The sequence below is a fragment of the Panicum virgatum genome, chromosome 5N (genome assembly GCF_016808335.1).
Source record: "Panicum virgatum strain AP13 chromosome 5N, P.virgatum_v5, whole genome shotgun sequence".
In the NCBI taxonomy this organism is placed as follows: domain Eukaryota; kingdom Viridiplantae; phylum Streptophyta; class Magnoliopsida; order Poales; family Poaceae; genus Panicum; species Panicum virgatum.
This window is the reverse complement of record NC_053149.1, coordinates 38548585-38812509: the sequence shown is the minus strand read 5'-3', so window position 1 is coordinate 38812509 and position 263925 is coordinate 38548585. Positions and strand designations below refer to the sequence as shown.

At 45.6% G+C, this 263925-nt stretch overlaps 5 protein-coding genes, 2 long non-coding RNA genes and 1 pseudogene across 26 annotated transcripts; 6 read left to right on the top strand and 2 right to left on the bottom strand.

The window, feature by feature from the left end:
• Window positions 1-6970: 6970 nt before the first annotated feature.
• On the top strand, window positions 6971-23418 carry LOC120675611 (DEAD-box ATP-dependent RNA helicase 15). Of its 4 annotated transcripts, XM_039956813.1 has the most exons (16): window positions 6971-8947; window positions 9352-9468; window positions 9538-9797; window positions 9876-9948; window positions 18546-18600; window positions 18701-18821; window positions 18910-19010; window positions 20395-20567; window positions 20654-20885; window positions 21008-21126; window positions 21802-21858; window positions 21941-22125; window positions 22620-22764; window positions 22844-22927; window positions 23008-23071; window positions 23172-23418. In XM_039956813.1, exons 6-16 carry the CDS (start codon window positions 18706-18708, stop codon window positions 23180-23182), a joined length of 1287 nt encoding a protein of 428 aa, XP_039812747.1. In that variant the 5' UTR covers window positions 6971-8947; window positions 9352-9468; window positions 9538-9797; window positions 9876-9948; window positions 18546-18600; window positions 18701-18705; the 3' UTR covers window positions 23183-23418. The 4 variants fall into 4 exon arrangements, with proteins under 4 accessions (XP_039812747.1, XP_039812749.1, XP_039812750.1 ...); XM_039956815.1 differs by lacking the exons at window positions 6971-8947; window positions 9352-9468; window positions 9538-9797; window positions 9876-9948 and adding an exon at window positions 18360-18446; XM_039956816.1 differs by lacking the exons at window positions 6971-8947; window positions 9352-9468; window positions 9538-9797; window positions 9876-9948 and having other exon boundaries at window positions 18398-18600; window positions 18705-18821.
• Window positions 23419-24315: 897 nt separating this feature from the next.
• Window positions 24316-26482, top strand: LOC120676643 (the record flags this gene model as incomplete). Its single annotated transcript, XM_039957962.1, has 3 exons — window positions 24316-24580; window positions 24674-24828; window positions 25713-26482. Coding segments are annotated over 3 exons (429 nt in total), but the record flags the coding sequence as incomplete, so codon positions are not given.
• LOC120676642 lies at window positions 25719-27142 on the top strand. Of its 2 annotated transcripts, XM_039957961.1 has the most exons (3): window positions 25719-26303; window positions 26637-26691; window positions 26871-27142. In XM_039957961.1, exons 1-3 carry the CDS (start codon window positions 25737-25739, stop codon window positions 26915-26917), a joined length of 669 nt encoding a protein of 222 aa, XP_039813895.1. In that variant the 5' UTR covers window positions 25719-25736; the 3' UTR covers window positions 26918-27142. The 2 variants fall into 2 exon arrangements, with proteins under 2 accessions (XP_039813895.1, XP_039813894.1); XM_039957960.1 differs by having other exon boundaries at window positions 26637-27142.
• A 1473-nt stretch (window positions 27143-28615) lies between these two features.
• On the top strand, window positions 28616-34667 carry LOC120672722 (probable anion transporter 4, chloroplastic). The gene is made up of 11 exons (XM_039953276.1): window positions 28616-29627; window positions 30826-31376; window positions 31487-31594; window positions 31700-31855; window positions 32241-32456; window positions 32678-32887; window positions 32993-33130; window positions 33232-33333; window positions 33456-33521; window positions 33679-33763; window positions 34008-34667. The coding sequence occupies exons 1-11, from the start codon at window positions 29507-29509 to the stop codon at window positions 34103-34105; spliced, it is 1851 nt and encodes a 616-aa protein (XP_039809210.1). The 5' UTR covers window positions 28616-29506; the 3' UTR covers window positions 34106-34667.
• A 43277-nt stretch (window positions 34668-77944) lies between these two features.
• Window positions 77945-254209, top strand: LOC120674781 (annotated as a pseudogene).
• On the bottom strand, window positions 110027-116607 carry LOC120674125. Its single transcript, XM_039955247.1, has 4 exons — window positions 116185-116607; window positions 112664-114354; window positions 112528-112592; window positions 110027-110441 (listed from the first exon to the last, which is right to left on the bottom strand). The coding sequence occupies exons 1-4, from the start codon at window positions 116496-116498 to the stop codon at window positions 110370-110372; spliced, it is 2142 nt and encodes a 713-aa protein (XP_039811181.1). The 5' UTR covers window positions 116499-116607; the 3' UTR covers window positions 110027-110369.
• LOC120674126 lies at window positions 235411-240742 on the bottom strand. 16 transcript variants are annotated; one of them, XR_005674990.1, is made up of 5 exons: window positions 240361-240736; window positions 239647-239782; window positions 239492-239549; window positions 239245-239399; window positions 235413-238731 (listed from the first exon to the last, which is right to left on the bottom strand). It is a non-coding gene; the product is annotated as an uncharacterized LOC120674126 (long non-coding RNA). The 16 variants fall into 16 exon arrangements; XR_005674985.1 differs by lacking the exon at window positions 240361-240736 and having other exon boundaries at window positions 235411-235872; window positions 235981-239399; window positions 239647-240354; XR_005674986.1 differs by lacking the exon at window positions 240361-240736 and having other exon boundaries at window positions 235411-235872; window positions 236287-239399; window positions 239647-240354.
• LOC120674129 lies at window positions 247321-249654 on the top strand. Its single transcript, XR_005674995.1, has 4 exons — window positions 247321-248112; window positions 248218-248343; window positions 248722-248853; window positions 249304-249654. It is a non-coding gene; the product is annotated as an uncharacterized LOC120674129 (long non-coding RNA).
• Window positions 254210-263925: the final 9716 nt, after the last annotated feature.

Here is a 263925-nt window from a genome sequence, read left to right as displayed (position 1 = left end):
TGAATAAGCTGGGTATTTGACAATCTTGATTATTTTGAGTCGATTCTCTGAGCTGAATGGTAAAATATCTGAAATACCTTTAAGGCTTATGATATCTCATTTTATGTTGAATACGAGCAAAATTCAATAATTCCTATATTTTTTTGACAATCTTGACTACATAATTATATTACTATTTGATCAAATAGATTAATATCATAAATATAACAAGAGATGTACCGACACTAATTTCTAAACATTGAGTACATAAATGATGGATACAATTAATTTCTAAACTAAATCACGAAATCATAGCTCCTTGCATCGCTGCAGCTACGGTCGGCAGGAGGACAGGGCCGCGGCGTTGCTCCTGTTGGGGGAGAAGGCAGGGGCACCGGCGCTGCTTGCTCTCCAGGGACGGAAGGGCCGGTGCTGCTTGGTCTTGGCGAGGACAGGGCACGAATCAGGTGGCGGCGGCGCTACTTCGGAGAAAAGAAAAAAAAAAGGTGGTGTGCGTACCTGGCTTACGGGCGGCGGCGGAGCGATTCCAGGGCGAGGCCGACGCACAGCGGTGCGAGGTGCGCGGGATCTCGCGGCGCTCTGAGCTCGCTCCGGGCCATGTGTGCGAGGGGCCGCGTCTCCCCGATGGTCTGGCGGGCGGCGCAGAAGGGGCCTGGGTTGGCGGCGGCGGATCTCGGGGAGGCGCACTAGACGGGGGGCCGGGGGCTCGGGGAGGAGCGCTGGAGGGGGGGGGGGGCAGGGGCAGGGGGAGGAAAATCGGCTCGCTTCTCGCGTGCGCGACTCCAGCGACGCGGTAGGGAGAATCCTGTTTCACGTTGTATTCACGATTTCAGGAGAAGCGGCGACGCACATAAGCGAAAAATAAGCAGATCGTTTGGGTGGGATTGTGGATTATTTGCATCCACAAATCGGATTATAAGCGAATACAAACACCCCGTAAGACATCTTCACAAAATTCATGCGAATTTTTCGTGAATGTGACATTACTACTATGTATCCACGGCCACAAAACACGAAAAAAAAATCCACACCGTGTTCACATGCCAGACAAATTGAATTTTGTTTGGATCTCTCTTGCTCAAGGTGTGTTTAGTTGGTGAAAAAGTTTAGATTTTGGTACTATAGCACATTTCGTTGTTAGTTGACAAATAATGTCTAATTATAAACTAATTAGGTTTAAAAAATTCAGCTTAGTTATTTTTTAACTATATTTAATGCTCTATGCATATGTTCGATAATTCGATCTAATGAATACTGTGCAATTTTTTTTGGATAAACAGGACCTTAGGACCCAGAGCAACTGCGTGCAGCCGGGCGGAAGCAACGACGAGCTCTGGGCGAGCAGCGAGTTCGGTGCAGGCTGCTGCGGCAGCCAGGCAGCGACGAGCTCCGTGCAGGCGTTCGGACCCAGTCAAGCCATGCCTGGCAGCTGCGGTGCGGGGAACGGGATGCGCGGGGTGCGCGCCGACGACGAGGAGCTCAACCCGCGGCCAGCTAGAGTAGAGAAATAAAGAGGGGATCAGTGGCGGAGCTTGATCTCTGATTTTAAAAAAATAAAGAGGTGCTACTCTTTTACTACAGTAATGAATAATGTCAAAATCACTATTTATTACGTGTAAAATTTGCAAAGATATGGGGGCTATGGCCTTCTTTGGCCCTCACTAAGCTCCGCTAGTGGAGGGGATAAAAGAGCACCGGTGGAGGATGGAAAAAATTTAAAGTATAGCGAGGTTGTATTGTTGAAAGAATAAGATTTAAATTAAAAGTAGTATATAATGTACTTCTCAAAATATAATAATCCATCAAGCATAGAGTTTTTTTAGCCTAAGCAAGTAGCTTAGAGGTATAGAATATATATATGGACGGGGCCAGCCAATCTCTATCTCTACTACTAAAAAAAATCTAAAAGGGACTTTTTTCGTCTTTTACGCTTTCAATGCTTCCAATACGCTTTCAACCCCGCGCCGTCCCCCGTCGCTCTGCCCGTCGCTCCGTGGGTCTGCCCACCGCTCGTCCGCTCCCTTCCCGCTCGTCGCCCACGTCTTGCCCACTCGCGAGAGCAGTTCCCGCACCTCGCGCTCCTCTCCGACCTCGCGCTCCGCACCTCCCTCCCCCTCGCTCACCGCTCCGGCCTCCCCCGCCCCCTCCCCACTCCGCCCTCCCACCTCGCGCTCCGCTCCGCCCTCCTCCTCGTCCCGCTCGCCGCCGAGGCGCCGACACCCGCGCTCGCCGCCTCCGCCGCAAGCTAGCACCTCCCCCTCGCTCATCGCTCCAGCCTCACCCTCCCCCTTTCCGCTTCCCCACCCTCGCCGCTCCGCCCTCCTCCCTGTCGCGCACGGCACCGACGCCCGCGCTCGCCGCCGCCGCCAAGGCCCAACCCACGGCACCCTCACTCTCCCCCGCTCGCCATCATCACCCTCTCTCCCTTCTCACTGCTGCCATCGCCCTCCCTCTCCTGCGCCACGACCTGCGCCCCTCTCTTCTGCTGCGCCGCCAGGTTGCGACCCGCGGGAGGGGCTCCTGCGCTGTCGTTCTTCCGCCGCGAAGAAGCCCGGCACCTGCGGCCTCCGCAAGAAGGTTTCCCTCCCGCCCTCGCCCCTCTCTCGCTCTCCACCTCCACCTCCACCTGCGTTCAATGGCTCCCAATTGGGATCTCTCTGTTTCTGTGATGCGGTGGGTTCGCGCTCAGCTCTGGTGGCTCAGATCCGCAGCGCGCCAGCCTTCGCGGATCTCACCGGGAGGCCTCTCGCTCGAGGTCTCGGGGCTCTGTTCAATCCGTCGTTTCGGTTGGATCTTCTGGGCTGCCGTGATCGTGGTCCGCGGTCGTATGTTTGCTTGCGGTTGGGTGGGTGTAGCCATTGTTGGACGGGTGGCTTCATCCGTTGCTTCATATAGATCTTTGGACCTGTACGGGGTTCTGCTCTGGCATGGTTTGTGGCAACTGGTTGGGTCTTTTTAATGTTCGTTACGATCTAACTTATCATGTGACCAAATTCTTCTGAATTGGATATATTTGTTGTATAATTTCGTGGAACCCATGTTGATCTAACTTATCATGTGATGACCAGTTCTATTCTCCTTCCTGTATCAAGATGGTAGAAGTTATCCACCCCTTATCAAATAAGTATATCCACCCCTTTTGAATCATCAAAGTGCGATTCTTTTCATATTCAATTTTCGCTGTCCAGGATGGATTCTCGAAGTAGATTAGTGCATACGGCTACATTGTAAGATTGGTGGTTCGACCAAGGCATATCAATCATAAGGGCAGCGTCTTAGGCAGTAGACAAATTAGTGGTTTTAGATGATGAGTTCTCAAATTTCAGAGATAGAAGTTCAGAGCACCAGATTATGCAAGAGAGTCTGCCATTCTGCTGAATTGGATATATTTGTTGTATAATTTCGTGGAACCCATGTTGGTGTTTTCAATAGAACAAAATCATGTGAGTCCAGCCGGCTATCTAAATTTCTCTAACTGCTTTTATTTTGTTTTCTTCCAGGTCGAGCTAGCTCAGGAAATCATTCCAAGTGTTCTGGCTCCTAGGGTGTCTACTTATTAAGAGGTATGATTTCACTCAACCTGGCGTCAAAGGGTTTGTTTAATTTCTTTACACTATCCTAGATTTCACTCAGAACAGACTGTTTGCTGCCTGCTTTGATTGTCTAACCAATAGATGTTTATACAAATTATAGGTGCTCAAGCAACCAAAGGCCCTTTGTTAACCAGCTTAAAATAATATTTTTGTCAAGATCATGAAGATTGTAGTCTGATGATAATCATATTTTTTTCTCCTATTGTATTGAAATTTTTTGACACCCATGGGGACGCATGGGCCGTGGGTAGAATGGTTTTTGCTAGGATCTGAATTCCATCAGGTGTACGGTGAACTCATCCTGCCTTTGTGCTATATTCAGTTATTTTTGGTTTACGTTTGTGTAATTCAGATGTGTCCTTTTGATCTTCTTGGATGTGTGAATCAGTGTAAGCATGAAGAATTCTGAACAGGATATTCTTACTGCACTCTTATAGATTTGCGATGGTGCAGTGCTGCTTTGTCCGTGAGCCATTGCTTTTCCTAAGATATCTACTACTTTCTGCATCTGATGTGTGTAGTTTAGTTTAGTATACCTCAAGATACATGTATATGCTCACAAATAATATTTGCGCTCGGCAGATCGGAGCTCGGGCAGTGGCCTGTCGCTCAACCGTTCACCTCTGCAGCAGGTAATTAATAGGACAGGCTCAGCTGGTCTCTTATTGTACGTCCATGAATTTGGGTTTCACAATTGAACAATCAATTGGAGTTATTTTTTTATGACACTAATAAGCAATGAGCACATGACTTTTCTCCTTCATATCTGTCAATGATGAGGTTGACTTACAAACTGCATTTGTACTACCAATTAGTTTGCTTGCTTTTGCTGTTTTGGGGGGATGGGGATCAGTTCATGTGGTAGTTTTGGCAGGAAATTTTCTGAGAGGTGAAGAGGATGCAGGTTCTGCATCGCTGACCTTTGAGCTCTTGTAGGCACTGGGTGCATTTATTAGGTAGTGACAACTATAGTTGTCTTCCTAAGTACCGAATACTATTTTGTTTAGCAATTACATGATGATTTTTGGTATGTTTAGTTTATCACAGATGATTTTTGTCCAGCATATCTGAATTTGTATCTTTCAGTCTGGAGAGTTGATTCACCAAACTTAATATATCCTATCCCCCTGTCCCTCTCAAATTATCGAATTGTCTTTTGTTTTATGTATCTTGCTAATCTCAAGTTCTCAACTGCTTCACTTTTTCTCCCCTTTTCTAATGTTCAGATACTTTGAGTTTGTCATAATTTGTGCTTATTTTTTCCTCCTGCAGTTATATATGTTGTAGCTCAACAACCACCTTATGATAGCCCAGGTATTTTTTATACGTTCTTATTCTGTATTAATGCTGCATATGACTAGAAGGTTTGGATAAGTAACTCTCTGGTGGCTGAAAACTGTATTTGAGATGGAACCAAATCTGTTCGAGTGCTGAGTAAATTGAAACGGGCTTTGTTCAGACTGATTTGTTCGATAGACATGATGCAGTGTGGATATTTAGTCTATAGCTATTTGGGTTATTTGGGTTAAGGGAAAGATAATCACTTGTACTACCGCGTCTATGTTCTGGTTCTGGCTCTTAACATATCGATGCTTTTTCCACAGGCTTAAGTTCAGAACCACCTGAGGGATTGGCTGGCTGAAGCAAAGTCAGACATTAATTGTTGTGAAATGTGAAGGTTAGTTCTTCTCTTGATTTATAGACTACTCCTACCACAACTTTGTCTGGCACTATCACTTCAGTTGCACATACTGCCATATCACTTGTTTGACTGCATGCCATAGTTGTTACTTATGGATTTGTTCACTCGCAACATTGAGTCCAGTGTTTTGCATGATCTAGGAAAACCTCATGTATGTTAGCTAGCTCTTGGCCTTAACATCTCATGCGGCAGCAACATCCTCAGCAGAACATATTACAAGTTTTTGCGACACCTTGTAACACTATTGATTCTTTAAGCCTGTAGTATGCATGGAGAAACAGACTCACTTTTGCTAGCTCTTTTTCATTTTTCTCTGCAGAAATTTGAAAGCAGAAAGGGATGTGTATTATACAAAATAGTAGGAGCTCACATCAAGCACAATAAACTCAGTAGGTGGGACCAATTGAAACCTACAAAAAATTTAAAACTCTTTAGGCTGACCACAGCGGAGGGAGCAAGAGCAAATTTGCTCCCTCCTCGTTTCCCACGCCCTCTCTGTCTACAGTGCCAAACAGTACATCTACAGTGTCAAACAGTGTATTTGCTCCTTCATTTGCTCCCTCCACTGTGGACGGTCTTAGATGCTGTTTCTGGATTATGATTTATGAATTTGGGCTTCAGAGTTTAGACCAAAAAGCTAGGTAATTATTCAACATGAAGGCATTTAGCTAAAAAGTAACCTCAATCTAGGTGAGTTTAGACCTGATCACGGGCCACCCGACCCGATAAACCCAATCCAATCCGCCTGAAAAAACCCAGAAATATTTGACCCGAAACACACAAAAAAAAAACAATCCAACCCGAAAAGTATACAAAAAAAAAGGGCCAACCCGACCCGACCATGTCATGGGTCGGGCACGGGCCAACATTTTTTGACCTGAAACCCGAAGTGACCTTACCCAAAAATTAATGGTTAGTCACTGAAGCAATTAGCAAGAAAAGAACTCACCTGAGCAGACTACTCACCCAAAAGAAGTAAAGAACTCAAAATCTTGATCCATTCAAATTCAAAGTACATAAATGTACCATGCACCTTCTTTTTAAACAAAATCTATGAATTAACCAGGAAAGCCCTTTTCCTTTTTTCTCTTTCTTCTCTACCTTCAGCAGCAGGTGTCTATCAATTGACAAGGTTTAAATCGACAAGGTTTCATCATATATGCAATGTAGCCTGTGTTACATGGACACGGGTGCGGGTGTCGGAATCCGACTCGGGTGCGGGTGTCCGATTCGGCAAATTCTAAAAAACAGGATTCGGGGATTCGTCTAATATATTTTTTTGTTTTTAAATTTTACAAATAAATATGCAAATATTCAAATTTACATCCACAAAACATGAAACAAGCAAGTAATCCAGCCCATGTAACAGCCCAACCCAATTCCTCCCCTCCTCTCTCTCTCTCCCTCTTATCCCTTCCGCTGGCGTGCTCTTCTTCCAATCTCCTCTCTCTCTCTCTCTCTCCCGACGCCCCTTCTCTCTTCTCTCTTCCCCCCTCGGATGGAGAAGCTTGTGCGCGCACAGGGCAGAGGACGGCAACCGGCGGCCAGTGCGTGCGGCGGAGGACGGCGACCGGCGGTCGAAGGCCAGCGCGCGGTGGAGGCCGGCGGCCGGTGCGTGCGGCGGACGACGGCGGCCGGCGCGGGAGGAGGCAGTGACGGCCGTCGTGGGCGCGGCGGAGGACGGCGGCCGGCGCGGGCGGGCGCGGCGGAGGACACGGCTGCGGCGTGTCTGATACGAATCGCATTGTATCCGACGCGAATCGACACGCCGATACGCGTCGACGCGGCAAAAAAAATTTCGGACACGCGTGTCCTGGTAACACAGAATGTAGCAGGTGTCTATCAATATGTTTGTATGAACTCCTAATTTACCAGTGTAAATGGCATACACATCCGAAAAGCAAGGTCAAGATTTGCACCTTCGTGTAAGCATATTAACTTTCAGGCGCTTAGCTCAACTGCATAACATAAGATAGAAATCCAAGTTATCTTTTTCAGACAGAAGTCACAAATAGAAATCCCTTGCAGCATGGAGCCCTTCAGCTGCAGCAGCCGCTCCTCCAGCAGAGTTTTCTTGATGCTTTCAGAAACTAATGAATGAAACCCAATGAACACTCAGCAACCTGCAAAATTTACTCCCATTTTCAGCTTCTGCCTTTCTCCCTCCACTTCGGCAAACTGCATGCTCCTCCTACCTGCATTTCCTTTAGCTCATTTTCTACTGCTACTTGCCTTCTCTTCAACTTAATCATGCCGCTTCATCATTGTGCTGCTTCAACAGTGACCTAACAAGAAAAATGAAGAAATTTAATTGACTTGATTTGCTAAAACCTACAATTGTTGTATTTGCTGAAAACTGCAGTTTGAATCTGCTAGATGTGGTAGTTTCACTGTTTTAGCAGGTGAAATTGGTACCTGCTGGCCTGCCCAGCTTCCATTCTATTAATTTAGTGGAACTAACTTATTTTAATCTTCCCATAAAGCACAGCTGAAACCTGTACTCCAAAAAATGCTAAAACCTGAGGGCATCACATTTCAATAGTTTAGCAAAGGTTCAGAAAGATATATATCAGCAAGCTTTCAAATTTTTAGGGAAAAATAATATTTCTCAGTATCATAGTTAAATATTTAGGATGGCCATACTGATATGCTTTGAAAGAAAGATCTCTGGGTCAAAATAAGCACGTATCAAAGCTATGTAATTATTCAACATGAAGGCATTTAGCTTTTGTTTAGTTCTGTAGCTTCCATGGCATCAACATAATTTCAGCAAAGCACTTTTCTTTACTTAATCTGCACACATGTAGATATGTAGTTTCTTTTTCTTGATAATGCTTCATGTTTCTTGACTATCTATTTTGGTTTGTGTGTGCCTTAATTGGTTTATTTTAAAAGCTAACTTTGACTATCTACTTTCATTCTTATTTTGTACATTCCTGCACTAGGTGGACAATACAACACATATCAAACACTGTTTTGCTAACTCGTGGAACATCTGGGTGTCATTACTCACTAATTGATTTTTTTTTCCAGAGGATGCATCCTTTTACTGAGCAGAGACAAAAACTGAAGCATGTTCCGAGAACCTTGAATGTGCTGCTTTATTTAATTTTCTGAATTGAGCACTTCAAGTACAGGCATACTGCACTTGTGGGTAGCGGTTGAACTAATTAATTGGTAGCCTATGACTTCTAAATATATTTAATTTTGGCAACTAGCACTATTTCTTCTATTGGAATTGTTCAACTAACCTTCTTGAATAAGTTACCTACCGTGTGATGTTTGATCATAGTATCATTCATATTAATTTATAATCTAGATACGCTACCATCACCAGAAAATTAGGCGAGAATTTCTTTAACATTCGGAGGGGACGTCCATTGTTTCCGAGCAATGACGATGATAAACCTGGAAGTCCAAATGATGTTGTGGAAATAGAGAATCATGAAAAGCAGAGCACAACTTCAATCAGGAGAAAGCGTGATAGAGATGGTGATATCATATCAACTCAACAAACCTCTACACAGAATCATTGTGATGGAGATAACTTTTTAGGCTATATTTCAGAGCTGTATGGGAACCTGCCCAAAAAAGAGTTGACAGGAATATTGTGTGATTACATCAGGTCGATTGATGATGCTGTTGCCTTGGAGTAAGCTTCTCACTTTCTATCATTTTTAGTACTGTTGCAGAGTACACTACTAAATCTCAATTTTGCCTGTCGGTGTAAATTATTACAATTAATTTTGCTTCTCATATACTCTTAACAGGAAGTGTGTGATGCGAAGCTTTAAACCTTACGATATTGCGTTAACTATAAAAGATCTACAGGAGATATTAAGGATAGATACACGTATATCTGTGAAATGTTTCAACCTGGGTGTTCGTTGTCGCGCCTATCGCGAGTACGAACGGTTGACATATTATAATAATGCCATCTCAAGGCATTTTATGGATTTACGATTCTGTGTAAGTGGGTAGTTACATATATTATCATAACATAATAATTTATACTCATGCCCTACTGATCACACCATTAATTTCCCTATATTGCAGACGATGTGTGATTTGACGCGAGATCCAAAATTTCGCAAGACCCATAAAGGTGAAGAGCTCAGTGTAGCAATAGGAGCATGGGATATCATGAAATATGATCACTTGCGTTGCAAATACGTAAGTCTGCCAGTTTCTTAATTCTAAATTACTGTTATTTCTTATCTTACTATACTGTATTTCTTATAGTTCCTTCTGCCATGGTTCACCGGGAAAAACTTCATGTTATATATGTTGGATCATATGGATAAGAAACTATATGTGATTGATCCATCACCCATTCCGAGTTGGTGTGAAGGAAATGCGTTCAGAAAGTACGGAAAGAATCTTACACATTTCAGTAAAAGTTACATGTCCGCAGTGAACGTTCAAAGCTCCGGGTGGTACGAGGATATATACAAGTGGTCTTTCAGACATGAAAAAGAAATTGTTCAAGACAGTGAAGAAGGGTAATTTATTATAGATTGCTAATAATAATTAGGTTTTATTTACTGTATACAATATGATTGATAGAAAGTCTACCGCAGGTATTCTACGGGCTACCTGGTTTTGCAGTACATGTCTACATGGAAAAATACGCAAAACACAAAGATTTGTAAGGTAATTATACTACTCCGTGCAAAAAAAAAAATTCATGATCTTTATTAATTATTTTCATTGATCACGTATGGGATGTATACTTATATATCCGAATTGTTTGTAGGATGCCCGCACTATGCGAAAGAACATCATCGATGTGTTGGCATCAGATTTAAATGATTATCAGAAACTGCTACCTACGAATGTTAAAGATTATCTTAGCCGCATCACAAATAAAATATATAAAATAGAATATAGTGTCCAATTGGTTGAATATTTAGTGGAAAAACTTACCTGGAAATGAAAGATTGATCCTTTTAATGGTGAAAAATTTATCAAAGTTGTTGATGTTCAGTGAACTAAAGTGAAAGTATGCTTGTCCTATATTTTCCATGTTGCAATCATGCCAAAATAAACTATTACAGTTGTACTATCTGTGGGCTTGCTTTCTTGGTCTACTCAGCCAAGGCAGCCGCAGCTCAGGAACGGCACTGCTGACTGCTGCTGGGGCCTGCCAAAGCTGCTGATTGCTGCTGGGGCCCGCCAAAGCATACTCCTACTTGGAAATGGAATACTATGAATCATTTGTCGCATACTCCAATCGATATAGAAGTATTTATGCATCTATTTGATATGGTAATGTTGATATATAGTTCTGAGCTGGCCCTACTATAGTAAAGCTTGATATGATAAGCCATGACGCATAGTTGCAAAACAATTATGGATTTCGTATATTTTTTTAGCTCATGTTTGGTCCTTATTTTATGATTTTTCTAATTAAGTATGTGTCTTGCGCTATGAATCTTTTTGCTGCCCGCACGGGCACTCCACTAGTTAAACAAAAAAGAGTCCATCTATCAGCCCAGTACTATTTTTCTTTCTCCCTGTACCTGGTTTCTCTGCTCAGAACGTTGAAGTCGGAGCTCCAGGGCTGCCGGCAACAAAACAGTCGAAGATCAGGAGTACTTGTCAAATAATCAAGGTATGGCGCCCACCATATCTTGGGCAGAAGTCTAGATCACCCCCCAACTATGAGGGGTGGGCTACATAATTCCCTCAACTATAAAACCGGGTATTCTACCCCCTGAACTCTTTAAAATAGGCCAAATTACCCCTGAGGCGGTTTTGAAAGGTGGTTTTGCTACAGTAACACGGTTTTGCCATTTTCTTTTTTATTTATTTTGGTTGAATCTTTGAAAAGTCATAATAAATCATAGAAAAATCATAAAATAAAAAATCCAATTTTGTTGGACTCAACATGAGTAGATCTATACAGTGAACATATAATATGCTATATTTTAGTGCAAAGTTTTTTACTTTAGGTTTAGATCTATTTTTTTCTATAATTAAATGGAATAATTCATAGCAGCAGTTTCTATGGCTCAATTGAGGTGAAAATTTTATGGTGGCCTTACTATTGTATGCTTGAACTATAGTAAAAATTTTATGCTCATTAGATCATGTATAACTTAGTTATAGATTTATTTACGTTTATGCTTAGATTTATGCTTTTCAATATAAATAAATCTATAACTAAGTTATACATGATCTAATGAGTATAAAATTTTTACTACACTTCAAGCATACAATAGTAAGGCCACCATAAAAATTTCACCTCAATTGAGCCATAGAAACTGCGGCTATGAATTATTCCATTTAATTATAGAAAAAATAGATCTAAACTTAAAGTTAAAACTTTGTACTAAAGCATAGAATATTATGTGTTCACTGTATAGATCTACTTATGTGGAGTCCCACAAAATTGGATTTTTTATTTTATGATTTTTCTGTGATTTACTATGATTTTTCAAAGATTCAACCAAAATAAATAAAAAAAGAAAATGGCAAAACCGTGTTACTGTAGCAAAACCACCATTCAAAACTGTCCCGGGGGTAATTTGACCGGTTTTGAAAAGTTCAGAGGGTAGAATACCGGGTTTTATTGTTGAGGGGATTATGTAGTCTGTCCCTCATAGCTTGGGGGGGGGGGGGGTGTTATAGACTTCAGCCCCATATCTTGCCATAGCGCTGTTCTAGACTTCAGCCCCATATCTTGCCATAGCGGATCCTCCGTTTCTACAAAAGAGAGTGACATAGGGGCCTATTTACAAGGATTAAAATAGACTATTCACAATAAATTATCGTCTTTTTTGAGTTGGAGCACTGCAATGTGTTGACGCCTTTTACGGATCAGCACACGAACGCACTGGATCGTGCGGCGCGAGGAAGAACTCGATGCAGCTCCTCCTGCGTGGAGCGGTCAGACCGGTCTAAGGGACCGATCAGACCAGTCGCCGGGGTGAATCGGCGACGACCTAAGAACACTAGCCCGGGAGGGACCCCGTCAGGGCAGGCGCATGTAGGGTTGTTCTAGGATCGGTAGGCCACCTAGAACGCCTTCAGACGTCGCGGAGACGAAGGAAGAACAGCAGATGGGGTTGGAAAAGCTAGGATTTGGAAAAGAGGATAAAAGGTAGAGTTTATATTGATTTTTGTTGGATTGGATGTCCTCAATCGGCCGTGACCATAGGATGGGGTGGACTTATCCCACAAGAAATCCCTATTACAGATCTAGATCTATAAAAATTCTTATTTGACTCGGACTCCTCCTAGACCGGTCGGACCTACCGGTCAAACCGGTCGGTCCCTGCCGGACAGGTCACAGTGCCTCGACTGGTCAGACCGGTTGGTGCCAATTTTGGCTGTCAATATATGCCCCCTGTTTTTTGGTAAAGCTTGCTTGCCAAAAAATATCCTTCTGAGCCAAAATTGTCTAAGGGCGATTATTAACATTACATCGGTCATTTTTTTTTTGCTAAGGGCGATAAACAATTATCGGCCATGTCTTGCTCAAGTCGATATTAAAGCCACTTGTTTTGGCCGCCATACCTTCTTCATAATTGTTGATGTCTTTGGCACAACCTCCACTTGTTGCTCCATTGCTTCCTTGTTGCGCATACGTTGCAGCCTTCGCTTCTGAGTATGAGATAAGCCTGAGGGACACCACCTCGGCTGTAAATACTTTGAATCTTGCTCCTTACTCTTCTCATTCCTCTTGCTGCAATCAATATCTTGTTGGACCAGATTATCGCTAGCAACAATCGGTCTTCTTGCATGATTTGGATACATAGGAGGATACTGAATATAATATGATTGCATATGCATCCTATTATAATCCATAGGTGTATAAAAGTAAGGATACCAGCAATACCATGGAGCAATCGGTCCACTAGATGTAGTATAGTTACCTTGACTCGATTGCTCTTGATGTCTTGATGACGATCCCGTATCCTTGACTTTGCTTGGTTGCCCCTTCTGTCTCTGAGCACTCCCTTCCTTCTCATACTTGGCCAAGAGTTCCTTAAAACTCGGCCTTGTCTTGATCTTAGAGGAGTTCCCAGATTTACTGGGCGCACCGGTCAGACCGGTCCCATGACCGGTCAGACCGGTTGAACCGGTCAGACCGCTGCTGTGGCCGGTCAGTCCGGTCGACTTGTTGTCAGCTTTCTTCTTCTTGTCTTGCCCCCCGAGTGTTTTTGCGCCTTCAAGGATCTTCAATGTCAGCTTCTTTTCAGGTCTTTCATCACCAATGACTACATTTTTCCTTTTAGTTGATTCAGTTTGACTCGGCCGAACTAGCACTTTAGGATTATTCAATTCCAACATATGCACTGGGAAATGATTCTGATCAACTTGCATATTAGTAATAACCAATTGTCCTTCATTAATGGCCGATTGAATCTGTTTACGCAACATATTGCAATCATTAGTAGCATGAGAAAAAGTATTATGGAGCTTGCAATATGCTCGCTGCTTCAACTCTTCAAGCGACGGTAAAGTATGTGACATCTTCATGTATACAAGTCTATATAACTCATCAAATATTCTTTCACACTTAGATACATCAAAAGTAAATTTTTCGTCTTGCCGGTTTTTGTGAATCGGCTTAAGAGCCGAACAAGTAAACGGTTTGGCTTGAGATGGCCAAGCAAACTCGGCAGCATATACATCGTTAGACTTATCGTCCGAACAATCTGAATTGCACTCTAAAGCATGTACACTAGAACGATGATGCCTATGGGATTCTTGAGACTCTTTGCTTCAGCTTTCTACAGCCAAAGCTCTTTGATGCACCTGAGTAACAGTAAATAAATCATAGCCCTCTAATCTTTCTTTGATATGAGAGCGCAAGCCATTAAAAGCCAAATCAGCTAAATTTTTTCTGCAATATTCACACTAAAGCATCGGTTTTTTTATCAGGGAATCGTCTAATGTAATCATTGACAGATTCATCACGTGATTGTTTAACCGATGTCAAGTGAGACAATTTGAGCTCATCATGCCCACAAAAAAAGTACTCATGGAACTTCTGCTCTAATTGTTCCCATGAGCCAATAGAATTAGGTGCCAAAGAAGAGAACTAGGAGAAAGCGGTTCCAGTTAGAGATAAAGAAAATAAACGCACTTTCAACTTGTTTATTGAACAAGCTTCTCCTAATTGGGCAAGATACTGACTAATATGCTCAAAAGTGCTCCTAGTATCTTTCCCATTGAATTTAACAAACTCAGGCAACCTAAAACCAGCAGGGTATGCAACCGAATCAAACGAAGTAGGATACGACTTTTGGTATGTGCGAGTTTTGCTTCTAATATCCACTCCAAAACTTTCTTTAAGCAAATTAGCCAAATCATTCTTATAATCAGTAAGCATTTTATCAAAATTACTCGAAAAATTTGGCTGTGTGGATGTAGATACCTCACGCTGGTTTGAAACAAATTGTCGGTACGACCGGTCGGACCGGTGGGGGGGGGACCGATCTGACCGGACTGATATACCGGTCTGACTGGTCTCTACCGGTTTTGCCAACGCTGCACATATCGGTCGAACATCTCGTCGGAGATAGGACCGATGTGTGGCACTGAGTTTCTGGAGATTTCTGGTGGTGTGTACTGAGCAATCTCGTTTGTTCGGCTAATGTTGGCTGAACCAGGAATACTCATAATAGGGTCAGTGTACGTAGGTGTAATAGTTTGATCACTGAAATAATTCATCAGCATCCCATATTGAGGTTGACTCGTAGGAGATGCTGCCGATGGTTGAGAAACATAAAATTCAGAAGTAGAAACAGATGGATGTTCATCGGCTGTTTCTGGTTTCTTAGCAGCCGATTCTCTTTCCTTAGAGTTAAGCCAATTAACCCAATAAACACCACGCTCAGCTAGCAATTTCTGAATTTGTTCCATAGTAACACCAGAAGACGGAGCAGTTGCAGCAGGTGTTACCTCAGTAAATGCATCTGTGGAGGCAGAAGCGAAGTCGATCTCCTTGATCTTGGTGACTTTGCCTCGTCGATTGACCTTGATGCTTGCAAGCGCCGCTAGTAGATCTTCTTCATCGCGCTTCTTCTTGCGCTCCTCCAGCAGCAGACGAACTTTCTCTGGAAGATGCTCGTACGTCGACGGGATGATGTTGTCTGGGTTGATTTCAGCAGTAGAGCCCATCTTCTTCGGGATAGATTAGATCGGTTTTGCTAACCAAGATCTTTCTTTCCCAGCGGAGTCGCCAAAAAGTATGTTGACGCCTTTTACGGATCAACACACGAACGCACTGGATCGTGCGGCGCGAGGAAGAGCTCGATGCAGCTCCTCCTGCGTGGAGTGGTCAGACCGGTCTAAGGGACCGGTCAGACCGGTTGCCGGGGTGAATCGGCGACGACCTAAGAACACTAGTGTAAGGATCACCGGGGTGTCCGACCCTAGAGGGGGAGGGGGTGAATAGGGTCGCTAATCGCTTTTTAACCTAGGGCTCAATCTAATTGCATAAGATAAACCTAACACGTCCTACACATGCTAGTTATGACTAAGGTTTATCTATGCTACCTTCTACTTAACCCAAAAGACTTGCAACCTATGGCCAATCCTAATCAAACTAACTAGGAAAGTAAAGGTAAGCAAGAGAGAGTAAATGCGGAAACGTAATGCGGTAAGTAAAGCGGTAAGGGAGAGGATATGCAAACTCCCGTGAAGACACCAAGACACACGATTTAACGTGGTTCGGTTAGGACACCAAAGTCCCTCCCTACGTCCACGGCCACTTGTTCAACACGAACAAGTGTGATGCCGAGTCTCTTCGCTTGATCACCATCTTGCCACGCCTCCAAGGCTCCCGACAAGCAAAGGCTAAGTGACGCCAAGTCACAAAGACGAGGTCACCGCCACCGTCTATCTCGAAGCGTCACCACGGCACCGTCTTCACTATCTTGGAGCTTTAACACCAAGTAGGGGCCTCCTTCCCCGCACAAAGTGTCGTTGCCACTCCACACCAAGTCGGAGGGTCACACGACGAGTACACAAGGTGCTTGCCGCAGCAAGGCTTTCTCTCAAGCTAGTTCTCTCAAGAACTAAGCCTAAACAAGCACTAAGCACTCTCACAAGTGTGCTTAAGCCTATATGATTTACAATGAAGCTCTATGGTGGTTGGAGATGATCTTTAGCTCTTGTATACTTTCTTGAACTCCAGCACTCTCAAATGACCCGGCCTTGGGGTATATATAGGCAGCACAAGCAAATATAGCCGTTGGAGTAAAGCTGCCAAAAAACTGCGTAACGCCGGTTAATCCGACGTACCCCAAAAGCCATCATCGGTTTAACCGGTGTATGTAAACTGCTACGTGAAAAACTAGCCGTTAGCAATTAACCGGTGTATCGCCGGTTTAACCGATGCAATCAACCGGTGTATGTAAAATTAGCGTCGGTTTAACCGGTGATTGTAACTTCTTCACGTTCCTCCAAAAACCACCTCTCTGGACAACTAAACCGATGCAATTGACCGATGCATCGTCGGTTCAACCGGTGTATGTATTTTCATCGGTCTTCGTTTGGCAATGCACCGACGTATGCATTTTCTTCAACGTCGGTTAATCCGGTGAGTGTATCTTCAGTTTCCAGCTTCTGGACAATTACACCGGCGCGTGTCTTTTCCTTAATGTCGGTTCAACCGGTGTATTGAATTTCTTCACAGTCTCTTCTCTTTGTCATCACTTGAACCTAAAAGCCTGAGAATAGTCATCTTAACAATCGCATTAGTCCAAGTATTGTGTGTGTCATCAATCGCCAAAACATTATATTGAAATATGGCATGAGAGGCCATTTTCGCTACAACTAGTCCGGGAGGGACCCCGTCAGGGCAGGCGCATGTAGGGTTGTTCTAGGATCGGTAGGCCACATAAATCTATAAAAATGTTCTCAATCGACCGTGACCCTTTATATTTATAGTGTGGGGTGGACTTATACCGCAAGAAATCTCTATTACAGATCTAGATCTATAAAAATCCTTATTTGACTCGGACTCCTCCTAGACCGGTCAGACCAGTCGGACCTACCGGTTAGACCGGTCGGTCCCTGCCGGACAGGCCATAGTGCCTCGACCGGTCAGACCGGTTGGTGCCAATTTTGACTGTCAACACAATGAGCCAAACATATACAATAACTCCATATTTTAGTGGAGTTGCAAAAAATGGAGTTGGTGGAGTAAAGCTATTATTTTAGAGTTGGAGTACTCCCAACAGACCTTTGTCTGATTTTTTTTTATGGATACGGCTAAGTTACAGCCTACTGCATGTGAGAGCAAGGATTGAAGGAAAAAAGACAGATGACATAAACGTATGCATGCTTGTAATTTCAAAATGAAATGATCACAATTTATATAATGTTGCTTCGGATGCCTGAGTTCAGTTAAGTGGATATTGGTGCTTATATTGGCAGATAGGTTGTTTGATGTTATTAGTGGATAAGAGTAAATAACTTTGTTAGATAGGTGAATGTTTATCACATCATTAATAATAGACAACTTTAGAGGACCGATTGAGCATTTTAATTAATTTATTTTAGTATTTTTCTATTATACTAAAGCAATTTATGTATTATCAAAACATTACAAGTGGAGTCTTATTTCGAAGATCTCTTTGAAATATATAATTGTGCAATCGGAATTTGAATTTGATTGATGATCTAAAAATTATAGCTTTTTAAATTTTAAGATTGCTTGCAACAGCGAGGGAGTGGGAGTTTGCACGGCCCGCCGTAATAAAGTTATTATCCTTTTTATCTAGTTGCGAGTCTTTTGACAAGTCTCCTCTAATTGAGTACATAATGTAAACGAATCTAATATATATGGAAATTAACTCAGATACGAATATGGCTCAAAATATTAAATATCCAAATTCAGATACGGACTTAACTCAGATCCGGATTACCTCCCTTGTCATCTCTTTCTAGACAAATCCGTTTCCTCGTCCTTGTCATCAACGTGACAGAAATTCCAACTTATCTAATTTCTCACCTCCCATGGAAATCGACGGTGGATGCGGCACACCTCTCCTCGCATCCACGGGCCTTCGGTTCCTCTCGCCCGCAGCCCACCCACCCCACCCCTCCCGGCCTCCCCTAATAAACGCACAAAATTTCCCCCTCCTTTTCTGTCTTTCCTTCGACTCGCGCTCGAAATCCGCCGCCCCGAGGTTCCAAACCCTAGCTTCTTCCCATCTTCCACGAACCCTAGATCCCAAATCCACCACCCGTCATCCCCTGATCGACGTACCTGACCCTTCTCTTTGCAGTCGATTCTACGCTGACCCGCTCGTTTCTCTTTTCCGCCGTCCCCGAGATCTCGAGGTGAGCGTTTCGATGCTGCTGGAACTGCTTCGTCAGGTTCGCGTGGTGGTCTGTGCTTCGTGATCCTCATACGCGTGCGTTCGTGGTTTTGCCGCCGCAGGCAGGATGGTGGAGGCGAAGGACAACGAGGTGTACGAGGAGGATCTCGTCGACTACGAGGAGGAGGTGGAGAATGTCGCCGACGGCGCCCCAACCAACGGCTCCGCCGATGTCGTCAAGAAGTACGTGCTACGGGGCGGTTTCCGCTTGCTAGGGTTCGTGGTTGGGAAGTCTGATCTGACGGATTGGGATTTCGCTGTGTGTGGACAGGGGGTACGTGGGGATCCACAGCTCGGGGTTCAGAGACTTCCTGCTCAAACCGGAGCTTCTCCGTGCCATCCAGGACTGCGGATTTGAGCATCCTTCCGAAGGCAAGCTTACTTCACTGTGTTGCTGCTTATGTTGGCCTTCTCTGTCGTATTTGCATTAGATTGCCTCAGAATCAATATATGTGGACCATGTGCAATTGCTTCTTAAATTGCAAGTTTGTGGCTCTTTGGGGTATGTTCCTTGGGCTCGAAATCTAGCTATTTGACCCCTCTAAGCCTGATAGCCTGTGTTGAAGTCCATTGCGAGTTTTGTTCAGGCAGCCAGGCTATGGTTTGGCAGCTTATTGCATTAGGCTTTGCAGGTCTGGGCACTTTTGTTTTAATATCATATAATTGATAGCTGGAGTAGTAACTGGATATGGTACAGCAATCTAATCTTGGGTTCTGCTGTTCAGCGCTGACTTTCATTGCTGCCAAAGATAAATCACAACAATTTTGATTAAGCGTCAAAGAAAAATAAATCTGTTTCAGTGTAGCCTGTTTGTCTACTCTTGCTAGTAGTGTCAAAGAAATATTCTTATTCATTTTCTGTAACACCTAAAATAGTACATCTCTATCATCACATTTTAGCTACTTAGCTTCTGGAGCTGTTTCCATATGAAGTTGAAACTGAAGCTGAATGGAGTTTCTCTAAGTAATATGTTGGCCTGAGTTTCTGTCCCCAAATAAGCTGATTCGTAGTTTTGTCGCAAGTCAAACTATTTTAAGTTTAACCAACCTTATAGAAGTATTACTGACATTTAATTCTTTATTACACCAAATAGTATATGTAGATCCATCATGAAATACATTTTCGAGGTGTACTTATTTGGTGTCGTAGATGGTGGTCATCCTCTATAAAATTTGGTCCGAGATAGCTTGACTTAGGACAAAACTAAAAATCAATGTATTTTTGGACTGAGTGAGTACAACCGTACCAGAATACCTTGACATGTCTCACATCAATGAACAATTAAGTCAAGTACTGGTTGTTTAATAGGTTTATAAACCCCTTTGGAATGTTGTTGCTGTGTTGGTCTATTAGGTGATATGGGCATATGTTTTTGAGTGCAACCTTGGCATTGATATCTTGGACAAAGTCTGTATATATATGTAACAATACAAATTACCGTATCATGCTAGTGCAAAGAAGGTAAAAAGAAATTCAACCAACATTAGTTGCGCACGTACAAAACTTGTTGCACTTTTCCTTTTCTTTGAAGTTGAATCAGATGGAGTAACAGTCAATATCTATCCTTCCATATATTGTCTGTTGATCTATTCCTGCAATAGTATGGTTGTTAAATTTCCACTTGGTGTGCAGGTACAAATTCTTCTGACATTTCCTTCTGGAGGAGAATATGGTATAACTTTTCATTAACGGACACAGAAGGTTGATTTTTTTCTTACTGGGGTGCTGCTCCAACTTTGTTTGGTTCCACATCAGTGCAACATGAATGCATCCCTCAAGCCATTCTTGGAATGGATGTTATCTGTCAAGCAAAATCTGGGATGGGTAAGACTGCGGTTTTCGTCCTCTCAACTCTTCAGCAGATTGATCCTGTTGCTGGCCAAGTAGCTGCGCTTGTGTTGTGCCACACAAGAGAGTTAGCTTACCAGGTTTGTATATTGTTTTCTCAGTTCTTCACTTATACTCTTGAATATATCCGCATATGCTGATTGTCTTTTTATTTCACATCCTGTAGATTTGCCATGAATTTGAGAGATTTAGCAAATACCTGCCTGAATTAAGAGTCGCTGTCTTCTATGGTGGTGTTCACATAAAAAATCATAAGGATCTGTTGAAGAATGAATGCCCCCATATTGTGGTTGGCACGCCTGGAAGGATACTTGCTCTAGCTAGAGATAAGGACCTTCCCTTGAAGAACGTGCGGCATTTCATTCTCGACGAATGTGATAAGATGCTTGAATCACTTGGTAAGCTGCCCTTTCCTGGCATATTTCTATGTTTAGTAGTTCATCTTGACCTTTTTGTATCCGGTTCTTTCATTTCAATGTATTTGTTAGTTCTCTAATTAACTTGTATATGTATTCTCCAGACATGCGTAGAGATGTCCAGGAGATCTTCAAAATGACTCCCCATGATAAGCAAGTGATGATGTTTTCAGCAACCCTCAGCAAGGAAATTCGCCCAGTTTGCAAGAAATTCATGCAAGATGTAATGTCCTGTGGCCTAACTCATTTCAATTGCACTTCCTCCTGTCTGTTCCTCCTTGCTTCTGGCAGTTGTGCATGTATGTCGATATGAGAGATGGTGGTTCTATTATCAGTAGGTTGAAGAGATTGCTGGTTGCTTTCCTGAGCACCTGTCATTATCTTTAAGCAACAACCTTGGTGGATAGCGAAGTTATTTGGTGACTTCAGTTGTCAATGTGAACTGTTCAGGGGAGAATGTGCATTGGTTTATCAATTAGTACCTGTGCACATTCTGAGTGTCTGTGATATCTTCAGTTGTCAATGTGAACTGTTCAGGGGAGAATGTGGGGTTTGGGTTTGGGAGGGTGATTATATGGTAGATCGTGCATGGCCAGTTTTGATTTTATCAGTTGTCTACCTGCATTTTTATTATACTGGGATTCCACTGCATCAGTGCAAACTGCCTCTGGTGCTACCATGTCATGATCAGTGCAGACAAATCTGCTTTTATTTTGGCTGGAATTCTTATACCAAGCACAGCTGGCATGGTCAAATCCCAGTACTCAGTGCATAACTGAAGCTAGAGGAGGCAGAAAAATTCTGTCATGAGCAGAATCTATTGATATACCTTCTGGAAAGGCTCGAGTTGCATTGGTCCCAGCACTAATATTTTTATCTATCATTTGTTGCCTTACAGCCTATGGAAATTTATGTTGATGATGAGGCTAAACTGACCCTTCATGGTCTAGTTCAGGTAATATAATTATCCATTAGAAAGTTGAACTGCCTTTTACCATTGAGTTCATCTTGTGTTAACTTTTCAGTTCTGATTTCAGCACTACATCAAATTGAGTGAGGCAGAGAAGAATCGGAAGTTGAATGATCTCTTAGATGCGCTCGACTTCAACCAAGTCGTGATATTTGTCAAAAGTGTTAGTAGAGCTGCAGAGCTGAACAAGTTGCTCGGTGAATGCAATTTCCCCTCAATCTGCATACATTCTGGAATGACGCAGGAAGAGAGGTTTGTGCCATTTGCTGTCTGGACCTCTATTTATGCCACTGTTATGTTGGCTTGATTATGCTGGTCTTGGCTTTTCATGCTTTTATGTGATTAATGATCAGCTCCGTGATTTATGATGTATAAATTGGTATAATGATAGCACGAAGTAGTGGCATAATCATGCTAGTGATTTGGATGTAAATTGGTATGGATGGCACTGGAGTTAATTATCCATGTACAATGTTTAGAACTAGGTGTAGACTGATGCCAGTGCTGACCAGTACCACCAAATCTTTTCAAAGCACAAAATGGAAGAACACCTCTATTTTGCCTCCAGTTCATTGCTAGCCCTAAGCATTACAATGTGTTGGCATGTGCAGTGTAACCATTGGCTGTAGTTGATTTTTTTTTAAACCGGATTGATGACAATTCATCTGTGTGTGAAGTTCCAAGACATTTGCACTTTGTGCTCTCTTTTCAACTACTCTTCTGATCTAACAGCGAGGATTTGATAGGTTGACCCGATACAAGAACTTCAAGGAAGGACACAAGAGGATTCTTGTGGCTACTGATTTGGTCGGTAGGGGAATTGATATTGAGCGTGTCAACATTGTTGTGAACTATGATATGCCAGAATCTGCTGATACCTACTTGCATAGGGTAATTGTTGCACACCTCTTGCACGGCTGGGTTGGTTTTACCATTTTATCATCTCTTTTTGATGCATTTGCCATTGCAGGTTGGTCGGGCTGGACGTTTTGGCACCAAGGGACTTGCAATAACATTTGTTTCTTCTGCATCCGATTCTGATGTTCTCAATCAGGTTTGTGCTGTTGCCCTTTCTCCGTTCCGTTAACTTATCTGGTGTAATAGCAAAGCCTGACAATATATCTGATGCTTAAGGTGCAAGAAAGGTTTGAGGTTGACATAAAGGCGCTGCCTGATCAGATTGACACTTCAATATACAGTAAGTACCGCATCTTATGGTTGTTAACTGGCATCCATGGTACTGAGGTATGTTGCCACTTGAAGTGCTGATGTGTTGTTTTATGTTGGTTAATGTACAGTGCCATCTTGAGGATTCAAGTGAAGGATAGTTTGCTTCAACGCATCATCTTGGGATGACTACTAGATAACCTTGTATCTCCTGAAGATGTTCCATCTGTACTTATTTTCAGCAGTATAGGTCCAAAGACCATGAAACTATTGGTGCTCATGTTTTTAGGATTTTATTTGCATGTCACATTTTCCATGTTATTGGCAAACATTTTGATTGTTCGCTGCATCCTGCCTATGTGCATGTTACCTGCCTGATTTCCTTTGGTCTGTCATCCTGCCTACTTTGGCATTCGTCGTATCAATCCTGTATCATTCCACCGTGAGCATTGACGTGCTGTGGGGGGTGCTAGCTAAGGCAAGTGTACGTCATACATGGCTCAGCAACGCCTTGTTTGGTATCAACGTTTAGTCTGGACTAAACCATAGGTGATTAAAATTAGCCCATATCCTGTTTGGATTCCTAGGTATAAAAGGCAGATAAGAGATATAAAAAGTTCATTTTGTTGTACTCTGCTCATTTCTTGCATGGCTGGTTCCTTTTGGCTGCTTTTAGTCTGAATCAGGTGGGTTTGAAGTACTAATGGTTAGTTGAGGTGTCATTGAAGATTACTCCACTTTTCAGTCCCCTTTTTAGTCCCCTGTTTATATCAAAGTTTAGGTCTGGGGCAGAAGTATGGCATTGAAGTACTGTATGGCTCGAGTCTGCAAGCGTACTGTATGGAGCATCTCTTATTCCGGAGTATTATGTCCATGCTCGGCCCCGTTTTTCTAGGTTATCCCTTGCTCCGATGGATCGCTTATAATTAGGAGTTTGGACCAATTCCTTATTCTGTATACAGGAGCATGGACCAACTCCTGCTTGAGCGAGAGATACTTCTGTATCCTGGAGGCTGGAGCATAGGTTACGGGAGGCCAAACTGGGCTCCGGTCCCTGATTTGTGAGGAGTTACCTCCCAGTGCATGCTCGCGTGTAAACCTGACAATGGTTTGGGTGGAACCAGTTTGCATGGTTTGGTTTTTTTGTTGGGCCAATTCAATTTGGGTGAAAATAAGCTGAGCAAGCTGGTGGGCTAGTTCGGTTCGAGCTATTGTTTGGAGTAGTTCAGTTTAGTTTGGTTTTGGGCTGCTTGTTTCGGTTTGCTAATGGGCTGAACCCACGATTCCAACCGGAGTCCCAAAGCCACGGTCCGGCTGCTGCTTCCTCGCAAATTCCTCTCCCCCGTCCCTCTCCCCCGGGCCACCGCCACAGGGGGGCCGCGCTGCTTGTGGCCGCCGCCGTCCCTCTCCCCCGTCTGCTGCGTCCCCTTCCCGGCCTTAGCCCCCTGCCACGCCTCCCCCTTCTCCACCAGAAGGCTCCCCAGATTCGCGGCCCGGAGTAGCGGCGGTGGCGGCGGCTCACGCCCCGAGCCCAAGCCAGGTACCCTCTGAGTCCACGTGGGGAGAAGAGCAGTAGGGCAGCCCGACTCGAGCTGGGGTTTCACTATGTCGTCTTGCTGGTGGTGTCGCGCAGGTAACAACGGGAGCAAGGCCGTCCTCGACGCTTTCTTCCTCGGGAAGGCCTTCGCGGAGGCGCTCATGGAGCGGGTCGAGTCGGTGGTGGGCGAGGTGTTCAGCGTCGTCGGTCAGTGGCAGGCCGAGCAGCAGAAGCAGGTGCAGGAGTTCCAGGTACTGCGCGATGCACCCCCTTGCTCCTGATGGGTAATGCTCTACTGATTGTTCCTGCACATTTTGCCCATAGTGATGTGTAATTGACATCTCTGTGATGCATTATCCGTGTACGACACATGCATTTTGGAATACTGGAATGTATGCATGTGAATGTACAGAATGTATTAGCTATCTTTCAGATTAAAATTGTGTACACAATGCTGCCTTTTTCAAGCCAAGGTCTTACCTTTGGAACTGGGGCATCATGAACTCTGTTGTGTATGCTTGGAGAAAAGAATCTGGGGTGTGCAATAATGTCTGATGGTTTTGAACTAGATGCTTGAGTAATTTTAATTTACATTGGGGGAAAGGATCTTGCAAGCCAAGGTCTTACCTTTGGAACTGGGGCATCATGAACTCTGTTGTGTATGCTCAATTTCACCTTTTTCTCTGTGGCTCACTACATGTTTGGGCAATTGATTTGGGGATCACTTACGTCCCAATTTTAGTCTAAAGTGGTCATCCTAGTTGTTGAACAGTTGATACAGGGATCACTTATGCCCCATGTTTAGTCTAAAGTGGTCACCCATCACTGGTTTAAGACCCAGGCAGCACACAGCTTTTTCTTGGATTCCGATGGGATGCCCAAACAGGTGGTTCCTAGCTGTGGTTCTTTTGGATTCTTTCTCAACTTGATCGGAATAGAGAGTCAAATTGCACAAGAATATATAATGGATGAAAGCTTGATCAGAATAGAGAGTCAAATTGCACAAGAATATATATATGCACATTGTTGGAATAGTAGATGTGTACCGCGTCGTTGTTTGGGGAATTCCTTACTTAGCTTGCTTTTCTGAAAATGCATGGGTTAAACTAACAGCTACCCTATACATCTTTAATAGGCTGCATAGTTGCTGTTACAAAAGATGTCAATCAGTATATCAAAGGGGTCTGGAACTCGTGCTAGTGAAGAGGCTGATACAACTTCGACTCCACGTCGTATGCGTTCCGCTGTTTGGGAACACTATGAGAAAGACTTGGCTGATGTGGATGGTGAGCTAAAAGCAGTTTGCAAGTATTGCCTCATGAAATTGGTTACCAAATCAGGAACTAGCAGTCTCAGAAGCCATATTGCCAATGCATGTCCAGCGATTGACAGTGCTATCAGAAAGGGCTTTCAAGCATCCATGATCAAGAAATCAATTGATAAAATTTTTGTCTTTGATGCCCAACTCTGTCGTGAATGGATGATTGATTTTATCATCCATGCTGAAATTGCTTTCCTAAAGTTTGAAGATCCTTACCTGCAGCCTTGGATAGATTCAATGCAGCCAGCTTTCAAGGTTAAGGGGCGTCAAACGATCCGTAATGATTGCTGGAAGAAATATGAAGAGATGAAGAAAGTATTTCTGAAAGTTCAATTGACGAACCTCTACTATTTTCTGAGAGTTCAAATGACAAACCTCTACTTTCTGCCTTTCTTCCTGCAAACTGTATGTGAGGATAACAGAGGACATCACAACTTGACAGCATGAAATTATGTTGATTGGCTTTATGATTCACTTCCAGATGTTCTTTGGTATGCTACATATTATGTATGCCTTTCCTCCTACCAAACAACCAGTGACTTCTATAGCCTCCGATATTGGATTCCATTTTTACTGTTCTGACATATTTTGGTCTCTAGTTTACTCATGCTTTTATTCATTTAACAGTTGATTTACTTAGCATCTGTGAAATGGAATGTCATAAATTGTTTTATCTAATCTTTGCACTTTGCAGTGATATTGTGTTGTCCAGCTAATCTGTTAAATGGCGCTATGCAGGACCTTGTTGATATTGATGTCTTCCTAGATGCAATGGTAGCTAATCTGTTAAAGGGTAATATTTTCTTATATTTCATCAGACATTTTGATTTGCTTGTTGAATTTCATTTCAATAATTGTTTCCCACCTTGTGTGGGAGCTTTTGCACTGGGTACGCCCTTTTTTTATATATATAATTTTTCATTGCATGGTGTGGTTAAATTGATTTCAACATTTGGTGTGGTTACATTGCAGGAGAGGTTTGCGACTTCTCTGAGTGCGTCAGGGCCTTCATCTCGTAATTGTTGAACCTGCAATCTTCATGCTTCAACGTCTGTCAAAATAGCTAATAGCTTGCTGGTTGTCGAATGTCTGTAACATATTTTGGCAATTGCAATGCTGGCTCATCACAGGTCGCTGTTTCAAGGTCTTGCTTGCTGCTTGTCAGAATGTCTGTAACCAAAATAGCTAGGTACATGGATATATATTGATCACGCACCGATCGATTCATATGCCTGCTGCCTGCATGTTATCGTTGTGTATCTGAGCGTGTACAGGTACGAGTATGGTGCAACAACTGATTGGTTAGGTCTACCTAATATGCTGCGCTTATTAGCTTGCTTCGTTCCATCACATCGTTCATTCTCCGGCCATTTGCAATCCATGGGTTGAGAAATGGGTTTTAATGGGTTGAATCCATGGATTGTCAAACAATTTGATTTGGTGTGGCTTGAAATCATACAATGGTTTGGTGTAGTTTGGATTATCAGCATAGAGGATTGGATAGGATTGGGTGGACATAATTTGTATCGCGGAAATGGATTGGTGGGGGTTCAGGTGGGGTTCTGGCCCATTTGCAGGGCTACTCGCGTGCACAGCTGCATGACTCCATGCATAGATGCGTAACAACTGCTCCCATCTTTCTCCACATTAGCTCCTACACTTCAGGCTTGAGTTGAGTACGTTTGTGGGCCCTTCTGTACTCATATTCAGATATTCTCAACAAAATCTAGGACTATGCAAGTTGCAATTAGAGAACTTGCACCCATGATTGCCTCGCTGTGCTCACTAGTTGCTACACGTATTGGACGAGCTGCAAATCTGTAATTTAGCTTTTCTATACTTGCCAACTGCCCAATGGTTCTAATGTAGTTAGTTTAGCTCACATAGCACTGAATTTTTTTATATGATCACTTTACACTTGACTAAATGTAGCGTTGACCGCACTTTTATTTCACCTCACCCTTCGCCATTGCTAGCTGCATACAGGGGTGGCAAAGGGTTTTTATTTTTAGTCTAGATAATTTAAAGGCAGAGTTCTAAAAAGGTTAGGGTTTAATCTTATACAATTTTGAGCTAAAAATTTAGAGCTAAATAGAATTGTGAAGAGAGCATCATGGTCATGATCTATTACCACCACTGGCTCCCACCTCTTCCTCTATTATGCCGCGTGGCGCCACCAAGACCTGTAACATTTGACACTAGCGCGCATGCTTTCCTGCTTCGGTTCTGATTTGGGAGCTTTTGGCCGCCGCTGGCCACGAAGGAGCACGCCTTTGTGTTCTATCACCGTTTCTTGAATAAGGTGGCGTAAGTAGTGACCTGGAGGTGATAGGGAATTCACGATCCATCATGGGTACCATGCTAAGGCTGTAAGGCAGCATGCTCACCATCATGGGTACCATGCCCCTTTGGCCCTTTCTTCTGCTCGTTAGTAACATCTAATATTAGTATTAGGGTTAGTAACATCTAATAAGTTATGCAATTATAAAAATCACTTGACTAGAAATCTACAAATATGATTTTATGAGTACCAAAGATCAAAATTTTACTAATTTAATTATATTTTATCATTTTAATCAAGCACACATCAAATATTGATGATGAAAGAATTAGAAAAGAAAAGTTAACAGAATATCCCTGAAGTGGTATAAACTATTTGCCATCCACTGAAGTCGTTATCTGTTGTCTGAGCCTCCGAGGCATCTGAGCTAAAGATGGCAACGGGTAAAATCCGCGCGGATATCAACTTCATAAATCCGTACCCGCGTGCTAAAATCCGTGCCCGCGCCCGCGCCCGCAACCCGCAACGGGTAGAAAATGATACCCTTACCCGCTATCCGCGGATACTCGCATACCCGCGGGTACGCCCGCATACCCGCATGTTTTAGAAAATTAAGCACACAAGCACATTTTAATAGCATGTAAATATTAATATGCACCTCTATTTCTCAATATTATTAAATTATAACCTAATAATCAACACGTCAATACCATTTATTTGAGGAAACAAATAAATTTTAGCAAATAATGAACTAGTCTCGTACATAATACATCACAAAAGTCATTATTTGCGGGTTTGCGGGTTTGCGGATTCGGGTATTAATTTTTCAAACCCATTTGAAGATATCCGTTAGGTTTAGAGTTGTACCCACGCCCGTACCCGCGGGCACAAACTCAAATCCGTATCCGCACCCGTCGGGTTTGGTCGCGCGGATATTTTGTAGCCGTTGCCATCCCTAATCTGAGCCTGTCCGGCTCTCTGCTTTGCTCGTCGGCTCATCCTATCTCCTCACCGCTAGCTCTCTACCGCTTCTTCGTCTCCCGTGGGTAACAGCGAGGTGAGCGAGAGCGCGCCCAGCTACTGCGGTGGAGGTCCAGGCGGAGCCCTGGTGTCTCCCCGGCCCGCTCCCGGTTGCCACCTATCGTCCATGGTGCGCTCGGTGCAGCGGCGAGCACCAGTCCGTGGTCGGCGACGGCGCACCGCCTGCTGCTAGGAAAACGTTTCGCTCCGCCGGTCCGCACCCTCCCCATCGCCCCTGTTCTAGCTTCTTCTCCAACTTCAGAAGGCAGCCGCCGCCGCCACTTGTTCTCTCCATCGGGGACTGGGGATGCAGGGGTGTGGAGCGATGGTGAGAGGTGGGGTGGGGGTTCCTTCGCCCGTCCGCCCCACTCTGCCACAAGGGAAGCGCCGCCCCTCCTGGCTGTGGATGCCTACCACTGCCTGCCATGGTACGCTACGATGGCCCAAAGGTTTTACAATGAATAAATTTCATCGGCGGTCATTAGAGTTCTCATTCGGTCTCGGTATTTTAAAATGCATATATAATATAAAATACACATAATAGTCCTTAAACTTGTTCCACGCTCTCTAGTTCCGGTCCTTAAACTTGTTCCGAGTTCTCATCCTGGTCATAATACTCTCAAAATGCACAGAATGATCTATAAACTTATCACACGTTCTTATCCCAATCCTTAAACTTATCCTATACTCTCATCCAGATCCATGCGTTTCTAAAATGCATTATTTATTTAGAAAAAAACTTTTGCAAATTGTTTCAAGTTTGTTTGGATTTCAAATCAAGTTGGATTCCTACTCAAAGTGGAACCAAACTTTATCCATTTTGAGAGTTTGAGGACCAGGATGAGAACTTGGGACAAGTTCAAGGACCGGGATGAGAGTTCGGGGCAATTTTAAGGACTTCTGGTGAAATTTACTCTTTTACATATACCATTGTGCACACCATTAGCTTCATATTTTGGATTCAAATTATAATAAAGGTGTTGAATCCTACTAGCGACAAATCCGAACTTGATATAAAATTGCAATATGCAGATTAAATATGTTTATATGGATTACTGTATAGTAGCTGATGGCCATAAGATATTCATGAAATAAAACCATATTGTGAGATTTAGTAGCAAGAAATTTAATTCAAGTAGGACATAAATGTACTTCTTAAAATTTGAAACAGGACAGTCTAAATATAACTATTTGGATGAAGTTGGTTGCATGGGACCATGCCGCATGCAATTGGAACGTTTTTTCTAGATTGAAACACTCTTCCTTTGAACATTTACTAACAGAACTAAAATATACCAATTAGAGAGGTTGAGATTAGAAGTTCGTCACTTCCTCCTGCCTCTAGAGAGGTAACACCGTAAAATGAGCACTAAATGAACTCAACCAGAACAATAACAAGTATATTTGCTGAACTTTCCATAAGATTCTGTGAGAATATTTGGTAATCATTTGATGATTTCTGTGCAGTTTAAGAATTGTACCATATCACATGTGTTCGGTGTGATTGAGCAGCTATAATTATTGCTCCATAAAGATTAGTTTCTGTTTCCCTGAACAGTTTACAAGTTGAAATGAACAGCTTATTACTAGATTTCCACTCAAGGTCTCTTCACCCTAATTATGCAGGAAAACAACATGGGATGAAATATTGCACGTCACTGCAGAACAAGTGTATGTTACTAGGAGAAAGATTTGGTCGACATGCTACTAGGAGCACACTTTTGCTGCTTCAAAATTATTCCAGGAGCACCGCAATGTCAAGACTAGAAATGTCTGGGCAGTTTCAGCAGCCTGTGCTGGAGTCTTCAAGAGACTACTTGACTCGGGCATGCCACAATGCAAGCATAAAGAAGAGGGTTCTATCGCGGGTTGAGTGCTTTCTATCTTCAGATCCAATAAACAGTGGCTGGTTGAAACCCAGGAGGTGGGAGAATTTCACTAGTTTGGAGAGTGCTTGTGTTCAGCCAGAGTACAAACTACCAATAAGAACACGTGCTGACTTAAAAGCTGAGCAATATGAAATCACGGGGTCACCCTTGAATCCTTCTGATGTTCCTGCCGAGGCTGTGGGGATTGGAGATACAAATGAGATTTCTCCTTGGTGGCAGGAGTTTCCTAAGCGCTGGACGATTGTTCTCCTCTGCTTCTTTGCATTCCTTCTTTGCAATATGGACCGTGTGAGTTAGACAATAATGCTTGTATTTTGTCTAATTTGTCTGATAATAATAGTTTTTTTACGCAGTTCTCCTTTTCGTTTGCTTCCTGAAAATTTTCTGATTTGTGCCAGGTCAATATGAGCATCGCGATCCTACCAATGTCTTCAGAGTTCAGCTGGAATCCAGCAACAGTTGGTCTAATCCAATCATCTTTCTTTTGGGGTTACCTTCTTACACAGGTGCTTTTCTATTGCTTACTGTACACAGAGTTTTTTATAAGCTAATTTCTTACATGAGCATTTTGGTGAATTTCTGACATTTCACTATGGAACTTGTTGCTGCAGATTCTCGGAGGTATTTGGGCCGATAGGTTTGGTGGTAAGGTAGTGCTAGGATTTGGGGTTGTATGGTGGTCACTTGCAACAATTCTTACACCCCTTGCTGCCAAGATTGGACTTCCGTACTTACTCACCATGCGTGCCTTCATGGGGATAGGCGAGGTTGTGTGCTGTACTTGTCTCTACATTTTGTACTGTATAACTTTGCTGTTTATCTGGGGTAGGGTGTGTATTCAACATATTTCTCCAAGTTACATAGGTAGAATAGCGTCCATGAAAGGCCATAATGATGACAAACTTCATATTATGTCAGAGCCTTTACTGTTTAAATAATCAGATCTGTTACATCAAATAAAACAAGTGATATATCCAGCTCGATAGCAGTTTGGTACAACTTGACTGTGTTACACTAGGCATCTAACTTAGTTTGTTGATATAATTAGTGGCGTGGCTTTGTTAACGACCCAAGTTTCTAGTTGCAACAGTACAATGCAATAGCTTTTTTGCTTTTATATAATTGTTTTTCTTATATCTAATGGTTTTACAGGGTGTTGCCATGCCTGCTATGAACAACATCCTTTCCAAATGGATCCCAGTTTCAGAGAGAAGCAGATCTCTTGCCTTAGTGTACAGCGGAATGTACCTTGGGTCAGTCACTGGCCTTGCTTTGTCACCTCTGTTGATCAGCAAATTTGGTTGGCCTTCTGTCTTCTACGCATTTGGATCCCTTGGAAGTGTCTGGTTTGCACTGTGGCAAAGCAAAGTAAGAAAGACCAAGCCTTGCCCTATTGTCTCATGTCATTTATAGTTCTGTTTCGTACGGGTTACTAAATATACAGGTTTTCAGCATAGAAGGTTGCTTTAGCTACCATTTTGTTCTATCCGTTAACCACATCAACCACTCTGGAAGTTGTTAGCAAAGTGCAATTATTTTTGTTGGCGCACATTTTCCTTAGCTGACAGCTAGTATATAATCCTAATTAGGCACACAGCTCTCCTGATGATGATCCTGAACTAAGTAAAGCTGAAAAGAGGCACATACTGGGTGGTGGTACCTTCAAGGAGCCTGTCACTTCCATACCATGGAGGCTGATTCTTTCGAAGGCTCCAGTTTGGGCTCTCATAATATCACACTTTTGCCATAACTGGGGAACATTCATTCTTCTAACATGGATGCCCACTTACTACAATCAGGTTGTTACAAAGTTATCCTGTGAAATGTTTGGCAGTCCTCATTGTTAATACCATGGAATGACATCATCATGCTCTTTGTTGTGTTCCCCAAATTTTTTGACCCAGGTTCTGAAGTTCAATCTAACCGAGTCCGGGCTTCTCTGTGTCTTGCCATGGCTGACAATGGCTGTTTTTGCGAATATTGGTGGATGGATCGCTGATACTCTTGTTCAGAAAGGGGTCTCTATAACAAACGTCCGGAAGGTAAGTTATCCTTCCATAATTTTTGTTTCATGTGTGAATTTGAGAGCAGTTATGCTTAAGGGCTACTGATCTTGAAATACTTCGGAAATGTACTGATGCAGATTATGCAATCGATTGGTTTTCTTGGGCCAGCATTGTTCTTAACACTGCTGAGCAAAGTCCAGACTCCAGGCATGGCTGTATTATGTATGGCTTGCAGTCAGGTTTGTTGTGCTTCAGAAAGACCACTAATATGTATCTATATGTAGCTTCATATACGTTAACAATTGGCAACTGTTCCACTATAAATGCTTGCTGGTGTGTAACTGGCCATTTTCTTTGGCAGGGGAGTGATGCCTTTTCACAATCTGGGCTGTATTCGAACCATCAAGACATAGGGCCACGTTACGCGGTATTGTACTCATGTAGTTTGTTACTGGTATAATATTCCTAGTTCACGTAAGAGGTTTAGTGTTTAATTCTGGTAGTACTGGTGGTTCTTGCTTTTTTTGGGCTTATCTTTGTAGACAGCTGTATGTAACTAGATAATGTTTCCACCAAAACTGCAGGGAGTACTTCTTGGACTGTCGAACACTGCTGGCGTGCTTGCAGGAGTTTTTGGTACTGCTGCCACTGGCTACATTCTTCAGAAAGGTAAGAAACTGAAAAAAAATGTAAAATCAACGGTGGTCTCTAGTAGTGACACATTAAAAGCTGTATCTTTCTGATATTTCAAGCAAGGCAAATATTATTTAGTAGTTATTATTAGGTCGAAAATTCACCTCACTATAGCAAAATATAGGCACCTTGTGTTTATTAATTTATTTAAGTTCTTCCTATGTTTTATTCATTTCCACTCAAAAAAGGATGGTTTATTCATTTCCCTTTTAACTTTCAGGTTCTTGGGACAGTGTGTTTAAGGTGGCCGTTGCACTGTACATAGTAGGAACAGTGGTGTGGAATGTCTTTTCAACTGGAGAGAGAGTTCTCGAGTAATCTGCGGACAGTCCTATATGCTACCATACGGAAATTGACTGATTTTGCCAATGCCATTTGGTGTACAACAGGGAAGCTCATCTTTAGGAAGAGATACAGCTGGAGAAAAGCACTCTATTTTATGCAAGAGATATACCTGCATCTAATGTTTGGGCTATTGAATCATAAAATCAAATTGGAGTACTGCAATGGTACTGGGAAATTGGGCTTGCAAGTACAAGGTACACTTGGAACCAAAGAAATTTCCTGTGCAGAAAGTAGCTGCATCAAGGCCTCTTCAGATTATGCAGCTGTTTCTTGAGAAGCCGGAACTTCTGCATGAGTTCTCAGCCCCCATATTTTGTTCAATTAACCATGTTTCAGCTTGCCTTTATTTGACGAGAATCGAAAGAGCAACAACTACTGCCAAACTTATGAAGTATTGTGGTAGCTTTTTTTGATCGAAAATCCTGGATGTGTCTGCTCAGGTACTGGGCAATTAATCTGCGGAAAAGAAAAAAAATATTTGTTGGTTAAAACTGAAGTCTTATATATGGACAATTGGAAACTATTTTCACCCAAAGTGGACCACCCTTACCTCACGGATGCCCCCCACCGCAGGTCTCAAGATGATGGATAGATGAAATAGCTGTTTTTAAAATGTTTTCAACAAAAAATCTCTTTTCTCACCATGGCTGTTCTACGTACCTAGCGTAACCACCCATCACATTTGATGTACTATTTGGAAAACATCAACGTTAATTTAGGAAATGTCAACATTAATTAATCATGGCAAGAGAGGACGTGGCCAATAATCATGGGTCTTAGATGGAAAGCTGATTAGCTGATTGGCTGTTTTCAACAAATTTTCGAATTAACTGGGTGTAATATTAGAGAATGAACAATAATTGATTCCAATCAACAGCAAATGAATGACGCCAACCAATAACAATCACAATTAGGATAGATAATGCATTTCCTTTCTTATTGTGCTGTTTATGGAAATATTAAATTAAGTGATTGACTGATGAAATCCTTTGGTACATAATTTGAACATTCTTACAACTATGATTGGCATGCAAAAAGGGAAAAAAAATTTAAGTACAACTGATTGAGGGGATGGGCATGCACTTCCTTATTGTGTTGCTTATGGAAATATTTAATTAAGTGATTGATTGAAGCATAGATACTTTCCTTTAGATATGCTATAGCTCGTGTATACAAGGTGATTCGGATAGCCCAAATGAAATAACATGGAACATAACCCATCTCTAGAACATAAGGACACCGCCTAGGTTCATTTTCCCAAGTTTAGACTTTTGGTTTCACTTATTATACCAAAAGTGATAGGCTAGAATTATTTGTAATATTGAATTAGCAGCACAAGGAGACTTTTTTTGTGGCACCCAAAGCATTTCTCCATCTGTTGAATGACTACGACGACCACGACAGTCATAGACTATTCCTTGAGGCTGACATCCACAACAACATTATCATGGCCACAAAGATTTTGGTAGACCAGAATATGCGGTACTATATTTTCGAGTTAATATATGGCGATTTCCTTCGTTCTATGTACTATTTTTGAACAAATCTCATAAATAATGCTTGGTGGGTTTCGATCATACTTCAGTCACTTTTTTGGAACCAGAGGATAACCACGGGAGTCAATATTTGAAGGTGATTTAATAATAATTATTTAAACTTCAAAATGTAAACGGTGTATCAACCTTTTCTCTACCGGTGTTAGAAAACGGTATATGCTCGAACTATGATGTGCACGAAATTAAAGCACGTTATGATGAGATTAAAATTTATATGCTACACCATAGTCAGATAGTGAGAGCCATTATCCTACGCTAGAAGATATGTATGAGTACAAGTTTAGCTCACGCCTTTCACAACAACCTTACTGAAGATGAACACAACCAATGCTCAAACGAGACTAATGGTGTATTGTTGATGTATCAACAAATTATTTTAGATCGCTGTATGTTTAAGCTATTTTAGATAAAATAAGAGTTGGTTTGTACGGTATCTTTGTATAATGTAAATATCTTATTTATTGGTTTTCTAAAATACGTGTCAGTATGTGCATTTCTGCTAGTTTTAGAAAAAAAAGTTACACATAAATATCCTCGCAAGGTTTTTTAATTGTACAAAGATATTGGTATTGCTTTCTTGTGCCCATTTTTTTTTCTTGTGCCCGTTTTTACCGTGACCATCGTATCACATCAGCCGCACGTGCTCCATCGCGTAGTACACAACGTGTGATCGGCACTAGTATATATAATTTTTGTTTTGAAAAATAGTACTAGTATCTAGATAGGCCGGCCTTTGGAAATTTCACGATCTCCGATTCCGGGAATATTGGATATGTTAGTTAGGAGACGACCGTGCTTCACCAGTATATACAAGAGCATCTCCAGCACAGGTCCTCAAATGAAACCCCTATTTCTCCATTTGGGAGGTGGGCTGCAAATTTTGAGGGCTCAAATATGAGCCCAACTCCAGCGGGCCGGCCTGCAAATGCCTCACCCAGCCTAGCTCCTCTCAAGATTAGCTCGAGTTCGTGCAGTTGTCCGCCGCCAGCTCCGCCTGCCGCGTCGCCATCCAACTCCGCCGCCTGCTCCGTCCACGCCGTCGACCGCTTCTTCGTGCCGCCGCCACCGCTGCAGACGTAGGCGAGATCGACGGCAAGCGCGCGAGGCCCCCTACTTCCTCCTCCGAAGCCGTCGGCGAGGACTGCCTCAGCGCGCTCCCCGAGCCCGGCGAGGGCGACGGGAAGGGAGCCGGAGCGGACACAGCGGCCGTCGCGCGGACCAGCGTCCTCTACCGCCACTGGTGCCGCGTCTGGGCGCTCCTCCCGGAGCTCAGCTTCACCTTCGACTCCATGCCCGATCTCCTTGACGACGCCCTCCCCGCACGCGAGGTGGATCTCCTGGCGTCCATGGCGTCCGTCCTGGCACTGGCTCTCGGCGGCGTCGCTCTTTCGGCGTTCGGAAGAGATGGCGCGGGACGCCGGCGTGGATCTGTCCATGGAGAAGAAGGATGGGCGACGGCGCGGTGGTAGGCGGCGACGGCGGCGGGCGGAGACGGCGTGGCGGGCGGCGCCTCGTGCTGGGGGCGTCGGCCGGCGGGGCGGCGCGCGCAAGGAGGGCGGCCGCACAGGGAGGGGCGGCGCGCAAGGAGGGGCGGCGTCGCGAGCAGGAACAAGAGAAGCCGATCCGTTTATTGGAAATGGGAGACCTCTATTTCCAGGGGCTTGGGCCTTCAATTTGGAGGCCCATGCAAAATGGGAGCTCAAATAGGGCATCCACTGGAATTGAGTTTTAGCCCAAAACTCCTAAAAAATGGAATGAGAGTCTGTTTGGGGACTTGGGCTGGAGATGCTCTAACACAGGAGTCCCCCTGTGGCTGGACGGAGACTCCGTGAGTTCGTTGTGGAGATCTTCTTCATTATCCCTCTCCCCTCTCAGGGCATTTGCGTCGCATCTTCTCATCTCCATGTGATTCAGGTGGCGTTTGGTTGGGCTGTTTTTTTTTCCAGTGTAATCGGATCACGTCGCGACTTGTGGCCCCGAAGGTCGGGACGTCCGCGGCGGCCCTCATCACGATCTCGATGCAGACGACCTCGGTGGCCACAGGCCCACAGCGGCGGCGGCCATCGAAGAGCACGCCCTTGGCGCGGAGGACTGGCTGGACGAACTCGACGGCGGCGGAGCGGCGTGATTAGTTACCATTGCAGTTTACGTTTTCAGTTGCTATATACCAAACGCCACCTTAATTAACATGGCAGCTGCTCCAGATGTTCCATGTGCGCAGGGCGCAGCGTCGGGGAATTTCCATGACGCGCGCGCTCTCGGGCTGCAACGATCCGGCGTGTGCACGTTTGCTTCTTTTGTTTTATGGATTGACGTACGTGTAGATCTGTTCGCATGATTAGGAGTGAGTGGTGTTCCCTTGTGATTGATCTGACTTAGGGCTTGCGTGTCACGCCTTTCTTAGTACGGAAGTCCTCCATTCATTCTGTTTATGGTTGGATGAATGTTTTTAGTATTACTAGCGGCCGGGTGCTAAAGTTCCGGTGGGAATTATTAATGTAGGTAAAATGGAATTGTTGATTTTAGGCAATCACAAGGCGACTAGACAAATGCTATACTCCGGAGGTTTAAAAAGATGCTAATAAAGTCTGCTGATCTTCCGTATCGGTCCAACAATAGAAATTGTAGAGGATACTACGAAACAGTACCAAGCAAATCCCGAACAAATAATACCTGACCTGTGTCATTGGATAAGCCATATGCGCCCCAGCCGTTGCTATATACATCACCCTAAAAATTAAGATTTTGTAGCCTATTCATGCTCAGTTATATGTCATACAGTCACCCTAGCTAGCTCATATGCATATGATTGCTGTGCACTGTGCAGTACAGTAGAAATAATTGCAATAGCCTTGTTTAGTTCTTTACGTTTAAACCATTTGAACACACATTTGAAGTAATAAAGGTATACTAATAACAAAACAAATTACAGATTCCGCCTATAAACTCCAAGACGAATTTATTAAGCCTAATTAATTCATCATTAGCAAATATTTACTGTAGCACCACATTGTCAAATCATAGCGCAATTAGGCTCAAAAGATTCGTCTCACAATTTACACGCAAACTGTGCAATTGGTTTTTTTTTGTTTTGTCCATATTTAATGTTCCATGCATATGTCCAGACATTTGATGTGATGTGTTTGGCCAAATTTTTTTGGATCTAAACAAGTCGAATTGGAACATCGGTCTAGTTGTTTGATTCGACACCCTCTATTAAAACTGGGTAGGCTATGGCATAGACTCGGCCAACCCAGCATCTAATCTAATGTATACTCCCTCCGTCCCAAAAAGCAAGTCACCCTAGGATTCAAAATTTGTCCCAAAAAATAAGTCATCGTACTTTATTTAGAAAGTGCATTTGCATGCAAAAATCAATTAGTGTCAAATATGGGTAATAAATAGGAGCAAATATAGTCATTTTACCTTCTTATTAATTTACACTAGAATTTCTAAATGACTTGTTTTTTTTGAGACGGAGAGAATATGTAAAAAAAAAGAAGTTTCAGTTTCCGATCTGCCAGCCTACCTAGCTACTTTTTCGAACCTGAATCTTCGTTGGTGTGCGCGTATAGTCTCGCAAGGGCGTCATTCCAGTGGCCGGCGACTACCCACCTGGGCGCCTCCTGCCTGTTGCCCGTGTTCCTTTCCTCTTTCCTCTTAAACGTCATCGTGCGAGTAACTCCTCTAGTAATCTATAATAATCTATACCCTAATTACACAAAGGTGCACACTAGTTTGGCAATGGTGTGCATGCGTACATATTTTTGGTGGGACTCAAGGCCTAATACTGATGGATTTTGCCTTGCCATTAGGTACTCGGAGATTTAATTAATAGCATAACCCTTGGTCGCGCTGCGTACATGATCTAGAGTACTGGACTGAGAAGGCTAGGTATAGTTCTTATAAATGCAGCTATATTAATTTGAAACTTTTCTTCACACAAATGTAACATCAATTTAAAAACTGCAAACCTATCTTATTTTATTCTTTGAGAATTAATTGTTAATAGTACTAATGCTACATCTTGCGTATTTTGTGCGTAGTATTACTAAATTATGAAGAGAAAAGGAGATACTTCACCACTTTTTCAAAAAAAAAAAAACAGCAGAGAAGGCCAGAGCTTCATCTCGTCCTCATCTCCGGCTGCAACCATGGTAAAATTATGTATCTTATGTTATTTTCTCCACCTTCAGGTATGCAACCTTATGTCACTTTGGCACTTAGTCACGAATTTAAGACTTGATATGCTATTTTTACTCTTGTACTAGTTGAATGCATTTGTGTTGCTAAGGGTGATAAAATATTATCAGAAGAATTATATTTTATAGTTGATTGTTCGTGTGCTGCTACACGTGATAAAAACTTTTCATGAGAATTCAGAGTAATTCTAGTCAATTAAAACACATAATAAATAACATTATTCTAAAGGATCGTTTAATGGGTAGATGAGATCTGAATGAGCCAGGTCACCATGCTTATTCATCATGCAGTCGATAGGATCGGGTAAGTTGTATAAATCATTATTCATTATTGAATAATTAAAATGCATGCTAGAGAATCATTTAACCAGTGGGAGTGCATGTTTTACTGTGTTCACTCTGTTCGCTGTTTGGTTCCTCCAGCCAGCCAACAGTATTTTCTCTCACACAGCTCCAGCACCAGCCTCCAGCCACCAGCCAGCCAACAGTATTTTTCTCTCACACCACTCCAGCACCAGCCACCAGCACCAGCACAGCGAACAGAGTGAACATAGCCGTGCATTGCTATGAAGGTTATATAAATATATTAATTAGTATAGTACGTGAGGATTTTATTTCCCTATTTAACTCGATAAATGCTAATTCTCAACAATCTCGAATTCTTAATTCAACGAGCGGTCACTTGGACTCCGACTAGAACTTTGATTAATATATTAAGGAAGCAATCATTACTTTAGAAATGGTAAAGACCAGTGGAGATGCATATGCGGCGCGTGTTTTAAGAAATCTAACAAATAAAAATTTATATTAATAGAATGTAACATAAACTATAATTTATATTTATACTAACAATATACTCGAGGTAATGATATATTTTAAAAAACAGTAATTAAGTAACCAACAATTTAACGAATAAAATTATTAACTTAAAAAATTTAACCCATACGCCAACTATTATGCTCAATAATTTAAACTATAATTATAATAATTAAGTTTTCATAGTTGTTCCATTCTGATAGATATGGATCCTCTGTCTAATTAGGGTGCTCATGTGATTATGGCAAATATCTCACATACTCCCTCTGTTTCAATAAGAGTGTGATTCACCCTTGCGAATAAAATTAGACAATGGCATAGCCTAATTAATTTGGAGCTGAATTAATAGAGGGTATAAACAAATAAATGTAAATTTAGTTGCAATAAAAAACGAATATGTATATCATTCCAACTTGCAAGCATCCAATTTTAATCATGTCCAAAGCCTCCAGCTACCACAATCATGGCTACAACAAATTTAGTTTCTAAACTGTTCTACAGAAACAAGTTCAAGTTAACTAAGCCACGAGCAAAAGCGGTTGGACGAGCATTGGAAAGGGCTAGCACAATGATTACATTTAAATTGGACACCAAGTTGAATAACAAGTCAAGCTGAAACAACAAATGGAAATCATAAGTGGAACTGCATGGCCTTCAGGTATGCCAGGAACTGTTTCAACAAACCAGATGCAAAATTCTTATTTTGTCCATTCAGTACAGGAGCCAAACTAAACCTGAAAATAATACCAGGATAAATTCGGTGAGATATCTTGGATAAAACAGTAAGTAAATTCCATGACTGAATCATAAAGAAAACTAAGAATTGCTAATAGAACTGTGGCCCGTGTTTAAAGAATATTTATATTTAAAAATATCACATGTTTAAAAATAACTATATTTATAAATAATATGAGATTCAAAATTGATATAACAAAGTAAAGTTGGATTACATTGAATCGAACGACCACTAAAACAATTAAACTCCGCTAAAACAACTAAATTATTTTTTATTAAAATGTAGCAATCCACTCCATTCTAAATTTAATCTAATCCAGAGTTCTCGTAAGAAGTTTCTTCAGTTTTGATTCCTTGTAGATTCTCGCAGCATCTCAAGTACTCGTACACATATTTTAATGCTGATATATGGTCTTCAGCACCTAAGTATAGTACTTCATGGATCTTCTTTAGCTCTTTAGCTCGAACCACAACCGCACATTTGATGCCATCATGCAAAATAGGGTCTGTACATATGCCAACTCTGACATTACAATAGAAAACCAAAATTGTTGATGGTGTAGCATATGTTTGTTACCTTGGATATTAGACCTTAAATGATTCCATCGCTTTCGACTGTTGTAGGTGTTTGTGATGTCACCGAGAGGGGAATGACCATCAATTGTACAGGACACTGCAATGCAGTTTAAAATCGTATCAAGATAGTCTGAGCAATTATTTCACTATCAAGTAAAATAAACCCTTTTGAACCTTTAAAAGAACATGAGATGGCAAATTTAGACGATAGGATAAATGCTCGTGTGTTGCTATGGAAAAAAATCAATTCATACTTAATATGATGAGTTATTTTTCTATTTATTAAACCAGCTTCTGGTGCTCAGTTATGACAAGTGTCTACCATGGTCCAATGGCAACAGCATGGCATCGGCTGCAGGCTCCACAACAATCAACTTAATTCGAGCTGGGACTTTACATGGTCCACTTGTATTAACTCCCCCATAGAAAAGGCAAACAATATTGCAACATTTCTGTACACATCGAACTTCCGCATGAGTGGAACAGAATATGCGGAAACAGATGGAGTTTATTGCCATTATATACTGGGATAAAACATGTTGCCATCCAGAATCCGCCAGCTCCAATCAAATTGAAGCGACACTGATGGCAGGAGGAAAAAATGTAAATCTTGGTGTCAAGCATGTAAAGGTTTTCTGATAGAGTTTCATGCTGGGGAAAAAATAAATTCCCATGAGAACTAATTTCCTTTGACCTGGTGTGCTTCAAAGTAAAGAGGTGAACTAAATTTGTTACCTGATAACAATTGAAACTATTTGCTTTAGCTTCCACAGATCTCTAACAGAATAAGCAGCTGATTCATCAAGGCCTACTAGCTACCACTGGCAATTTCATTGCAAATATTAGCAGTGTCCGAGCAACGGTTCCACAAAGTAACAGCAAGCGAATTTCCAAGCAGGGAGCCAGCCTCGACCTGCAAACCACGAGTTATATTGCGAGTCTGACATACTGATGCACTAGAATTCAAAATGGTGCTAACATAAGGCAGACCCTATAGCTAAAACATAGCCTCATATAAACTAAAAATTGACAGTCAAATCACCTCGCGGCATCTGCATTTTCCTTCTCATAAAATTTTTCTTCCTTGAACTCCAAGAGGATCTACAGAAAATAATACATGAAAACTCAACTGTCTACACAATTAAATGAACATTAATGTAATCAATTACTTTCTGAAAAGGATCACAATAATACCTTGGTTTACTTGAATTACTCACAATAATACCTTGGTTTACTTGAATTACTTCTTTCTTCCTCAATATTTTCATCATTTCTGAAGTCATATTTCTAACATCACAGCCAACTAATAGAGGGCCCTGAAGGATAACAATACAAGTCATACTTCCAAATCAGAAGAAAATATCAGGAAATGGAGAATTTACTCAACAAATTTATATAGCATTTAGAGTGAAGTCTATTTTTGGCCATCGAACTATCGACTGCATCTGGATTTGGCAATGCAACTCTAAAACCAGACATCTGCAGCCACCCAACTCTCAAAACTATTCACGTTTGGCCATCGAGCTGTTTTGCTGAGTTGGACGCCACATGGTAATGGGGCCCACTATCAGCCCTCCTCTCTCCTTTCCCTATATTTCTTTCTATCCTCTCCCTCTCCTCTCTCTGCTAACAGCCGCCGACCGCCTTGCTCTCCGCTGCCACAAGTTGCCCGCCCTAGCCTTCCCAGAGCCAGTTGGCTCCTTTCCCAGCCTCGATGCCAGCCCTCCACCCATGCATGAGCTTGGCGGCGTAGGGGCAGCATGTTAGCTGTCGATTTCGATGGTTTTCGCCGCTAACATTCCTCCTGATTTCACGAAAGATAGGACATAATCATGCAAAATTTAGCAAATCTAATGAGTTCCACAAGTTTTGGTACATATTTGATTGCAGGAACAACATATCAAAAATTGAGCCAAGAAAGGAGTGAGCTTGGCAGCGCAGAGGCGGCGTGTTGGCGGTCGATTTCGATGGTTTTCGCCGCTAACATTCCTCCTCATTTCATGAAAGACAGGACATAATCATGGCAAAATTATTAAATCTAATGATTTCCACAAACATTGGTGTATATTTGATTGCAGGAACAACATATCCAAAATTGAGCCAAAAAGGATAAATTCCAGGCCGGCCGGCCTGAGCTTGGCCAACCAGCACATCAATTGTGAAATTTTGGCATGAAACTTTACCAGAGTGATCTTGAGGACAAATCCAACCCAACCCAATAGGGATTAGCTCAGAATTCACAAGTTAATACTGGAAGGCTTGAGTCCCAAAGCACAAGGGAAACATGAGCCCACAATCAGAGAAACAAGTCGTGTCAAGCCAGAAACTGCCTTCAGGGACAACATGCAACCGTTGAGGAGTGTGACGCATGTTGACATTTCTTAGTGTCGCCACCAGGTGTTGTTAGTTTTCTGGCAACGGCGCCAGAAATGCTTGTTGACATTTCTTTGCATCGCCACTAGGAGTTGTTAGTTTCCGTGCAATGGCACCAGAAATGTTAGTCAGGTATAACTTAACGATTACAGAAAGGATCCGCAAGCACACGGATATACCGTTGTAGCATTTCATCCGTGAGTATTCGGGTATCGTTATTTATATTTTTCCCAAAGAATGGCACTGGCAAAGGTACTATACTTAGTAATAACCATGACAACGTTCCTTATGCAATAGACATAACTCTGACAGGGGTCAGTCATGATAGATTATAAACATGGTAATGTGACACAGCACACAACCACACTGACGGAGGTAGATCTATGTACCTCTCTGCCGAGTGGGGTCCCCGAACCCGGGAGACTACCATACTCGGTGACTCGGTTATGACTACTCGGTGTACAGGACTCGGCTGTGCGCGGAAAGGATCTTCAGTAGATCAAGATGAGAGGCTCCTGCTAGAAGCCCGGATATCTAGGGATCTTAACCGACCTCCTTCCTTGTAAAACAACCCGAGCATATCTTCCTTGTACCCCTACGGCTCCTAGTCTATATAAAGGAGACGTGGGAAGACCCATAGAGACTTCTTCTTTTCGCAGCATTCCACAAACCCTAATACAACCCCAAACACAGGACGTAGGGTATTATGCTCATCGCGGCCCGAACTTGTCTAAGTCCCTGCGTCTTCGTGTTACCATCGAGCTCTTGGTCATGAGATCCCCCTCTTGAAACTCTACCGCCGGGTACACCCCTGGTGGACTGGCCGGAATAGCAATCCGACAATTGGCGTGCCAGGTAGGGGACTCAGGGCTCATATGTCGAGTTCAATGGCAGCTAACACCGGCATCGTCTTCTCCGCCAGCGTCACTGCCCAGATGGAGACGACAGTCGGCTTCTCCTTCACCTTTGGGAGCTTCCTGGAGGTCACAGTTCCCAGGAACCCCACCTCCGGCCCCTCAGCCGTCGGGGGTGACGTCTTCGCCGGGGTTAGATCCGATCTGACCCCCAGGCTTCCGTCACTTCTCGGATTCCCGAATTCAAGAACTTCAACGTGACGACCACGCCAGTCAGGGTGAACCGTCGCCCTGCTGAATCTGCTGACGATCTGATCTTCCAGATAGACTGCGTCGGTAGATCCATCGCCGAGTGTATCCAACTTGGCGAACTCAGATGATCCTGACCGAATCCTCCGCGGACTCGGCAGTGTCTCCACCAGGACCAAATCCGATCTGGCCACCCCGAGATCTGGCACACCTCGAGTTCCCAAACCCGAGGTGATGGTCACCCCTTCCAGGGTGACCCGTCGCCCTGCCAGATCTACTGACGACTTCATCTCCCAGATAGATCGAGTCAGCAGATCCATCGCCGAGTGCATCAGACTCGGCGAGGGCGCGCTTTGACATCGCAACGACTCGGATCGAGTCCCCTTTGGACTCCGCAACGCCGCTACAACATACTCGAATCAGATTCGAGTGCGACTCTCCGACCTGGCTACCCTAGGTCAGATCCGATCTGACTCGGCTTCGGGAACGGAACTCGGCTTTCAAGACGATTCGTTCACCGTCCCACCCAACCGCTCTTCGGCGATAGAGCATCGCCGGATCTTCGTCGTCTCCGACGACTCCGACACTCGTGAAAACGAGACCGACGAGGAGAAGGCACAATGACTCCGACGCAACGAGGTCCGCGCCGACATGAGGCGCAACGACGCGGCCATTCACCGGGCCGAGCACGACCTGGAGAACGCCGACCGTCGCAACCCCAGGAACCGGCACTCCCCGATCCGACCGCGTAACCTCGATGCCGACTTCATCCTCGACTACAACGGCCAAGACGTCTTCGCCACACCGTCGGCCAACCTTGCCGCGGTGTTCCAGGTAGTCGAGGGTCTCCAGGAGACCCCCGAGATCGTCAAGGCTTGCGCTCATCTGCATGTGGCTGCCACGCAAGCTCAGCAGCTATGCAAGGACAACTCGGCCTATCGCGCCCAGTCGAGTCATCACTCGACGCGACCCCATGGCGACGACGAAGAGGAGGTCAACCAGAACGATCTTCGTCGTCAACTCAACCAACAAGATCTGCGCCCGCGCATCAACAACCATCACTGCGACCGCGACGCCGCCGAACGCGAGCGACGTCACCAGTACGACAAGGAACACGGTGCCCCTGATGCCGACCGCCAGAACCGCGGCTGCCGAGGCAACAACCCCCCGCGTCGACCTCGTCGCGACTACGAACCCGGCAACGACCTCGACGGCTTCTCCGCCTTCTCTAACCGGCTTCGGGCCATCCAGTGGCCCGCCACCTTCAAGCCAACTGGGATCGAGAAGTACGACGGTGAGTCGGACCCCAAGACGTGGCTGCGCACCTACTCCATCGTAGTCCGAGCCGCTTGCGGCGACAATGACATCATGGCTGCCTACTTCCCAGTCATGATGGGTCGCCACGCCCTCAACTAGCTTGAAACGCTCCCTGCCGGCTCCATCAACAGCTGGCAAGATCTCTGCAGCGCCTTCGTCCAGTACTACCAGGCATCCTGCCCGGGTCCCAAAACCAGATGGGATCTGGCCAGCGTCATCCAACAACCTAACGAGTCCCTCCGTGACTACATCAAGAGGTACTTCACTAACCGTAATACCATTACGGAGGTTGATGACAGGGACGTTATCCACCACTTCCACCAAGGCCTCCATAGCATCGAACCATGGAGGAAGATGTTCGAGAGCAACCCCAAGACCGTGGGCGACAAGATGACGGTCGTCAACAAGCACGCTGACATGGAAGACGCTGAGCGAGCCCATCGCTGGCACAAGACCAAGAACGACTCCTCTGAGCATCCCTCTCAGCGGGACAACCGCCCGGAACGCCAGCGTGACGATCGTCCACCTCGTCACGGGAAGAAGCACGACCGCGCCGAGTCATCCAAGAACCGGGACCGCAAGCGTGGAACCGAGAACACCGTTGCCGTCGCCGAAAGGTTCCAGTTTCGCTCCACCCTCAACCAAGCGGACCTGGACCGGCTCCTGGATGGCAAGTGTCCTTGGCACAAGGACGCAAACCATACCACCCGGGAGTGCCGAGCACTCTCCAACGACGTCATCAAGGACGATGACTCCAAGCGACCCAGCCGCAACGACTGCGACAGGCCGAGTGGTTCCAGAACCACCCGGGGGCGCCCACAGAGGCGAAACTCACCCAGGCGAGACGACGACGAGCAGAGGGAAGATTCCCCAGGGAACTTGTAGGAAGAAGACAGGGCCGTCATGATGAGGACATGACACCTGCGGATATGACCATTGCTTATCAGGTGAGCTTGATCCTACCTTTGCATTGTGATTTATGGTATAATTCACTTGGTTCCACATGTGCATGTCACTATTTGATTGTAGGCAAAAATTTAAAGTTGAACTTTCGGTTCATCGGTAGATCGATAGTGAATCATTGCGAAGGTCATAATTCGGTCATCCGGAGTGCGATTGCGGTCCATGAGCTCTTGATGGAAAGCTTATTTGATAATCTTTCAAATAGATCTGGTCCCACCTCAATATCTCATCGGCAAAGTCTTCAAATCATCAAGACATTCTGCCGTTGTTTCTGCCAGAAGCTACATCGTCGTCATGGGCTTGTTGTTCATCTTTGGGATCCTGGCCCAAGTTGGAGCACCCCCAAAGGAGGTGGGAGACACACCAAGGAGTCGCTTGGATGTCCTCCACCTTGGCCACCTCCTTATGAGGCCAGCAAGGGCGTTCCAACCCAAGTTGGAGGCCCAATCGAATTCGAGCTCGAGTTAGTTTCGGACTCCAGGAACAGCCTGCACTAAAACGGACTCCACGGTCGTATACAGGCTCGGATTTGGGCGCACTTTATATGGTTGGAAAGATAATTCCAAGAAGCTTCCAATGGATCTGGTCTCAGGCCGAAATACATTCAGAGTCGATGGGAATCATCCAAGGAAGTTGATGTCCAGAATCTGTCCCAGTGCTGCGTCACTGTTTTTGGGCCGATGGTCCGTGTATCATGTTGGAGCCCAATTGGGGCGCGTCCAGGGGTCCCTCCACGACCCTAGGGTCTTCTTTAACAGCCGCCACCACATTATTAGGGTTTGGGTTTTGCTTAGATTTATTCTATCAAGAACAATTGTCGCCGTTCATCGGTTTGTGAGACCCCAACTCGTGAGATTAATCATTCATCTGAAGAGTCACTTCATTTGAGCTGCGTTCTTTCGAGTTCTTACTTGTGTTCTTCGTTGCGCTTGTAGGTAGCCTTCTTGGCGAGGTCAACTGGGTTGTGACACGATTGATAACCAGAGGAGTTGTGGTGCTAAGATTGCTGGATTCGGGTCTTAGGATCTGAAGCCGGATCGGTGTGTCTCGCTCCGCCTACAACGAGAGTTATCTAGAACCTGACGGAAGATCGGAAACCCACGTCCCCATTATTTGGTAATCAGAGCTTCAGGTACACCGTTAGGTTTACATCTATCCTTTAGTTTGAGTGTTTTTGCCTTCGTCCCATAGTCCACCGCCATATTTGTTTCCTACCTAAAACCATCCGCGCCATAGCCTTTGCATATTTCGGTTTCAGAGTTCGTAGTGTTGAGTTTTTGTCCTAGGTCAAGGTCTTGTTGCTGGTTTAGATCGTGTTTTAGTCTAATTTGTGTGATCCCTCTTTGTTTTCCATCAACCCTTGCCATCACCATCCTTTAGATCCGCATCTTTCATCCATATAACATCCTGATTCGTATGCCTTCCATAAAACAATCATAACTTTTGCGTCCGAACTCGAAAAGGTGCAAACTTTATATCTACGGAGATCTACAGAAAATTTTAGACCCGTTTCATCCTAGCCTTTCTAGGTTCGCAAAAATTAGAATTGCGAAATTTGATCAGAAAAACTGAGTTTCGGGGCCGACAAGTTTGGCATGCATTTGAGAGCACAATCCTGATTTTGCATAGACCACATCTTTTATCCAATTGAGCTCATATTTTTTGTGGTTTGTTCTTGTGTGCTCCTTTCTAGAAAAAAAATATATCAAAAGTATAAGAGCAAAAAAAAGGTTGAGAAAAAAAGAAAAATAGTGAATGAAGAAAAAACAAGAAAAGAGGAGCACATGAGCAATAGCCAATAGCTCTATTTGTTTGTGGTGCCTTTTGTCTTGTCCTTGTTCGTTGCTACCTTTCATACTTGTTTCCCTCTCTTGCTTATCACAAATTGGTGCTAGGAACACGTATAGGCCAGCAACTAGGACAAGTGCTTTGGGACATTTATTCAATATTTCCATCTGTTACTGACTTGTGTGCCACATACATATATTTAATCATTTGTGTGCGTCCCAAGATCCACATATTACTTCAGATTAGTACACCCAAAGGATCTTGCAATCTTGGTTTCACACCCTCTTGATAAGTATCACGAACCAGCCACCGGTTGTACCATCCACTGCTTTGCGTTGGTAAGAACACTTGTAAGAGCTTGGTAAGACGTGCGAGATTGTGTTTCCACCATCCACATCCACATATAGTAGTTGATAGGGATAACCTTTTGTATTTTCTCTTGTCTACTTACTAACAATGTCAGGAAACACTGAGATTGGTCGACGAGTGCTAAGTTCTCAACTGGAGAAAGTGGAGCAAAATCAATTCAACAATTTGTTCCAGACTTTCTTTGCTGTGATGGAGCGACGTTGCCGAGTCATCATTGATGGTGAGACTTGCAACAACCTTGCAAGTTTAGAGCTGGTTGAGAAGCTTGGTCTGACCACAAAGCCACATCCACATCCATACTATATGCAATGGGTAAATTCTTACGATAAGGTTAAGGTAACTGAATTTACACATATTGAATTTAGCATTGGTTTTTACAAGAGTAGTGCTGATTTTGATATAGTACCCATGCAAGCATGTCATTTGTTGCTAGGAACGCCATGGATTAATATAAATAATGTGGTACATAAAAAGGTTGCAAATATTCTTTCAACTACAATGGTAGAAAAATTACACTTAAATCTATGACCGCAACTGAAATTTTAGAAGCTGATCTTGAAAGAGCAGAGAGAAGAAAGAATGAGCCTTTTAGAAAAGAATGGATTATTTCAGATGTTACAGTGCCTTCCTCTAAATCTGATTTTGTAAAATAAAGATACCGCTTTGTCTTCTGTTGGAACTAATATTTTGCAGCATGTATCTAAAAAAGAAGACAAGGTGATAGAGAATGAATAGGTAATTGTCTCAGGTAAGAGCTCTCTTGATGTGCTGAAATTGTCCACCACTCATGCTACAATAGAGCAACATTTAGTGGACACCAAATCAGAATTGGCTTTGTCACATGATGAATATTCTACTGATTTGTGTGATAAAGAAGAGTTGTGTGATAGTTCTATGTTTATCCCTGTGCCACAACTTGTGAAGAAAACTGATCCTTTTGTTTTGGAACCAAAGACTTATGCTAAATATAAACATTTGATTCCAATTGCTATAGAAAAGGATGAATGTAAATTGTTGTTTTCTTTAAATACTTTGGGTTATATAGAGTTTGATACTTTGTGCGCTCTTAGTAGTTTGGAGGAGAAATTTAAAAGTGTTGGATTGCCATGGTTATTTCGATGTACATATCACTTTATGGGCAAATATAATTGTAAAGAAGACTACATGGTACACCGAGTTTATATTTGTTCAAATCTGAATTCTCCTTTTGGTGTGCATCAATATGACCAAATAGAGGGCTGCAATATCGATAATAATATCATGTGGAGATTCTCTAGTTTTATTTTAAAGAAACATGTTAACTTTCAAGAAGGGGAGCGATATTGGTTACTACCAACAACCTGTCCTCCAACTAAGCTCAAACCGAGGACGGTTTGTTGTCAAGAAGGGGAGGATGATGAGGACATGACACCTTCGGATACGACCATTGCTTATAAGGTGAGCTTGCTCCTACCTTTGCATTGTGATTTATGGTATAATTCACTTGGTTCCACATGTACATGTCACTATTTGATTGTAGGCACAAATGTAAAGTTGAACTTTCGGTTCGTCGGTAGACCGATAGTGAATCATTGCGAAGGTCATAACTCGGTCATCCGGAGAGCGATTGAGGTCCATGAGCTCTTGATGGAAAGCTTATTTGATAATCTTTCAAATAGATCTAGTCCCACCTCAATATCTTGTCGGCAAGGTCTTCAAATCATCAAGACATTCTGCCGTTGTTTCTGCTGGAAGCTACATCGTCGTCATGGGCTTGTTGTTCATCTTTGAGATCCTGGCCCAAGTTGGAGCATCCCCAAAGGAGGTGGGAGACACACCAAGGAGTCCCTTGGACGTCCTCCACCTTGGCCACCTCCTTAGGAGGCCAGCAAGGGCGTTCCAACCCAAGTTGGAGGCCCAATCGAATTCGAGTTCGAGTCAGTTTCGGACTCCAGGAACAGCCCGCACTAAAACGGACGCCACGGTCGCATACGGGATCGGATTTGGGCGCACATTATATGGTTGGAAAGGTAATTCCAAGATGCTTCCAATGGCACTGGTATCAGGCCCAAAAACATTATGAGTCGACAGGAATCGTCCGAGGAACTTGACTTCCAGAATCTGTCCCGGTGCTGCGTCACTGTTTTTGGGCCGATGGTCCGTGTATCGTGTTGGAGCCCAGTTGGGGCGCGTCCAGGGGTCCCTCTACGACCCTAGGGTCTTCATTAACAGCTGCCGCCACATCGTTAGGGTTTGGGTTTTGCTTAGATTCATTCTATCAAGAACAGTTGTTGCCGTTCATCGGTTTGTGAGACCCCAACTCGTGAGATTAATCATTCATTTGCAGAGTCACTTCATTTGAGCTGCATTCTTTCGAGTTTTTGCTTGTGTTCTTCGTTGCACTTGCAGGTATTAGCCTTCTTGTCGAGGTCAACCGGGTTGTGACACGGTTGATAACAAGAGAAGTTGTGGTGCTAAGATTCCTGGATTCGGGTCTTAGGATCTGAAGCCGGATCAGTGTGTCTCACTCCGCATACAACGAGAGTTATCCAGAACCTAATTGAAGATCAGGAACCCATGTCCCCATTACGTCAACTTTATATTCGGCGGCCCCAGCATGCCATCATGCCAGCGTAAGCTCAAGCTAGATGATCGCGAAGTCAACCTGGTGTTCAAACACCCGGTTGAACCCCTGCGGTGGTCAGAAACGCCGATCACCTTCGACTGCCACGACCACTGGGTTCACTTGCCCAGGCCAGGTGCCTACCCCCTCGTGGTCAGCCCGGTGGTTAGTCAGGTCCGCCTGGCCAAAGTACTCGTCGACGGTGGGAGCGCCCTCGACATCATCTTCACCAGCACGTTGGAGAGCATGGGCTACGACATGACCTCCCTGGTCCCATCCGACCAGGCCTTCTACGGCATCATCCCCGGAGCCGGGTCGACCCCGATCGGCCGGGCCACCTTGCCAGTCACCTTCGGCACCTGCGACAACTACCGCACCGAGTACATCAACTTTGAGGTCGCCGAGTTTGAGACCTCCTACCACACCATCCTGGGAAGACCCTCCCTCGCCAAGTTCATGGCGATCCCCAACCACACGTATCTTCTCCTGAAGATGCCAGCTCCAAAGGGGGTCCTCTCGGTCTACGGAGATCTGCAGACCTCCTACACGTGCGAGGCCAAGAACATCGAGCTCTCCGACACCCTGGAATGATCCAGCAACTCGGTTCTTGTTGCCCAGGCAGCAAAGAACCTCCCGGCGGATCAGCAGCAGATCCCCGCCAAGGAGTCGACTTCTGAGTTGCAGCTCACGCCAGCCGTGGCGACCAAGACCATCGTCCTCCGGGACGAAGAGCCGCACAAGACTGCCGTGATCGGGGCCAGCCTCGACCCAGCATAGGAAGGCGCGCTCACCTCCTTCCTCCAGGAGAATTGGGACATCTTTGCATGAAGCCACCTGACATGCCGGGAGTCCCAAGGGAGGAGGCTGAGCACTCCTTAGACCTTGACACGAAGGCGAGACCCGTCAAGCAACGGCTCTGCCGCTTTGCGCAGGATCGAAAGGAGGCTATTAGGGTAGAAGTAACACGGCTCCTTGCCGCCGGTTTTATCAGAGAAGTCGCACACCCAGATTGGCTGGCAAACCCAGTCCTTGTAAAAAAGAAAAATGGTGAATGGAGAATGTGTGTTGACTATACTGATCTCAACAAACACTGCCCTAAGGACCCCTTTCCTCTACCACGCATCGATCAGGTTGTCGACTCGACGGTCGGGTGCGTTCTCCTCTCTTTTCTTGACTGTTACTCAGGGTACCACCAGATAGCCCTCAAGGAGTCGGATCAAGAGAAGATGTCCTTCATCACCCTTTTTGGGGCTTACTGCTACAACACCATGACGTTCGGCCTCAAGAATGCCGGCGCCACCTACCAGAAGGCCATTCAGAGATGCCTCCAGGACCAGATTGGGCGCAACGCCGAGGCCTATGTCGATGACATCGTCGTCAAGACAAAACGTAATGATCAGTTCATTACGGATCTCTCCGAGACATTTGAAAATCTCAGGAAATTCAAATGGAAGGTCAACCCGACCTAGTGTGTGTTCAGTGTCCCGTCCGGAAAACTACTCGGCTTCATAGTTAGGAGCCAGGGCATCAAAGCTAACCCCACCAAGGTCAACGCCATCAGGTTCATGAAGCCCCCCAGGAGCAAAAAGGACCTGATGAAGCTCACAGGGTGCATTTCCGCCTTGAGTAGGTTCATAAGCCGACTCGGCGATAGAGGCCTACCCTTCTTCAAACTTCTCCGGAAGTCTGACAAGTTCGAGTGGAACGACGATGCTTCCAAAGCATTCCAGGAGCTCAAGGATTTTCTCACCTCGCCACCGGTCCTAACAGCACCAGAAGACGGGGAAGTCCTTCTCCTGTACATCGCCGCCACCACCAACGTGGTGAGTACCGTCCTGGTCGTTGAACGAGATGAGCCGGGTCACATCTACAAGGTGCAGCGACCGGTTTACTTCATCAGTGAAGTACTCGGCGAGTCCAAGGCACGCTACCCCCAAGTGCAGAAGCTGCTATACGCCATCCTCATCACATCAAGAAAGCTCCGTTACAACTTCTAAGCCCACAATATCAAGGTGGCCTCATCCTATCCACTCGGCGACATCCTGCACAACAAGGACACCAACGGTCGAGTTGTCAAATAGTCAGTAGACTCGACGCCTTCACGATTGAGTTTACGCCGCACTCCACAATCAAATCTCAGGCCTTGGGCGACTTCATCGCTGAATGGATCGAGATCCAAGATCCTCCACCCGACACCAGATCCGAGCACTGGATCATGTACTTCGACAGCGCCCTCAACCGTGATGGAGCTGGCGCTGGAGTCCTCTTCATCTCCCCCAAAGGTGAACAACTCAAGTACGTCCTTCAGTTACTCTTCAAGGCTACCAACAATGCAGCCGAGTATGAATCTCTCATCCATGGTCTCCGCATCGCTGTCACACTCGGCATCAAGCGTCTGTTAGCTTATGGTGACTCCAAAGTCGTCATACAGCAAGTCAACAAAGACTGGGAGTGCACCAAGGAGAAGATGGATGCCTACTGCCGGGAGATCAGGAAGCTCGAAGCTAAGTTTTATGGTCTGGAGTTCCACCATGTCCCCAGGGACGACAATGTGGCAGCGGACATTCTGTCCAAGCTCGGATCCAACGGTCCATCGTACCACCCGGCGTATTCGTTCAAGCACTCAACAGCCCTACGGTCCAGATGGAAGAGGAACCTCCTACAAAGCCCGGCTTGGTCCCGGCCCTAGGGCAGCAGGTTCTTACTCTTAACACCAACTGACGCTCCCCCATCATCGACTTCATCAAGAACAACAAAAGCTACCTAAAGGGAAAGGAGCACGAGAAGCTTGCACGCCGATCCAGCAACTACGTCGTTATAGGAACCGAATTGTTCAGGCACTCGGCATTCTCAGGAACCCTGTGCAAATGCATCACACAGGATGAAGGAGTCCGACTCCTTAGCGATATCCACTTGGGTATCTGCGGCAACCACGCGGGCGCCTCTACCCTCGTGGGGAAAGCCTTCCGATCAGGCTTCTACTGGCCCACGGCCCTAGCCGACACCTGAAACATCGTTAGGCGATGTCCCAGGTGCCAGTTCTTCTCCAAGCAGCAGCACATCCCGGCTCAGGCCCTACGGACTATACCGCCTTCCTGGCCATTCGCTTGTTGGGGACTCGACTCGGCGGGACCCTTGAAGACGGCAGTCGGCGGATACAACCACATATTTGTGGCAATAGACAAGTTCACAAAATGGATCGAAGTCAAGCCAGTGACAACTACTACAGTAGCCAAGGCAGCTGAATTCATCGAGGAGATATCACACCGTTTCGGAGTGCCTAATCGGATCATTACCGATCTGGGTACTTCATTCACAGGCTCCGAGTTCTGGGACTACTGCCAAGAGAGTTGCATCGACGTCTACTACGCCTCCATAGCACACCCCAGGTGCAATGGCCAAGTAGAAAGGGCCAATGGCTTGATCCTCCAGTGGCTCAATGCCAGAATTTTCGATCCGATCAAAAAATACGGTGCAAAGTGGCTCCAAGAACTATCCAGAGTGGTCTGGGGGCTCCGCACACAGAGAAGCCGGGCTACCGGCTGTTCGCCATTCTTCATGGTGTACGGTTCTGAAGCAGTCTTGCCATCGGATATAGCTTTTGGTGCTCCGCGTATCCAGAACTACGACAAAAACGAAGTCGAATAGACTCGATGCACTGACATTGACTCGGCCGAGGAGTATCGCCTGATGGCCTCCATACAACACGCGAGATATGAGCAGCAGCTCCGATGCTATCATGATCGAAATGTCCACGAGCGAGACTTCAACGTCGGTGACCTGGTTCTACGACGAATCTAGTCGACTACCGGCGCTCATAAGCTGTCCTCTCCATGGGAAGGGCCCTTTGTAGTCAGTGGGATAGTGGTTCCCGAAACCTACCACCTACAGAGGCCAGATGGTACAGACGTGGGCAACCCATGGAATATCGAGCACCTACGCCGCTTCTATCTGTAGAAGCATAGAAAATGCAAAGCTATGTACCCATCTACTCATTTAATAAAGTTTGTTGCATCTTATACATCACATTCTACTTGTTTTCGTTTTTTACCGAGTCATTTTCAACACGCTCGGGGGCTGCGTCTCGGCCACCCAGCCAGCCCCCACTCGGAGTCCGACCAGTTGGACAAGAACAACCCGTTCGCTCTTACTGAACATAGCCGAGTACGTCTAGGAAACACTCTGTGTCACCCTAATTCACCGCGCATATTGATTATCTGCTCTCAAGCGCTACCAAAAGGGCTCAGAGTCTGCTTTCCACCTACTCGGCAAATTCAGAAAAGAACTCGGACCGTGGGCATAACTTAACAGCAAATAAAATAAAATATTATTTACATAAATATTGTTTTTAAGTCGGTCTATCCTGACCAACTTTTCTTGCAGCAACATAAAAAACAGAAACTCCTGGAGACCGGCGGATTACAGCTCGGCCACGATGTGCTCGGCGATCTCCAGGACAGCTACATGGTTGGCCTCCCAATCTGCATTGGAGCAGTCTTCAGGGACGTTGTCCCCCACCGAATCCAGATCCGTCTCCGGGAGATGGGACTTTACCAGTCCCAGTGTGTGCTGCATGACATCCCTTGCAACTCCCTTAACGAAGGCCTCCAGTCGGCCACGGGACACCTCTAGCCTCTCAGATAGGCTCTCGGCCACCGCCACACCCTCGGGCTTGAACGCCCCAAGCAGAGCCTCCAGCGGCCTGCTCAGGCGATCCAGTGCCACCCAGCCCTGCGCCGCTTGATCATCCGCTTCTGCAAAAGAAGCACTCGGCTGGGTCTGCCCAAGCAGCCAAAACAACACACACCCAATGGCTGTATGATTTCCGAATCATACCTCGACGAGCCTGTTGCTCCAGGCGAAGCTTCTCTTCGGTGGCGGCCTCCAAGGCCTCAGCCACCCCCCGGAGCTTCTGCAGCTCCTCGTTGGCCTTGGCGCAGGCCTCCAGCTCTAAAACAAAAAGCAAGTCATAGACAAAACAGTGCAAAAAGGACTCGGCTGACATTGACCCGACTCCTTACCGCGCCTCTCCTTGCGCAGAGCCTCCTCGGCCTTCACCCTCTCGGCCTCCAACTGGCGGCCCCACGCCTCCAGCTCAGCCACCCTGGCCTCGAGCTCCGCCGCCCGGTTGATGGCGGTGCTCGTGTCGGCCAGCTCCTGGTCGGCCTACTCTGACAGCTCCACCAGAGCCTGGAGAACAACTCGGCTTTACAAGACGACACCTACAAGAACAAGTCGGCTTCACAAATAAAACGAGGTAGGAGACTTACCTCAACCCACTCATGGGTCACCTTGGCGCATTCGACTAAGTGGCTGCCGAGTGACTCATCTTCCTCGACCTCCTCCTTCGCTGGTAGGGTCCTGGCTCCCACGGAGGGCTCGTCCTAGGTCCTCTCCGCCTCGATGGTCGGGACCTCCTTGGTCCTTGCCACCTCAATGGCCGGGACCTCGCGGGCCTCGACCACCACGTGTGCCGCCCCTTCGTTACGGGGCGGATCCTGCATCTCCACATCCTGGAGAATAGGGGAGACCCTATTTCTTGCCTCCTCCTCCTCCTTCTTCTTCTCCTCCTCGCGGCGGGCGTGGCTTTTCGCCAGACTCGCCCGCAACGAGGTCAGTAGCGCGGCATCACTAGAACCGCCCTCGGTGGACGACCCCTCCACCTTCCTCTTGGCGCCGTTGAGCGACGCCCTCCTACATCAAAGAAAAAGGCACTCAGCACAGTGCAACCTTAGCCTTGCCTTTCTTCTTCTTCCAAGAAGAACCTTTCTTCTTGAAAGTAGACTTATTCTAGACAGCCATCACATCGCCACCATCTGTGCTTTTCTTGATGTCACTCTCTACCGTCTTGAGCATGCCGCATAGCTCATTCAAGCCCTTCTCAACCCCGTGCATGTGGTAGTTCGAGACTAAGCTTCAATAGCTCAGAGGTAAAGAGGCAAGAATGAAATCAATGGCCAACTCTTAGCCAAGTGGGAAGCCCAGCTTCTCCAACCTCTGGGTGTAACCAACCATCTTGATTACATGCGGACCTACTGATGCTGCTTCTGCTAGCTTAGTTTCAGCAATGGTCTTGGACACATTGAATCTTTCAGTCATGGCCTGAGTCTGGAACATGTCCTGTAGTGCCACGATCATATCGTGTGCCGCATTGTTATTTTCAAACTGCATTTGCAGCTCGGGTTCCATGCAAGCTAGCATGAGACAGCTCACTCCACGATCATTGTCAACTACTCTCCTGTAAGCATTCCTCTTAGCAGCTGGGGCATTTGTAGCAGGTTCTTCTGGCAGTGGGTTGTCTAGAACACCTTCCTTGTTGGCTGCCCTGAGAAGAATTCTCTGGTTGCGGATCCAATCCGTGTAGTTTCTCCCATTCAATTTGTTGCTCTCAAGTACGGAACATAAAGCAAATGGTTGGTTTTGAGCCATTGATCTACAACAAAATAAATACAAAATACTAAGACAAAAGTATTCATGATGGAGTAAACGACATTAAACAATTTAATAAAATTTACTCCTACTAAGACCAATATCCCTCTTTTGATTCTTAGTGATTCAAGACTCACAACTAACACGTCTACTAGTGAGCTTTTGCATCACCGCTAGAAGACAAGGTAGATCGGTAAGCAACTCTTGCTAATCATATCTCATATGACTCCTGTTGTTGGATGACATCTCCATGTCTCGCTCCCAACCTTTATGCCACAAGGTCCTTAACCGTTAAGATGACCTTGTCAAGCTAACCAACCTTTATGCGTGCATGTATCCGTTATAGCCTGTCTAGTCAAGGAAAACCAGTGGCACCCTAATTTCATAGACTCACCACCAATCGTACAAGAAATGGGACAGTGCAAGGTTTAGTGGTAGGGCATGATAGCTCAAAATTTGTGAGGGATTGTTCTACTTCTATTATGACACACGTAGTAGTAAAACATCAAGAACGGCAAGCACATAATTGTGAATCAGTATGGCCCTTGTTCTCATGGTGATCTCCATCTCCATAGAACTTGTTCTCCACGTAGATCTCCATCTTCATGGAACTTATCCACCATGTTCATCTCCATCTCCATGTACATGTGCACCATCCTTCATGTGATGAAAACTCCAAGAACTAGAACTCGCTATTACACCTAATAGCTAGTAAATAAAATTACAATCGCGACTTGGATCATCACAGATTGGCACGCAGGCCATTACATCCAATGCAACAATTCATATGGCTCCTGCCAAATTATCATAATCACGACACGTAGGTCATGAAACAAATACACACATGCATCACATACACATAGGGGCCATACCGATCACAAAACCTGAAAAATAGAGTTATGCGATTCCGACGTCCGAACTTAAAACGCCGAAAACCCTATCTTCCAGGCCGAATTTCACAAATCTAAATTTTGCAAAAACAGCAGAGATGTTCAAAACCAAGTCTAACTTTTATGTAGATACAAATCAATATAAAATTCGCCTCAATCCGAGTTCGCATGCAAAAGTTATGACTGTTTTACTGTAAAACACGTTTTTGCAACAAAACAGAATTCGTAGTAGATCCAATCTACTGCCCTATGCATCTCATGCATCTGGCTTATGCCCTAAGTTTTGATTCGACCAATCATATTGATCTCCAACCGCAGCGACCGGGTTTATGTGCATCACTTAACTCCGATGGCGGAAAACCGACTGGTAGGAGTATGTCATTGCACAACCTTCGCAGCAAGTTTATGAAACTAGATCATAGATCGATTTGAAACTACGCATATCTTCATATGCACATATCCGAATCTATAATGAGACAACACTGGCTCTGATATTGCTGTAGGAATATGGGGTAGCAAAAACAAAATTTTTCTATCGCATAAATCAGGATTACTGCAGTTATAGATCACGGGATTACCACTAGACGCGCGGTTGCGGAATTTCTGTAGTGCGTCGGTGTAGTACCGATGGAAGCCGACATTGCAGTTGCGTAAACCACCTCACGAATGGCTCGTACTTGTGCAGCAAGTGCAGCACCTCCACGAAGTCCACACGTACGGGAAGAAGTGTCGCACTCCGGATTGCTAGATCCATGAGAACAACTAGGGCTTGATGCACGGAAGGAGGAGCAAGCAGGGGTGCGACCAGCAAGGGAGGGTGGCGGCCAGTAAGGGGCTAGGGTTGGGTGGATGGCGCCCCCCTCCCCTTGCTTATATAGGCCTAGTGGGCGCCCCCTTAGGTGGGCCTTAGTGGGCCCCACCTTGGGCGCCTGGGTGGGCTGCCCTGGCTCCCACCTTGGGTGCCCCCTAGGTGGGCAGCCTTGGGCCCCACCAAGGGTCCAAACCTATGGGCCTCTCGAGGCCCATTAGTGCATCAAAGCCCAGTCTAAGTAGGAACTCATCCTCATTAGGCTTCTGACTCTTAAGTGTGTGACCCTATGGGCTCACGCGTGAATAGACATGGCTGAGTACTCCTACTCGCCAATAGTTGATAGCGGTCTCTAGCAAGACGTGTCAACTCCTATGCATGTGCGAATCATATCTGTCGAGCCATCACAATCTTATAGATGATGTTCCCTTTGCCTCACGATATTTGGTCTAGTTTGAAGCCGACCACTCTTTCTCGATCTTGTGATTCGGAATCCCTGGTTAACTCTTAACCCCAGCATGGCCATGCATTTTCTGATCCGAATCACTCAAGGGGCCCAAAGAAGCGAAGTGGCGAGCAGCTAGGGTTTTACATGGGGTGGCAGGAAAGATATCTATAGACCCCTGTTGTTTCTAGAGATTTTTTTAGTTCCTATCACATAAAAAAATTTATCAGATGCTAATTCGCAAGACGAATCTAATGAATCTAATGTTAATTCACAAAACAGAATTCGCAATAGATCCAATCTGTGACACCCTAGGTGTCTGCACAGTAGTTGTGTATCTATTGTGTGCATCATGTGCTTGAATTGCTTGAAAAAGATCTTTTTGTAAATATAAAGGTTATATGTGTAATTATGATTTTATGCAAGGTCCTTTTTATAGTTATATTTGAATAGGTTGTGAAATTATAGCTTTTGTGGAGGGTGTTTTTGCAAAATGTAGTGTAATCATTACATGGCAGGAAACTTTTCAAATCAGCCTAAGTTTAAAGTGAATTTGTATTGAAAAAGACAAAATTCCTGGAATTCAAAATCCTTCCTATGTTTTCAAAATTAGCTCTTGAATCTTTGATCAAATAAGTTTTTGCACAACATCAAAGTTGTAGATCATGAAAAGTTGAACAACTTTCATTTTGGGCACTTTTTCATTTGAGCCCTATTTTAAAAGTTATCTCTGCTTTACAGTTTGGTCCCTAGAAATTTCAGAAATTGCGTTTGGGTCCTTTTCCCCTTCCTTCAGCTCCTCTGCTCTGTTTTCAGCGCTGCCGCTGTGCAGCACCGCCGCCGGCGCTGTGGAGAGCCAGCCCGGCCCCCTCTTGCTTCGCGCTGGCGCCCACGCGTCGCTCCGGAGCTTCTCCACTGCCCTCCTTTCCTCGCGCTGGAGCTTCCCCTGCCATGCCACGCGCCCCGCCGAGCCCAGAGCCGCCCGCGCGGCCGCCACCTCGCCGCCGCAGTGGCGAGCTCGCTGCAGAGGCCGCCGCCTTCTCCTAGCACGCGCACAAGCACTACAAAAACCCCAGCGCCCCATTCCGTTCGCCTTTTCGCTTGCTCCCCCCTCCGACGCCCCAGAACACGCCGCCGCTCCACCCGCAATGCCGGCGAGCCCAGTCCCGCCGTCGACCCGCCACTGCAGCCATCCTCCGCCCGCTCTGACCCCCTAGCGAGCACCGCCGTGAGCCCGCGCAGCTCCCCGACCACCTCTCCTCGCTCAATCCCCACTAGAACACCCTCACCGTCGTTTGCCTCCGCCGCCGTCTCCCTGTCCGCCGTGGACCGCCCATCTCCGGCCATATCTCTGTGAACCAAGGGTACCCAGTGCTCCGCCTCGGTCTCCTCTAGCGTTTCCCCCACCTATTCCTCGCCGCCGGCGAGCCTAGATGCCGGATTCGCCGGTCAAACAACCGCCCCCCTCTCTGACCCGGCCAAGGACCTCGGGTTGAGAAGAATCAAAACCCCAGGGGGTTATTTGAGTAGACCGTGACTCAGTTGAATAGTAGCAGCAAGGGCTCTTTGTAATTTTTGTAGTGAACTTTGAAATTCAATAGAAATTCGTAGAAAATTCGTAAATTAGCAAATCCAGTTGTTCTGGAATCCTTGAGAGTAGCTCTTTGCAGTAGAATCAAAATATGGTGTATGTTTGTTGCAAGTTTTTGCTGTACAAGTTGTTTTGTGTCACTAGGTACATAAAGACTAGTTGTTTTATCTTTTCCTTAACTGATGATTGAAGCCATGTACTGCAGTAAAATTTTTATGGTGGTTTGTTCATGTGACACTAGTGTTTCTATAAATATTTTGTGGTCAGTTCTCATGTGTAGCTATTTCTTTGATTTAATCCTTGTTTAGTAGACTTTAATTATGATAAATAGTATATGTTGATGTTAAATCATGAAAATATTTCTGAGTGATCTTTTTGAATAGCTTAGCTTGTACATGAAGTTTGAGCCCAAGTTCATGACTAGAACAGGAGCTAAAAATGAATCTTGTTAAGATGATGTCTGTTTTGTTTATTTTCTCAGAATTAATTCTGTGTAGATAAAATCATTAAAAATTCACAGTACTAATTCATTCTAGTGTAGGTCTTCTGTTAAATTTTGAGCTTCTGTTTTTCTTTATCTTAACCTGTGTAATTCAATATTTTTATAGGTGTGTTATGAATGATTGAATTGTTATGAATAATTGGCTACGTGTTTTGGTATGAATTTTACAGGATAGCTTAATCTGTTCATATTCTGTTTAGGATAATTTTTTATAAATTTATTACTGTTTTTGCTCTGAGTTGTTAATTTATTAGCAAACCTTGATTTGATTGCTATAGGAATCAACCACCACTCACTTTATGAAGTTAGTATAGCTTTCTTGTGCTGTTGATCATGATGCCTTGTGTAGTTAGATTTGTTAATTAACTACTCTATAAACGATTGCACATGTGTGTTTTAATTTTATTTTCTTAGCTTCGCCACATCGTGAGTATGTTTATAATACTGTTCTTGCATCACATATAGATACTTCGGTGTTATCGGACGGGACGTACGAGCTGATCCCGGATTCCGAAGGAGGTGATCTCGAAGCTCAAGTAAACACCGCCGTACTAACTGAAGCCCCGGACCAAAGTTCGGAAGAGCCCAGGGCTGAAATAGTTAGTGACTACCGAGAAGGCAAGCCCCGGACATATTTCAAATTATTATCATTTACTGTTATTACTTGCTTATGCATTTACAGTTCTTAGGTTTTGAATTGAAACCCTAGATGCATGATCCTAGGAACCTATGTACTGAACACTAGACTTGAGTTCAACTACTTTCTAAGCTTATAGGACCGGTAAAAGTCGAGTGATTGCCTGTCACTCGCGAGCTCTATAGGAATTGCTTGTTTACCTTTCTGTTATCAATATAAGGATGACGGACGGGGTTGTGTTCAATATCATGACTTTGTGTGAGACCCGTCTGTGTTGATGAACTTGCTAAGGTCGCGGTGTGTGGTAGCGGTGGTTAAGTTTTTGAAAGTACTAGCCACATGCCGTAAATATGGTACGCGGTAAGCCTAGTAGCCGATTGGACCGGGGAGTGGATATACCTTTCACACTCTCTTAGAGATAGGTTTTATTTATGTTTATGTTGCGCAACACCGCGGCTGCAGGGAGGAAGTTGGTGCCCTGTAGTCGGGGAGAGTGACCCTATCCACAAGCCAGAAAGAAAGGTAAACGGTTGTTTGGGAACGACCCGACGGTGTTCCAGACTTGTGTGTTAGGTTTGCCTGGCCAGGTTAAGAAATTCGATTTGAATCGTTTGCTTCTCACAGTTTGGGACTGCTTGATCCCTTTGCCACACAGAGTAATAAGAGCAACAATATTATGATCAATCTTGATGTTTGCTTAGAGTTCTACCATGATTGGATAGTAGTTGCTTACATAGAATGGTTAATCAACTAGAATCTTGAAAGCTAAAACTTGAAAGTAAGGACCTACTCTTTATTGCTTTTCAGCAAAAGGAAAACCAGAGCCTCACAAAACCTTGCATAGTCTAGCTAAAGTGGGCTATGTATACCCGTTGACGGTTAAGTCTTGCTGAGTATTAGAATACTCAGTCCTTGCTGTTGAAACCCTTTTTCAGGTATGAGTTTTGAGGAACAGATCGCTAGTTTGACCTATCCTTGCTCTTTGCCTCCTGGCTGGTCCGTAGAGTGGGATACGTCTTCGGCCGGCAATGACCATGACGAGTGATACCATACTTGGGCTAGCCTGGTATACTTTTGCGACGTGTTGTAGCCGTCGTGTTTTATCTTCCGCTGTTTAAACTCTGAAGTTTTACTCTTAAGGCTTGTATAACTGTTTTACTAAAGTTGGTTTTGTAATAATGGTTTGAACTGGTTTGTAATCATTATTATGCCTATGTTGTAAAATTGTGGTTGTAATATCTCTGGACTCGCCTTCGTGCGGGATATGCTTGTTCGATCCGAGAACCGGTGGTTGTATCGGGATGTTACCCGACAGACCAAGAATTGTTCCGTTTGAAGTGCGTTTGAGCCTGCGCACTTGAGCCGGGATAATTCAGGTGGTTCTGCCACAACTGGTATCAGAGCTACAAGCGTACACCAGAGGTGTTGGAACCTTAAAAATCGATTTTCGTATAAAATTGGAACAACAAAGAATTTCGAAAAACTACGTTGGATTCGTTAAGGGTTGTGCATAGAACGTAAAGTCCTAGGGAATTTACGGGAATTACTAGGTGGTTATTTATGTATGGTTTATGTTATCTGACTTCCAGCACTTTATATTTTGTCAAACCATACTCACAAGCAACTCTTAATTCCTGTAACGATGCACCTACGTTAAGGTAAGATGGTAAGGATCCTCAGTCAGCTGAGGGAGTCTGACCTTCCCGTCGGTGATGCGAGCCGAACGCTGCCCTCAAGCTGTGGCTTACTTGAGGTGCTCCCAATATACCAACTATTAGTTGACTATATTGGAAATAAAGTATACTCAGTCAGCTGAGGGAGTCTGACCTTCCCGTCGGCGATGCGAACCGAACGCTGCGCTCAAGCAGTGGCCTACTTGAGCTGCTGCCAATATATCAATCTCGGTCGACTATATTGGGAGTAAAGGAACTTGTGAATACGCCTCCGAGTAGCGTATGTTAACATTGGCCATACGTCGGAAATTGTATGGCTGCCACTTCTATAGTGAGCGGTAAAGTTTGGGGACGCTTTCATGAGTGCTGGCATGAAAGGTTCAATGGATATATATATATGTTCTGTCAATCTTCTGCAGGTACACTAACCGCGATTCGATAAGATAAGAACGGTTAGAATGTATCGACTAGCTTTATAGGGAGAGCCGTATTTATGTATGCCACCGTGCTAACCACGTAAGTCCAACCATAGTTGGCAATTGTTTATCTTGTGAGAAACGAACAGGACGTGCATGCATATTGGTTGATGTTTGCTTTGATTCCAAGAATTGGAAAATGTACTTGAGTCTTCTTAAGGAATTTCTAGAGTTTGTTTTCATGACTATGTTTAGTGTGGTTAAACAAAAGGGTGGAATGAAAACTTGGTTTGGGGAGCATGTTATTAGAGCACTTAGATTAAACCCAGGAAAGTCTATGGTTTGAGAGAGGGAGATTGAGTCATGTCTTTATCCTTAGTTCCATCTTGATGTCTTGATGATCTTTTCGTTCCATAGAATCTCAAATGATGAACCAGTACCATTGATTATGGGAGCAAGAAAAATGTATCTAATGGATATCTTTCATAATTACAGATGGTTGGTCATACTCGTGGAACGCCTGATGGCTTCGGTCGTGAAGCTGGTAGTGGATCTCAGCAGCCACCGCCACCCCCGTCGAATCTGGCCGAATTAATGGCCATGCAAACTGAATTGCTTCGCCAGCTGGTCCAAGGGCAACAGAATCAGCCTCGCCAGCAGCATGGAGGACGGGAGGCACAACCAGCGGGTTACCAAGAATTCTTTGGTACCCAACCTTCGCTTTTCAGCAAGGCTGATGACCCACTGGACGCCGATACTTGGCTCCGTACTATCAATTCCAAGTTTGCTCTGCTAGCGGTACCTTGTGCTGACGCAAACAAGGCCCACTTTGCCGCCCAACAGCTTCGTAGTCCTGCACGTATATGGTGGGATCATTATTGTGCAATGCAGCCTGTTGAACATGTCATCTCTTGGGAGGAATTCCGAACTGCCTTCAGATCACATCATATTCCTGAGGGACTGATAGAAAGAAAGTTGAATGAGTTCTTGGCTCTAAATCAAGGAACCTGCACTGTTCTACAATATGCACAGACTTTCAATCACCTGTGCTAGTATGCGGGCCATCATGCTGATACTGATGCCAAGAAACGTGACCGTTTTCGTCGTGGCCTCACTACCAAGCTCAAGGAACGCCTGAACCTTGTTCAGCCCAACACCTACAATGAGCTGGTCAACTTGGCCATTACTCAAGAAGACTGTATTGCTGCCCATCGTGCTGAGAAGAAGCGGAAGGCACCAACAGGACCCTCGAGTGCTCAGCCATCGAGGTATCGTCTGGTGCAGAACACTCCACCCAGACCTCCACAGAGAAATGCCCCAGTGGGCAGGCTTGTCTTTAGGCTGCCTTAGCAGCAAGGAGGATTTAGACCTCCAGTGCCTTAGCAGCAGCAGCAGTTTAGCCCAAGGCCAAATGCCCCACAGTTCAATAGTGGGAATGGTAATAATCAATGCTTCAACTGCGGCAGTACTTCTCACTTTGCCAAGAATTGTCCGCAGCCCAGAAAGAATTATCCAGGGCAGAACTCCAACCAGAACAACAACAAGGGCAAGGGCAAGAGGCAAATGGTGCAAGTCCGACAGGGGCGAGTTAACTTCACTACTCTTGCAGAGCTTCCCGAAGGAGCACCAGTCATGACGGGTACTTTCTCTATCCACAATAAACCCGCAGTCATATTATTTGATTCTGGTGCAACTCATAGTTTTATAAGTGCCAAATTTGGAGCAAGAATAGGATTGGACTTTTGTCATACTAAGGGATCTTTTATGATAGCAACCCATGGTGGGAAGATAGCTTCCAATCAAATCACTAGACATGTGCCAATTAAGCTGGGTAGTAATTTGATCAAGACAGATTTGATCTTACTGAACTTAGAAGGCTTGGATGTTATTTTGGGCATGTATTGGATGACTAAACATAAAGTACTGTTAGATATTTCTTCCCGAGCTATCGAGATAGATTCACCATATCAAGGAGCCACCATACTCTATCTACCACAACGAGAGTGCTTCAACTCTTGTGCCTATGCCACAAAAGAAATTAAACTTGAAGATATCCTTGTTGTGTGTGAGTATGCGGATGTATTTCCAGATGATTTGCCTGGAATGCCTCCTGATAGAGATATCGAGTTTGTTATTGAGCTTCAACCCAGTACCGCCCCTATTTCTAAGAGGTCATACCGAATGCCTCCAAATGAATTAGCAGAATTGAAAGTCCAACTCCAAGACCTTCTTGACAAGGGCTTTATACGTCCAAGTTCTTCACCCTAGGGATGTCCAGCCCTATTTGTGAAAAAGAAGGACAACAGTTTGAGGCTATGTGTTGATTATCGACCACTCAATGCGGTCACTATTAAAAACAAATATCCTCTTCCCCGCATTGATATCCTGTTTGATTAGTTAGCTGGAGCTAAGGTTTTCTCTAAGATTGATCTTCGTTCTGGCTACCATCAAATAAAGATCAAGCCTTGTGATATTCCAAAAACTGCTTTCTCGACCAGATATGGACTCTATGAGTATCTGATTATGTCTTTTGGTCTTACCAACGCCCCAGCATATTTTATGTACTTGATGAATTTAGTCTTCATGCCAGAGCTGGATAAATTCGTCGTGGTATTCATTGACGATATTTTGATCTACTCAAAGAATAAAGAAGATCATGCTGAGCATTTGCGTATCGTTCTTCAACAATTACGAGATCATCATCTTTATGCCAAATTCTCCAAGTGTGAATTTTGGTTGGAAAGTGTGAAATTCTTAGGCCACACTATCTCCAGTGATGGTATATCCGTTGATCCAACTAAAGTACAAGAAGTGATGGATTGGGAATCTCCTACTTCAGTTCATCAAATTCGCAGTTTTCTTGGTTTAGCTGGATATTATCGTCGATTCATTCCTGATTTCTCTAGAATAGCCAAGCCTATGATGGAGTTATTGAAGAAGAGAGTGAAGTTTGTTTGGAATGATAAATGTGAAGAAGCTTTTCAAACTCTCAAAGCACGATTAACTACTGCTCCAGTATTGGCTACACCGGACAGTACCAAACCTTTTGATGTCTATTGTGATGCTTCGGGTACGGGACTTGGTTGTGTGCTTATGCAAGACATCCGAGTTATTGCTTATGCATCAAGAGCTCTCCGGAATCATGAGAAGAATTATCCAACACATGATCTGGAGTTAGCAGCTGTTATTCACGCTCTTAAGCTGTGGAGACATCATCTTATGGGAACTCATTGTAATATTTACACTAACCATAAGAGCCTCAAATATATCTTCACCCAAGCTGAACTCAACATGAGACAGAGGCGCTGGCTAGAGTTGACAAAGGATTATGATCTAGAAGTGCACTATCATCCAGGAAAGGCTAATGTGGTTGCGGATGCACTTAGCCGCAAGTCACAATGCCATTGTCTATCGGTGGAGCCATTCAATGAAACTCTATGCCAGGAAATGATGAAATTAAACCTAGAAATGGTACCTCAAGGAAGTTTGAACCATATATCTATTGAGCCTACACTTCATGATAGCATCATCATGGCACAATTACATGATGAGGGTATCAAAATCATCAAGGAAAAGTTATCCCAAGGTGAAGAAAAATACAAATGTTTCCGTGTGGATCATAGAGGAGTTTTATGGTTTGAATCTCGACTTGTTGTACCCAAGAATCATCAGCTTAGAAAGCAAATCCTTGATGAAGCACATCTATCGAAGTTTTCGATTCATCCCGGTAGTACCAAGATGTACCAAGATCTTAAACAAGATTTTTGGCAGACTCGAATGAAAAGAGAGATTGCCAGATATGTTTCTGAGTGTGATGTCTGTCCAAGAGTTAAGGCTAGTCACTTGAAAGTAGCCGGTACTCTCCAACCTTTACCCATTCCATCCTGGAAATGGGAGGACATCAGTATGGATTTTATTGTCAGTTTACCCAACACTTCTCAGAAGCATGATTCTGTTTGGGTAATCGTTGATAGACTCACCAAGACCGCTCATTTTATTCCAGTGCATACAACTTATTCTGCCAAGAGGTATGCAGAGATTTATCTCGATCAAATTGTTCGTTTGCATGGAGTTCCAAAGACGATCATTTCTGATCGTGGGGCTCAGTTTATTGCACGTTTCTGGGAGCAATTGCAAGAATCCCTTGGAACCAAATTGATTCGTAGTTCAGCTTATCATCCACAAACAGATGGGCAAACTGAACGAATCAATCAAATCCTTGAAGACATGTTGAGGGCATGTGCTATTCAATATGGCAAGAACTGGGATAAGTGCCTAGCACTGGCAGAATTCTCATATAATAACAGTTATCAATCCAGCTTGCAAATGGCACCATTTGAAGTATTATATGGTCGAAGGTGTCGAACTCCTTTGAGTTGGTCACAAGCTGGAGAACGCAAAATCTTTGGGCTAGATTTAGTCTCTGAGGCAAAGGAGAAAGTCAAAGTTGTCCAGACTAATCTTAAAGCAGCCCAATCAAGACAGAAAAGTTATGCAGACAAAAGAAGAGATCCTTTACAATTCAAGGTAGGGGATTTCGTATATTTGCGAGTATCTCATCCTAGAGGTGTTCAACGCTTCGGTATCAAAGGGAAATTAGCACCCCGATACATCGGACCATTTGAAATCATCGAAACTTGTGGACCCGTTGCCTACCGACTTCGTCTTCCTTCTCAGTTGGCCGCCATTCATGATGTATTCCATGTATCACAACTCCGGAAGTGCATCAAGGTACCTACTGAGATCCTTGAACCACAAGATATCGAGATTGAATCCGATCTATCTTATACGGAGTATCCAATCAAGATTCTTGACACCAAAGAAAGAAGTACTAGAAGGGAGAAAGTTAAATGTACAAGATTCAGTGGAATCACCATACCGAGGAAGAAGCTACTTGGGAGACTGAAAATTTTCTCCAAAGAAACTTTCCTGATTTTCTTAGAACAAATTTAGGTATCAAATCTTACCATTCCTTTTCTTCCTGTAATCTCGGGGCGAGATTCCTTTTAGGGGGGAAGGCTGTGACACCCTAGGTGTCTGCATAGTAGTTGTGTATCTATTGTGTGCATCATGTGCTTGAATTGCTTGAAAAAGATCTTTTTGTAAATATAAAGGTTATATGTGTAATTATGATTTTATGCAAGGTCCTTTTTATAGTTATATTTGAATAGGTTGTGAAATTATAGCTTTTGTGGAGGGTGTTTTTGCAAAATGTAGTGTAATCATTACATGGCAGGAAACTTTTCAAATCAGCCTAAGTTTAAAGTGAATTTGTATTGAAAAAGACAAAATTCCTGGAATTCAAAATCCTTCCTATGTTTTCAAAATTAGCTCTTGAATCTTTGATCAAATAAGTTTTTGCACAACATCAAAGTTGTAGATCATGAAAAGTTGAACAACTTTCATGTTGGGCACTTTTTCATTTGAGCCCTATTTTAAAAGTTATATCTGCTTTACAGTTTGGTCCCTGGAAATTTCAGAAATTGCGTTTGGGTCCTTTTCTCCTTCCTCCAGCTCCTCTGCTCTGTTTTCAGCGCCGCCGCTGTGCAGCACCGCCGCCGGCGCCGTGGAGAGCCAGCCCGGCCCCCTCTTGCTTCGCGCTTGGCGCCCACGCGTCGCTCCGGAGCTTCTCCACTGCCCTCCTTTCCTCGCGCTGGAGCTTCCCCTGCCGTGCCACGCGCCCCGCCGAGCCAGAGCCGCCCGCGCGGCCGCCACCTCGCCGCCGCGGTGGCGAGCTCGCTGCAGAGGCCGCCGCCTTCTCCTAGCGTGCGCACGAGCACTACAAAAACCCCAGCGCCCCATTCCGTTCGCCTTTTCGCTTGCTCCCCCCTCCGACGCCCCAGAACACGCCGCCGCTCCACCCGCAACGCCGGCGAGCCCAGTCCCGCCGTCGACCCGCCACTGCAGCCATCCTCCGCCCGCTCTGACTCCCTAGCGAGCACCGCCGTGAGCCCGCGCAGCTCCCCGACCACCTCTCCTCACTCAATCCCCACTAGAACACCCTCACCGTCATTTGCCTCCGCCGCCGTCTCCCTGTCCGCCGTGGACCGCCCATCTCCGGCCATCTCTCCGTGAACCAAGGGTACCCAGTGCTCTGCCTCGGTCTCCTCTAGCGTTTCCCCCACCTATTCCTCGCCGCCGGCGAGCCTAGATGCCGGATTCGCCGGTCAAACCACCGCCCCCCCTCTCTGACCCGGCCAAGGACCTCGGGTTGAGAAGAATCAAAACCCCAGGGGGTTATTTGAGTAGACCGTGACTCAGTTGAATAGTAGCAGCAAGGGCTCCTTTGTAATTTTTGCAGTGAACTTTGAAATTCAATAGAAATTCGTAGAAAATTCGTAAATTAGCAAATCTAGTTGTTCTGGAATCCTTGAGAGTAGCTGTTTGCAGTAGAATCAAAATATGGTGTATGTTTGTTGCAAGTTTTTGCTGTACAAGTTGTTTTGTGTCACTAGGTACATAAAGACTAGTTGTTTTATCTTTTCCTTAACTGATGATTGAAGCCATGTACTGTAGTAAAATTTTTATGGTGGTTTGTTCATGTGACACTAGTGTTTCTATAAATATTTTGTGGTCAGTTCTCATGTGTAGCTATTTCTTTGATTTAATCCTTGTTTAGTAGACTTTAATTATGATAAATAGTTTATGTTGATGTTAAATCATAAAAATATTTCTGAGTGATCTTTTTGAATAGTTTAGCTTGTACATGAAGTTTGAGCCCTAGTTCATGAACAGAATAGGAGCTAAAAATTAATCTTGTTAATCTGATGTCTGTTTTGTTTATTTTCTCAGAATTAATTCTGTGTAGATAAAATCATTAAAAATTCATAGTACTAATTCATTCCTGTGTAGGTCTTCTGTTAAATTTTGAGCTTCTGTTTCGCTTTAACTTAATCTGTGTAATACAATCTTGTTCTAGGTGTGGTATGAATGATTGAATTGTTATGAATAATTGGCTACATGTTTTGGCATGAATTTTACAGGATAGCTTAATATGTTCATAGTCTATTTAGGATAATTTTTGCTAAATTTATTACCATTTGTGCTCTGAGTTGTTAATTTATTAGCAAACCTTGATTTGATTGCTATAGGAATCAACCACCACTCACTTTATGAAGTTAGTATAGCTTTCTTGTGCTATTGATCATGGTGCCTTGTGTAGTTAGATTTGTTAATTAACTACTCTATAAATGATTACCCATGTGTGTTTTAATTTTATTTGCTTAACTTCGCCACATCGTGAGTATGTTTATAATACTGTTCTTGCATCACATATAGATACTTCGGTGTTATCGGACGGGACGTACGAGCTGATCCCGGATTCCGAAGGAGGTGATCTCAAAGCTCAAGTAAACACCACCATACTAACTGAAGCCCCGGACCAAAGTTCGGAAGAGCCCAGGGCCGAAATAGTTAGTGACTACCGAGAAGGCAAGCCCCGGACATAACCTATATTTCAAATTATTATCATTTACTGTTATTATTTGCTTATGCATTTACAGTTCTTAGGTTTTGAATTGAAACCCTAGATGCATGATCCTAGGAACCTATGTACTGAACACTAGACTTGAGTTCGACTACTTGCTAAGCTTATAGGACCGGTAAAAGTCGAGTGATTGCCTATCACTCGCGAGCTCTATAGGAATTGCTTGTTTACCTTTCTGTTATCAATATAAGGACGACAGATGGGGTTGTGTTCGATATCATGACTTTGTGTGAGACCCCGTCTGTGTTGATGAACTTGCTAAGGTCGCGGTGTGTGGTAGCGGTGGTTAAGTTTTTTGAAAGTACTAGCCACATGCCGTAAATATGGTACGCGGTAAGCCTAGTAGCCGATTGGACCGGGGAGTGGATATACCTTTCACTCTCTCTTAGAGATAGGTTTTATTTATGTTTATGTTGCGTAACACCGCGGCTGCAGGGAGGAAGTTGGTGCCCTGTAGTCGGGGAGAGTGACCCTATCCACAAGCCGGAAAGATAGGTAAACGGTTGTTTGGGAACGACCCGACGGTGTTCTAGACGTGTGTGTTAGGTTTGCCTGGCCAGGTTAAGAAATTCAATTCGAATCGTTTGCTTCTCACAGTTTGGGACTGCTTGATCCCTTTGCCACACAGAGTAATAAGAGCAACAATATTATGATCAATCTTGATGTTTGCTTAGAGTTCTACCATGATTGAATAGTAGTTGCTTACATAGAATGGTTAATCAACTAGAATCTTGAAAGCTAAAACTTGAAAGTAAGGACCTACTCTTTATTTCTTTTCAGCAAAAGGAAAACTAGAGCCTCACAAAACCTTGCATAGTCTAACTAATGTGGGCTACGTATACCCGTTGACGGTTAAGTCTTGCTGAGTATTAGAATACTCAGCCTTGCTGTTGAAACCCTTTTTCAGGTATGAGTTTTGAGGAACAGATCGCTAGTTTGACCTATCCTTCCTCTTTGCCTCCTGGCTGGTCCGTAGAGTGGGATACGTCTTCGGCCGGCAATGACCATGACGAGTGATACCATGCTTGGGCTAGCCTGGTATACTTTTGCGACGTGTTGTAGCCGTCGTGTTTTATCTTCCGCTGTTTAAACTCTGAAGTTTTACTCTTAAGGCTTGTATAACTGTTTTACTAATGTTGGTTTTGTAATAATGGTTTGAACTGGTTTGTAATCATTATTATGCCTGTGTTGTAAAATTGTGGTTGTAATATCTCTGGACTCGCCTTCGTGCGGGGTATGCTTGTTCGATCCGAGAACCGGTGGTTGTATCGGGACGTTACCCGACAGACCAAGAATTGTTCCGTTTGAAGTGCGTTTGAGCTGGTGTTGCCTTTATGGTGATGGCCTGCGCACTTGAGCCGGGATAATTCAGGTGGTTCTGCCACACAATCTACTGCCCTATGCATCTTATGCATCCGGCTTATGCCCTAAGTTTCGATTCGACCAATCACATTGATCTCCAACCGCAGCGACCGGGTTTATGTGCATCACTTAACTCTGATGGCGGAAAACCGACCGGTAGGTGTATGTCGTTGCACAACCTTCGCAGCAAGTTTACAAAACTAGGTCATAGATCGATCTGAAACTATGCATATCTATAGTGGAAACCCACGTGAGTCATTCTATAGTGGAAACCTGTCCTATGTGATCGGAGATCCCGTGAAGTAGGATGGTGAAACAAACTAAAGTCTGACTAAGAGAAGAGAACCTTTGTAAAAAGGCTCATTCCATGTATAAGGTGCATTTCTCTTCTAATCTTAACCATCCTCCACGGACTGGGAGGATAAATTTACTTTGTCCACCGATGAGTCTAGAGATGGAAGTATTTCTAACCATACTCCGCTCATTCTTAATACGGGATCTTCCACACATCAAAATAGCCGAAGACCTTTCAAATTTGAGAGAGGCTGGTTAATTCGTGATGGTTTTTATGATATGGTTGCACAAATTTGGCAATCAGAAAATAGAGGATCCACTCCTTTAGAGGGATGGCAGAATAAAATACAGAGGCTCAGACAACACCTTCGTGGATGGGCCCAACATATTTCTGGGAACTATCGAAAAGAAAAGAAGAAGTTGCTGGATCTCTTAGAAGGCCTTGATAAAAAGGCAGAGAGTTTTCCTCTGACTGGACAAGAGATTAATTATAAACACTTTCTAAAAGGACGTTTAGTTCTGCTTTTGAGAGAAGAAGAACTCAAATGGTATGAAAGAGCCAAAGTGAAAACACTATTAGAAGGAGATGATAATACCAGATTTTTCCATCTAGTGGCAAATGGTAAGCACAGGAAGCAGCATATCTACCAACTAGAGAATGACCACAGACTCATAGTTGGAGATGAGCAGCTGAAAATTCATATTACTCAATATTATAAGAGTCTTTTTGGGTCACCTGAGGATTCACATATCTCTCTCATGGAAGATCAAACCCATGATATTTGTCAAGTGACACAAGATGAAAATGATGTGCTTGTGGCAGAATTCATTGAAACCGAGGTTAGGGAGGCCGTGTTCCAATTGGAGCATAATAAGGCGCCAGGCCCTGATGGTTTCCCCGCTGAATTCTATCAAGTCTTTTAGTCATTAATTAAAAATGACCTTATGGCTCTGTTTTCAGACTTCCATAAAGAGGAATTAAACCTCTTTAGTCTTAATTTTGGGATGATTACTCCAATCTCGAAAAGTCTGGAGGCTACTAAAATACAATAGTACAGGCCTATTTGTGTTCTTAATGTCAGCTTTAAAATATTTACAAAAGTTGGTACAAATAGGCTTATTAAGGTTGCTCAGACTGTGATGAGTCCGACGCAAACTGCCTTTATGCAAGGTAGGAATATCATGGAAGGTGTGGTTATACTTCATGAGACCATCCATGAGTTGCATACCAAGAAAAAAAGAGATGGGGTCATTTTCAAAATTGACTTTGAAAAGGCCTATGCTAAGGTGAAGTGGTCGTTCCTTCAACAGACCTTACGCATGAAAGGCCTTACGCATGAAAGGTTTCTCTCCTACATGGTGTAGATGGATTGAAGGAATGGTTACTGGAGGTAGTGTGGGGATTAAAGTCAATGATGACATTGGTCCTTACTTTCGAACTAAAAGAGGTCTAAGACAGGGCGATCCTATGTCCCCAATCTTATTTAACATCATTGCTGATATGCTTCCGCTCCTGATTAAGAGAGCAAAAGTCGATGGACAAATAAGAGGTGTCATTCCTCAATTAGTAGATGATGGATTATCCATTCCTCAATATGCGGATGATACTATCATTTTTCTTGATCATGACTTAGAATAAGCAAAAAATATGAAACTTTTGCTTTGTGCTTTTGAGCAATTATCTGTGTTAAAGATCAATTTTCACAAGAGCGAAATCTTCTGCTATGGTCATGCTAAAGAGATGGAAGATGAATATACCACTCTCTTTGGGTGTAATGCAGGGGAATACCCTTTCAGATATTTGGGAATTTCTATGCATCATAGACAGTTACTCAATTCCGAGTGGCACAAAGTAGAAGAAAGATTTGAGAAAAAGCTCTCGTGTTGGAAAGCTAAGTATCTTTCTTATGGAGGAAGATTGGTCCTTCTAAATTGAGTACTTAGTAGTCTACCCATATTTATGATGTCCTTCTTTGAAATTCCGAAAGGAGTGGTTAAAAATCTTGATCATTTCAGATCAAGAATCTTTTGGCAAGGGTCTTCAGATAAGCATAAATATAGACTAGCCAAATGGGACGTCCTTTGTAGACCCAAGGATCAAGGTGGCTTGGGTATTCTGGATCTTCAGCTTCGAAATAAATGCCTTTTGTCCAAGTGGATAATAAATTTGCTTAATACTGAGGGCATGTGGCAAAGTTTACTTAGGAATAAGTATCTGGGATCCAAATCCCAAACGCAAGTTAAGGCTAAACCATATGACTCCCATTTTTGGAATAAGTATCTGGGAAATACTTATGCAACACTTCTTCTATGGCCTTAAACCGGAAAGTGCACATTTCATGAATGTGGCTTCCGAGAGATCCGTCTTGTACAGGACAGTAGCTGAAGTCAGAACTCTCTTGGAGAAGGTTCTGAACAGCACTGACTACACCGATATCTATGACGATCCACCAGAGCCGATAGAGTAGCCCAGTGAGACACAGCAACTTCGAATCCTCTCAGCCACATCCTCTCCACCTCCACCACACATAGAGGAAATAACCGAGCCACCAAAGTCCCCAGATCATGAGACCTTCATCGAAGATTTGCCTATGTTCGTACCCGACCTCTTCACAGAGGAAGAGTATCTGGAACTCGGCAATGCTGCAAGCATGCCGAAGGAACACAAGTGCATTTGCTCAAGATCTGAGGCGTTCTTTCCCGAAGTATCATCGCAGATAGAGGGTCTTTCTACGATTATAAGTAAGGAATGGACAGATAAAGCCGAGGCTACCAGTAGCATCATTCAGATCTACTGTGATCCTAGAGTGCTCCTCTACACTATTGGGGACACTAGACCACAATAAACTTTTTACGACCCGAAGGTCGGGGTGAACGTGATGTCCAAAACCTTGGCAGATCACATTTCATCTGAGCCCCTAACCTTCTCGCGTAAGCACCTGAAGTGGATCGACGGCCAGATGATGGAAAGTCAGGGAATTCTCCATGCTATGTCCCTAAAGATGGGACGTAACAAAGTTTTCCTGGACTTCCACATCTTCGATGTCCTGGAAGGTGAAGAGTTTGTCTTGATTGGTCAGCCAATAGAGCCCCTTGTCAACCCAAATGGAGACCGAGCAATGCTCGAGGTAAAGGTTGGCAAAGAGAAAGTCCCGGTCAGTCTAGTTCGCTCATGCAACACCATTGCAGAGGATAGACCAGAGCAAGACCCATTGGAGGATGCAGCGAACATCAGCCAAGAAGAGCTAACTCAGCCCATTATTGAGGAAGATATCTCACACTTCGCACAGGAAACAGATTCGGCCGGCAAAAGTAAGCTTAACGGAGAGGAGATTCCGCAACCTCCTCTACCTGAGCTGAAGCCGCTGCCCCTTGGCTTGAAGTATGCATTCCTCCACGACAACAGAGCCATGCCAGTTGTCATCAGTGACAAGCTGACAGAGAGTGAAACTCGGTGGCTCGTTGCAGTCTTAGAGAAATATCGGTTCGTCATCGGATATTCTCTCCAAGACATCAAGGGGATCAGCCCCAATCTATTCACCCATCGCATCCCAATGGAGCCAGAACATAAGCCGTCACGAGAACATCAACGGCGGCTTAACGATGCGATGAGGGAGGTAGTAAAGAAAGAGGTGCTCAAGTTGCTGCACGCGGGCATCATATACCCCGTACAAGACAGCGAGTGGGTCAGCCCAGTCCATGTGGTCCCAAAGAAGGGAGGCATGATGGTAGTCCGTAATGAGAGGAACGAGCTCATACCTCAATGGACAGTGACCGGATGGAGAATGTGTATCGATTATCGGATGCTTAACAAAGCAACCCGGAAAGATCACTTCCCTCTTCCCTTCATCGACGAGATGCTTGAACGGTTGGCAAAGCACTCGTACTTTTGCTACCTCGACGGATACTCTGGTTATCATCAGATTCCTATCCATCCTGATGATCAGAGCAAAACTACCTTCACCTGCTCCTATGGTACGTTCGCTTATTGGCAAATGTCTTTCGGTCTATGTAACGCACCAGCATCATTCCAAAGGTGCATGATGGCAATCTTCTCGGACCTAATTGAGCACATTATGGAAGTGTTCATGGCTGACTTTTCCGTCTATGGCAATGACTTCACTCAATGACTTGAGAACTTGGAAAAGGTTCTCAAGAGGTGCCAAGAGACACACCTAGTTCTCAACTGGGAAAAGTGTCACTTTATGGTCAGAGAGGGAATTGTTCTCGGACATAGAGTGTCTGAGCGAGGGATAGAAGTGGATCGGGCAAAGATCGATGTTATCGAACAGTTGCCACCCCCGACTAATGTAAAGGGAGTCAGGAGTTTCTTGGGTCATGCTGGTTTCTACAGGAGATTCATTAAGGATTTCTCCCGTATAGCCAGACCCTTGACCAACCTGCTGGCAAAGGACGCCCCGTTCAACTTTGACGAGGTATGCCTCGTGGCCTTCTATACCCTCGAGAAGGCACTCGTATCTGCACCCATCATTCAGCCTCCTGATTGGAAACTTTCTTTCGAGATCATGTGCGATGCAAGCGACTACGCTATAGGCGCAGTGCTAGGTCAATGTAGAGATAGGCAACACTATGCTATATCCTACGCGAGTAAGACATTGACCGGACCTCAACTCAACTACAACACAACGGAAAAGGAACTCCTAGCGGTAGTATTCGCCATGGACAAGTTCAGATCCTACTTGATCGGTGCTAAGGTGATTGTGTATACGGACCACGCAGCACTAAAGTACCTTCTGACCAAGAAGGATGCTAAGCCACGACTTATCCGTTGGATTCTGCTCCTACAAGAATTTGATCTGGAAATAAGAGACAAGAAAGGAGCAGATAATTGTATGGCAGACCATCTCTCAAGGATGCAAATACAAGGATCGGACCTCCCAATCAATGATTATTTGAGAGATGACACTCTCCTGAAGGTCACCTCATCCAGTCCATGGTACGCAAATCTAGTGAACTTTATGGTGACTGGATACATACCTCCGGGAGAAGATAAGAAGAAATTGATTCACCTCAGCAGATTCCATTTATGGGATGACCCATATCTGTTCAAAGTCTGTGCAGACAGTTTACTCCGCCGTTGTATCCCATTGTGTGAGTCCCGCAAGATTCTAGAGCATTGCCACTCCTCACCTTATGGAGGACATTACGGAGCCTTCCGGACCCATGCAAAAGTATGTCAAAGTGGATTCTTTTGGCCAAACATGTATGAAGACGCAAAAGAATTCGTGCGGCGATGCCCAAGTGTAACATCCCGAAAATTCACCAAAATTAAATCACGCGCTAAAATATTTTTCATTGTTGAGCTCAAAACCTTCCTGAGCCCTTTTTCCCCAAAACCTGTCCCATCAGATCTCCGCCCCGACACCCGAGATCAATCGCTGTCTTATCCCTTGCTTTTTCCTATTCCACGCGTCGCGCCGACCGTCGCATCACGCCCGACCGGCGCGCATGCGCGACCGGCCGCGGACGCCGCCGCGAAAACCGCCGAGCGAATCTCTCTCTCCCCCCTTTTTCTTTTTTCTCCATTTTTCTTTTCCTTTTTCCTATTTTCTTTTTCCTTTTCCCTTTTCTTTTCTTTTCCCTCCTTCCTTCTCTCCCCTCCCTCCCTCTCTTCTCGGCCTGCGCATGCCGGCCCCGGCTTCCTGCCCACATGCACACGCCTCCCCTGGCCCACGCACCCCGCCGCGACAAGCACCTCCCTGGGCCGTGCGCACGCGTGCGCGCGCGCACCGCCGCTGCCTCCCTCCGCTCGCGCCGCGCGAGCCGCTGCCGCGCGTACGCGCTCGCCGCGTTCGGCACGCCGAGCCGCGCACACCACCACGATTGCCTTCCCATGCACCGCCCACGTGCGTCACGCGTTCCACGCGCCCTCGAGCCTCGCCGCGCCGCCCGTCGACCGCCACCGCCTTCCTGTGCCGCCTCGCCGCTGACGCCGCCGCCGAGAGACAGAGCCAGGTACGGAGCCCCGCCTCGCCGCCGAGCCGCACTGCTCACGCACAGCGGCCGGCCCTCCCCCACGCGCGCCTGACCATGCCATCTTGTCATCCTGAGCTAGCCTCGCCGCCCGTGCGCCACTCCGCGACGCTCGCAAGCAGCCAAACGCCATTAATGGCATCCACGAAGCTCGCCGGCCGACCACACCGCGGCCACCGCTCTATCGCCCTCCCCACCGCCTTGCTCGGCTTATAAAGAGGCCCCCACGCCGCTTCCCCACCACCACGGCCACCCCAGCCTCCGCACGTCTCCTCCCTAGCTCCGCAGCACCGCCGCCACGAGCTCCTCGGCTCGCCGCCGCCGGCTCCCGTGGATAGCCCATCCCGCTACATCCTAGCCCGATCCAAGGTAGAGCACAGGGTCCTGGTGGCTCCCTCTCACTCTCCCTCTCCTTGGCCGCCGTCGAGCTATGCAGCGGTGCCACCACAGCTGCCGCCGCCTGCTGCCGCCCACCGCCGTGGATTCCCACCCTGCGGGCCTTCTTCCCCGAAATCGAGGGGGGGAATCGACCCCATGAGCCCCCCCTCTCTCTTTCCCCCATGGCCCCGGCCGTCGCCGTGCCCTGGGCCACTGGCAAGGACCGCCGTCGGCGCCCAGGCGCGCCTCCTCTGCTCTGCGGGAAGGGGGAAGGGAGAAGAAAGGGCTTTTTGCCCAAAAGCCCCTCCCCTTCTCATTATTTCCTTAAGAGCCCTTCCACCTTTCTAACCCTTTTACAAAAGAAACCCTCCCCTTTATTATATTTCAAAACAGACCCTTCCACTATATAACACATTTATAAATAGACCCTTACCATTTTCTGGGATGACCCAAACACTCTCCAAAATTCCAATCAGGTCCTTTCACTAATTACAAATAAGTCCCTGGACCTTTGTTTAGACCCTAAACACCCGGTTAACTTATCATTTAATGTGCCAAACAATCTCCGGTCGACCTGAAACTTTACCACACCATTCCTAACATAGTTCTGGCCATGCCATTAGGAAACTGCCCAAAAATAGTATCCCTATCCTCATATCTTAATTGTTTCCGATTCGAGCTCAGCGATAAAGCTTTTATTTCTTTTTCTTGATTGTGTGTTTGTTTGTATGCGGCGTAGATCACGGTGTGAACGAGGGAGAACCCGTCGACGAGCAGTACTGCGAGCAAGCGAACGAGGACCAGTTCCACGATCCCGAACCCAAAGGACAGTACCTCGACCAGGACTTCCTGGAAGGATTTGAGAACGGCAAGTTCAATCCCGCCCTTTGATGCATGTTTTGTCCTAGTTTTTATAAACACAACCTATTGGCCTGTTTTACAAAATTGCATATGTTTTGACTGTTGAAAACATGGTTGGATAGCCACCCCTTGATTTGTTATATCCATTCCTTGACCACCTAGATTAATGTCTGAATGTGTTTTGTTTGGACGTTAATCGCTGCTAGAACGCTTAGGACCTTAAACACGATACAACTTGTTTTATAAAGAAAATGTGTGAGTGTATGTGGGAAGGGAAAACATGGAATTTTTGAAAGATGAGTTTAGACGGGATGGATGACACTTCTGTGTGAATTGCCAGATGGTGTGCTCGTGCCTGTGTGGTTGAGCAAGGAAGAGAGATATCCATCTTGTCACAACTAAGGACTGAGTTGGTGTGTCATCTCAGCTAACTCCACTATCATGCAAACCACTCGACCGTTGTATAGGCAACGGCTTAGCATAAACCCCACTAGTTAGTCTGATAGCCATCAGGAGAGCTGAGAGCAACGGGTGATCAAGGAGAAGGGATAAGCTCTGTGTGACTCATGCCCCGGTTAAACCTCTGTGATAGGTCAATAACCCCTTGGTGGATCCTATGATGGCTAGTCAGGTCTAGCTAAGGTGGGTAATGGCTTTGTTGGGATCTGCACCGACACTAAGGTGATCGTGCTGTGGTACCCCACTTGTGGGTAAAGTTGCACACCTCTACAGAGTTAAGAATCTATTCGAATAGCCGTGCCCACGGTACTGGGCGAGTTACGGTGTGGTCACATAACTAGTGTTTCTTCTGGGAATGGACGTGTTGGCATGAGTTGTTTTGGGAAAAATTGTCCAACAGTTGTGCCGTGTGCTACGGCGGATGAGGAGTCCGGTAGCAACTTAAAACTTGGATCCTGTGTGGATCAACTCTACGTGTTACTCGATACAAGAAAACTTGCTTTGAGAATCCTTTCTTTCAAATGAACCCTTGCATAAAAATTAGCTTTCCGCAAAGTAAACCCTAACCTTATCCTTGATATACCCTGTGCATTATATTCTGTTTATACCCCCTCCGTGGGTGTGGTTGGACTTGCTGAGTACATTTGTACTCACCCCATTCTTAATTTTTATAGAGGAAGATCCCGACTTCATTCCCGAAGACGTTGAGTAGGAGTCCGTCCTGCACCCAACCTTGCCTGTGGTTTAGGGGTCACCCGCAGGAGTTCCGTATGGCGCAAGACTCTGATGACCCCCTGTTCGTAGTTAATGTCGTCGTGTGGGTGTTAGTTGTTATCCTCGCGATAGTGGCGCTTCACTGCCCACTTCCGCTTAGAGTTGTATGGTGATGTACCATCTGATGTAATAAAAGTGTTATCAGCCTCCTGGGACTAATATTGTATCACTTTTAAGTCTTCTCTTATGAGGGGACGCTTCACCAAGATGCCAAAAATACGGGAATATCAATTCCCGAGACATAATGCCCCTGAAGAGCAATCTTCAGGTAGATATCTTCGATGTTTGGGGAGTCGACTTCATGGGTCCCTTCCCAATGTTGGAACAATGCGAATACATCTTGGTGCCTGTGGATTATGTGTCCAAATGGGTCGAAGCACTTCCTTGTGTTACGGACGATTCAAGGAGCTCCCAAAAAATGTTCCAGGAAATCATATTTCCTCGCTTTGGAGTTCCAAGAGTCGTGATCAGCGATGGAGGCTAACACTTCATCGATAGAACCTTCAGGAAGTGCCTCAGCGAGCTAGGAGTAGACCACCGGGTTGCAACACCATACCATCCCCAAACAAGTGGTCAGGCAGAGACGTCCAATAAGCAAATTAAGCAAAAGACGGTCAATGCCAAGGGGAAGGGCTAGAAAAGCAAACTACCCGAGGCACTATGGGCTTATAGAACGGCTTAGAAAACGCCGATCGATATGACACCGTATCAACTAGTCTATGGCAAGACTTGCCATTTGCCAATTGAACTCGAGTATAAGTCCCATTGGGCTATTAAGAGGTGGAATATGGATCCCCAATCAGCCAGAATCAAGCGACAAATCCAATTGGCTGAATTGGATGAATGGAGGGAGAAGGCCTACCACAGCTCTAAACTCTATAAAGAGTGAACAAATAGATGGCATGATAAGCATATCAAGATCAAACAGTTCAAAGCGGGAGATAAGGTACTCCTTTTCAACTCCAGTGTTTGCCTGTTTGGTCATGTAAACATAGAAGCAAGTGGGAAGGCCCCTTCTTAGTGTTGAACGCCGCTGACCACGGCGTTATAACCCTCCAGGATGATGACGGGAATGTTTTCAAGGCCAATGGCCAGAGATTGAAAATATTCCTCAAGCCCGAAATTCCCGAGCTCGAAGAAGTAGATGTCTACGAGCTTACCGAGATAGAATAATCATCTACGGTCGTCGCCGTACCTAAAACGTGCCCTATCTTAGGTTAGATTTCTCTTTCTATTTCTTTCTTTCCATATCTGAACCAAACCACCTAAATACCCGAGAAAGGAAAGGATTCAGAGAAGCCTCCAGAAGACGGGGGCCCACACCTGGCTAGGTGGGGCCGACCGGCCTACCCTAGGCCGGCCGGCCTGGCTCCGTGGCCGTTCGGCCTCAGCGTTTCGTGCAACGTCCCCCGTGGTTCAAACTTCATGATCCTAGGTGTTTGGAGCTCGATGAGATGATTTAAACCGAAAGGCTTCCCTTTCTTCCTCAGTTCACAGCCATTCACCAGATCTCATCCCGAACTTAATTCCTTTCTCCGAGATCACCACCATGGCCTCGCAAACCTCTCCTAAAACTCCCAAATCCGAAACCATGGACACACCCACTCCCAAAGCACCTTCCAAATCCAACCAAACTAGGGCTTCATCGAGCAGCGTCAGGATTTTGGAGCCAGTGGAGATCGCTGCATTTTCGCCATCGCCGCCGGCTGGCCAGGTGCGCCAGGCCCAGGCTGCCAGTCTCCCGGTTCGGTGGAGAGCTCAGTCCAGGGCCCGGTGTCGAGGGCCCTTGTGCGCTCCCGCACGCACAGTCCAACGCGACCTACCACAGGGGTTCTTTCCCCTAGGAATGTCGTGACAAAGTGCGCGGGGACGTCATCGGGAGGGGCACATGTCGCTCAGGTCGCTGCACTATAGATGGTGCAGCAGGACTTGTCCACGTACTCCCCGGAGTACACTCCCGCTAGCCCTAGCCCTCCACGCCACCTCGTGACCGGGGCAAAGGTCGGCAGGAGGAAGGTACTCACCCCTCCGCTGGATCGTACCAGCATGGATCTTCCGCCGAGTTCGGTGCATCGCTACATCCGGCCACCACCGATCCGTGGACCGATCGAGGTCCACGCCTACACCAACTCCGACGACGAGGAGGAGGATGAAAAGGAGCCCAACGATGTCGCTTCGCTCCGTGAGCAGCTTGCTGCTCTCCGACTACGCCTCAATAACATGGACGAGCGCGTAGCCGAGACGGAGATAGATAGGATGGAGTTGGGGGATAGGGTGGATACCCTTCGCAAGGCAGTCTATTCAAAGATCAAACGCCTTGCGAAGGCGACCGGGAACGAGGATCTCTATAGATCCCTGGATCCCAAGTAGGTGTAGGTTTAGATTAGTTTTAGTTTGGGTGCTTTTAATTTCCTTTATTTCCTTCATTTATTTACTTTGTAATCAACAGCACCCCCTTTTCCCTTTTGAATAAAATAAAGTCTCAAGTTCTTTCCTCTTAAAGGTTTATGTGGTTGCTGCACATGTGTGTGCCAACCACACCCCCTGCTATCACATTTCACTATTACGCAGCAAAATCAAATGAGGAAGGTGAACACAAGATGCCAGAAAAATTCGGACGAATTCCAGAGAAAAAGCAAGCCAGATGGCTTATACCAGGCCGGCCGGCCTGAGATTCTCGGAAATTCACCAAAACACCCTCACTGGAGTAGAACAGACCGAGCCTGAACTTGTGCAAAAGGGTCACCGAGAATGGCCACAGGCCAAGGCCGGCCGGCCTCTCCTAGGTCGGCCGGCCCCATCTGTCGGCCATCCCCTGCCCCCCTTCGCGTGCTCACAGTTTGCCACTTCTACTCCCTTTTCCTTCCTGGTTTCATGCAGTTTTATTCAAAATTTTTCCAACTAAAATCAAATAAAATACTTGAATGAAATGACTAGGAAGAATTGAAATCTATTTCACAACCACGGTATGCTAAGGTTTATTTCTTACGCAAGTACCGAAATGCCTTCGGAACTCATGTTTAGGATCACTTGATTGCTTGCTTATTGCTTTTTGTGATATAATGACATGAAGTTATGTTAGCTCTTGACTCAAGGTCTTGGAAGTTTTCAATTTGAAAATATAAAACCTAGCAAAACTCATATGCTCAACTTTACCAGTACCCATTCCAGAGCCATGCTTTTGAAATCCAGACACATAGCTATCCTATGCATTGTGAGCTTGCTCAAGTTTTGTGCCTCCAAAGGAGTTTAGATTGATTTATCTTCTTGGATCATTCACGTACACGTCCATCATCGCGAATCCATGAAATGTGGTTGCAAAACAGTGCTACACCCCCCTGAAAAGAAAGAAAAGGGTGAACAACATTCATGCCTTGTCTCAAAAAAAAAGAGAAGAAGAAGGGGGAGGTGTATAGTGCTCAACATAAAACCACCATGAGATTATATCCTCATTCCTCACTTGCATTTGATCCATAAGATGAGCATCTAGATTGCTATGAGACACTAGGTTTGATCTTGCAATATAAATGTTATGGATATGCAACATCCTTCACTTAGCTCCACATACTCTTTTGCAAAGCAAATTTTGGGAGGATTAGTGAAGTGTGAACAAAATTGAGTGAATGAGTGACTTGAGCAAAGAGAGTATGCCTTGGATTTATTTAAAAACAAAAGTCTTCCAAGTATTGCGAAACAAGAGCTAGTCATAATCTTCATCGAATTATTCTGGAGATCAATAGGTGAACATGAAGGTGTTAGCCACCCGGAATCCGAGGTATGAAAGGAAAGCTCTAAAATAATTCTTATGCATACCTGCGTTCGTGAACCCCAGACTTTGCTTGATCCTCAGGAATCTATATCGACTCCTTTTGCTCGGGACGAGCAAAGTCTAGGTGTGGGGGTGTGTTGGCAGTCGATTTCGATGATTTTTACCGCCAACATTTCTTTGGATTTCATACTTTTGGAACCGTATTACTATAATTTTTACTAACATTAACAAGTTCCACAAGTTTTGGTGATTGTTTGAAGCCAGGATCAACATGAGCAAAATTGGGCCAAAAAGGGGTGAACCCCAGGCCGGCCGGCCTAGGCCAGGCCGGCCGGCCTCCCCCTGCAGCACATCACTATGCAACTTCATGGAGGGTGGCCTGAGCCTAAGAGTGAGTCACACCAAGATGGGTTTGGCAAAATTCACAAGATAAGACCGAAAGGCTTGAACCAAGTATAGTTGAGGCCAAATCCAGTGACAACCCGAAGAACTAGAGCCCAACTCAACTTGTGATGCAATTTGGGCCTAGAGAACAAGTCGGTGCAACAGGAGCCTGAGCTGAGCCAGAGCCAGGCCGGCCGGTCTAGGAGAGGCTGGCCGGCCTCTAACCGTCACCGTTGAAGCTACGCAACTGCTACTGACCCCAGGAGGAGATCCAGAGTGTCCCTGCAAAGGTGGTGGCCACGCGGCCACATCCCCAGGCCGGCCAGCCTAGGGGAGGCCGGCCGGCCCCACCTGGCAGCCCCAACTGCCCTCCCTTGGAGTGAAAGACAAGCTCAATGAACTTACCTGCGTGCAACTAACGCTCAGCCCAGTACCGACCTCAGAGTAGTATAAATAGAGCACCATACCCCTCTTGTAACACACACCATTCTATAGAGAAGAGAGTCTCTTGTACACTTGTGTTGAGTAGGAAGAGAGTGAGGTGAGTGCTCTGGTGAAAGCCAAGCTGAAAGGAGCGGACTCGAGTTCTCTCGGTCTTACTCCACTTTTGTATCTGCCTCAGAGGAATTTATTTGAGTAAGTTCCTTGTCTCAACTTCAGTTTCTCGCTAGCTTTACTTTCTGTCTTAGTTACTTGTTAAGTACTTACTTTGATCTGCGGGATCCTGAGTCTGCGTAAGTAGCAAGTTCTGCTTGTTTGAGGTTGCTTTCTATCTAAGTACACGGTAGTAACAAGTAGCTCGAGAACTGTGGGCGTGGTGCCCATGCTTGGTAGCTACCGTAGGTTGTGTTCCACCCCACGGAACCGTTGTGGTAGTCGGTAGGTGGTGACAGCTCTATCCATCCTTTGTAGTCCACCATGTTCGGGTGTTTTCATAGTAGTAGTGCAGGTTGCCGTTGGACTCCCCTCTCATCCCTTTCTGAAGTCCTTCATCTTCCAACCGCCGAAGCAATCGAGTCAGTAGTTAGCTCGTTAACTAGTTAGAGTAGTAGGTTATCTAGAGTTAGGCCCTCTTCTCGTTATCTTCTTCTTGTTGGTTGTGTCCGGTTGAAGATCTCTAAGTTTGGTCGAAGCTTTACCATTCCTTGGATTAGATATCCCAGATATACTCCCTGGTGAAAGTTACAATCGGTCTCTGTGTGCTTGCGGAGTAATTCGTTAGGCTAAGGAGTGCCAAAAGAATGACAAAAATGTGTTGGTTGTAATTTAATTGAGCCTATCGAGCATTTGTTCCTGGATTGCCACTATGCGAGAATGGTTTGGAGGATGGTGTATCTGGCTACGGGATTACCCCAACCTAGATCAATAAGACATATGTTTGGATCTTGGCTTTCTAATCAGAATAATAAGTCTAGAAACTTCATTTGGGTTGGAGTCGCTGCTTTATGCTGGGCTATCTGGAGAACCCGCAATGATATAATCTTTGATAGAATTAAATATAACTCGATTCTACAGGTTATTTTTAGGGGAACGTATTGACTATGTTTCTAGGCGCAGCTACAGCGTGAGGGGCACATCAAGAACTTCATCTCATCGTTGAGCACAAGAATAGAGATGATGTCTTTATAACAAACCAATGGTGGATGGAAGCTTCCTTAGTTCGTTGTTCTTATGCTGGACCGTTGTTTATACACTCGAACGTTGTAATAATTGGCCGGATCTTGTATCCGTTATCTAAAAAAAAATGTACAACGCTCTGAGCCGTTGACTTGCATCAAACAAAACAAAATACGATTTGCATCAGCCGATTCAATGAAGAGAGAGAGTTGCCGTCGCCTCCTTCGTTGAATGAGGGGGCGCGTGCTCCGATGGAAGTCTACAGCTCCGAGGAACCGCTGCAGGAGCGGAGGCGAGTCGTCGCCGGCCGCAAGGATCGGATGCGCGCGCAGAATCTATTTTAGCGGCAAACGATCGCGCTCTCCTCGCCGCCGCACCCCCGCTCGCCGACCGCTGCCGGAAGCCCGTGCCGCGCCCCCGCTCGCCGACCGCTGCCGACGCCGTCGCGGCCGCGCTAGTCCTCCTCGCCGCAGCACCAGAAGCTAGGGCCGTGCCGCCGCTTGCCGGCCGTGGCCGACGCTGTCCTGGCCGCGCTCGTCCTTCTCGCCACCGCCCTGGAAGCCCCCGCCGCGCCGCTGCTCGCCGGCCGCGGCCGACGCCGTCCCGGCCGCGCTCGTCCTTCTCGCCGCTGCCCCGGAAGCCCCCGCCGCTCGCTGGCCGCAGCCGATGCTGTCCCGACCGAGCCTGGACGACCATGGCGGAGCAGCTCCTCCGCATGCCTCCCGGCCAGCCACCGCAACGGCCGGTCCCGCCGGCACTTGCCGTCCGTGGCCACGCCCTCTCGACCTGACTCGCGCTGCCGGCCTGGCCGGATCTGTCCCGGGCTCGCCGCGCCATCGCCGACCCTGCGGCGGCCACGCCCTCGCCTGGTCACGACCCACGAGCCCACCGGCCGGCCCTCACCTCGCGTGGCCGGAAGCCTCTCCAGCTGGCTGCGCCCCATGCTCGCGCGCGCTCTGGCCGGTCCAGCACCGGGTGCGCGCGGCCATCCGGGTCGACGCCGGGTGGCGGCATCTTGCTGCTGCTGCGTCGCCGACTCCAGGCCAGCCCCGGCGGCGCGAACCGGCGAGCAGGGTGGGCGCGGACTAGCAAGCAGGGCGGACGCGGGCCGGCGAGCTGGGGCAACCTCCACCCGCGATGCAGACGTGACCTCCTCCGTGCGTAGCTTCCAGTTGGGAGGCTCCAGCCCAAAGAATGAAGGACCGACCTAGATTCGCTGTTCATGCTCTAATTTGGGGAATTTGAAAGGAGTTCCATGTATTCTCGATGTAAGCAACACAATGACTATAAAAGCCAAATTATATACTAGGTCATCATGATTCATATGTCAAATAGTAAATTAAATAATTAGTAGACAGCTAAATAGAAAACTCATTGTATGAGCCGTTTATTTAGCTGTCTAGACTTTTGTACATGAGACACATGCGAGAGACTGTACGCGTAGATAAATAGTTTGATAACACGTGTACAATTTTTAATGCCCGGCCCGTGTGTTTGTGAAACACAGAGCAAACTATATTTACATAGTTTGATAACACGTGTACAATTTTTAATGCCCGGCCCGTGTGTTTGTGAAACACAGAGCAAACTATATTTACATATGTTTTTATTACTATTGACACGTGGCCCAGTTTTCCGTGTTTTTTAATTTACTCATGCAGCCAAGAATCACCCACAATGATTCAATAGATCACTTCTATCTTTACATATTTTAGATTTTTGAACACACCAGCGTTAGGCATAAAATCTCAGCTGGTTAGTTGAAATGGCATTAAGCTTCTGGTGTCCTCTGTGACAGGAGGGTGCCACAGAAGCTAAAAGGTAAGTTCTATAGGACAGCGATTCGCCCGGCGATGTTATACGGTGCTGAATATTGGCCTACAAAAAAGCGACATATCCAGCAACTGAGTGTAGCAGAGATACGGATGTTACGGTGGTTTTACGGTCACACAAGGAGGGATAGAGTATGGAACGAAGTTATTCGGGAAAGGGTTGGGTGACACCAATTGAGGAGAAACTTACCCAACATCAGTTGAGATGGTTTGGACATGTCCAACTGAGGCCTCCAGAGGCGCCGGTGCGTAGTGGGGTGCTAAAGCGTGTTGATAAGGTAAAGAGGGGTAGAGGTAGACCTAAACTGACTTGGGACTAGTCGGTTAAAAGAGACCTTAAAGATTGGGATATCTCTGAGGAATTAACTTTAGATATGAGCGCTTGGAGACTAGCTATCAATGTTCCTGAACCAACCTTTATGTCTTTTGGGTTTCATCTCTAACCTACCCCAACTCGCTTGGGACAAAAGGCTATGTTGTTGTTGTTGTTGTTTGTTATTGTTGAACACACCAGTGTTACAAGCACATAATCGAGCCTCCACAGAAATAATAGATGATCAAATCCAACTTTACTTTAATGGTAGCTATCACTGAAACAGTACACTACCGGAAACGGCTAATATGCCGTGTGCTAAATAGTTTGCCGTGTGCTAAAACACGGGCACACGGCAAACAGTCACTTTGCCGTGTGCCCAAAATAAAATACACGGCAAACCACACGCACACCTCGTTCACGTGCCACAAATGGCTAATATGCCGTGTGTGCAAGACCCAGGAACACACGGCAAAAATAAAACACACGGCATATTACCATCTTTGCCGTGTGCCGTCCTCAAAACACACGGCAAACCTCGTGCACGTGACACTCACGTGTGGACTGGCGAACGGAGGTGGACGGAGGGGCGACGGAGGTTGACGGGCGCTCAACTTTGCCGTGTGCCACAGTCAAAACACACGGCAAACCTCGTTCACGTGCCACTCACGTGCAAAGGTGGCGAACAGAGGTGGACGGAGGGGCGACGGAGGTTGACGGCGCTCAACTTCGCCGTGTGCTATAGCTTGGCACACGGCAAACAATACACTTCGCCGTGTGCTTTTTCTTGGCACACGACAAACAGTTTGAAAATTTTGAATTTTCAAACTCGGAACTTTTTCTACACTGCAGAGACATTGCTTGGTACTCTGTATTAAAGTTTGTTATTTTTGTCGTAATGTTCACTATATATAAAAATTGTGTATCTATTAAACGAATTTTTCGGATGAGTCAAAATTTGAACTGCAAGTACATAAAATAATAGAAGAAATTTCTTAGAAAAATGATATTCGTGTTTCTGAGTGCACAGTAAGAGCTCATGTGGTACTTGACATTGTCATTTCGAAAATGGTGTTCACAAAAAGTTCTCGTGAACGTAGAACCGAATAGTTGTAAAATTTTAAAAAATTCAAACGAAGTCTGAAAATTATGGGATTTGTCAATTTCTTATGCTATCATACATAGAATCTATGGTAAAAAATTGAGGGAGTTCTGCACGTGTTTGTCACGTACGCTGCTTATAAACTCAAACTTTCCCGAAGAAGATCTGGGTAACGGAGAAGAACACGGTTAAGTTTGTAGGGGCAAACACGTTCAAATTTGAATTTGGTTTCTACACTTTTTATATAGGCAATAGAGAACATAAATGACTTCATGTTAATTTTTTGCATTTTTTTTGGATCCGTTTGATAATTTTAACGTATTAACTACATTTATACAACTTTAATTGATATAAATTGAATTTGAACTATTAGTACATGAAATAATGATTTAACATGAGTGAAAAAATTATATTCATGTTCTTCGGTGAACTTTAAGGTCTTGTTTTCAATTTCAAAACAAATTTCAAAAATGACATAGAAAAATTTAAAAGAATATAAGTTTCATTCACATGAAATATAGAAATGCGTGTTCACCGTGTGCCTGGGATCTGGCACACGGCGAACTCATTACTTTGCCATGTGCCCTGGATCTGGCACACGACGAAGTCTCCTACACTTCTCACACGGCGCGCCTCTCCCACTCACTCTCTCTCTCTCTCACTCTCACCGGTGTCGCCCCGCCGCCCCTGCCGCGACGCGCCACCGCGGCCCCGCCCCGACGTGACTCCCCGCCCCGACGCACCGCCGCAGCCCGACGTGACTCCCCCGGCCCGACGTGACGCCCCACCCTGACGCGCCGCAACGGCCCGCCCCGACTCGTCGTCCCCGCCCTGATGTCGCCGCTCCGACGCCCCCTCCCCGACGCTCCACCGCGGCCCCGCCCCGACGCCGCGGCCCGCAGGGCGGCCACCCGGCGCGGCCCCGCCCCGCCGCCACCCCGACCTGGCGTGGACTCTCGGCACGGACCCTGCCCGCCGCCACCCCGCCCCGGCGCCCCCCGGCGCGGCCCCGGCCCGGCGCGGCCCCGCCCCGGTGCGCCTCTCCCCGGCGCGGCCCCCCTGCCACAGCCCCGTCCCGGCACGGCCCCTACTGCCTTGCCCCATCCCGGCCGTGCCGCTGCCCTGCCCCGTCCCGGCCGGCCGTCGGCGCCCTCTGTGAGTGCATTCTCAACCCCTCTCTCTTTGTTCATTTAAATTAGAAATTAGTTACAAATTTGTGATATTTTCTATGATAGAAATTAATATTTTATTGAAGTAATTTGTAATTTTATTTTAGGTTGGTAGGTAGTTGTATCTCACTTTGCCGCTCTCGCCACTGCTCGAGAGTATTTTGGATAGAAAATTGTATTGCCTGTGATGATATATGCTATATATATATTGACCTTGAGCTTGAACATAAGTGTTAGTCGAAGTGTGTTATTTCTGTTCTATGGATATGCTTATCATGGTTGTCATGAAACCATGTGACACATCCATGCCCAAGCAACAACTCGAATGCGATGATTAGGTCAAATGAATGGGAACATATCTGAGGCATGTTTGTTGGTTGTCGACCACTGTGCTATTTTATTTTTGCAGAATTTGAAACTGAAATGTTCAATTATTGATACTATGTAGTTTTTTTAGGAGAGGTTGTGGCACCGTTCTTGACTCGTCACTTTGCATGACAGTTAGGTGAGTCATCACAGACTTTCATTTACTTATCTTGTTTGTGCTTCACGTAACCTAGGCGTCTCCCGTTCGAAAGAGATACGGTTCGAAATATGCAGCTCTTTGCATATATGGAACCGTATGTGTTTTGAATTGTCCACGTCATTTGGACAGCCCAAGGGTGCGTAGATATGGTTAGTTTTCATGGTCAACTCCAATCCGGGCTAGAGTTTCGGCATCACCTCCCTGTTATTCTCCGGATACACAATCTCTTTGACAGGATGTGTATTTGGAGAGCAGCGGGGATGTGCTGCTGAAATTCTGTCTCGGCTAGGAGTGGATCATGGGAACCAACCATATCTACGCATCATCGGGTGGGATTAGGACCTATCTTCACCTATTAGAGTTTGTTAGATATCGTGTATATGAAATCGATTTTTAAATTTCTTGCTCGTATGTTAAAGGATGGATGACCGTGAGTGGATGTACAAGGGCTGGCAGAGCGAACAAGAGTATATTGAGTTTGCTCTAAAGGTCAATGACTTTTTGGAAAAGGCATTTGATAGAGGACAGAGTAGAATGCCGTGTCCATGCACCAAGTGTCAAAATAGGATACATCAATCACAACTCACTATGGGTAAACATATTATCACAAATGGGTTTGTGGAAAACTATACCTGGTGGATCTGCCATGGTGAAGCCCATCGTGCTAGAGAAGAGGTAGTCCGACAACGCATCGATGATTATGATGCTGATGCCGGTTGCGTAGACATGTTAGCTGACTTTCATGAAGCACACTTCGAAGAAGGACCTAGAGAGGAACCGCTAGAGCCTATGGCAAAGCAGTATTACAACATATTGTTTGCGGCACAGAAACCACTTCACCAGCATACCAATGTTTCTCAGTTCGATGCTATTGCACACGTACTGGCCCTAAAGTCTGAGTGTGGCATTAGTCGAGATGGTTTCGACAAAATGTTGACGGTTTTTGGTAGTCTGCTTCCGGAAGGACACATTCTTCCAAAGAGCATGTACGAGGCACAAAAACTTCTTCGTAGTCTTAAGATGCCATATGAGAAGATACATGCTTGTCCGAAGGGATTCATATTGTTTAGGAAAGAATATGCAGACGCAAATTACTGTACAAAATGTAAATCATCTCGGTGGCTGGAGGTAGATTCTGGTGATGGTCAAAAGAAACAGCTCAAAATCCCCGTGAAAATCGTACGGTACCTTCCATTCATACCGAGAATCCAACGTCTATTCATGACCGAGGATTCAGCACAACAGATGAGATGGCACAAAAACGGCAAACGCTACCGTCCTGAGAAGATGATACATCCATCTGATGGTGAAGCATGGAAACATTTTGACAGGCGTCACACAATGAAAGCTCTGGAGGCTCGAAATGTACGTGTTGCATTGGCAACAGAAGGATTCAATCCTTATGGAATGACGGCTGCCCCGTACAATTGTTGGCCCGTGTTTGTTATCCCCCTCAACTTCCCCCCTGGAGTTATCTTTCAACGGCAGAACATATTCTTGTCGTTGATAATTCCTGGATATCCGGGGGATAATATGAGTGTGTATATGGAGCCTCTTATTGATGATTTGCTCCATACTTGGGAGGAAGGTGTATGGACATATGACCGAGCTACAAAGACAAACTTCAAAATGCGAGTGTGGTACATGTACTCCCTGCATGACTTGCCAGCGTATGCGATATTCTGCGGCTGGTGTGTGCACGGGAAGTTCCCTTGCCCAGTATGCAAGGCAGCTATGAGGTTCATCTGGTTGGCGATGGGTGGCAAGTATTCTTCGTTCGACAAGCACCGACAATTCCTCCCTATTGACCATCCATTCCGATGTGACATCAAGAACTTTACGAAAGGTGTCGTGGTTGATGAACCTCAACCACAGATGATGTCAGGTGTCGCGGTCCGTGAGTGGTTACAGTCGCTGAGGGTTAAAGAAGGTGGTGGTTTTGCGGGTTATGGCGAAGAACATGCCTGGACTCAGAAGTCGGGCCTATGGAGGCTCATCTACATGGATGATCTTCTTCTTCCTCATAACATTGATATGATGCACTCGGAAAAAAATATTGCTGAGGCACTCTGGGGTACAATCATGAACATTCTTGATAAAACAAAGGACAATGTTAAGGCCCGAGTGCATCAAGCTAGTTTATGCGATAGACCAAAACTGAATATTCCGCCACCCAAAGATGGTAAAAAATGGAAAAAGCCTGCAGCTGAATTCGTCCTGAAGAAGCACCAAAGGAAAGAAGTACTAGAATGGTTCCAGACTTTAATGTTCCCCGATGGGTATGCAGCAAATCTAAGGAGAGGGGTGAACTTATCTACTATGCGAATCAATGGGCTGAAGAGTCATGACTACCACATATGGATTGAGCGGCTTCTTCCAGTGATGGTTCGAGGCTATCTCCCTGACCATGTCTGGTAAGTGCTGGCAGACTTAAGCAATTTCTTCCGCCAGCTATGTGCTAAGGAGTTGTCTCGGGCTGTAGTTGAACAAATGGAAAAATTGGCCCCTGTGTTGCTTTGTAAGTTGGAGAAAATCTTTCCACCCGGCTTTTTCAATCCGATGCAGCATATGATTTTGCACCTCCCGTATGAGGCACGGATGGGGGGGCCTATTCAGGGACGTTGGTGCTACTCGATTGAGAGACAACAAAAAATCCTTCGAACCAAATGCAAAAATAAATGCAAAATAGAAGCTTCCATTGCAGAAGCATACATTCTGGATGAGGTCTCCAACTACACAACAAAATACTATAGTGAAACCCTTCCAAGTGTGCACAATCCACCCACTCGTTACAATGAAGCCGAAAATGAAACGAACCTCAGCCTATTCAAAGGGCAACTTGGAAGTGCAAGTGGTGTGACTCCTAAGGCCTTGCTCAATGAAGAGTTGCGCACTATCATGATGTATGTGTTGACCAACCTAGTGGAAGTCGAGCCGTACATACAGTAAGTTCTCAACAAATTATTTCCTCGAGTATTAACTATTCTGCATCCAACCCCCTTTACCTCTCATTTATATAGGGAATTTACTCAACAATTCTAGCGTTGCCGAAGAGTTCCAACCCCGCACGAAGTTGACACCCTTCTTAAGTCCGGTGCGGGACAAAGAGCCCCCGATTTCATTTCTTGGTTCAAGCACAAGGTATAACAAATCCTCATACTTGTTAGACATTTGAAGTTTCTTGTCTGTGCGAATAGTATAACAAACCATCATGCTTCTACCTGCAGGCCCAAAATGATGCGTTTATGTGTCCCGAGTTGAGACAAGTTGCCAATAGTTGTGCCTATAGGGTCTTGTCATACTCCGGTTATGATGTCAATGGATATCGCTTTCACACAAAAAACCACGAGCAGAGTCGGCCTAATCGAAGAACCACAAATTCCGGAGTTTGTACGACAGCCCTTGATGGGGTCGAGTATTATGGCATAATTGAAGAAATCTATGAACTCACATTTCATGGTTGCAAACCTCTTAAGCCTGTCATATTCAAATGCCATTGGTTTGATCCTAATGAAGTGCGACGGACCCCTCATCTCAGCCTAGTCGAAATTCGCCAGTCATCAGTGTATCCAGGAGACGATGTCTATATTGTGGCTCAACAAGCCACGCAAGTTTATTATCTCTCATATCCGTGCAAAATCGACGATCGGCTTACGGGTTGGGACGTGGTGTACAAGGTATCACCACACGGTAAAGTACCTATTCCAAATAATGAGGATTACAACATAGACCCAAACACATATGACGGGGAGTTCTTTCAAGAAGATGGGCTTGAAGTACATTTTGAGATAGACCTAACCGGAGTGATCGAAATGGAAGTACACGATGATGAAATGGTTGATGACGAGGATGCTAATGAGGAGGTTCGTAATGCGAAGGACCTAGAATTACTTGAGCGATTACAATTAGGCGATGACAATGAGGATGAAATTCCACCTTTAGAGCACTGGGCTTGAACTTCTCGACTTACGTGATAGTGATGATGAGACATATGATCCAGCTAATCCCGATGAAGATGATTATTTCTAATACATGTATGATCCATACTAATTGATTTATTAATGTTACTTTTTAATTATGTTGTATTTTTTTCTTTCTCTTTATAAGATCATTTTGTATATATGTGCTGATTGGTTTACTATTTTTAATTGCAGGCGATTGAAGAAAGTTGCCGGGCGGCGGACTTCAACGATCGGTCGCCTCACTGTACAGAAGAATGATGCCACACTCGGATGCTGGTGAAGGCTCCGATAGGAGTTCCGGGTTGGGGCGAGGCAAGGGTCGAGGGAAGGGTGGACCCAAGAGGGGTCGAGGGAAGGGTGGAGGCAGGAGGCGTCGAGAGCCTTCGCCTATACCGCCGTCTGAGGAGGAGGAGGAGGTGGTGGAGACTGCCCAGGAGCAGGAGCAGGAGCAGGAGCGGGAGGAGGAGGAGTGGCAGGCGGATGCGCAGGAGGAGGGGGGAGTCGTCTAGTGCTGAGGAGGAGGACACGGCCGAGGATACCTCTACGCCGGCTGTCTGGTTGCGAGATCCCTCGCGACTCCCAGATAGGCCGATACCTGTTTCCTTGCACCCGCTGATTCGACCATGTGGGGATATGTAAGTAATTTGACATATTATTACTACTTTTTTCACTTCCTAACTCGAAAATTACAGTACAAACTAATATTTTCTCTTAATCAATGGTTGCAGGAGTTGGACTGTCCTCAGTGGCGGTGCTCACAAACGCAAGGTCAACGGCATCCTGGGTCTTTTGTGCAGGGAGCACTTCCCAGGCCTGGTCCACTATCAAGGACGATACGAGCTGGCCTGGACATGGGACCACTACATCGCCGCCAACAACGATCAGTTGGATCGGAGCGGCAGAGCCTTTGAGAACAAGGCGGAGCGGGTAAAGGGCGAGCTCTGGGTAAGTTTTTTCCACCAAAAAATGGTGAATACATCACATTCATTCAATATTTTTTCAATGATGACATAATCCATCGTCTTTATATGCAGGATTTTTACAGGTGTGATGAGGGATACGAGGAGCGAGCGGTGATTGTGGCTGACAATCGATGCATTAAACTTGTCAAGGACATGCATTATGAGGCGCAAGTTCAGTGCGTCATCAACTTTTGTGCACTTTTCCTAAAGCAGAAGATCGGGAAGCCTGAGGCGAGAGAGTTGAAGCTGACCCGAGAGCAATACTTACAAGTAAGTTTAAATTTATTATAAGATTAAAAACATCGTTAAATGTCTCTCTTCTTACTTGTCATGCATTTGATCACGTGTAGGTTCCTGCGTGGTGGTGTCGTAATGATACCGTGTGCTGGGAGCGCATAGTGGACAAGTAGTTCAACCCGGAGTGGCAGGAGAAGCACGACGCTGGCAGTCAGCGGCGATTACTAATGCCAGGTCCAGCGCACCATCAAGGCAGCCTCAACAACGACGAGTACAGGGCTAGATGGGTACACACTACACAGACTCATTTCTCTAATCTAACTTTCAATTCAGCATAATTGGTAATCAACTTCTTTCTTTTTTGCAGTCGTCCTCACATGAAGGCCAGGAGTGCACCCCATTCGTGGGATGGGCTCTGGCCCGCAAGGGCAAGGTAACATCCAACGTCACCTACAACCCTGACGACCCGCCCTCGACGTATAGCAACCCGTCCGTCCACAGTCGTATCCAGGCGTACACAGATATGGGAAGACAGGTCCATGGGCCAGACTGGGATCCGAGGACCCAGCCCCTTGATGGAGGAGTCATTATGATGGCGGGAGGAGGCAAGAAACTTGGGCGCTATTATATTGGCGACGGCCTTGTAGACACGGCCAGCACTCCCACCCTCTCCCAGATTCGAGTGAAGAGCACGGCCAATAGCCCGGCCATACGCCCACGGCTGTCCGCGTCGTAGCTCCAAGTGCAGGAAATTCAGGTTATTTCTTATTTATTCATAGTTCGTTCGTTTTGTACATATATTTGATTTGCATTGTAACATTGTCATGAAATATTGTAGAACCAAATGCTAGCGCAAAAGGCGGCATACGAGGCGGCCTTGGCCGAAGAGAGGAGATTACGACAAGAGAACGAGCAGAAACAGGCGGCCGAGATGGCCCAGATGTACAACTACATTCGAAGTCTTTCTGTCCAAATGTGTAATCTCACCCCAGCCTTCCCTGTGGTTCCTGCTCCTACTACTCCTCCGGTGAGTATCTTGAAAACCTTTTAGTTTCTTTTGAAATATTAGATACTTAGAGAACTTTAGACTTAGATATTGTGACTTATATTACTCACTTTACGATTTAGGAGACCTACATATTTAGACTTGTTTAGATTATAACTTGAGAACTTGGTTTTTGTCTCACCTGCAATTTACTATCTTACATTTTTTGCAGAATCTATCGGCGGCATCGAATACGCCAGACTTGTCGCCGGGCATCTCACCGACGCTCCCACAACAGTTGTTCCCACCTCAGTTCGGCGGCCCACCACCGTTCGACGGCCCACCGCAGCCATAAACTAGTTTATTTCAATATTTATGGACTTGTGAACTTCTGAATATGTATTTGTGAACTTCTGGATATGTTGTGAACTTGCAGGACTTTGCATTGGACTTATGGATGTGTTTGAAGTTATTTGTAGCTAGTTGTGATATATATATATATATATATATATATATATATATATATATATATATATATATATATTGTGATATATAGTGCTTGTGATGTTTGTTGTGATATATATGTGATATGTAATGCCTGTGATATATATGTTATGATATGGGATCCTTTTTACGTGAAAAGCAAAAAAAATAGGATTTGTTTGGTCACTTTGCCGTGTGCCAGGGACTAGGCACACGGCAAAGTGACCATACGGCCAGCCCTGGACACCCAGTTCGCTGTGTGCCTAGGCCGTGCACACGGCGAACTGACCATATTTCACCATGTGCCAAGACCAAGGGCACACGGCGAATATTGCAGCGTTGTCGTGTGCTTGCCGTCCGGGCACACGGCGAATCTGGGAGCGTTGCCGTGTGTCTGCCGTCCGGGCACACGGCGAAATGGTTTGTCGTGTGCCCGACTTTTGGCACACGGCAAACAAGGTCTTTGCCATTCCCGTGGTTGCCGTCGGCGCTTTGCCGTCGGCCACCGTCGGCGAAGTCTTCGCCGTGTGCCTACGGGTCTTCGCCGTGTGGCTCGGGCACACGGCGAACTTGTGGTCTCCGGTTGTGGTACATGCATAGGTTTGAATAACTAGTACTTATAGTTTGTTCATTTTTCTATCTCTGTCTCTATCTCTATTTCTACTCTAAAAAACCGTTTGAGGGACAGGTCGACAGGAACTTCGTGCGACCGGCGGCCGCGGCACAATTCGACTCGCGCTCCGCCAGTTCCAGCCGCTCCTCACATTGCGTCGCTGGCAAGTTTCAGTTTAGCCCGTTGATCGTTTCGTTGCCTGGATTAACGCATCGTCTCGCTTTCGGGCGATTTGGTCCGTCTACACTTCATCCTGAGCCATCTGTCTGTCAAGCCCTAAACCCTCCCGCCTCGCGTTTTGGCCGTCCCGTTCAGCGCCGCACCGTCTGCGATTGTGGGCGAACATATGCTGTCGAGCGCCGCGGCATCTGCGAGACTGCCAGGGCGATGGGCAGCGGGATAGCATTGCCAGGCGACGCGGCCGCATCGGTAGAAGGAGGGACAGCACGCCCCCGCGAGGCAGCGCCGCGGCAGCTGCGGCAAGATCACAGGTTAGGTCGATCTCCTGGTGCATACTCATTTCATTCATGTCCTTCTCTACGCCCATGCTCAGGAATGGATCAAATGGATCGCATATATATGTAGTTTTGATACTGGTGATGTGAGGAATTGGAGGGAGGTTGAGCGACGGCGACGAATTTGGCTGGAGAAGAAAGCTCGGCCGAAAAGGGGAAGAAGAGCGGGAAAGGATGAGATCAACCCCCGGGCGCGGGAAATGATGAGATCGACCCTCCTTCACCTCATTCTTGCATGCGTGCTTGTGTCCCTGCTCCAAATCGAAGCTTGCATGCGGCTTGCAGGGCTTGCATGAGATCCTGAATGTTTCTGAATCGGCTGCCTGTGTGCTGCCCTTCTTCCCCGGCCCTGAACCTGCACATTTGATTCCCCACTGCTACTGTCATTTTTATGTAAATCTTTGAGTTTAAAATAGGAGAGGGTACATTCCTCTATAATTCACATGCGATGTATGTCTTGATCTTGAACATCTTAAACATTGCTGAGTCATATTGTCTCCATGCAGGGTTTCAGTCTCGATCAATGTCATGCAGAATTTCAGTCTTAACAATGTCATGCAGAGTTTCAGTAGTTGTGCAAATGAAACTCAGACTTTTTTCAGTTAACTTCGTTAACCCATATTGAATTTCAGTAGCGCAGCACATCTCAAGTGACTATGGCTTGATATGTGGTTCTCACATTTTGTTCATTTCCCCAGATCCTAGCCATGCAAAGCGAATGGAGTGGCAATAAGGCATCTGCAATTATGTACAGCTCGGGCTGCCTTGCACGGATATACTAGCTGCTGCTCCATTCTGCTGCATGCATCGCTTCTTTGTTCAAGAGTAATTGCTGTTTTCGTTTGTTTGATTAGCTCATGGATGTGTGCCCCAAGTCTTAGGCGACCATCTGTTATTTCAGAAACAATATTGCCAGCATTGTTGGATTATATCCTTTAAACTTCAATTCCGGTCATGTTTATGTATGTTGGAACGATGAGTTGCTATTTTTGATCGATCACTGGTTGGTGCTTCTATAGAAAGGTTATTGTACACTAATATCTCCGGTTTTGTTTATACCTGCATTTGATCAATCAAGTTGAGTCATGCTGTTGGTGCATTCAGGAGCTAGGTCTTCAAACTTAATGTTGATGCAGCAATGTCCAAGAATTTAGGCATGGTTTTGGTCAGCTGTAGAATGTGATTCATTGGGGACATTCTTGAGAGCCTCCGCGGTGGTCTATGCATGATGGACTCCAAGATGCTATAAGCGCTGGCTTGTAGGGAGGGACTGGCTCTGGTGAAGGACCAGCTTCTACACCGCTTGGTGACAGGTTAGTGTCATGACCGACGGTCACTTCAAGTCAAAGGGCGCCAGCCACGAAGGTGTAATCGATGGGAAGGAGATGTGTGTGTTGTGTGAGTGGGAGATCGAGTCTCTCTCTCTCTCTCTCTCTCTCTCTCTCATGTGTGTGTGGGTCCAGGCGACCAGTGAGCGTGATGGGGGAGTGTAACCTAGGAAGTTTTCTAATGGACGAAGTGAACAATTTTGTTACGAACAGATTCATCGAGGTCAGGTGTCCTCTACCCCTATTCTCATCCCTACCAAATCCTCTCTTGAGCATTATCTCACGTCGCCGGCGATCACCGGCGGCCACGGGGGCGTTACAAGTGGTATCAAATTCACTCTTTCCTCGACGCGCTGCTGTTCAATTTATCGCCTGCGTTTCCATCCCCGGCCTGCTCTGCCTCCACGACGAGCTAGGTCTTCTCCACCGATCATCCCCCCGATCTTGGCGTCCATGCCCCGCCCACCGACTCCAAGTCGGCGGTGGCTACCGCAAACCAATGGTTAGCCGCTCTGGTGCCATCATCCACATAGTTTCTCACGCTGCTTAGGTCTGTAATTTGGTATTGGGTTGACCCACAGGTGATTCGATCGGTTCTGCATCACAGGCACGGTGGCGGGCGATTCGACGTTGTTCGTGGGTATTAGGTGCGATTGTTGTATTCCTTTATCTTGGATTGATGCTACTTGAGCCTCCCTGTGCGAGGTTACATCAAATCGAGCAGAGTCTCCTTGTCTGAGGTGCAGTCACCATCGTGCCACCCTAAGCCTTCCGTGCAGACCCAGATTCTCCTATCCAAGATGGAGGACATGTACCAACATGACAAGGAGCAATGGGATCATGTCAATGAGAATTTCAATTTGCTGTTCGTTAGGGTGGATTCGATGGGGGCTAATCAGCGTCATTTGGAAGCTCAGATGGATTTGGGCAACAAGGTGCTCGAGCAAATGCTGTGGAATCAGCAGATGTTGGCCAAGCAAATCGAGATCACGTGAGAAGCAGTGGCCTAGATCTCTCTGAATCAACAAGCTGCACTTGACAGGGAAATTGAGCCACCCAGTCCGACATTCACCAACAAATTAGGGCCTTGGTTCCGTCACACCAGACATCAACCATACGGTAATCCTTCTTGTCCTCATCCTTCTGGCAGCAGGTACAATAGGGTCTCTGATACTTCTGATTGTTATCTTCATGTCTTGCCTAAGATGGCTTGTTCCACATTTGATGGCATTAATCCTCGTATATGGAAGTCTAAGTGCTTGAATTACTTTGAGTTGTGTAACATTGATGAGGCATTCAGGACAATTGTGGCATCTCTGAGTATGGACTATAACGCTGCTAAGTGGCTGCACGTGTAAAAAAGAAGAATGGTCCGGGTAGTTGGGAGACTTTCATTGCAGCTGTTGAGCAGAAATTTGGGGTGAATGACTATAGAGATGCTATGGAGGAGTTCCTAGAGCTCAAACATACTACTTCAGTGGAAGATTATGCTCTCGCCTTTGAGAATCTCCAATTCGAGATTTCTATGGATAATGATGGCTTTGATGATTGTTCTTTGTATCTCAGTTTGTGAAGGGGTTAAAATCGAACATCAGCACTGGGTTATAGGCTCACATTCCTAAGACTATGGATGAGGCTATATTGCTAGCAAAGAGACACCAGCAGGTGTTGGAGAGAAGCAAACAATAGTGGTCAAAACCATCTACTCATCTTAAATTCCAAACCACTTCTCAGAAGCCTGAGGGTAAGACTGTGGGGCAGCAATCTTCTCTCTGGAAGGAAAGACAGACCCTTAATTATAGAAAGGCAAACAACTTGTGCTATTATTGTGGTGACAAATATGATCCAACTCATGCTGCAGTCTGTACTTAGCGACCTAAAGCACAGGTTCATGCTCAATCTGAGGAAGTGTTGGCACAATTGGAATTAGAAGATTCTTTGACTTCTAAGTTTTGTCAGGGAGATGCAATGAAGCTTAAATCTCTAGTAAAAAATCAAGTCATGTTGACTCTGGTGGATACAGGTAGTAACACAGTTTTGTTAGTTCTGCATTTCTGAAGAAAGTGGGCATTCAGCCTGTCCCTATTACTCCCAAGCAGGTCAAGTTACCTAATGGGGAGGCGTTGATTTTTTTTATCAGTGGGTGCCTAACATGACTTGGTGGTGTAATGGTTATACACTTCAAGGAGACATGAGAGTGTTGGATTTTTCCACTTTTGATTGAATTTTAGGATATGATTGGTTGAAACCCCAGAGCCCCATGCAGTGCTACTGGGCTCAGAAAACCATGGAGTTTGAATATAATGGTCATTTTGTCAAGTTGCAACTTGCAAGGAGTACAACCGTAGAAGCCGACAATCCAGGAATTACCTGCAGACCAATTGGTCAAATGCTGGAAAGGGAATGATATTTGGGCACTGGTCATGGTTCACCACCAGCCAGTGGAATGTGATAGGACTATTCCTCATGAGGTGATAGACTTATTGCAACAATATTCTGATGTTTTTGCTGATCCCAAGGGATTATCGCCTAGTCGAGTGTATGACCACACTGATCCCTCTTCTTCCTGATGTTGTACCTGTTAACTCTAGACCATACAGGTATTCCCCACATCACAAAGATGAAATAGAGCAGCAGGTTCGAGAGATGATACAATCTGGCTTTATGGTGCCTAGTACTAGTCCTTTCACCGGTATTGCTTGTGCAAAAGAAAGATGGCAGCAGGAGGTTTTGTGTCGACTATAGAAAGCTCAATGAGCTAACCATCAAAAATAGGTTTCCTATGCCTATTATGGAAAGACATATTGGAAGAGTTGTCTAGTAGTCAGTACTTTACTAAATTAGATATGAAGTCAGGTTACCACCAGGTCAAGATGAAACCAGAAGATGAGTACAAAACATCATTTAAAACTCACTAGGGCCACTATCAGTTCAAAGTCATGCCATTTGGGCTGACCAATGCACCAACAACATTCCAATGTTTGATGAATAAAGTGTTAGCTCCATTTCTTAGAAAATTTGTGATGGTGTTTTTGGATGATATTTTGATCTACAACCTTCTTTGTCTGCTCATTTGGACCATCTTAGGTAGGTCTTGGACAAGTCAAGGGAACATCACCTGTATATGAAGCTTAATAAATGTTCATTTGCTCAGTTGCAACTAGATTATCTGGGTCACATCATTTCATGAGCAGGAGTGCCAACAGACCCCAGTAAGACAGTTGATATGGTAGCATGGCCAGTTCCTCAAACAATTACTAAGTTGAGGGGATTCCTAGGTCTCACATGTACTATAGGCATTTTGTGAAACATTATGGACTGATTGCCAAACCCCTCACCCAATTCCTCCGAAAGAAATAGTTCTATTGGTCCCTTGTAGCTCAACAAGCTTTTGACACATTGAAGGAAGCTATGGCTACCACTCTAGTCCTGGCTTTACCAAATTTCATTAAAACATTTGAGGTTGAAACTGATGCATCAGATGGTATTGGAGCGGTACTTATGCAGAAGGGGCAACCAATTGCTTTTCTGAGTGAAGCTTTGGGAGAGTCTCACAAGCACATGTCTATTTATGAGAAAGAATTTTTGGCACTTATTATGGCTGTTGAAAAAAAATGGAGACAATACTTGCAGCGATAAGAGTTTGTGATCAAGACAGACCATAAAAGTTTGGCCTACCTAACTGAGAAAAATCTACACTCTGATGCGCAAAGGAAGGGGTACTTCAGTCCAAAAGTTTTGCTCCTCGCATCAAACTGGAAACCCTAATAGATTAGTTCTAACGGATGCAATGGTAGGACCATGGAAGGGAAGAAAAATAAAAAGAGAGCTAGAGAAGGGAGTTTCAATTTTCTAGGGCCATAGAAGGGAGTGTCATTTGTTTTAGGGCCTTACATGGAATTTCACCTTGCAATTTTGAGTGGTGTACAGAAAGGGGAAGCATAATTTAGCTGCTGATGCTTAGTCCAGAGTGGGCAATTTATTGGCCCTTCATGCAGTGTCTCAAGTCCAACCTCACTGGATACAGACTGTAGTGAATTCATATGTGACCGATGATAGTAAAGGCTAAGGAAATATCGACTTAGTTGTCTATACATAGTCCAAATGAGCAGGGTTTGAGTTTACAACAAGTAGGGATCCGATGCAAGGGTAAGATTTGGGTGGGTAGTAATTCCTCCGTGGAAACTAAACTCATTGCAGCACTACATCCCAGTGCAGTGGGAGGACATTCTAGTCAGCATGCTACTTGCCATAGAATAAAAAAATTGTTTTGTTGGAAAGGCCTCAAGTAAGATGTGGAAAATTTTATCAGGCAATGTCAGATCAGTCAACATGCAAAGCATCTGCATGCTCAACCCCAAGGATTGCTCCAACCCTTGCCCATACTAGAGCGAGCTTGGCAGAGCATACCTCTTGACTTCATTGAGGGCCTGCCTACGTCAGAGGGCTACACCGTGATTTTGGTTGTGGTGGATCGCTTTACGAAGTATGCTCACTTTCTTCCCTTAAAGCATCCCTATACAAATCTCATGGTGGCTTGTGTTCTCTTAAATACTATAGAAGATGAACAATTTACCCAAGTCAATGGTCTCGGATCGGGATAAGTTACTTACTAGCCATGTGTGGAAGGAGTTCTTCAGATTGTTTAGGGTCAACTTGGAGTTCAGTACTACTTACCATCCGCAAACAGACGGCCAAACTGAATGTGTAAATCAATGCCTCGAAATGTACTTATAGTGTACCGTGGGTGATTCCCCGAAGATATGGAAATCGTGGCCGACACAAGCGGAGTTCTGGTACAATTCAACTTATCACTTTGCATTGGGGTGCTCTCCTTTTACAGCTCTGTATGGCCATGAACCGTTTCTAGGCATTCCAGCACTAGTTTCTTCGGACACTGCTCTTGTGGTGGCCGATTTCATTGCTGATCAACAACTACATACCGAGCTGTTGAAGGATCATTTGGCAGAAGCTCAAGCTCGAATGAAAGTCACTGCTCATTGTCAGAGGATAGATGTTCACTTTCAGGTGGGCGATAAGGTGTTTTTGAAACTGCAACCATATGCCCAGTCTTCATTGATCAACAGACCATATCCCAAGCTCGCCAAGAAGTATTATGGCCCTCACAATTCTACAGAAGATTGGGAATGTTGCTTATCGTCTGGATTTACCTCCGTCTAGTTTGATTCATCCTACTTTTCATGTCTCACTCCAGTGATCAGCCTGGATGGGACTGATGTCGTGCCTGAAGCTATCTTAAATCGCCGTCTCGTTAAGAAAGGTAACAATGTTGTTCCACATGTGATGATCAAGTGGACAAAACTCCCTGCTACATTGGCAACCTGGGAAGATTTCTATGTTGCCTAGCAGCATTTTCCTCAAACGCTTGCTTGGGGACAAGCAAATTCTCCACAGGGAAGATGTCATGACCGACGGTCACTCCAAGTCAAGGGCGCCAACGATGAAGGTGTAATCAATGGGAAGGAGACGTGTGTGTCACGTGGGTGGGAGAGCGAGTCTCTCTCTCGTGTATGTGTGTGTGGATCCAGGCAACCAGTGAGCATGACAGGGGAGTATAACCCTGGAAGTTTTGGAACAATTTTGTTACAGAATAAATTCGATGGTCTGGTGTCCTTTGCCCGAGCCTCACCCTACCAAATCGTCTGTTGAGTGTGATCTCACGTCGCCGGCTATCATCGACGCCAGCTATCACTGGCAGCCACGGGGGCGTCATAAGCAGTACGATCGGACGAGCTGCTGCGGCACACCAACGCCAGGGTGCGGGGCTTGGTGGAGAAGCGGATGGGCGAGCAGCATGGTGGAGCGGTGGAGACCGGTGGGCAGGCGTGGTGGTTACGACAAGGACAAATGGACAATGGCCGTCTAGCGGGGATTCTATTTGTCGCGCGTGAGACTGGGATGCGATGCGTCGCGGAGGCGCTGTTCATCTTCAACCTCGCGACAGGGGGAGGCGGAGCAGCGGCGGCGAGCTAAGGGAGGGAGAGGGGTGGCCGGGAGGGGTGGTGGGTGGGCGGAGCGGCCGGCGGCGAGGTCGCCGCCGGCCGGGGTGGCGGTGGAGGCGGCGGATCTTTAGGGTTCAGGGTTGCCGGGGTCGGGTGGAGCTCCATGATCACCAGACCTAGAGGAGGGGGCCGGGGGTGGCGGCGGCCCAGCGGTGGAGGTGGGTTGGCCGGCGGAGGGCGAGGCGGCACGGGAGTGCCGCTAGCTGGGCGGGGCCGGACCTCCGGTGGGCGGTGCCGGCGGCGGGGGCGAAGAGAAGGCAGCGCGGCGGTAGCTAGGCGGCACAGAGGCGACCTCGGTTAGCGTGGCGACAGCAGAGGGCGCCGGTGGAGATGCCGCCGGAGCCGGGAGCGGCGGGGGTGCTGTTCATCTTCCCCGCCGCACCCTTCTGCGATGGGATGCCGCGATGACGCTTAAAGCAACAAATAGACTCCCCCCGCACCTAGCCTATGTGTACAAAAAGCTCAACCCTTCGACTCCGAGTCGTTCAGTTGTGGTTGGCTGATGTCCATCCGGCATGTCATTTGCTCGTGCTCTATTTTACGGCCAGCATTGTTGTTCCTCGACGAGCCGACCAATCTCAAACGAATCCATTTCCACACCTTCTACCCCGACTCATGAGTCATGACAATACATATAAATAAATAAAATAGGCATCCAGAATCAAGTGAGGCAAATTGCCATTTCCAACTTTGCCGTAGATGCACAGCTTCAAATTTTTGAGCGGACGAGGGAAGAAAATATGCAACTGTCCTTGCTAAAAAAGAAATAAAAAACAAAACCTGCATTTTACAACCCAGAAAGCGGAATATTTAGAATGTACTGGTTTCCGACACAATGGCACACACCCTAAAAGAGTTTAGCCTGTTTAGCAAGAACATCCATGGGATATAATGCAAAAAGGCACCAGGATGTAAGAAAGTGTTATAGGAAAATTGCATTTCATTTTCAGCCACATTCTTTTACCAATTACATGATAAAAAATTATTGGCAACCCTCTTGAGTCTCAGCCTGCTGTCATTAACAATAGCGACTGCCAGCGCTACTGCTACCAGACGACCCATCCCGCAATCCAGTTCCAGAATTGTCTTCCTGCAGATGAATTAGCTCATCAGATAGTGTACCGAGGGGCAACACAAGCTGATGCAAATGCATTACGTGCTCCTTTTTCAAAGACGTGTTAGCACCCCATGCTTAATTAATGCCAAATGCATAAGTCACATAACAAACTCTATGAACATAACTTGGGGTTATTAAATGCAACACCAGATATCCAACGCTGCAAACTACAAGAGTCCTTAGCACTAACCCATTTCCATCAATCTATTACAACCTTAAAAAGCAACAGGATGGGAAATCCATACATGATCAGTACTTTTATTCTACACACAGATTCCATGCCCTCTTAAGAAACAGATTTCTAGTTTACTTTTCTTATTATGTTTCCCATTTAACAAAAAAAATCTTGCCACAGTTCTTTTTATCTATACCAGCTCATTTTGTAAAATGCTTTCATTCAACAAGGCAAGGCTACAATTATATTTCTTTATTCAGAAGTTTTTATCAGATTCAAATCACGAGACATGCAAACAAAGCTTGCATCCAAAGAAGATACCAATTGCTTCAATTCTAGTAAGGCGCCTGTCTATCTACACTTCAAACAGGTCCCATATACACCAGCCGAAAAATAATTCCTTGAATTTTGTTTCCAAACAAAACTAAACTATAAGCCTCTGCCTGAAAATGGAAAACTATACAGCAGAATTCTGAACAGCTGCAAATAAGATCAGTTCGAAATGGAGGATGTGAACATAATACCAAGTGCAAAAAGAATAAGGTTGCCTAGCTACAAGGGACTAACATAGCACACATAAAGGTCATCAAAAGCCACATAAGATTATGTTAATGCAACTCAGGATTAAATTGTCCCCAAATATCAAGTCCCCGAAACTACATGGGATTGTGTGCAGAACCCCATTTCCATCAACCTACTACTACAATAAAAATAAACAGGACAGGAAAACATAAATGACAAAATAATTTTTATTCTCCTCACATAAACTACATTTGCTATCATCACTCCACCCCATCTCATGTAATTAATGCCTAACAAGTTTTATTATCATAATGAACCTGAATAAAGATTTTAATTATAAGGGGTGCCACGTCCTTCCACATTTCAATAACATCCTTCAGACATGGATCTTCAACTAGCAGTATATTTCTTCCAAATCAAATGATCTTTGCATTCAATCAAGTAATGTCCACGTTACAACACATTCATCTTATCAAGTACCTCTACAAACATATTTCCCTTTTGGCCGCAGAATTTAGATAGTAGCCCAAGAACTCGAGTGTTTCCTAAGTTCACACATATGCTGCCACTTATCTGTATAAAATTTGGCTTTCAGACACACAGACCAAGCTTTTTTTAAGACAAACTCAGAGAAAGCCTTTGACATGCTCCCAATTTATCTCGTATCTAAAAGTGGAGTGTGGTCAGAGAAGATTCTATAACCTAGGTACAACTACAGGAACACTAGATGGAAACTTTAATTACCAGGATACCAAGACCAATACTGTAAAGTTGCCAGCAACAACTTGTGTTGCCCATTTAACCATGCAAACATTTTTCTTTCTTATCTAGTTTGCTAACTGGTTTCATTAAACAAAGCAAATACTAGATGTTATATTGCTTTTTTCAGAACTTCTCCTTATAATATTGAAATAACGACACATCCAGATAAAGTCTGCAAACAAAGAAGACGCCAAATGCTTCAGTTCTAGTAAGATGCCTGGCGTATCTATTTTTCAAACAGGTCCGTAGAAAGACACAAACCACATAATAATTCCTTCATTTGTGTCTCAAAACAATATCAACCATGTCGCCTTAAATAGTTGTAAGGATTCAAATACTAGACTCCACAATTAACCCCGCCCCCTCTCAAAGGTACTTGAGAGGGGAGAATTACATGACAGCATCCTGGGTAGACACTAACAAGACCAGCTCCAAATGAAGGACATGAACATAGTACAATGTACAAACATAATAAGCTTGCCTTACGTAAGGGACTGCATATATGAAAAGACAGACAGTGAAAGAGATACAGATCGAAAGAAATGTAGGGACATTAAGAAAAACTCAAAGGTCATTTTAACACTCAGATCTCAAGCTAACCTTCTCTTCACTCCACAAATCAGCAACATTCGTAGCACCAGCCTCATCTCTTGGTAGTGAGTATCCTGAAAAGAAGTCCTGTGAGTGTATCTGGTATTAGAGAAGGGAAGCTTAATATCAAAGCTTAGAAAAATACCTGAATTCAAAAAAAGTGGGGAGGGCCATTCAGCATTCAAAGGCATTGTGTCATCAGTGGTGTATTGGACCCATCCATAACTAAAAGACTTCCAAGGTAACGTATCCCGATCCCCCATGTATATTTTTCCAGCAGTAAGGCCCCATCTAGGTGGAGTGTCAGAGATAAATGATGCAACACCAGATACCATGTTGAGGAATACACAACAGTCACCAAGACCGTCTATTTCTTTCCAGGTATTGCAACCTTGCTTTCTAGAAAGGCCCAATCGATGGGCAACATTACTCTCATAGAAATCATCCATAGCGGGATCATCATCAAGACAAAAGGCAAAAAATCCAGCCATCCAGTCTTTCGTCTGAACATAACGAATGCATATTATCCTCCCATGTGATTCCAACAGCCAATTCCTTTCAATAACAGCTTTTTGCTTTCTGAGAAAGTTTCCAAATGGTACTCCAAATCGCGCCCTGTGGTTGGGTACTCTTGGTGGGCCTGAAACAGGTACAAGATCCACATCTAAGTTGGCACTCAGAGTGTATAACATCTTTCCAGCATCCATCATAAACGCACTACATTCAGTAACAACGATATCAACAATTCTTCCAATATTGCTACGTCTAAGGGATCTCATAACCCATCCTTCAGCACCATTCTTCCTCAAAAGCACAGAGTCACCAACAAGAATGATGTATTGTTCAGCAGACTCAGCTTGTGCAGACATCACACCATAATAAATATCAGTGCAGCACGTTGGAACTGATAATGTTATAGTTGAGCCAGTGTGTATGTTTTGAATGTAACACTCAGAGTTGTTGAAAAAGATCAATTGACCATCTGAGCCCCCAATCAACTTGTACTGTGTATGAAGCACAGGTGTGGTGACAATGCGGTACTCCTGCAGTTCACCTTTGCGGACAACTCTGGTGGGGGCAACAATGTGCCATATCTTCTTTGTTCTTGGTGCAAGATTAGGGTGGAGCAAAAAAGGGCGGGGAAGAGTGGAGACAACACTGCGCCAGGAGCGGCAGCAGTGAGATGCAGCGGTTAAGCTCCTAAAGCAAAATATGAGGGGAAATATGCACTGCAGGAGGCCCTCAGGAAGTCCTGCCCAGTCAGGCGGCTCTCCTATCCAAGTGTGAGCACACCACAGACCATTGCCATAAAATGTCAACATCCCAACTAAAGCAGTTAAACTGGCATGGACGATACTTGAGTTAATTGGAGGGAATGGAATAAACAACCAGTGTACAGAAAATATCACCATAGTCTCACCAGTTGGTATCATCCAAACGAAGCAATATCTGCCATCAACATATATCAGATGCTCCCTCGACACCCCAACGTAGCCTGTACCCAAAGCTGCATCACTGTAGATAAGCGGCTGCACAAGTTCCCATAAAGCATGACTCCAAGACATCCTGCTTTTGATCTCAGAAGTGACAGCCACCAAGGTTTTCAGCCCCTGAAACTGCTGTACACAAACATACCCTCTACTGGCAACTGTGACACTGAAGAAAGGTTCATGGCTGAAAGATCTTGACAGATGAAGTGAGCTTGACCCAGTTGCCTCAAACAAGATGGCAGATATGAAAGTCTTTAGAAGGTTCTGCATAACAGCACGCCATGATGTGCTGCTCTTGAACTCAGGAATTTCTCCATGGAAACAGATACAGTAGACCATCCCCTGACTGTAAGCCAAGAAAAAAAATGTAAAAATGATGTCAGCTGGAGAGACACGGTAGTAAATATGAACCAAAGCAGTAAAATGTAACCAGAAATACGCGCATTACAGCCACAAAGAAGTGTAGGATCAAACTGTGAATGTTTAGTTATGAACACCATAAAAGTCGTATAATAATTTGCACCATTCACCCATGATTTCTAGAACAGCGGTGCTAATAGCTAGTCCGCAAATCAATGCATATTATCATCACTTTCTTACAAGCACCAACAGACTGCTGAAACACAATCAATTATGTTCTAATTTAACCAAAAAGATGTGCAGTTCTTTGCGCAATTCACCCATACTTGTCTTGACACCAACAGCTTATCAGAACGACTTCCAAGCACTAAATACATGCCATTTCGGTTGCACTCTTGTTGTACTGTTGAGTAAAGACTGATCAGACACAATTGCTGTGATCAGATTTCCAGGAGGTGCACGGACTAGATTAGTTAGAGCAGTTCAGGTATTTAGGAAAAAGAAGACTTCTTACGTGCATTTGTTAAAAAAAAATGTTTGGTTGAACCAAGAACGAGTGGTACAAATAGAATTAGAGAATTTGGAAGGAAGGGGCTCGTCAATGTACACACCCCTATATGCCAAGGTACTTTGTAAGGATCAGATAAAACAGGAATAACTTTACCTTCCCACTTGCCCTCTTCATTCTACAAACCACTAATTCTCTCAACTAACCCCATTAACTAGAGATAATTCTTTGTGCGCCACTGGAAAAGTTTGAAATCCTCAATTGTCACTAGAGAATTACTTGTTGCTTATGTGCCATTCCTTCAAAATTTCCTTCTCATGTATGCCACTGCCATTATAACATTGATATTTCCAATGGCATGTAGGGGATAAAAAGCTGAATGCTTCATCCCCTGTATGCTATTGCTGTCAACCCTGTTATAATGGCATTGGCATAAAGAAGAAAATTCCGATTAGTACCACAGGAGAGAAGAACTTTACCAGTGGCACATGAAGGATGTTGAGCACTTTCCAGTGGCACATAAGGACTTATCCCTTTGTCATTCCTAATAGCAGCTATTACCAAACTCTGGACTCAGCAAGAAATTAAAAAGACAACTTCTTCGGATGCTTGTGTGAAGGCCTCGGAAAAGAGGGATTAGGTTGTGTTCCTGCCAAAATCTTTCCAGTCAATCTCCCAAGCCATACTTCTCCCATTTGCCCCTGCTACATTTCTAACTATTGTCGATAACAGAACACACTGCACTTATCAGCGTTATCATAGGACACGGGTAAACAATCCAGGCAACCACCACAAGCACACCGACAACATAAACGCTGTGATCAGTATAACTCAAATTCTCTGCCTATGCTTTACCACAATAAGTTCTAGCTGCAGAGTTGGAATTAAAATAAACATTTGCAATACTGAAATGACTACAGATCCGATTATACCACTCATAAAATTTTCAAATCAATAAAACAAGCCAGGTTCTAAAACCCATAGTATCATGAAACGAAGAAGGTAACAGTCCCTAATCCCTAAAATTAAGCAGATTTGCCCCTCCACATCCACTCCTCGTTCTTCAATACCAACATTTTCTCTTCTTATGTGATATTCCAACCAACATAACAACACATAATAGTGCTATATGCAGGTAACCAACAAGCTCTTAGCATGTGTAGAAAGAGGAAGACAAATGTCACACGTACAGAACGAGCTACTAAACGATTACTAGCAGGCTAGATCACTAAACTTAGATCGGATCCTTATCGAAGATTTCGTCGGTAGAAGAATTATTTCACCCATCGGAGGATTGTTCGAATATACCTTGCCGATCGCATGATAGCAGTCAAAGCTCTGGGGAGCGGCACAAACAACGAGGTGAGGTCGCCGTCGTCCAGGCAAATCGAGAAGGATTGAGACCGTCCAAGGCATGAAGCTGGGGAGATTGGAGAGGATCGGGCCCGGGAGCTAGGGTTTTGGTGGGCCGCGGGGGCGAAAGCACGTGGTTTGCGAGTCACTCGTGGCAAGGCGGCGCCGCGTGAAGGAAGCGGTCGGGATGGCGGCGTAAGTGGAGAACCTACAGGATCGTCGTCGGTGGGCGGGTCTGCTCCGCCGTCGGCGGGTGGAAAACTCGCCATCGGAGCGCGAGGCTTGGAGAGGAAGGGATGGGATGCGAATGAGAAGGCGATCGAAAGGCGGCGGGGCAACAGCGCAAGGCGGCTGTAACCTGTAGAAGGTAGTGGCGGTTGGTAGGAACCGGACCGTGGACCGTACATTTAAGGATTTTCGTGGTGCGTGCCTCTGTCCTCCTTTGCTCGAGAATCCTAAAATATCCGAGTTCCTATTAAGCACCTCCACAAAATATGGATTAGGGTTGTTATTTGTACTCACTTCTGGTGGCAAGACAATAGTTGCACTCAAATTCTCATTCAAATCCAATGAAATTCTAACCAACTCCTTTTCACTTCGACTATCATATTATGAAGGATGACGCAAGCTTGCATTATATTAATAACTTCATCCCTTTTCCATAATCGTGCTGGATGGTTGAAAATATCAAAATGGGATTGCAAAATGCCAAATGCGCACTCGACATCCTTCCTAGCCCCTTCTTGACGTTGCACATATAATTTATGTTTCTCCGTTTGAGTCTTGAATATTATCTTTACAAAGACTGCCCACTTAGGATATATTCCATCGGCGAGATAGTACCTCGTGTTATATTGTATTTCATTTGCAGTATAATTCACTTGGGGGGCTTCTCCTTTTTATCGCATGAATGAACAATGGTGACTTGTTTAACACATTGATATCATTATGAGCCCCTGCAAATCCGAAAAAAGCATGCCATATACGAAGGTCGCGAGATGCTGCTGCTTCAAGGATCATAGTAGGTTTTCCTTTATCACCACGAGTAAACATGCCAGCCCAACCTTTTGAATAATTCTTCCACGCCCAATGCATATAATCAATACTTCCTATCATGCCTGAAAAGCCATGGGACTCATTCTGTTGTAAAATTTTTCTAGTTCATCACTTTTCGAAGGACGGAGGTAGTCGCCACCAAAACATTCAATTACCCCTACGGTAAATTTTCCTAAACATTCCAAAGAGTGCACTGCAATCTTCAATACTTCATCAAGTGTGCCAGCTGGTGTGCCATATCCTAGCATTGGAATAGCTGCAGTGCACCTTTGAAGAGGTGAGTGGCCATCTCGACTAGTTGCATCCACTCTTTGGGTAAAAAAAAATATCCCAATCACGGAGGGTATCAACAATTCGAAGGAACAAAATCTTATTCATTCGAAACCTTCTACAGAACATCTCGTTGGTATATTTACTAAAAAATAGTTGGCAACAAACTAACAAGATCATCATGACCTGCTTCTCGATTTCTAGGTATGTACCTCCGTGGTCTACTTTGCCGCTGGCGACGATGAGGTGGTTTTGAAGAAGCTCTTTCAATATTGGCCTTCAATTTTTCGGCAATCTTTCTTCGAAATGCTTCCATTTTTCCATCCTTGGCAAGAAAATCATCAAGTGTGTATACTTCTGCAGGATCGATTTCTTCAAGATTAGCTTCAAAATTTTCATGCGCGGCCTATATAACCAGAATAATGGGCAAGAAAATCATCAAGTGTGTATATTTGTATCATTTATAAAAAAACAATTCAGCACAAACAATGTAAATTTTCACCCATGTACTAGTACTTCGTAGTTCAGTAATATAACCAGATTTTTTATACAACGGCAAGAACAATGGTCATACAAGTGCTGGTTATATAACCAGAATAATGGTCGTACCTCCATGTCTTCAGGTTCCAAAGGTGGTTCATCAGCGCCCAGGGGATGATCTTCACTGGTCAGTGGTGGTTCATCAGCGCCCAAGGGATGATCCTGACTGGTCAGTGATTGTTCATCTCAGCACCCAGGGGATGATCTTCACCAGAGAGAGCTTGATCACCATCAGGGGGAGCAGAATCACCATCGCCTAGGCTAGAATCATCACCAGGCGACATTGGCTAGAAAATGGAGGAGAGGTATTGCAATACTTCATCATTAGGCAATTATTTATAGGCAAATGGCCCTTTTGCTTCACGGTGGACACGTACGTGGCCACTACTTCAGATCCTACGGGAAGTCACCATTTCAGTTCACACTAGAATTCATGCAGGCACCATTTCAATTCTCAAATAAATATATGCAGGCACCATTTCACACTTGATTACATGCCGCCACAGTTTGAGTTCACTCTTGAATTAAAAAAAAAGACCATTTCAATTCACACTTAACAGCAATAAAAGAGATGACATATTCATTTTACACTAGACAAAATAAAAAAGACAATTGACAGTTCAGACTTGACAGGTGTTGACGACTTTTCCGGTCAACACACGAACGCACTAGATCACGCGGCGCGAGGAGGGGCTCTGAAAGTGATCTAGGCTCCTAAGTGGGTTTTGGTGATAAATGACAAAACACATGTATATTTAATTGTGTAATTGAGCATGTGTGCAGGTGATGAGGTTGAACAGGTAAATCAATTCTCGATACATGATCCCTCGAAAAAGGAATGAAAAGCCGGTGCTCAAGCATACTCAAGAAATTAGTTTTATATTTGAAATTTGAGTATAGGAATGCTGTACTATCAAGAGGGACTTGGTTCAAAGGTTTCGATATAGAACTAGTGCTCAAGAGAACCTAGAAAAACAAGTGTGAGCCACAGACACCACTCAAAAGTGCCAATCCTGAGTGTTCGTCCTGCTAAACGCGGATACTCCGGGTATAGGGCCGGATACTCCGGACCCTGTTGCCCAGAGTCTCCGGATGCCTTGTTCAGAGTATGAAATTCAGCTAGCCCGGAGTCTCCGGGTAACCCTGACCCCAACAGCTATTTTTCAGATGGAGCGGTATAAATACCCCTCCATACCCCTTCAGCCAACACTCTCTTGCCAAAACTTCGAACTGAACACACACCCTAGCAAGAAGAGAGCTCTCATACTCCCCTTTCTTCATTCTTGAGTGATTCCTTCGGGAGATTTGAGTGAGAGTCAAGCAAGAGCAAGGATTCGTGCTAATGAGCTTCATTCCCATCTCTTGAGCACTTGGTTTTGGTTAAGCCCGCGGATTTCAAGTTTGTTACTCTTGGAGCCTTGTGCTCCTAGACGGCTAGGCGTGCTTGTGATTGCTCAACCGCGATTGTGAGCAACTCAAGAAGTTTGTAAGCTTCATTCCTCGCCGAGGAATTCATAGTAAGTGACCTTGGGCTAAAGAGGTGATCTCGCCCTTGGGAGAGGAGTTAAGGGGTTCTTGAGTACCATCTCTTGAATCCTTCCTCAACAGAGATGTAGCACCTTGGGTGTGAACTTCGGGAAACAAATCTCTGTCTCTCTTGCATCATTTACTTGGTTTCATTTATATTTGCTCGTGAGAATACTTTTCTAGGGTTTGAGCTTAATCTACTCATTTACAAGTTTCTAGCGCGAACCAACTTGTGATTCTTCACTTATAGGAACCCCTGGTACTTGTATTTTTGCTCGATCTACTTTTCCCTTTCAGATTCTAGTTGTTTACATTCAACAATTTCATACCCGGAGTCTCTGGGCAAGAGCTCCGGATACTCCGAACACAAAACCCGGAGTTTCCGGGCTGACTCTGTGACTGACAGTTTTTAAGTGTTATTTTAGCTACAGATTGCCTATTCACCCCCCTTAGGCATCTTAAGTTCCTTTCAATTGGTATCAGAGCGAGGATCTCCGTGTTTGAGCTTAACCGCTTGGAGAACAAAGAAAGATGTCGGGGGAACACTCTCCCAAAAGTCCTGTTGATCTGACGGGTGAGAATGACAAGGATAAGAACAAGAATGGTGATGGTAAACCTGAAGATGAAAAGCAAGATGAGTCAAGCGGCTCAAGCGGCTCAAAAGGCAAGAACAAGAAAAACAAAAAGAATGATGGCAACTCGGAATCAAGTGATGACGAGATGTCATATAGAGAATGGAAGGCATGGAAGAAGGAGCAAAAATTAAAGAGCAAAAAGAAAAAGAAAGCTAGCTCCAAGATTGTGATTGACTCAAGTGATGACTCGGATTCCGACCACAAGCAAAGATCGTTTCGCAATTCTAGCAAGAGTGAGTCATCAAGAGACAAGAAGAAATTTGAGTATAACCGTGTGCCTCATGATTATACATTCCAACTTCCTAGTGACCATGGTGCATCTATTCATATGGGAAAACCTCCATTCTTTGATGGAACCGGATACAATCAATGGAAAACCAAGATGTTTGGATACTTGAATGCAATTCACAAAGAATTATGGAAAGTTGTAGAAGTTGGATGTGAAATTCCAGATGAAGATGAAACTCCAACACCAGTGCAACAATATGTGCTACAAAGAAACTTCCAAGCCTTGAAAATCCTCCACACATCTGTGAGTCCGGAAGAGTTTGACAAGATAGAGGATGCACCAACCGCCAAAGATGCTTGGGATACTCTCCAAGTCAACCATCAAGGCTCAAGGAAAGTTCGTGAATCAAGAATAAAGACTTTGGATGATGAACTAAGTCTTTTCTCTATGAAGAAGGATGAGAGTGTCAAAGAAATGTACAACCGGATGAAAAAGATCACCAATCAAATAAAGTCACTTGGTGGTGACAAATGGGGTGATCGTGAGATTGTGGATAAGTTCTTGACCGTATACATGGCTAGGGATGTCACTTTACCTAGCTTGATAAGAGCCGAATGTGGATTCAAGCACTTCACCGCCGAAAATGTTCTTGGAAGAATTGAAGCTCATCATGATCAACTTAGAAGAGTTAAGATAAATCAAGATTTGGCCGAGCTTCAAGAGCAAGCGGCAAAGAATAATGGCATAGCATTGCAAGCAAGCTCCAAGGGCAAAGAGAAAGCAAATCAATCATCCAAGAATGAAGAATCTAGCCATAAAGAGGATGATGAGCAAATGGCTTTGTTTATCAAGAACTTTAGAAGAGTCTTTAGAAAAGGCAACTTCCGGAACTATGACAAGAACAAGGGCAAGTATGAACAAAGAAGAAGATCCAACAAGCCTTGTTTTGGATGCAAGAAACTTGGACATTTCATTGTGGATTGTCCGGAAGAGAAGAAAAAGAACAAAGATGACAAAGAAGGCTCTTCCAAAAAAGAAAGACCAAGATACAAGAAACAAGCCGGTGAAGCTCACCTTGGTAAAGAATGGGATTCTCAAGAAGAAAGTGAATCCGAAAATGAAGATGTTGCCACCATGGCATTCAAGGCTTCTTCTCATCATTCCACTAAATTATTTGAAGATCTCACCGATGATGAGGATCAAGATCCAATCATATGTCTTATGGCCAAGAATGTGAAGGTAAACTCTCCAAACTCATCGGATGATGAATTAGATGAGAAAGATAAAGTTGCTAGTTTAATTAGCCAATATGGTAAAAAGAGTGCAACTAAAATAATGAAACTAATGATAAAAGTGGATGAGTTAGAAGAAACTCTTGAATCTCAAGAGGAGTTGCTTAGGCTTGAGAGAGAAACCACTAAAACTCTTGACAAGGACCTTGCCTATGAAAGGAAGGAGAACAAGAGGATTAAGGACTCTCTCAAGACCAATGATAATATTCTTCTTGAGGTAAGAGAGTTGCTCACTAGTGAAAAAGAAAAAGTGAATGACTTAACCAAGAAATACTCCTTGGTAGAGGACACAAATGCTAACTTGAGAAGTGAAAATGTGAAACTTCAAGAGAGATTTACAAGCTTACAAGCCATTCACAAGGCACTTGAGGTTGAGCATAACACTACTCTAGAGAGCAATTCAAAAGCTAGTGAGAAATCTAGTTCATCCATTCCATCAACAAGTAATGGTTGTGCACGTTGTTATAATATTGATATTCAAACTTGTGCTACTAACCATGTTGAGATGAATGCCATGAAGAAGAAAATTAGTAGGCTCACTCAATTGTTGCAAGAAGAAATATCTCCAAATGAGCAATCATCCAAAACAAATCCCGATTCAAGGGTAGGTGAGTTTGAGAAGCATACCAAGGGAATTGGCTCAAGGTACATGAGAAAGTTTGGATTTGAGAAAGACAAAGGCCTTGGGAAGAATGAGCAAGGCATTCCACAATCCATCCCATATGTCAAGAACAACAAGACCGCCGCATTGGGAGCAAATAGGGGTATTGTAAACATGACCACTCCCATTAGCAAGGGAGAAAATAAGAATCAAGCATCAAGTCATGTTAAGTTCATCAAGAGAGGAACAACATGTGATGAGGGTGCCAAGATTGTTGCATCCTCATCAAAGCAAGACAAGTTCAAGACATCAAGCAAGTCACAAACACAAGAACCGTCTTCACATATATCCTTTTATGCAGATTTTGTGTTAACTAGGAACCACCGTGGTAAAGTGGTTGCTAAATTTGTTGGTCCCCGCACATTTAACACTAAAGTAAAGAGTTGTGTGTGGGTGCCCAAGGTGCTTGTGACTAACATTCAAGGACCCAAGTATTGTTGGGTACCTAAAAGAGAAGAGTAACTTTGTTTTGTAGGGATACTCCTCCGGTGGATCAACTTGGGTGATCGATAGTGGATGTACAAATCATATGACCGGAGAAAGGAGTTTGTTTGAATCTTTGACAAAGTCAAGTGGTGATCACTATATCACATTTGCCGGTAATGAAAGAGGAAAAGTGCTTGGAACCGGTAACATTATCTTAAACTCACAATTTAATCTCTCAAAGGTTCTTTTAGTTGATACACTTGGGTATAATTTGTTGTCCATTTCACAACTTTGTGACTCGGGCTTCAATTGTCTTTTTACTAATGAGGGTATGTCCGTCATTAGAAGAAGCGATGACTCCGTTGTTTTCAAGGGTGTGCTCAAGGGAAAGCTATATCTTGTGGACTTTTCACAAGAGAAAGCTCAACTTGACACATGTTTGGTGGCAAAGTCTAGCTTGGGTTGGTTATGGCATCGCCGACTAGCTCACGTTGGGATGAGAAATCTCAACAAGCTTCTAAAGGGGGATCACATCCTAGGACTAACAAATATTTCCTTTAAGAAAGATCGTGTGTGTAGTGCTTGCCAAGCGGAAAAACAAGTTGGTGTTCCACATCCATCAAAGAGCATCGTTGTAACACCCTAATTTAAATTTCAGCTTTTATTAATAAATTTAATTGGCTTTATTTAAATTTCTAAGGTTTATTGTGTTTAGTATGGCATTTAATCCAATTTTTGTTCCTCAAGTAATTAAAATTTTATCATAGGTTTAACTTTGTTGTTGCATTCATGCTGGAGCATCTTTTCTTTTGTTGTTTGGGTTAGAGTTTGAATTCAAATTTATTTGAATTCTTTTAGCTTGAGTTTGAATTAGAATTAGAAAGAGAGAAAAAGAAAGAAAAACCAAAAGAAGAAACCAGACCCAACTCAGAAACCAGCCCTTCAGCCCAAACCGGCCCAGCCCAAGCCCCCGCATGGCCCAGGCCATCTCCCCCTTCTTTCCTTCCCGCACGGCCCAGCGCGGCCCAGCCTTTTCCCCCCTCCCCGCACGGGCCTACTCGCCCAGCGCACGCCCCCGCTTCACTGCGCTCGCGCGCCACCGGCCCAACCCGCTCTCCCCACTCAGCCCGCATCGCCCCGCGCCGCGCGCGCTTCACCAGCTGACCAGCGGGGCCCGCTTGTCGGCCCCGTCTTCTCCACCGCAATCGCGCCGGGCAACAGCTAACGCCCATCCCCCCGAGATCCCCGGCCGCAATCTCGCCGGCTTTCCAATCTCGGGCGCGCACGCCAAGGCAACCAGCCGCCCTACAAATAGGAGCCCCGTGCCCCCTCCTCCTCCCATTCCTCCGTCGCAAACCCTAGCTCCACCGCGCCCACCTAGCTCCGCCGCGCAGGGTCCTCTGCGCCGTCTCGGACTGGCCGCACCACCGCCTCCGAGCTACCGCCGAGCATCGTAGCAGCTCCATCTCGACGCCAGGAGTCTACCCGGGCCAACCCTTCTCGATCTCGGCCCCGCAAGCGCCCGAATTCCACCCGACACCGCCGCCGCAGGTGAGCTCTAATCCGGGCAATTCCATGCCGCCGGCGTGATTCAGCCCGCATTGACCCTTTGTTCCGCTTCACAGCAACACCCCGCGTCGACCAGTGGGACTTCGGAGACCGGAGGAGCGCCCCACCGGTCCTCCCTTCGTTTTTTGAGCTTGGTGAGCACAAGAGTCTCCTGCCCGTTCTGTTGCGCTAGAATCTAGGCTCCATAGACTACCTAAATCCCTAGAACACCCTACGCCGGCGAACTTCACCGCCCCGAGCCGCCATCACCGACGAAACCACCGTACAGACCTTCCCGAGGCCCGCAAAAGCCCCAGGTGGACTACGCATGGCGCGTAGTCCATCCTAGACCAAGGCGTGTGCCAAATCGAGCCTGGGAACGCCGGATTCGGCTTACGCCGGTGATCCCCCGCCGCGGGAGCACGCCGCCGGCACATTCCGCCGCCGCCCCGCCCTCAAACCCTCTTGAGCCGTCCGATCCAGAACCCGTGGTCAAGATTAGATCACCCCCCATTTAGATCCAAACCACTCGATCGCGATCCAATGGCCGATATCAAAACATACCGGTTCGCTGTGGTCTTTTTGCTAAAGAGCCCCCCAGTTTCCTAGAAATCAACCCGAGCTCCGGTCCAGTTCAAAAATATTCTCAGATAAGCCCAGTTTTTAACATTTTAACCCCTGAGCTTTTTAAATTTTGAACCCACCGTCCAGCCCCTGTCCTTTTGCGCATTAGACCCCAGATTTAATGTTTAATTACGTTTTAGTCCTCGGTTTTACCCAGAAACCCCCTGGAACTCCAGTTTTCTTACAAATAGGTCCCTGGAATTTGTTTTTGGCCTAGATTTTGCGTTTTAGCTCCGTTTTAGGCGTTCTTTATGTCCACGCGATCGTTGTAGCGCGTAGAATAGTTCTAGCTTAGTTTTGTTTGCTGTTTTCATGTATTGATGTACCGTTTCTTAGTTTTTGTTAGTGTTTGCTTGAATGCTTATTGTTGTGCATTGTTTTGGCCATGTGTTCGTGAGTAGACGCTGATCCAGTTGAGGAGCCCCAGTACCAGTACCCGGAGCAGCCGTCTTCCGACCAGTTTGAGCAGCAGCAGGAGCAGTACGAGGAAGGCAAGTATAACATGAACAACCTATCACTTTTAATTACATTTTCATATTGCATTTTAATACTATATGCCTATAAGGATTTCCTAGCCACATTTATCCTTTATATATTTACCTTGGGTTGCATTTTGGTTAGTTGTGCTAGGTGCCGCGCTATAACACACTTGGTCCTTTTTAATTAATTTTATTAATGGTATATGCAACTTAATTGTGAGAGTGACCCTCTGTGTGGCTTGAGTGGCTCACGTCTCGTTAAAAATTGGTTTTGTTAGAAACATGGTTTAGGGGGCCAGCATGGTGCTTACTGCCTGGTTGGCCACTCTCCATAAGGACCGGTTCATAGAGCGACTACCTGGGACAACAGCGCTACCACAAGACTGGAATGGGACGGTCTTGGCTTACTAATTAGGTCATTTTGGTTCGGGAGTAACTTACCGACGGGGCAAGAGGGGAGTCGAGCTTCAATGGTGCCCAGGCTACGAGGCTTGGTCTGCGTACCCCTCGAGGTGGGTACCATCGTTGCATTGCCTGAATCCTTAGCGGTTACACCTTACCAACGTGTCCTTTGTAACGGCCTCGTAGTGAGTTTGCTAGTCATCTCACGTAAGGAAGTGTGATGAACAACTAGCGTAGCTCACGACTTGTGGGTAAAGATGTGCAACCTCTGCAGAGTGTAAAACTGGTATACTAGCCGTGCTCACAGTCATGAGCGGCCCAGATCCTCCTTTTGATTAGTGGGGTTATCTCCTTCCGACGAGGGCGGTGCCTCTCGGGGTTACCTTGGTGGTTTCGGTTTGGTACTCAGCAATAACCTGATTTAATTTTGATTAATTACTATGTAACTGGGTTTATGGTAATTCATCAACTTGTAGTAAATAGCTTAAATAAAATTTTGCCAAGACTTAAAAGCTAATGCAGTGAGTCAGCCAACCTAGAGCCTCATAGTTTGTGTTATACTTGTTGAGTACAAGTTGTGTACTCACTCTTGCCTACTCTACTCTTTTTCCCCTTGGGGACACTCTACTGCTGCTCAGTTCCTGCTGACGCGAGGGAGTTCGCTCAGCGCTACCAGGACTACGAGGACTTCTAGGCATTTCGTCTCCCAGTCAACGTCCCTGTGGCACCCTGCTCAGCTTCGAAGAGTTTTTATCGTATTTGTACTTCGCTTCCGCTGTATCAGACATTTTGTCATTAATGTAATAAATAACATTTGTATTCGCTTTATTATAACTTTTTACGTGATATGTGCTGTGATATATTGTTCATTCTGTGGTATATACGTGTGACTTGATCCTGGCACGTATATGATTGCTCGGTTTATGTCCTTTTATAAACCGGGTGTTACAATCGTCACCACCCTCAAGCCATTTGAACTACTCCATATGGATCTCTTCGGGCCGGTGGCTTACATAAGCATTGGTGGTAACAAATATGGTTTTATCATTGTTGATGATTATTCTTGTTTCACTTGGGTATTCTTTTTGCATGACAAAAGTTTAGTACAAGAAACATTCAAGAAATTTGCAAAAAGAGCCCAAAACGAGTTTGAAACCAAGATCAAGAAAGTAAGAAGTGACAATGACACCGAATTCAAAAACACCAACATAGAAGAGTATCTTGATGAGGAAGGAATTGGTCATGAGTTCTCGGTACCATACACACCTCAACAAAATGGAATCGTTGAGAAGAAGAATAGAACTCTCATAGAAGCCGCAAGAACAATGCTTGATGAATTCAAGATCTCGGATCAATTTTGGGCAGAAGCAATCAGTACAGCATGTCATGCAATCAACTGCCTATATCTCCACAAGATCTTGAACAAGACGGCGTATGAACTTCTCCTTAGTAAAAAGCCCAATGTATCATACTATAGGGTCTTCGGGAGTAAGTGTTTCATTCTAAATAAGAAAAACAAAACTTCTAGGTTTGCTCCTAAAGTAGATGTAGGATTTCTTCTTGGTTATGCCTCAAATGCTCATGGCTATCGCGTCTTTAACTAAACCTCCAGTTGCATTGAGATTGCGTGTGACGTGACATTTGATGAATCTAACGGCTCTCAAGGAGAGCAAGTTGATGATGTTGTAGGAATGGAGGAACCATCAAGCAAGGCAATTAAGAAGCTAGCCATTGGAGAGATAAAGCCTCAAGAACAAGAAGATCAAGATGAGGATGAGATGGTATTTCCAAGTACATCAAGAACACATTCCGCAGCGCATTCCGGAAATTCCGGAAATCAAGCCGGAGACTTCGGGTCTCAAATTCGGTCTAACTAGAAAGAGGACCGGAGTATCCGGGACATGGATCAAGAACCACCATACTATCTTCAAGATCAACCTCAAGTTGAAGAAGAGGCTCAACAATTTCAACAACAAACACAAGTTCCACACCCAAGAGTACATCAAAGTATCCAAAAGGATCATCCGGTGGACAACATCCTTGGAAGCATAACGAAAGGGGTAACTACTCGTTCTCGTTTGGCTACCTTTTGTGAACATTACTCGTTTGTTTCTTCCTTGGAACCATTAAAGGTAGATGAGGCCTTGGATGATCCAGATTGGGTAATCTCCATGCAAGAGGAGTTGAATAACTTCACTCGGAATGAAGTCTGGTCCTTAGTAAAAAGACCCAAGCAAAATGTCATAGGAACCAAGTGGGTCTTTCGAAACTAGCAAGATGAAAATGGCGTGGTAACAAGAAACAAGGCAAGGTTGGTTGCTCAAGGATTCACGCAAATCGAAGGTTTGGATTTTGGTGAGACTTATGCTCCCGTAGCTAGGCTTGAGTCAATTCATATATTACTTGCCTATGCTACTCACCATAATTTCAAGCTATATCAAATGGATGTGAAAAGCGCATTTCTCAATGGACCAATCTCCGAATTGGTATATGTTGAGCAACCACCGGACTTTGAAGACCCAAAGTTTCCAAACCACGTCTACAAGCTCCATAAGACGCTCTACGGGCTTAAGCAAGCGCCTAGAGCATGGTATGAATGCCTTAAGGATTTTCTCTTAAGGAAAGGCTTTGAGATAGGCAAAGCCGATCCTACTCTTTTCACTTGCAAAGTTGATAAATATATCTTTGTATGCCAAATATATGTCGATGACATCATATTTGGCTCTACTAATCAAACTGGTGCGAGGATTTTAGTAGGATTATGACAAGAGATTCGAGATGTCTATGATGGGCGAGTTGACTTTCTTCCTTGGATTTCAAATTAAGCAACTTAAGGATGGCACTTTCATTAGTCAAACTAAGTACACTAAAGATATGCTAAAGAAGTTTAACATGGAAGATGCCAAGCCTATCAAAACTCCAATGCCTACACAAGGACATTTTGATCTCAATGAAGATGGAAAGGCCGTGGATCAAAAGGTATATCGCTCCATGATTGGTTCTCTTCTTTACCTTTGTGCATCTAGGCCCGATATTATACTTAGTGTGTGCATGTGTGCAAGGTTTCAAGCTAATCCGAAAGAATGCCATTTGATGGCGGTTAAAAGAATTTTGAGATATTTAGTTTTCACTCCTAACTTTGGCTTGTGGTATCCCAAAGGCTCATCTTTCGACCTATTTGGTTATTCCAATTTGGATTATGCCGGTTGCAAAGTAGATCGAAAGAGCACTACGGGGACTTGTCAATTTCTTGGCCGGTCCTTGGTAGCATGGAGCTCTAAGAAGCAAAATTCATTCGCTTTGTCCACGGCGGAGGCCGAATATGTCGCCGCCGGTGCTTGTTGTGCACAATTCTTGTGGATAAAGCAAACTTTGAGTGACTTTGGTTGTCATTTTAGTGCGATTCCTCTCTTATGTGATAATGAGATTTCAACCAAACTAGCTAACAACCCAGTGGAACACTCCCGAACAAAGCACATAGATATAAGACATCACTTCTTACGGGATCATGAGGCTAAGGGAGATATTGCTTTACAACATGTAAGCACCGACAGGCAACTTGCCGATATCTTTACTAAGCCTCTAGATGAGCAAAGGTTTTGTGCTTTGAGGAGTGAGCTAAATATTTTGGATTCTCGTAACCTAGTTTGAACTCTTGTACATACTTGTGTGAAACTAGTATAGGATTTTTTGGAATGAAATTTCAATTCAAAGCAAAGTGTGAAAGTTTGAATTTCAAAAAGTTTGAATTTTTACTTTACTTACTTGAGATCATTGTTCTTATTGATTGATTGTCGGCTGGTCTCAAGTTAAGTAATTTTGTCTCACACCATTAGATCTTCTATCAAAATCTATCGTATCAAGTCCAAAGTTCAAATAGATCAAGTCTCCTTTGTCATATATGCTCTGTGTCAGGGGGAGCCGGAGTCTCCGGCCCGGGGCCCCAGAAACTCCGGACTATCCGGATACTCCGGCCCAGAGGCCGGATACTCTGGGTGGTAAAAAATTTGGTATATAAACCGCGGGGTTGGGGTGAACCGTTACCTTCTCTCTTTCTACCGCCGGCGCCGCCCCCTTCTTCCTCCTCTCCTCCACTCTAGCCCCAAGAGCGATTTGCACCTTCCCTTCGTCAAGAGCTCTTGGATCTTTGAAGGAAGGTTACTCTCCCCTCCAGGGAGGCTTCGGATTTGAAGTTCCTGCGCTTTCAATGGTCCCAAAGGTACTTTGAACTTCGAATCGCCTGATGTCTCAATGCCATAGGTTTCTAGGAATGATCCTTAGGGCATCTCTTTCTAGCATGTGTAGGATCTTATGTCTCAAATTTCATATCAATCCCATGGCAAAATCCTTGATTTCTGTCACCTAGGGTTCGGGGGTGCCTTGTCTGGATACTCCGGATATAGGCCCGGATACTCCGGACCCTCTGGGCCAGAGTCTCCGGGGCTATGCACGGAGTCTCCGGACTGATGACATCCTAGCACATCTCTTTCACTCCAAAACCTATCCAGTCCTAATTTTGATCTTTTTGATATTCTTTAGACATGGTGAGACTGCGTGCTGGAGAAACCGATGAGGAGGCAGGGCAAAGGAGGCAAAAGCGTCGCCATGATCCTAGAGCTCAAGATGATGTGCCTCCCCCAAATCCACCTCAACGGGAACTGCGTCCCCGTCGCCGTCCAGGCAAAGAGCACGCCGGGAGCAGCTCACAAGCTAAGGAGCCAAGGCAAGCTCCTTATATCATGCAAGGCAGACCTGTTCCCCCTCCATCTTGTGCAAATCCAACACAGCAAGGAATCGCTCATGCTATTTGTCCTCGCACTCCACCTCGCCTGCAAGTGGAATTTACTCCTGAGCAGCTATCATATCCAGGGTGTCCAAGACTTGCAAGACCCCAATTTGTCCAAGGATTCGTAGTTGAAATGGCTAGGAACTATTACAAGAAAGATGTCACTCTCAGAGAAGCCCGCAAGGAAGAAGTATACAAATATGAGAAATGTGAGGGGCTTGAAAGGCGTTTTTGGTGCAAATTACATTCAGACTTCTATTCCTCTATTGTGATGAGAAAGTCAAGTGCACCCATTGTGCCATGCAAGTACGTGGATTGGAAGTACTTTGAGGACATGAATGACCCTTTCTTCAATGAAGCCATAGCAAAGTGCAAGGAAATGGGCTTGTATGACATCATGGGATTCATATATAATTGGAATGAGGAGATCTTGGCACAATTTCACTCTTCTCTATACTATGATGAAAGAGAGATAGCTTTCTACTGGACCACTGAGGGAGAGAAGTATTGCATGGACTACATGACCTTCTCTAGGATCCTTGGTCTCAGGTCAAAGGATGAGAAGCGTGATCCAATTCATGTTGAGCAGCAACTCAAGCCATATCAGCTGCCAACTCTGTTCTACAATCCTTATTGGGCTCAGAAAGGAAATGCAAGCACTCTTTTGCCAGTCTACTACACTATGAATTAGTTCTTTAGGGCAACTATTGATGCAAAGGATGGAGATCTAGTGGCACTCAGGTACTATGCAGTTAATCTTCTAGCTCGCACTATGCCTGGTGGCAGATCCTTTTGCATCATGGACTTCATTTGGAATGAGCTGAGAAGGACCATGGTTGAAGCAAAGAAGTCTCTCCCGGCTGCACCATACATTATGTACATGATTGAGAGAGTCACAAAGGTCACTTTTCAGAAGACTTGCAAGCATGAGCCACTTCACCTTCGTGCCCGTTTTGGTGATGCACCTCCACTTCCTCCACTTCATGTTGGTGCAACAAGGAACCCAAGACTTGATCCCACACCGTCTTCTTCAAGGGGTACCTCTTCCTCTTGCCATGGTCATCATGATTCTTTTGTGAAGAGGGCCCTCCACAGCTTGTTTGGGATGTGCAGGAACATCACACATGATGTTCATGAGAACACTAGATCCATCAATGAGATTAGAGGTCATCTCGGACTTCCGTTGAATGCACACCGTGACCTACCGGAGTTTGATGGTCCTTTTGCTGAGTGGGATGCGGCCGATGAGGCTGCTATTGCTGCTGCTCATGCTCCACTCCCTCGTGCTCATCGTCAGGCTCACTCTCCTTGTCGCCGTGCTACTACTTCCTCTTCTCGTGCACCTCCTAGTGGTCAAGAGATCTTTGATGAGGACGAGGAGACTGAAGAAGAAGAACCCCAAGGCTACCATGAGCACCGTGACTCGGATGAGGATGAGGACACTTCTGAGGATGCTGCCCAAGATGATGATGAGTAGAAGACCTTTGTGTTGCTTTTCATTCCCTTTTGGCATTTGATGACAAAGGGGGAGTGAAAATGCCATTTATGTACTCATTTGGGCATGTATCCCTGTATCGCACGCTCTTAATGGTCGTTTCGTCTCGAACTCTTTCCATTCCGTTATCGAACCCTTGTGATCGTTTGTAAGGACTATGTGGTGTGAGAACTTATGTAATGAGTGCTACTTTGTGCTTAGCTATCTTGTTTAACACTGCTCTAAGGAAATTTGTGCTAGTTTGAGTTAAAATAGACTTGTGATGATGGTTGTTTTCTGTGATTTGTGTAGGGGGCCGGATACTCCGGGCTACAGGCCGGATACTCCGGACTTCTTAGTCCGGAGTCTCCGAGCTCCTGGCCAGAGTCTCCTAGTCCTGCTGCCAAATCACATCTTTTTGTGTGGATATCATGTCATATGCATTACACTTGATCTCTTTTGCACTCACCTGCTCACCCCACTGTAAAACATATAAGAGTTGCTGGTTCTCTTAATACATATGCCATTTGTTGACTTGTTAAGTCAAATTTGAAATTCAAAGTTCATGGCATACATTAAGGGGGAGCTCTTATATGCTAGATGTTTACAGCTTTATGATTATCAAATGAGCTATATGTGGGTTTTCATCAATTACCAAAAAAGGGGAGATTGAAAATGATCTAGGCCCCTAAGTGGGTTTTGGTGATAAATGACAAAACACATGTATATTTAATTATGTAATTGAGCATGTGTGCAGGTTATGAGGTTGAACAAGTAAATCAATTCTCGATACATGATCCCTCGAAAAGGAATGAAAAGGCGGTGCTCAAGCATACTCAAGAAATTAGTTTTATATTTGAAATTTGAGTATATGAACGCCGTACTATGAAGAGGGACTTGGTTCAAAGGTTTCGATATAGAACTAGTGCTCAAGAGAACCTAGAAAAACAAGTGTGAGCCACAGACACCACTCAAAAGAGCCAATCCTGAGTGTTCGTCCTTCTAAACCCAGATACTCCGGGTATAGGGCCGGATACTCCGGACCCTATTGCCCGGAGTCTCCGGATGCCCTATTCAGAGTATGAAATTCAGCTAGCCCGGAGTTTCCGGGCTTATACCCGGAGTCTCCGGGTAACCCTGACCCCAACGGCTATTTTTCAGATGGAGAGGTATAAATACCCCTCCATACCCCTTCAGCCAACACTCTCTTGCCAAAACTTCGAACTGAACACACACCCTAGCAAGAAGAGAGCTCTCATACTCCCCTTTCTTCATTCTTGAGTGATTCCTTTGGGAGATTTGAGTGAGAGTCAAGCAAGAGCAAGGATTCGTGCTAGTGAGCTTCATTCCCATCTCTTGAGCCCTTGGTTTTGGTCAAGCCCGCGGATTTCAAGTTTGTTACTCTTGGAGCCTTGTGCTCCTAGATGGCTAGGCGTGCTTGTGATTGCTCAACCGCGATTGTGAGCAACTCAAGAAGTTTGTAAGCTTCATTCCTCGCCGAGGAATTCATAGTAAGTGACCTTGGGCTAGAGAGGTGATCTCGCCCTTGGGAGAGGAGTTAAGGGGTTCTTGAGTACCATCTCTTGAATCCTTCCTCAACGGAGATGTAGCACCTTGGCTGTAACTTCGGGAAACAAATCTCTGTCGCTCTTGCATCATTTACTTGGTTTCATTTATATTTGCTCGTGAGAATACTTTTCTAGGGTTTGAGCTCGATCTACTCATTTACAAGTTTCTAGCGCGAACCAACTTGTGATTCTTCACTTATAGGAACCCCTGGTACTTGTATTTTTGCTCAATCTACTTTTCCCTTTCAGATTCTAGTTGTTTACATTCAACAATTTCATACCCGGAGTCTCTGGGCAAGAGCTTCGGATACTCCGAACACAAAACCTGTAGTTTCCGGTCTTATACCCGGAGTTTCCGGGCTGACTCTGTGACTGATAGTTTTTAAGTGTTGTTTTAGCTATAGATTGCCTATTCACCCCCCTCTAGACAACTTAAGGTCCTTTCAGGCTCCTTGTAGTGCCTCCTGCATGGAGCGGTCAGGCCGGTCAGAGGGACCAGTCAGACCGGTCGCCGTGTAGAACGACGACGATCCGACGAACGCTTGCCCGGGAGGGACCCCGTTGGGGCAAGCGCGTGTAGGGTTGCCCTAGGCTCGGCAGGCTAGCTAGAGCATCCTCAAATGCCATGGAGACGAGAGAAGAACAACATGTCGAGGTTGGAAAAGTAGAGTAACGAGGAAGAAAGGTAAAAACGATAAAAATAGATTGATTTGATAGATTCGATTGGGTTGGATACTCAATCGACTGTGACCCTTTATATTTATAGGGTGGCGAAGACTTACTCCTCAAAAAATCCTGTTTACATATCTAAATCTATAAAATTCCCTAATTGTACTCAGACTCCTGATGGACCGGTCACACCAGTCGGACCCACCAGTCAGACCGGTCGGCTCCTGCTAGACCGGCTACAGCATCACAGACCGGTCAGACCGCCTCGGATGACCAGTCAGACCGGTTGGTCTGGTTTGCTGCCAATTTTCTTTGTCAACATATGCCCCCCTGTTTCTTGGTAAAGCTTGCGTACCAAGAAATAATCTTCAGTACCAAAATTGTCTAAGGGCGACGATTAGCAATGTATCGGCCATATATTATCTCTAAACGTGCTAAATAGCCGAAATAAGAGAACTAGCTGTTGACGCTCACTAACGACCATTTCCAGGCATCAACTTGATAAGAAAATTATGAGAGTTTGCATTTCTTACACATATCCTTATCTAATAAAGTCCCTAAACCACACTTGACCTTTTAGAATATGCAAGTTGTGCTTTCAAGCTAATATGCAGGTTACAAGCACACTTTGGCCCGACACAAAATCACAGAAATTATCAGAGCACCGATTCAGGCTCAGATGGACCAAAAGTGATGCAAGAACCCAATTCAAACAAGTCAAGACAGGCCAACTGTTGACGCTCACTAACGATCATTTTTAGGCATCAACTTGATCAGAAAATCATGAGAGATTGCATTTCTTACATGCATCCTTATCCAATAAAGTCCCTAAACAACACATTACCTTCTAGAATATGCAAGTTGTGTTTTTGAGCTAATATGCAAGTTGCAAGCACACTTTGGCTCAGCATAAAATCATAGAAAATATCAGAGTACCGAATCAGGCTCAAATGGACCAAGTGTAGCCAAAGAACCGAAGCAAGATCACTCAAGACAAGCTCTACCTCGGTGTTCAGACCAGGCCAGGCCCAGACAAGCCCAACCCCCAAAAGTTGGGGGCGGTTGGCGCCACTGGCAGGCCGGCCGACCAGGCCCGTGGGCCCCACCGCCTCAACTTCGCCACGTGTCGCCTCCAGGATGTTCCTCTAGGTCGGTTTGGGGTGCTGCGGCCGGTGGCTCCCACCTATAAGTAGAAGGGGAGGGGGTAGAAAATAGGACACACACACACATCACACCTTTCACTTCCTCTCTTGCATTCCTTGCATAGTCTTTAGGCTTAGTGGAGTTTAGGAGAAGTCTAGGAGTCTTCGAGTCGCCGGAGTTGCTCGAGAGTCTGGTATGGGTTCATCTCTAGTTCTCTCTTGTAATATTCGGTTGTTTGTAGCAGAATTAGACTATGGTTACCGATATCTGCGTGAAGTATATTCTGAGTTATCGGATATATGCTTCTTGTCATGGTTGCATTATTATTCAATGATCTCATTTCATAATTGCCCTGTGCTGGAGATAGTTAGTCTTTCGTTCTTAGAACTCTATCAACTACTCCAGTATTCGTATGATTGCTCTAGTGTGATGTCTGTCCATCCGGAGGGTGGGGGCTCCGCGCGGGACACTAGAGTATCCCTTACTAGTGTAGACATGGTGTCTAGATTAGCTAAGAGTTGCTGGATGTCAACTATACCCACGGTTTGTAGAGGTAGCCGGTAGGTGGTGACAGCCCTGTTCGAGCCTTTTCGTAATCCTCCACGTTCGGTATGGGGGGTAGGAGGTGCATAAAGTCGCCGGGGTGTACGGGCTCCTCCCGTTACTTCGATAGCGATCTCCCAGTTGTGTAGTTTAATCTCTGACAAGCTAACTAATGAGAAAGTGTAGATATAGCTAGCCTAGCACAGCTGACTCGAGTTCTGACTTTTACCTTGCTCCCGGCCTAGAGTAATCTTTATTCTTTTATTCAAGAGAGTAATCGTGTGTGTGTCACACTACCTCCTACCATGTTATCATCTTACCCCTGTTTATGCATGAGAATATCCAATCTAGATAGAGTTCACCAACTAGTTTATATATTCTCTCATTCACCGCCTTCCCTGCGGAAATATAAATGACACCCCGGTATACTTCCGGGTAAAATGCTACAACAGTATTCCGTGCGCTTGCGGATTTATTCGTGGTTCATGAAATACTGCCACCCCAAACTTGGCGTCTACAGGCGTCATCGCCAGGTGACGTTGGTAGGCGCCAACAAGCATTTTTGGCGCCGTTGCCGGGGAAGGCACAGAGTGAAATATATAGATAAAAGTTGTGAACAAAATCGAAATTGGTATTCACTTGCTAAACAGGCTAACTTGGCTTTGTTTTCTTGTCTTTGTTGATATGAAAACAGGGTAGTGTATGACCGATTTCGATCTGCCGCAAAACTTTCATTCCGATCTAGAGTCACTATTGAGGAGGGTGCGAGCTCATCTCGTATCACCTCGGAGATCACTCTCGGCAGTTGATTTAGTCATCGCATCATCGTCAGCTCGTAGAGCTATGGTCCAGAAGACACTCCGTGATTACTCTGCTCCGTCTGCTAACCAGGTCCCTACCGGGCCCGAGGTTAACACCGGAGGAGAAAATTTTGAGATCAAGACGGGTCTCATTACGATGGTGGAGGCCAGCCCATTCTGTGGCAAGGCCAATGAGGATGCCAGCGCTCATCTCCAGCAGTTCCTGGAGCTCTGCAGTACTTTTGTTATCAATGGTGTATCGAAAGATCCAATCCGGCTCCGTCTATTTTCGTTCTATCTCTTGGGGAGAGCGATGCAATGGTTTTATGCTAACAAGGCTACTGTGGATACTTGGGACAAATGTGCCAAGGCGTTCCTCTCGAAGTTCTTCCCGAAGGGCAAAACCAATGCTCTTCATGGTCGGATTTTGAACTTCCAGCAGGCATCAAATGAGTAAATTCCGGAAGCTTGGGAGAGGCTTCAGGAGTACATTCTAGCGTGTCCGCACCATGGAATGGACAATTGGCTCATTCTTCAGAATTTCTACAACGGGTTGACACAGTCATCCCGTGATCATGTGGATGCCGCTGCGGGTGGAGCTTTCTTCTCTCTAACCATTGAAAGAGCTACATCATTAATCGAGAAGATGGTTTCCAACCAAGGTTGGAGCGATGATCGCCTCCAACCGCGCTAGCGAGATATGCACTCTGTCAAGGAGACTGACAGGCTCGCTAAGAAGATTGATCTCCTCCTCAAGAAATTTGAGGATTATTCCCAAGATAAGGCTCAATTGCAAACACTTCAAGCCTTGGAGACTCGCATGACGTGCGAGGTCTGTGGGAATGTTGGACATTCGGGCGATAATTGCCCAGAAACCCAAGAAGAAGCTCTATTCCTCAATGGCAACAATGGGTTTCGTCCACAAGGAAGTATGGGGTGGAATCAACCATGCCCATACTACCAAGGAGGTAATGAGAATTCAAATTCTTTTGGTCCTAACCAGCCTACCTTGAGAGATCTTGTCTATGGCCAAGCGAAGATCAATGAGTCCCTTGAAAAGAGAGAGAGCAATGCTTGATGATCCGAGTCAAATTTGGGCCAAACCCTCAGAAAATCAAAGAAGTTGAAGTCACATCCTCTCACAAAGATAGTCTTATACCTTTTATGAAGACACTTATGAAAGAAGATCCAACGAGCTCAAAAAGGTCTAAGAAGGGTAAACTAAGGGCTACTACGCTCGAGGATCCTGTTCCTGCGCCGCCTACGCCACTAAAGAAGACCAAGAAGGTGTGGCGCAAGAAGAACAAGACGTCATCGACCACTACTACTTCTCCAGGTACGGACGAAACGACCTCAACTTGATCAGGTATGGAGAAAGGTCCTGCTTTTCGACCTTAACCAAGAGCTAGCTTGGGGGAGGTCCCCTCCCCTAAGTCGTATCCCTTTAATTGCTTTCAATAAAATCTGGTAAAAACTTCTAGAAACAAAACAATTTTTTTTTACTGCTTTATTTCCCTTTTTCATGATGCGCGGTAAGAATGTTTTAACTCCTTTTGATAAGTTGAAAGGATGAGTTTTGCTTTGCTCTATCATGTCTGTTGTGCCTAGTTTGAAAATAAGAGTTCTCTTGAGTTTAAATCTGCTGGTTATGCAAATATCTTGTCAATGAACCTGAAAGTTCCGTGGGTTGCATATGCTTGATCCAAGTCTAAGTTGTGCAAGCTTGTTCTAGTGATGCTTGAAATCTGGAGTTCTTTTCAAAAATTCTAAAAGAGGCAAGTTCCCCAGCGATATGCAATGTCCTACCAAAGCCATATGTCATACTCCATGAAAAATCTTTTACACATATGCTGCTTGATATTCTGTTGAGTTTTGTCAAATTGTGTGACCCTAGTGAGATACTTTTCATGCTCTCTCGATCATAAGCACATACACGTCCCATCCAATTGCTACATTCCTACACTGGGAATTGGCACCACCACTCATTCATTCCACATAATAAATGCTCCATGTCTTGGTGATCTCTCTCGTAGAACATCCCTGAAACAAAATAAAGTCAGATTATGGTTGCCCCAAAAAGAGAAAAGATGGCATGCCAAGGAAGCATGACCCAAAAAAAAGAGAGAAAGAAAGAGAAAAAGGGGTAACCATGTCTCAAAAAAAAGAGACAGGGATGATTCGAGAGAGAAATGCCATTACCTCAAGGAGTAAGTCATATGCATCCATCCATCCATCCATCCATTCATACACTTGCACCTTTTGATCGAGATTGCATGACTTGTTTCTCCATGGATCCTCTCTTTGACATTACAATAAATAGAATACAAGTGTGCCCTGTTCTTATCCTGCCTTGAGCTCCACAAAGGCTTGTAGTAGTAGGGAAGATCAAAGGCAGATACTGCCCTAGTAAGGAAATACAAGATGAGTGCCTCGAGAGAGTTATCCTGGGAGCTTTGCCATGTTTTCAAAATTCTTTCAAAAAAAAAGGTATCTCCAGATGGATTGCGGATCTATGAACAAGTAAGTATCACTCTATGTACCGTTCTGACTTTCAACAGCCCAAGACAAGGAGATAGCTAAAAAGCCCCATGAAGAAGTAAGGTAATTGAGCAAAGGTTTGCTAACCCACTTATTTAAGCTTACAGATGAATCTCTTTGCTTCAAACTATGACATGATAGGTAAGGTATGAGTCAAAGTGATTTTCTGATCAACAACCTGATTTGTCCCACTTTGCTCGGGACGAGCAAAGGCCAGCTTGGGGGATCTTGTTTACGCTCACTAACGATCATTTCTAGGCGTCAACTTGATCAGAAAATCATGAGAGTTTGCATTTCTTAGACGCATCCTTATCCAATAAAGTCCCTAAACAACACTTTACCTTCTAGAATATGCAAGTTGTGTTTTTGAGCTAATATGCAGGTTGCAAGCACACTTTGGCCCAGCATAAAATCATAGAAAATATCAGAGTACCGAATCAGGCTCAAATGGACCAAGTGTAGCCCAAGAACCGAAGCAAGATCACTCAAGACAAGCTCTACCTCGGTGTTCAGACCAGGCCAGGCCCAGACAAGCCCAACCCCCAGAAGTTGGGGGCGGTTGGCGCCACTGGCAGGCCGGACGACTCCTTGGTCGGCCGACCAGGCCCATGGGCCCTACTGCCTCAACTTCGCCACGTGTTGCCTCCAGGATGTTCCTCTAGGTTGGTTTGGGGTGCTGCGGCCGGTGGCTCCCTCCTATAAATAGAAGGGTAGGGGGTAGAGAATAGGACACACACACACACATCACACCTTTTGCTTCCTCTCTTGCATTCCTTGCATAGTCTTTAGGTCTAGTGGAGTTTAGGAGAAGTCTAGGAGTCTTCGAGTCGCCGGAGTTGCTCGAGAGTCTGGTATGGGTTCATCTCTAGTTCTCTCTTGAAATATTCAATTGTTTGTAATAGAATTAGACTATGGTTACCGATATCTGCTTGAAGTATATTCTGAGTTATCGGATATATGCTTCTTGTCATGGTTGCATTATTATTCAATGATCTCATTGCATAATTGCCCTGTGCTGGAGATAGTTAGTCTTTCGTTCTTAGAACTCTATCAACTGCTCCAGTATTCGTATGATTGCTCTAGTGTGATGTCTGTAACACCCTAACTTAATTTTCCTAGTTAATAATAAATTTAATTGGTTTATTTAATTTTCTAGGATTTAATTTGCTTAGTCTTGCATTTAATCTAATTTTTGTTCCATAAGTAATTAAAATTTATCTTAGGGTTAAAATGTTTGTTGCATTCATGCTGGTGCATAGTTTTAATTATTTGAGTGTAGTTTGAATTCAAATTTGTATTTGAATTCAAACTTTGTTTGAATTAGGAATAGAAAAGAGAAATAGAAATAGAAATAGAAAGAAACCCGAACCCTGTCAGCCCAGCAATACCCAAAGCCCGGCCCAAGAAAAACCCAAAACCCAAACTCAAACCTAATCCCGTGGCCCACTTCTCTCACTCAACCCCCAAAACCCAACCCGTTCCCCTTTCTCCCCGTTCGGCCCAGTAAGCAGCCCAGCCCGCGAACCACCTTCCCTTTTTCCTTTCAGCCCGGCATCCCGCTCGCCCCCACCCCGCGCCGCTCGCGCAGCCTCCAGGCCAGCTCGCAGAGGCCAGCGTCTCTTCTCCCTGACAACCTGCCCCCACACGTCTGCCGCGCCAGCACTCCACACCCATCACACCGCTCAGCCAGCGCTCCCGTAGCGCCCGCGCGTCGCACGCCCCGCCACTGAAAAAGTTGGCCCACATGACAGCCTTCGCCCGCACGCCGCACAGCCACGCACCCGCGCTTTCCCTCCTGTGTCGCTGACGCCGTGGCCCCGCAAGTCAGTCCCTTCCTTTCCCCCTCCGCGCAACGGCCGCGCCCGAGATGACCGGCGAGATCGCCAGGATCCCCTTCCCCCTTGCTCCGCGCCGCAATCCTCGCCCCGCTCCCCTTAAACCGGCCCGTGACGCACCCCTGGAACCCTAATCCCCACTCCCCAACCGCCGCACACCCTAGCCGCCGCAGCCTCCTCGCTCAGAGCGGAGCAGAGCTCCCTGCGCCGCCGCGGCCGTGTTGCTCCGTTGCCCCACAGCCCCACCGGAGCAGCGCAGCGGCCTCGCCTCGACGCCAGGAGCACCCCGCGCCGTCCAGAAGCCCGGAGGCGCTCTCCTTCATCCCCCCCTCGAGTACCGCCCGTACGCCACCGCCGGACCCCACCGCCGTTCTCCCAGCGCCACGGTTCCGTCGCTCTGAGCCTTGGTGAGCCTCCCAATGCCCCCCCCCCGCACTCGTGTCGTAGCCCTAGACCGAAGTCCGGCCGTAGCGGCCGCTGTCAGTTCGAGGCGCCTCGCCGGGCCGCCGCTGAACCGGCAAGTCGTGGCGCGCCCACACTTTTTCCCCTGCGCCGAAGCCCCGTGTAGAGCTCAGTAGCTTCTTAGCGTCCCCCACAAACTCCCTGCCCAGTTAATGTCCAGGATCTACCCCGGCGACGACTGGACGTGTGAGCGCCGGCGACCCAGTGCCGCTTTTGCCGATGCGCTGCACGCCCAGACCCTTCTCTTGCTCTCCCAAGCACCCAGTTGCTTTCGGCGCCGCGCGCACTCCCTCCTAGGCCAAGCCCCGCTCGATTCGACCCCCCGGACGGCCAATTTTGGCCAAGTCCGGCGAGGCCCAGTGCGGCGCCGCCGTAGAAGCTCGTCGGCGCGACTCAGCGCCGCCCACCGCGCGCCCAACCTCCCTGGACCGTCCGATCCGAGGCGCACGACCGCGATTAGATCGGGGCACCGCCTCGCCCTGGGCCGCGAGATCGCAATCCAACGGCTTGGATCCAGAGATACCGTTTCGCTGTGGTACTTTTGTTAAAGAGTCCCTGATCTCTTTGCTAATCAACCCGCAGTCCATCTCAGTTGAAAAAATAATTTCAGATCTGCCCTTCCTTTTACGTTTTAGACCCTGAGCTCTTTAGAATTAGAACCCGCAGGCCACCCTTGGCATTTTTGCGAGTTAGCCCCTGGATCTATGCTCTAATTACGTTTAGGCCCTCGGTTTTAGCAGAAAAGTCCCTGGAACCCTGTTTTTATTACAAATAAGCCCCTGAACCTTGTTTTTAGCCTAGATTATGCGTTTTAGCTCCGTTTTAGGCGTTCTTTATGTGCACGCGATCGTTGTAACACATAGAATAGTTCTAGACTAGTTTTGTGCGCTGTTTTCATGTATTGTTGTATTGTTTCTTAGTTTTTGCTATTGTTTGCATGTATGTATATGTTGTGGACTTGTTTTGGCGTTGCGATCGTGAGTAGACGTTGAGCCACCGGAGAAGCATCAGTACCAGTACCAGGAGCCATCTTCTGAGCAGTTTGAGCAGCAGGAGGACTTTTGAGGAAGGCAAGTATAACATGAACACCACCCGTCACTTTAGATACAATTTCATACTGCATTTTAATACTGTATACCTATAAGGATTTTCCTAGCCACTTTATATCCTTTATATATATCCCTTGGGTTGCATTTTGGTTAGTTGTGCTAGGTGCCGCGCTATAACACATAATGGTCCTTTTTAATTAATTTGATTAATGGTTTATGCAACTTAATTCTGGGAGTGGCCCTCTGTGCTTCGTGCTTGGGTGGCTCACGTCCCGTTGAAATATGTTTTGTTAGAAACATGGTTTAGGGGGCCAGCACGGTGCTTACTGCTGGGTTGGCCACTCTCCATAAGGACCGGTTCATAGAGCGACAACCTGGGACAACAGCGCTACCACAAGGCTAGAATGGGATAGACTTGGTGTAATAATTAGGTCTTTTTGGTTTGGAGTAACTTACCTGCGGGGCAGGGGCGGTAAGCTTCTATGGCCCTCGTGCTGAGTGGCCTCGTCTGTGCTTGGTCTGTGTACTTGTGTCTTGACGCCCACTAGACCTGCTCCGTGGTCGCCGATCCACCCTCGCGGTTACTCCCTACCAACGAGATTCTTTGTAAAGGCCTCGTAGTGAGTCGCTAGCCATCTCACCTAAGGAAGTGTGATGAACAACTAGCGTAGCTCACGACTTGTGGGTAAAGATGTGCAACCTCTGCAGAGTGTAAAACTGGTATACTAGCCGGGCTCACGGTTATGAGCGGCCCAGATCCTCCTTTTGATTAGTGGGGTTGTCTCCTTCCGACGAGGGAGGTGCCTCTCGGGGTTACCTTGGTGGCTTGGTTTTGGTTTGGTTCTCAGTAGTAACATGTTTAATACTGATTAATTACTATGTAACCGGGTTAGTGGTAATTCATCAACTTGTAGTAAATAGCTTTAATAAAATTTTGCCAAGATTAAAAGCTAATGCAGTTGAGTCAGCCAACCTTAGAGCCTCATAGTTTGTGTTATACTTGTTGAGTACAAGTTGTGTACTCACTCTTGCCTCTCCTCTACTTTTTTTCCTCTTGGCTACGCTACTGCTGCTCAGTTCCTGCCGACACGAGGGAGTTCGTCCAGCGCTACCAGGACTACGAGGACTTCTAGGTGTTCGTCTCCCAGTCGACGTCCCTGTGGCACCCTGCTTCAGCTTCGGAGAGCTTTTATCGTATTTGTACTTCGCTTCCGCTGTATCCGACATTTTGTCATTAATGTAATAAATAACATTCGTATTTCGATTTATTATGTCTTTTTACGTGATATGTGCTATGATATACTGTTCATTCTGTTGTATATACGTGTGACTTGATCCTGGCACGTATATGATTGCTCGGTTTATGTCCTTTTATAAAACGGGTGTTACAATGTCTGTCCATCCGGAGGGTGGGGGCTCCGCGCGGGACACTAGAGTATCCCTTACTAGTGTAGACATGGTCTCCAGATTAGCTAAGAGTTGCTGGATGTCAACTATACCCACAGTTTGTAGAGGTAGCCGGCAGGTGGTGACAGCCCTGTCCGAGCCTTTTCATAATCCTCCACGTTCGGTATGGGGGGTAGGAGGTGCATAAAGTCGCAACAGTGTACGGACGCTCCCGTTACTTCGATAGCGATCTCCCTGTTGTGTAGTTTAATCTCTGACAAGCTAACTAATGAGAAAGTGTAGATATAGCTAGCCTAGCATAGCTGACTCGAGTTCTGAATTTTACCTTGCTCCCGGCCTAGAGTAATCTTTATTCTTTTATTCAAGAGAGTAGTCGTGTGTGTGTCACACTACCTCCTACCATGTTATCATCTTACCCCTGTTTATGCATGAGAATATCCAATCTAGATAGAGTTCACCAACTAGTCTATATATTCTCTCACTCACCGCCTTCCCTGCGGAAATATAAATGACACCCCGGTATACTCCCGGATAAAATGCTACAGCGGTATTCCATGCGCTTGCGGATTTATTCGTGGTTCATGAAATAATGCCACCCCAAACTTGGCGTCTGCGGGCGTCATCGCCAGGTGACGTTGGTAGGCGCCAACACCAACCCCAACGTGGATCAGACAAGGAGGCCCAAGACAGCCTGCCAGAAGAAGTTGGGGGTGGTTGGTGGCCCGGGCAGGCCGACTGACCTACTTGGCCGGCCGACCTGGCCCGTGGGCCCCACCGCCTCAACTTCGCCATGTGTCGCTTCTCCACTGGTTGCTGAAGTCGGTTGCAGTAGTTTCACCCCGTGGCTTCCTGCTATAAATACAAGGGGGGTAGAGAATAGAACACAAACACAAACACACACACACACACACACACACACACACACACACACACACACACTCACCACACACCTCTCATCTCCTCTCTTGCATTCCTTGCATAGTCTTTAGGCTTAGTGGAGTTTAGGAGAAGTCTAGGAGTCATCGAGTCGCCGAAGTTGTTCGAGAGTCTGGTATGGGTTCATCTCTAGCTCTCTCTTGTAATATTTGGTCGTTTGTAATAGAATTAGACTATGGTTACCGATATTTGCTTGAAGTATATTCTAAGTTATCGAGTATATGCTTCTTGTCATGGTTGCGTTATTATTCAATGCTTGCATTGCATGATCGCCCTATGCTGGAGATGGTTAGTCTTTTGTTCTTAGAACTCTATCAACTGCTCCAGTATTCGTATGATTGCTCTAGTGTGATGTCTGTCCATCCGGAGGGTGGGTGCTCTGTGCGGGACACAAGAGTATCCCTTACTAGTGTAGACATGGTGTCTAGATTAGATAAGAGTTGCTGGATGTCAACTATACCCACGGTTTGTAAAGGTAGCCGGCAGGTGGTGACAGCCCTGTCCGAGCATTTTAGTAATCCTCCACGTTCGGTATGGGGGGTAGGAGGTACATAAAGTCACCGGGGTGTACGGGCTCCTCCCGTTACTTCGATAGCGATCTCCCTGTTGTGTAGATATAGCTAGCCTAGCACAGCTGACTCGAGTTCTGACTTTTACCTTGCTCCCGGCCTAAAGCACCTTTATCTTTCTTTTATCTTTTATTTATCCAAGAGAGTAGTTTGTGTGTGTGTCACACTACCTCCTACCATGTTATTATCTTACCCCTATTTATGCATGAGAATATCCAATCTAGATAGAGCTCACCAACTAATCTATATATCCTCTCACTTATCGCCTTCCCTGCGGAAATATAAATGACAGCCCAGTATACTCCCTGGTAAAATGCTACAACGGTATTCCGTGCGCTTGCGGATTTATTTTTGGTTCATGAAATACTGCCACCGCAAATTGGCGTCTGCGGGCGTCATCGCTAGGTGACGTTGGTAGGCACCAACACTAGCAAATGTAACAATTTCTAGCTTAGGATTAGCAAACTATTTCGGCTTTATATTCCTTAGCATGTTCAATAATATAAATCTTGACATGGCCAATGTGGCCGATTATTCAAATCATGGTCACTTGGTAAAGCATAAGTATGAGATTGATAGTCATAATATGGCAACTAAGGATTATACCAAAACCACGGATTATAATTGAGTATACCTGAATATGCATTCCATGGCACATGCATCGATGCATAAATGATGAAGACCAATACGATGGTTGTTGATGCTTTCTTGATCTTGGTGGTGAAGAATTCCTTCTTTGTTTGCCTTCCAATTGATTGTTTTGTTTTTGTTCAGACATCTTCTTGTATTTATCCAGAAGCTCCTCAAAGGTCGGCTCGGTCCTATTTTTTGCACCACCAGACTTCCTAGGTTCATGCCGGTCAGACCGGTCTGACAAACCGGTCAGACCGGTCCTGTCAGAACCGATATATTTGCTCTTATCTTGCCCCTCGGCCGAACATGAACATTGTTCGACTACATTGTTTGAATAATGATCATCTTGGGGACAATTTTACTAATTGAGCTATCCGATGGCTCTTCAACAACCGGCTTTTTTTTATCTAGTGTCAAATCAGAATTTTTGTTTAATCGTCCATCTTTTTTTGACACGATAAACTTGCTTGATCACCTTGTATTTTTTTCCGTATAGACCGATCTTTTTATCAAAACAGTCATTAATGGTAGGTGATGGTTTACCAATTGCCGGCTTCCTATAGGTAATATAATCTGGACACAAATATCTAGGAAGAGACGGCATATATGAATTATAATACCATGACGGATAAAAACAAAGCATGCTATAAAAAGATCCGCATGGCATAGGTATAGGTGACCTATGTGACAGAAACAGCATTGAATTAGGACAATTATTTTGTTGCCGATTCCGATCATGAAATTGATGTCTTGGAGTAGATCTTGAGTGTTTTGGATGTTTTGGCCGACTATCATCATTATTTTGTTTTTTTTGGATTTAGCCGGAAGGTCTCCAAGAAAGGGCTTCGGCTTTTCCTTTTGATGCTTGTGACGGCCTTTGGATTCAACGGTTTTCCAAACACCAATCTCGGGTTTTTTGGGCTTAACCATCTTAGGTTTTGATTTATTTTGCAAAACCCTAGATGAACCGGTTAGACAGGTCTTGGAACCGGTCACACCAGTTGCAGTGCAACCAGCATCTTTGCCTTTGTTTTGTTGCCCCCCGAGCGTTGAAGTACTAGATTTAGTCTCTGTGCTCTTGCTAGGGAATTTTGGGTCAACAAATTCATCTTGGGACGGCCGAATTGTATCTTAACAAGCAACATTAGGCAAATTTTTGCAAGGATTATTAGCCAGCTTTTCAATAGCCAACTTTTGAATAACAGGAATTGGATCTACACCCTTCTTTTTATTAATCAGCTCATCCACAAAAGTAAGCAAACCACTTATAAAAGTAGTTGTGGACTTACTATGCCTTAGTAGATCGTACATCCTAAACTCGTCGATGACAGATATCTTCATCATGATGACGCCTTGTTCCATTACCCGATAACAGTGAGAATGTAAATTTATGTTGATAACCTTGCGCAGGTCTTCAGGAAATCCTTCAAGTGCCATCATATCGTTGGAGTTTGATAGATCGGCCATGACAGCCAGATTTTCTTCCCCAGCAGAGTCGCCGATTTGTGTTGATGCCTTTTCCAGTCAACACTCGAACGCACTAGATCGCGCGGCGCGAGGAGGGACTCCTTGCAGCGCCTCCTGCGTGGAGCGGTTAGACCGGTCAGAGGGACCGGTCAGACCAGTCGCCGTGTAGAACGACGACGATCCGACGAACGCTCATCCGAGAGGGACCCCGTCGGGGCAAGCGCGTGTAGAGTTGCCCTAGGCTCGGCAAGCCAGCTAGGGCATCCTCAAATGCCATGGAGATGAGATAAGAATAGCATGTCGAGGTTGGAAAAGTAGGGTAACAAGGAAGAAAGGTAAAAATGATAAAAGTAGATTGATTTGATAGATTCGATTGGGTTGGATACTCAATCGGCTGTGACCCTTTATATTTATAGGGTGGAGAAAACTTACTCCTTAGGAAATCCTGTTTACATATCTAAATTTATAAAATTCCCTAATTGTACTCGGACTCCTGATGGACCGGTCAGACCGGTCGGCTCCTGCCAGACCGAATACGGCATCACGGACCGGTCAGACCGCCTGGGATGACCGGTCAGACCGGTTGGTCTGGTTTGCTGCCAATTTTGTTCGTCAACAATAGGAAACAAAGCCATGCAAACAATCTGCTAAACATGTTTTAGAAATGTCAAAAGACATGAACCACTTCAGTTCACACTCCACAGCAACTGATCAACCTCCAACACTTCGAACATAGTAACCTGGTCATGTGAAACAATCTGCAAAGATTTTAGAAATGTCAAAATGACAGATATCTAGTGAAGTGTAGGGAACTAACCTTAATTCTCAGCAAATAATTTTTTCCCCAAATATTTCATGGTATTTGCATGATCTAACTTTTCTTCATCGAACATCAATGATACATCCAATGAAAGAAGGCTATTGTATGTGTCAAACATCTTACACTCTAGTTCATTTTTTTTGCTTCCCTTTGCATCTGTGCTGCCTCTTTTTGCTCCAATGTTGTAAGATGGGTGTCGGTGTTTTCTAGCACCGGCTAGTGGCTCTTGTGGATGCGCATTTAGTGGTGGATGGTAATGCAGGAAGACACAAGAATTTAGACTGGTTCGGGCTCCTCAGAACCGTAATACCCTACGTCCAGTTCGTGTTGCTCGTGTATCCTGTACTGGTTTGTAGTAGGGGGTTACAAACGGGCGAGAGAGGGATGGTCATCCCAAGACTCTGAGATCGATGGGAAGAAGGTGTTCGTGGCTAACGGGTCTCCCTTGTCTGGTTAGGGCAGTTGCCGGCATGAACTTCTTAGAGTTCTTGCCTACCTCTTTCCCAGCGGCGAGAGAGAATCCATGTACTTCGTGGTCTAGTGATAGGGTCGAGAGTCTGGTCGCTCAATTCCTCGTGCAGGAGATGATCCCCCTCGTGTAGGAGCCCGTCTCCCTTCTTTATACGATAGAGAGGAGGACCAAGTACAACAGAGAGAGAGAGAGAGTCCACGCGCTGCGTCCTCTGTCGTTTCGGTCGTCGGGTCCCGCCTGGACCTGTTGTCGCCGCCCTCCCCCTCCGCGTCCGTCAGACTGCAAAGTCTCCAGAGCAGGGGACATGGTGGTGTCTTGGTTAAGGTGCAGCATGCCCCTACCCTACGACCTACTCCGTTGTAGGCCACGATGGGGAGGGCATGCACTCGACTGTGCACTGTGTCAGCAGACGCATGGTCACTTGTCACCCCACGCTGCTATCAATCCGTCGCGGCACGGGTCATGGTGGGTCCCTTCCCCCATGTCGGGCGCATCCCCCTCATCTGGCTGGCTGCCTGACGAGCTGGGGCCCTTCCCCATAGGTCGGGCGAGGCGAGGACTCCTTCCTTGGGTCGGGCGAGAGGGAGTCCCCTCCTTTGGTCGGGCGGGCGGAGCCCTCCTGCGTAGGTGGGGCTGGTTGGCCCTACCGCGACTATTAGTTTGCCTAATAGAGTGGTTAATTGTCTAATCATGCATCTTTGGGTATCCAGTATATTAATACCCGATAGTAGCCCCCAAGCCCTTGTTGGGATCCTTCGTTGGATCTCGAAAGGGGTCTAGCCGCCGGGTATACGCGCCCTTAGCCAAAGGCATTGTTTATGCTTGGTGCGCACAAGTGCACCTAGTAGGTGTAGCCCCTAAGCCTCTGAGGGAATCCAAGATTCACGTAGAAGGTTAACTCATCACGGGCTAGCTTCTCGCCATCGGTCAGGAACGGTTGGTGTGGAACGGTCGTGTCCTCCTCGAACTCCGATGAGTGCGCACGAGCGCACCCACTGGGTGTAGCCGCCGAGCCTCTAGGCGAGTCAAAGACTCACTCAGAGGGTGTAGTCTCTCGGGTGTAACAAATCTCGATGCTTTGAACCCGGACGTCTTGTCCTGTCGAACGTCTGTTCGGTGTGTCCATCCCGATGTTGTAATGTTTATGAGCCGGTCAAAGGAGCTCTTCCACAGACCTGCCTCGTGCGAGGTCCTCCATCAAGCACCCTATCACCCCGTATTGTCTCGTCAAAGATGGGGGGTACTCGAGTGGGGTTATGCTGACGGAAGTCATTGTGGCGTGGATTCCTGACCGACAGCTGTCGCGTCCGTCTCGGTGGCGGTGCACTGTACGCGACCTGGCCTTGGACCGCCTGTCACCCGTTTGTGGCATTGCGTCTCACAGTACCCCATGTAGTACCACCGTGGGAGGCGCAGTAGCAGGGCAGGTGAACCCATGCATGCGACGGGTTGGGCTCGCTTTGGCCTGGCCGCGTGGGGTGCTCGCATGGCTATAAATAGGGGTGATGAGCTCCTTGGTTCTGCACCAAGTCTCCTTGTCACCTCTTTAGCCATGACACCTGATTACTTCAGCCTTCCAAGAGCTCGAGCTTTGCTTAGCTTGGACCATTCGTCGGTCCTTGTTGACGGCCATTATTTAACATTCTGACCGTCAACTTCTCAGGAATAAATTAAGATTTTGCACCATGTTCCATATATATTTTATTTAATTTTAATAAGTTCCACTTGTGCCTGCAGGAGATCACAGTCCAAAGATGGTAAAAAACGGAGAAAATCCAGGCCGCCCGGTCTCAACCGTGCCATCCGGCTTGACACCTCAACATACAGGGGTACAATCTTTTTACAGGAGCAACGTGACATGCTCACAATGCTCCTAAACAAAGAAAATATCCCTGATTCAGTCGGTGGACCCGGAAGGCATGAGGATCAAGCAAAGGACCCACAAGCCAGTGCCCAGATCGTCAAAAGGGGAAGTTACCCAACTTAGATCGTCAAAATATCCCTGATTCAGTCGGTGGAGCGTTGATCTGCAATGTCGACGAAATGGAGGGTGTTGTCGGTCCTAAAGTCAGAAACAGAACCGTCAACTCTTGCATCTTTTCATAATATTTAAATCACCAAACTTAGTTGTAGGGCTTAATTCTAACAAGTTCCACGAACTTTGGTGAATTATGATCTACAGGCACCCAGTGGTGAAATATGAGGAAAACACTAGTGAACACAGAGAAAAAACACACAAAAGATCTCATCCCGCGTCTCACCTACAAAATGGGCCCACTTGACAAAGAAAACTGATGTACAAAGCCCCGGCACCGACATACACAAGATGGGGGCCCACCTGGCAGTGACTAGGATGAAAGGCAGCGCGAGAGGCGGCACCCGTGGGATGGCCGAACCATAGGGTCGGCCGGCCCCATTTCAGCGCCATCTGGCCTCATCTTTGGCGGGAAACTCGATCTGATCCACTCCAAGGTGGTGCTCTATGTTTCCATATTTATTGCTGGCGGAAACCGACCTATTAGGACTATAAAAGGGGCCTCCCTCACCCCTCTCGACACACACCATTGGAGATAAGGAGTAGTGTCGATGTTTACCGCCAAGCCTACTCAGGGATACCCTTAGCAGTAAGGTTTGTAGGTACGGATCGACGGTTCTGGAATTTGATGGTGCAAGGAACACAAAGATTTAGACAAGTTCGGGCCGCGAGTTGCGTAATACCCTATGTCATGTGTGGTGGATTGTATTGCCTTAGGTGTTGATGTGTTTCGAGGGGGTACCTGCCCACCCTTATACATCTGGGGGGATAGGTTTACATGGAAAGTTCTAGCCGAGTACAGTTGGAGTCCTACTGCAGCACGATCGGGTAGTTTCCTTTGTAGTGTAGCTAGTTCTACACCTATCTGGGTAGTTACAAGAGAGCTAAGGTACATCCATGAGCGATCCCTTACTCTAGAACATTCTACGCCTATAAGAAGTCCCGCTGCCCCGGGTCTGACAAGCCCCCGAGCTCTTCATAGACGAGTCCTGCAGGCGTCGAGTACTTGACTGGATGTCCTTGAATAGTTCAAGTAGTCAGATCATCATTCCGGTTGCTTCTGGTTCTTCCTTCAGGCATGTCGAGTAGTCCTCCATGTACTTCCGTTTGCTTCGAGGCTGTGAGGTGCTCAAGCCCCGAAATCCTGATCATATATGGTGCGCGAAGTACTCGCGCTCCATATGGAGTAGCCCCCGAGCCTTAGGTTGAATTGCAGAATCAGGCTGAGGGTCACTTCAGTCTTTTCCCTTCTTTATTCTCCAAAAAAATTGAAAAATAAATCTCTGATGCATATATCCCGCAACCCCGGAGTTTTGAATTTAAATCTTTCAATTTAGATTTAAGAATCAAAGAAAACTCGTGGTAGAATAAGTGATGAAAACCTCCCTGAAGAAGAAAAAATATGTTGACCTTCCTGGTATTCATGAAATTGTCATCAGAGACCATATAAACCCGTTTAGTCACTTCTAGGGTTTTAAACCTTTTAACTCCTGGCCGCCATCAAATTCAGATTCACTCTTGCTCCCTGCCTGTGCCATCCATAGCCCCTCTCATAGCCCCCGAGCCTAAACTTGTGACATTGAGATGGCTCCCAAGAAAGACAAATCCAAGGTTGAAGACGAAGCAGTTGCCAATCTTTCAACGGGATGGCATAAAAGTAAAATGTCTGAATCAGCGGTGCAAGATCTGGAGAATATGGGGCTCCTCCAAACTCAGGGCGTGATCCAATGGCGTGTAGGCGAAGGAGAAGATTACCCTATGGAAGGTACCCTTGAAACCATTGTATTCCGTGATTTCGTGGAACGTGGCCTTGCACTTCCCGTGTCGGAATTTTTATATTCTCTTCTGCAATTCTGGGGAATCCAATTGCATCATCTGACTCCCCAATTCATTTTGCATCCTTCTATTTTTACTCATTTCTGCGAAGCATTCCTTGGCATTCTTCCCCACTTTCACATTTTTCAACATTTCTTCATCCTTGTCCCCATTCCAAATGCTACCAAACCTGCCGTCGTCGGCGGATGTGAACTAATACTCCGCCCTAAAACTCGGGACAAGTACTTAGTGTATGATATAGCGGGTAAAGGACTCGAGTGGAAGAAATTCTGGCTTCATGTCGGGAACTTTGAATCTCCACTTCCAGAAAGAGTTCCTGGTGCCTCCCAAGTCCAAGAAAACTGGTCGAGTAAAGGACCTGGTGGCAAGCAAGTTGAGTGCATCCTCAGAGCTATTGTAAGTTGGAAAAATAAAGGAATCACTGGTGATCATGTGGTCTTCTCCTTTGTAAGCCGTCGGGTCCAACCTCTCCAGCTTCGGAAACATCCTACCTTCAGATATGAAGGTACACAAGATTCCACTAGAATGTCGCCAGAACCAATGGCTCAGTCTGAAGTAGTCAAGAGATGCTGCAAAGTACTCGATAACTTCGACAAGTCTTTGAAGCTTCCAACACTCTTCTGGGCAAAGAACCCTCCCGAGAATGCATGGGTAAGTGATTGGGGAAAATTGCCGAGTACTTGTAGTTAAAGTTTTTGATCTTCTGATGAAACCTTGCTTATTTTGCAGAAAAATTATAAGACATGGTATTGTATGCCTCCAACTTCAGTAGATGCTGCTGATAAAAGCAAAAAGCGAAAAGCAACTCCTGGAGCTTTGTTGCAGAGAAAGATTCCTCGTCTCGATGCTGGCTAGTAAGTGTTTGATACTCTTTAATTGCATCCTTTTTGCCTCAGCTTTCTGATTTGGAATTTTGCTTGGCTAGGATTCAATATCTTCCAGCTCAGGAGAAAGATCAAATTCAAGACTTCCGTAACTGAATGGAGAGTAGTCCAGAGGCAAGTACTCGTTCTACTCCCGATTCTCCAATAATTGGATTGATCGAGAATTCGGCTACTCTCTCCCCAAATACGGGCATGCCGGAGGTGTCAAAAGAGCCTACTCTTGAAGTACCCGCACCTGCTCCTTCTGCAGCTGTTGAAAGTATTTCAGACACTGCTGGATCTGGCAATGATAAAGCTGAAGGGTCGAAGAATCCCACTGTTCGGCTAGTACCCTTTCAGTCAGTGCCACAATCTACCCTAGAAGAATTGGGTAAGGAGCTCTTTGATGATCCATTGTTGTCTGTGGAGAATATGAAGAAGCTCGTAGATTCCATGCAATGGTGTTTCAAATATACCAAGGTAGACCTTCTTTTGCTTCTACTTGACTATGTCAAGTAGTTGATGATACCTGACCAATCTTATCTTTACAGGATGTTGCCAATCTGTCTTTCATGAAGCATCATGCTTTATATAAGACTGTTGACAATAGAAAAACTCTAGAACAGCAGAATGCACTGGTTGCCAAACGACTAGATGAATCCCTTGCTGCTCGGAACAAGTTGTACGAAGCAAACTGAAAGCATCATCTAGAAGCTTGTGACATGAAGCGGCAGATCAAGAATCTCGAGGAAGTGAAATCGAAACTTCAGGAAGAGAAGTTAAAGCTCCAAGAACAGTTGCAGATTGCTCAAGCTTGTGAGTATTCGATCTTTTGTCTTGATATTGCTTTTTTGATGAAAATCATTGAAATATCCTTCTGTTAGGCTCTTCAAGTGATCATACTCGACTAGTAGCAGCAACTCAGGTCATTGTGGATATGGTAGATTCTGAGGAGGAGTCATCAAGCAGCAAGTCTTTGGTAGAGCGTCTAGAAGAGGCTCCCAAGAAGTTCTTCGACGTTATGACAGCGACCTCCAATAATTATCTAACCCATATGATAGCAATTGTTAAGTCTTTCTGGCCTCAGCATAACTTAGCTCACATATCCAAAGAAATAGCACCTGATTGTTCTGATGAGAAATTCCAGGACTATTGTAAGGAGTTAGAAGTAATCACTGAGGAAATTCTGAAGAACTTGGCAGAGTAATCTGCTTGTAAGAACTCTTGTACTCTTTGTAAGATCTCGTCTTTGTAGATATTACTTTCATCCTGTTGATGTGTCTTCAGAAGTATGATCGGATACCGTAGGATGAGTACAAACTACTCGATCAGTCGAATAGAATGTTCACATGGAGTAATCTCCATAGTTGAGCAGTTAGGGTGAAGCCCGTCAGATTACTCAGATAGCAATACTGTAAAGATATCCATAAACTACTCGAGCAAGCAAGTAGTGTGTCCTGACCAAGGACTGGAGTAATTTCTAAGAAAGATCTGTTAGGATGAACCCTGTTGAGTTATCCAAGATGAAACCCTCTTGGAAATATCCAATACCTATTTGATCTTGCGAATAGGGTGTCTAATTTGTAGACTGGAGTAACTACTATGATTGACCGGTTAGGATGAACCCCGTCGGGTTACCCCAGAAGGACAAAATTGAGTAGTATCCATAACATACTAGAGCAAGCGAGTAGTTTTGCCTTTTGACACAAGGCTGGAGTTCCTTATAGTTGACCTGTTAGGATGAACTCCGTCGAGTTACCCAAGATGGACAAACTAGTAAAGGTATCCATATACCTTCTCGAGCTAGCGAGTAGGTTGTGCCCTTATATTAAGGATAAGGATGTGACTTGTATAGTTTTCCTGATGGAAAACTGTGTAAGCTATCCAGTGGGAGTTATCCAGGTCGGTATGAATCTGTAGAGATTATCCTGGTTGGATGAACTTTTTGGAGAGTAGTCATAGGTAATGCTGTCAAGTTGAAAACTGCCTTTAGCGTAGTCGAAAAGCTGAGGAAGGCCTTTGCTTTATTAAAGAGATCAACTGACATCACCACATTACTTGGATCAAGGATAAAATCTGCGCAAGTGCTCAATATTCTAGGAATTGGGTACCTCATTGCCATCTGCATCAGTGATTCTATATGATCTAGGTCTTGTAACCTTAGTTACGTTGAAAGGACCCTCCCATCTAGAATTTAACTTGTGCAATCTTGTCTCATCTTGAATCCTTCATAATACTAGATCTCCAACGTTGAAAGGTCTTTGCTGGACATTGCGATCATGATAGCGTCTGACTCCTTGAAGATATCTAGCCGATTGGGTTAAATCATTGATTCTGGCTTCTTCGGCTGAATCTAACTCAAGTTGTTGAGCTTCATCTGCTTATCCTTCTTGATAGGCTTCTATTCTTGGAGATTTCCACATGATATTTGTGGGTAGTATAGCCTCTGACCCATATGTGAGGAAGAAAGGAGACTGTCCAGTTGCTTTGCTAGGCTGCGTTCGCAGCCCCCAGACCACATGGGATAGTTCATGAATCCACTTGCCACTTTTCTTGGTGTTAGCATCATAGAGTCTTTTCTTCAAGCCGTTGAGTACTAAGCCATTGATGCTCTCTACTTGACCATTTGCTCGAGGGTGAGCTACTGAACATATTTGACCTCAATGCAGGAGTTGTCACAGAAATCCCAAAAAGATTGTGACGTGAAGTTAGAGCCAAGATCCGTAATGATGGTGTGGGGAAATCCGAACCGGTGAATGATGTCAGAGATGAAATCCACTGCTCTATCAGATGAGATCTTGACAATGGGCTTGTACTCAATCCACTTGGTGTAGTTGTCGACTGCTACCAGCACATGATTGAATCCTCCTGGAGCTACGGTTAATGGTCCGATCATGTCCAAACTCCAACAGGCAAACGGCCATGACGGAGGGATTGTTATCAGGTTGTGTGCTGGGACGTGAGTCTTTTTGCCGAAGAATTGGCAGCCAGGGAATCGTCTGACAAGGTCTTCTACGTCTGAAATAGCTGTTGGCCAGAAGAAACCTGACCTGTAAGCCTTGCCGACTAGTGTCCTTGATGCGGCATGGTTGCCGCAAACTCCTTCGTGTGTCTCTCTGAGGATGTATTTGCCTTCTTCAAGGGTAATGCACTTCATGAGGATGCCAGAAGCAGAGCGCTTGTATAGATTGTCGCCGACGAGGATGAAACCCTTGCTACACCTGATGATGCGGGCAGCTTCAGCGCTTTTAGGATCGACATGTGGTGGAAGCTCGAACTCCTTGATGAAGTCGATAAACTGGATCCACCAATCTTCTTCGATCATCAGTACTTCTCTGAATGTGGCTGGGGCCTCCATGTCAGTGGCTTGTTGGCTTTGTACCTTCACTGATGGATGATGATGTTCATGGACAAAAACTCCAGGTGGAACAGCTGCTCGAGTAGATCCAAGTTTGGAAAGGACATTGGCTCCCACGTTGTTGTCGCGGTCTACGTGATGGATTTCCAATTCTAATAACTTGTTTTCGAGCTTTCTGATTTCTTCAACGTATGCGTCCATTGTATCCTTGTTGATGTCTCTTTCTTTATTGACTTGCTAGACGATGAGTAGAGAATCACCGTAAACAAGTAGTCGCTTGATGCCGAGAGAAACTGCTAGTCGAAGGCCGTGTAGCAGTGCCTCGTATTTAGCTTCATTGTTGCAGACCTTGAACAAGATTTGGAACACATACTTCAATTGCTCTCGATTGGGGGAGGAGAACAGAACTCCCGCGCCACCTCCGTCGAGCTTGAGTGAGCTGTCAAAGTACATTACCCAATGCTCTGGAATGTTATGAGGTGCTGGAATTTGATTTTTCCGCCATTCAGCTAAGAAGTTGACTAGTACCTGTGACTTGATTGCTATTCTTAGCTTGAAGTTGATTTCCAAGGCTCCCAGTTCAACTGCCCACTTTGAAATTCGTCCAGTGGCATCCCGATTGTGGAGTATAAAAGTCAGTTATTACTGAGATCTTGTACTCGTCGAAGTAGTGTCGAAGCTTCCTGGAGGTGATTAGAATTCCATACAGAAGTTTCTAAATTGATGGATTTCTAACCTTTGATTCAGAGAGTACTTCACTAATGAAGTAAACTGGTCTCTAAACACCGTAGGCGTGGCCCTCCTCCGGGTGTTCGACTACTATCGCAGTACTGACTACATGAGTAGTCGCAGCGATGTAGAGGAGCAGTTCCTCACCAGATAGTGGAGCTGTTAGAGTCGGCGGTGACTGGAGATGATGCTTGAGGTTCTCGAGTGCTTCCGTGGCTTCTTAGTCCACTTGAATTTGTCTTGTCGCTTTAGGAGCTTGAAGAAGGGTAAGCCCCTTTCGCCAAGCGTGGACAAGAATCAGTTCAGAGCTGCCATGCAACCTATAAGCTTCTGGACATCCTTGATAGTAGCTGGAGCGTCCATGGCCATGATGGTGTTGATCTTCTCTGGATTGGCCTCGATTCCTCGGTTGCTGACGATGAATCCAAGTAGTTTTCCAGAGGGTACGCCAAAGACGCACTTGGTTGGGTTGAGTTTCCATCAAAATTTTCGGAGGTTGTTGAAGGTCTCATCCAGGTCAGTAATGAGTTGATCCTGGGTCTTGGTTTTGACGACAACATCGTCGACATAGGCTTCAACATTGCGATGTAGCTGGTCGGCAAAGCACTGCTGTATCGCACGCTGGTAGGTAGCACCAGCGTTCTTCAACCCGAAAGATATAGTCTTGTTGGCGTATGCCCCGTAAGGGGTGATGAAGGCTGTCTTGATTTGGTCTTCTTCTTTCATGGCGATCTGATGATACCCTGAGTAGCAGTCGAGGAAGGATAACAGGACACATCCTGCTGTAGAGTCGACTACTTGATCAATACGTGGTAGCCTGAAAGGATCCTTTGGGCAATGCTTGTTTAGATCGGTGTAGTTGACGCACATCCTCCACTCGTTGTTGTTCTTCTTCTGGACAAGTACAGGGTTAGCCAACCACTCGGGATGGTTGACTTCCTTGATAAACCCTGCTACGAGTAGTTTCGCCAGCTCTTTCTTGATGGCTTCTCGGTTGTCCGGTGAAAAACGCAGCAATCGTTGTTTTTTTTGTGTGGCTTTAGGGTCGACCTTCAAGGCATGCTCGATCAACTCCTTGGGCACCCCTGGCATATCTGCTGGTTTCCACGCGAATACATCTCGGTTGGCCCTAAGGAAGTTGACGAGCTCGATTTGCTATTTGTCGCCCAGACCTGCTCCTATGATAGCAGTTTTGGAGTCGTCTCCCTCTTGTAGCTGGATAGTCTTGGTGCCTACGTCACCAGTTGGCTTGACCGACGACTAGCTTGGCTTCTTGGAGGGCATTGACTCTTTGAGCGAGAGTTCCTTAGCGGCAGCAAGTATTTCGCTGACAGAGCTAGGAACCCGGATTGTGGCAGCATAATCTATTGCTTCCTTGTCGCACTCGAAGGACTTGAGGAGGTCTCCACATAAAGAAAGTACTCCTGTATTACCTGGCATCTTGAGGAGCAGGTACACGTAGTGTGGTATTGCCATAAATTTAGCTAACACTGGTCTTCCCAGGATAGCGTGGTAAGAAGATTCGAAGTTGGCTACTTGGAAGAATTTCCAAGGATGATGCCGTAGAACGGGGCCTTGCTCGGAGTGAGTAGACTCATGTAGTTAAGGCCCATCTTGGCTAATGTACTTGCGAAGATCAGGTTGAGCCCGCTTCCGTCGTCGATGAGTACTCGAGTGAGCTTGGAGCCTTGGACGACTAGCGGGAACTTTCCAGGTTCAGATAAGCTGGTCCATTGATCTTTCCTGGAGAAGGTAATGGGGACCTCGCTGTATTTTAGTGGCCTCTGAATTGCTGGCTCGACTGAAAGGATCTCTCTGAGTAGGAGCTTCTGGGCACGCTTGGAGAAGCTGGAATCTCCTCCAAATATGACGTTGACGACGTTTTGTTGCTATTGGTAACCATCAGGGTCTTTCTTGTCGTCTTTGTCATCTTTATTCTGTTTTTTCTTAGGAGCATCTGCAGGTGCCGACTGGAAGGATTTGCACAGGATTGTGCACTCCCACATTGAGTGGTTGCTCTTGGGGTGGATTGGACATCTCTTGTTGTGAAGAATCTTGTCGAACTGGTCCTGCGGTTTGTCGCCCTTCTTACCACGCGGGGTGCGATCCATAGTGCCAACAGTGTCGTCAGGCTTGCGCTTACGCGCAGGATCCCGCTAGTTATTGGGCCCTCCACGGTCGTTGTGGCGCTTCCCATTGTTGTCGTTGTTACGGCGTGGGAAGCGACTGCGTTCTTGCTCTTCTTTGTCCGCCCAGCGCTGCATCATGTCTCGTAGCTCCACTACCATTTTGGGGCGATTATGCCCAAAGTCACGGTATAGAGACTGGACGGTGATGCCACTTTGGAAGTAGTTGATGACGTCATTGTCGGCGATGTTGGGGATGGTGGCTCTTGTGTTGAAGAAGCGCTTCACGTAAGATCTGATCGACTCGCCTTGCTCCTGCTTGCACATGGACAGGGCGTGTCGAGTAGCTACACGATGTAGCGACCCTTGGAAGTTGTCGATGAAGGCCTTCTTGAGGTCATCCCACGAGTATATGGACTCGCGCGCCAAGCTTTCGAGCCATGTGAGGGGTGCGGGCTCCAGGGCCATTGGGAAGTAGAGGACCTTGGTGTTGGTGTCTCCCCCTGCAACAGTAACAGCGGTTGAGTATAAACGTAACCATTGAGCAGGGTCTTGCTTACCATCGTACTTTTTGATGTTCGTAGGCTTGAAATCCTTCGGGTACTCGATGTTGTCGAAGACTCTGCTAAGGGCTTGGAAGCAATCGGAGTTGTCTGCAAGCTGCGATCTGTGTCTTGCGTTGATGATGTCCTGTGCATCCATTATAGAGTCGGCTACCTCATCCCTGTTGTGCCCGCGGTTGTTGTTGTTGCGATTTGGCTGAGGCCCAGGGGCTTGGTTTGCCCGTGGTTGGCCACCCCTGGATCGATGAATGCTTGCGACTTCCTGATCCTCCTGGTTTCCTTGATTTTGCTGCTCCAATTGTTGTTGGCGATGATGGCCTCCAGGAGTACGACTTGCTTGAGGTATGACTGTTGCGGTGGCCCTCGACCGGGTGCCATGGAGTGAGGACAACGGGTTTTGTCTCTCGAGTTGTTCAACAGCATTCTTGGCAAGGTATATGACACGCTCCATCTCCGGGTTTTGAGGCATCTGTATGAGCCGCAGGGTTGTTTCTATCATCGCGGCGATTGGGGTTCTGTAAACTGGATCCACGACGTTGTTGAATTCGTTATTGAGGTTGCGCGGGGGAAGGCGAGCTTGCTCTGCAGCTTGAACCCTGCGTTCCCCTTTTCGTTGATTTCTTGCCCTATGATCTGTGCGAGTAGCTTCATCTTCATCTTGTGGAGCGTCTTGGGTCAGATTGTCTGCTGAAATCTGATCCAAGGCATCGTTTGGATCATGCTGACTAGGAGCACCTTCGGGTTGTTGGATGATCACCGGAACCAAATGTTCGGGGGAGAAGCTTTCCAGGTCTGAGTCGTAATCAGCTAGGACAGTTTCTCCGGACCCGGTTTCCCTCTTGGTTACGAGGGGAGTGTGGTGGAACCACCCAAACTAACTGGGCCCGGGTGCACTGATCTTTGTTGCTAGGCAACTCTGACCCAAACCGGCACGTACCGGTAGTTCCTCGAGTGAAGCCTCGATTAAAGCCACGCTATTCTAGGATCAGCAGACAACACTCACACGAAGGTGAGCCCAGAGATTACAACACAGAACATTTCATACATCTCAGAGTGATTGCAGCGGAAAGGAAATTTATTACAAACCATGTTCAAAGTAGCAAAGTAATACAGAAGTCCGAACTACACCAATTATTCAAGTGTCATAGTCTCAGCGGAAGCAATAAAACATCTAACGAAAGGAAGTGGCATATCGATAAAGCCCATACGAACAGCGTCACTCAGTGGGAGGGTGGTCAGCACCAGCTGAAGGGCCATCCCACTCAACGGACCAGCCCAGAGGCAAGGTACACAGCCAAGTAAGACTTGCAAACAGATCCTCGAAGTTAGTACCTGAAAAACAGTGCCACAAGCAAGGTTGAGTATACTAATACTCAGCAAGACTTACCCGTCACCGGATATAACATAGTCTGATAACTAGACATGCAAGGCTTTTTGGTTGATGGGGTTTGTTTTGCCAAAAATGCCACTAAGAGTTGGTCCTTATTTTCAGATTTTATCTAGCCATCTTCTAGTTGGATTAACCGTTCTAATTTTGCATCTAACTCTACACAAACATGGTAGAGCAACCATTTAATCAACCAGCAGTATTATCATCATTATGTTCCACTTGTTACTCTGTGTGACCGAAAACATTAAGCAATCTCATGCCGTGAGAGGCGGACGATTCTGAATCGAATTTCAACCTGGCCAGGGGAACCTAGACCACACGCATGGGGATCAACTTTGCTCCCGCCCACGCTATTGTTCCCCTTTCTTTCCAGTCCGTGGATCCGGAACACCCTCCCCGACTACAGAGTCCGACTACTCTGCACCCGTACGTCCGGACAAAAATAAACCTACTTCTACCAAGAGGGTGCGAGGTCGTTCCACTCGCTGGTCCAATCAGGTACTTAAGCTTACCGATTACCATATTTCTCGGTATGTGGCTAGTACTTTCAAACGCTTAACGAAATGAGCCACACACCGCGACCTTAGCCATTTTTGACTACACCAGCGGGGTATCACAACTACACAACCCCGCCCGTTGTCCTTATATTTCAGCAGGAATTAAAGTCAGTAAAATTCCTATTTGCTCGCGAGAGGCAGGAAACCCCTCGACTTCTACCGTACCTAATTAGCATGGCAACTAGTCGATATAAAGATCTGGGTATCAAACATAGGTACCTAGGGATCATGCACCTAAGGTTTTCGATCAACTCCTAGAAAACTTAAATGCAGAAATAAAATTATTACAACACATTATAAATAGATAGATGAATAATAACTCAGAAAATAATGGCATAATGCACCGGGGCTTTGCCTTCTTGGGCACTGTCAGGCAGAAAAAACTCTGGGGCTTGGCCCAGGTCTTGAGCTACGGTAGCACAGTTCAAATTAACCTCCTGATCAACATGAGAGTCCGCGGGCACCAATTCGTAGTCACCGTCCGCGAGATTAATCGTTTCTATATGAAATGCAAGATTATGAGTTATTCATGAATAACGATTTCTTTCCTTCACGATAAAGTTGTAGTTCAACAAAAGTTAATTCAGTGATGATCTCAACATTTCATTTCATGGGCAGTCATTTATGGAGTAGTAAACACAACTATGTTTCTTCATGAATGAGTGTGGGGTTTGGTTTTCATTTTATCATTAAAACATAGCATGCTTTCACTATTTCATAACAGCAAGTCTACTCAGGAGCTAGTGAAGAAAAATTAACGTAGCACAGATCCCAAACTTTAGCATATATGGTATAAATTTCAGCATCTAACCATAAAGCAATTTACCACAACTATTCATGTGAGTAGATTACTCTAGTTGCTTCACTTTTGCACAGAACATTTGACATGGTTTATGGTGCTACAAATTTTACGAGAGCATCTACATAGCATCTACTCAGCACTGTAATTTTTCCAGATTTTATTCACTTATACAGCAGTGGTGAAAAAAAGAACAAATTTAGCAAGCTATTAAATAAGATTAATTCTACAGAGAGTTATAGTAGGGATATGGTCCTCAAATGTTTACCAGAGCCTAGTCATAAGCTAAACATATTCAACAAAAATTATCAAGCTTTATATCATCAAGTTAAATTAGTTATGCAGATAATTTATCTTGAGTTAGCATAAATTTTTCAAAGTTCATTTGATCAGTACTGCATGTGAACTTTTTATTATAGTGAGCATAAACTCTAACTAAGAAAATGTCCAAAAATCTTGAGCAGATACGACCTAGTTTACTCAGAACAAAAATGGTAAATCTAACCATGAGATGCTAAGCATGATTTTTAAATAAAGCAAAACTCAGTAACTGTATCTCAAAATTTTTAGGCAGGATTACAGAACTAAAGTGAGACTTCAGAAATAAATATATATTTTTCTGAGCATAAAAACTATATATGATGAATTAAGTTGATTAAACAAGCATTACTCATGGTATATAGCAAATGAACTCTAATAATTCTGAAATTTATGGATTAACATGGTTTCAGTTACACATGCATGTATTAGAAATTCTAGATCAATTTCATGTATATGTTTTCTAGTATTTAATCGTGAAAATCATCAACATATTTGAGAATCTTGATTGTTCCAACAAGATAACAGTTTTAGTTGGATGCTATCTTTTTACTGTGAGCTTAAAATTCCATCAGCGATAACATATTCAAAATTCAGAGTCATTTGTTGAGTAGAACTTCCTGAACATGCATTAATGGCTTTTCTTATTCTTTTCCATAGATAAATATCGGTTGAGTTTCTGCATTTTTACGATTTTTATACGAATTGTTATGTATTTTACAAGTTCACTGTTTTGAAGTTCATGCACATTTTGCAGATTACACCCTGGAAGTTTCATTTCTTTTAACTCGAGGTCCCTGGACGGAAGTACAGAACAGGGGAGGTTTGGCGCGGCGTTTCCCAGCGAGGAGAGTCGCCGGAGGTAGAGGGAAAGTGGGGGAAAAGTATGAGGGGCTCGAGTGCTACCTTTCGGTGGTCTTGGCTCGTCGGGAGAGGGCAGGAGGAGGCGGGTCCGCGGAGAGGGGCGGCCGGCGGTGGCTCTGGTCCGGCGCGGTGGCGCTCTGGTGACGATGGGGTAGGGGATTTGGGTCGAGGAGGGTCAGTGGATGTCTGGGAAGGTGATGGCGAGGCTCGCTCGGGCAATGAGGGTCGGAAGCGGCCGGTCCGCGGCGAGCTCGAGCTCGCCAGCGGCAATGGCGGGCAGAGGGCGGGTTCCGGGCGCGAGGGGAGGGTTCTGCTCCTTTTATAGGCGCGCTATGCTTCGTGGAGAAGCAAACAACGTCTGGGGGAGGTCGATTTGGCCGGGCAGGGGGCGGAGGCAGGCGACGGCGAGCGGCGATGCCAGCGGTCGTGCTGGCGCATGGTGGGGGCGCGTGGCGCCGGGCCAAGTGGCCTGTGGCGCGTGGCAAGTAGAGGACGAGCCAGGGCGACACGGTTCCGAGCAAAACCAGGGGCGCGCAGGCCCATCGGCCGTTCCCGGGGCAGTTTGCCGTCGCCGGGTACGAACGGCGTGAGAGAGAGGGGAGAGAGATGGTCAGTGACAGTTTCGTAATTAGACCAAAGTTCCAAAACCCAGTTCTATAATTTCAAATTTTCTCCCTCTTCTGGGCCTCAAATGAAAAAGTGTTGAATACCACTTTTGCTCAGCTTTTTGAGATCTACAACTTTTGTGGTATGCACTTTTTTATTCGAGCAGTGGTTTGAGAGTTATTTAATTATTTCAAAAACTGTCATTTAAAGTACTTATCATTCTATGTGAATTTTGGCACTTTTACTCCTAGGCTTCAACTAGGCTTTTGTTTAACATGACATGGTGAATATGTATATGTATTTTTATATGCATGTTTGCATTGTTTTGAAAGTTATTTCAATTTCCTTACCACTAGAAATTGAACTCTTGTTTATTTGATTTGTTTAAATCTTGAATTTGCCAAAAAGTCTTTTTAAATTAAACTATGTGTCACAAAAATATGAGTGTGTCTTTATTCTACATTTTTGTGACCAGTTGAGCATGAAAGTTCAAGAATATTAAAGGAACAAGTTTTATATCCACACATACTCATATACAAGGGTGCATTATTGTTTTGTATAAATATTTGACATTATGTGCTAAAGGAATGTTTAATCCTTTGTTCGAATTTTTATTTTGTTCCATTACTCTGAGTTGTCATTTGAGAAATAAGTGAATACTAAATATTTACACACAAGTTTGCAAGAACTAGACATAGGGTTCTTATTTAAGTTTTCTTAGCTCATTTGCGTGTGAAGTTATTTTAATTGCCTGGCTTTGGTTAAACTGACACCAGAGGTGTCACAGGGAGTACCATGTTGAAACGGAAGATCAACAATGCTGGCAAACTCCCGAAGGTTATCGAGTAGTTCTGTAAGAGTATGGCTTTGGCAGGACTCGAATTGGATCTTTGCCAACGCATTAGTGATGAAATCCAGGCTATCTTGAGATGATTCAAATGGATCTGGGTACACGTCGAAAATGGGTGCCTCCCGGCTAGCGGTGATTGGGTAATTCTCGACGCAGAAAAGACGATCCGAGTTATTTTCATAGATGGATCTGATCATCTGTTTGTAATTAGATGATGAATTGCGCAACCCGAAGATGGGTCGAGCAAGAGGAGTCTCAATCCGGGTAAAATTCGGTTTGAGATTGATCTGAGTCCGAGTAGAACTCGAGTTGTCTTCAAGTTTTGTCTCGATCTCCTTAGCGAGGTCGGGAAGCAACATGATGCCATGATCGTCTGATCCGGGGAGTTTGTTGGAGTCTTCCGACACAGTGATCTTCAGTGTGGGCGAGTTGGTTAGGTGGCTGTCGAAGCCGCCCGAACCATTGGCGATGCAGACCCATGAACCGAAGATGAAGGTGATGCCTTGATGAGGTGCCGTGGTGCTGAAAGCGAAGGTAGCCATCGAACTCACCGATGAACTCACCGAGCCCCCTACCTGATGCGCCAGCTGTCGGTGTTTACCGCCAAGCCTGCTCAGGGATACCCTTAGCAGTAAGGTTTGTAGGTAGGGATCGACGGTTCTGGAACTCGATGGTGCAAGGAACACAAAGATTTAGACAAGTTCGGGCCGTGAGTTGCGTAATACCCTATGTCCTGTGTGGTGGGTTGTATTACCTTAGGTGTTGATGTGTTTCGAGGGGGTACCTACCCGCCCTTATATATACAGGGGGATAGGTTTACATGGAAAGTCCTAGACGAGTACAGTTGGAGTCCTACTGCAGCACGATCGGGTAGTTTCCTTTGTACTGCAGCTAGTTCTACACCTATCCGGGTAGTTACAAGAGAGGTAAGGTACATCCATGAGCTATCCCTTACTCTAGAACATTCTACGCCTATAAACAGTCCCGCTGCCCCGGGTCTGACAAGTAGTGCCACATTGCAAAGGCAACGCGCTAGTTCGCTAGTGATAGAATAAAGGAGGAGAGTGAGGAGTAGTTCGGGAAGCGCCGGGCCTGTCGGTGTTCTTCTCCAAGCTGTACCTCTACAGATACCGGCTTCTTTCGGAGTAAAGTAAGTTAGTATTTGTGATTTCCTATTCTTGCATAGTACTTATCTTTTGAGTGAGATCAGTTCTCTTACTCTCAGGTTCGTCGCTCTGTATTTATACAGAGTGCCATAGTTTGCTACAGGGTACCAAACGTAGTTAGACTACGGTAGTAATCAGTAGCATAGACGTGGTGTATAGGCTAAGGGTTACCTTCGTTTGCCTTATATCCCACAGTCTGTGCAGTAGGCCGTAGGTGGTGACAGCCCTGTTGGTCCTTTGTAGCCCTCCACGGTCGGGTATAGCTTAGAGCCATTGGCCAGAGTCTCCTGACCATTTCAGGGGTAAGCCGGTGCCCGAAGCGAGTATCTTGCCCGAGAGATCAACCTTAACTCATCTAGTACTACCTGAGGAATCCTCTCTATCCTCGCCACATATCTTGGCGTGTCCTTGGACCTACTCAGTTAGAAGTTTGTGCACACACGTTCCCTGTGGATACGATAACCCTTGAATACTCACGGGTGAAAGCTACAACGGTATCCGTGCGCTTGCGGATTTATTCGCATTCGTTAAAATACCCAACAAGCTTTCTGGCGCCGTTGCCAGGGAACGGTTGTTGTATTTCTCTTCGAACCTAGTTGGTCCACGTATCTATCTTTTCAAAAAAAAATCTTATCTTTTGTTTTACTTTACTTCTATCCTTACCACCACTTTCATGGAGCAGCATTCTATCCTAAGCTTCTCTTCTCCTAAGGGCGAGCTCTTAGAGCCTCCGCAATCCGAGCTCCCAATTCTTGCATCAAGCTATGAGCTCCGCCCCGATCTTATCGCTATGGTTCAGAAACTATCATTCTCAGGGTTAGATAGCGAAAACCCTTACCATCATCTCCGAGAGTTTGAGCAAGTGTGTTCATGTCGCACCATCGCAGGCATGTCACACGACACCCTCAAGTGGAAGTTGTTTCCCTTTTCTCTTGTTGAGAGGGCGAAACAATGGTACACGCATACCATAGGAAACATGAATGGAAGCTGGGATGAACTGAGAGACAAGTTTTGTCTTTCATTTTCCCCGAGTCCCGTATCGTCGCCCTACGAAGGGATATCATCTGCTTTTAGCAGAATGAGAAGGAATCCTTAGGTGCGGCCTGAGCCAGGTTTTCACTTCTTCTAATGTCTGGCCCTAACCTGTCGATACCCGATCATGTGGTGCTTCAACATTTTTACATCGGGCACGACACGGAATCTGCCCTTTATCTTGACATTGCCGCTGGAGGATCCTTTTCTCATAAGACTCCATTCGAAGGTAGGGAAATCTTAGATCATATCATAGAAAACACCTCCTTCATTGCTAATACCAAACCCTCCCAGGAAGAGCATACGTCAAGCCATGAGGATATTCTATCAGTCGAATCTGATCCTTCACCTCCCACAATTCTAGATTCAGCTCTAGAACCCTCTTCTGAACCACAGGCTCCGGAGGAAGAAGAAATTCAACCTCCGGAGCTCCCTATTGAGTTCGAGGATGATCTTTTCGAAGATTTTGGAAACACCTCGAACTATCTCTACACGAGGAAGAGACCGGTTCCCATCCCGTCCACAGATCCTATAGAAGACACATTCCTTAGGGAAAATGTCAAGAAGGTAACAGCCATCATGGCCGGCGAATGGTCAAGGGAAACGGAGCTGTCACCGGAAGTTCTCCGGATTGGCTCCCCTTCGTCAACCATTCCTTGCACCATACGAGGAACCCCGGTAGACATCCTCTACAGTCCCATTGTTGGAGCCAACATCATCTCCAGTGAATGCGCGTTCCAACTCTTGGGAGATGAGCCGTTGGTGCAAACCAACAAAACCTTCCAGACTTCCTCTAGAAAAATTCTAGAAGGAATTTGGATTATGCAGAACGTAACTATCAAGCACGAAAACGTCGATGTGATCCTTGATTTCCATGTTTTCGATGTCCAAGACTTCGATCTCATGATCGGGCACCCCATTGAGAAATTACTTATGGATGCATCGACTCAAGGTAAACTCGATGTCCGTCGAGGGAAGGAAACCTTTTGGTCCAAATCTCTAGAGTAGCAAACTCTTTGGCCGAACCTTCCCTTGACTCTGAACCGATCATGGAGGTGACGAGAATTCTCCCTTTTGACTCACTAGAATTCCTCCTTGAGAATGAAGCTGAAAAGTTCATCGAGGAGGTTGACGATCCCACTGAACCCATAAACTTATCTGAGTTCGAGTCTCCCCCTAGACCTCCGATCGAGTTGAAACCTTTACCTGCAGGCCTCTGTTACGCCTTCCTCCATGGTGATTCTCAGTCTTCGGTGATTATTAGCAACAAACTTTCAGAAGAAGAATCCGCGAGACTAATCACCGTCCTAGAGAAACATAGAACCATTCTGGGATATTCCCTCCAAAATCTAAAGGGAATTAGCCCAACTCTTTGTACCCATTGCATCCCCTTGGATCCAGCTTTCACACCATCTAGGGAACCTCAAAGGAGGTTGAACAAAGCGATCAGGGAAGTCGTTAAGAAGGAGGTCCTGAAACTCCTGCACGCCGGGGTTATCTACCCCGTGCTGTATAGTGAGTGGGTTAGTCCCGTTCAGGTTGTGCCTAGGAAGAGAGGGTTGCCGGTTGCCCCTAATGACAAGAATGAGTTGATCGCTCAATGTCTCCCCACTGGGTGGAGGATGTGCATAGATTATAGGAAACTCAATAAGGCTACACAGAAGGATCATTTCCCTCTACCCTGCATTGATGAAATGTTGGAGCGGCTTGCAAACCATTCCTTCTTTTGTTTCCTTGATGGGTATTCTGGTTATCACCAAATCCCCATCCACCCTGATGACCAAAGTAAGACCACGTTCACATGCCCTTATGGAACGTACGCCTTTCGTAGGATGTCGTTCGGGTTGTGTAATGCAACCGCTTCGTTCCAAAGGTGCATGATGTCTATTTTCTCAGACATGATTGAGCAGATCATGGAAGTTTTCATGGACGACTTCTCCGTCTATGGAAAAACCTTTGATCATTGTCTTGAGAATTTAGATAAGGTCTTACAACGATGTGTGGAGAAAGACTTGGTGCTTAATTGGGAAAAGTGCCATTTCATGGTCTGCGAGGGCATCGTCTTGGGGAACCTTGTTTCTGAATGTGGGATAGAGGTGGATCGAACCAAGATTGAAGTTATAGAAAAGCTCCCACCTCCTGTTAATGTCAAGGGAATCCGTAGCTTTCTAGGTCATGCTGGGTTCTATCGCCGTTTCATCAAGGACTTTTCTCACATCGCTAGACCCCTCATGAGCCTTTTAGCTAAGGATGCACCCTTTGACTTTACTGATGAGTGCCTTGATGCCTTTCACACTCTCAAGAAGGCACTCATCTCAGCGCTAATCATCCAGCCCCCAGATTGGATGCTCCCCTTTGAAATCATGTGTGATGCTAGTGACTACGCCGTAGGGGCCGTTCTCGGCCAACCTAACGATAGGAAGCATCACGCGATCGCCTATGCTAGCAAGAATTTGACAAGAGCTCAACTAAAATATGCTACCACTAAAAAAGAGCTCCTTGCCATTATCTTTGCTATCGACATGTTCAGATCTTACTTAGTAGGAGCAAAAATTGTTGTTTACACTGATTGTCGGATTGCTATTCCGATCAGTCCACCAGGGGTGTACCCGGCAGTAGAGTTTCAGGAAGGGGATCTCAGGACCAAGAGCTCGATGGTAACACGAAGACGCAGGGACTTAGACAGGTTCGGGCCGCGATGAGCGTAATACCCTACGACCTGTGTTCGGGGTTGTATTAGGGTTTGTGGAATGCTGCGAAAAGAAGAAGTCTCTATGGGTCTTTCCACGTCTCCTTTATATAGAGCAGGAGCCGTAGGGGTATAAGGAAGATATGCTCGGGTTGTTTTACAAGGAAGGAGGTCGGTTAAGATCCCTAGATATCCGGGCTTCTAGCTGGAGCCTCTCATCCTGATCTACTGAAGATCCTTTCCACGCACAGCCGAGTCCTGCACACCAAGTAGTCATAGCCGAGTCACCGAGCAGGGTAGTCTCCCGGGTTCGGGGACCCCACTCGGTAGGGAGGTACAAAGATCTACCTCCGTCAAGCCCCCGAGCGCTGGAGGGCCGAGTTGAACCTTGTCATACTGAACGAAGTCCTTCGGTGCTCACTAAGAATGTACGTCGTTGTTGTAGATCCAGAACGGGATGCGCCCCTGGGAACATCCGTTCGGTGTAGCCCCCGAGCCTTGGAAGGTTTCGGAGAAGCATTTCGAGAGTCAAAGAACTGATCTTTAACTCTTGTTGGTCCGAATGCCTGAGCACTCAACAAACGTTTTTGTTACACCGATCCTCTGAGTGTATCAGTCCCTAGCTATCTCGAGACATCCATAGAATGTGAATCCAATTCGGTTCCCTGACCCTGAAGCCATGATTTGAGCCACTAAGACTTTCCGAGTGGTTTCGGTGTCTAGGCCCTTAAGCCATGGCTGGATCATGGAGACACACCAGGTTGTGAATGGCGCCCAGCCCCCGAGCAGGGTTGCTGGCGAAGTCACAGAGACGCGCCGAGTAGTCACGGCGTCCGGGCCCTGAGGCCCTGGCTGGTCACGGAGACACACCGGGTCGTAAGTGGCGCCCAGCCCCCGAGTAGGGTCGCTGGCGGAGTTACCGAGTCACGCCGAGTAGTCACGGCGTCTGCGCCCTGAGGCCCTGGCTGGGTCACGGAGACTCACTGGGTCGTAAGTGGCGTCCAGCCCCCAAGCAGGGTCGCTGGCGGAGTCACGGAGACGTGCTGAGTAGTCACGGCGTCCGGGCCCTGTGGCCCTGGCTGGGTCACGGAGACATGCTGGGTCGTAAGTGGCGCCCAGCCTCCGAGCAGGGTTGCTGGCGGAGACACGGAGATGCGCCAAGTAGTCATGGCGTCCAGGCCCTGAGGCCCTGGCCGGGTCACGGAGACACACCGGGTTGCTTCTGGAATATTCGGAGTATATTCACATTACGGTAAAAATCCAACCGTTATCTTTCCACGCAGATCTGACGCGCCTGACAGAGGAGCGGGGCTGTCAGGGGCAACATTAAAAAGAATGTTACCGTTTATCCTGCTCCGTCTGCTGTAAGATTCCAGGCCCGATCCGATCCGGCCGTTGATTTCGGATCTGCCCGTTGTGCAGCCTCTGATATTTAAACAGGGGAGGCAGCGCAGAGCGGCCACCCTGTTCCCGAGCACTCCAGAGCTTTCCGCTGCCTTGCCGACTCGGTGAGTTTCCAGATCTCTTGGTTTCCTTGTTCCTTGCGATTTCCACCCCTCGCCTGAGCCTCGCCGCCATCACCATGGCCACCACACCTGCTGCGTCATCATCCTCGGCCTCGGGAAGCACCGGAGAAGCTACGCCGCCGTCATCATCCTGGCAGAAGTGCACGCTCTAAGAGAGCGACATCCAGGATATGGTGCAGCATGGCATCCTCCTAGAGAAGCAGATCTCCAGGTGGCGGTGCTGCTACGGGGAGGAGTTCCCGTCGGAGGACACAGACCAGATGGTCGTGTTCAAGTCCTTCTATGAGAAGGGCTTCGCGCTGCCCGCGGGGGTCTTCTTCCGCGGGCTTCTTCACTTCTACGGGCTCGAGGTAACGCATCTCGAGCCCAACTCAATCGTCCAAATCTCCATCTTCATCCACCTCTGCGAGGGGTACTTGGGGATTGCTCCCCACTTCAACTTGTGGCGGGCTCTGTACCACCTCAAGGGGCACCCATCCAACGTTCGCTGGAATGTTGTGGGCGGGGCTGCCTTCTCGCTGCGCCAAGGGAGTGTTTACCCCGACCTCAAGCTCCGCGACACCAACAAGGGGTGGGCGCGGTAATGGTTCATGGTGTCGAACCCGGCGCCCTGCCTCCCGGCGCGCACCGGCTGCGCGCCGGAGTACAAGGCATGCGGGAAGAGCCGCCGACCACCGAGGAGATGGTGCAGGTGGAGCGCCTCCTCAAGGAGATCGCCGACTTCTTGGCACGAGGTCTGACAGGGGCCGCGGTGGCCATCTCCTTCTGTAAGCGGCTCACGCAGCCGATCCAGGAGATGGTCCACCCGGCCTTCGAATACTGGGGTCGTCAGGACCCAACCCGGGGATAGGAGCGCAAGGTCCCCCGGGAAGAGATCATGAACCGGGTCGTCCGCATCATGGCGGGGCAGATCCGGGACAAGGGCTTCCCAAAAGCCCTCTGCCTGAAGCGGCCGACCGACGCCATGAGTCTTCTCAAATCTTCCGGGTTGTTTTGTTCATTTCAGAGTTGTTTCCTCTGTATTTGCTCTATTTTTCCGACTGCACCTGTTGGGTTGTGACACAACTCGGATCCTTTGTAGGCCAAGGTCTTGGAGTACTGGTCCCCCGCTCCTCAGCCTGAGAAGGACCCTGGCAAGGATGCCGCCACCCCCGCCAAGCTGCGCTAGCCAGCAGAGGAGGAGATAGAGTTCTCCTCGACTCCTCCGTAGGGAGTGAGTCGGAGGTGGAGATCACCGGAGCCTCGGGGCCGCCATCGTCGGACACCCCGAGGAGGAAGATGCACCGCGCCGTGAGGAAGATCCCGCTGTCGAAGGCGGGGTTGATGGCGGTGCATCGGTCACTGAAGAGCTCGACCCTAAGGGGACGAGCAAGGTTCGGGGAGTGTCGGCGCCCCTGGCCACTGCTGTAGTGAGGTCGGCATCGGTCGACCCCCCCCCAAGCCGAGAAGGAAGCGGCCTAGGGACTGGGCCAGCTATGTGGGGAAGTGACGCCCTCGCGTACCAGTTCTGGGGCTCTGCCGACCGCGCCGCTGAAGCTCAAATTCGTGCTGCGCCAGAGTGGCGGCTAAGTTTCTGGATCTGAGTCTTGATTCTTGCTTGATTTTTCTTTCCTGGAGCTGTGCTGAGCGCCTTTTTCTTTGATGTAGGAGGGCGTCGCTCAGCGGCGCCAAGAGGAAGGCAGAGGGATCATCCACCGAGGGCGGATCCAGTGATGCCGCGCTACTGACCTCGCCGCGAGCGAGTCCGGCGAAGAGCCGCGCCTGCCGCGGGGAGGAGAAGTAGAAGGAGGTGGAGGTGGCCAGCAATAGGGTCTCCCCTCCTCTCCAGGATGTGGAGATGCACGATCCGCCCTGTAACGAAGGGGCGGCGCACATGGTGGTCGAGGCCCGCGAGGTCCCGGCCATTGAGGTGGCAAGGACCGAGGAAGTCCCAGCCATTGAGGCGGAGAGGACCCAGGCCGAGCCCTCCGAGGGAGCCAGGACCCCACCAGAAAAGGAGGAGGCCGAGGAGGACTAAGACGAGGAGGGAGATGGCACAGTCTCCGGCAAGCTCGTGACGTCCACCAAGCTCGCCCAAGGGTTGATCGAGGTAAGAATCCTGCCTCGCTCTATTTGTGAAGTCTTGTAACGCCGAGTTGTTCTCCAGGCTCTGGTTGAGCTGTCGGAGCAGGCTACCCAGGAGCTAGCCGAGGGGAGCACCACCATCAACCGGGTGGCGGAGCTCGAGGCCAGGGTGGCCGAGCTGGAGGCGCGGGGCCACCAGTTGGAGGCTGAGAGGGTGAAGGCCGAGGAGGCTCTACGCAAGGAGAGGCGCAGTAAGGATTCGGGTCAATGTCAGCCGAGTCCTTTTTGCACTGTTTTGTCTCTGACTTGCCTTTTGTTTTAGAGATGGAGGCCTGCACCAAGGCCAAAGAGGAGCTGCAAAAGCTCTGAGAGGTGGCTGAGGCCCGGGAGGCTGCCACCGAAGAGAAGCTTCGCAAGGAGCAACAGGCTCGCCGAGGTATGATTCAGAAATCATACAGCCGTTGGTTGTGTGTTGTTTCGGCGGCTTGGGTTGACCCAGCCGAGTGCTTCTTTTGCAGAAGTGGATGATCAAGCGGCGCAGGGCTGGGCGACATTGGATCGCCTGAGGAGGCCGTTGGAGGCTCTGCTTGGGGCGTTTGAGCCTGAGGGCGTGGTGATGGCCGAGAGCCTATCTGAGAGGCTGGAGGCGTCCCGTGGCCGACTGGAGGCCTTCATTAAGGGAGCTGCCAGGGATGCCGTGCAGCACACACTGGGACTGGTGAAGTCCCATCTCCCGGAGGCGGATCTGGATCCGGTGGGGGACGGCGTCCCTGAAGACCACTCCAACGCAGATTGGGAGGCCAACCACGCCACTATCCTGGAGATCGCCGAGTGCATCGTGGCTGAGCTGTAATCCGCCGGTCTCTAGGAGTTTCTATTATTTATTTTGCTGCAAGAAAAGTTGGTCAGGATGGACCGACTTAAAAACAATATTTATGTAAATAATTTTTTATTTTATTTGCTGTTAAGTTATGCCCACGGTCCGAGTTCTTTTCTAAATTTGCCGAGTAGGTGGAAAGCGGACTCTGATCCCTTTTGGTAGTGCTTGAGAGCAGATCATCAATATGCGCGGTGAATTAGGGTGACAAAGAGTGGTTCCTGGATGTACTCGGCTATGTTCAGTAAGATCGGACCGGGTTGTTCTTGTCCGACTGGTCAGACTCCGAGTCGGGGCTGGCTGGGTGGCCGAGACGCAACCCCCGATCATGTTGAAAATGACTCGGTAAAGAACGAAAGCAAGTAGAATGTGATGTATAAGATGCAACAAACTTTATTAAATGAGTAGATGGGTACATAGCTTTGCATTTTCTATACTTCTACGGATAGAAGCGGCGTAAGTACTCGATATTCCATGGGTTGCCCATGTCTGTACCGTCTGGCCTCTATAGGTGGTAGGTTCTGGGAACCACTATCCCGCTGACTACAAAGGGCCCTTCCCATGGAGAGGACAGCTTATGAGCGCTGGTAGTCGACTGCATTCGTCGTAGAACCAGGTCACCGACGTTGAAGTCTCGCTCGTGGACATTGCGATCATGATAGCACCGGAGCTGCTGCTCATATCTCACGTGTTGTATGGAGGCCGTCAGGCGATGCTCCTCTGCCGAGTCAATGTCGGTGCATCAAGTCGATTCGACTTCGTTTTCGTCGTAGTTCTGGATGCGCAGAGCACCAAAAGCTATGTCCGATGGTAAGATTGCTTCAGAACCGTACACCACGAAGAATGGCGAATAGCCGATAGTCTGGCTTCTCTGTGTGCAGAGCCCCCAGACCACTCTGGGTAGTTCTTGGAGCCACATTGCACCGTATTTTTCGATCGGATCGAAAATTCTAGCCTTGAGTCCCTAGAGGATCAAGCCATTGTCCCTTTCTACTTGGCCATTGCACCTGGGGTGCGCTACGGAGGCGTAGTAGACATCGATGTAGCTCTCTTGGCAGTAGTCCCAGAACTTGGAGCCTGTGAATGAAGTACCCAGATCGGTAATGATCCGATTAGGCACTCCAAAATGGTGTGATATCTCCTTGATGAATTCTGCCGCCTTGGCTGCTGTAGTAGTTGTCACTGGCTTGACTTCGATCCATTTTGTGAACTTGTCTATCGCCACGAATATGTGGCTGTATCCGCCGACTGCCGTCTTCAGGGGTCCCACCGAGTCGAGTCCCCAACAAGCTAATGGCCAAGAAGGCGGTATAGTCCGTAGGGCCTAAGCCGAGACGTGCCACAGCTTGGAGAAGAACTGGCACCCGAGACATCGACTGACAATGTTTCGGGCGTCGGCCAGGGCCGTGGGCCAGTAGAAGCCTGATCGGAAGGCTTTCCCCATGAGGGTAGAGGCGCCCGCGTGGTTGCCGCAGATACCCGAGTGGATATCGATGAGTAGTTGGACTCCTTCATCCTGTGTGATGTATTTACACAGGGTTCCTGAGGATGCCGAGTGCCTGAACAACTCGGTTCCTATAACGACGTAGTTGCAGGATCGGCATGCAAGCTTCTCGTGCTCCTTTCTCTTTGGGTAGCTTTTGTTGTTCTTGATGAAGTCGATGATGGGGGAGCGCCAGTCGGTGTTAAAAGTCAGAACCTACTGCCCTATGGCCGGGACCAAGTCGGGCGTTGTAGGAGGTTCCTCTTCCATCTTGACCGTAGGGCTGTTGAGTGCTTGAACGAATACGCCGGGTGGTACGATGGACCTTTTGGATCCGAGCTTGGACAGAACATCCGCCGCCACGTTGTCGTCCCTGTGGACATGGTGGAACTCCAGACCATAGAGTTTAGCTTCGAGCTTCCTGATCTCCCGGTAGTAGGCATCCATCTTCTCCTTGGTGCATTCCCAGTCTTTGTTGACTTGATGTATGACGACTTTGGAGTCACCATAAGCCAACAGACACCTGATGCCGAGTGTGACAGCGATCCGGAGACCATGGATGACATCTTCATACTTGGCAGCATTGTTGGTAGCCTTGAAGAGTAACTAGAGGACGTACTTGAGTTGTTCACCTTTGGGGCAGATGAAGAGGACTCCAGCTCTAGCTCCATCACGGTTGAGGGCGCCATCGAAGTACATGATCCAGTGTTTGGATCTGGTGTCGGGTGGAGGATCTTGGATCTCGGTCCATTCAGCGACGAAGTCGGCCAAGGCCTGAGATTTGATTGTGGAGCATGGCATAAACTCAATCGTGAAGGCGCCAAGTTCTACTGACCGTTTGATGACTCGGCCGTTGGCGTCCTTGTTGTGCAGGATGTCGCCAAGTGGATAGGATGAGGCCACCTTGATCTTGTGGGCTTGGAAGTAGTGCCAGAGCTTTCTTGATGTGATGAGGATGGCGTATAGCAGCTTCTGCACTTGGGGGTAGCGTGTCTTGGACTCGCCGAGTACTTCACAAATGAAGTAAACCGGTCGCTGCACCTTGTAGAGGTGACCCGGCTCGTCTCGTTCGATGACCAGGACGGTACTCACCACGTTGGTGGTGGCGGCGATGTACAAGAGAAGGACTTCCCCGTCTTCTGGTGCTGTTAGGACATTTGGCGAGGTGAGAAAATCCTTGAGCTCCTGGAATGATTTGGAAGCATCGTCGTTCCACTCAAACTTTTGGACTTCCGGAGAAGTTTGAAGAAGGGTAGGCCTCTATCGCCGAGTCGGCTTATGAACCTACTCAAGGCGGCCATGCACCCTGTGAGCTTCATCAGGTCCTTTTTGCTCCTGGGAGGCTTCATGAACCTGATGGCGTTGACCTTGGTGGGGTTAGCTTCGATGCCTCGGCTACTGACTATGAAGCCGAGTAGTTTTCCGGACGGGACACCGAACACACACTTGGTCGGGTTGAGCTTCCATTTGAATTTCCTAAGATTTTCAAATGTCTCGGAGAGATCCGTAATGAACTGATCATTTCGTTTTGTCTTGACGACGACATCATCGACATAGGCCTCGGCGTTGAGCCTGATCTGCCCCTGGAGGCATCTCTGAATGGCTTTCTGGTAGGTGGCGTCGGCATTCTTGAGGCCGAACGTCATGGTGTTGTAGCAGTAAGCCCCGAAAGGGGTGACGAAGGCCGTATTCTCTTGATCCGAATCCTTGAGGGCTATCTGGTGGTACCCTAAGTAACAGTCAAGAAAAGAGAGGAGAACGCACCCGGCCGTCGAGTCGACGACCTGATCGAAGCGTGGTTGAGGAAAGGGGTCCTTAGGGCAGTGTTTGTTGAGATCGGTATAGTCAACACACATTCTCCATTCACCATTTTTCTTTTTTACAAGGACTGGGTTTGCCAGCCAATCTGGGTGTGCAACTTCTCTGATAAAACCAGCGGCAAGGAGCCGGGTTACTTCTACCCTAATAGCCTCCTTTCGATCCTGCGCGAAGCGGCAGAGCTGTTGCTTGACGGGTCTCGCCTTAGTGTCAAGGTCTAAGGAGTGCTCAGCCTCCTCCCTTGGGACTCCCGGCATGTTAGATGGCTTCCATGTGAAGATGTCCCAATTCTCCCGGAGGAAGGAGGTGAGCGCGCCTTCCTATGCCGGGTCGAGGCTGGCCCCAATCACGGCAGTCTTGTGTGGCTCTTTGTCCCGGAGGATGATGGTCTTGGTCGCCATGGCTGGCGCGAGCTGCGACTCGGAAGTCGACTCCTTGGCGGGGATCAACTGCTGGTCCGCCGGGAGGTTCTTTGCTGCCTGGGCAACAAGAACCGAGTGCCTGGATCGTTCCAGGGTGTCGGAGAGCTCGATGTTCTTGGCCTCGCACACGTAGGAGGTCTGTAGATCTCTGTAGACCGAGAGGACCCCTTTGGAGCTGGCATCTTCAGGAGAAGTTACGTGTGGTTGGGGATCGCCATGAACTTGGCGAGGGAGGGTCTTCCCAGTATGGCGTGGAAGGAGGTCTCGAACTCGGCGACCTCGAAGTTGATGTACTCGGTGCGGTAGTTCTCGCGGGTGCCGAAGGTGACCGGCAAGGTGGCCCGGCCGACCGGGGTCGACCCGGCTCTGGGGATGATGCCGTAGAAGGCCTGGTCGGATGGGACCAGGGAGGTCATGTCGTAGCCCATGCTCTCCAACGTGCTGGCGAAGATGATGTTGAGGGCGCTCCCGCCGTTGACGAGTACTTTGGCCTGGCTAACCACCGGGCTGACCACGAGGGGGTAGGCACCTGGCCTGGGCAAGTGAACCCAGTGGTCGCGGCGGTCGAAGGTAATCGGCGTTTCCGACCACCGCAGGGGTTCAACCGAGTGTTTGAACACCAGGTTGACTTCGCGATCATCCAGCTTGAGCTTGCGCCGGCATGATGGCTTGCTGGGGCCGCTGAATATGAAGTTGATGGCCCTGTCTTCTTCCTAGAAGTTCCCTAGGGAATCTTCTGTCTACACGTTGTCGTCTCGCCTGGGCGAGTTTCGCCTCCGTGGGCGCGCCCGGGTGGTTCTGGAACCACCCGGCCTGTCGCGGTAGTCGCGGCGGGGTCGCTTGGAGTCATAGTCCTTGATGACGTCGTTGGACAGTGCTCGGCACTCCCGGGCGGTTTGGTTTGTGTCCTTGTGCCATGGACACTTGCCTTCTAGGAGCCGGTCTAGGTCCGCTTGGTTGAGGGTGGAGCGAAACTGGGACCTTTCGGCGACGGCGACGGTGTTCTCGGGGCCACACTTGCGGTCCCGGTTCTTGGACGACCCGGCGCGGTCGTGCTTCTTCTCGTGACGAGGTGGATGATCGTCACTTCGGTGTTACGGGCAGTTGTCCCGCTAAGAGGGACGCTCGGAGGAGTCGTTCTTGGTCTAATGCCGGTGATGGGCTCGCTCAGCGTCTTCCATGTCGGCGTGCTTGTTGACGACCGTCATCATGTCGCCCTCAGTCTTGGGGTTGCTCTCGAACATCTTCCTCCATAGTTTGATGCTATGGAGGCCTTGGTGGAAGTGGTGGATAACATCCCTGTCATCAACCTCCATAATGGTAATACGGTTAGCGAAGTACCCATTGATGTAGTCGCGGAGGGACTCGTCAGGTTGTTGGATGACGCTGGCCAGATCCCATCTGGTTTTGGGACCCGGGCAGGATGCCTGGTAGTACTAGATGAAGGCGCTGCAGAGATCTTGCCAGCTGTTGATGCAGCCGACAGGGTGCGTGTTGACGCTCCTTAGCGCCCCCGATTTGTATACCGCAAGCGCACGGTTTCGTGTAGCTTTTCCCTCAGAGTATTCCCCCAAGGTTTATCAATCCACGGAACCAAAGAGACAAGAAACAATCTACTAGCATAGAGATTCCTTTGTGTTGAGATGGTGAAAATGAATCTAATCTACTAAAAACGACAAACACCGAAGGTAGCAAGAGAAAGTTAGAGATAACCAATCTAGATCACCTAGATCATGCATATGTTGTAGATCCAGCTAGATGTAGTGCAGAAAGATAGATGTGAATCTCAATGAAAAGCATCTTTAAACTAAAAATCTCCAATCCGATCCCTCGATACCCCACCTACTTAGTGGCAATGTCCTGTCACGACGCCACCCCTTTCGACAAAAGTACCCTGAAGCAAGTCGAACCCCCTTTGGTAGTTCCGCCATGAACCTCTAGCCACCATGACTACAAGATCATGCTAAGCGATCTATCTCGATAATAGATCTCGGATGAAGCAAACCCAAAGAAAAGAATGAAATCGAAAGAGAGAACATGGTCGCTAAACATTCGGAATCACAAAAAACTTCACCATGAATGATTGTACATCACAAGATCACAACCGGGGCCCTACCTTGATCTTGATGATCCTAGCTCCAGAACTCCGACGTGGTCTTCCTTGCAAGGTTCCCACGTCGGCTAGGGCAAACCCTAGACAACTAGCACGACCCTCGGCTCTCCGAGATCTCTGCTCCTTGGCGTCGTCTCCCGAATTGATCTCTCCATGAACCTTGGGGAGGGGTCTTTAAATAGCCTCAGGAAACCCTAGGAAAAAGGGGAGGTCGAACTGACCTAAAAAAGGGCTGGGCCGGCCGGCCCAATGGGCCTAGGCTGGCCGGCCTGGCTCATTCCTTCGCCGTCTCGTGTTCTTCTTTCTCCCCAAGTCTCCTGGAATCTTCTAGAATTTATGCCTTTCACGATTGCATCCCATTAGACGTTGTTATCTTCAAGATTTCTTCGAGGAAAAGGATAGGATGGAAAATCCTTCCTTAAATATCTCTTTGCTTTGCTTAGCCCCGAAGTATCTTGATCTTATCTTGTGGGCTTTGTCCTTTGGGCTTCATTGGAGGGTGGAAGTGCACAAACGGGCCTCTAATCATCATAGCCTTCGATCCTTTGTTCGGGCTTTGGCCTTCGTCTTTCTTCGTGTCATCGCGTGATCGTGGGCCTCGTCATTTCATGCTCCAAAATTGGTCAAAAACCTGCAAAAACGAATTTGCTCATGGAAACTCTCAGCTCATCTTGTCTCTCAAACTTGCTAGAACTTCCTCCTTTCTTTCTCTCATATGTATGTGTGAGGCTTTATCCGGAGCTCTGGAAAGGTTAGTCCTAACAAAAGATATTATAATCAAGATATTATCAAAACAAGAAATACTTCTTATGGATTTACCGAGACTCGTCAAAAAGACCATTGGAAAATAATTTCTTTATGGAGAGGGAGAGAATGGAACACACACTTTAGATGGTGGACATGTGCAAATGGCAACGGTTGATCCCAAGGCACAACTGAAGTCCTTGTTATCGGATTGCACATGGTTGGAATAATTGAGTATAGAGTAATCTTCAAAGTACCTGGAGTTTAATGAAGCTAAAGGATCCGAGGAGCTTTTCATCATCATTTTTTTCTTTCTTTCTTTTTTTTCTTTCCTATTTTTTTCTTTCTTTTTGCTCCTCAGAACCGTTGGCAACACAATGCACTTACTCCACCTCCCCCCCATGCTTGAACGTTTGCTTGTCCTCAACCAATGAAGTGATGATAACTTGATGGAGTGAGTGCACAAAACTCTTATCAATTCTCTGGACTCAACTTTGGAATTCAAGGGAGCATCTCCTCGTGAAAGATTGAAGCCAACAGAGGAGGAAAAGGGGCAGGCCGGCCGGCCTAGGGGTGTTGGGCCGACCGGCCTACTGCCTGTAGGCCTCCACTTTTTCGGATTTTTCTTCTGCGAACTCTTTGATGCTTCCCAAGCTTATGTTTTACTGAATTTTGCTCTTGATTCCACTGTTTTTCCGTCGAAATAAAAATATATACTCAATATATAGGTTGTGGTCAAGGAGGTGTTTCACAAAAAGATGTTTTGGTTAAGGGTGGATATCCAGCGAGGTTTGCGATGTTCCCGATATAGAAACTCACAATGCATGGATAGAATGGCTAGCAAAAGAGAGGTACACAAAAATACGGAATGGTCAGCTTCTTAGTCTCGTACCAAAGAAGATAAATCATGAATTAATTCACCTGAAAATAATTCTTGCTCTATAGTTTGTTATGATATATCATTTAGGCTTGTAGAAGGGTAGAGCAATTGCAAAAGGTATCATTGACAAGGTTAGCTCAAAATTAAATCCAAATTATTTTTTTCTTGACAAGCTTAAGTAAGTGAGCAAGAATAAAAGATATGGGTCTTAATTTATCATAACCTCCACAATTGAATTAGCCGGCATTTAATTAATTTTCAGATCATGTTAGAGAGCATTAGTTTAATCATGCATAAACCAAGCACAAGAAAGTAGACAAAGCGGCAATGATCATCATATTTTAACATGGCACAAACTTCCTGTCATCATCGCTAACCATAGCATTAAAGCGTGGGTGATGTATTTATTTATCATGGTGGTGAAAACAAAAGAAAGCAAATTGCACACATGCTGAAATAAATAAAACAGAAAATTGCTACACACACACAAGCTTGCACACATGCTGAAAATAAATGAAAAGAAATAGAAAAATCCAAACCACACGTGCGAGCTTTTCATTCATGGTCTTGCCGTCGATCACTCTCCTTGATTGGCTCTTGCATTGTATCCTTGGTCATAATACTGCTGAAATGCTCCTCCATTAAATTATTCCGGTGGCGCCAGGCCTAGAAGTCCCATTTGATATGCGATTCCCGTGGTTCCATCTTCTAGTTGGATTGTGTGCCTCCGGATGGCGACTATATCTTCCATGTTTCTTCTTGCATAGGCACCCATGATTCTCATTCCTTGTTCCGGTTTAGGGAGGTCAAAATATTGTGCTCCAAATGACGGGTCGGGCATCTCTCCTTGGTATGACGAGGGTGGGTAGCCGTAGTTGCTAAAAGGTGGGGGCGCCGCCACAGCATGCCCCCATGCTTGATCTTGGTTCCCTTCCCATTGACTCGTCCATCCTTGCGGGTATCCCTGTCCACTTGAAGCACCTTGAAATTCATTCCTCCAATAAGCAGAACTTGGTGGTGGAAGGTTTACTTCCAAGTCTTCTTGTTGTGTCGATGCCGATGTCCCTTCAATTAACCTTCCTCTTTTTGATTTCTTCACCTTTTTTCCAATATTTTCAACTCTCCAATCAGTCCTCCCTCTTGCAAATAATTTCAGCCTTTGACCGGGGAGGGAAATATCCATCTCAGAAATAGTAAATCCCTTCTTTTCATCCCCTCCGATATAATGGCCTTGCCTCAAATGTTCAATCCCAATATCTCTTCCCGGGACATAATATTTTTGGATCACTCATAACCTCGGATTCATGGCTCGGGCTATCATTGTGAGATAACACCCCGAACCAATTTCTCCCGTACCGGATGATGCTTCACAAATCCACCTTTCAACTATGATGTAGGTAGGATCAATCACTTGTTTCTTCACCAATGCAGCATACATCCAATTTAATTCTTGGTCGGTGACCTTCGATTCTCTCATCCTCCCGAGAATTCTTTTGCTCAACCAAGAGTGGAATATTTGGAGGGTCATATTACTTATATTTTTCCTTTGGCGGTTGACATCTTTTGCTATCTTTCTCCAAAATTCATCAAGCTCTCCATCTTCAACTTGCACCATTTCATATGCATTACTTTTGAATCCGAGCAAACTCCCTATTTCTCCATAGGTGATGACTTTCTCTTCATTCTTGAGCCTAAATTTCAGACATGGAACTTCTTCATCATCCACCACTTCTGTTGTTTTTTCTAGTGTCATGAACATCTCCAGAGCCACCTCTTCTTGCATGTCTACCATGACACCGTCGGAAAATAACTTCCAACCGATGTTCTCCAAGAGCTCATAGATGTCATGATGCAATCCCAGCTTCTCCAATGCTTCATCATCAAAATCATAATTTGCTCGCAGTCTTCCCTTCATGAACTTGAGCCTTTCTTCTTCTTCGTTCAACAAGATAATAAACCCATATTCTGAATTCTTGGGCATGTACGGTGGTGGTGCGGATCACCTTGTCGAACGCCGTGGAGGAGGTGGCATCCCTTCGGTGAATCTCATGGAGGAGCTTCTCGGGTCTCTCATCCCACCAAGGAGCAACATGTCCCTCCTCGGTGCGGGGTTGTCTTCCTCCATACTCCGAGGAGACTCGGAGACCGAGTGCCTCCGCGAAGAACTTGGCGATGCGTCGGATGTTGATGAACGCGTCCTTCTCCTCCCGGCGATGAACTTCATGAGGCCACTCATGGTGACTCCTTGCTGCACACACTCAAAAACAAACACACCGGGGGTTTCTTGCCGGCGGGAGAACAATATATCGAAGAGTGGAACAAACTAGGAATTGTGGTGAATTTTCTGAGATTTTTGGAGTAGATTTTGGTGGACGAATTTTTCAGGGCTCTAACTGATGTTTCTGGGCAAAGAACTTGAAGAACATAAGCAATGAACTGAGTGAGGAGCGTACCTGTCAAAGGGGAGCACCAGAGGGGTTAAAAACTAGGGTGTTTTTGGCTCTCCTCCACTTCAATTTTCTCTGGTGGCTTCCTGGTGCAATTATTTGCTTCTGTCCAGTACATCTTGCATGCTTTGCACCGTCCAAATCCCGTGAACCACTCCTTCTTTGCCTTTGATGTCCACTTGCAACATTATTTCTTCACTTTGTGTCATTCACCTTATCCCATACTTCATCATTCATCACATGGTGCCATCTTTGCTGAAAATCACATGTCCTTCCCATGCATGGCTGCTCCCTCCTTTGAATTATTTGCATGTGGTGGTAGGTAGAGAGCACAACTCTTTCCCGTGAACTCACTTTGATCAATGGATGTTAATCAAGCACATAAACCCTTTCCAAATCATGCTTAGATGTTTAATCCTCCTCTAACTTCGAAATTTCAGAATTGACTCAAAGCATGCAATGAGTTTAAATGAATAATCAAAGGGGAATTGAAACATCTTTACATTTGTAAGTCGAAATATATTTCCCGACTACATTAATTTTGGTTGCACCGGAACCGTTCACTTTCATGAATTGATAGCGAACAATCTCGAATTCAACCGTGGGTCTTGGGTTTAGATTCTAATTTTTGCCAAAATGAGAGAGAGATTTTTGAGAAAAGGAATAAATAAAGTTAGGAAAATTCTAATCCTATGGTGATGAAACTGAAATTTCTCTCTATGTTTGCGCGAACCTACGCATCAAGAATTTAAATAATATAAACATAGCGCGGCTCTACTCGTGTGTTTTATCTCAACTTGGTCCGGTCGTCATGGACAGGACGGTCGCCAAAAAATGGGTATGGAATTTTGGATGTGGCTTTCTCAAGAAGAGGCAAATAAATCATAGGATGGCTCATGTCATTGGTTTAAAATAAGAAACAACATCGAAATGACCGAGCGAATAAAATCCAAATCGAATTGTTCGACCGAACAACCAATTGTTCAAAAGTATATCATGTTCTTGCGTAGCAAAATTCTTGACTTACTTACCTAAACCTTTCTCAGGTTGTCCTCCTGGCAGCTTATTCTTGACTCGACGAACGAGGTTGAACTCCCGGCAGCTTTATTCTTGACTCGACGAACGGGTTGCCTCCCGCAAAGCGCTTCGTTTATAGTCTATAGCTAGACTTTCTTCTTCTTCACTTCGGACCAACGCTCGGTGATGGCGCTGCAGTCTTGGGTACCCACTTCCGCACAATCCTTGGTGTGGGTTTGTCTTCTAGGTTAGTCGTCTTTTTGGACTTCACAGGCGGGCTTTTAGCTTTCTTCTTAACGGGTGCAGCGATCTTCTTTGTTGCGATGGACGCGACGACTTCTATCTCCTTCTTCGCTTCCTTCTTGTTCGGCTCCTCTTCCTTCTTTGGCTTCTCCTTTGCGACACGGCGGTGAGGCGAAACATATTTGACATTGATCATGTTGCGTACCTCGAGGCGTGGACGAAACTTGAATTCGCTTGTGGTGCCATTGATGTCGAACTTTATCTCCCCCTTGCCAACATCGATGTTTGCCCTTGCGGTCTTGAGGAAAGGCCTCCCAAGTATGAGAGGCGCCTTGCTTCCTTCTCCCATATCGAGAATCACAAAGTCAACGGGGACTGAGTGTTCTCCAATCTTCACGGGCACGTCTTCGGCGATTCCCAAAGGATAGCGAACGGAATTGTCCGCTAACTCTAGGCACATGGCGGTGGCTCCGACTCCGGTAAGCGTAGCTTCTCGAACACATTCTTTGGCATGACGCTCACACTTGCACCGAGATCACAAAGTGCTCTTTCGAACATAAGAGATCCAATGGAACACGGGATGGTAGGACATCCGGGGTCCCTCTTCTTTTCAGGAGCTTCATTAGCGATTGCCGCGCTACATTCCTCAGTTAGCTTGACAGTGCTTGGCGGTATCTCGCGCTTGTTTCCCATGATGTCTTTGAAGTAGCGAGAATACGTCGGAACTTGTAGAGCGTCCAAGAGCGGCATATTGATGCTCAACCTGCGTACCATGTCAACAAAATTGTTGAATTGCTTATCTTCATGTTTACCTTTGCGGTACAGTGGCCTTGGCGGTAGAATCTTGGTGTCTATGTCATCTAGCTCAAACTCTGGCTCTTCGGTGACTATCTCTGGCATAGGAGTAGGTGCCTTCTCCTTGATGATGCTCTCCACTTCAACTCTTGGCTTAGGCTTCCTTGCTCCCGCTGCATGTTCGGGTTCTTCGGTCTCCTTTCCCGAGCGAGTTTGAATTGCCTTAGCCGTCTCCGGACTTTGAGGTTGCCCGGGCAATTTTCCTTCGTTGCTAGATAGGCGTCCGGCGAGCTGGGCTACTTGCATCTCTAGCATCTTCATCATGTTGAGTACTTGAAGGTTAGAGCTCCCGACCTCCGTCACCTTGCCATCAATGTTCTCCAAGATCTTGTCCATAGCCTTGAACTTGGTGACGGTGTCCTTGTTGATCTTGCCTTGCTCCTCCATGAACTCCTTCAATTGTATACGAAGAGGCACCGAGTTTTGAATGGAAGAGCTTGCATTAAATTGAGGTCTACCTTGCCCGTAGCTGAAGTTGGTTGGCGGAATCCATTCTCCCTTCTTCATGTAGTCGAGCATCTTGGCTTCCTCCGGGCAATTCTTTTGGACATGGTCGTACTCTCCACAATCTTCACATGTAGACCTTGCTTCGGCCGCCTTCAAATCAATAGCTTGGGTTTCTCTCTTTTCCACTTCCATCTTCTCCAACCTTCTCATGAGCGAGTCGATCTTTCCTTCTAGAACTTCTTCACATTCCACTTGTAATACACTCTTCGCGGCACCCACGGCTTGGAGTGGTTGTAGGCGCCCCGATGATGCCCATACGTCATTGTCTGCCACCTTCTTGAATAGCTTGAAAACTTGAGTAGGCGTGAGCTCAATGATAGAACCTCCGACCGATGCGTCAATGATCCCTCTTGATGCAGTAGTGAGGCCTTGATAGAACTTCTGGACCACATCCTCCCTTGAAAACTTGTGCTGAGGTACGGCGCGGATGTAGTCGTTGAAGCGCTCATAGGCTTCCGCAATAGTCTCCGTCGAGGCTTGCGCGAATGTTGCAATCTTGTTGTGCAGAATCTGGGTCTTGCCCGGCGAGTAGAACTCCGTCATGAACTCTTTCATCAATGACTCCCAATTTTGCACCGTGCGCGGTGGTAGAGAATGAAACCATTGCAACGCTCTCCCAAGTAGAGAGAACGGAAAGAGCCTCGCTCTTATTTGATCTTGAGTCATCCCTTGCATGTCGAAGGTGCGGCATAGTTGGAGGAACACTTGAAGATGTAGATTAGTGTCTTCTTTTCCAGTGAAGGGCGAGCTTTGCACCATCCTTATGATTGAAGTCTTGATCTCGAACAGAACTCCGATGTTGTCGAGATTTTGGATCGGCATGTCCCGAACGTCCGGAGTGCATAGCTCTCCGATTGTACGCTCCTGCTCCGGTAGCGCCATCCCTTGGTGAAGTGGCGCCTCCTTTGGACTTGTTGGTGGAGTCTCTTGAGGTGAAGATGATGAACCGTCGGCTTCAACTTTTGGATCTACTAGTTCTGGCTTCCTTAATCGTGCTTCTCGTCTCCTTTGCCTGTAAATTTTTTCTGGATCATCCACAAAATTTTCGGGTTTGTTGGAGAGGCTCCCGTCCATCTCCTGTTAGGGGTTAGTGAAAAAGAAAAAAATATATACGAGATCTAAAAGATGAATATACAAGATCTAAAACATAAAAGAAAAATAAAGCAAAATAAAGCAAACTCTAGATTAGATTGATTTTCGTAGAATAGATCCATTTTTTATTATTATTTTTTAGTTAGCTCAGAAAAATAAGAGATCTAAAAAGGTCAAAAAGAAAAATCAAGAAAAAGAAATATTTAGGAATGCAAGTAAGATTGGATCTTAAATCGATGGTTCCCCGGCAACGACGCCAGAAAAGCTTGTTGACGCTCCTTAGCGCCCCCGATTTGTATACCACAAGCGCATGGTTTCGTGTAGCTTTTCCCCCAGAGTATTCCCCCAAAGGTTTATCAATCCACGGAACCAAAGAGACAAGAAACAATCTACTAGCATAGAGATTCCTTTGTGTTGAGATGGTGAAAATGAATCTAATCTACTAAAAACGACAAACACTGAAGGTAGCAAGAGAAAGTTAGAGATAACCAATCTAGATCACCAAGATCATGCATATGTTGTAGTTCCAGCTAGATGTAGTGCAGAAAGATAGATGTGAATCTCAATGAAAAGCATCTTTAAACTAAAAATCTCCAATCCGATCCCTCGATACCCCACCTACTTAGTGGCAACGTCCTGTCATGATGCCACCCCTTTCGACAAAAGTACCCTGAAGCAAGTCGAACCCCCTTTGGTAGTTCCGCCATGAACCTCTAGCCACCATGACTACAAGATCATGCTAAGCGATCTATCTCAATAATAGATCTAGGATGAAGAAAACCCAAAGAAAAGAACGAAATCGAAATAGAGAACATGGTCGCTAAACATTCGGAATCACATATAACTTCACCATGAATGATTGTACATCACAAGATCACAACCGGGGTCCTACCTTGATCTTGATGATCCTAGCTCCAGAACTCTGACGTGGTCTTCCTTGCAAGGTTCCCACGTCGGCTAGGGCAAACCCTAGACAACTAGCACGACCCTTGGCTCTCCGAGATCTCTGCTCCTTGGCATCGTCTCCCGAATTGATCTCTCCGTGAACCTTGGGGAGGGGTCTTTAAATAGCCTCAGGAAACCCTAGGAAAAAGGGGAGGTCGAACCGACCTAAAAAAGGGCTGGGCCGGCCGGCCCAATGGGCCTAGGCTGGCCGGCCTAGCTCATTCCTTCGCCGTCTCGTGTTCTTCTTTCTCCCCATGTCTCCTGGAATCTTCTAGAATTTATGCCTTTCACGATTGCATCCCATTAGACGTCGTTATCTTCAAGATTTCTTCGAGGAAAAGGATAGCATGGAAAATCCTTCCTTAAATATCTCTTTGCTTTGCTTAGCCCCGAAGTATCTTGATCTTATCTTGTGGGCTTTCTCCTTTGGGCTTCATTGGAGGGTGGATGTGCACAAACGGGCCTCTAATCATCATGGCCTTCGATCCTTTGTTCGGGCTTTGGCCTTCGTCTTTCTTCGTGTCATCGCGTGATCGTGGGTCTCGTCATTTCATGCTCCAAAATTGATCAAAAACCTGCAAAAACGAAGTACCTCCAAAATATATGTGCAAACGCGAAAACGACCAATAATTGGGCCGAGGTTAGGATGGTTAGTGATTCTGATATTAAATTCATGCCATTATCAAAGTTAAACAGAGGATAAAATGGATACTTAAGGAGCGCCAACATTCCCCCCATGCTTAAACCTTGCTCGTCCTCGAGTAAGTCTTTGATAAAAATCAGCGCTGCCTTTTAGTGTCCAATCCCTGCACTCGATCATACATGAGAAAACACAATGCTCCCAAAATATTTTGCAGTTAATAGTTCAAGTTGTAACCAGCTTTTTCAATGTGGAAGGTAGATATAAGTTAAATGCTTCCCCACAATTATTAAGCACATGCTCTCAAAATTAAACAAGTCTCAGAATTAAGAAAGTAAGTTCCATAAGTAATGCTAAACCAAGATCAATAATTTAAACCTCATTGCAATTTGATTCTGATATTAAATTCATGTCATTATCAAAGTTAAACAGGGGATAAAATGGATACTTAAGGAGCGCCAACAGAGCGCTTCAAGCCAAATGAGGGCATGGCGACCCATCATGACCGGGAAGTAGGCAGCCATGATGTCGTTGTCGCCGTAGGCAGCTCAGACGGCAATGGAGTAGGTGCGCAGCCACGTCTTGGGGTCCAACTCGCCGTCGTACTTCTCGATCCCGGTTGGCTTCAAGGTGGCGGGCCACTAGATGGCCCGAAGCTGGTTGGAGAAGGCGGAGAAGCCATCGAGGTCGTTGCCGGGTTCGTACTTGCGACAAGGTCGTCGCGGGGGGTTGTTGCCTCGGCAGCCGCGGTTCTGGTGGTCGGAGTCAGGGGCACCGTGTTCCTCGGGTACTGGCAATATTGCTCGTGTTCGGCGGCGTCGCGGTTGCGGTGACGGTTGTTGATGCGCGGGCGCAGATCTTGTTGGTTGAGTTGAAGACGAAGATCGTTCTGGTTGACCTCCTCTTTGTCGTCGCCATGGGGTCATGTCGAGTGATGACTCACCTGGCCGTGGTAGACCGAGTTGTCCTTGCGCAGCTGCTGAGCTTGCATAGTAGCCACATGCGGACGAGCGCGAGCCATGACGATCTCGAGGGTCTCCTGGAGACTCTCGAGTACATGTAACACCGCGGCAAGGTTGGCCAACGGCGTGGCGAAGACGTCTTGGCCGTTGTAGTCGAGGATGAAGTCGGTGTCGAGGTTGCGCGATCGGATCGGGGAGCGCCGGTTCCTAGGGTTGCGACGGTCGGCGTTCTCCAGGTCGTGCTTGGCCCGGTGAATGGCCGCATCGTTGCGCCTCATGTCGGCGCAGACCTCGTTGCGTCGGAGTCGTTGTGCCTTCTCCTCGTTGATCTCGTATTCACGAGTGTCGGAGTCATCGGAGACGACGAAGATCTGGTGGTGCTCTGTCGCCGAAGAGTGGTTGGTTTGGAGGGTGAACGAAGCGTCTTGAAAGCCGAGTTCCGTTCCCGAAGCTGAGTCAGATCGGATCTGACCCAAGGTACCCGGGTCGGAGAGTCGCACTCGGATTGATCCGAGTACATTGTAGCGGCATTGCGGAGTCCAAAAGGGGCCCAATCTGGGTCGTTGCGGTGTCGAAGCGCGCCCTCGCCGAGCCTGATGCACTCGGCGATGGATCTGCTGACTCGATCTATCTGGGAAATGAAGTCGTCAGCAGATCTGGCAGGGCGACGGGTCACCCTGGAATGGGTGACTGTCAGACCCGGGGCAGCAGGACTGCTTATAGGCATAGAATGTTCTAGAGTAAGGGATAGCTCATGGATGTACATTACCTCTCTTGTAACTACCCGAATAGGCGTAGAACTAGCTGCAGTACAAAGGAAACTACCCGATTGTGTTATAGTAGGATTCCAACTGTACTCGGCTAGGACTTTCCATGTAACCCTGTCCCCCCGGATATATAAGGGCGGGCAGATACCCCCTCAAAACATGAACACCTAAGGCAATACAAACAACCACACAGGATGTAGGGTATTACGCAACTCACGGCCCGAACCTGTCTAAGTCTTTGTGTTCCTTGCACCATCGAGTTCCAGAGCAGTCGATCCCTACCTACAAACCTTACTGCTAAGGGTATCCCTGAGCAGGCTTGGCGGTAAACACCCACAGCTGGTGGATTTCTCGAGCAAAAGACCAGCAGAAACTAAAGTTTCTAGGTCAGATTTAGTGCACTTACTTGCGATCCATCCCTCTTCGCGGGTTGGTTCTGCAGCCGCTCCCTTGCCCTTGCTCGACTTCTTGGGGGCCATTTGGAAATCTACAGAGCGCTTCACGCGCATACACTGACTAAAACCCTAAGGAGGATTTCGGGGCAAGGGAAGAGCTGGAAGTTTAGATCTGGGGGCTTGAGGGCAAGAATAGATCTAAACAGTAACTACGAATGGCGGCCGGTGGGGTAAAAACCTAGTTACCGTTTCATTTTATAATGGCGGTGGCAATACGGTAAAACACTCAAAAGGCCAACAGCCTGTTGCTAATCACGGAAAAGACGGGATTTTCTGAGACATTTCTTTTTTCTAAGATTACATTCTACAAAAAGAAAACACTCATATCCCTGGACAACTACTCGACTCATCTTTCCTCAACTGGGATTACATTCCAGTATAAGGAAAAGTACTTGACATAGTACAACTACTCGATATTACAACTCGAGTACTTCTTCCTAACTAAGCTTTACAATGACTCAGACCTGCATGCACAACGCCTGGATCTCTTGGAGCTTCTAGTCGACGCTTGCTACAGCTAGATCAGCCTGAGGCCATAACAAAGTATAAACATGTTATTCCCATCAAGGGAATAATGATACTCGTATTCTGGGAGAAAAGTTTAAAGAGTTTGGAGGAAGATTACAATAATCACCTCGCAAGATCTCTTGTAGCATCTTGCGGAGAAATTTCTCCTTTTCCCTGTATACGTTGTGACAAGATTAAGTCTCCTCACCAGAGATGTCAGTTCTTGGGCACCCAGAGATAGGAAACCTCAAGGATGTGACACAACAAGACTCAACCCATCGACCCCAAACCTGCCTCATTGGAATATGCAAGGACATGATGTCTAAAAATGGATCCGATGAGAGCATTGGGGTTGCAGGATGAGGCAGCAGGGACTTTTCTTGTCAATCGCAAGTTCTCTTCTAGCATCTTTTGCTGGAAAGGACTACACAAATTTCAGGAGAGCGAGAGCAAGACCACCAAACGCAAGCCAAAGCTTTAGAATGCTGGTGCTTCTGCCAAAGGTCTCTCACCCACCTTTTATAGCCACAAGGGACCTTGCTGGAGGAGAACACGTGAAGCTACAGTGACAGCATTCACGGACGTAATAATGCAGATTCTCCATACAGTACAGTCCCATATGAGCATATAGTAAAGAGATATACATCCCGGGTTTTATTTCTGAAGATATTTCGGGTGCAATCAGTGTGGCGTATCCAATTGAATCATTTTTCTGGGATTTTTTAACCGAAAAAGAGGTCATTTCGGATACCGGATTTGATGAATCCTGCAGATATTCTAAAGAATAAAATCTGATGCCACGTCTTAAATCCTCAATTCCAAATCTTTGCTCGGTGGCTACCCGCAGTATAAGGGATTTTGATTTAAGGCTCAGGGGCTGCGGGATATATGCATCAGAGATTTATTTTTCAAATTTTTTGGAAAATAATGAAGGAAAAAGACTGCAGAGACCCTCAGCCTGATTCTGCGATTCAACCTAAGCCTCGGGGGCTACTCCATATGGAGCGCGAGTACTTCGCGGACCATATATGATCAAGATTTCGGGGCTTGAGCACCACACAGTCTCAAAGCAACCGGGAGTACTTGGAGAACTACTCGACATAACTAAAGGAAGGACCAGAAGAAAACAGGAGGATGTTCTGACTACCTGAAGTACTCGAAGACGCCCAGCCAAGTACTCAACGCCTGCAGGATTCGGCTACGAAGAGCTCGGGGGCTTGTTAGACCTGGGGCAGTGGGACTGCTTATAGGCATAGAATGTTCTAGAGTAAGAGATAGCTCATGGATGTACCTTACCTCTCTTGTAACTACCCGAATAGGCATAGAACTAGATACAGTACAAAGAAAACTACCCAATTGTGTGATAGTAGGATTCCAATTGTACTTGGCTAGGACTTTCCATGTAACCCTGTCCCCCCGGATATATAAGGGCGGGCAGGGACTGTTGGAATTTGTTAACACAAACAGATAAATCCGCAAGCGAATGGATATCGCTGTAGCTTTCACCCAAGAGTATTCCAGGGTATCGTATTTATCCTCAGGGAAGCAATGGTTAAAGATGTTGATAGATAGCCATCACATAACTGCTAGCTAGTATACTGACTAGACTATTATGGGGTATAGGAAGTAATAGGAGTTTTGTATAAGTGACATACACAGGAGAACTCCATGATAAGATAGCAGAGTAGACAAGCAGAGCTAGGAGGTCAATGAGAGCGGTCAAGGTTCCTATTTACTTCTCCATTACTGCTGTTCTACTCTAATTCACACCAAAGGGGTTAACTAAGCAAAGGTCAAACAAAGCGATCACACCTTGGCACATCGGGGCAACGGTACCTTTCTGATCCTCGACAAGACTGGGATGGGGTGATCGGGGTCTGGCCGCCAACAGCCCTACGAAACACCAACCCAAACATGGTGGAATACAAAGGACTGGTCGGAGCTGTCACCTCCGGGGCTACCACAACTATCCGTGGGGTTGGGCGTAACCTCAGGTAACCGATAGTATAGACACCACATCTACACTATCGATTACTACTCTAGCCACAATTGACAACCAGAGCATTCGGTCGAACAGAGATCTCGTCCCAAAATATAAACACTACACTTAATCATGCTTAACTAATACACTAAGGTAAGAAATAGATAACCATGAAGACATTTAAGTAAATAGAGAAGAATAAGATAAACCACTTGAGTTTTACAAAGGGGCCTAGATGCTAGACCTCCGAGGACTCTTCTGAAACCTTGCACTACTCTCCCTAACTCCCAACTCCAACTAGTACTACTCTACTACATCTTGGAATGGTGGTGTTGCTCCTTGGTGGTGTGTGTTGTGAGGGGTGATGGAGGCCTCCTTTTATAGCCCAAGAAGGTCGGTTCCCACCAGAATTAAATATGGAAACACTGGGCACCGCCTTCAGGAGGATAAGGATGATCTTCCCGCCAAAGATGAGGCCGAATGGCGCCGACATGGGGCCAGCCGACCCTATGGTCCGGCTGGCCCAAGACTGCCGCCTTGTGTTTGTCGGTGCCAGGGCTTTGTACGTCAGTTTTCTATGTCAAACGGGCCCATCTTGCAATTGTAACGCAGGATGCAATCTTTTGTGGTTTCATCTGCGTATTCTTCGTGTTTTCATCTTATTTCCGACTTGTGTGCCTGCAAACCAAGAATCACCAAAACTTGTGGAATTCGTTAGTAATAACTCCTACCACTATTGTTGATGTTCATTCTTCATGTCTTTAAGCAGGAGTTGACGATATAAATTTTGCACTTAAGGATCGTCAACAAGTTCCCCCGCACTTAATCTTTGCTCGTCCTTGAGCAAAGTCATATGTAACCATGAAGCATGACTTCAAAAGATGTGATGCTAGCATAAAGTTATTCCATGTCATTCCTCGTACCTGTAGATTTTTGAAGTGTCTACCATGTCGCCTTGAGCAGTTGAGGAGTGGAACGGCTTAGACACCCAGGCATCACTACCCAACTATCAAGCATACTTGGAGTTTTTATAATTTTTGCAAATGAAGACATAGCTCGAGCTTCTCCTCAAATGGTACTCTCAAATCGCACAATGGTGTTTTCAACCTCACCAAGGCTTTGATAATTTGCTTTTCTTTTCCATCCTACTCCTAAGGCTTCGTTTTGGTGGAGCTGTAGGTATGGAGGGTATAAAAGCAAACTTGCTTATCATATTTTGCTAAGTCAAAAACCGGATCCAAAGGATAAACAAGTCATAAACCTTGATCAAGATGTGCAGGTGTGTGGTAATATATTTTTGGTGGATGGTGGATGAACTCCTTTGTATGAATCATCTCCCTCTTGTTTCTTTTTTCTTTTTCATTGGATAGGGGCTATCTTTTTTATCTTCTTTTTTCTATCTCTCTTTTTTTTGACATGCCTTGTGGGCATGTGGCATACCTTTTTTGGGTATGCATATTTTATTTTGAACATGCCGAAACATGTGGCATACCTTCTTTGGGTATGCATCTTTTATTCTTTTTTTTGCATAGCCCCATATCCTTTGCCTAACTTTATGAGAGAGATGTCATACGGTGACATGGAGTTTTTATTCGGTGGATGTATGAGTGGATATATTGCTAACTTCTAGTGTAGAAGTGTAGCATGTGGTAGTGGACGTGTACGTGATCTTGATCATAGAAGTATCAAATGAATTTCACTAAGGGTCACAACAATTTGACAAAGCTCAAAGAGTAAAAAAGTTGCATATGTGGAAAGTTTATATCATTAAACATATTTGGCATTGGTAGGAATTTTCACCAATGAGGAGAAGTAAGGCTATTGATTTTATGTTTTATAAAAAAAAAGGTAGATCTCCAAGAGCTTACATAGAAAAGATAGGATTTCTTTAGTCTTACCATATCTCACTTCACAACAACTTAGTTGACTTGTTTTCCTAATAGAGATATATCCACAGGTAACAAGTGTATGAGCTAGGAATAAAGTTTATACTGACCAATCTTTATAAAGTCAAGTTCATAGTTTGGCAAGATTTTATTTCATGTTGTAAGTTTGATTAACACGGGTGACACTTTAGGCATAATCAAACTTGTAGGAGCAAAACATGGGTGAGAAAAATGGAGTGCAAACCAGCATGCCCGCGAGATGGCATAGTAGGGTCGGGTTCCCCCACACTTGATTTTTATGTCATTTGACACTAAAAACCAAGGGCGGATGTTAAAGCTTCTCCATAACATGAATTGCTGCACCCATGATCCTAGACATCATTCGTCCTTCATTCCTGTAATTGTTAGTGGCAAAGAATACCCGAAGGGAACTTGTCTAGCACCAAGATTAAGTTTATTATTATGGGAGATAAAGGAGGTTATTGTTTTATTCAAAAGTAGTTTATTATTTTTTATTTTATTATCAAATTTTTTAATTTTGAAAGGATGAAGATTTTTTTCAAATATATTGATGCATTTCCAAAAAGATTTGAAGTTAAGAATGCATCAGAAGTTTGATAACTACCGAGTTACCTTCGATAAGGGCTTACCATTTTAAGTCCATTGAGCAAGACTTCTCCGTTTGATTTAGCTTGAATGCTTGTTGACGGTCCTTAAGTTAGGAATAAAGCCATCAATTCTTGCAGCTTTTCATAACATTCAATCACCAAACATAGCTATAGGGCTTATTGCTAACCATTTCCATGAGTTTTGGTGATTCTTGGTTTGCAGGGACACAAGTCGGGAATAATATGAAAACACGCAGAAGCCACAATAGAAATACACAGAACATCGCTGTCTGCGTTACACATCCAAAAGAGGCCCATTTGACCGAGCAAACGGACCAACCAAGGCCAGGCACCGCAAATCCTGAACAAGGGGCCCACAAGGAGTGCACCGGCCAAAGATGGGGCCCAAACTGCCTCATTCGGGGTTTGGCCGAACCCATGGATGGGCCGACCCCCTTCTGATGCGGTTCAGGCTCATCTTTGGCGGGAAGATCCCTCTTATCCTCTAGAAGGCGGTTATCAGCGTTCCCGCCCTTATCTCACCCAGAAACCGACCTATTAGGACTATAAAAGGGGCCTCCCTCACCCTTCTCAAGGCATTCCCATTCCATTCTCATACACTTCAAGGAGGAGAAGTAGTAGTAGTGTTCCACTTGTATCTTTAGAGTAGGGAGTGTGCGAAGAGGAGGATCGGAGAAGAGCCGGACTTGTCGGCCTCTCTTCATCTTGTACCTCGACGAGTACGAATCACTTGAGTAAGTATCCGGAGTTCATCTTCTGTTAAGTTCTTGTTTAAGTATTCTTATGTTTTTTATTCATTTACGGGTTCATCGTACGTTCTTGTAACGTATGCTCTGGTAGAGGGCCCCAGATAAAGATGGGTAACCCTGTACGCCGCTAGAGTAGTAATCGAAGGATTAGACGTGGTGTCTAGGCCCTAGATTGCCTTTGTTTGCCTCGTACTCTACAGTATTGTGGGGTAGACCGCAGGTGGTGACAGTCCTGTCGGTCTGCTATGAAGCTGCTTCGTGGTTAGTGCACTCCCCCCTGTCCGGGTACGGCGTAGAGCAACAAGCCGGAGGTCCCTAACAGTACCTGGGTCAGACCGGTGCCTGAAGTAAATGAGTGAAAACCAAAGTCTACCTTACATTGAACCTTATCTTTAGATAAACCAATCTACCCAAAGCTCTCCTACTTCTTGTTCTCCTGAGTTAAGCTAGCCAGAAGGTCGTTACACATCCATTCCCTATGGAAATTACGATACCCTAAATACTTCCGGGTGAAGTGCTACAACGGTATCTTCCGTGTGCTTGCGGATTATTCTATGAATGTTAAGAAATACCAACAATGCTCGTTATCTAGTCCCGGAGATGAGGATCTGGATCATTTCACTTCTTGCCTCCGTCATGCCATCGTGATTTTTTCTATATGGTTTTTGGCTTGGTGGGTGCATGATATTTTTTTCTTTTTTTTTCTTTTTTTCTTCTTGATCAAGGTTTCATCCAAAGCTCACCAAATTAATTTTGATCTACCTCCATTTGAATTCATCTCAACAGACTTACCCTTATGGTTTTGAGAAATTTTTGCAGGGGTTAGTCCAGGCATGCATCCAAAGTCTATACTAGCAGCTTTGGTTCAATTAATCAAATTAAACTCCATGTCCAATTTGATTAAGGTAGGCTTTTAACCTAAGCACCATGCTTAATTTAAAAGCCTATGGAAGTATGTACAGTACTCCCAAACCGAAGCACACTATGAAAAGGTAGTATGAAAATGATAAATTTGAGATTGATTCAAATGGTTGTGTGAACATTGAATGATGGATTAGGGAACCATTTTTTTTATATGCAAAACAATGCAAACGGGTTGGATAAATGCATTTAAACAAACATGCCATGGTTTTAGAAAAAAGAAATTGAATGAGTGATGAGATGCATGAAAATCTAGGCTTCAGCTTTTGCTCGTAGCATCGACCATCAAGCTAAAACACCACACCGACTGGCATAGCCAACATATGATGCATGTTTAACATCCGTCTACTACGAAGCTAGACTAGGAGCATTGAATAGATAGATAACAATAAAATTGTCATCTACCTAGACTAGGCATGGCGCCCGAAAATAGCTCAAAGACTAGGAGCCACCCGAGGAAAGCACTAGATATATGATGAATTAAAAACATGCAATGGTGAAAATAAACTTGGGAATCAAATGTTTTTGGACTGGTTCTCTTACCTTGATCGATTCATCACTCACAATTTATGATTGAATTGTGAGTGATGCAATGTAGTCGTTCCGTCACATATGATGGTCTCATTTTCTCATGACGGCTATCTTCTCTCCACCTACATAGAGTTAGTGTGTATACATATGTGCCTATCTATGAGATGGCAGGGTGGTGGTTTGATTATTCAAGAAAGATTAGGCACCCTGGGCTCGTAAAGATACTCTTCTTTGTTTTTTTATATGTCCACAAAAGCTAGTGGTAAACTAGGCTAGCAGATATCAAAGTAAATATCAAAATCTTTACGCCAATTGCTTCCCCGGCAACGGTGCCAGAAAGCTTGTTGGCATTTGTTAACGCAAACAGATAAATCCGCAAGCAAACGGATGCCGCTGTAGCTTTCACCTAAGAGTATTCCAGGGTATCGTATTTATCCTCAGGGAAGCAATGGTTAAAGAAGTTCATAGATAGCCATCACGTAACTGCTAGCTAGTATACCGACTAGACTATTATGGGGTATAAGAAGGAATAGGAGTTTTGTATAAGTGACACACACAGGAGAACTCCATGATAAGATAGCAGAGTAGACAAGCAGAGCTAGGAGGTCAACGAGAGAGGTCAAGTTTCCTATTTACTTCTCCATTACTGTGGTTCTACTCTAATTCACACCAAAGGGGTTAACTAAGCAAAGGTCAAACAAAGCGATCACACCTTGGCACATCGGGGCGACGGTACCTTTCCGATCCTCGACAAGACTGGAAAAGGTGTGATCGGGGTCAGGCTGCCAACAGCCCAACGAAACACAAACCCGAACGTGGTGGAATACAAAGGCCTGGTCAGAGCTGTCACCTTCGGGGCTACCACAACTATCCGTGGTGTTGGGCGCAACCTCAGGAAACCGATAGTATAGACACCACGTCTACACTATCGGTTACTACTCTAGCCACAATTGACAACCAGAGCATTCGGTCGAACAGAGATCTCGTGCCAAAATATAAACACTACACTTAACAATGCTTAACTAACACACTAAGGTAAGAAATAGATAACCATGAAGACATTTCAGTAAATAGAGAAGAATAAGATAAAGCACTTGATTTTTACAAAGGGGCCGAGATGCTAGACCTCCGAGGACTCTTCTGAAACCTTACACTACTCTCCCTAACTCCCATCTCCAACTAGTACTACTCTACTACATCTTGGAATGGTGGTGTTGCTCCTTAGTGGTGTGTGTTGTGAGGAGTGATGGAGGCCTCCTTTTATAGCCCAAGAAGGTCGGTTCCCACCAGAATTAAATATGGAAACACTGGGCACCGCCTTCAGGAGGATAAGGATGATCTTCCCACCAAAGATGAGGCCGAATGGCGCCGACATGGGGCCGGCCGACCCTGTGGTTCGGCCGGCCCATGACTGCCACCTCTCGCGCCGCCTTTCATCTTGGACACTGCTAGGTGGGCCCCCAACTTGTGTATGTCGGTGCCGGGGCTTTGTACATCAGTTTTCTATGTCAAACGGGCCCATCTTGCAATTGTAACGCAGGATGCAATCTTCTGTGGTTTCATCTGTGTATTCTTTGTGTTTTCATCTTATTTCCGACTTGTGTGCCTGCAAACCAAGAATCACCAAAACTCGTGGAATTCGTTAGTAATAACCCCTACCACTATTGTTGATGTTCATTCTTCATGTCTTTAAGCAGGAGTTGACGGTATAAAAGACCGTCAACGGGGACCCCCTCAAAACATGAACACCTAAGGCAATACAAACAACCACACAAGACGTTGGGTATTACGCAACTCGTGGCCCGAACCTATCTAAATCTTTGTGTCCATTGCACCATCGAGTTCCCGAGCAGTCGATCCCTACCTACAAACCTTACTGCTAAGGGTATCCCTGAGCAGGCTTGGCGGTAAACACCGACAGTGACCATCACGTAGTCCGCCTCGGGTTCGGGAACTCGAGGTGTGACGGATCTCGGGGTGGCCAGATCAGATCTGGTCCTGGTGGAGACACTGTCGAGTCTACGCAGGATTCGGTCAGGGTCATCTTGGTGGTGAAGCGCGAGTTCGCCAAGTTGGATACACTCAGCGATGGATCTACCGATGCGATCTATCTGGAAAATCAGATCGTCAACAGATTCGGCAGGGCGACGGTTCACCCTAACTGGCATGGTCGTCACGTCGAAGTTCTCGGATTCGGGAATCCGAGACGTGACTGAAGCCTGGGGGGTCAGATCGGATCTAATCCCGGCAAAGACGTCTCCCCCGACGGCTGAGGGGCCAGAGGTGGGGTTCCTGGGAACCGTGACCTCCGGGAAGCTCCCAAAGGTGAAGGAGAAGCCGACTATTGCCTCTATCTGGACGGTGACGCTGACGGAGAAGACGATGCTGGTGTTAGCTGCCATTGAACTCAACGTATGAGCCCTGAGTCCCCTACCTGGCATGCCAACTGTCGGATTGCTATTCCGGCCAGTCCACCAGGGGTGTACCCGGTGGTAGAGTTTCACGAGGGGGATCTCAGGACCAAGAGCTCGATGGTAACATGAAGATGCAGGGACTTAGACAGGTTCGGGCCGCGATGAGCATAATACCCTACGTCCTGTATTCTGGGTTGTATTAGGGTTTGTGGAATGCTGCGAAAAAAATAAGTCTCTATGGGTCTTCCCACGTCTCCTTTATATAGACCAGGAACCGTAGGGGTACAAGGAAGATATGCTCAGGTTGTTTTACAAGGAAGGAGGTCGGTTAAGATCCCTAGATATCCGGTCTCCTAGCTGGAGCCTCTCATCCTGATCTACTGAAGATCCTTTCCGCGCACAGCCGAGTCCTGCATGCCGAGTAGTCGTAGCCGAGTCACCGAGAAGGGTAGTCTCCTGGGTTCGGGGAACCCACTCGGTAGGGAGGTACATAGATCTACCTCCGTCAAGCCCCCGATCGCTGGAGGGCCGAGTTGAACCTTGTCATACTGAACAAAGTCCTTCGGTGCTCACAAAGAATGTCCGTCGTTGTTGTAGATCCAGAACGGGATGCGCCCCTGGGCGCACCCATTGGGTGTAGCCCCCGAGCCTCGGAAGGTTTCGGAGAAGCGTTTCGAGGGTCAAAGAACTGATCTTTAACTCTTGTTGGTCCGAATGCCTGAGCACTCAGCAAACATTTTTGTTACACCGATCTGCTGAGGGTATCAGTCCCTAGCTATCTCGAGACAGCCGTAGCATATGAATCCTACTCGGTTCCCTGACCCTCAAGCCATGATTTGAGCCACTGAGACTTTCCAAGTGGTTCCGGCGTCCAGGCCCTGAAGCCCTGGCTGGATCACGGAGACGCACCGGGTTGTGAATGGCGCCTAGCCCTCGAGCAGGGTTGCTGGCGGAGTCACGAAGATGCGCCGAGTAGTCACGGCGTCCGGGCCCTGAGGCCCTGGCTGGGTCACAGAGACACGCCGGGTCGTAAGTGGCGCCAAGCCCCTGAGCAGGGTTGCTTGTGGAGTCACGGAGACGCACCGAGTAGCCACAGCATCCGGGCCTTGAGGCCCTGGCAGGGTCACGGAGACACGCCGGGTCGTAATTGGTGCCCAGCCCCCGAGCAGGGTCGCTGGCGGAGTCACGGAGATGCGCCGAGTAGTCACGGCGTCCAGGCCCTGAGGCCCTGGCTGGGTCACGGAGACACGCCGAGTCGTAAGTGCCTCCCAGCCCCCGAGCAGGGTCGCTGATAGAATCACGGAGACGCGCTGAGTAGTCATGGCGTCCGGGCCCTGAGGCCCTGGCTGGGTCACGGAGACACACCGGGTTGTTTCTGGAATATTCGGAGTATATTCGCATGACGGTAAAAATCCAACCGTTATCTCTCCGCGCGGATCTAACGCACCTGACAGAAGAGCGGGGCTGTCAGGGGCAACGGTAAAAACAAAGTTACCGTTTATCCCGCTCCGTTCGCCATAAGATTCCCGGCCTGATCTGACCCGGCCGTTGATTTCGGATCTGCCCGTTGTGCAGCCTCCGATATTTAAACAGGGGAGGCAGCGTGGAGCGGCCACCCTGTTCCTGAGCGCTCCAGAGCTTTCCGCCGCCTTGCTGACTCGACGAGTTTCCAAAGCTCTCGGCTTCCTTGTTCCTCGCGATTTCCACCCCTCGCCTGAGCCTTGCCGCAATCGCCATGGCCGCCACACCTGCTGCGTCATCATCCTCGACCTCGGGAAGCGCTGGAGAAGCTCCGCCGCTATTGTTGTCCTGGCAGAAGTGCACACTCCAAGAGAGCGACATCCAGGACATGGTGGAGCGTGGCATCCTCCCGAAGAAGCAGATCTCCGGGTGGCGGTGCTGCTACGGGGAGGAGTTCCCGTCGGAGGACACGGACCAGATGGTCGTGTTCAAGTCCTTCTATGAGAAGGGCTTTGCGCTGCTCGCAGGGGCGTTCTTTCGCGGGCTTCTTCACTTCTACGGGCTCAAGGTAACGCATCTCAAGCCCAACTCAATCGCCCAAATCACCATCTTCATCCACCTCTACGAGGGGTACTTGTGGATCGCTCCCCACTTCAACTTGTGGCGGGATCTGTACTGCCTCAAGGGGCACCCGTCCAATGTTCGCCGGAACATTGTGGGCAGGGCCACCTTCTCGATGTGCCGTTGGAGCGCTACCCCGACTTCGAGCTCCGCGACACCAACAAGGGGTGGGCGCGGGAATGGTTCGTGGTGTCGAACCCGGCGCCCTACCTCCGGCCGTGCACCGGCCGCGCGCCGGAGTACAAGGCGTGCTGCGAAGAGCCGCCGACCACCGAGGAGATGGCATAGGTGGAGAGCCTCCTCAAGGAGATCGCCGACTTGTCGGCGCAAGGTCTGACAGGGGCCGCGGTGGCCTTCTCCTTCTGCAAGCGGCTCACGCAGCCGATCTTGGAGAGGGTCCACCCGGCCTTCGAATACTGGGGTCGTCAAGACCCAACCCGAAGACAGGAGCGCAAGGTCCCCCGGGAAGAGATCGCGAACCGGGTCGCCTGCATCATGGCGGGGCAGATCCAGGACAAGGGCTGCCCAAAAGCCCTCTGCCTGAAGCGGCCGACCGATGCCGTGAGTCTTCTCAAATCTTCCGGGTTGTTTTGTTCATTTTCGAGTTGTTTCCTCTATTTTTGCTCTATTTTTCCGACTGCACCCGTTGGGTAGTGACACAACTTAGATCCTTTGCAGGCCAAGGTCTTGGAGTACTGGTCCCCAGCTCCTCTGTCTGAGGGGGACCCTGGCAAGGATGTCGCCGCCCCCGCCGAGCTGTGCTAGCCGGCGGAGGAGGAGATAGAGTTCTCCTCCGACTCCTCCATGGGGAGCGAGTCGGAGGTGGAGATCACCGGAGCCCCGGGGCCGCCATCGTCGGCCGCCCCAAGGAGGAAGATGTGACGCACCATGAGGAAGATCCCGCTATCGAAGGCGGGGTTGACGGTGGTGCAGCGATCGCTAAGGAGCCCGACCCCCAAGGGGACGAGCAAGGTCCGGGGAGCATCGCCGCCCCCGGCCACTGCTGTAGTGGGGTCGGCATCGGCCGGCCCCCAAGCCGAGAAGGAAGCGGCCTAGGGACGGGGAAGTGCCGCGCCGCTGAAGCTCAAATTCGTGCTGCGCCGGAGCAGCGGGTAAGTTTCTGGATCTGAGTCTTGATTCTTGCTTGATTTTTCTTTCCTGGAGCCGTGCTGAGCGCCTTTTTCTTTGATGTAGGAGGGCATCAATCAGCGGCGCCAAGAGGAAGGCGGAGGGGTCATCCACCGAGGGCGGCTCCAGTGATGCCGCGCTACTGACTTCGTCGCGGGCGAGTCCGGCGAAGAGCCGCGCCCGCCGCGAGGAGGAGGAGGCCAGCAACAGGGTCTCCCCTCCTCTCCAGGACGTGGAGATGCAGGATCTGCCACGTAACGAAGGGGCGACGCATGTGGTGGTCGAGGCTCGCGAGGTCCCGGTCATTGAGGTGGCAAGGACCGAGGAGGTCCCGGCCATCGAGGTGGAGAAGACCCAGGCCGAGCCCTCCGAGGGAGCCAGAACCCCACCAGCGAAGGAGGAGGCCGAGGAGGACGAAGACGAGGAGGGAGACGACACGGTCTCCGGCAAGCTCGTGACGTCCGCCAAGCTCGCCCAAGGGTTGGTCGAGGTAAGTCTCCTGCCTCATTCTGTTTGTGAAGCCAACTTGTTCTTGTAGGTGTCGTCTTGTAATGCCGAGTTCTTCTCCAGGCTCTGGTGGAGCTGTCGGAGCAGGCCGCCCAGGAGCTGGCCAAGGGGAGGACCGCCATCAACCGGGTGGCGGAGCTCGAGGCCAGGGTGGCCGAGCTGGAGGCGCGGGGCTGCCAGTTGGAGGCCGAGAGGGTGAAGGCCGAGGAGGCTCTATGCAAAGAGAGGCACGGTAAGGAGTCGGGTCAATGTCAGCCGAGTCCTTTTTGCACTGTTTTGTCTCTGACTTGTGTTTTGTTTTAGAGTTGGAGGCCTGCACCAAGGACAATGAGGAGCTGCAGAAGCTCCGGGAAATGGCTGAGGCCCAGGAGGCCGCCACCGAAGAGAAGCTTCGCCTGGAGCAACAGGCTCGTCGAAGTATTATTTGGAAATCATACAACTGTTGGGTGTGTGTTGTTTCGGCAGCTTGGGCTGACCCAGCCGAGTGCTTCTTTTGCAAAAGCGGATGATCAAGCGGCGCAGGTTCGGGCAACACTGGATCGCCTGAGCAGGCTGGGGCATTCAAGCCCGAGGGCGTGGCGATGGCCGAGAGCCTATCTGAGAGGCTAGAGGCGTCCCGTGGCCGACTGGGGGCCTTTGTTAAGGGAGCTGCCAGGGATGCCGTGCAGCACACACTGGGACTAGTGAAGTCCCATCTCCCGGAGGCGGATCTGGATCCGGTGGGGGACGGCGTACCTGAAGACTGCTCCAACACAGATTGGGAGGCCAACCATGCCGCTGTCCTGGAGATCACCGAGCGCATCGTGGCCGAGCTGTAATCCGCCGGTCTCCAGGAGTTTCTGTTATTTATTTTGCTGCAAGAAACATTGGTCAGGATGGACCGACTTAAAAACAATATTTTTGTAAACAATGTTTTATTTTATTTGCTGTTAAGTTATGCCCACGGTCCGAGTTCTTTTCTGAATTTGCCGAGTAGGTGGAAAGCGGACTCTGAGCCCTTTTGGTAGCGCTTGAGAGTAGATCATCAATATGCGTGGTGAATTAGGGTGACACAGAGTGGTTCCTGGACGTATTCGGCTATGTTCAGTAAGAGCGGACCGGGTTGTTTCTGTCTGACTGGTCGGACTCCGAGTGGGGGCTGGCTGGGTGGCCGAGACGCAGCCCTCGAGCGTGTTGAAAACGACTCGGTAAAGAACAAAAGCAAGTAGAATGTGATGTATAAGATGCAACAAACTTTATTAAATGTGTAGATGGGTACATAGCTTTGCATTTTCTATGCTTCTACGGATAGAAGCGGCGTAGGTGCTCGATATTCCATGGGTTGCCCACGTCTGTACTGTCTGGCCTCTGTAGGTGATAGGTTCCGGGAACCACTATCCCACTAACTACAAAGGGCCCTTCCATGGAGAGGACAGCTTATGAGCGCCGGTAGTCGACTGCATTCGTCGTAGAACCAGGTCGCCGACGTTGAAGTCTCACTCGTGGACATTGCGATCATGATAGCGCCGGAGCTGTTGTTCATATCTCGCATGTGGTATGGAGGCCGTCAGGCGGTGCTCCTCTGCCGAGTCGATGTCGGTGCATCGAGTCGATTCGACTTCGTTTTCGTCGTAATTCTGGATGCGCGGAGCACCAAAAGCTATGTCCGATGGCAAGACTGCTTCAGAACCGTACACCATGAAGAATGGCGAATAGCCGATAGCCCGGCTTCTCTGTGTGCAGAGCCCCCAGACCACTCTGGGTAGTTCTTGGAGCCACTTTGCACTATATTTTTCAATCGGATCAAAAATTCTGGCCTTGAGCCCCTGGAGGATCAAGCCATTGGTCCTTTCTACTTGGCCATTGCACCTGGGGTGCGCTACGGAGGTGTAGTAGACGTCGATGCAGCTCTCTTGGCAGTAGTCCCAGAACTCGGAGCCTGTGATGAAGTACCCAGATCGGTAATGATCCGATTAGGCACTCCAAAACGGTGTGATATCTCCTCGATGAATTCGGCTGCCTTGGCTGCTGTAGTAGTTGTCACTGGCTTGACTTCGATCCATTTTGTGAACTTGTCTATCGCCAAGAATATGTGGCTGTATCTGCCGACTGCCATCTTCAGGGGTCCCACCGAGTCGAGTCCCCAACAAGCGAATGGCCAGGAAGGCGGTATAGTCCGTAGGGCCTGAGCCGGGATGTGCTGCTGCTTGGAGAAGAACTGGCACCCAGGACATTGTCTGATGATGTTTCGGGTGTCGGCCAGGGTCGTGGGCCAGCAGAAGCATGATCGAAAGGCTTTCCCCACGAGGGTAGAGGCGCCCGCGTGGTTGCCGTAGATACCCGAGTGGATATTGCTAAGGAGTCGGACTCCTTCATCATGTGTGATGCATTTGCACAGGGTTCCTGAGGATGCCGAGTGCCTGAACAACTCGGTTCCTATAACGACGTAGTTGCTGGATTGGCGTGCAAGCTTCTCGTGCTCCTTCCCTTTGGGTAGCTTTTGTCGTTCTTTATGAAGTCGATGATGGGGGAGCGCCAGTCAGTGTTAAGAGTAAGAACCTGCTGCCCTATGGCCGGGACCAAGTCGGGCTTTGTAGGAGGTTCCTCTTCCATCTTGACCGTAGGGCTGTTGAGTGCTTGAACGAATACGCCGGGTGGTACGATGGACCGTTTGGATCCGAGCTTGGACAGAACGTCCGCCACCACATTGTCGTCCCTGGGGATGTGGTGGAACTCCAGACCATAGAATTTAGCTTCGAGCTTCCTGATCTCCCGGCAGTAGGCATCCATCTTCTCCTTGGTGTACTCCCAGTCTTTGTTGACGTGCTGTATGACGACTTTGGAGTCACCATAAGCCAACAGATGCTTGATGCCAAGTGTGACAGTGATCCGGAGACCATGGGTGAGAGCTTCGTACTCGGCAGCGTTGTTGGTAGCCTTGAAGAGTAACTTGAGGACGTACAAGAGTTGTTCACCTTTGGGGGAGATGAAGAGGACTCCAGCGCCAGCTCCATCACGGTTGAGGGCGCCGTCAAAGTACATGATCCAGTGCTCGGATCTGGTGTCGGGTGGAGAATCTTGGATCTCGATCCATTCAGCGACGAAGTCGGCCAAGGCTTGAGATTTGATTGTGGAGCGCGGCGTAAACTCAATCGTGAAGGCGCCGAGTTCTACTGACCATTTGACGACTTGGCCATTGGCGTCCTTGTTGTGCAGGATGTCGCCGAGTGGATAGAATGAGGCCACCTTGATCTCGTGGGCTTGGAAGTAGTGCCGGAGCATTCTTGATGTGATGAGGATGGCGTATAGCAGCTTCTGCACTTGGGGGTAGCGTGCCTTGGACTCGCTGTTGGCGGTCGATTTTGATGGTTTTTACCGCCAACATTCCTTCGGATTTCATACTTTTAGAACTATATTTTTATGATTTTTACTAACATTAACAAGTTCCACAAGTTTTGGTGATTATTTGAATACAGGAGCAACATATACAAAAATGAGCCAAAACGGGGTGAACCCCAAGCCGGCCGGCCTAGACCAGGCCGGCCGGCCTACCCCTGCAAAACTTTGTCATGCAACTTCGTGGAGAGTGGCTTGAGCCCAAGATCAAGTCACACCAACGTGTTCTCGGCAAATCTCACAAGTCAAGGCTGAAAGGCTTGAACCAAGTGGAGTTGAGCCCAAATCCAAAGGTAACTCGAAGATTCAGAACCCAATTCAACATGAGAAGCAATGTGGGCCTTGAGAACAACGTGCCAGAATAACATAAGCCCGAGCCGAGCCAGAGCCAGGCCGGCCGGCCTCTAACTGTCACCGTTGAGGCTACGCAACTTCCCCCGACTCCAAGAGAAGATCCAAAGCATCCACGCAAAGGCGGTGGTCAGGTGGCCACATCCCCAGGCCGGCCGGCCTAGAGGAGGCCGGCCGTCCTCACCTGGCGGCCTCTAAAGCTCTCTCTTGGCGTGATAGACAAGCACAACAAACTTACCTGCATGCAACCGATGCTCAGTCCAGTACCGACCATAGAGCAGTATAAATAGAGCACCACACCCCTCTTGTAACACACATCAATCCATAGAGAAGATAGTCTCTTGATACACTCTTGTGTTGAGTAGGAAGAGAGTGAGGTGAGTGCTCTGGTGAAAGCCGAGCTGAAAGGAGCGGACTCGAGTTCTCTCGGTCTTACTCCACTTTGTATCCACCTCGGAGGAATATATTTGAGTAAGTTCCTTGTCTCAACTTTAGTTTTTCGCTAGCTTTACTTTCTGTCTTAGTTACTTGTTAAGTATTTACTTTGATCTGCGGGATCCTGAGTATGCGTAAGTAGCAAGTTCTACTTATTTGAGGTTGCTTTCTATCTAAGTATACGGCAGGAGCAAGTAGCTCGAGAGTTATAGGCGTGGTGCCCAGGCTTGGTAGTTATCTCAGGTTGTGTTCCACCCCACGGAACCGTTGTGGTAGTCGGTAGGTGGTGACAGCCCTATCCGTCCTTTTTAGTCCACCACGTTTGGGTATTTTCATAGCAGTAGTGCAGGTTGCCATTGGACTCCCCTCTCATCCCTTTCTGAAGTCCTTCCTCTTCTAGCCGCAAAAGCAGATCAAGTCAGTAGTTAGCTCGTTAACTAGTCAGAGTAGTAGGTTGCTATGTTTTTACCTTGTTGTGGTGTTCGTCACTAACCTAAGGTGCCGTGACGGAACCTAGGGCCTCGTGTGTGCTACCGCAACACGATTGTGCTACTAGGTGCGTGCTGGTATCTTGGTCTGTGATAGCGACTCTGTGGCAATCTATTTTCTTGCAACCCGAATAATGTGTTGAATTGTTTGAGTTCTATCCTGGTTCAACAAAAATTAAGAGTACTTGCCTGACCTACTAGTAGCTAACCTACATTACAACCTGAGCACCGCATGGCCACCTGCATGATCATCCTACCAAATAGATATACCCCATCATGCATGAAAACCATGTGCATCAGAAGTTATACACCAGGAAAACGCCCATCATTCAATAGTATCATGACAAATGCATCATGCCATGTGCATCATGTCATCAATGCATAGATCATTTTATCTGTGCAGTGCACCCCCACACATATATTACCTAGGTGCGTTGCTTCATTACAACCAAACACCTGCACCTAACTTATCAATGTGTATCATCAATCTCATGACATATTGGCATCTCCACCATACATCATGACATTGAACTAGTGTGCATTTTTCTCAAAACATGTACCAACTCCATTAAATCATCTTGAGCAAGAATGTCTTGAGAAAAGTTTGTTTCTACCGAAGAATAAGATCTTCATACTAGAAAGCTGTCAGATGTAAGCCGACCAGCAGGTACAGAAGGAAAACACAAATCTTAGACCTGGCCAACTACCTCAAAATAAGTTGAGCCTGTGGAACAAAATGTATTAAAACAAATCTCCTTACTGCTGTAAAATTTTGAGAAATTTTGGAGAAGTGTAACCCACAAAATTCAGTCTTGTGGTAAACCCCTATGATCCTGTCAACTTGTAGCAGTCTGGCCACATGAATTTTCGACCCACTTAAACGCTTTTCCTGAGAAAACGTTAAACATGAAAGTTGCTGATAACTAAGTCTAGAAGCTACTGAAAAAAAATTTGAGAATTTTATTTCAAGTGGTTTGGTACTTACAGTCAAAATACTAGCCCTCTGTTCAGTCTGAAATTTGGGTCAACCTTCCTGCAAACATTTAAGGATTTGACTATCTTAAGCTCTGTTTCTGAGTTAGAGTTGACTAGAGAAAATGATCACAATTATCTTAGGCACCTACCATAAAAATTTGAGAATTTTAGGACTTTGGATTCATCAGTTATGATCAATTCTATCAACTACCCAGAATCTGTCCTGAAAAAAAAAATCGTCAAGCACAAGCTCTGCTAAAGAATGGAGAAGCCTAAATGTTTTACTACGATAAGGATATAATTTTATCGTTCGAATCTCCATAGTGGATAAAATGAATCATGATCTCTGAAAACCAATTCTTGATAGGTCACCTCTCTCCAAAGTTTTCCAACCACTTGGGCATTAACGAAATATATCAAGATCCTAGGCAAAAGTTCTCGCTAAATATATCTCATAATGCTATACCGAAGACCACTAAATATTCGGACCAGACTTAATCATTAGGCTGAATAACAACCAAAGATAATACAAGAAAATCTTAGAGCTGAACACTCTAGCCAAATGAGTTATTTTGATAAAAAGAGAAAACCCTTGGAACTCGAAGTCGATAATAATGTCTATCTTCTGGTTTCACCAACCAAAGAGACACACACTTCCCACATTAAGCTTATTCACCTGAATCTCGGGACGAGATTCTTTTTAAGGGGGGTAGGCTGTGACACCTATGGTGTCAGTTTAACCAAAGCCAGGCAATTAACATAACTTCACACACAAATAAGCTAAGAAAACTTAGATAAGAACCCTATGTCTAGTTCTTGCAAACTTGTGTGCATGTGTTTGAGTGCAATGTGTTTGAAAAACAATATTTGGTACACTTTTAAACTTGACTTGACATGAGTGGGAATAAGGCACTAGAATACATCTTTCCTAATGAGCTATAAACTTTCTATGCAAATCAAACCCAAACTGAAAAGCCCTCAAATGCAAAGATCATTGGAACCATTCTTGGATTTTTGAAGAGCTACTAATTCAAACAAATTAAATAAACAAGAGTTCAATTTCTAGTAATAAGGAAGTTAAAATAACTTCAAACCAATGCAAGGAAGCCTATGAAAATTAATAGGCATATTCAACATGTCATGATAAACAAAAACCTAGTTGAAGCCTAGGAGTAAAAGTGGCAAAATTCACATGAAATGATAAGTACCTTAAATGACAGTTTTTGAAATAATTAAATAACTCTCAAACCATTGCTCTAATGAAAAAGTGCATAACACGAAAGTTGTAGATCTCGAAAAACTGAGCAAAAGTGGTATTCAACACTTTTTCATTTGGAGCCAAGAAGAGGGAGAAAATTTGAAATTACAGAACTGATTTTGGAACTTCGGTTTATTTACGAGATTGCCACTGGCCGGTTCTTCAACCTCCGTCTCCCTGCACCTCGTCCACCGGCGATGCCGTACGCCGGCGCCGGCCACCTGGGCGGACAGGTGCCGAGCTCCCAGGCCGAAACCACCTCGTGCGCCCCTGGTTTTCCCAAACCCGCTACCTTCTGGCGCTACCGGAGCTCGACACGCGCCCCGCCGCGTCCTCTGCTCGCCACGCCGACGCCCTCGCCGGTCACCGCGTGCCCCTGCCCGAGCTGCACCGGGCGGCCCTCCCCCAGCTAGCGTGCGCCCAGCCTCCCCCTCCTTCCGGGCCTATAAAGGGCAGAGCCCAGCCCCTCGCGCGTGCCCAGCAAGGCCGCCGGCCATCGCCACCATTGCCGGACGCCGCCGGAGCTCCGTAGAGCCACCGTTCCGCCCCTCCTCGGCTCCAATAGAGCCCCTGAACGGGTTCCTCTCACCGCCCTGCACCTCACCGGCCAAGCCCCGCCACCTTTCCCTCGCCGGAGTGGCGCCACCGCCGCCACCAACCACCGTCGGCCGCCTGCTCCTGTGGAGCCGCCGCCTCGAGTCGCCCCAGCCCCAACCCAAGGTACCCTCAGGTAGCTCTCGAGCTCCTCTACCTTTTCCCCACCCTAGCCCACGCCGCCGGGGCCGGACATCGCCGGAATCCGGCCGCCCTTACCCCTCCCCTGTTCTGTACTTCCGCCAGGGACCCCAAGTTAAAAGACACGAAATTTCCAGGGGTCCAACTGCAAAATGTACATGAACCTCAAAACAGCAAACTTCAAAAATTCCTAGAAAATCGTAGAAAAATCGTAAAAATGCAAACTCAACTGTTATGGAATCCTTAGAACAAGAACTACAACTTTTGTTACAGTCACATGTTCATATTTTGCATTTATTTTAATCTGAGAAAAAGAATAAGAAAATCACCTTATGCATGTTCATGAAGTTATACTCAGCAAATGACCTTGATTTTTGGATATGTTATCACTAATGGAATATTAAGATCACAGTAAAAAGATGACACCCAACCAAAACATTTATCATGTTGGAACAATCAAGATTCTCTAATCTATTGCTAGCTTTCTCGATTTAATACTGGAACATATGCACATGAACTTGCTCTGGAATTTTTACTGCATGCATGTGAAACTGAAACACTGTTAATCCCTAAATTTCATATTTATTAGAGTTCATTTTCTATATACCATGATTTATGCTTGTTTAATCAACTTAATTCTTCATATATAGATCTTATGCTCAGAAAAATTTATATTTATTTATGAAGTCTCTTTTTAGCTCTGTATTCCTGTCTAAAAATTTTGAGCTGCATTTACTGAGTTTTGCTTTGGTGAATAATCATGCTTAGCATCTTAGGGCTAGATTTACTATTTTGGTTCTGAGTAATATACACCATAACTGATCTTGATTTTTGGACATGATCTTGTTCAGAGTATGTTCTATCTGTAATAAAATGTTCATATGCAGTACTGGCTAAATGCACCTTGAGAAATTTATGCTAAATCATGTTAAGTTAAATGCATAACTAAATTATCTGGTGGTTATAAAGCTCGATAATTTTTTTGGAGTATTTCTAGCTCATGAGTAGGCTCTGGTAAAAATTTGAGAACCATATCCCTAGTACAACTCTCGGGAGAATTAATCTTATTTAATGGCTTATTGTTTTTGTTCTTTTTATTACCTCAGATGTATAAATGAATAAAATCTGGAAAAATTACAGTACTGAGTATATGCTTGGTAGATGCTACCATAAAATTTGTAGCACCAGAACCCATGTCAAACTTGCTGTGCAAAAAGGTGAAGCAACTAGAGTAATCTACTTACATGCTTTGTTATGGTTAATTACTTTATGGTTAGATGCTGAAAACTATACCATAGATGCTAAAGTACCTGATCCGAGTTACTTTAGTTTTTCATCACTAGCTCATGAGTAAATTGGTTGCTATGAAATAGTGAAAGTCTGCTATGTTTTAATGATAAGAATGAAAATCAAAACACACAGCTCTTTTTTTGAAGTAAGGTGAAATTAAGAACTACTCTATAAACGATTGCCCAGAAAATAGAGTTAACTAAGACCACCACAACAAACACGTGTTATTCTGGACTACAACTTTATAGTGAAGGAAAGAAATATGTTATATCATGTTGTAACAATATCATTTCTGCATGCATATAGAAACGGTAAATCTACTCGACGGTGATTACGAGTTGGTGCCCGCGAATACTACCACTCCGGAGAGTGTCTCCCTTAGTTGTACTGGCTTGAATCAAGACCCGAACCAATGTTCGGAAGAGCCCAAGGCTACTTTTGAACAGTGCCCAAGAAGGCAAGCCCCGGTGCATAATCCCATTATTTTACGCATTATATTCATCTTACTATTTGTGTATGTTGTAATAATTTTATTGCGCATTTACGTTTTCTAGGAGTTGATCGAAAACCTTAGGTGCATGATCACTAGGTACCTATGTTTGTTATCCGGATCTTTTTCTCGACTAGTTGCCCCGCTAACTAGGTACGGTAAAAGTCGAGAGGTTTCCTGCCTTTCGCGGGATTATAGGAGTTGACTGACTTTAATTCCTGCTGAAATATAAGGACAACGGGCGGGATTGTGTAGTTGTGATACCCCGCTGGTGTAGTCAAAAATGGCTAAGGTCGCGGGGTGTGGCTCATTTCGTTAAGCGTTTGAAAGTACTAGCCACATACCGAGAAATATGGTAATCGGTAAGCTGAAGTACCTGATTGGACCAGCGAGTGGAACGATCTCGCACCCTCTTGGTAGAAGTAGGTTTTATTTTTGTCCGGACGTACAGGTGCAGAGACGTCGGGCTCTGTAGTCGGGGAGGGTGTTCCGGATCCACGGACTGGAAAGAAAAGGGAAATGTTGTGTGGGTGACTTGGTTCCCATACGTGTGGTCTAGGTTCCCCTGGCCAGGTTGAAATCCGATTCAGAATCGTCCGCCTCTCACGGCATGAGACTGCTTAATGTTTTCGGTCACACAGAGTAACAAGTGGAACATGATGATGGTAATACTGCTGGTTGATTAAATGATTGCTCTACCATGTTTGTGTAGAGTTAGTTGCAAATTTAGAATGGTTAATCCCACTATAATCCGGCTAAGTAAAATCTGAAAGTAAGGATCAACATTTAGCGGCATTTTTGGCAAACAAACCCCACCAACCAAAAAGCCTTGCATGTCTAGTTATCGGACTATGTTATATCCGGAGACGGGTCAGTCTTGCTGAGTATTAGTATACTCAGCCTTGCTTGTGGCACTGTTTTTCAGGTACTAACTTTGAAGATCTGTTTGCAAGTCTTACTTGGCCGTGTACCTTGCCTCCGGGTTGGTCTGTTGAGTGGGATGGCCCTTCAGCTGGTGCTGATCATCCTCCCGCTGAGTGACGCATTCGTACGGGCTTTACCGATGCGTCACATTATCTCGCTAGTTATCTTTTAATGCTTCCGCTGAGCAATGAGACTTGAATAATCGAGTAGATGGAACTCTGTAGAACTTTACTACTTTGAACATGGTTTGTAATAAATTTCCTTTCCGCTGCAATCACTCTGAGATGTATGAAATGTTCTGTGTTGTAATCTCTGGGCTCACCTTCGTGTGAGTGTTGTCTGCTGATCCTGGAATAGCGTGGCTTTTATCGAGGCTTCACTCGAGGAACTACCGGTGAGTGCCAATTTGGGTCAGAGTTGCTTAGCAACAAAGATCAGTGCACCCGGGCCCAGTTAGTTTGGGTGGTTCCGCCACAGCTGGCATCAGAGCTCGCAGACAGCCTACCAGAGATGGCAACCCTTGTTTTCTAACAACAAACCTTAAAACTTGACTTCAAGACTACTAAAGTTTTTGAGAGAATTTAGGATCTCCAAGGACAAGTCTAGAACGTAAAGCCCTAGGGGATCTTATGGGTATAATCAGGTGGCTTATTTTGTATGGCTAACTTCCAGCACATTACTTTTCAGTATTTAAATTCCGCAATTTAAATTCTGCAACTACATCGTCGCCGCGAAGGTATGCTTACTCAGTCAGCTGAGGGAGTCTGACCTTCCCGTCGGTGATGCGAGCCGAATGCTGGAGCTCAAGCAGTAGCCTACTTGAGCTGCTGCCCATATACCAACTCCGGTTGATTATATGGGGAGTAATGGTTCAAAATTGGAATTAAATTCCCCGTCAAAGACGGTACACAGTCAATACGTTATTTCGATAACGTATGCTTAACGTTGTCCATACGGCGGTAATTGTATGGATGCCGGCTCTATAGTGATCGGTAATGTATGGGAACGCTTTCGTGAGTGCTGGCACGGAAGGTTCAATTTATATTTATCAAATCTTCTGCAGGTACGCTAACTCGAATTCGAAATCTAGGCTATCTAGCTATATCGAGTAGCTATATAGTGAGAGACGTAATATGTATGCCACCAAATTCAATTGAGTAAGACCAAGGTTACTTGGCAATTCTTTTCTTGGTGAGGACGATTAGGATCTGCATTCATCCCTAAACCTTTAGCAAAGAAATGTTTAAAAGAAATCCCAATCAAAAAGGTTACAAATCCATCATTAAGGATCATTTAGGTAATCTGTAAAAAATCTGAAATTCTGGATTCCTCGAATTTTGAAAATATGAAGATTACCTCAAAATGAGTTTGGTCTGTAAGATGAAATGTATCTACGCAAAATTCCAAGCTTCTGTAAAAATATGAGAATTTTTGAAGTCCTCTACCTTAGTGTTTTCAAATTTAGAGTAACCTTCTGCAAATCTGTCAAATTAGAGCAATCTGTCTAAAGTGAATTTTTCAACAATCTTAAGTTGCTCATCTGAAAAATCGTTCAACACAAAAGTTGTAGGTAACTTAATAAAGAACTCACTGTAAAATTTTTAATTATCTTTGCCTACTGGTTTGGTAGATATGGTCAAATTACTCTTTCTCTGGACAATCTGTTTTCTGGTTTGACATCACTTCAAAACCTTGAGCATATCACCTTGTTAGGATCTGAACTAGCCTTAGCAATGACTAAATTAAATGTTCCTCACTATCTTGGGCATCTTCTGTAAAAGTTTGAGAATTTTTGACCAAGTATATTGTCCTTGGTGAAGAAAACACTAGCTCTCTGTTCGCTGAATTTTCTGGACATACAGTAAGGAAGACTTTTAGGGAAAAGACCATCATAAGGTTTTAATTAGACTTAGTCTTGACTAGAAAAGTTGTTCACAATTACTTAATACATGTCCTAGAAAAATTTCAAAAATTTTTGGACCCCTAAATTTCGAGTTATGAAACTCTAAGGTTGCTTCCGGAACAATTGAACTCTCATTGTCTAGTCTAAACTCCACAGGATATTGCTGAAATTTTCACCCTTGTAGATGACTCTTCTTATCTGTGAGTTGAACAACAAAGTGGTCACAAAATTTCATGACCTAAATTCTCACAAATTTTCATCTTCTTAATGTTAGTATACTCCAAGTTATAGGCAAAACACTATTGCCCAGCCTGCTGAAAACAGCTAGAACAGAGAAGCAAAGACCGAATATTTCAACCATCTTAACCATTGTTTTATCCTTGGGGTTGAATACCAAAGTTGCTCCAAACATCCTAATCTACATGCCTACAAAATTTCAAATTCATTAGATGTATATAGTAGGAGTTATGGCCTAAATACAGAGACTCTTTTCAGAAAACCAGAGGTGTAGTAATGGACAATTTCGACCATCTTACTCTTAGAATTAGCCTCTGAGTTGACTACCAAAGCTGTAGCACATGAAATTATCTAACTCCTGTCAAAATTTTAAGGCATTTGGATGAACAGAATCCGAGTTATGAGTTTTCTCGTAACCTGCAGCTTCCTGCACATTCGATTAACCATGCCTTTCGAGTTCTACTCATCTGCCCATCTATCCTTTGAATCATACCAATGTTAGGGACCATATTGCTAGTGTTAACCCTTCCATATTGTTGAAGCGCAATGTTCTCCAACCTCAGGATGCTGGTTATCAATAGCTGAACAAAAAGAAGAATGACACAAGGAATGACTGAAATTACTTGGATGAGATGAAGGAATTCTCATTGCCCTTCTTGCTCAAATGGGTCTTTTGAAAACAAAAAAAAATAGGTGCACAAAAATGCTAGAATATCATGCATAATCATGACTGCAACATTCATGCAATACTTGTAGCAAAAGTACTACCGATGCATTGTTATTACATTCCCACGATTTAAATCACATATGCATCTGGGAAGGAATTGTGAATATTATCTGGCTCTTCATCTTCCTTTCTTGCCCCGAGCATTAATTGGGTTGCTATGTTTTTACCTTGTTGTGGTGCTCGTCACTAACCTAAGGTGCCGTGACGGAACCTAGGGCCTCGTGTGTGCTACCGCAACACGATTGTGCTACTAGGTGCGTGCTGGTATCTTGGTCTGTGATAGCGACTCCGTGGCAATCTATTTTCTTGCAACCCGAATAATGTGTTGAATTGTTTGAGTTCTATCCTGGTTCAACAAAAATTAAGAGTACTTGCCTGACCTACTAGTAGCTAACCTACATTACAACCTGAGCACCGCATGGCCACCTGCATGATCATCCTACCAAATAGATATACCCCATCATGCATGAAAACCATGTGCATCAGAAGTTATACACCAGGAAAACGCCCATCATTCAATAGTATCATGACAAATGCATCATGCCATGTGCATCATGTCATCAATGCATAGATCATTTTATCTGTGCAGTGCACCCCCACACATATATTACCTAGGTGCGTTGCTTCATTACAACCAAACACCTGCACCTAACTTATCAATGTGTATCATCAATCTCATGACATATTGGCATCTCCACCATACATCATGACATTGAACTAGTGTGCATTTTTCTCAAAACATGTACCAACTCCATTAAATCATCTTGAGCAAGAATGTCTTGAGAAAAGTTTGTTTCTACCGAAGAATAAGATCTTCATACTAGAAAGCTGTCAGATGTAAGCCGACCAGCAGGTACAGAAGGAAAACACAAATCTTAGACCTGGCCAACTACCTCAAAATAAGTTGAGCCTGTGGAACAAAATGTATTAAAACAAATCTCCTTACTGCTGTAAAATTTTGAGAAATTTTGGAGAAGTGTAACCCACAAAATTCAGTCTTGTGGTAAACCCCTATGATCCTGTCAACTTGTAGCAGTCTGGCCACATGAATTTTCGACCCACTTAAACGCTTTTCCTGAGAAAACGTTAAACATGAAAGTTGCTGATAACTAAGTCTAGAAGCTACTGAAAAAAAATTTGAGAATTTTATTTCAAGTGGTTTGGTACTTACAGTCAAAATACTAGCCCTCTGTTCAGTCTGAAATTTGGGTCAACCTTCCTGCAAACATTTAAGGATTTGACTATCTTAAGCTCTGTTTCTGAGTTAGAGTTGACTAGAGAAAATGATCACAATTATCTTAGGCACCTACCATAAAAATTTGAGAATTTTAGGACTTTGGATTCATCAGTTATGATCAATTCTATCAACTACCCAGAATCTGTCCTGAAAAAAAAAATCGTCAAGCACAAGCTCTGCTAAAGAATGGAGAAGCCTAAATGTTTTACTACGATAAGGATATAATTTTATCGTTCGAATCTCCATAGTGGATAAAATGAATCATGATCTCTGAAAACCAATTCTTGATAGGTCACCTCTCTCCAAAGTTTTCCAACCACTTGGGCATTAACGAAATATATCAAGATCCTAGGCAAAAGTTCTCGCTAAATATATCTCATAATGCTATACCGAAGACCACTAAATATTCGGACCAGACTTAATCATTAGGCTGAATAACAACCAAAGATAATACAAGAAAATCTTAGAGCTGAACACTCTAGCCAAATGAGTTATTTTGATAAAAAGAGAAAACCCTTGGAACTCGAAGTCGATAATAATGTCTATCTTCTGGTTTCACCAACCAAAGAGACACACACTTCCCACATTAAGCTTATTCACCTGAATCTCGGGACGAGATTCTTTTTAAGGGGGGTAGGCTGTGACACCTATGGTGTCAGTTTAACCAAAGCCAGGCAATTAACATAACTTCACACACAAATAAGCTAAGAAAACTTAGATAAGAACCCTATGTCTAGTTCTTGCAAACTTGTGTGCATGTGTTTGAGTGCAATGTGTTTGAAAAACAATATTTGGTACACTTTTAAACTTGACTTGACATGAGTGGGAATAAGGCACTAGAATACATCTTTCCTAATGAGCTATAAACTTTCTATGCAAATCAAACCCAAACTGAAAAGCCCTCAAATGCAAAGATCATTGGAACCATTCTTGGATTTTTGAAGAGCTACTAATTCAAACAAATTAAATAAACAAGAGTTCAATTTCTAGTAATAAGGAAGTTAAAATAACTTCAAACCAATGCAAGGAAGCCTATGAAAATTAATAGGCATATTCAACATGTCATGATAAACAAAAACCTAGTTGAAGCCTAGGAGTAAAAGTGGCAAAATTCACATGAAATGATAAGTACCTTAAATGACAGTTTTTGAAATAATTAAATAACTCTCAAACCATTGCTCTAATGAAAAAGTGCATAACACGAAAGTTGTAGATCTCGAAAAACTGAGCAAAAGTGGTATTCAACACTTTTTCATTTGGAGCCAAGAAGAGGGAGAAAATTTGAAATTACAGAACTGATTTTGGAACTTCGGTTTATTTACGAGATTGCCACTGGCCGGTTCTTCAACCTCCGTCTCCCTGCACCTCGTCCACCGGCGATGCCGTACGCCGGCGCCGGCCACCTGGGCGGACAGGTGCCGAGCTCCCAGGCCGAAACCACCTCGTGCGCCCCTGGTTTTCCCAAACCCGCTACCTTCTGGCGCTACCGGAGCTCGACACGCGCCCCGCCGCGTCCTCTGCTCGCCACGCCGACGCCCTCGCCGGTCACCGCGTGCCCCTGCCCGAGCTGCACCGGGCGGCCCTCCCCCAGCTAGCGTGCGCCCAGCCTCCCCCTCCTTCCGGGCCTATAAAGGGCAGAGCCCAGCCCCTCGCGCGTGCCCAGCAAGGCCGCCGGCCATCGCCACCATTGCCGGACGCCGCCGGAGCTCCGTAGAGCCACCGTTCCGCCCCTCCTCGGCTCCAATAGAGCCCCTGAACGGGTTCCTCTCACCGCCCTGCACCTCACCGGCCAAGCCCCGCCACCTTTCCCTCGCCGGAGTGGCGCCACCGCCGCCACCAACCACCGTCGGCCGCCTGCTCCTGTGGAGCCGCCGCCTCGAGTCGCCCCAGCCCCAACCCAAGGTACCCTCAGGTAGCTCTCGAGCTCCTCTACCTTTTCCCCACCCTAGCCCACGCCGCCGGGGCCGGACATCGCCGGAATCCGGCCGCCCTTACCCCTCCCCTGTTCTGTACTTCCGCCAGGGACCCCAAGTTAAAAGACACGAAATTTCCAGGGGTCCAACTGCAAAATGTACATGAACCTCAAAACAGCAAACTTCAAAAATTCCTAGAAAATCGTAGAAAAATCGTAAAAATGCAAACTCAACTGTTATGGAATCCTTAGAACAAGAACTACAACTTTTGTTACAGTCACATGTTCATATTTTGCATTTATTTTAATCTGAGAAAAAGAATAAGAAAATCACCTTATGCATGTTCATGAAGTTATACTCAGCAAATGACCTTGATTTTTGGATATGTTATCACTAATGGAATATTAAGATCACAGTAAAAAGATGACACCCAACCAAAACATTTATCATGTTGGAACAATCAAGATTCTCTAATCTATTGCTAGCTTTCTCGATTTAATACTGGAACATATGCACATGAACTTGCTCTGGAATTTTTACTGCATGCATGTGAAACTGAAACACTGTTAATCCCTAAATTTCATATTTATTAGAGTTCATTTTCTATATACCATGATTTATGCTTGTTTAATCAACTTAATTCTTCATATATAGATCTTATGCTCAGAAAAATTTATATTTATTTATGAAGTCTCTTTTTAGCTCTGTATTCCTGTCTAAAAATTTTGAGCTGCATTTACTGAGTTTTGCTTTGGTGAATAATCATGCTTAGCATCTTAGGGCTAGATTTACTATTTTGGTTCTGAGTAATATACACCATAACTGATCTTGATTTTTGGACATGATCTTGTTCAGAGTATGTTCTATCTGTAATAAAATGTTCATATGCAGTACTGGCTAAATGCACCTTGAGAAATTTATGCTAAATCATGTTAAGTTAAATGCATAACTAAATTATCTGGTGGTTATAAAGCTCGATAATTTTTTTGGAGTATTTCTAGCTCATGAGTAGGCTCTGGTAAAAATTTGAGAACCATATCCCTAGTACAACTCTCGGGAGAATTAATCTTATTTAATGGCTTATTGTTTTTGTTCTTTTTATTACCTCAGATGTATAAATGAATAAAATCTGGAAAAATTACAGTACTGAGTATATGCTTGGTAGATGCTACCATAAAATTTGTAGCACCAGAACCCATGTCAAACTTGCTGTGCAAAAAGGTGAAGCAACTAGAGTAATCTACTTACATGCTTTGTTATGGTTAATTACTTTATGGTTAGATGCTGAAAACTATACCATAGATGCTAAAGTACCTGATCCGAGTTACTTTAGTTTTTCATCACTAGCTCATGAGTAAATTGGTTGCTATGAAATAGTGAAAGTCTGCTATGTTTTAATGATAAGAATGAAAATCAAAACACACAGCTCTTTTTTTGAAGTAAGGTGAAATTAAGAACTACTCTATAAACGATTGCCCAGAAAATAGAGTTAACTAAGACCACCACAACAAACACGTGTTATTCTGGACTACAACTTTATAGTGAAGGAAAGAAATATGTTATATCATGTTGTAACAATATCATTTCTGCATGCATATAGAAACGGTAAATCTACTCGACGGTGATTACGAGTTGGTGCCCGCGAATACTACCACTCCGGAGAGTGTCTCCCTTAGTTGTACTGGCTTGAATCAAGACCCGAACCAATGTTCGGAAGAGCCCAAGGCTACTTTTGAACAGTGCCCAAGAAGGCAAGCCCCGGTGCATAATCCCATTATTTTACGCATTATATTCATCTTACTATTTGTGTATGTTGTAATAATTTTATTGCGCATTTACGTTTTCTAGGAGTTGATCGAAAACCTTAGGTGCATGATCACTAGGTACCTATGTTTGTTATCCGGATCTTTTTCTCGACTAGTTGCCCCGCTAACTAGGTACGGTAAAAGTCGAGAGGTTTCCTGCCTTTCGCGGGATTATAGGAGTTGACTGACTTTAATTCCTGCTGAAATATAAGGACAACGGGCGGGATTGTGTAGTTGTGATACCCCGCTGGTGTAGTCAAAAATGGCTAAGGTCGCGGGGTGTGGCTCATTTCGTTAAGCGTTTGAAAGTACTAGCCACATACCGAGAAATATGGTAATCGGTAAGCTGAAGTACCTGATTGGACCAGCGAGTGGAACGATCTCGCACCCTCTTGGTAGAAGTAGGTTTTATTTTTGTCCGGACGTACAGGTGCAGAGACGTCGGGCTCTGTAGTCGGGGAGGGTGTTCCGGATCCACGGACTGGAAAGAAAGGGGAAATGTTGTGTGGGTGACTTGGTTCCCATACGTGTGGTCTAGGTTCCCCTGGCCAGGTTGAAATCCGATTCAGAATCGTCCGCCTCTCACGGCATGAGACTGCTTAATGTTTTCGGTCACACAGAGTAACAAGTGGAACATGATGATGGTAATACTGCTGGTTGATTAAATGATTGCTCTACCATGTTTGTGTAGAGTTAGTTGCAAATTTAGAATGGTTAATCCCACTATAATCCGGCTAAGTAAAATCTGAAAGTAAGGATCAACATTTAGCGGCATTTTTGGCAAACAAACCCCACCAACCAAAAAGCCTTGCATGTCTAGTTATCGGACTATGTTATATCCGGAGACGGGTCAGTCTTGCTGAGTATTAGTATACTCAGCCTTGCTTGTGGCACTGTTTTTCAGGTACTAACTTTGAAGATCTGTTTGCAAGTCTTACTTGGCCGTGTACCTTGCCTCCGGGTTGGTCTGTTGAGTGGGATGGCCCTTCAGCTGGTGCTGATCATCCTCCCGCTGAGTGACGCATTCGTACGGGCTTTACCGATGCGTCACATTATCTCGCTAGTTATCTTTTAATGCTTCCGCTGAGCAATGAGACTTGAATAATCGAGTAGATGGAACTCTGTAGAACTTTACTACTTTGAACATGGTTTGTAATAAATTTCCTTTCCGCTGCAATCACTCTGAGATGTATGAAATGTTCTGTGTTGTAATCTCTGGGCTCACCTTCGTGTGAGTGTTGTCTGCTGATCCTGGAATAGCGTGGCTTTTATCGAGGCTTCACTCGAGGAACTACCGGTGAGTGCCAATTTGGGTCAGAGTTGCTTAGCAACAAAGATCAGTGCACCCGGGCCCAGTTAGTTTGGGTGGTTCCGCCACAGCTGGCATCAGAGCTCGCAGACAGCCTACCAGAGATGGCAACCCTTGTTTTCTAACAACAAACCTTAAAACTTGACTTCAAGACTACTAAAGTTTTTGAGAGAATTTAGGATCTCCAAGGACAAGTCTAGAACGTAAAGCCCTAGGGGATCTTATGGGTATAATCAGGTGGCTTATTTTGTATGGCTAACTTCCAGCACATTACTTTTCAGTATTTAAATTCCGCAATTTAAATTCTGCAACTACATCGTCGCCGCGAAGGTATGCTTACTCAGTCAGCTGAGGGAGTCTGACCTTCCCGTCGGTGATGCGAGCCGAATGCTGGAGCTCAAGCAGTAGCCTACTTGAGCTGCTGCCCATATACCAACTCCGGTTGATTATATGGGGAGTAATGGTTCAAAATTGGAATTAAATTCCCCGTCAAAGACGGTACACAGTCAATACGTTATTTCGATAACGTATGCTTAACGTTGTCCATACGGCGGTAATTGTATGGATGCCGGCTCTATAGTGATCGGTAATGTATGGGAACGCTTTCGTGAGTGCTGGCACGGAAGGTTCAATTTATATTTATCAAATCTTCTGCAGGTACGCTAACTCGAATTCGAAATCTAGGCTATCTAGCTATATCGAGTAGCTATATAGTGAGAGACGTAATATGTATGCCACCAAATTCAATTGAGTAAGACCAAGGTTACTTGGCAATTCTTTTCTTGGTGAGGACGATTAGGATCTGCATTCATCCCTAAACCTTTAGCAAAGAAATGTTTAAAAGAAATCCCAATCAAAAAGGTTACAAATCCATCATTAAGGATCATTTAGGTAATCTGTAAAAAATCTGAAATTCTGGATTCCTCGAATTTTGAAAATATGAAGATTACCTCAAAATGAGTTTGGTCTGTAAGATGAAATGTATCTACGCAAAATTCCAAGCTTCTGTAAAAATATGAGAATTTTTGAAGTCCTCTACCTTAGTGTTTTCAAATTTAGAGTAACCTTCTGCAAATCTGTCAAATTAGAGCAATCTGTCTAAAGTGAATTTTTCAACAATCTTAAGTTGCTCATCTGAAAAATCGTTCAACACAAAAGTTGTAGGTAACTTAATAAAGAACTCACTGTAAAATTTTTAATTATCTTTGCCTACTGGTTTGGTAGATATGGTCAAATTACTCTTTCTCTGGACAATCTGTTTTCTGGTTTGACATCACTTCAAAACCTTGAGCATATCACCTTGTTAGGATCTGAACTAGCCTTAGCAATGACTAAATTAAATGTTCCTCACTATCTTGGGCATCTTCTGTAAAAGTTTGAGAATTTTTGACCAAGTATATTGTCCTTGGTGAAGAAAACACTAGCTCTCTGTTCGCTGAATTTTCTGGACATACAGTAAGGAAGACTTTTAGGGAAAAGACCATCATAAGGTTTTAATTAGACTTAGTCTTGACTAGAAAAGTTGTTCACAATTACTTAATACATGTCCTAGAAAAATTTCAAAAATTTTTGGACCCCTAAATTTCGAGTTATGAAACTCTAAGGTTGCTTCCGGAACAATTGAACTCTCATTGTCTAGTCTAAACTCCACAGGATATTGCTGAAATTTTCACCCTTGTAGATGACTCTTCTTATCTGTGAGTTGAACAACAAAGTGGTCACAAAATTTCATGACCTAAATTCTCACAAATTTTCATCTTCTTAATGTTAGTATACTCCAAGTTATAGGCAAAACACTATTGCCCAGCCTGCTGAAAACAGCTAGAACAGAGAAGCAAAGACCGAATATTTCAACCATCTTAACCATTGTTTTATCCTTGGGGTTGAATACCAAAGTTGCTCCAAACATCCTAATCTACATGCCTACAAAATTTCAAATTCATTAGATGTATATAGTAGGAGTTATGGCCTAAATACAGAGACTCTTTTCAGAAAACCAGAGGTGTAGTAATGGACAATTTCGACCATCTTACTCTTAGAATTAGCCTCTGAGTTGACTACCAAAGCTGTAGCACATGAAATTATCTAACTCCTGTCAAAATTTTAAGGCATTTGGATGAACAGAATCCGAGTTATGAGTTTTCTCGTAACCTGCAGCTTCCTGCACATTCGATTAACCATGCCTTTCGAGTTCTACTCATCTGCCCATCTATCCTTTGAATCATACCAATGTTAGGGACCATATTGCTAGTGTTAACCCTTCCATATTGTTGAAGCGCAATGTTCTCCAACCTCAGGATGCTGGTTATCAATAGCTGAACAAAAAGAAGAATGACACAAGGAATGACTGAAATTACTTGGATGAGATGAAGGAATTCTCATTGCCCTTCTTGCTCAAATGGGTCTTTTGAAAACAAAAAAAAATAGGTGCACAAAAATGCTAGAATATCATGCATAATCATGACTGCAACATTCATGCAATACTTGTAGCAAAAGTACTACCGATGCATTGTTATTACATTCCCACGATTTAAATCACATATGCATCTGGGAAGGAATTGTGAATATTATCTGGCTCTTCATCTTCCTTTCTTGCCCCGAGCATTAATTGGGTTGCTATGTTTTTACCTTGTTGTGGTGCTCGTCACTAACCTAAGGTGCCGTGACGGAACCTAGGGCCTCGTGTGTGCTACCGCAACACGATTGTGCTACTAGGTGCGTGCTGGTATCTTGGTCTGTGATAGCGACTCCGTGGCAATCTATTTTCTTGCAACCCGAATAATGTGTTGAATTGTTTGAGTTCTATCCTGGTTCAACAAAAATTAAGAGTACTTGCCTGACCTACTAGTAGCTAACCTACATTACAACCTGAGCACCGCATGGCCACCTGCATGATCATCCTACCAAATAGATATACCCCATCATGCATGAAAACCATGTGCATCAGAAGTTATACACCAGGAAAACGCCCATCATTCAATAGTATCATGACAAATGCATCATGCCATGTGCATCATGTCATCAATGCATAGATCATTTTATCTGTGCAGTGCACCCCCACACATATATTACCTAGGTGCGTTGCTTCATTACAACCAAACACCTGCACCTAACTTATCAATGTGTATCATCAATCTCATGACATATTGGCATCTCCACCATACATCATGACATTGAACTAGTGTGCATTTTTCTCAAAACATGTACCAACTCCATTAAATCATCTTGAGCAAGAATGTCTTGAGAAAAGTTTGTTTCTACCGAAGAATAAGATCTTCATACTAGAAAGCTGTCAGATGTAAGCCGACCAGCAGGTACAGAAGGAAAACACAAATCTTAGACCTGGCCAACTACCTCAAAATAAGTTGAGCCTGTGGAACAAAATGTATTAAAACAAATCTCCTTACTGCTGTAAAATTTTGAGAAATTTTGGAGAAGTGTAACCCACAAAATTCAGTCTTGTGGTAAACCCCTATGATCCTGTCAACTTGTAGCAGTCTGGCCACATGAATTTTCGACCCACTTAAACGCTTTTCCTGAGAAAACGTTAAACATGAAAGTTGCTGATAACTAAGTCTAGAAGCTACTGAAAAAAAATTTGAGAATTTTATTTCAAGTGGTTTGGTACTTACAGTCAAAATACTAGCCCTCTGTTCAGTCTGAAATTTGGGTCAACCTTCCTGCAAACATTTAAGGATTTGACTATCTTAAGCTCTGTTTCTGAGTTAGAGTTGACTAGAGAAAATGATCACAATTATCTTAGGCACCTACCATAAAAATTTGAGAATTTTAGGACTTTGGATTCATCAGTTATGATCAATTCTATCAACTACCCAGAATCTGTCCTGAAAAAAAAAATCGTCAAGCACAAGCTCTGCTAAAGAATGGAGAAGCCTAAATGTTTTACTACGATAAGGATATAATTTTATCGTTCGAATCTCCATAGTGGATAAAATGAATCATGATCTCTGAAAACCAATTCTTGATAGGTCACCTCTCTCCAAAGTTTTCCAACCACTTGGGCATTAACGAAATATATCAAGATCCTAGGCAAAAGTTCTCGCTAAATATATCTCATAATGCTATACCGAAGACCACTAAATATTCGGACCAGACTTAATCATTAGGCTGAATAACAACCAAAGATAATACAAGAAAATCTTAGAGCTGAACACTCTAGCCAAATGAGTTATTTTGATAAAAAGAGAAAACCCTTGGAACTCGAAGTCGATAATAATGTCTATCTTCTGGTTTCACCAACCAAAGAGACACACACTTCCCACATTAATCTTATTCACCTGAATCTCGGGACGAGATTCTTTTTAAGGGGGGTAGGCTGTGACACCTATGGTGTCAGTTTAACCAAAGCCAGGCAATTAACATAACTTCACACACAAATAAGCTAAGAAAACTTAGATAAGAACCCTATGTCTAGTTCTTGCAAACTTGTGTGCATGTGTTTGAGTGCAATGTGTTTGAAAAACAATATTTGGTACACTTTTAAACTTGACTTGACATGAGTGGGAATAAGGCACTAGAATACATCTTTCCTAATGAGCTATAAACTTTCTATGCAAATCAAACCCAAACTGAAAAGCCCTCAAATGCAAAGATCATTGGAACCATTCTTGGATTTTTGAAGAGCTACTAATTCAAACAAATTAAATAAACAAGAGTTCAATTTCTAGTAATAAGGAAGTTAAAATAACTTCAAACCAATGCAAGGAAGCCTATGAAAATTAATAGGCATATTCAACATGTCATGATAAACAAAAACCTAGTTGAAGCCTAGGAGTAAAAGTGGCAAAATTCACATGAAATGATAAGTACCTTAAATGACAGTTTTTGAAATAATTAAATAACTCTCAAACCATTGCTCTAATGAAAAAGTGCATAACACGAAAGTTGTAGATCTCGAAAAACTGAGCAAAAGTGGTATTCAACACTTTTTCATTTGGAGCCAAGAAGAGGGAGAAAATTTGAAATTACAGAACTGATTTTGGAACTTCGGTTTATTTACGAGATTGCCACTGGCCGGTTCTTCAACCTCCGTCTCCCTGCACCTCGTCCACCGGCGATGCCGTACGCCGGCGCCGGCCACCTGGGCGGACAGGTGCCGAGCTCCCAGGCCGAAACCACCTCGTGCGCCCCTGGTTTTCCCAAACCCGCTACCTTCTGGCGCTACCGGAGCTCGACACGCGCCCCGCCGCGTCCTCTGCTCGCCACGCCGACGCCCTCGCCGGTCACCGCGTGCCCCTGCCCGAGCTGCACCGGGCGGCCCTCCCCCAGCTAGCGTGCGCCCAGCCTCCCCCTCCTTCCGGGCCTATAAAGGGCAGAGCCCAGCCCCTCGCGCGTGCCCAGCAAGGCCGCCGGCCATCGCCACCATTGCCGGACGCCGCCGGAGCTCCGTAGAGCCACCGTTCCGCCCCTCCTCGGCTCCAATAGAGCCCCTGAACGGGTTCCTCTCACCGCCCTGCACCTCACCGGCCAAGCCCCGCCACCTTTCCCTCGCCGGAGTGGCGCCACCGCCGCCACCAACCACCGTCGGCCGCCTGCTCCTGTGGAGCCGCCGCCTCGAGTCGCCCCAGCCCCAACCCAAGGTACCCTCAGGTAGCTCTCGAGCTCCTCTACCTTTTCCCCACCCTAGCCCACGCCGCCGGGGCCGGACATCGCCGGAATCCGGCCGCCCTTACCCCTCCCCTGTTCTGTACTTCCGCCAGGGACCCCAAGTTAAAAGACACGAAATTTCCAGGGGTCCAACTGCAAAATGTACATGAACCTCAAAACAGCAAACTTCAAAAATTCCTAGAAAATCGTAGAAAAATCGTAAAAATGCAAACTCAACTGTTATGGAATCCTTAGAACAAGAACTACAACTTTTGTTACAGTCACATGTTCATATTTTGCATTTATTTTAATCTGAGAAAAAGAATAAGAAAATCACCTTATGCATGTTCATGAAGTTATACTCAGCAAATGACCTTGATTTTTGGATATGTTATCACTAATGGAATATTAAGATCACAGTAAAAAGATGACACCCAACCAAAACATTTATCATGTTGGAACAATCAAGATTCTCTAATCTATTGCTAGCTTTCTCGATTTAATACTGGAACATATGCACATGAACTTGCTCTGGAATTTTTACTGCATGCATGTGAAACTGAAACACTGTTAATCCCTAAATTTCATATTTATTAGAGTTCATTTTCTATATACCATGATTTATGCTTGTTTAATCAACTTAATTCTTCATATATAGATCTTATGCTCAGAAAAATTTATATTTATTTATGAAGTCTCTTTTTAGCTCTGTATTCCTGTCTAAAAATTTTGAGCTGCATTTACTGAGTTTTGCTTTGGTGAATAATCATGCTTAGCATCTTAGGGCTAGATTTACTATTTTGGTTCTGAGTAATATACACCATAACTGATCTTGATTTTTGGACATGATCTTGTTCAGAGTATGTTCTATCTGTAATAAAATGTTCATATGCAGTACTGGCTAAATGCACCTTGAGAAATTTATGCTAAATCATGTTAAGTTAAATGCATAACTAAATTATCTGGTGGTTATAAAGCTCGATAATTTTTTGGAGTATTTCTAGCTCATGAGTAGGCTCTGGTAAAAATTTGAGAACCATATCCCTAGTACAACTCTCGGGAGAATTAATCTTATTTAATGGCTTATTGTTTTTGTTCTTTTTATTACCTCAGATGTATAAATGAATAAAATCTGGAAAAATTACAGTACTGAGTATATGCTTGGTAGATGCTACCATAAAATTTGTAGCACCAGAACCCATGTCAAACTTGCTGTGCAAAAAGGTGAAGCAACTAGAGTAATCTACTTACATGCTTTGTTATGGTTAATTACTTTATGGTTAGATGCTGAAAACTATACCATAGATGCTAAAGTACCTGATCCGAGTTACTTTAGTTTTTCATCACTAGCTCATGAGTAAATTGGTTGCTATGAAATAGTGAAAGTCTGCTATGTTTTAATGATAAGAATGAAAATCAAAACACACAGCTCTTTTTTTGAAGTAAGGTGAAATTAAGAACTACTCTATAAACGATTGCCCAGAAAATAGAGTTAACTAAGACCACCACAACAAACACGTGTTATTCTGGACTACAACTTTATAGTGAAGGAAAGAAATATGTTATATCATGTTGTAACAATATCATTTCTGCATGCATATAGAAACGGTAAATCTACTCGACGGTGATTACGAGTTGGTGCCCGCGAATACTACCACTCCGGAGAGTGTCTCCCTTAGTTGTACTGGCTTGAATCAAGACCCGAACCAATGTTCGGAAGAGCCCAAGGCTACTTTTGAACAGTGCCCAAGAAGGCAAGCCCCGGTGCATAATCCCATTATTTTACGCATTATATTCATCTTACTATTTGTGTATGTTGTAATAATTTTATTGCGCATTTACGTTTTCTAGGAGTTGATCGAAAACCTTAGGTGCATGATCACTAGGTACCTATGTTTGTTATCCGGATCTTTTCTCGACTAGTTGCCCCGCTAACTAGGTACGGTAAAAGTCGAGAGGTTTCCTGCCTTTCGCGAGATTATTGGAGTTGACTGACTTTAATTCCTGCTGAAATATAAGGACAACGGGCGGGATTGTGTAGTTGTGATACCCCGCTGGTGTAGTCAAAAATGGCTAAGGTCGCGGGGTGTGGCTCATTTCGTTAAGCGTTTGAAAGTACTAGCCGCATACCGAGAAATATGGTAATCGGTAAGCTGAAGTACTTGATTGGACCAGCGAGTGGAACGATCTCGCACCCTCTTGGTAGAACTAGGTTTTATTTTTGTCCGGACGTACGGGTGCAGAGACGTCGGGCTCTGTAGTCGGGGAGGGTGTTCCGGATCCACGGACTGGAAAGAAAGGGGAAATGTTGTGTGGGTGACTTGGTTCCCATACGTATGGTCTAGGTTCCCCTGGCCAGGTTGAAATCCGATTCAGAATCGTCCGCCTCTCACGGCATGAGACTGCTTAATGTTTTCGGTCACACAGAGTAACAAGTGGAACATGATGATGGTAATACTGCTGGTTGATTAAATGATTGCTCTACCATGTTTGTGTAGAGTTAGTTGCAAATTTAGAATGGTTAATCCCACTATAATCCGGCTAAGTAAAACCTGAAAGTAAGGATCAACATTTAGCGGCATTTTTGGCAAACAAACCCCACCAACCAAAAAGCCTTGCATGTCTAGTTATCGGACTATGTTATATCCGGAGACGGGTCAGTCTTGCTGAGTATTAGTATACTCAGCCTTGCTTGTGGCACTGTTTTTCAGGTACTAACTTTGAAGATCTGTTTGCAAGTCTTACTTGGCCGTGTACCTTGCCTCCGGGTTTGTCTGTTGAGTGGGATGGCCCTTCAGCTGGTGCTGATCATCCTCCCGCTGAGTGACGCATTCGTACGGGTTTTACCGATGCGTCACGTTATCTCGCTAGTTAACTTTTAATGCTTCCGCTGAGCAATGAGACTTGAATAATCGAGTAGATGGAACTCTGTAGAACTTTACTACTTTGAACATGGTTTGTAATAAATTTCCTTTCCGCTGCAATCACTCTGAGATGTATGAAATGTTCTGTGTTGTAATCTCTGGGCTCACCTTCGTGTGAGTGTTGTCTGCTGATCCTGGAATAGCGTGGCTTTTATCGAGGCTTCACTCGAGGAACTACCGGTGAGTGCCAATTTGGGTCAGAGTTGCTTAGCAACAAAGATCAGTGCACCCGCGCCCAGTTAGTTTGGGTGGTTCCGCCACAGCTTGAAGTATGCATTCCTCCACGACAACAGAGCCACGCCGGTTGTCATCAGCGACAAGCTGACAGAGAGTGAAACTTGGCGGCTCGTTGCAGTCTTAGAAAAGTACCGGTCCATCATCGGATATTCTCTCCAAGACTTGAAGGGGATTAGCCCCAATTTATGCACCCATCGCATTCCAATGGAGCCGGAACATAAGCCGTCACGAGAACATCAACGACGGCTTAATGATGCGATGAGGGAGGTAGTCAAGAAAGAGGTACTTAAGCTACTGCACGCGGGCATCATATATCCCGTGCAAGACAGTGAGTGGGTCAGCCCAGTTCAAGTGGTCCCGAAGAAGGGAGCACTACCAGGAAATGCATGTTGCGCGACGCCCCAAAATCGTCGCAATAAGCCCATTTTTGTTGCAATGTCAAGGAAATACAACAAATTTAGGGTCGTTGGGAAAAGAATCTAGGCGTCGCATATACCTGGGTGGCAATAAGCTATCTCATCGCATTGTTTTCAGTTGGGATAATGCAGGTTTGTTGCAACGACGGTCGGCGTGGCAATATGTTGTTGAAGCAACGACCTTGGTCGTCGCGCTAACCAGTGCGAGGGTTGCTATAGTTGATTTTGCAGCCACGTAGGTTAAATGCAATCACGCACTAGTGCAATGGAAGATGTCGGTTGCAATAGCATATATTGCAATGATATCCAGGTGCAGCAATAACTCATATGGTGTTGCAATATCCTTGCAAGATATAGCAACGATTTGCCCCTATGGCTATATCCTAAGAGGATGTCACAACTTTAGGATGTCACAACGCCAATTAAAGTCATCGCTATACACTTGGAGGATATACCAACGCCAGGATTTGTCGTCGCTATATCCTTAGAAGATATCATAACGCCAAAAAGAGTCGTTGTTATATCCATAAAGGTTATCACAATGCTAGTTATTGGTGTTGCTATACCCTTAGAGGATATCACAACGCCAGGACGTGTCATCACTATATCTGCAGAGGTTATAACAACGCCAGGACGTGTCGTCACTATATCCGTAGAGAATATCACAACACCAGTTGCAGCTGGCGCTATACCATTAGAGGATATCACAGCGCCAGTTCAAATCGTTGCTACTATTCCAATGATGTTGATTCTTTAATGCAACAACATTTGCAAATAAAAAGAAACTGATGCAATAAATATACACACACACACACACACACTGTTGATTGACATTTGTTCACAATTATAGCATTTTATACATCCTATTCACAATTGACATGCTATGATATATCCATTTAAAGAACAAGCAGAGTTGCACTTGCATCTGTAACCTCAGGATATCTTGTGTCGTCGCATCAACCCATGAATGCGCCTTTCATGATCTACAGCTGTACAGGCATTCAGATGATGGTATCAAAGAATGAACTCATTAATGATTTATTACATAATCATACTCCCCAACACTGATGCCTCGCCTCTGATTGGGCCATCCTGCTGCTCTCCATGGTCACATGCCTTCAGGCCCACTCCTCTCCACCGCTAGCTGCCATCTTCCCCATTGAATAGTTACAACCTTGCATATTATACAAAACAGAATTAGAAGACATGAAAGCAAATCTTCAGCATACTGTTCTGATGATCTGTCCAACACTCAAGCTGCATAACTGAAAAACGTTTTTACCAAAATAAGACTGATTGCATACTGTTCTGATGATCTGTGCAATGCCTATTAGCCTGACTGAACCGAAAAGAAAGCAAAAGACATCTGAAAGCAGAGACAACACCTGAAGTTCAGCAAGACTCTGACGAACTGAAACTCTGAATCAGAGACAACACTTGAAGACATCTATTCAACTACTATTTGCCTAATGAAAACTGAAACTGCGAACAAAGTAAACCACAAACAATCTTAACAATTTATCAATTCCACAGTTCAACAATTTTACAATGCAGCAAGTATTGTAGAGGGTGAAATCCAGCAACTCACCAGTGCAGATCTCATCCAAATGGAATTGCTCCTGACATACAGCTTGGATGAGATCTGCACTGGTGAGTTCCTCCAGCAACTCACTGTCGCGTAGTTCCTCCCTTAGGTCTCACCATGGCGATAGCTCACATTTCCCAGGCCATGTTTTCAAGTCGTCCGATTAATCGCGATTAATCGCGATTAATCGCCCAGGTCGGTTCTCCAAGTCCGACCAGCACCACCGACCCGACCAGAGCGACCAGAAACCTGGTCGTCCGATTAGTCGTCCACTAATCGCGATTAGTCGGTCGACCAGGGCATTTCTCGACCAGGGCAGCATGAAGGTTTCTCACTTTCTCCTAACAACTTCATTTTTTTTGTTTCAGCAGCAGGGATTCAGCAAGAAGAATATGGAGTTTTGGACAAGAAGCTGGAGTTCTGGAGAGCAAATATCAAAAGTAAGTCACCAAAACCTGCAGAATTGCTTGCTGTATACTATATTGTATATATATAATTATATATACACTATATAGTATATACTGAACATGTAGACATATGGACGATTAGGGAACAACCAGGCTCGACCAGGTCGACCTGGTCGTCGACTAATCGCGATTAATCGCCTGGTCGGTCCTTAGGCGACCAGGACCGACCAGCCGATTTGAAAACATTGTTCCCAGGCCATTTTTCTTAGGCTGCTCTCTTCAGTCATATTGTTCCAAGTCAATTGGATACTGCACGGGACATGAAACTTTCATTAGCAACCAAATTCCAAGGCATCCAAAAATAGATCACAGAGACAAACAATAAAATATTACTGTTAGCTTTAAACAAATGACTATATGCACTGGTACTACAGTTAAGAATCCAAATATCTTAACTGCACTGGTACTTCCAGTTCCCGGTAAAGAAGTGTGTTAGTGTTTCAACTCCTGTGTAACGCAAGAAAAAGAATGGTAAGAAATTACCCTTCATCATGCTGATCAGCTATAACAGAACCTGTAAATATGCCATAGTGAGCTAATTAGAGAATCTGTGATAGGCTGATAGCTAAAAACAAAAAAGAGAACTACAATGCTAGGCCCATTTTCTACTATAACTCTATAAGTAATAAAGGGAACAACAATACTAGTGGACATGACGAATTGGGCAATCAGAATGCAGAAAGGGAACTACAAAGCAATGCCCTACTACTCATCGACCATGTAATCAAGGACTGTTAGTTGTGAGTAAAATCTATTTTAATGGTTTTGAATTAAAATCTGCTAGGGTATTCACCTTAGTTGACTCGATAACTCATCTGGATTCGATCCTAATATGATCTGACAAACTGAGCCATTTGGGCCATGGACAGGAGCTATGCTATGCGAGACGGGGCTCATGGACACACTGAGTCATCTGGGCCAAGGACAGGAGCTATGCTACACTTAATTTGGTTGCTTCAACAGAGCAGAGCTACATAAAGATGGTTTTGGATTAAAATCTGCTAGGATTATAATCATGGATACATCCTTCTCTTCCAAACAGTAAGAAGTGTTATGTTCAGAGATTGAGAAATGTTGTCAATCTTATTTCATAACCTTAACCAAACTAGTAAGCAGCCCGTGCTAACGCCACGGATAAATTTTAGACACACAAAAAACAACACATGATCCATAGTCCAAAATGAGAAATACATGTTTCGCACAAAGGATATGTAACATAGTTATTATGTTGACGGTAAAGTCCATTTTTCTAGGGATATGTAACATTTGGCAAGACATATCTATAGTTGACTTCAGTCACAGTGCTGCATAATTCTTATATATAACAAAAAAAGTATGAATATAAAACTTATGGTTCAAGGCAATATCTGGATAAGTAATAACAGCAGGCTTATCATGGTCACCATATATTGCAACCAATACAGATCCATGGTTTGTTTGAATATTATGTTCCTGAGGCATGCAAAAATGAGGTACCTGCAACAGTAGAATTTCAGGAAGGTTTAAGTAAAGAACACAGAAATCCAAAGCAGGAAGGCAAGATCCAGTGATATCTTTTCAAGTAAGCAGCTTTCAGCTTAAAGTCCACATCGATCCAGGGGGCCATGGTTTGATGTATGCTGGTCTACCCAAAAGGATGGTTGCACTTAAAAAATGGTAACCAAATCATCCATTGGTTTAATAAACATTCATATATTTTTTGTACCAGAAAAAAGAGATAAAGATGCAGGTCCTTATGAAAGATATGACGGTGGAATGCTTAATCAGCAGTAACAAATGAAAATTAGAGACTGAATCAAGCCAAAGAGATTTACCTAATATGACAAAGTTCAAAGGATTACCTAATGTTTCTGTCCTTTTCTCTGCGGATCAAAGAATAGCATAGCCATAGTAAATCATCAGAACAACAAACCTTAACTGTATGTTGGACTGGTTTTGAACAAAAGTAGAATGGCAAAGGTGTCTGTCCACTATATTTTCTCTGCAGCACAATGCCAATGGTTCAGACTAATGCTACTTAGCTACTATGCCAAATATACTTGCTTCAGATGGCTGTAGATACAGCAGATAAAAGATTCCAATTTATGTTCTTATATAACTGCAAAGATTAAATAGTATTTGTGTTTGTTATGCATTCAGGAAGCACATCCATTTAGAGATGCTCTAACAAAACCATGATGGACAACTCAGAAATATTACTGTATACGCATTGCAATTCCTATTATAATTTATAAATGGGTATGCAGAGGAAATCTCTAAGAACAAATTTAGTTAACAAAAATACATACAAATTACAAAGCATACTTAAAGTATCTCATCAATTAATTGATTCAGAGCCATATGATTCTTCATTCAGCCAACTCATTTAGTTCTGAACAACTCATTTGTAACCAACTCATTCAGCCAAGAGCTCTGCACAACTCAGCTTATACGAACTCAGCTTGCTATTGCATTTGTAACCAACTGAACAGAACTTTAGCTCAAATTAACCTACCTGGTCGTGAGACACATTGACTTGTCCCTGGCATTACGTAGCACAGAAATCAAATTAATGCAGCATCGTGCCCATATTCGCCTCTCCTACGGCTGCGCCATCTGGAGATATGTATGCCTCTTCTTATTTAGTTCTGAAATAATCTCTTCTAAAACCTGTAAAACATGTCACGATTCATGAGATTTGATCTGTTCAACTAAAATATCTCTATGTCGTAAAATAAAAAGATACCTCAAAATCTCAGTACCTGGAAATGACAAATCTATAGGTCCTCTTGAAGGCCCTAGCAGCAGGAACTTCCACACCTGCAAGTTCTTGCAAAAATTGAAGAATCAGCATAAACAGGCATAAACCGTTGCTCTCAGCAGCAAAGGTTTGTCCTTGCAAGCCTCAAAATCGCACCTCATACATTCCAATTTATCCGAAGTCTAAAACAAATGTTTCCAAACAATTATGCAGGCCCAAAAGTAAACGACACAGGGTTATGTGTGCTCAGCCACACATACAGCAACAGTTATGCAGGCCCATTCACGACAACCTGAAACATCAAATAAGCAGTTTATTTTTTTTGTCTAAAAAAGCGAGGAGGAATTACATATCGCTTGTCTGAATTTACATTCTAGTGCTACACATACTAAATAATGACTATGCTCAGATGCAAGGCAGTTGTAGAGGTTGAAACATAAACTTATGTATCCTACTGCATGTAGAAGATGAATCCAGTGCACAACTTATGGACAAATCAAACGAATATGTCTCTGAAAATGTACACAGAGAAGCAACTTCTCTCCCTCCCATTTAGCTCAGCTGTAATTTCTTCATCCCTAAACACAATGGGGGCAAAGCTAGAAAGATTGGAAAAGTAGCTACAAAGTTACAACAGCCATTTCTGCAAAAATAATAGCAGATCTGATAACCAATCAATACGAACAAATAAGATGGGCCATATTGTACTGGTGGAAAACCCCCAAACATATCTACCTCGAAACGCTCGACTCCCCAAAGCAGCTCATCCCCAAACCAGCAGGATTGCTCGAGGCCACCCGGCAAATCGGGGGAAACAGACCGAATCGCGGAGAGGAGTGGTCTCCAGGAGCAGGGAGGGGAGTCTCTTACCCCGGAGCGGAGGGGGATGAGGAGACAGGAGAGCCCGGCCGCGAGCTTGGGCCCTCCGGTGCGAGCCCCTGCGGAGGGGGGGAGGGAGGGGGGTCTCGGCTTTGGCCGCCAGAAACCCAAACCCTAACCAATCCGGCGCCGACGCGGAGCTGCAGGAGACGTGGAGGAGCAGCAGGGTCAGGCGGCGGCGACCGAAGCGGGACGACGGGAGGCGGAGGTCGGAGGGCGGCGCGTGGGGGTTGAGGGTGCAGCGCGTCCCCGGGGAACGGAACCCTAGTAGTCGCTTATTCGCCTCCGGAGCTCAAGACATGGCGGACGCGGGGGGTTTGCCGGGGAGGAGGAGGAATGACTGGTGGGACCTATGTGTAGGTGAAAGGGAAGGGGGATGGGCTATAAAGAACGTGTTGATATACACTACTTCACCGGAGACGTGTTTTCAAACCGCGTCCCTGATGGCTAGACACACCGTGTCGATATATTGGAACTGATTTACTATTTTCCATATGCTAATTTAATTTCTACATGCTTATCAAAATTAATTTCAAATTGAACTACATGTACATCTAATAATATACAAAAAAAATGCACAATAAATATGTTTAGGCTCATATGTTCTATTCTAGTCCATGTACTAGAGACAAATGAAAAATTCAATTGTAGTGTAGGGACAATTCAAACTTCTTTCTCTGAGTTGCCACATAATAATTATAGTAATATCTAAATTTGGTCAAAGAGTTCTATAATTTGACATGACAATGTATTTTAGGACCATAAACTTATGATAAAAGTTTCAAATAATTTTAATAAAATATGGTCATATGTTGTTCACAAATTGATACATCACTCAACTAGTTTCATATAACTCAAGTCATATATTGAAGTTTACATACCTTATATTATTTCTGAACTCGTATAAACCTCAAATTTGGAGACAACCTTATATTTACTCTAGTAATTGAAAATATAAAGTTAAATTAGCAATTGTTATGCTGACACATATTTTTCTATTATCTATCTAGGTGTAAAAAAAGATAAGCTATATAAAAAAAGATCCAAGAAATAGAAATTTAAATAAAAAAGTCCATGAATTTGGAGTTTTTATGAGGAAAAAAATACCAATTACAAGTTTTGATTTCAAATCAAAAAGGAAAAATGCATCACCCTTGTGTTCTTCAACTTCACCTCGGTGTTGCCACATGGCTGAACAGGATTAGTCCAAGAAGTCCGCCTGCCAATTGCTTCCACATGGGAAGAAAGGCAGGGAAATAAATCACGCTGGTATTGATGTAGACTAGGCCCGATCTTCCGAGAGGTAGGGTAAATTCGATTGATGGAGTACGTGACGTTGGCGATCCAACTTCTAATCAGACACGAATTCGAAGCTTGCAACCGTTACACCACCGCTCCGTTGGTTATCAACCAAGCACAACTCGATTGATCTCGCCAAGAAGGCTTTTCCTACAAGCGAATCGAAGAACACAAGCAAGAAAGGATAAACACGCAATCTGAAATTACAGATGTGTATGAAGCGAAAAATCAAAGTAGGGGTTCAAGAACTCGGTTCCAAAGGACTAATTGACACAGTGGAGGAGATCAAGAATGGGGCCCTGGATCACTGTAAAAGGACTTGTCGCCACAGTTACAACGAATCAATCTCAGTTTCACAAGGAAAACTAGAACTAAACAAAACCCAAGTCTAAAAGGCGGCGACTACTGAGTTTATATCCTAAGTGAGGTCCTAGGGTTGCTGGTGGAGGCCAAGGGGGCGTCCACCAGTTGGGCCAACATGGTACATGGGCCAACAGCCCAAAAGACGACGGCGCAGCGCCCTGACAGATTCTGGAGTCATATTGTTTCGGCAATTCCCGTCGACTCCGAATGAATTTAGGCCTCAAAATAGTGCCATTGGAAGCTCCTTGAAATTATATTTCCATCCATATAAAGAGCATCCAAAACGGACTTCGTATGCGGCCTGGGCGTTGATTTTGGTGCGGGCTGCTCCTGGACTCCGAAACAGACTCGAACTCGACTTGGATTGGGCATCCAACTCCGCTTGACTGCCCTTGCTGGTCCACCACGCCTCGAAACTCCTCCCCAACGTCCTCCTCATCATCTCCATGGTTTCTAACAATAATTAAATTATTAGGTAGTAATTTATTCTCAAATACACATGACAAATTTATTTGGAACGAGCTCACCTTATAATCAATGGTCGTATCCGAAGGTGTCATGCCCTCATCATCCTCCCCTTCTTGACAGCAAACCGTCCTCGGTTTGATCTTAGTTGGATGATATAGAGTAGGTAACAACCAATATTGCTCCCCTTCTTTGCAATGAACCTGCTTCTTTAAAATAAAACTAGAGGAACTTGACATTATAGGATTAGTAGCATTGCAGCCCTCTACTTGATCACATTGTTGCACAGTAAATGGAGAATTCAGATTTGAACAAATATAAACTCGATGTACCATGTATTCTCCTTTATTGTTATATTTGCCAATAACATAATATGTATGTCTAGAAAACCATGGCAAATCAGCATATACAAAAAATTTCTCCTCCAAATCACTAAGATTGCATAGAACATCAAATTCAATGTAATCCAAAGTATTCAAAGAAAATAAAAGTTGCAGCTCATCAATATCACTAGCATTATGAATAACATATTTATTTTTAGCATAAGTGTTCGACTTCAACGCACATATAGCATTATCATTTATCATCGGTGGCATGGGTATATCATCATGCAAATCATCTTTATCACAAAGAACATCAAACAAATCATTATGTGACAAAGATAAATCAAGAGAAGAATTCACTAATGTTTTCTCCATCATAGCATGATTGGTGGAAAAAGTTAGCACATCAAGAGAATTCTCACCTTCCGTGAGTGTAGCACCATGATTATTACCTATGTTCTCAGCAGGATTAATAGGTGCATTGTGACGTGATGGTTCTGAATTTGCACATGAGGTTGTGAGCTCCTCATGATCTTCCATGTCATCCTCTTGCTTATGTACATTATCCTGCAAAAGGTTAGGCATAGCAAGAGAAATAACAGTAGACTCTTCCTCTAAATGATTCACCTCATCATTTGAATTAATTACAAGAGATGTATTAACAAAAATTTCTCTCATAACAATTTTTATGGCATCCCAAGTTTGAGATTTATCTAATGGCCTTAAACTCTCCCACCAAGTTAAAGCAGTACCTCGCAAAACACTGGCTGCATTCTGAACATTCCTCCTTGGACACATAAAGCGAGTAGCAAATATGTTGTCTATTACAATTTCCTACTCAATGTACTCATCAGCACCGATGCCATCATAAGTTGGTGGATATGAGGGACCTGTCATTGTTAGAAGATAGAAAAAGACAACACAAAAGTATTATTCCTATCAACTAACAGCTATCGGGTGGTAGTGAAAGTGGAGTGCAATATCTCAAGCGGATAAAGCCACCGTCTTGCAAGTGTTCTTACCAAAGCCAACAAACGGCACAATCAGTCGTCAAGCTTGGGTGTAACAGTTGCAAGATGAACCTGTGTTGATAGAAGTATATGTGTAGCTTTGGGTAGGCACAATATAGTAGCAAGGAATAGCAATTATTCAATTCAGAATTGCAAGACTGAAAAGTAGTCCCAAGATTGTCTATGTCGCCGGCCTAAACCCGTCCTGGACCTAGTTCAAGTAAACAACAATACAACTCACCACAAGACCACAAAAGGATGCAAGCACTTCTGAATTTTTTTTCTTTGCTGCCTTTTCTTTCTTTGTTTTTTTTTCTTATTGGTGCGGCTTTTTCTTTTCTTTTTTTAGCACCCCTTTGCCTTTTTCTTTTTTTTTCAAAACTGAAGCAATCAAATCTGGTGTGCAACAATCACATGCACGAGCGAACTAAAAACCAGAGTTGACACTAAACCATGAACAAGATCTAGACACGACGAACACAACGACACAAGGGACTAAAATTCAGCAAAGCAAACTGAACTAAAAAAATTATGGGGCACAAAAGGGTTATAGGACAGTGGAAACAAATTTTTTAGGACTTTTTGTGGACTATGGGTGATGAACAAAAACGAATCTAAAGGGGGGGGGCACGATAATACCTCACGGACAACCTGGAATCCTGATACCACTTGATATAGACTAGGCCCGATCTTCCGAGAGGTAGGGTAAATTCGATTGATGGAGTACATGACGTTGGCGATCCGACTTCTAATCAGACACGAATTCGAAGCCTGCAACCATTACACCACCGCTCCGTTGGTTATCAACCAAGCACAATTTGATTGACCTCGCCAAGAAGGCTTTTCCTGCAAGCGAATCGAAGAACACATGCAAGAAAGGATAAACACGCAATCTGAAATTGCAGATGTGTATGAAGCGAAAAATCAAAATAGGGGTTCAAGAACTCGGTTCCAAAGGACTAATCGACACAGTGGAGGAGATCAAGAACGGGGGCCCTGGATCACTGTAAAAGGACTTGTCACCACAGTTACAACGAATCAATCCCAATTTCACAAGGAAAACTAGAACTAAACAAAACCCAAGTCTAAAAGGCGGCGGCTACTGAGCTTATATCCTAAGGGAGGTCCTAGGGTTGCTGGTGGAGGCCAAGGGGGCGTCCACCAGTTGGGCCAATATGGTACACGGGCCAACAGCCCAAAAGACGGCGGCGCAGCGCCCTGACAGATTCTGGATGTCATATTGTTTCGGCGATTCCCGTCGACTCCGAATGAATTTGGGCCTCAAACTCCTCCCCAACGTCCTCCTCATCATCTCCATGGTTTCTAACAATAATTAAATCATTAGGTAGTAATTTATTCTCAAATCCACATGACAAATTTATTTGGAACAAGCTCACCTTATAATGGTATGTGGATATATAAATTAAATACCAAGTGGAAGCAATAATTAAATTGCAGTGCAATGGTAAGGCGTACAAGTTTGAGTATTGAGACTTGGGTTCAAATCTCCAAATTGGCAATTTTTTCTCATTTTTGGTCTGACACGTAGACCGCTCTTTTTTGGCCTAACACGTAGACCGCTAGTATAGAATACCTAAAAAACACTTAAAACTTCATAACATTTTTAAACTTGTATGCACTTCAAATTTGAACACAACCTTATGTTTACCATAATATTGGAAAATATAAAGTTGCATTACCAAATGTTATTTAAAAACATGTTTTTTCACATTTAATCACAAAGTGACTTTTGGGTGCATTGGTAAGATAATGGAAGCTAGTATTTGCCGAAGAAAAATTAAATAATTTTAATAAAGTGATACATACGTTGGTCACATGATACATCTCTCATGTAAATAAATCACATGATACAAGTAGTCGGCCTACCAATCGCTGCCACATGGGGACGAAGTCAGATAAATAAATCACGTAGGTATGTGGATATATAAATTAAATACCAAGTGGAAGCACTAACTACGTTGTAGTGCAATGATAAGACATACAAGTCGAAGTACTAAGACCTAGGTTCAAATCTCAAAATTGGCACTTTTTCTCTTTTTTGGCTTGACAAGTAGACACATCAAGTAAACATGATTTTTAAAAGGAAAACCACCTTCAAAAACCACTCCCAGGGCCAAATTTGCCCGGTTTTGACAGTTGGATGGCTTATGTTGTCTGATTTCGTAGTTGAAGGTTGAAAATCGGACTTGTGCGGTTGAAGGGTGTAAGCCGGACTTTTCCCTTTTAAAAATGAAAATAAAGAATATCATGTCAGTCTTAGTCTCCAAAAACAATAACAAAAAAATGTGTTGCAATGGGGCCTCAAACTCTTGTGCACCAATGACTTAGAGTAGAGTGCACTACCATCAGGACACTTACCTGTTTGTGGTAGAACTTGTTCTTTAACTTAATTCAACGATTCAATGCGCCAGGAGCGGCAAAAAAATTGAGCCAAGTTCCCCAACTGAGATTCGAACCAGCGACATTCACTTCAAAAGGATCGACATGCATCATTTAGCTATTGTGCCATTTTGTGATTTTGAACAGAAGATTATTATATTAAACACACACTATACACACACACACACACACACACACACTATACACACATACATACATACATACAAATTCGGTATTGAGATGTAAGACACATAAATTGTTGATCTTTCTCTTTTAAATCTAGAATGAAAATCTCTATATAGTATTTCTAAAATCAAGCTCTTTCATTCAATAGCTTTTGTTTGTATAAAATTGTTATTTCTAAAAAATATTATGTAGCTAGTTTTCTTCCAACTAAGTATAAATAGAAAAATATTTTTAGCATAATAATTGCTAATGTAATTTTGTATTTTCTAATACTAAGGCAAACATAATATTGCGCCCAAATTTGAGGAGCATACTAGTTTCAAAATGTTCCAAGATGTGAAAACTATATTATTTGAGTTGAAGTATATGAACAATGAAAGAGATGTGTCCTATTTATGAACAATGTATCCACCGGTTTTTGTAAAATCTTATGAAACTTTTATATCAATCTTTTAGGTGAAAAATATATTGTCACATCAATTTATAGAATGTTATGACATCAATTTTTAGAATTTTCTGATCAAATTTAGATACTATTGAAATCATTATATGGTTATTTGGAGATAGAAGTTTGAATTATTTCTATAAAAAAGTTGAATGTTACAATTTTTGAGTTGTATTGGAGGTACACATAGTTCAACTTAGGTTTATTTTCGATTAGCACGTAAAAATTCATTTAAACTATAGAAAATATAAATTAACTCCAAAATTTTAAAACTTCTAGAAAAAATTATATGTAGTCAATAATATGGAAAAATATGTTAATGTATACATAATATTATGTTTTGTAGTTACCTCTCATAATGATGTCTTGAGATAAAAAAGAATAAAAAAATATATAGTCTGCTTGGGCCTAATTTCTTACGCAGCCCAAATCGTAACGCACGCTCGAATCGGCTCTCTTCCCCTTCGGCCCTTCACTTCTCTTTCCCTGCCCTCTCCCTCCGCCGCCACCACCAGCCCCCGTCCTTCCCCGATTTCGGCCTCCCTTCTACGACGTCGGACCCCTCCTCGCCTGTCGTGTCGTCGACTCGTCGCCCCATTCCTCCGTGAGCGCCGCCCCCTCCTCGGGTCCTATCTCCCTCCCTCTGTCTGCTCGCCAACGCTCCGTGTGGGCGCTCTGGTGGTGGCGGCGGCGACATCGTGGTCGCGGCGTGCCGGGTCCCCGTCGTGCTCGGGCTACGCCGCCTCCGCCCTGAGCGCTGTCCGGCCGGTTGCCCCCTCCTCCCTGAACGCGCCTCTAGCTCCCGCTTGCCCCCCCCCCCCCCCCCACCCACCGTCCTTTACCCTCCGCTGCTGCTACCTCCACCCCAACCTTCCCCAGATCTGCGCCGCCCCAGTTCCCCACCGCCCCTCCTCCTCGCGCCCGCTGCCTTCCGTTGCCGGGACCGCAGCTTCTCTCCTAAGCCAAGTGCCGCGCGTCCTGCCCCCCATCGACCGCGGCATGGCCTCCGCGGCCGCCGCCTGGGCGCTGTCGCATCCTCATCCTCCGTCCCTCTGCCTTCCACGGTAAAGAGGCAGCTGGGCGGCGGCCACTCGGGCGGTGCAGTGAGCGGGCATCTCGGATAGCTTCACGGCGAGTGGGATGGCCGGAATGGCGGCACGGCGAGCGGGGTGGCACCCGCAGCAGCACAACGAGCGGGTGTGGCGCCCGTGATGCCTTATGTTCTAGCTAGGCTGGCTTCTCGAGTGCCCAGGTGAATTAATCCAGCTCCTCCCATTGGTCAATCCATATCCTTTGTTCCTTCTACATCTAGTAAATTCGTTCTATGTCTAATTGCTATTGTTTCATCTCCGGCAAGGTGGCAACCTGATCTGAGTTAAGATGTGATGGCAGCCATGCCTCTGGCTGTCACCTGCATTGCATGTTAGCTGTTCGATGAAATACCCCAAAGTATCCAACAACACACCGCAGAACTTCTAATCAGGTAACACTACTAATTATATCAACACTCGTGCTAATTATTGTGGAAAAAGTAAGTTCTATTGTCCTGTTCAATGCCATTCACGTTGGACCTCAAGTTGGTTTAGCTAAACAATTCTGTAGCTGAAGTTTAGTTTCTTTTTCAACAAAATATTTCTGATTACTAACTATACATTCAAACAAACTTGAAGGCTTGTATAGCACTAGTGCACTACTAGTGCTTGACTGAGCAGAGCGGTGAGTACTTTGTGTTGCTCCATATTTTTTCTAGTAGATGCCTACAGCTGAATGCTCGCTTGATTACACTTTGAGTACAGATCTGCATTTTGCTGCTGATGTATATATCTGCTTCACTATTTGACAGAGCGCATTTTTGTTGTAGAAAATGTCAGTATGATGCACTCTTTAAAAAGATTGACCTCCCTCAAGCAGAAGAGGACGTCCTCCCTTGAGCAGCAAAGACCACCTCCATATCTCTTCCACCAGCAGCGAGAAACAAGCCACCAGCCACAAGGTACCTGATTAATGCTCTACTCTATGTTACTAAGTGCCTCACGTCTCCCTCCTTTGTGTATTGTGCCTGGTTGTTAACCTTCCTTGCGTACATCTAAATTATTTTGCAACACTGCTACAGCCTTTTAAACTTATTCTTTGTCATACAGGCAATTTGTCATTATTTCCTATGTATGTTGTGTTTGCAGCAATAAGATGTTAAATATAGGAGCTAGCTTGAATAAGTCTGTGATTTTGTCATTGCCTGAATTTACGGGCCAACTTGATCATTCGCGTTGAATTTAAACATTTGTTTGTCCAATTGTCTCCGTTACATCAACATTTGAGCAAATAATTAGAAAGCTTTAACAATAGGGATGATTGTTAGATGCATTCTTTTAGAAACATTCTTAAGTGGTGAACCCTTTTCCATGACATGTTGCTGATCAGTTTAAGTTGTTTTTATGTACAGGGAACTGAGCAAGGTCTGGAACTGGAAGATGCTCCATTGTTAGAGAACAAAGGATAGGTCCTATTTGTGATTTATGGTCTTATACTGCATAGGTAATTAAGGTAGTAAATATGTGGCTGAGTGCAGCATCACCAGTGTACAACATCTCATGTAAGTTACATTTGCTAGTGCAAATGATATATGGCTGTAAGGAGTGATTTGTTTCCACGACAAAATAGCTGAATGGCTGTATAATATTTGGATAACTGACTGATTCTGTTGGGTCTTGTTGGGCCTTGAAAGTTGTCAAGTACAAATGGTCTTGTTGGGTCATATTTTATGACGAATCAAATTGTCATATTTGGATTGCCATATCATATTCTAGTTATCGCCACGTCTTAAGTTGATAAAATTTTATGACATTTTCTATCCTATGTGGTACATGTACAGTCATCCAGGCACAATTTTGTGACGTTTCTTGATATTAACTATGAGGAAAAATGAGCATCACAAATTAGTGATGATAGAATATTCGTCATAAGCTTTATGACGAAAAAAATATGTTTTCGTCGCAGAAGACTTTTTCTTATATGGTATAGGCGATGAACTGATTTTTGTCACGCAAGCGTCACAAATTATGAAACACAATGAAAATACTACTTTCAGTGACGTAAATGGAATGTTAGAAGCCTATATGTGTTGTAGTGAAGGGAAACATTCTAGTAGTGTCATTATGTCATAATCAAATGCCTAGTGTAGTGCTATGGTATGCAAAGCTAATGCTCAAGGTCCTGTGGTCGAGATCCCTAAGCGCCCTAATTTTTTTCAATTTTTCATCTAAGACAAATTATAGCCCAACAAGTTTGATTCTCTTGTGCTCCACCACATTACCAAATTATATTTGTGTTTATCACATTAAAACATGAGAATATAGTGTTTAGGCTCATATGTTCAATTATAGACCAATTGGTCAAAAAATTATAATAATTGATGTAGCAACATATTTTTGGTCTATAAGCTTGCCATAGAAAAATTAAATGATTTCGATAAAGTGATACATACATTGGTCACAATATCATACATCTCTCATATAGTTTCTTATAGTTCAAGGCAAACTTTGAGATTTGTATACCTCATAACATGTTTGAACTTATATGCACTTCAAATTTGTGCACAACAATATGTTCATAATAATATTAGAAAATATGAATTTACATTAGCAATCATTGTGTAAAACATATTTTATTCGGCTCAATACATGTTTTAGTTAGCTTAATTTACAAATATTGTTGTAGCTCAGTGGTTAAAGTTCACCTTTGGTAGTGGAAAGGTCCCAGGATCGATACATGGCCTGAGGTCTGATTGTTTTTTTACCTCATTTTTAGCTATTACATGTTATAAATAACATAAATGGCAACGTCCAATGCAAATGAAGTAGTGGTGTGGTGGTAAGGTTGGTCCCTAACTTGTGCCAGGTTGCAGGTTCGTTTCCCTATCCCTAGAGTTTTTTTGCGTAAACATTTTGCAGCAGACGCGACACAGTTGACGTGGGCTCTTGCTAACTGGATGATGAGGTGGGCGCTATGATCTTAGGATCGATTTCTATCCTCACCTATTTTTTTTATATTTTCAATTTAAAATATCACTAGGTTATGGGCTGGTTAGTGACGAATTCAATAAACCTCACTATATTATGGGCCTAATGTCAACTATTGCAAATCCGTAATAGAAAACAACTCTTTGTGTGGGTCAATCCCTTTGGTTTGAGCCAATTCACTAAGTTTCGTAGCCTCAGGGTTTTCTGTGGGCCAATTCTTTTTGGTCGTTGCTATAGCCTAGCCTTGTTACAACGATTCCTTATTTTGTTGCTATATCTAATCCATACTGCAACGACCCTTAGGTTCGTTGCTATATCTCTTAGCCTCGCTGCAACGACCATTAAATCGTTGCAATACAATTACCACATTGCAACGCCTCTGGTTTGCATCGCAATATCCAATCTTCCATTCCCAACAACCTGGTATGCGTCGCAACATCTATGCTTCCATTTGCAACGACTAAATTTTGTGTTGCCATAACAAGGATCTATTGCAACAGTAGATAATAGTAATAGCAACACTTCATTTTGGTTGTGACATCATCAAGAATAGCAACTAATCCAAGAAACGTTGCATTAGCCTCACCCTACATGCAACGCATATTTTTTCGTTGGGAATACCCCACCTTGTTGCAACGATCAAAAATATGCGTTGTGATATCTCCTACTTATCGCAACCAACAAAATTTTAATCGCGACACTAAGATTTTGGTTGCAACAAGTCACCCTAACGCAACCAAAATCGCCTGCCGTTGCGCAAAATTATGGGTGTCGCAATAAAAACCGGTCGCATTTGCTAGTTTTTCTGGTAGTGGAGGCATGACGGTAGTCCGAAATGAGAGGAACGAGATCATACCTCAATGGACAGTGACTGGATGGAGAATGTGTATCGATTACCGGATGCTTAACAAAGCTACCCGGAAAGATCACTTCCCTCTTTCCTTCATCGACGAGATGCTTGAACGGTTGGCAAAGCACTCATACTTTTGCTACCTCGATGGATACTTTGGTTATCATCAGATTCCTATCCACCCCGATGATTAGAGCAAGACTACCTTCACCTGCCCCTATGGTACGTTCGCCTATCGGCGAATGTCCTTCGGTCTTTGCAATGCACCAGCATCATTCCAAAGGTGCATGATGGCAATCTTCTCAGACCTGATTGAGCACATCATGGAAGTATTCATGGACGAATTCTTAGTCTATGGCAAAGACTTCTCATACCTTGAGAATTTTGAAAAGGTTCTCAAGAGGTGCCAAGAGACACACCTAGTTCTCAATTGGGAAAAGTGTCACTTCATGGTCAGAGAGGGAATTGTTCTCGGACATGGAGTGTCTAAGCGAGGAATAGAAGTGGATTGGGCAAAGATCGATGTCATCGAACAGTTGCAACCCCCGACTAATGTCAAGGGAGTCAGGAGTTTCTTGGGTCATGCTGGTTTCTACAGGAGGTTCATCAAGGACTTCTCCCGTATAGCCAGACCCTTGATGAACCTGCTGGCAAAAGACGCCCCGTTCAACTTTGACAAGGAATGCCTCGTGGCCTTCTATACCCTCAAGAAGGCACTCATATCCGCGCCCATCATACAACCTCCCGATTGGAAAGTTCCTTTCGAGATCATGTGCGATGCAAGTGACTACGCCGCAGGCGCAGTGCTTGGTCAATGTAGAGATAAGCAACACTATGCTATATCCTACGCAAGTAAGACATTGACCGGACCCCAACTCAACTACGCCACAACGGAAAAGGAACTCCTGGCGGTAGTATTCGCTAGGGATAAGTTCAGATCCTACTTGGTTGGTGCAAAGGTGATTGTGTATACGGACCACGCAGCACTGAAGTACCTTCTAACCAAGAAGGGTGCCAAGCCACGACTCATCCGTTGGATTCTGCTCCTACAAGAGTTTGATCTGGAAATAAGAGATAAGAAAGGAGCAGATAATTGTGTGGCAGACCATCTCTCGAGGATGCAAGTACAAGGATCGGATCTCCCGATCAATGATTACTTGAGAGATGACACTCTCCTGAAGGTCACCTCATCCAGTCCATGGTACGCAAACCTAGTGAATTTCATGGTGACTGGATATATACCTCCAGGAGAAGACAAGAAGAAACTGATACACCTCAACAGATTCCATTTATGGTAAGACCCATATCTGTTCAAAGTCTGCGCTGATGGTTTACTCCACCGCTGTATCCCGTTATGTGAGACCCGCAAGATTCTAGAGCATTGTCACTCCTCACCCTATGGAGGACATTACGGAGCCTTCCGAACCCATGCAAAAGTTTGGCAAAGTGGATTCTTTTGGCCAAACATGTATGGAGACACGAAAGAATTCGTGCGGTGTTGCCCAAGATGTAAAAAAACACGGGAATATCAATTCCCGAGACGCAATGCCACTAAAGAGCAATCTTCAAGTGGATATCTTCGACGTTTGGGGAGCCGACTTCATGGGTCCCTTCCCAATGTCAGAACAATGCGAATACATCTTGGTGGCAGTGGACTATGTGTCCAAATGGGTCGAAGCACTTCCTTGTGTTGCGGGCGATTCTAGGAGCTCCAAGAAAATGTTCCAGGAAATCATATTTCCTCGCTTTGGAGTTCCAAGAGTCGTGATCAGCGATGGAGGCTCACACTTCATCGACAGAACCTTCAGGAAGTGCCTCAGCGAGGAATAGACCACTGGGTTGCAACACCATACCATCCCCAAACAAGTGGTCAGGCAGAGACGTCCAATAAACAAATCAAGAACATCTTGCTAAAGATGGCCAATTCCATGGGGAAGGGTTGGAAAAGAAAACTACCCGAGGCACTATGGGCTTATAGAATGGCTTACAAAACGCCAATTGGTATGATACCGTATCAACTAATTTATGGCAAGACTTGCCATTTGCTAGTTGAACTCGAGTATAAGTCCCATTGGGCTATTAAGAGGTGGAATATGGACCTCCAATCAGCCGGAATCAAGCGACAAATCCAACTGGCTGAATTGGATGAATGGAGGGAGAAGGCCTACCACAGCTCTAAACTCTACAAAGAACGAACAAAAAGATGGCATGATAAGCGTATCAAGACCAAACAGTTCAAAGCGGGAGATAAGGTACTCCTTTTCAACTCCCGTGTTCGTCTGTTTGGTCATGGTAAACTTAGAAGCAAGTGGGAAGGCCCCTTCTTAGTGCTGAACACCTCTGACCACGGTGCTATAACCCTCCAGGATGATGACGGGAATGTTTTCAAGGCCAATGGCCAGAGATTGAAAATATTCCTCGAGCCCGAAATTCCCGAGCTCGAAGAAGTAGTTGTCTACGAGCTTACCGAGATAGAATAATCATCTACGGTCATCGCTGTACCTAAAACGTGCCCTATCTTAGGCTAGATCTTTCTTTCTATTTCTTTGTTTCCTTTTCTGGACCAAAACACAAAAATACCCGAGAAAGGAAAGGATCAGGAGGAGCCACCAGAAGCACAGGGCCCACACCTGATAAGGTGGGGGCCGGCCGGCCTACCCTAGGCCGGCCGGCTTGGCTCCGGGGCCGTTCGGCCTCATCTCTTCGTGCAACGTTCACCGCAACTCAAACTTTCTGATCCTGGGTGTTCGGAGCTCGATGAGTTGATTTAAACCGAAAGGCTCCCTCCTCTTCCTCAGTTCACAGCCTTTCACCAGATCTCATCTCGAGTTTCATTCCTTTCTCCGAGATCACCACCATGGCCTCACAATCTTCCCCTAAGACTTCCAAATCCAAAGCCATGGACACACCCACTCCTAAGGCACCCTCCAAGTCCAACCAAACCCGGGCTTCGTCAAGTAGTGTCAGGATCATGGAACCGGTGGAGATCACCGCCTTCTCGCCATCGCCGCTGGCTGACTAGGGACGCCAGCCCCAGGCCGCCCGGCCTATGGGGGGCCGGCCGGCCTCACCCCGAGGCCGCCTGTCTCCCGGCTCGGTGGAGAGTTCGGTCCAGGGACCGGCATCAAGGGCCCTTGTGCACTCTGGCACGCGCAGCCCGACACGACCTACCACAGGGGTTCTTTCCCCTAGGAAGGTTGTGACGAAGCGCGCGGGAACGTCGTCTGGAGGGGCATGTGTCGCGCAAGTCGCTGCACTCCAGATGGTGCAGCAGGACTTGTCCACGTACTCCCCGGAGTACACTCCCGCTAGCCCTAGCCCTCCACGCCATCGCGTGTCCGGGGCAAAGGTCGGCAGGGGGAAGGTGCTCACCCCTCCATTGGATCGCACCGGCATAGATCTTCCGTCGAGTTCAGTGTGTCGCCATATCAGGCCACCACCTATCCATGGGCCGATAGAGGTCCATGCCTACACCGACTCCGACTCCGACGATGATGATGAGGAGGAGCCCAGCGACATCGCCTCACTCCGCGAGCAGCTTGCTGCTCTCCGGCTACGCCTCAACAACATGGATGAGCGCGTAGCTGAGACGGAGATTGATAGGATGTAGTTAGGGAATAGGGTGGACACCCTTCGCAAGGCAGATTGTTCCAAGATCAAATGCCTTGCGAAGGCGACCGGGAACGAGTATCTCTATAGATCCCCAGATCCCAAGTAGATATTAGGTCTAGAATAATCTTAGTTTAGTTTGGGGTGCTTTATTTCCTTCATTTCTTTGTTTCTTTTAATTTATAATCAGTAGCACCCCCAACTTTATTTTGAATAAAATAAAATTCCAAGTTCATTCCTCTTAGTGTTTATGTGGTTGGTGCACATGTGTGTGCCAACCACACCCCTGCTCTCACGATTGACTACTACGCAACAACATCAAATGAGGAGGGTGAACACAAGATGCCAGAAAAATGCGGATGAAATCTGAAAGAAAAGCAAGCCGGGCGGCTTAAATCAGGCCGGCCGGCCTGAGATCATTGGAAAATCACCAAAACACCCTCACTGGGGCAGAACAGACCGAGCCTGAACCTGTGCAAAAGGGCCACCAAGGATGGCCATAGGCCCAGGCCGGCCAGCCCCACCTGTCGGCCACTCCCTGGCCCCCCTTCGCGTGCTCACGGTTTGCCATCTCTACTCCCTACTCCTTCCTGGTTTCGTGCAATTTCATTCAAAATCATGCCAACTAAAATCAAATAAAATATTTGAATGAAATGACTAGGAAGAGTTGAAATCTATTAGCAACCATGGTTTGCTAAGTTTTATTTCTTATGCAAGTACCGAATTGCCTCCGGAACTCATGTGTAGGATCACCTGATTGTTTGCTTGTTGCTTTCTATGATATAATGACATGAAGCTGTGTTAGTTCTTGACTCAAAGTCTTGGAAGTTTTCATTTTGAAAATACAAAACCAGGCAAAACTCTTATGCTTGACTTTACCAATACCCATTCCAGAGCCATACTTACGAAATCAAACCACATAGATATCCTCAGCATTGTGAGCTTGTTCAAGTTTAGTGCCTCCCAAGGAGTTTAAATTGATTTCATCTTTTTGGGCTCATTCACGTACACATCCATCAACCCAAGTCCATGAATTGTGGTTGCAAAAATAGCGCTACACCCCCCTGAAAAGAAAGAAAAGGATGAATGACGTTTATGCCTTGTCAAAAAAAAGAGAGAGAAGAAGGGGGAGGTGTATAGTGCTAAACATAAAACCACCATGGAAATATATCTTCATTTCTCACTTGCACTTGACCCATAAGATGAGCTTCTGGACTGTAAGAGACACTAGGTTTGATCTTGCAATATAAATGTTAAGGGTATGCAACACACTTCACTTAGCTCCACATACTCGTTTTTCGAACAGTTTCTAGGAGGGCTAGGGAAGTTGTGAACAAAAATCGAGTGAATGAGTGACTTGAGAAAAAAGAGTATGCCTTGGATTTAAAACAAAAATCTTCCAAGTACTGCGAAACAGGAACTAGTCATAATCTTCATCGATTTATTCTGGAGATCAATAGGTGATCATGAAGGTGTTAGCCACCCAGAATCCGAGGTATGAAAGGAAAGCTCTGAAATAATTCTTATGCATACCTGAGTTCGTGAACCCCGGACTTTGCTTGATCCTCAGGATCTTTGTCGACTCCTTTTGCTCGGGACGAGCAAAGTCTAGGTGTGGGGGTATGTTGGCGGTCGATTTTGATGATTTTTACCACCAACATTCCCTCGGATTTCATACTTTTAGAATTATATTGTTATGATTTTTTCTAACATTAACAAGTTCCATGAGTTTTGGTGATTATTTGAATCCAGGAGCAACATATACAAAAATGAGCCAAAACGGGGTGAACCGCAGGCCGGCCGGCCTACCCCTGCAACACTTTGTCATGCAACTTCGTGGAGAGTGGCTTGAGCCCAAGATCAAGTCACACCAACGTGTTCTCGGCAAATCTCACAAGTCAAGGCCAAAAGGCTTGAACCAAGTGGAGTTGAGCCCAAATCCAAAGATAACCCGAAGATTCAGAACCCAATTCAACTTGAGAAGTAATGTGGGCCTTGAGAACAACGTGCCATAATAACAGAAGCCCGAGCTGAGCCAGAACCAGGCCGGCCGGCCTAGGGGAGGCCGGCCGGCCTCTAACTGTCACCATTGGGGCTACGCAACTTCCACCGACTCCAAGAGAAGATCCAAAGCATCCATGCAAAGGCGGTGGCTAGGTGGCCACATCCCCAGGCCGGCCGGCCTAGGGGAGGCCCGCCGGCCTCACCTGGCGGCCTCTGAAGCTCTCCCTTGGCGTGAAAGACATGCACAACGAACTTACCTGCGTGCAACCGACGCTCAGTCCACTATGGACCATAGAGTAGTATAAATAGAGCACCACATCCCTCTTGTAACACACACCAATCCATAGAGAAGAGAGTCTCTTGATACACTCTTGTGTTGAGTAGGAAGAGAGTGAGGTGAGTGCTCTGGTGAAAGCTGAGCTGAAAGGAGCGGACTTGAGTTCTCTCGGTCTTACTCCACTTTGTATCCACCTCGGAGGAATATATTTGAGTAAGTTCCTTGTCTCAACTTCAGTTTCTCGCTAGCTTTACTTTCTATCTTAGTTACTTGTTAAGTACTTACTTTGATCTGCGGGATCTTGAGTCTGCGTAAGTAGCAAGTTTTGCTTATTTGAGGTTGCTTTCTATCTAAGTACACGGCAGGAGGAAGTGGCTCGAGAGCTATGGGCGTGGTGCCTAGGCTTGGTAGTTATCTCATGTTGTGTTCCACGCCATGGAACCGTTGTGGTAGTCGGTAGGTGGTGACAGCCCTATCCGTCCTTTGTAGTCCACCACGTTCGGGTGTTTTCATAGCAATAGTGCAGGTTGCCGTTGGACTCCCCTCTCATCCCTTTCTGAAGTCCTTCCTCTTCCAGCCGGCGAAGCAGATCAAGTCAGTAGTTAGTTCGTTAACTAGTCAGAGTAGTAGGTTATCTGGAGTTAGGCCCTCTTCCCGTTATCTTCTTCTCACTGGTTGTGTCCGGTTGAAGATCTCTAGGTTTGATCGAAACTTTACCATTCCTTGGATTCGATATCCCAGGTATACTTCCTGGTGAAAGCTACAATCGGTCTCTGTGCGCTTGCGGAGTAATTCGTTAGGCTAAGGAGTGCCAACACTCGCTGAGTACTTCACTGATGAAGTAAACCGGTCGCTGCACCTTGTAGACGTGACCCGGCTCATCTCGTTTGATGACCAGGACGGTACTCACCACGTTGGTGGTGGCGGCGATGTACAGGAGAAGGACTTCCCCGTCTTCTGGTGCTGTTAGGACAGGTGGCGAGGTGAGAAAATCCTTGAGCTCCTAGAATGCTTTGGAAGCTTCGTCGTTCCACTCGAACTTGTCGGACTTCCGGAGAAGTTTGAAGAAGGGTAGGCCTCTATCGCCGAGTCGGCTTATGAACCTACTCTAGGCGGCCATGCACCCTGTGAGCTTCATCAGGTCCTTTTTGCTCATGGGAGGCATCATGAACCTGATGGCGCTGACCTTGGTGGGGTTAGCTTCGATGCCCCGGCTACTGATTATGAAGCCGAGTAGTTTTCCGGACGGGACACCGAACACACACTTGGTCGGGTTGAGCTTCCATTTGAATTTCCTGAGATTTTCAAATGTCTCGAAGAGATCTGTAATAAACTGATCATTACATTTTGTCTTGACGATGACATCATCGACATAGGCCTCGGTGTTGCGCCCAATCTGCCCCTGGAGGCATCTCTGAATGACCTTCTGGAAGCTGGCGCCGGCATTCTTGAGGCCGAACATCATGGTGTTGTAGCAGTATGCCCCGAAAGGGATGATGAAGGACGTCTTCTCTTGATCCGACTCCTTGAGGGCTATCTGGTGGTACCCTGAGTAACAGTCAAGAAAAGAGAGGAGAACGCACCCGGCCATCGAGTCAACGACCTGATCGATGTGTGGTAGGAGGTCTCGAACTCGGCGACCTCGAAGTTGATGTACTCGGTGCGGTAGTTGTCGCGGGTGTCGAAGGTGACCGGCAAGGTGGCACGGCCGACTGGGGTCGACCCGGCTCCGGGGATGATGCCGTAGAAAGCCTGGTCGGATGTGACCAGGGAGGTCATGTTGTAGCCCATGCTATCCAACGTGCTGGCGAAGATGATGTCGAGGGTGCTCCCGCCGTCGACGAGTACTTTGGCGAGGCGGACCTGGCTAACCACCGGGCTGACCACGAGGGGGTAGGCACCTGGCCTGGGCAAGTGAACCCAGTGGTTGCGGCGGTCGAAGGTGATCGGCGTTTCTGACCACCGCAGGGGTTCAACCGGGTGTTTGAACACCAGGTTGACTTCGCGATCATCCAGCTTGAGCTTGTGCCAGCATGATGGCTTGTTGGGGCCACCGAATATGAGGTTAACGACCTTGTCTTCTTCCTGGAAGTTCCCTGGGGAATCTTCCCTCTGCTCGACATCTCGCCTGGGTGAGTGTCGCCTCCGTGGGCACGCCTGGGTGGTTCTGGAACCACTCGGTCTGTCGCGGTGGTCGCGGCGGGGTCGCTTGGAGTCATCATCCTTGTTGACGCCGTTGGAGAGTGATCGGCACTCCCGGGTGGTGTGTCCTTGTGCCAAGGACACTTGCCATCCAGAAGCCGGTTCAGGTCCGCTTGGTTGAGGGTGGAGTGAAACTGGGACCTTTCGGCGACAGCGACGGTGTTCTCGGGGCCACACTTGCGGTCCCGGTTCTTGGACGACTCGACACGGTCATGCTTCTTCCCGTGACGAGGTGGACGATCGTCACGTTGGCGTTTCGGGAGGTTGTTGGTCTTGTGCCGGCGATGGGCTTGCTCAGCATCTTCCATGTTGGCGTGCTTGTTGACGACCGTCATCATGTCACCCACGGTCTTGGGGTTGCTCTCGAACATCTTCCTCCATAGTTCGATGCTATGGAGGCCTTGGTAGAAGTGGTGGATAACGTCCCTGTGATCAACCTCCGTAATGGTATTATAGTTAGCGAAGTACCTCTTGATGTAGTCGTGGAGGGACTCGTTAGGTTGTTGGATGACGCTGGCCAGATCCCATCTGGTTTTGGTACCCGGGTAGGATGCCTGGTAGTACTGGACGAAGGCGCTGTAGAGATCTTGCCAGCTATTGATGGAGCCGGCAGGGAGCGCTTCAAGCCAGTTGAGGGCGTGGCGACCCATCATGACCGGGAAGTAGGCAGCCATGATGTCGTTGTCACGGCAGGCGGCTCGGACGGCAATGGAGTAGGTGCGTAGCCACGTCTTGGGGTCCAACTCGCTGTCATACTTCTCGATCCCGGTTGGCTTGAAGGTGGCGGGCCACTGGATGGCCCGAAGCCGGTTGGAGAAGGCGGAGAAGCCGTCGAGGTCGTTGCTGGGTTCTTAGTCACGATGAGGTCGTCGCGGGGGGTTGTTGCCTCAGCAGCCGCGATTTTGGCGGTCGGTGTCAGGGGCACCGTGTTCCTCGCGTACTAGCGACTGATGAATTGACTGGGCGCGGTAGGCCGAGTTGTCCTTGTGCAGCTGCTGAGCTTGTGTGGCAGCCACATGCAGACTAGCGCGAGCCTTGACGATCTCAAGGGTCTCCTGGAGACCCTCGAGTACTTATAACACCGCGGCAAGGTTGGCCGACGGCTTGGCGAAGATGTCTTGGCTGTTGTAGTCGAGGAAGAAGTCGGCGTCAAGGTTGTGCGGTCGGATCGGGGAGCGCCGGTTCCTGGGGTTGCGACGATCGGCGTTCTCCAGGTTGTGCTCGGCCCGGTGAATGGCCATGTCATTGCGCCACATGTCGGCGCGGACCTCGTTGCGTCGGAGTCATTGTGCCTTCTCCTTGTCGGTCTCATTTTCACGAGTGTCGGAGTCTGTCGGTGTTTACCGCCAAGCCTACTCAGGGATACCCTTAGCAGTAGGGTTTGTAGGTAGGGATTGACTGCTCTGGAACTCGATGGTGCAAGGAACACAAAGATTTAGACAGGTTCAGGCCGCGAGTTGGGTAATACCCTACGTCCTGTGTGGTTGTTTGTATTGCCTTAGGTGTTGATGATCTTTTGTGGGGGTCCCTGCCCGCCCTTATATATCCAGGGGGACAGGGTTTCATGGAAAGTCCTAGCCGAGTATGATTTGAGTCCTACTACAACACAATCGGGTAGTTTCCTTTGTACTGCAGCTAGTTCTATGCCTATTCGGGTAGTTACAAGAGAGATAAGGTACATCCATGAGCTATCCCTTACTCTAGAAAATTCTATGCCTATAAGCAGTCCCGCTGCCCCGTGTCTGACAAGCCCTCGAGCTCTTCGTAGCCGAGTCCTGCAGGTGTCGAGTACTTAGTTGGGCGTCTTGGAGTACTTCAAGCAGTCGAAACATCCTTTTGGTTGCTTCTGGGCCTTCCTTCAGACACGTCGAGTAGTCTTCCAAGTACTTCCGGTTGCTCCGAGGCTGTGAGGAGCTCAAGCCCCGAAATCCTGATCATATATGGTGCTCGAAGTACTCACGCTCCATATGGAGTAGCCCCCGAGCCTTAGGTTGAATCGCAGAATCAGGCTGAGGGTCACTTCAGTCTTTTTTCCTTCATTATTTTCCAAAAAATTTGAAAAATAAATCTCTGATGAACATACTCGCAGCCCCCGAGTCTTGAATTTAAATCTCTCAATTTAGATTTAAGAATCTAAAACTCAAGGCAAAATGTTAACGAAAACCTTTCCAGAAGAGAAAACCATCCATTGCACTTCCAGGTATTCACGAAATTGCCATCAGAGACCATATAAACCCGTCCGGTAACTTCTAGGGTTTTTATTCTGTTGGCTGCCATCAAATTCAGATTTACAGTTCCCAACTGCCCGTGCCATCCAATAACCCCTCTCATAGCCCCCAGAAGTTGGGGGCGGTTGGCGCCATTGGCAGGCCGGCCGACCCCTTGGTCGGCCGACCAGGCCCGTGGACCCCACCGCCTCAACTTCGCCATGTGTTGCCTCCAGGATGTTCCTCTAGGTCGGTTTGGGGTGCTGCGGCCGGTGGCTCCCTCCTATAAATAGAAGGGGAGGGGGTAGAGAATAGGACACACACAAACACATCACACCTTTCACTTCCTCTCTTGCATTCCTTGCATAGTCTTTAGGCTTAGTGGAGTTTAGGAGAAGTCTAGGAGTCTTCGAGTCGCCGGAGTTGCTCGAGAGTCTGGTATGGGTTCATCTCTAGTTCTCTCTTGTAATATCCGGTTGTTTGTAATGGAATTAGACTATGGTTACCGATATTTGCTTGAAGTATATTCTGAGTTATCGGATATATGCTTCTTGTCATGGTTGCATTATTATTCAATGATCCCATTGCATAATTGCCCTGTGCTGGAGATAGTTAGTCTTTTGTTCTTAGAACTCTATCAACTGCTCCAGTATTCGTATGATTGCTCTAGTGTGATATCTGTCCATCCGGAGGGTGGGGGCTCCGCGCGGGACACTAGAGTATCCTTTACTAGCGTAGACATGGTGTCTAGATTAGCTAAGAGTTGCTAGATGTCAACTATACCCATGGTTTGTAAAGGTAGCCGGCAGGTGGTGACATCCCTGTTCGAGCATTTTCGTAATCCTCCACGTTCGGTATGGGGGGTAGGAGGTGCATAAAGTCGCCGGGGTGTACGGGCTCCTCCCGTTACTTCGATAGCGATCTCCTTGTTGTGTAGTTTAATCTCTGACAAGCTAACTAATGAGAAAGTGTAGATATAGCTAGCCTAGCACAGCTGACTCGAGCTCTGACTTTTACCTTGCTCCCGGCCTAGAGTAATCTTTATTCTTTTATTCAAGAGAGTAGTCGTGTGTGTGTCACACTACCTCCTACCATGTTATTATCTTACCCCTGTTTATGCATGAGAATATCCAATCTAGATAGAGTTCACCAACTAGTCTATATATTCTCTCACTCACCGCCTTTCCTGCGGAAATATAAATGACACCCCGGTATACTCCCGGGTAAAATGCTACAGCGGTATTCTGTGCGCTTGCGGATTTATTCGTGGTTCATGAAATACTGCCACCCCAAACTTGGCGTCTGCGGGCGTCATCGCCAGGTGACGTTGGTAGGCGCCAACAAGCATTTTTGGTGCCGTTGCTCTGCAGTACTTTTGTTATCAAGGGTGTATCGCAAGATGCAATTCGGCTCCGTCTGTTTCCGTTCTCTCTCTTGGGGAGAGCGAAGCAATGGTTTTATGCTAAGAAGGCTGCTGTGGATACTTGGGACAAATGTGCGAAGGCGTTCCTCTCGAAGTTCTTCCCAATGGGCAAAACCAATGCTCTTCGTGGTCGGATTTCGAACTTCTAGCAGGCATCAAATGAGTCAATTCCGGAAGCTTGGGAGAGGCTTCAGGAGTACATTCTAGCGTGTCCGCACATGGAATGGACAATTGGCTCATTCTACAGAATTTCTACAACGGGTTGACACAGTCATCCCGTGATCATGTGGATGCCGCTGCGGGTGGAGCTTTCTTATCGCTAACCATTGAAAGAGCTACATCATTAATCGAGAAGATGGTTTCCAACCAAGGTTGGAGCGATGATCGCCTCCAACCGCGCCAGCGAGGTATGCACTCCGTCAAGGAGACTGACATGCTCGCTATGAAGATTGATCTCCTCCTCAAGAAATTTGA

What these genes read in the sequence shown, in the direction of transcription:
- LOC120675611 (XM_039956813.1), top strand. Translation starts at nt 18,706, where the DNA reads ATGGTGGAGGCGAAGGACAACGAGGTGTACGAGGAGGATCTCGTCGAC. An exon ending in TCCGCCGATGTCGTCAAGAA is followed by an intron (nt 18,822 to 18,909) that starts GTACGTGCTACG and finishes GTGTGTGGACAG; the next exon opens with GGGGTACGTGGGGATCCACA. An exon ending in CCCTTCATGGTCTAGTTCAG is followed by an intron (nt 21,859 to 21,940) that starts GTAATATAATTA and finishes TTCTGATTTCAG; the next exon opens with CACTACATCAAATTGAGTGA.
- LOC120676642 (XM_039957960.1), top strand. Translation starts at nt 25,737, where the DNA reads ATGTCAATCAGTATATCAAAGGGGTCTGGAACTCGTGCTAGTGAAGAG. An exon ending in TGCCTTTCTTCCTGCAAACT is followed by an intron (nt 26,304 to 26,636) that starts GTATGTGAGGAT and finishes GGCGCTATGCAG; the next exon opens with GACCTTGTTGATATTGATGT.
- LOC120672722 (XM_039953276.1), top strand. Translation starts at nt 29,507, where the DNA reads ATGCAGGGGTGTGGAGCGATGGTGAGAGGTGGGGTGGGGGTTCCTTCG. An exon ending in TTCTTTGCAATATGGACCGT is followed by an intron (nt 31,377 to 31,486) that starts GTGAGTTAGACA and finishes GATTTGTGCCAG; the next exon opens with GTCAATATGAGCATCGCGAT. An exon ending in TATGTATGGCTTGCAGTCAG is followed by an intron (nt 33,334 to 33,455) that starts GTTTGTTGTGCT and finishes TTTCTTTGGCAG; the next exon opens with GGGAGTGATGCCTTTTCACA.
- LOC120674125 (XM_039955247.1), bottom strand. Translation starts at nt 116,498, where the DNA reads ATGGCGAGTTTTCCACCCGCCGACGGCGGAGCAGACCCGCCCACCGAC. An exon ending in GCTATCATGCGATCGGCAAG is followed by an intron (nt 114,355 to 116,184) that starts GTATATTCGAAC and finishes CTTGGCTTACAG; the next exon opens with TCAGGGGATGGTCTACTGTA. An exon ending in CCCACTTTTTTTGAATTCAG is followed by an intron (nt 112,593 to 112,663) that starts GTATTTTTCTAA and finishes ACTTCTTTTCAG; the next exon opens with GATACTCACTACCAAGAGAT.